Here is a 254,339-nt window from a genome sequence, read left to right as displayed (position 1 = left end):
TCAGTGTGTGATCAACTAGACTGCAGACTTTGAAACAGTGACCAGGGAATGGAATCAGTGTCTGTGGATTGAAGCCTGAGAAGAGGACCAAAGGCATTTTTTTCCTGATTTCCCGGTGTTTAATTGAAAAACATCATCTAGGTTATGAGCAGACTTTAGAAAAACAGTTTGAAAATATTAAGACAGCAAAACATGTTTAATTGTATACGAGTGATGGGCATTAACTGAATACCCTTAATTTGCTTGTGCTCATAACTATTTTCTTATTAACTGAAACTGTGGGACAAAGTATATGAAATACTGAACTCCATCAGCTGTAAAGGAAGGGAATAGAAACTCATTGAGGAAAATACTGGCTACTGTGCAGCCATTAATTGCCAGTTGGCCCAGTAATAGGATGGAGGTAGGGCTTCCATATTTCAAGAACTTGGAAAGCTGTCGGCCAATCAGAAACTGGCAGCTCTGGCATTTCCACCAATAGTATTGCAACAGTGAGTCAAATTACAACAGGAAGATAGAGGGCTTGGTGACGTGTTGCAATGAAAACAATCTGGCCCTTAACATTGGCAAAACTAAAGAACTAATCATTGATTTCAGAAAGAAAGTAGGAGAACATGTCCCCATCTATATTAATGGAACTGAGGTTGAAAGGGTGAAGAGCATCAAGTTCCTCGGAGTGACAATAACTGACAACCTGCCCTTGGCTTCTCATGTAGATGTGACGGTCAAGAAGGCACAACAATGCCTCTTCATCATGTGGCTCAGGAAATTTGTCATGTCCATAAGGTCCCTCACCAACTTCCACAGATGCACCATTGAAAACATACTATCTGGGTGCTTAACGGCCTGGTCTGGCAACTGCTCTGCCCAGAACCATAAGAAACTACAGAGCGTGGTGTGCATAGCCTGGACCATCACAAAGCCAATCTTTCACGGTGGCTCAGTGGTTAGCACTGCAGCTTCACAGCACCAGGGACCCAGGTTCGATTCCAGCCTCAGGTAACTATCTGTGTGGAGTTTGCACATTCCCCCCGTGTCTGCATGGGTTTCCTCCGGGTGCTCCAATTTCCTCCCACAGTCCAAAGATGTGCAGGCTAGGGGGATCAGCCATGCTAAATTGCCCGTAGTGTTCAGGAGCGTATGGGTTATAGGGGGATGGGTCTGGGTGGGATGCTCTAAGGGGCAGTGTGGACTTGTTGGGCCAAAGGGCCTGTTTCCACACTGTAGGGAATCTAATCAAAACCAAGCACCAGGAGCACCAAGCTTAGGGCCTTGGGTAATGGTGCTCCATGCCTTGATGGGAGAGAAATCTGGAGGAGTTACACCTTGGGTGGTTGTCCCCCAATGTGCCTAGGCTGCCTACTAGGGTGGTTACCAAATACCAGCTACCAACCCATTCTGCTGGACTGAGGACTTAGTGTGGGCCTCTCCCACTGCTAGTTAATTCTTAGAGCTAGTGTGAAGAGAGCCTTAAGTGAAGAAGGGTCCAGACCTGAAATGTCAGCTTTCCTGCTCCTTCGATGCTACTTGGCCTGCTGTGTTCATCCAGCTCTACACCTTGTTATCTTAGGACAGAAACCAATACTTGTCTTGGGAACTGCTCTTTATCAAGGCGATCTTCAAGTTGCAACTGTTGTGCCTAAGAAGAAATTTTGCTTAGAACAGTGAATACATGATATACTGAAATTTGCTCAATAAGATATGTATAGGTGGTTATGGATAAATTTGCAAAATATGGTAAGACACGAGAGAAGACAGCCTACACTAATTTTTGTAAAGTTTTTGACCAAAGCTTCATGTGGCCCGTGTAAATAGCTGGAAGTTATCAAAATGCATGGTTAAGTTATATATTTTTTCTTGGTCGGCATGACTCAGCTCTAAGATCCACAAAGGGTTAAGTATAAGTTTCACAGAACTATTTTTCTGTAACTAAGGTGTGAGACACATGTTACATGTCGTTTTCAATGTTTGTAATACATTTCAGGAGTTCAAAATAACTTCAGCAGCAAGCCAAGACTCAGTCAGCACGGTGGCTCAGTGGTTAGCTCTGCTGCCTCACCGCGCCAGGATCCTGGTTCAATTCCACCCTTGGGCGACTGTGTGGGTTCCTCTGGTGCTCCAGTTTTCTCCCACAGTCCAAAGATGTGCCGGCTAGGTGGATTGGCCAGGCTACATTGCCTGTAGTGTCCAGGGATATTAGGGTTAGACGTGGGAAATGCAGGGGTAGGGGAAGGAGTCAACATAGGATGCTCTTTGGAGGCATGGTGTGGACTTCTTGTACCAAATGGCCTGTTTCCACACTGTTGGGGTTCTGTGATTCAACTAGTTTATAATCAATATTAAGGAAAGACCTGGGGAATGAAAATTAAATATTTTTACAAATGTGATAATGACGGATTTTCACCATAACAAACAGCCACTTAATAAATTTCTATTATTGATAGTTTATTAAGGGAGGTGTAGGAAAAGTAGTTTACCCTTCTCATTTGTGTTATTGTTTAATTTCTAACATTAACTTGAAAATTAACATTCATAAAGACATGAAAATATACATTGAATAATAAATGGACCAATGAAATGAAATGAAATAATATGAAATATAAGTCACCTCTCATCCTTCATCGCATCAATGAAAAAAGCCTTGGCTCTCTCAACCTTACCTCATAAAACCTCCCCTCCAGTCTGGCAGCATCCTGGTAAATCTCGTCTGCGCCCTCTCTAAAGCTTCCACATACTTCCTATAATGAGGCGACCTGCTAATGAAAGCCAACACATCACACACCTTCTTTACAACATTATCAACTTGTGTAGCAACTTTGAGGATGTGGACACCAAGATCCCTCTGTTCCTCCACACTACCAAGAATCCTGCCATTAACCCTGTATTCTGCATTCAAATACAACCTTCCAAAATGAATGACTTCACACTTTCCTGGGTTGAATTCCATCTAGCACTTCTTTGCCCAGCTCTGCTTCCTGTTGATATCCTGTTGCAACCTACAACAGCCCTCCATGCTATCGACAATTCCATCAACCTTCGTGTCATTGGCAAACTTACTAACCTACCCTTCCACTTCCTCAGCCAAGTCATTTATAAACATCACAAAGAGCAGAGGTCCCAGAACAGATCCCTACAGAACACCCCGGCCACTGAGCTCCAAGTTGAATACTTTCCATCTACTACCACCCTCTGTCTTCTATTAGACAGCCAGTTTTGTATCCAGACTGCCAAATTTCCCTGAATCCCATGCTTCCTTACTTCCTGAATGAGCCTTACCCTGAAGATCCTTCTCAAATGCCTTGTTAAAATCCAGATACACCACATCCACTGCTCTGCCTTCAATGTGTTTTGTCCCATCGGCAAAGAAGTCAGTAAGGCATGACCTGCCCCTCACAAAGCCATGCTGACTATTTCTAATCAAACTGTGCTTTTCCAAATAATCATGAATACTGTCTCAGAATTGTCTGCAAGAATTTGCCCAATACAGAAGTAAGACTGACTAGTCTATAATTCCCAGGATTATACCTATTCCCTTTTTTGAACAAGGGAATGACATTTGCCACCCTCCAATCATCTGGTACTACTCATGTGGACAGTGAGGATGCAAAGATCATTGCCAAAGGAGCAGCAATCTCTTCCCTCACTTCCCGAAGGAACCTTGGATATATTCCGTCTGGCCCAGGAAACTTATCTATCCTCATGTTTTTCAATCGTGTTCTGCATGTTTTGTAATAACCTCCTATTTTAACTAGATCAGCCAAATAAATACTCCTGGCTACAAGAGTAGGGCAGACACTGGGAATTTAATGGTGAGTAACTCACCTTCAGCCTCCACAGATCCAGGTAACTATCTGTAAATTAGCAGTATGTTGGATTACTCTCTAATTGCCTGGATGCATGCAGCTTCATCAACAAACAAGAAAATTATCACTATCCAGGTCAAAACAATTCCTCTTGTTTGGTAGCCTATCAGCCAACTTAACTCTAAGTGCTCTTCTAATCAACACATCATCTTTACTTGGAACAAAATTGCCCTTGTTACATTTATGGCATGTGAGCATCACTGGCCATTATTTAATTGCTCTTGTCCTAGTTGTTCTTGAGAAGGTGGTGTTAGCTGCCTTCTTGAACCATTGAAGTTTGTCAAGATATGCGCATAATACTAGGGGAAATAGATCACATTTGTTGGAGAAGACACATGTTTTTCACCTTGCACTCATCAGAACTGACACAAAAATGCCAAATTTCAAAGGAGCAACAGTTTGTGCTGTGTGAGTAAATGGCAAAGATTGGAAACCATATCTGACTGGTTGAGGCATTACTATGGAGAATGCACCCTTGTGCAGCTGTTCCATACCAGTTTCATTTAATTATATAAAAGACACAGCGCCTGAATATGTTCCCTTTCCCTGCAGTGAACGGGCCCCTCTGTATGAATATAAGTAGCTTATAGCAAGAGTAAGTAAGCCATATTGTGAGCTTGACTGACAATCTTAAATTGTTTCTTAGTGCAATTCTTAGCACATTTGAAATTGCATAGTAAGTGCTGTCCAACTATAGAATCACATGGAACATTTGACATTACATGTTCTGAATTTTGTAAGCATAGATTGAGTAGATGTGATGAATTCTCTGCTTTTGAGAACAGCTAAAAGATTAATACTAGCTGATCAGTACCCTTTCTCATGCAAAATATGTTGTGTTTCCTTTGAAATTTAGAATTCTTGCATCTGTCCAAAGAATAATAGTCAAAAAGCTTCAATAGTATGCCTTTTTTTAAGGAATATGCAAGTTCTGTACTACTATACCATGAAACTAACAATGAAACTATACATCTAAAACTAAAAGATATTTCTGAATTTTTAAAAGGTTGTTATTTTTAATTGTCATTAGATTATTAAGTACTGAAAAATGCATTGGAGACAGTTCAGAGATGGTTTACTAAACTAATATCTGGCTCGTGGACTTGTCTAATACAGATTTGTACGACAGCTAGGCTCACATCTAGAGAAATTAGAAGAGTAAGAGATGATTTGATCGAAAAATATGAAGTCCCTTGGTCTTGAGAGTGTAGATGTGAAGAAGTTATTCTCTCTCATGACCAAACAGAGACAAACCACAATTGTTTCTCTCAGAGGGTCATGAGTCTTTAGAACACACTTCCTGAAAAGGTGACAAAAGCAGAGTGTGAGATAACAAAGTGTAGAGCTGGATGAACACAGCAGGCCAAGCATCATCAGAGGAGTAGGAAGGCTGTCGTTTCGGACCTAGAACACCCAGCTCTACATTTGTTATCTCAGATTCTCCAGCATCTGTAGTTCCTACTATCTCTGGATCAAAAGCAGAGTAGGCCATTTGACCCATTGAGTCCAATCTGGCATTCAATTCGATTCACTTGTGAGACTAGAACATTGCTGGCTGGCTAGCATATATTGCCTGTCCCTAGTTGCCCTTGGGAATTTGGTAGTGAGCTTCCATGGTAGCGTCATTTAAGATGTATCTAGACAGATACATGAATGGGCAGGGAGCAGAGGGATACAGATCCTCAAAAAATAGGCAACAGGGTTAGACAGAGAATCTGGATCGGTGCAGGCTTGGAGGGCTGAAGGGCCTGTTCCTGTGCTGTAATTTTCTTTGTTCTTTGAGCTTCCTTCTTGAACCACTGCAGTCTATATGCTATAGGTAGACCTTCAATGCAATTAGCTAGGGAATTCCAGGATTTTGGCCCAGCTACAGTGAAGGAACAGCTGTACATTTTCAAGTTTGGATGATGAGTGGCGTGGTGGCGGACTTACAGATGGTGCTGTTCCGATGTATCTGCTGTCCTTGTCCTAGATGGAACTGGTTGTTGCTTTGGAAGGCTCTGTCTAGGATGTTTGGTGAATTTCTGCAGTGTATCTTGTAGATAGTACACATTGCCGCTACTGAGAGTTGGTGGTGGAAGGAGTGGATATTGTATATGTGATGCCAGTTGAGCGGCTGCTTTGTGGATGGTGTTAAGCTTCTTGAGTGTTGTAGGAGCTGCACACTCATCCAGGGAAGTGGGGAGTACTCCATCATACTCCTGACTTGTGCCTTGTGGACAGGGTTTGGGGAATCAGGAGGTGAATTACTCACTGCAGTATTCCTAGCCTGCAGAAGAGCAGAACCTGCTCTTGTAACCACTGCGTTTATGTGGAGAATCTAGTTCAGTTTCTGGTCAATGGTAAGCCCCAGGATGTTGCCAGTGGGTGTGGTGAGGTAGGGTGTGTGATTTGGGGGGGAAGGTTCAGCAATGGTCATGCCATTGAATATCAAAGAGTTGTGGTTAGATTGTTTCTTATTAGAGATGGTCATTGCCAGGCATTTGTTTGGCGTGAATGTTACTTGACACTTTCCATCCCAAGATGGATGTTGTCTATTTCCTGTTGTATTTGAACATGAACCACTTCAGTATCAGATCAGATACTGTTTAAAAATCTGACAATCTGAGTCTTGAATATTCTTAACAATCTAGTCTCAACAGCTGTCTGGGGTAGAGGATTCCACAGATTCACAACCATCTGAGAGAAGAAATACCTCCTCATCTGTCTTAAATGGTGACATCCTTACTCTGAGATTACGCATTCTGGTCCTAGACTCTCCCAGAAAGGGAAGCAACCTTTCTACATTTATCCTACCAAGTCCCCGAAGATCTTACATAATTCAAAAACATGTCCGCTGATTCTTCAAAACTTCAATGAGCATAAGCAACCTATTCCACATCTCTCCTTACCCAGGATGAATCTAATGAGCCTTCTCTGCAATGCCTCCGTTGTCAGCATGTCTTTTCTTAGATAAGGAGACCAACACTGTTCACAGAGCTCCAGCTGTGATCTAACAAATACCTCGTATTGTTTTAGCCAGGCCTCCCTATTATTATAATACTCTATTCTCTTTTAAATAAAAACTGACAGTCTATTTGCCTTCTTTATTATTTGGATGCAAACTTTTGAGATTCATGCATAAGAATGCAAAATCCATCTGTGCTACGGCTTTCTGCCATATGTCTCAATTTAAATTATTATCAGCTCTTCTGTTTTTCCTGTCAAATGCATAACCTCACATTTCTCCACAGAATTACTACCCTCAGAAAATAAATTTCTTTTTATCAAAAAGGTGACACCACTCCTCCCCTCTCCTCCCCACCAAAGGTCACAGAATATTCAGCACAGGAACAGACTCTTCAGTCCAACCAGTCCACACTGACCATAATACCAGACTAAACTAGTCCCACCTACCTGAGCTTGGCCCATAACCCTCCAAACATTTCTTATGCATACACTTATCAAATGTCTTTTAAACATTGTAACTGTACCTGCATCCACCACTTCCTTTGGATGTTTATTTTCACACACGGACCACTTAGTGTAAAAAAGTTGCCTCCATGAATTTTTTAAAATCTTTCTCCTCTCACCTTAAAAGTATGCCCCCTAGTCTTGAAATCCCTGACCCTCGGGGGAAAAAAACCCTTGTCATTAACCCTTTCTATTGTTATATTTTATGAAACTCAATAAGGTGACCTCTCAACCTCCTGTGGTCCAGTCAAAGAAATCCCAGACTATACTGCTTCCCCTTATAATTCAAACCCTCCATTCCAGTCAACATCCTAGTTAATCTCTTCTGAATCCTGTCTAGCTTAATAATACCCTTCATCTCAGCAAACTTTAAGAGATATGGGGAACTTCATGGCATCAGCTAGAAATTAGTTAGCTTCATTGGAAACTGCACGGGCTATACATTTTCAGAGCTGTTTGGATCCTTTCACTTTCTATACTTTAAATGCTAATGCAATTGTTTGGGACTATTAGCATTCTTTATGCAGAGGGTGAAAGGCATCTGATTGGAGCTTTTGGGAACCTATCCCAAGGGATATACTAGAGCTAATGGGAACTGCAGATGCTGAAGAATCCAAGATAACAAAGTGTGGAGCTGGATGAACATAGCAGGCCAAGCAGCATTTCATGAGCACAAAAGCTGACGTTTCGGGCCTAGACCCTTCATCAGAGAGGGGGATGGGGAGAGGGAACTGGAATAAATAGGGAGAGAGGGGGAGGCGGACCGAAGATGGAGAGAAAACAAGATAGGTAGAGAGGAGAGTATAGGTGAGGAGGTAGGGAGGGGATAGGTCAGTCCAGGGAGAATGGACAGGTCAAGGAGGCAGGATGAGGTGGTAGGTAGGAAATGGAGGTGTGGCTTGAGGTGGGAGGAAGGGATGGGTGAGAGGAAATACAGGTTAGGGAAGCAGAGACAGGCTGGGCTGGTTTTGGGATGCAGTGAGGGGAAGGGACGAGCTGGTCTGGTTTTGTGATGCAGTGGGGGGAGGAGGGGAAAAACTGGTCTGGTTTTGGGATGCAGTGGGGGAAGGGGAGATTTTGAAGCTTGTGAAGCCCACATTGATGCCATTGGGCTGCAGGGTTACCAAGCGGAATATCAGTTGCTGTTCCTGCAACCTTCGTGTGGCATCATTGTGGCACTGCAGGAGGCCCATGATGGACATGTCGTCTGAGGAATGGGAGGGGGAGTTGAAATGGTTCGCGACTGGGAGGTGCAGTTGTTTATTGCGAACCGAGCAGAGGTGTTCTGCAAAGCGGTCCCCAAGCCTCCGCTTGGTTTCCCCAATGTAGAGGAAGCCACGCCGGGTGCAATGGATACAATATACCACATTGGCAGATGTGCAGATGAACATCTGTTTGATATGGAAGGTCATCTTGGGGCCTGGGATGGGGGTGAGGGAGGAGGTGTGGGGGCAAGTGTAGCAATTCCTGCAGTTGCAGGGGAAGGTGCCGGGTGTGGTGGGGTTGGAGGGGAGTGCTCGTCCCCTCCCCCCACTGCATCCCAAATCCAGCCCAGCCTGTCTCTGCTTCCCTAACCTGTATTTCCTCTCACCCATCCCTTCCTCCCACCTCAAGCTGCACCTCCATTTCCTACCTACCACCTCATCCCGCCTCCTTGACCTGTCCATCTTCCCTGGACTGACCTATCCCTTCCCTACCTCCTCACCTATACTCTCCTCTCTACCTATCTTGTTTTCTCTCCATCTTCGGTCCGCCTCCCCCTCTCTCCCTATTTATTCCAGTTCCCTCTCCCCATCCCCCTCTCTGATGAAGGGTCTAGGCCCGAAATGTCAGCTTTTGTGCTCCTGAGATGCTGTTTGGCCTGCTGTGTTCATCCAGCTCCACACTTTGTTACCTAGGGATATACTATTTCAGCCACCTTTGGTTTCTATGATGTGAAATGTTTGGACCCACTAGAATTCAGTATCTATTTAGTAGTTGGATTCTGCCTGTTGGAGTCAATGGAAGGGACATAGCTGAGTCTGTTGGGTTAGTATATGATGACTGAATAGGATGTGCTTGAGTCAAGTTGTATCCTACATTGCCACAGTCTATCTACTCTCCTATTTTTAAATTAATATGCTCAGTAATGAGTTTTGGATAGTGTTCAACAGTCCATAACACTAAATGGTTAATCACTGTTTGAATAATGTCAGTTATGGACACCCAGCTTGACCAGACTTAGATGAAAAAAGCAAATTGGAAGATAGGTTGGAGGAGTGGAGAAGTTAAATAATGAAAAGGATGATGATGCAAGGCAAAATGGAATGTGTAAAACGTGTGATAAATATAAGATGGTCATTAATAAATCCAGGAAGAAACTTAGCAGAAAACTTTACCAAACAGAGGCCAGACTGTTGGACTTGCTAGCATGTGAAATAGTTTAGTAAATGTACAGGATAGGGTATCGGTATTGACAGTCGCAGGTGACATGAGGCTCGTATGGTGCACGAATGCGGGTATCGACCAATTAGGTTGAAGAAAGAGCTGTATTTTCCCCTCACTGATGTGGTGTGTACACTGTTGAGCAACTTGGGAAAATACAAAGAAGCATTGTGATATGAAGAAACATGTTTGTGATTTTCCTCTTAAGCCTTAAATGGCGCCTTCAAGATCTCACCATTAAGGTGACATCTGTCTTTATTCCTGTGTATTTGTATCTCAGGAATACCCTAAATTACCTTACTTATATGTCACTTGCAATTCTCTTCTCCTTCCTCGAGAAACCAGAAGGCACAAATTCCTGACATGTAAATCAGAGTTGGCTGAAGCTCACCAATTGCTTATCCAGGATATTATCCAACTGCTTCTTCACAACACTATCTCTCCATGGACTCCATCTTCCCTGACCAATCATCCACACAAGTCAGCATTAACAAACCACCAGCCTCATTACAACTCCACTCCTGCTGTTGGACCAAATCAGACACCACTTCAGCCCTTCAGCACGTAATTTGTAGCCCAGGGTTACTCCCATGCTTCTGCCAGGATGTTCTGTGTGCAGACACACATTTATCTCATGAATCTAGGCAGAATGGATGTTATGGCTCCTAGGTTGCCTGCTGGTGCTCACTCACTACGTGCTTACTTGAAGGCTGCTAGTCTGTCTACTTCTTAATACAAAATCACTGATTACAAACAAACAAAATAGAAATTGATAGAGAAACTCAGCAGGTCTGGCAGCTTCTGCACAAAAAGGGAGTTAGTATTTTCAGTCCAGTCACCCTTTGTCAAACTGAAAGTGGTCAGGGTAATGGTAGTGTGAAGCTGGATGAACACAGCAGGCCAAACAGCATCTCAGGAGCACAAAAGCTGACGTTTCGGGCATAGACCCTTCATCAGAGAGGGGGATGGGGAGATGGTTCTGAAATAAATAGGGAGAGAGGGGGAGGCAGACCGAAGATGGATAGAGGAGAAGATACAGTATATCACATTGGCAGATGTGAAGGTGAACATCTGCTTGATATGGAAAGTCAACTTGGGTCCTGGCATGGGGGTGAGGGAGGAGGTGTGGGGGCAGGTGTATCACTTCCTGCGGTGCTTGATATGGAAAATCATCTGCCAATGTGGTATACCCAATCCACTGTACCCATTGTGGCTTCCTCTACATTGGGGAAACCAAGCAGAGGCTTGGGGACAGCTTCATAGAACACCTATGCTTGGTTCGCAGCAAACAACTGCACCTCCCAATTGTGAACCATTTTAACTCCCCCTCCCATTCTTCAGATGACATGTCCATCCTGGGCCTCCTGCAGTGCCATAATAATGCCACCCATAGGTTGCAGGAACAGCAACTCATATCCTGCTTGGGAACCCTGCAGCCCAATGGTATCTATGTGGACTTCACAAGCTTCAAAATCTCCCCTCCCCCCACTCCTCAAAACCAGCCCAGCTCATCCCCTCCCCCCACTGCATCCCAAAAACAGCCCAGCTCGTCCCCTCCCCCCACTCCATCCCAAAACCAGCCCAGCTCGTCCCCACCTTCCTAACCTGTTCTTCCTCTCACTTATCCCCTCCTCCCACCTCAAGCCGCACCTCCATTTCCTACCTACTAATCTCATCCTGCCTCCTTGACCTGTCCGCCCTCCCCGGACTGACCTATCCCCTCCCCACATCCCCACCGATACTCTCCTCTCCACCTACCTTCTCCTCTGTCCATCATCGGTCCGCCTCCCCCTCTCTCCCTATTTATTTCAGAACCCCCTTCCCTCCCCCATTTCTGATGAAGGGGCTAGGCCTGAAATGTCAGTTTTTGTGCTCCTGAGATGCTGCTTGGCCTGCTGTGTTCATCCAGCTTCACACTTTGTTATCTTGGATTCTCCATTATCTGCAGTTCCCATTATCTCTGAGGGTAATGGTAGTATTTATGCTGATGATGAGATGGGGGTGTAAAAGGAGCAGGCAGGTATGTGGAGACAGAGCCTGGGGTAAAGAGAGAGAGCGGAAGAAAGAGCTGGACAGACAAAGGGATTCAAGATAATGGGAACTACAGATGCTGCAGAATCTGAGATAACAAAGTGTGGAGCTGGATGAACACAGCAGGCCAAACAGCATCTTAGGAGCACAAAAGTTGACATTTCGGGCCTTAACCATCTTCAGAAATGGGGGAGGGGAAGGGGTTCTGAAAAAAATAGGGAGAGACGGGGAGGTGGATAGAAGATGGATAGAGGAGAAGATAGGTGGAGAGGAGACAGACAGGTCAAAGAGGCGGGGATGGAGCCAGTAAAGGTAAGTGTAGGTGGGGAGGTAGGGAGAAGATAGGTCAGTTCAGGGAGGACAGACAGTTCAAGGGGGCGGGATGAGCCTATTAGGTAGGGGTGGGTCTTGAGGTGGGAGGAGGGGGTCGGTGCAAGGAAGGACAGGTTAGGGAGGTGGGGACGAGCTGGGCTGGTTTTGGGCTGTGGTAGGGGGTGGGGAGATTTTGAAGCTTGTGAAGTTCACCTTGATAGGATCGGGCTGCAGGGTTCCCAAGCGGAACCTTGTTATCTCAGATTCTCCAGCATCTGCAGTTCCTACTATCTCTTTGAATATAGTCTCAGAGATGGTAGGAACTGCAGATGATGGGGAATCCAAGATAACAAAAGTGTAGAGCTGGATGAACACAGCAGGCCAAGGAGCATCTTAGGAGCTGTCAGTTTGCAGTAAGGTCTTGGTTGTGGCAAGTACTTCAGACTCTGCAAATTCACAGAAAGAATGCCTGAGAGCCTGATTCAGTAAATTAATGAGGTTAAGAATGAGAGGATAGTATGAGAAAAGCCATGGTGCCATGATCTCATCTGACAAAAAGGGAACATTTCTTCCCATATTTCTTGTACAGATTATAACGATGTCAGCCCAGTTGGACTTCATAGAATGTAAGTTCTCTGTTTGGGGCTGTTAATCTGATCCAATCAGGGAGCCCTCCCTGGCAGAACCTCTGACACTCTTAGTATTGAAATGTTATCGTATTAACTATTTGACAAAAGCTGAAGGGGGGACTAAAATAAAGCCGGCAACCTATTTAACCCATGGAGTTGGATTGACGTGACCTTAACCTAATCAGATTCTTGGAACTACGCAAACGCCACCATCTTGGGATATTTCATCCAATCAGCAGTGATGATCTACATTGGGGAAACCAAGCCGAGGCCTGGGGCGCGCTTCGTAGAATACCTATGCTGTTTTGCAGTAAACAACTGCACCTCCCGGTCGCGAACCTTTTCAACTCCCCCTCCCATTCCTTACACAACATGTCCATCTTGGGCCTCCTGCAGTGCCACAACGATGCCACCCGAAGGTTGCAGGAACAGTAACTCATATTCCGCTTGGGAACCCTGCAGCCCAATGGTATCAATGTGGATTTCACCAGCTTCAAAATCTCCCCTCCCTCAACTGCATCCCAAAACCAGCCCAGCTCGTCCCCGCCTGCCTAACCTGTTCTTCCTCTCACCTATCCCCTCCTCCCACCTCAAGCCGCACCTCCATTTCCTACCTACTAACCTCATCCCACCTCCTTGACCTGTCCGTCCTCCCCGGACTGACCTATCCCCTCCCTACCTCCCCACCTATACTCTCCACCCATCTTCTCCTCTGTCCATCTTCGGTCCGCCTCCCTGTCTCTTCCTATTTATTTCAGAATCCTCTTCCCATGATGAAGGTTCTCGGCCTGAAACAAGACAACAAAATGTGAGGCTGGATGAACACAGCAGGCCAAGCAGCATCTCAGGAGCACAAAAGCTGACGTTTCGGGATTCTCCAGCATCTGCATTTCCCATTATCTCGGCCTGAAATGTCAGGTTTTCTGTTCCGAAGATGCTGCTTGGCCTGCTGTGTTCATCCAGCTCCACACCGTGTTAACTCAGATTCTGCAGCATCTGCAGTTCCTCCTACCTCTGTAACAGCAGGTCTTGGCAGCCTCTGTTTAGAGAAAACAGAGTTAATGTTTCAAGTTCAGTGACTCAGTGTCAGATCTCATTAACTATAGGACTTAGGGGAAAGTTTAAAAAATAGGTAGACAGTATTCACATTCTGAAATGGTTAAACTGAATGTTGAGTCTTGAAAGTTCAAAGGGTTAAATGCCTCTTAGTCCCTCGCCACAATTTGAAACAGTCTTAAAGCCATCCCCCAAACTGTCAATCACTGGAGCCCTGCCCATCCCGATCATCACTGCTGATTGGATGAAATATCCCGAGGTTGCGCCTTTTCCAGAATCTGATTGGTGTATGGTCATGGCAATCATCCTCGGGATAAATTGGATGCCCGCCTCATTTTGTTCCTCCCTTCACCTTTTTATGAAATATTTAATACGATAACGTTTTAATACTAATGAGAGGAGAAAGCGAAAGTACTGCGAACAAAATAATGTCTTTGGAACTCTCCTATCAAACTCTAAAAACGGCGCACCAAGCTCGAGAAGCAGTAAGTTATGACAATGACGTGATTCTGAATGAAATGAGAATAAATCAACCTTCTCAAATATTCAAGTTTAGTTTTATCCCAGATTTTATGAGCCAATTTGTTATCTAGTACGCTATTTAAATTCGTTGTGAGAATACTCGAAGTATGGCTATTTTTTGCGATTGTGTTTTGACCATTAGTGATGTTTTTAGTTCACTTCCACTAATGTTGGATTAAATTAATGTTCAATAGCAACGTGCTGCTTTCTAAAATGCAAATGAAATAGTAAATAATAACTTGAAACTGTTAAGTTCGAATCTTATGAATTCGAATTATTTGTCTGAGATGCTAAAGTTGTTACTGAATTAAAAGCAGCGACAGAAGTCGGACAAAAGATGAAAAAGTTTATTATTATTGAATTAAAATTTGACTCTTTCTTTTATGTCACACGGTGGAAGAATGAAATTTCCTTTTTATTTCATTATTTTTGTTGAAGTTTATTCTGAGCGTCAGGCCCGTAGAATCGGCCGTTTCCATGGAGACTGACGCAGGAGCGCCCCCAGCTGCATCGGAGGATCTCTTCACTCTCCCCTCCACACGGCATGGAAAACTGGATGCCCAAGCAGGGTGACATAATTTTAGAACCTGAGCACTTTCTCCCATGTCCTTACCCCAAACCACACACCCCAGGCCTTGTCACTTACATGGACTGCTGCCACAGCCACATTATCAGAAAGTAATAATCTCAATTAGCAGGTATTGACTGCACTTGGTTGACCATTACCCACTTGTTTGTCCAACTGATGTTCTCTCTCACTGGTCCTCACATCCACCTATCATTTATTTGCCCCCTCTCCTACCAGAATGCATCTTCATCTTGTATAGCAACTTTTTCCAAGCTACCAACAGTCCTGAAGAAGGGTCATGGACTTGAAATGCTAACTCTGTTTCTCCACAGATGCTACCAGACCTGACTTTTCTCAGCTTTTTCTCTCTTCGTTCAGGATGGTTAAGTTGATGGGCAAGTCAAATGTCTTGTGTATCATTATCCTTTTGGCACATGCATGCTGCACAATTGCAGTGGTATTAGTTTGCCAGTGCTTGCTCTCAAATTCCTCACTCTCTTTGTGCTGTGCTTTCCAGTTCAGCACCAGATCAACAGCAAGGACAGAGAAGGCAAACTTGTTAGTCCTAGATAACACTGTAGAGCTGGATGAACACAGCAGGCCAAGCAGCATCCCAGGAGGACAAAAGCTGACGTTTCGGGCCTAGACCCTTCATCAGAGAGGGGGATGGGGAGAGGGTTCTGGAATAAATAGGGAGAGAGGGGGAGGCAGACCGAAGATGGAGAGAAAAGAAGATAGGTAGGGAGGGGATAGGTCAGTCCAGGGAAGATGGATAGGTCAAGGCGGTGGGATGACGAGCAAACCATCCCAGTTCGTCCCTTCCCCCCCCACTGCATCCCAAAACCAGCCCAGCCGGTCTCTGCCTCCCTAACCTGTTCTTCCTCTCAACCATCCCTTTCTCCCGCCTCAAGCCGCACCTCCATTTCCTACCTACTAACCTCATCCCACTGCCTTGACCTGTCCGTCTTCCTTGGACTGACCTATCCCCTCCCTACCTATACTTTTCTCTCCATCTTCGGTCTGCCTCCCCCTCTCTCCCTATTTATTCCAGAACCCTCTCCCCATCCCCCTCTCTGATGAAGGGTCTAGGCCCAAAACGTCAGCTTTTGTGCTCCTGGGATGCTGCTTGGCCTGCTGTGTTCATCCAGCTCCACGTTTTGTTATCTTGGATTCTCCAGCATCTGCAGTTCCCATTATCTCTGATACAAACTTGTTAGTCCTACCTTCTCCTGCTAATTGTCGTTTTAGAAAACAAAATTGTCTTTCATCTCTAGGCAATACTTACTTTAGGCTCCTACCACGTTGATTCCCAGTTGGCCTCTAATTTAAACCCAGTCTCTGCTCACTCATTCTGGTTGTAACACTCCCCTTTATGCCATTGCAGGAAAGCAAAGGATTGAGTATAATGTAAGTGGATCAGAGAGGTGTTAGTGGTGATGCAGAGACAGGGGAGGTGGTGAGGTGTTTTCAATGAATAGAAAGTGCAGAAGACCAGCATTAGTTTGGGAGGATGAGATGGGTGAGAGACATGAGCAGATATGATTAGACTATAAGAAAAACAGGAGTATCTTGTTTAGACCTTTTGAGCCTGCTCCAGCATTAACAGGATAATGGCTGATCTGGTATTTATCACATTCACTTTCTTATCCTTTCCCAATAACCCTTGATTTCTGCTTCTGATCAAGAATCTATCTTTCTATCTATCTCTCTATCTCAGTCATTAAGTATACACAAGGACTCTACCCACGCAGCTCTCTGTGGTAAAGAATTCAAAGAAACCTACAGCACAGGAACAGGCCCTTCGGCCCTCCAAGCCTGCGCTAATCACAATCCTCTGTCTAACCTGTCATCTATTTTCTAACGGTCTGTGTCCATTTGCTCCCTGCCCATCCATGTACCTGTCCAAATATATCTTAAAAGACGCTAACGTGTCTGCGTCTACCACCACCGCTGGCAACACGTTCCAGGCACCCACCACCCTCTGTGTAAAGAACTTTCCACACATATCTCCCTTAAACTTTCCTCCTCTCACTTTGAAATTCCAAAGACACTCCTCTCTTAGAGGAAATTCTCCCTCATCAGTCCTAAATTGGTGGCCTTTTATTCAAGGCTATGTCTTCTGGCCTTAAACTCCCCCATGAGGGGAAACATCTGCTCAGTATTTACTGTCAAGCCCCTTAAGAATCCTAAAATGAAACGTTAACTTTTTTCTGCAAGACCTGCTGAGTTTCTCCAGCAATTTCTGCATTTGTTTGCTGAAGAATTTTATGTGGTGGTGGGGTGGGGGGTGGGGAGTATGGTGTATGGTGTGGACGAGGGAGTTGCAGAATGTGAGGTCCCTACAAAAAATAGATAGGTGTGGGTAAGGAAATATCTCTTTGGTGTTGGGGTCAGATTGAAGGTGGCAGAAGTGGCAGAGGATGATGAGCTGAATGTGGAAATAGGTGAGGTGGTAAACACCTTTCCCTGCAATCGCAGGAGATGTTACATTTGCTCCTACACCTCTCCTCTCGCTTCCATCCAAGGTCCAGCACAAACTCTCCATATCCAACAAGGGTCCACCTGTACATCCTCCAACCTGGTCTACTATATCCATTGCTCCGATGTGGCCTCATCTACATCAGTTAGACCAAACGTAGACTGGGTTTTCTGTAAGGTCAGCCTTCCTGCTCCTCTGATGCTGCTTGACCTGCTGTGTTCATCCAGCTCTACACCTTGTTATCGTCGACTGGGTGACAGATTTGTGGAGCATCTGCAGTTCTTGCTATCTCCAAGGAACACATTGTGAATTATTTTCGTAATGATGCCTTGCTCAAATAGTGAGGGACAATTTCAGACAAAAATGATACTGTGCATGCTCAGAGCAAATTTGCCCACAGGCAGTGTTTTGATTGGCTTTTTAACCAGCACTACTTATTTGCTTATGAGGTCTTCACATAGTACCACCAATTGATTTGGTTCCTGGGCAGGTTGATACAGACTTGCATGTTTCAATACAGCAGAAAGCATCCTTGTAATCTCTCCTGCCTGTGTGAAGAAGTAAAAGAAAATCCCTAGTAGTTAGCTATTCTCCCTCTCTTTTCTGTGCAAACGACTGTCTCTGTCTCTGCAAATCCCCTATTGAAAGGAAAAGGTTGGGGGGAAGAACACCGTCACAGCAACTGAAAGGACGCAATCTCAATCAACAGACAAAAAACTGAGAATTGATGTATCCACAGCTTTGCATCATTTAGCAAAAAAACTCAGAAGGAATTGAAAGAACCTGAAATTATCAACATCTGTGATCCAGACTGGTGCCAGAACTCTGCTTCTCTGATTTATTTCCCCACACCCCCACGCCTCTTCCCCACCTCTGGTATTTGTCTTTGGTCATGTCTTTATATGTCTGTATGTTTACAAGAATTTTATGGAAGAGGTAGAATTTAAGTTAGTTATGGATTAGGAATTCAACTTACCTGCTTTTTGCCATTGACTTAAAAACCATTTGATTACAATAAAGATTTTGCTAATGGGGGCATGTTGGGGCAGGAGTGGGGTGGGGGAAGGTGTGCATATTCTTTTTAAGGTGAACTGGAAACTGGGTGGAATGGCCAATCACATTTGTAACGACATAGACTATTGAGAAATACAGTGAGAATAGAAAAAGGAGATTGTGGATAACCAGAAAATAAAACCAATTTTGAGAGCGGTGGAGCTTCTAGTGAAAAGGAAGAAGGTAGCTTACATAAGGTGGAGGAAGCTAGGGTCAAGTTCAGCTAGAGAGGATTACATGCAGGCAAGGAAGGAGCTCAAAAATGGTCTGAGGAGAGCCAGGAGGGGGCACGAGAAAGGCTTGGCAGAAGGAATCCGGGAGAACACAAAGGCATTTTACACTTACGTGAGGAATAAGAGAATGGTCAAAGAAAGAGTAGGGCCGATCAGGGATAGCATAGGGAACTTGTGTGTGGAGCCTGAGGAGGTAGGGGAAGCCCTAAATGAGTTTTTTGCTTCTGTCTTTACGAAAGAAACGAACTGTGTAGTGAATGAAACCTTTGAAGAGCAGGTGTGCATGCTGGAATGGATAGAGATAGAGGAAGCTGATGTACTGAAAATTTTGTCAAACATTAAGATTGACAAGTCGCCAGGCCCGGATCAGATTTGTCCTCGGCTGCTTTGGGAAGCGAGAAATGCAATTGCTTCGCCACTTGCGAAGATCTTTGCATCCTCGCTCTCCACTGGAGTCGTACCTGAGGACTGGAGAGAGGCAAATGTAATTCCTCTCTTCAAGAAAGGAAATAGGGAAATCCCCGGCAATTATAGACCGGTAAGTCTCACGTCTGTCGTCTGCAAGGTGTTAGAAAGGATTCTGAGGGATAAGATTTATGACCATCTGGAAGAGCATGGCTTGATCAAATACAGTCAACACGGCTTTGTGAGGGGTAGGTCATGCCTTACAAACCTTATCGAGTTTTTTGAGGATGTGACTAGTAAGGTTGATGAGGGTCGAGCTGTGGATGTGGTGTATATGGACTTCAGTAAGGCATTTGATAAGGTTCCCCATGGAAGGCTCATTCAGAAGGTCAGGAGGAATGGGATACAGGGGAACTTAGCTGCTTGGATACAGAATTGGCTGGCCAACAGAAGACAGCGAGTGGTAGTAGAAGGAAAATATTCTGCCTGGAAGTCAGTGGTGAGTGGGGTTCCACAGGGCTCTGTCCTTGGGCCTCTACTGTTTGTAATTTTTATTAATGACTTGGACGAGGGAATTGAAGGATGGGTCAGCAAGTTTGCAGATGACACAAAGGTCGGAGGTGTCGTTGACAGTGTAGAGGGCTGTTGTAGGCTGCAGCGGGACATTGACAGGATGCAGAGATGGGCTGAGAGGTGGCAGATGGAGTTCAACCTGGATAAATGCGAGGTGATGCATTTTGGAAGGTCGAATTTGAAAGCTGAGTACAGGATTAAGGATAGGATTCTTGGCAGCGTGGAGGAACAGAGGGATCTTGGTGTGCAGATACATAGATCCCTTAAAATGGCCACCCAAGTGGACAGGGTTGTTAAGAAAGCATATGGTGTTTTGGCTTTCATTAACAGGGGGATTGAGTTTAAGAGTCGTGAGATCTTGTTGCAGCTCTATAAAACTTTGGTTAGACCGCACTTGGAATACTGCGTCCAGTTCTGGGCGCCCTATTATAGGAAAGATGTGGATGCTTTGGAGAGGGTTCAGAGGAGGTTTACCAGGATGCTGCCTGGACTGGAGGGCTTATCTTATGAAGAGAGGTTGACTGAGCTCGGTCTCTTTTCATTGGAGAAAAGGAGGAGGAGAGGGGACCTAATTGAGGTATACAAGATAATGAGAGGCATAGATAGAGTCGATAGCCAGAGACTATTTCCCAGGGCAGAAATGGCTAGCACGAGGGGTCATAGTTTTAAGCTGGTTGGTGGAAAGTATAGAGGGGATGTCAGAGGCAGGTTCTTTACGCAGAGAGTTGTGAGAGCATGGAATGCGTTGCCAGCAGCAGTTGTGGAAGCAAGGTCATTGGGGTCATTTAAGAGACTGCTGGACATGCATATGGTCACAGAAATTTGAGGGTGCATCCATGAGGATCAATGGTCGGCACAACATTGTGGGCTGAAGGGCCTGTTCTGTGCTGTACTGTTCTATGTTCTATGTTCTATATAAGCGTTCAGTTACTGAATGAGAATCTTGATAGAGAGCACCAAGGGGCCTATTTACATGTATTAATATTTCATTGTTACTTACTCTTGACTCATTTGTATGTAGGCTTCTATTTTCCCAAGAAGCAGATAGAAACTAGACAGCACTAATTCCTGAGGAGCCTCTTTTCTGAGCATCCACCTTGGTCAGTATTCCCTAAAATTTCCAGGTGCACTCCCCATGCCTGTGGGCGGTGACCACCTGCTCTCTGAATCCATGGAGGCTGGCATTGATTGGCCAAGCAGCAGCTTCACTACACATCTGACTCAATTTTAAAAGACAGTTCACCATAATATCTGGAATTAAGAATCTATTGCTGCGTAGCCAGTGACACCCTCATCCCATTAATGAATTTTTAAAAAGTCACCCTTCCCCTTCTTATTTCTTATCTCAACCAACAAAGCGTCACCGGATGATCCCTCAGTTATTTCTTCTCTGACAGCTGCTCTGATACTCCCCTTAATCAAAATTGGAAATCTTCTTCCCTTTTTAAATTCCTGGAAGTGCAGGGTCAGATTAGAACAAGTCAACATGGATTTAGTAAGGAGAGGTCATGCCTGACAAACCTGTTAGAATTCTTTGGAGAGGTAACAAGTATGTTAGACCAGGGAACCCAGTAGATGTTATCTATCTAGACTTCCAAAAGGCCTTTGATACGGTGTCTCACGGGAGGCTGCTGAGCAAGGTGAGGGCCCATGGTGTTCGAGGTGAGCTACTGGCTTCGATTGAGGATTGGCTGTCTGACAGAAGGCAGAGAGTTGGGATGAAGGCTCTTTTTCGGAATGGCAACCAGTGACGAGTGGTGTCCCGCAGTGTTGGGGCCGCAGCTATTCACCTTTTATATATAAATGATCTGGATGAAGGGACTGGGGGCATTCTGGTGAAGTTTGCTGATGATACAAAGATAGGTGGACAGGCAGGTAGTGCTGAGGAGGTGGGGAAGCTGCAGAAAGATTTAGACAATTTAGTAGAGTGGTCCAGGAAATGGCTGATGAAATTCAATGTGAGTAAATGTGAGGTTTTGCACTTTGGAAAAAAGAATACAGGCATGGACCATTTTCTAAATGGTGAGAAAATTCGTAAAGCAGAAGTACAAAGGGACCTGGGAGTGTTGGTCCAGGATTCTCCAAAGGTTAACCTGCAGGTAAAGTCCGTGATTAACAAAGTGAATGTAATGTTGTCGTTTATCTCAAGAGAGTTGGAATATAAAAGCAGCGACGTGCTTCTGAGGCTTTATAAGGCTCTAGTTAGGCCCCATTTAGAATACTGTGTCCAAATTTGGGCCCCACACCTCAGGAAGGACATACTAGCCCTGGAGCGTGTCCAGTGGAGATTCACACGGATGATCCCTGGAATGGTAGGTTTAGCATATGATGAATGGCTAAGGATCTTGGGATTGTATTCATTCGAGTTCAGAAGGTTGAGGGGAGATCTAATAGAAACTTACAAGATAATGTATGGCTTAGAAGGGGTGGATGCTAGGAAGTTTTTTTTCCATTAGGCGGGGAGACTAGGACCCATGGGCACAGCCGTAAAATTAGAGGGGGTAAATTTAAAACTGAAATGAGACGACGTTTCTTCAGCCCGAGAGTGGTGGGCTTGTGGAATTCATTGCCGTGGAGTGCAGTGGAGGCCGGGACGTTAGATGCCTTAAAGGCAGAGATCGACAAATTCTTGATCTCAGATGGAATCAAGGGCTACGGGGAGAGTGCAGGGAAGTGGAGTTGAAATGCCCATCAGCCATGATTTAAATGGCAGAGTGGACATGATGGGCCGAATGGCCTTACTTCCACTCCTGTGTCTTATGGTCACTTCAATTCTGCATGTTGCTATGAATATTATCAACAAGCTCAATGCTGCTGCCTGGCCATTTTGCGAGCAAGGATATGCACACATCATGTGCATTGGAACACGGTGCATCTCAGAACTCTTAAGTTCATTTGCTTACTCACTTTGTACCTACTTGGATGTCACAGTATCTCTGTGTATCTCTGCCTTTTTACACACAGCTGCCTGATTCAGAAGTTGGCTCACACAAATTCCGTCTTGAGTTGCCTTTTAGTGCAGCTATGAGTGTGGACGTCCTGTAATGTTTATTAGTGATGATCAGTCAAGGAGGGTTGGACATGTTACTGTAAAGCTCAATGCTACATCAATGTCACATTTACAGTATGTGCCAACAGCTTATACAACAAAAATACTGAGTAGGCTTCAACCAAATGAATCGGTTTCAAAGAGTAAGAGGAAGAGTCCTCCGTTTAATCAAAGGGTCTGACATCGGTTAGGAGTACAATTATTTGGTGGGTGGGGGAGGAGGAGGAGAGATGATGGAACCACAATCTGCTCATTGAAAATTGAGATTTATCTAGCCTCACTGCTGTGGTGATGAAGATGGGGAAATTCAGAAGATGGGGAAATTCATTATAAGAATTGGAGGTTGCATGCTAGGAACAGAGAAATCAATAATTGTGAAGAACATCAACCCAAATTGAGGCTGGCAGATAACAGAATGATAGACCATGGAAGGGCAATGGAAGAGATCATCAATAAGCTTTGAATGGGGAGGGAGAACAGTGTTTCATGATGTTTATAGAACATAACAGCGCAGTACAGGCTCTTCGGCCCTCGATGTTTCGCAGGTCAGCGCAACAATCTGAAGCCCATCTCACCTACACTATTCCATTATCATCCATATGTTGATCCAATAGCCAATTAAATGCCCTTAAAATTGGTGAGTCTACGACTGTTGCAGGCAGGGCATTCCACGCCCTCACTACTCTGAGTAAAGAACCTACCTCTGACATCTTTCCTATATCTATCACCCATCAATTTAAACCTATGTCTCCTTGTGCTAGCCATCATCATCCAAGGAAAAAGGCTCTCACTGTCCACCCTATCAAATCCTCTGACCTTCTTGTATGTCTCTGTCAAGTCACCTAACATTCTTCTCTCTAATGAAAACAGCCTCTAACTGAGCTGTAGATCTGGGCTCGGGATGAAGAAGGGAAACATAAAGTTAGGTGGGAACACGGAGAGGCTTAAATCTGATGGAATTGAGTGCACGGCATAAAAAGAACATGAAGGTTTGGGTATCACCAAGTAATAGAACAGGTGCAAGCAGGATGGGCCAAATGGCCTCGTTCTGCACCATTGTGATTCTGTGAACTCACTCAATGTGAGTTGTCTTCCATCCTCATCTGAATCGCAATGGAAATGTAAGATGGCTATCGCTTCGAGCCTGAGGCAATAAGTTGGCCCTCTGTCCACAACCTGTCAAAACTCCTTTGTTGGTTGGGGGGGTGGGGTGTGGGGGAAGGTGGTGGTGGGAACCAAAGTTGCTGGAAAAGCTCAGCAGGTCTGGCAGCTTCTGCGAAAGGAAAAACCGAGTTAACGTTTTAGGTCCAGTGACCCTTCCTCAGAACTATTGGACACCTCTGAAGCAATTCTGAAACAAATTGCAACTGTGAAGGTCTACTCCTGGTTTTTAGCATTTGCACTGCTGGGCCTTCGATATGGCACTGGCAGTGAGAAATCCTGAAGGTCCAAGTGGCAGTGAGTGCATCCACTGCTGATGAGCGCAAGATAGTGTGATATGGGGATGTGGTGCAAACTTATTGAGTGAGCACTGTAAAATTATTTGGGAAAATTTGGTAGAGTTTCCATGCAAGTCCCTGAAATTGACACCTGGCAGAATTTTTGCAAATTCTGTCTCTCTTTCTGGTGAGGTCATCTCTGGAATTCAGCTGACAGGTTTTTATTCCAAAAATGTTTTGTAACCAGTGCTAATTCAGTGGATATATGATATTCTTGCTAATGCATGAACAATACTATAAATCTTTGTTTATTATTTATAGGATGAAATTCGATCAGAAGCTCGGCGCAAGAATCTTTTGATTCTAATTTTGCACCATTTAACTGAAGAAGGGTGAGTGAATTAGGCGTAAGGTAAATGTTTGACACCTGCTGACTATGGACTTTCTTTTCAGTAAACTAATTTTGTCTGCTTCCGTTAACCGCACCCCCCCCCCCTAATTCTGACATCAGTTGAAAATAATTTTTGCCAAGTTTATTCTTTTTTGTTCCTGTGTCTTATCTTGCAATCCTCCATTCCAAGAGTGTCTGTAGCAAGTTTAGGGGTTCTTTATCTTTAGTCCTCACCACACAAATTTGTTGCTATTTACTAACTCCATCTGTATTTCCAGACACTGCTTGATTGAACTAGGCTATTCACAACATTGGCATCCTGTTTGATCTTGTACTGAGCATCCAACCCATATGCACTCTGTCTCTGAGACCACCAACTTCCGTGTGTGTAGCAGAGGCCTTCTCTGTCCCTCTATCAGCTTATCTGATTCCATGCTATTGTTATTTGTAGATTCGATAATTTAAAATGGTGTCTTGACTGACATCCCAATCCAAAACAGTCCTACTGTTATTTGAAGTGTTATTAGATGTGTTTATCCATCCTATGGTTGTTGATCCATATTAGCACCTGATCCATCAAGTTTATCATAGAATCCCTACAGAGTGTAGCAGGCCGTTTGGTCCAACAAGTCCACACTGACCCTTCGAAGATTGTCCCACCCAGACTCACCCCTACCCCGAACCCTATAACCCTGCGTATCCCATGGCTAATCACCTACCCTGCAAATCCCTGGACACTATGGGCAATTTAGCATGGCCAATCCACCCAACATGCGCAGCTTTGGACTGTGGAGGAAAACAAAGCAATCAGAGGAAGCCCACGCAGACATGGAGAGAACATGCAAACTCCAGACAGACAGTTGCCTGAGGGTGGAATTGAACCCAGGTATCTCGCGCAACGAGGCAGCAGTGCTAACCACAGAGCCACCATACTGCTCATGAGGGGCATGCTTAGGGTGAATAGCCAAGGTCTTTTCCCCAGAGCAGGGGAGTCCAAAACTAGAGGGCATAGGTTAAAGGTGAGTGGAGAAAGATTTTCAAGGGACCTAAGAGGCAACACTTTCACACAGGGTGGTGCGTGTATGAAATGACCTTCTAGAGGAAGTGGTGGAGGCTGGTACAATTACAACATTTAAAAGGTGTCGGGATGAGTGTGTGAATAAGAAAGGTTTAGAGGGGTATGGGCCAAATGCTGGCAAATGGGACTAGATTAATATCTGGTTGGCATGGATGAGTTGGAACAAAGGGCCTGTTTCCATGCTGTATAGCTGTGACTGCATAAAAGTTTGCCAGACAACCCCCAAGAAGATCCTGGGGTAACACTGTTCTGAAGAAAAGTCACTGGACTTGAAATGTTAACTCTGCTTTCTCTCCACAGATGCTGCCAGACCTTCTGAGTTTCTGCAGCAATTTCTGTTTTTGTTTCAAATCTTCAGCATCTGCAGTTCTTTGTTTTACTTTAGTGTTTTACACTTTGTTCCTCCAAAGATAACAATTAATTAAGCAATTTCATTGTCTATTAGCACTTTGCACCTCATTGTATCCATATACTAGAGAAAGAAGTCTGCTTTATAGAAACATTTTATAGAATCTCAAAGTTTAAAGAACAGAAATATGCCACTACACCCAGACTTGATGGGTGGTTATAAAATGAACTCACAACCTAATCTCACTTTCTGGTTAGTTGGTCCTTACTCCTGCAGTCTACAGCACTTGAGGTGCAGGCCCAAACACGTTTTAAATTACATGGGGGTATCTGCTTCTATTACCATTTTAGGCAATGATTTCTGAGTGAAAGGATTTTTTTTGTCAACTTCCCTTTGCTATATCAAATCAGTTTAAGTCTATGACCCCATTGATAGATTTCTGCCCTCAGACCGATAGACCTTTCCCATCCACTCTATCCAGTCCCCTCAATTTTATACCTCTCTACCAAATCTCCCCTCAGCCTCCTTTTATACCAAGAAAAACAAATGCAGCCGATCTAATCTTTCCTCTGAGCTGCACTCTTCAGTCCTAGCAATATCCTTGTAAATCTGCTCTGCACTTAACTGGTGCAATTTTGCAATGATGTGACCAGAACTACACATGATACTCAAATTTCAATACCTCTCTTTTCCAAAAGTTATGGGGGGTGTGTTTTGCAGTTTCTGTTAGGATTTGGAATAATCTTGAGTAACTTTTTAAAGTGTTTTATCTTTCCTTTTCTAAATGCCCTTTTTGGGTACCACAGTTCTCGTGTCTTTTTGAGTGTATTGCTTGTTTGAATTATGCAATCAACTGAGATTTACTTTACATTTCTGTCCTGTGTATTTGAATAGTTATATAGATACAGCAAATACTCTGGAACAAGAAACTAGTCTAGGATTACGACGTTTTGAAGTTTGTGATAATATTGACCTGGAGACTATCCTAATGGAGTATGAAAGCTACTATTATGTCAAATTTCAACGATACCCAAAATTAACTAAAAAATCAGTGACTAATGGTAAGTAAACATGGTCCCATACTGTTGAAATGAAAACTGCATACAGAGCGTTAATTCTCTCCACACAGCAAAGTCAAAATTCTGAAAAGCAGTTTAGTATGCATGTAAAATTGCCATATTTTATGTGAACTAGGAGCAGAAATAAATCATTCTCAAATCTACCCTACCATTCAATAAGATTATGACTAATCTGTTTGTGTTTTGAATTCCATATTCCCATCAACCCCAATAACACTTGATTTCCCCGTCTACTCCAGAATCTATCTTCCTTTTGTCTTGAAAAACAAATTAAACTCACTCACTCACACACACAGACACTCATATCTTGAACCCTTTGTCAAAAGGGTGATCCCCAACTTTAAAACAGTGCTTCCTGGCTGTGGAGTGAAGAACAAAGATCCTTTCTATGCTGACATATTTTTAAACTTTTGTAACACCATTCAAGATCTTGTGCAATCCCTTCAATCAAGTCACCCCAGAAATTTCTAAACTTGAATGGAAATATGACCAATCGATCCTCATCAACGCCTCAGGGAAAACTACCAAAGCACTTACGTTCTTTCTTAAGTCAGGAAATCAAAACAGCACATAGTATTCAAGATATGGTCTCACTTCTGTCTGTTTTGCCCATATTCCTGTACACCTTTCCTATTTATGTGCCCGTCTAAATGTCTTTTAAATGTTGTAACTGTATCTACATCTACCACTTCCACTTCCTCTGGCAGTTCATTCCACACACTGACCGTCCTCTGTGAAAATGTTGCCCCTCACTTTCCTTTAAATCTTTCTCCTCTCAGCTTAAAAATATGCACCCCAGTTTTAAACTCCACCCTAGGGAAAAGACCTTTTTCTATTCACCATATCTATTCCCCATAGATTTTATAAACCCTAAAAGCTCACCCCTCAACCTCTTATGATCCAGTTTTCAAAAAAAAATCCCACCCTATCCAGCCTCTCCTGATAATTCAAACCCTCTGATCTCAGCAACGTCCTGGTAAATCTTTTCTGAACCTTCTCCATTTTAATCATCTCCTTCTTATGGCAGTGCAACCAGAACTGTACACAATACTTTAAAAGTGACCTCACCGACATCTTGTACAACTTTAACACAATGTCCCAATTCCTACACTCAATCGCCTGAGCAATCAGTGCAGCTGCACTAAAATTTTACTGGATTCTTCTCTCCCTTCTTCCTCCAGAATTTGAGCTATTGGAGTATCTTTGTATCTTGTATAGCAAAGACAGAAACAAAATATTTAAATTTCATCCACTATTTCCTTGTTATCTACTATTAATTCCCCTCTATGTATGTTGTGTCTGCATCTCTGTTCCTGTATAGCATATGTGTTAAGAATTATTTTATAAGAAATTAAAAGTACCTTTTTAAGCTATCAGAAAACTACAGATAGATAAGTGATTGGCTTTTAAAATTCAGTGTTGTTTCTTTATTGACAATAGAACTAGCAGTTGCATAAAATATGGATTTCTTTTTAGACTCACTGTCTCTATTTTTTCATGTCCCCCACCCCGTACTTTCTTTTCACTGACTTTTGACCATGGTTCATTTATCTTGCTCTTTCTTCAGCTTAATGTACTTTCTGACATTTATAACCCTAAGTAAAAGCTGTAGCAGGTGTGTATGAGAACACTGCGTTTTTTGTCAAACAGTCCCGTACTGTTTTTAAAATTAAAGTTCAATATAAATGTTAGCTCCAGTTCTGAAAAAGAAACGATTTTTCAGAAGTATGAGTAGAAAGTGCATAATACCGAAGAAAACTGTTCCATTAGTTATGAGTGCTGTCACATCTGAGGAATTTAGCTTCTTTATACATCCTTGCATTGTAGAGTTTAAATTCAACTGTGTCACATTTATTGTGAAATATCAATGCCGAATCAGAGGTCTGAAATTTATTAATTAATGAAGATAGTCAATATGTTTACATATATACTATGTTGCTTGTATACTTGAGTCTTATTTATACTCCTTTTGGACGTTAGAAATTTGACCTTTTATATTCAAGGTAGTCATGAGATTTTCTGGAAACTCAGTAGGAAAATTGCAAAATTATTGATGTCTTAGCATAGTGGAGATATTGAAACTTTGGATAGTGTTTTAAAAGAGGTCACCAGTTTCAGTCTAAAACACCACAGGTGCATGCTTGATCATACTTAGGAAAAGTGAGGCTTTGCATACTTTGAGAAGAATTCTTAAAATAAGGAAGGCACAACACTGACATTGTGAGAACCAATTAGTTCAATTGGGTTTTCACTTTAAGCACCTCTGCTATTTGTGGAAAAAATCCTGGAAATTTCCCTTCATCCTTTTTTAGGTGAAAGCTTATAACAATGATTCTGTTCACAAGGTAGGTAAAGGCAAAACTTGCTCCCATGCTAAATTTCCATCTTGGTTCTGATATGGTGTTCCAATGATGCTCAATGAAAACTGGAAGAGTGGTGTAGCATTTTTTTTGCTTGGGTACTTTACAGCCTCTTACGACTCAGTACTGAGTTCTGCAACTTCAGAGCATGTCCTCTGTCCTCTTCACTTTGTGTTTCACCCTGGCCATGCCTTGTTTGTGTTTTGATATATTTTCTGTCTGAGTGAATCCTATCACACTTATTCTTTACATCTAGCTTACATCTCTATTGCTCCTTTACCACCATTGGAACTCACTTTGTCTTTTGCTCAGGGCACCCTCACCCACATGTTCCTCCTCACGTTGTCACCAACATGGAAAAAAATACCACTTTCCAGTTCCAAAGACTTCCTATTGGAATGGAAACATTGGTTACCTTTCTGTCTTCACAGATGGTGTCAGACTTGTTGAGTTCCTCCAGCACTTCCTGGTTTTATATAATGACACGATTAGTTTGGGTGTTTAAACCATTGTTTCCCCAGATGTGGGCACTACAACATTTTGAATGATGAATGCTGATTTGTGGGGTATCCTTCAAGAAAATGTTGGATTTTTTTTAGGTGAGACGGAGATTAGTTTGTGCAGAAAGTGGATATTCTGTAACCCAACCTGGGTTGATTTTGATCTAAATTGCTTTTAATTGCCTAAAGGGGTTGTGGGAAACTTCAAGTTTTTCTCCACAATTGCTCTAGCTTTAGAAGAGTTCTCATCTTTTATTCATTTGAACATTCTAGTGTGCTTAAATTAAAAGATTGGAGGTTGTTTTAACTTGTTTTCTTTATTTATTTTACTTCTGTAGAAAATGCAAAATTTCAATCACTGAGTGGAGGAAAACTAAAGAGGTAAAGAAAAATAATCCAAATGTAACATCAAAAAGGGATTTTATATCCAACACCATGAAAAATCAATTTTCTTAACGTATTAATATTTTGACCCTCTAATTTTAAACATCAACTTAATTTCCTAGGATGGAATAAGATATAGAGAAACATTTTATACACTGTCCCTCTGCTGAACATGCCACTCAATGGGTGATGGTCACTCTGGAGTGAAGTTAGCAATGAGTTATTAAATTGTGAACACAGTTTTAGTAGCCAGCTGTGAACCACTGATCCCAGCAATCTGTTTGTGGCAAGATATTTATCTCTCAACAATCAGTTAATCATGCCTGGATTTAATGGTGTCACTTTTTTATAAGCAGCATGTGTTCCCATGTATCTGCTGCCCTTGTCTTTAATGGAAAATCACGTCTGGAGTTAATGATGTCACTTTTTTATAAGCAGCAAAACAGGAAGTAAAAAGCAAAAACAAAAATAATCATTTTAAAACAAATAAATTCCACCAAATGTAATAAGAATTGGGACATGCGCATAAGGTGAAAGTAGAAGTTGAGATATCCAGCAAAATACTTTCAAGAAAGTATTTGCTTATCTTTTTAAACAAGACATTTTAGAACACAACAATAAATACATTAACAATGTTCCACATTTACTTTTCACAGGTCCATAGGTTGACCAATAGTTATTACTCCGATGATGGTCTGATTTTGGAAGGCAGAGAAATGGTTTTTTGCTGGGCTTGGTCAGGAATCTTGTGATAAGTGTTAATTTGCAGTTTCTCATGCTGATTCATCTTAACTAGGGCAGAAGCAGCGTTTTAACGTTCTCACCATAGATTCCCTGCCAGGCTGAAGCATATTGGCAATCAATAGAGGATAGGGGAATACATTGTATTTTGTGCTCCTCTGGCACCGTTAGGAAAATTACATAGAACGTAGAACATTACAGCACAGTACAGGCCCTTCAGCCCTTGATGTTGTGCTGACCTGTCATACCAATCTGAAGCCCATCTAACCTACACTATTCCATGTACGCCCATGTGCTTGTCCAATGATGACTTAAACGTACCTAAAGTTGGTGAATCTACTACCGTTGCAGGCAAAGCGTTCCATTCCCGTACTACTCTCAAGTAGCTACTACAGCTTCTTTTGATTGGATTCCGCCACATGAAATCCTTCTGAAACGCTCCTCTGCTATTTAGCTATGGCTGTGAAATTTAGAAAGCCAGTGGTTATGGCAGCATAACTGTCATGAAAATGTGTATACACTTTAAGTTTACATAAATATAGATTCAGAAATTATACTGAAAAAGCTTATTCAAGTGTGTAACCAAAATATGACAACAGGAAGAAACTTGTGCAGAAAGGAAGTACATACAGCTGTAAAATTTTTAATATATGCATTTAAATCCGAGTATGGCCTTGAAATAGTCTGTAATGCATGCTTATACTAAATGAAGTTTCTGCTGCATTCTTCAATTTAGGACACTAAGCTGTACTTCTAAAGCACTTCCTAAAATCTCCACAGTACAGCGCCCATGTTCCAAAACTGGAATGAAAAAGACCGAGCAGAAGAATCAAAGTCAGGTCAGTTATGGCAACCGTTATATAAACTGAAATGAGATCTGTAACATTTCTAACTCAGATTTATGTCTTTTAAATGGAGGTCTGTACAGTACCAGAAAATGAACGTGCTTAGGAAATGAGTGCTACACTGTATATACTTGAGTGTTAAGCATCTTTCTCTTTAGGAATTGGGCTTGGATTTGTTGTACAAACCAGTTACTTCCTGAAAGGGTGAACTAACATTATAAGATGAATATGGTATATCAAGATGTAAAGTACTGTTTCTGAGAAGAGCTATGCAGAGTTATGTAGTATTTCCTACAAGGTCTCCATGTGTTCCTGGAGTACTAACAGCATGTAGCTAATTTGCACTTGCTCTTAAGCTGCACATGATTATTTGCTGGCTTACTTGTTTGTGTGTTCTAAAGTTCATTTGTGGGATGTGGCCATCGCTGGAGGCCAGCATTTATTGCTAATCACTAGTTGCCCTTGAGAATGTGGTGGCGAGCTGCCTTTGTGAACCATTTCAGTCCACCTGCTGTGGTTTGACCCACAATGCTATTAGGAAAAGAATTCCAGGATTTTAACCCAGTGACAGTGATGGAATGGTAAATATTTCCAATTTAGGAAGATGAGTGGCTTGAAGGTGGTGGTGTTCCCATGTATCTGCTGCCCTTGTCCTTCTAGATGAAAGTAGTCATGGGCTTGGAATGTGCTGTCTCAAGGGTCTTGGGTGAATTTCTGCAGTGCATCTTTTAGATGGAATACACTGCTGCTACTGAGCTTTGGTAGTGGACTGAGTGGATGCTAGTGCCAATCAAGCAGGTGTCAAACTTCTTGAGTGTTGCCAGAGCTGTACCTATTCAGGCAAGTGAGGAGTATTTCATCACACTTCTGAATTATGGCTTGTAGATGATAGACAGGCTTTGGGGAGTCAGGAGGTGAGTTACTCACTGTAGCATTCCTAGCCTCTGACCTGCTGCTGTAACCACTGTGTTTATGTGGTGAGTCCAGCTGTGTTTCTGATCAATAGTAACCCCTCTCCCCAAAATAGTGGGGGATTCAGTGATGGTAACACCCTTGAATGTCAAGGGACGGTGATTTGATTGTGTCTTATTGGTGATGGTTCTAGCCTGGCATTTGTATTTCACTTATTTGCCACTTGTCAGCCTAAGCCTCGATATTGTCCGGATCATGTTGCATTTGAACACTGACCCTCCTGAAGAACATCCCACCCAAGGACACTATGGTAATTTAGCATGGCCAGACCATCTAACATGACATCTTTTGACTGTGGGATGAAACCAGAGCACACGGAGAAAATCCATGCAGAACCCTGGAGCTGTGATACGGCAGTTCTAACCTCTGAACCACCATGCCGCCAAGCAATCCAAGTATCTCCAATGTTTCATAATATCACGTGGAGTGAATTGAATTGGCTGAAGACTGGTATCTGAATTGCTGGGGACCCTTGGAGGAGGCCAAGATGAATGATCCACTTGGCACTTCTGGCTGAAGATTGCTTCAGCCTTATCCTTTTGCACTGATGTGCTGGGTTCTTCCAGCATTGAAGCTGGGGATATTTGTGGAGCCTCCTTCAATAAGTTGTTTAATTATCCACCAACATTCATGACTGGGTGTGGCAGGTCTGCAGAGTTTAGATCTAGCCTATTCATTGTGGGATCTCTTAGCTATGTCTATCTTGCTGTGTATGCAAGTGATGCAAGTAGTCCCATTTGGTAGCAGCTTCAGGTTGACACTTCAAGCACAAAAGACAATTATATAAGTGATGGATATATGCAGGTAAAGGCATGGCTGGAAAATGGAAAGGCTTCAAAAATGAGATCATGAAAATCCAGAGACAATATATTCCTGTTAGGGTGAAGGGTAAGGCTGGTAGGTTTAGGGAATGCTGGATGACTAGAGAAGTCAAGGTTTTGATTAAGAAAAAGAAGGAAGCGTGTGTCAGGTATGGACAGCTGGGATCAAGTGAATCTGAGTATAAGGGCAGTGTATGAGTATACTTAAGAGGGAAATTGGGAGGGCAGAAAAGGGACATGAAATAACAAATTGAATTAAGGAGAATCCAGAGCAATTCCACAAATATGTTAAGAACAAAATGAGTATCTGAAGACAGAATAGGGCCCCTTAAAGATCAGCAAGGCTGCCTAGGTGTGGAACTGCAGGAGATGTGTGGGATATTTTACATCAGAGACAAAAATAGAAATTTCTGGAAAATCTTGCAGGTTTGGAAGCATCTGTGGAGAGAAATCATTTGATATTTTGGGTCAAGTAACCCTTCCTCAGAGCAGGGTATTTTGCATCAGTTTTTACTGTGAAGAAAGATAAGGAAAGCTCGAGAACTTGGAGAAATAAATAGTGATAACTTGAAAAGTGCCCATATTACAGAGGAGGACATGCTGGATGTCTTAAAATGCATAAAGGTGGATAAATTCCTGGGACCTAATCAGGTGTACCCTGGAACTTTGTGGGAAGCTGAGGAAGTGATTGCTGGGCCCCTTGCTGAGATATTTGTGTCATTGATAGCCACAGGTGAGGAGCCGGAAGACTGGAACTTGATTAACATAGTGCTATTTTTTTAAAGAAAGGTGGAAAGGAAAAGCCAGGAAACTATAGACCAGTGAGCCTGACATGGGTGGTGGGCAAGTTGCTGAAGGGAATTCTGAAAGACAAGGTTTACACGTACTTGGAAAGGCAAGGCTTTCGTGCGTGGAAAATCGTGTCTCATTAACTTGATTGAGTCTTTTTGAAGTAACAAAGAAGATTGAAGGCAGACCAGGGGGATCCCTGCTGTCCATACTTGACACATGCTTCCTTTATTTTTCTTGACCAGAACTTTAATTTCTGTAGTCATCCAGCATTCCCTAAACCTACCAGCCTTACCTGTCAACCTGACAGGATTTCAGTAAGGTATTTGACAAGGTCCATATGGTAGACTGGGGGTTAGGAAGGTTAGATCATATGAAATAAATAGAGAACTAACCATTTGGATATAGAACTGGCTGAAAGGTAGAAGACAGAGGGCGGTGATGCTGGTGGTGGGTTGCTTTTCAGACTGGAGGCCTGTGACCAGCTGTGTGTGGCAAGGATCAGTGCTGTGTCCTCTGCTTTTTTTTGTCATTTTATATAAATAATTTGGATGTGAATACAGGAAGTATGATGAGTACGTTTGAAGATGGTACCAAAATTAATGCTGTAGTGGACAGCACAGAGGATTATCTTGGACTACAATGAGAGCTTTATCAGATGTGTCAATGGGCTGAAGACTGGCAAATGGAGTTTAATTTAGATAAATGTGAGATGTTATATTTTGGTAAGGCCAATTGGGGTATGTGAAACTTGACAGGGTTCAGAAAAGATTTACAGGGATGCTACTAGGGTTGGAGGGTTTGAGCTATAGGGAGAGAGAGAGAGTAGGCTGTGGCTGTTTTCCTTGGAGTGTCAGAGGCTGAGTGTTGATTTTATAGATGTTTATAAAATGATGAAGGGTATGGATAGGGTGAGTAGTCAAGGCCTTTATCCCCAGGGTAGGAGAATCCAAAACTAGAGGACATAGGTTTAAGGTGAGAGGGGAAAGATTTAAAAGGGCCCAAAGGGGCAATTTTTGTACACCGAGAATGGTACATGTATGGAGTGAGCTGCCGGAGGAAGTGGTGGAGGCTGGTACAATTACAACATTTCAAAGGTATCTGGATGGGTATGTGAATGGGAAGGATTTAGAGGGATATGGGTCAAATGTTGGCAAAAGGGTCTAGGTTAATTTAGGATATCTGGTCAGCACGGATCAAGTTGGACTGAAGGATCTGTTTCCATGCTATATATCTTTGACTCTACAATGTGATTTAGCTTGTAAATACTAGGTAACAGAGTGAAGCACACTATTGATGAGCAATCTTTTGCTGAAGACATCGTATTGAGAAAATAAAAACTGGAAGAGCTGCGGACGCTGTAAATCAGGAACAAAAACAAAGTTGCTGGAAAAGCTCAGCATGTCTGGCAGCATCTGTGAAGGGAAAAAGAGTTAACGTTAACTGTTCTGAGGAAAGGCCACCAGACCCAAACTGTTAACTCCCTTCACAGATGCTGCCACATCATTTTGACATCCTTCCCTACTTCCCATTTGAGCTACTGATACCAATAAGGATTCAGTTGTTGACAGTGAATCTACCCACACAATATTGTTTGCCAGCTACTAAAATTTTAAGACCATTCATTTCTAATGATGTGAGAATTCAAAACACCATTTAGAGAACAAAGAGGAATTATGAAATTAAATTGTCAGTAAACTTTAAACATGGTAACATACTCTACCGCACATAGATGAAATGAATGGAAGTCGAAATGGAAAGTTCTCAAATCTACTCTGCCATTCACTAAAATTATGACTAATCTGTTTGTATTTTGAATTCCATATTTAATAGATATATATATCAAGGAAGTGGATTGGTTCTACCTCCTCCATCCCTGCCCCTTTTAACTTGTCTGTCTCCTCTCACCTATGTTCTCCTCTATCCATTTTTGATCTGCCTCCCCCCTCTCTCTCCCTATTTATTTCCAAACCCTCTTCTTTCTCCCCCTTTTTCTGATGAAGGGTCTAGGCCTGAAACATCAGCTTTTGTGCTCCCAAGATGCTGCTTGGCCTGGTGTGTTCATCCAGCTCCCCACTTTGTTATCTCGGATTCTCCAGCATCTGTAGTTCCCATTATCTGATACAATTTCAAGCTGTCTGCCTGGATGTAGTTGTGTAGTAAAGCTACTGGGTGTCAGGGTAGGAATGTGCTTATATTTGGTTCAATGTTGCAAGACATTGACTGGATTGTAATGGTTCTTTGTAGTAAACCAGTTGAAAATTAAACAAATTAAAACACTTCCTCAATGCAATATAGTTTATACAGTTATCTTTCTCCTCTAGCCAAATCTCCAAATGTTAATGTGCTTTGAACCATGATGTGACTGCTGGACTGTAGGACTTTGGGACATTGGAGTTCACAATTTTATTGATGAACAAACTAAGATTCCTAATTCTCCTGGGGGTTAGATCACATGATATTCTACAGCATGACATTTGCTGCGGTCTAAGTCAGAGTTCATAATACACATTGGTGAAGACAATATATGTAGAATGAGGGATGAAGCCTTGCATCAGGAACTCATTGAGCCAAACTGTAGATTAAAAAGAAGGACTTCCAAGATTATAATCTCTGGATTACCCCTGGTGACTCATGGTAGCAAGTATGGAAATAGAAGACAAGGGCAAATGAATATGTGGCTCAGGAATTAGAGCACGAGGAATAGTTTTAGATGTCTGGATCACTTTCACCATTTCTGGGGAAGATAGGCCCTGTACAGAGAGATGGTCTACACCTTAACCAGAATGGGACTAATATCCCTCTGGATAGGTTTACTTGTGCGTTTGGGAGGAGTTTAAATTTGTTTGGCAGGGGCCAGGGATACAGACCAATAGGCCAAATGGGACAAAGCATACTTTTTGCAAAGGAACTAAGTCTGGGAGAGTTCAGCCATATTGAATTTCAAGGGAGTTGGGGAGGCTGGATGGCCTCTATTTTAATGCTAGGAATTTTATTGGTTAGACAGATGTGTTAAGGGCATGTGGCATTGTGGTGTTGTTGCTGTCACAGAAATATGGTTGAAGGATAAGCAGGACTGACAACTTAGCATTCCAGGGTAGAGGATCCTCATTTAGGACAGGGGAAGCAGTATCGCTTTATTAATTAGGAGTCAGTTACTGCTGTGAAGAGGAAGATTATTTTGGAGGGGTCATTAAATGAAGTTTGTGGGTAGAGTTTAGGAATAAAAAGAGGGCAGTCATACTGCTGGGAGTGTATTATAAATCCCCCAGTCAGTGGGCAATAGAGGAGCAAATATGTAATTCGTGAACTAAGGTGTGTGACAGGTTTAAAAATAGACATATCAGCAGGTCTAAATGATTTGTATCCCAGACTGCTGTGGGAGACAGGAAAGGAAATTATAGAGACTATGACCCAAAATTTTAATTCCTCTCTGGCCCCAGGAGAGGACAGCTAATATGCTTCCACTTTTCAAGAGGTTGGTAGAAAGAAAACGGGGAATTACTGGTCATTAAGTCTCTCTCTCACAAGTGGTAGGAAAACTATTACTGGAGAAAATTCTGAAGGAGAGACTGAATCTGCAATTGGTGAGGCAAGCTTTGATCAGTCAGCACTACTTTGTCAGAGGGAGGTCATGCTTAACAAGTTTTTGATTTTTCTTTTGAGGAGAAGACCCGGTGTGTACATGAAGGTAGTTATTTTTTTCTAATCACTTGTGGGATGTGGGTGTTGCTGGCTGGCCATCATTTCTTTAGTTGCCCTTGAAGGTGGTGGTGGTGAGCTGCCTTGAACCGCTGCAGTCTATCTGCTGTAGGTTGACCTACAATGCCATTAGGGAGGGAATTGCAGGATTTTGACTCAGCAACAGTGAAGGAACGGCATGACGCTTTCAAGTCAGGATGGTGAGTAGCTTGGAGGGGAACTTGAAGATGGTGTTCCAATATATCTGCCGCCCTTGTCCGTCTAGATGGAAGTGGCTCTGTGTTTGGAAGGTGCTGTCTGACGATCTTTGGTGAATTTCTGAAGTGCATCTTGTCAGCAGTACACACTGCTGCTACTGAGTGTCGGTGGTGGAAGGAATAGATGCTTGTGGATGTAGTGCCAATCAAGCAGGCTGCTTTGTCCTGGATGGTGTCAAGCTTCTTGTAGTGTTGGGGCTTCACTCATCCAGGCAAGTGGGAAGTATTCCATCACACTCCTGACTGGTGCCTTTGTAGATGGTGGACAAACTTCAAGGAGTTGGGAGGTGAGTTACTCGCTGCGACATTCCTAGCTTCTGGACTGCTCTTCTAGCCACTGTGTTAATGTGGTGAATCCAGTCGGGTTTTTGGTAAATGATAAGCCCTAGGATGTTGATTAGTGGGGTATTCAGTGATGGTAACACCATGGAATGTCAAGGGACATTGGTTAGATTGTCTCTTATTGGTGATGGTCATAGCCTGACATTTGCGTCCCACAAATGTCACTTGTCAGCCTGAAACTGGACATTGTCCAGATTTTGTTGCATTTAAACATGGACTGTTTCAGGATCTGAAGAGCCACGAATGGTGCTGAACATTGTGCAATCATTTGGCAAACATCCCCACTCCTCCCCTTATGGGAAGGGGAAGGTCATTGATGAATCAGCTGAAGATGGTTGGGCTTAGGACACTGGGCCTAAGGAACTCCTGCAGAAATGTCCTGGAGCTGAGATGATTGACCTTCAACAACCATGACCATCTTCCCTTGTGTCAAGTATGACTCCAACCACTGGAGAGTTTGCCCCCGATACCAATTGATTCCAGTTTTGCCAGGGCTCCTTGATGCCACACGTGATTGAATATAGCATTGATATCAAGGGCTGTCAATCTCCCTTGACCTCTGGAGTTCAGCTCCTTTGTCCATGTTTGAACCAAGGCTGTAATGAAGTCAGGGGCTGAGTGGCCCTAGTGGAACCCAAACTGGGCATCCCTGAGCAGGTGCTGCTTGATAGCGCTGTTGAAGACACCTTCCATTACTGGTGATCAAGAGTAGACTGATGAGATGGTAATTGGCCGGGTTGGATTTGCCTTGCTTTTCGTGTACAGGACATACTTGGGCAATTTTTCCCATTTGCTGCGTAGATATCAGTGTTGTAACTATACTGGAAGAGCTTAGCTAGGGGAGTGCAATTTCTGGAGCACACATCTTCTGTGCTATTGTCACAATGTTGTCAGGGCCGATAGCTTTTGCGATATTCCATGTCTCCAACCGTTTCTTGATATCACATAGATTGAATCAAAATGTTTGAAGACTGGTATCCATAATCCTGGGGCAATTGGAGGAGGCAGAGTTGAATCATCCACTCAGTGCGTTTGACTGAATATTGCTGGGAATGTTCCAGCCATATCTTTTGCACTGATGTGCTGGAATCCTTCATCTTTTGAGAATGGGAATGTTTGTGGAGGCTCCTCCTCCAGTGAGTTGTTTCATAATCCACCACCATTCATTACAGGATATGAACATAGAACAGTACAGCACAGATGTTGTGCAGCCCACGATGTTGTGCCAACCATTGATCCTCATGTATGCACCCTCAAATTTCTGTGACCATATGCATGTCCAGCAGTCTCTTAAATGACCCCAATGACCTTGCTTCCACAACTGCTGCTGGCAACGCATTCCATGCTCTCAACTCTCTGTGTAAAGAACCCGCCTCTGACATCCCCTCTATACTTTCCTCCAACCAGCTTAAAACTATGACCCCTCGCTAGCCTTTTCTGCCCTGGGAAATAGTCTCTGGCTATCAACTCTACCTATGCCTCTCATTATCTTGTATACCTCAATTAGGTCCCCTCTCCTCCTCCTTTTCTCCAATGAAAAGAGTCCGAGCTCAGTCAACCTCTCTTCATAAGATAAGCCCTCCAGTCCAGGCAGCATCCTGGTAAACCTCCTCTGCACCCTCTCCAAAGCATCCACATCTTTCCTATAATAGGGCGACCAGAACTGGATGCAGTATTCCAAGTGCGGTCTAACCAAAGTTTTATAGAGCTGTAACAAGATCTCACGACTCTTAAACTCAATCCCCCTGTTAATGAAAGCCAAAACACCATATGTTTTCTTAACAACCCTGTCCACTTGGGTGGCCATTTTAAGGAATCTATGTATCTGCACACCAAGATCCCTCTGTTCCTCCATACTGCCAAGAATCCTATCCTTAATCCTGTACTCAGCTTTCAGATTCGACCTTCCAAAATGCATCCTCGCATTTATCCATGTTGAACTCCATCTGCCACCTCTCAGCCTATCTCTGCATCCTGCCAATGTCCCGCTGCAGCCTACAACAGCCCTCTATACTGTCAACGACACCTCCGACCTTTGTGTCGTCTGCAAACTTGCTGACCCATCCTTCAATCCCCTCATCCAAGTCATTAATAAAAATTACAAACAGTAAAGGCCCAAGGACAGAGCCCTGTGGAACCCCACTCACCACTGACTTCCAGGCAGAATATTTTCCTTCTACTACCACTCGCTGTCTTCTGTTGGCCAGCCAATTCTGTATCCAGACAGCTAAGTTCCCCTGTATCCCATTCCTCCTGACCTTCTGAATGAGCCTACCATGGGGAACCTTATCAAATGCCTTACTGAAGTCCATATACACCACATCCGTAGCTCGACCCTCATCAACTTTTCTAGTCACATCCTCAAAGAACTCGATAAGGTTTGTGAGGCATGACCTGTCCGTCACAAAGCCGTGTTGACTGCATTTAATCAAGCCATGCTCTTCCAGATGGTCATAAATCCTATCCCTCAGAATCCTTTCTAACACCTTGCAGACGACAGACGTGAGACTTACTGGTCTATAATTGCCGGGGATTTCCCTATTTCCTTTCTTGAAGAGAGGAATTGCATTTGCCTCTCTCCAGTCCTCGGGTACGACTCCAGTGGAGAGCGAGGATGCAAAGATCTTCGCGAGTGGCGAAGCAATTGCATTTCTCATTTCCCAAAGCAGCCGAGGACAAATCTGGTCCGGGCCTGGCGACTTGTCAATCTTAATGTTTGACAAAATTTTCAGCACATCAGCTTCCTCTATCTCTATCCATTCCAGCATGCACACCTGCTCTTCAAAGCTTTCATTCACTGCAAAGTTCGTTTCTTTCATAAAGACAGAAGCAAAAAACTCATTTAGGGCTTCCCCTACCTCCTCAGACTCCACACACAAGTTCCCTATGCTATCCCTGATCGGCCCTACTCTTTCTTTGACCATTCTCTTATTCCACACATAAGTGTAAAATGCCTTTGTGTTCTCCCTAATCTGTTCTGCCAAGCCTTTCTCGTGCCCCCTCCTGGCTCTCCTCAGACCATTTTTGAGCTCCTTCCTTGCCTGCCTGTAATCCTGTAGAACTGAGCTTGACCCTAGCTTCCTCCACCTTATGTAAGCTACCTTCTTCCTTTTTGACGAGAAGCTCCACCACTCTCGTCATCCAAGGTTCCTTTATCTTACCCCTTCTTGCCTGTCTCAAGAGGGACATATTTATTCATCACTCGCAACAACTGTTCCTTTAAACAGTCTCCACATGTCTATAGTGCCTTTACCATGGAACAATTGCTCCCAGTCCATGCTTCCTAACTCATGTCTAATCATGGCAAGTGGGGATGCAATGACCTAGTGGTATTATCGCTGAACTGTTAATCCAGAGACTCATAACATTCTGGGGATCTGGGTTCATATCTCACCACAGCAGATGGTGGAATTTGAATTCAATAAATATCTGGAATGAAGAGTCTAATGATGACCATGAATCCATTATCGATTGTCGGAAAAACCCATCTGGTTCACTAATGTCCTTTTAGGGAAGGAAACTGCCATTCTTACCTGGTCTGACCTACATGTGACTTCAGGCCCACAGCAATGTTGTTGACTCTGAGCTGCCCTCTGGGCAATTAGGGATGGGCAACTGCCTAGCCAGTGATACCCTCATCTGATAAACAAATAAATAAAAGGACTGCAGAGCTTACGGCTGATCCATTCGTTTTGGATCACTTAGTTCTGTCTATCACTTGCTGCAATGATGTTTGGTCTGCAAGTAGCCCCTGCTTTGGCACTTCACCAGATTGATACCTCATTGTCAGCTATACCTGGTGCTGCTCCTGGCATGTCCTCCTGCACTTTCCATTGAACAGTTAATGTAGTTTATATAGATTTCAGCAAAGCCTTTCAAAGTGTCTTCACGTGGAAGACTAACTAAAGCAGGTAAAAGCACATGGGATCCAGTGTGGTTTAGGAAGTTGGATCCAAAACTGGCTTAGGATAGGAGACACAGAAGACTGTTGTGACTGAAGGCTCACATCTAGTGAGGTCTATAGGAATCAGTGCTGGGTTCATTAATACTCTTAGAAGGGAATATGGGGGAGACGATACGTAATTTTGCGAATGACACAAAGATTGGCCAGGTGGTTTGTGGTGAAGGTGGTCTTGGTTACAGGAGGATCTGGAAATATTGGTCACCACTGATCAGTTGTAGTTGAAATTTAACTCAAAGTGTGAGATGATGCACTTTGGAAGAAGTAACAAGACAAGTTACGAATGGCAGGACGTTAAGAAGCTCCGAGGAATCTCCCAACATGCCCCCACGACCTCACAGTAGCTTCTCTTGCAATTGCAAAAGGGGTAAAACTGACCATTTACGTCCTCACTCCTCAAATGCAAAGACCGGAAACACACTTTCCAGCTCAAGCAGCACTTTACCTGCACTGCACTCAGTCTAGTCTACCGCATTTGCTGCTAACAATATATTTCCTCTACATTGGAGAAATGAAGGATAGACTGGGTAGCCGCTTCTCAGAACACCAACATTCCACCACAAAAAAAAGACAGTTTCCAGTTACTTACCACCTGAACACACCACCATGGTTCTCTGGCCAACATCTCTGTTTCAGGCTTGTTGCAGTGCTCCAGTGCTCCAGCGAAGCTCCATGCAAGCTGGAAGAACAGTACCTCATTTTCGACTTGGGAACCCTGTTGCCTTCTGGATTTAATATGGAATTCCATCATTTTAGGGCTTGACCACTTTTTCCCATGCTTTCTCCCACCCCAGCACACCATACCTTGTCATCATATGGGCTGCTACGACAGACTATTCACTGTCAGCCGTTAATAGTCCTCATTTGGAACTATTCATTCCTCCAGATTGACCTTTCAACTACTCCTTTGTCTGTCAATCTGTTTTTCTGTCTTTGGGCTCTATTACGACCTACTATTTAGTCTTTCTCCCCTCCTTTCCACACCCCATCTTCTATATAAAATCCATCACTTTCCTAGCTACCATCAGCTCTGATTTCTCTCCATCGGAGACTTTCCAGCAATTTCTGTTTTTGTTTCCAGTTTCCAGCATCTGAAGTTATTTCGGCTTTTTTTTCTGGAGGTTTAGAGGGACTTTTAGAAAATAATTTTTCACCCAGAGGTGATGGGAATCTGGAATGCATTGCCTGAGAGGGTAGTTGACGCAGAAAACGTCAATCTTTAAAAAGAGCCTGGATAAGTTACTTGAAATGTCATAACATTCAAGATTATGGTCCAAGTGCTGGAATGAAGGACTCGAGCAGATTTAGAGTCGTTTTTGTTGGTACCGACTTGATAAGCTAAATGACCTCTTCTGGACCCTGACTCTGTGACCACTTTTTGTTTTGGAAATTTATTCAGGAGAATGGGCAATCTACATCTCCTGAGACGTCAGAGTTTGGTTTGAATGTGTCGACCATTAAAGTTGGAGATGGACTTCATGCCGGACGGGTAGGAGCTAAAATACTCGTTCTTAGTCCTGTGAGCGATCAGAGAGATGTTGATTTTGAAACTTGAGCAAGTTTTCTCAATATTATATTACTCTTATTTTATCCATAGGGTCAGATCATCGATTTGCGAGGCATGATTCAAAATGCTGTCAAAGATTCATCTACTGAAATAGCAGTAAATAGCCTACATTACAACCAAGATCCTTCGGTGAGTTAGGTTATTAAGATTTGAAGTGCTCAGAGCCCAGATTTGATTCTCTTTTGAATATTATGCCACCTGGAATCCAAAAATACAATTCAGTATTGCACAGGAACAGGCCCTTCAGCTCACCAAGGCTGTGCCAATTCCTAGTCCTTATTTAGACCCACGGCTTATTGCCTGTTTGTGGTTTCTGTCCCTCTGTTCGCCTCCTGTTCATGTGTCTTTCAAGAGGAACCTTAAATGTTGCTAACATGCCTACTTCCACCACTTCCACTGGCAGTGTGTTCCAGGCACCCACTACCCTCTGTGTGAAAAATTTTCCCTGCACTTCTCCCTTTAATTTACCACTTCTCACCTTGAATCTGTGCCCCCTTGTAGTTGACCTTTCCATCCTGGGAGAAAGCTGTCTACAAAATTATGATGCATAGTTAGGGCTGATAGTCAGAGGCTATCCATCTTTCCAGTGAAAGCAATCAGAGTTTATTCAATCTCTCTTCATTACTAAAACCCTCCAAACTAGGCAACATCCTAGTAAAGTGTCTCTGCACCCTCTCCCAAAGCATCTGTGTCCTTCTAGTAGTATGGCAACCACACTGCATGCAATATTCCAAATGTGGCCTAACTAAAAGTTTTGTACAGCTGTAACATAACTTGCCAACTTTTATATTCAGTGCCCCAACCAATGAAGGCAAACATGCTATATGCAGTCTTGACCACCTTATCCAACTGTGTTGTCACTTTCAGGGGTCTGTGGGCCTATATGCCCGGATCCCTCAGTATGTCAATGCTACTAAGGGTTCTGCCATTTATTATATAACTTGCACTTGAATGTGATCTTCCAAAATACATCACCTCATATTTGTCTGGATTAAACTCCATCTGCTATTTCTCAGCCCATATCTGCAATCTATCTATATGCCGCTGTGTCTTTTGACAATTTTTCTCATCAACTGCAATTCTGCCAATTTTGGTGTCAACCGCCAACTTACTAATCAGACTTTCTACGTTGTGTTCATTTTATGTATATATTACAAACAACAAAAGTCCCAGCACTAATCCCTGGGGAACACCACTAGTTAACTGATTGCCACTCCGAAAAACATTCCTCTATGCTATTCTCTGTCTTCTGTGACCAAGCCAGTTCTGTATCTATCTAGCCAGCTCACCCAAGATCCCATGAGACTCTACCTTCTGTACCAACCTGCCAGGGGGTACCTTCTCAAATGTCCTGCTAATATCCATTTGGACAATTTTTTTTGCCCTTCTCTCATCAATCTTTCTTGTCAGTTAATCAAAAATATTCAATTGAATTGGTGAGACATGACCTTCACTGTGCAGAGGCCCATGCTGCCGATCAAGAACCCATCTATCTCTATCTCTATTTTAAATACACTCAATGTCTTGGCCTGTACAGACTTCTGTGACAATGAGTTCTACGGCCTAATCACTCTCTTGGCTGAAGAGATTCCTCCTTACCTCTGTTCTAATGGATTGCCCCTTCACTCTGAGCTTGCCCTCGGATCCTTGGCTCTGCTCCTGGTGGATACATCTTCTCTACATCCTCTCCATCTAGCAGTATCCTGTACATTTTAGTGAGATTCCCCCTCATTCTTACAAACTCCATAGAGTACAGACCCAAAGTCCTCATGCTCCTCACTTTACAAACCCCAGCTTCTTACAAACTCACTTTACATCCCCAGCATCATTCTCGTAAACCTCCTCTGGACTCCATCCAACAACAGCATATCCTACCTTCGACGTGGGGCCCGAAACTACTCTCAATATTGATTTAAAATTTTTTCAAAGAGGTGACTAGGTGTGTAGATGAAGGCAGTGCCTTCAATGTAGTCTTTTTGGATTTCACCAAGGCTTTCGATAAGGTCCTGCATGGGAGACTGATTAGCAAATGTGAGAGCCCAAGGGATCCGAGGAAAGTAAATTGGATCCACAACTGGCTAAGTGCCAGGAAGAAGAGCATGATGGCTGACAGGCATTTTTCTTACTGGATTTTTGTGCCCAGTCAGGTCCCACAGGAATCAGTATAGGCGCCCTTGCTGTTTGTGTTTATTTAAATGACTTGGACTTAAATGTAGGAGGGGTGATCAGTAAGTTTGTAGGTGATCCAGAAATTGGAAGGATGGTAAATAGTGAGGAGAAAAGACTTAGTTTACATGAGTGTATAGATAGGCTGGTCAGATGGGCTGATCAATGGCACATGGAATTTAGTCTGGATAAATGTGAGGTAACACACTTGGGAAGAACAAGTAAGACAAGGAATACATGATGCGTAGAAGGACCATGGGTTGCACCAATGACCCAGCCGGGTGGATAGAATGGTTATAAAGGCATATGGTAGGCTAGCCTTTATTATCTGAGGCATAGAGTTTAAGAATAGGGTGGTTTGCTGAAATGACAAAGGATGTTGGTTAAGCCAGGCTGGAGTATTGTGTTCCTGAATCCACATTTTGGGAGGAATGTGATAGTAGTGGAAAGGATGCAGCAGAGATTTACCAGGATATTGCCTGAGTTGGAGAGTTTGTTATGAAGAGAAATTGGACACTGTGAGATTGTTTTTCCTTATAGCAGAGATGATTGAGACATACAAAATTATGAGGGGCATAGATAGGAAGAGAATTTTCTTGGTTGAGGGACCATGATGGGGGCCATAGATTTAAGGTAGGGGGCATAAGGTTTAGAGGAAATTTGAGGAAAAACAATTTTAAACTTTTTCACCCATAGGATGGTGGGAATCTGGAACCCACTGCCTGTAAGACTGGTTGAGACAGAAACCCTCCTAACATATTAAAAATGTGTTTGGATGTGCACCTATGATGCCCAAGCAATCAAAACTATAGGCCAAATGCTGGAATGTAGAATACTTATGTGAATAGTAGGAACTGCTGATGCAGGAGAATCTGAGATAACACGGTGTGAGGCTGGATGAACACAACAGGCCAAGCAGCATCAGAGGACCAGGAAAGCTTGACGTTTCATGTCAGGACTCTTCTTCAGACCCTTCTTCTGAAGAAGCATCCTGACCTGAAACGTCAAACTTGCCTGCCCCTCTGATGCTGCTTGGCCTGCAGTGTTCATCAAGCTTCACACCGTGTTATCTCATAATATTTATATGGTTGATTTTTTTTTATGGCATGGATGAGATGGGCCAAAGGGCCTTTTTTTCCACTGTAGATCTGTGACTCTAAAATAACCCAAACCATGAGCAATATGTTTACAGTCTTGGCATTTACCTATTGTTGCTTCCTAATGTAATTAATGTAGCAATTTGTGTCAAATTTTTAAAATGTTGATCAAACATCAAACTTTTCTTGCCACAGTTTTTGTGTGATGAAGTTTGTGCACAGTGAAGTTTGACGTTTTTAAAAAAAAATCAAATAATGAGTTGGAACAATCAGTATAATCTTGATATATGACTTCTATGTTTCTTTGCCAAAGAACAATACAGCACTGGAACAAGCCCTTCAGCCCACCAAGCCTGTACTGACACATGATCCCTTTTTAAACTCAAACTTTTTGCCTTTACAAGGCCCATATCCCTGGTTTTCCTGCCCATTTACATATCTGTCACAATGCCTCTTGAACATTACTTCTATATATGCTTCTGCCACCTCCTCTGGCAGCACATTCCAGGCACTTATCACCCTCTGCGGGGTGAGAAAAAAACACACAACTTTGCTGCCTATTGCTAAGAAGTCCATACTTTTCCAAATATGAGCAAATCCCGAAGAACCTTCTTCATCTATTTTGAGCTTCCTCCTTTTTACTCTAAATGGGTAGCACAGTGGCCTCATGGTGTCAGGGACCCAGGTTTGATTCCTGCCTTGGGCGACTGGCTGTGTGGAGTTTACATGTTCGCCCTGTGGCTGCGTGGATTTCCTTCCCAGTTTTCTCTCACGGTCCAAAGATGTGCAGGTTATGGGAATAGGGTGCGATGCTCTTCGGATGGTGAGCCATATTCGATGGGCCGAATTCCTACTATCTGAACTGTGGGGATTTTATGATTGTATGGCCCAAGTACTTCACTCGATTCTGACTCTCCGTTCTATCTACACCTGTCATAATTCTGTAACTTCTTTCACGAGCTGTCCCTCAGCCTCCGATGTTCAAGTGAAAACAAATCAAGTTTATCAAATCTTTCTTCGTAGCTAATAATCTCTGAATCAGGCAACATTCTTTTCTGTATCCTCTCCAAAGACTCCATATCCTTAGTAGCATGGTGACCAGAACTGTTGGCAATATTCCAAACTTGGCTGAACTAAAGTTCTGTACAGCTGCAACATGACTTACCAAATTCTATGGTCCTTGCACTGACAGATGAAGGCAAGCATGCCATATGCCTTCCTGACCACCTTATCCACTTGTTTCGCCACTGTCAGTGAACTGTGGATCTGTATGCCTAGATCCCTCTATGTTAGTGCTTCTAAAGCTTCTGCCATTTAATTGTATACTTTCATCCTGCTTCAGATCTTTCAAAGCGCATCACCTCACATTTATTTGAATTAAACCTCATCTGCCATTTCTGTGCCCAAGTATCCAGCCTATTTTATGCCCTGTTGTATCCTCTGGCAATCCTTCTTGCTATCTGCAGTTCCCTTAATCTTTGTCATCTGCAAACTTACTAATCATGTCTCGTCCAAATAATCTATGTACATTGCAAACAACAGGGGTCCCAGCAGTGATCCCTATGGAGCACCGCTGGTCACAGATTTCCAGTCAGAAAAACACCCCTTCCACTGCTACTCTGTCTTCTATGACCAAAGCAGTTCTGTATTCATTTTACTAGCTCATCACAGATTCCATGTGACTTTATCTTCTATATTAGCCTGACATGAGGGACACTGTGTAAAAAGCCCCTGTAGACAACACTCACCGCCGTTGGGGTCAAAGAAAATTTGGCAAATTAGATCTACAATTGGCCAGGAAGAAAAAGGTGATGGCTGAGGAGTGTTTTCTGGACACTAATGTCTGGTCAATGTGTTCTCACAGGAGTCAGTATTGGGGACCTTGCTATTTCGTGGTGTGTATATATAAATGATTCCTACTTAAATGTAGGAGGTGTGATCAGTAAATTTGTACCTGATTTAAAAAAAATATATAGTGGGCCCTGCCCTCATCAATCATCTTTGTAATGACCTCAAAAATTAAGCTTATGAGACATGACCTTCCAGCACACAACTTTGCTGCCTATTGCTAAGAAGTCCATACTTTTCCAAATATGAGCAAATCCCGAAGAACCTTCTCCAGTAACCCCCCAACACTGACATAGGGTTCTCTGGCCTGTAATTTCCCAGGTTATCCTTGTTACCCTTAAACAAAAGAACAATATTGATTCTTCTTCAGTTCTCTCTCTAGGACATCTCCTGTGAGTCAAGAGGATACCAAGATAACAGAGTGAAGCTGGATGAACACAGCAGGCCGGGCAGCATCTCGGGAGCACAAAAGCTGATGTTTCGGGCCTAGACCCTTCTTCAGAGAGGGGGATGGGGAGAGGGTTCTGGAATAAATAGGGAGAGAGGGGGAGGCAGACCGAAGATGGAGAGAAGAGGGGATAGGTCAGTCCAGAGAAGACAGACAGGTCAAGGAGACGGGATGAGGTTAGTAGGTAGGAAATGGAGGTACAGCTTGAGGTGGGAGGAAGGGATGGTTGAGAGGAAGAACAGGTTAGGGAGACGGAGACAGGCTGGGCTCGTTTTGGGATGCAGTGGGGGGAGGGGAGATTTTGAAGCTTGTGAAGTCCACATTGATACCATTGGGCTGCAGGGTTCCCAAGCGGAATATGATTTGCTGTTCCTGCTGTTCGGGTGGCATCATTGTGGCACTGCAGGAGGCCCATGATGGACATGTCGTCTGAGGAATGGGAGGGGGAGTTAAAATGGTTCGCCACTGGGAGGTGCAGTTGTTTATTGCGAACCGAGCGGAGGTGTTCTGCAAAGCGGTCCCCAAGCCTCCGCTTGATTTCCCCAATGTAGAGGAAGCCACACCGGGTGCAATGGATACAATATACCACACTGGCCAATGTGCAGGTGAACATCTGCTTAATGTGGAAAGTCATCTTGGGGCCTGGGATGGGGGTGAGGGAGGAGGTGTGGGGGCAAGTGTAGCACTTCCTGCTGTTGCAGGGGAAGGTGCCAGGTGTGGTGGGGTTGGAGGGGAGTGTGGAACGGACAAGGGAGTCACGGAGAGAGTGGTCTCTCCGGAAGGCAGACAAGGTTGGGGATGGAAAAATGTCACTGGTGGTGGGGTTGGATTGTAGATGGCAGAAGTGTCGGAGGGTGATGCATTGTATCTGGAGGTTGGTGGGGTGGTGTGTGAGAATGAGGCGATCCTCTTTACGCAGTTGTGGCGGGGGTGGGGTGTGAGGGATGTGTTACGGGAAATGCGGGAGACGCGGTCAAGGGCGTTCTCGACCACTGCGGGGGGGAAAGTTGCGGTCCTTGAAGAGCTTGGACGTTGGGATGTGCGGGAGTGGAATGCCTCATCCTGGGAGCGGAGGCGGAGGAATTGGGAATAGGGGATGGAATTTTTGCAGGAGGGTGGGTGGGAGGAGGTGTATTCTCGGTAGCTGTGGGAGTCTGTGGGCATGAAATGGACATCAATTTCTAGCTGGTTACCTGAGATGCAGTCTGAGCAGTCCAGGAAGGTGAGGGATGTGTTGGAGATGGCCCAGGTGAACTTGAGGTTGGGGTGGAAGGTGTTGGTGAAGTGGATGAACTGTTTGAGCTCCTCTGGGGAGCAAGAGGCGGCGCTGATGTAGTCATCAATGTAACGGAGGAAAAGGTCGGGTTTGGGACCTGTGTAGGTGCGGAAGAGGGACTGTTCCACGTAACCTACAAAGAGGCAGGCATAGCTTGGGCCCATGTGGGTACCCATGGCCACCCCCTTAGTCTGTAGGAAGTGGGAGGAATCGAAAGAGAAGTTGTTGAGGGTGAGGACGAGTTCGGCTAGGCGGATGAGGGTGTCGGTGGAGGGGGACTGGTCGGGCCTGTGGGACAAGAAGAAGCAGAGGGCCCTGAGGCCATCTGCATGAGGAATACAGGTGTACAGGGACTGGACATCCGTGGTGAAACTGAGGTGGTGGGGGCCAGGGAATTGGAAGTTCTGGAGGAGGTGGAGGGTGTGGGTGATGTCACGGACGTAGGTGGGGAGTTCCTGGACCAAAGGGGAGAAAATGGAATCCAAATAGGTGGAGATGAGTTTGGTGGGGCAGGAACAGTCTTAGACAATGGGTCGACCAGGGCAGGTAGGTTTGTGGATTTTTGGGAAGGAGATAGAAATGGGCCGTGCGGGGTTGGTCCGCCGCATCTGCTCCCAGGATGAGGCATTCCACTCCCGCACATCCCACATGTCCACGTTCTTCAAGGACCGCAACTTCCACCCGGCAGTGGTTGAGAACGCCCTTGACCACGTCTCCCGCATTTCCCGCAACACATCCCTTACACCCCGCCCCTACCACAACCACTCCAAGAAGATCGCCCTTGTTCTCACATACCACCCCACCAACCTCCGGATACAACGCATCATCCTCCGACACTTCCGCCATCTACAATCCAACCCCACCACCAAAGACATTTTTTCCATCCCCACCCTTGCCTGCCTTCCGCAGAGACCACACTCTCCATGACTCCCTTGTCTGTTCCACACTCCCCTCCAACCCCACCACACCCGCCACCTTCCCCTGCAATGGCAGGAATTGCTACACTTGCCCCCACACCTCCTCCCTCTCCCCCATCTCGTGCCCCAAGATGACTTTCCACACTAAACAGGTGTTCACCTGCACATCTGCCAATGTGGTATGCTGTATTCATTGCACCCGGTGTGGCTACCTCTACATTGGGGAAACCAAGCGGAGGCTTGGGGACCGCTTTGCAGAACACCTCCGCTTGGTTCACAAGCAACAACTGCACCTCCCAGTCATGAACCATTTTAACTCCCCCCTCCCATTCTTTAGATGACATGTCCATCATGGGCCTTCTGCAGTGCCACAATGATGCCACCCGAAGGTTGCAGGAACAGCAACTCATATTCCGCTTGGGAACCCTGCAGCCCAATGGTATCAATGTGGACTTCACAAGGTTCAAAATCTCCCTTTCTCCCCACTGCATCCCAAAACCAGCCCAGCCTGTCTCCGCCTCCCTAACCTGTTCTTCTTCTCACCCATCCCTTCCTCCCACCTCAAGCTGCACCTCCATTTCCTACCTACTAACCTCATCCCGCCTCCTTGACCTGTCCGTCTTCCCTGGACCGACCTATCCCCTCCCTACCTCTCCACCTATACTCTCCTCTCCACCTATCTTCTTTTCTCTCCATCTTCGGTCCGCCTCCCCTTTGGCCTGCTGTGTTTGTCCAACTTCACACTGTTATCTTGGATTCTCCAGCATCTGCAGTTCCCATTATCACTGATACAAGAGGATACCGAGAGTTTGACCCCAGCAATTTCCTCTGTCATCTCCCTCCGTATTCTGGGATAGATCCTATCAAGTCATTGGGACTTGTCTTCCTTCAACCTTTTTGAAACACCCAATAATGTTTCAATAATACATGCCCCAGAATGTTAATATGCCCAGAATGTCAACGTAACCCTTTCTGGACTCAACATCTGCCATGATCATCATCTTTGTGAATACAGATACAAAGTGTTCATTAATGATCACACCCAAATCCTTTGGCTCCATGCATAAATTCCCTCCTATTGTTCGTGAGTGGGCATGCTCTTCCCCTAGTTATCCTCTTGCTCCTTATGTACCTATAATAAGCTGTGTGATTTTTCTTAATACTGTTTGCAAGAAAATTTCATTGTGCCTTTTGGTCTTCCTTGTCATCCAAGGTTCATGACTCTTGCTATCTTATCCTTCATTTTCACAGAAACTTGCTGGGTCTGAACTCTAATAATTGGCATTTAAAAGATTCCCATGTGACAGATATGGATTTATCCACAAACAGCCATCCCTAATCTACATTCCCTAAGTCCAACCTAATATTGATGTAGTTAGCCTTCCCTCAAATTTAATACTTTCATCCAAGGACTAATCATCTCTTTTATCCATCAGTAACTTAAAATGTGGAATTATGGCCACTGTTCCCAAAATGCTTCCCCGTTGAAACTTTAATCACTAGCTAAGCTGATTCCCCAATACCAGGTCTAGTATGGCCTCTTAACTAGTTAGACTAATATTTATATATTGCTTCAAGAAACCCTTTGGACACATCTAACAAACACCCTCCCAGCACAGATGGTGGCACAGTGGTATATAGTTGTGAGGAACTTGCCTTGCGAGTTCTCACCATTGATTGTAGACCCCACGACGTCTTGTGGCTTCAGGTTAAACATGAGTGAGGAAACCTCCTTATTATCACATTCCTCCTCCTTCCACTGATGAACAGGTACACCTCCATGTCGAACAACACTTACCAAGCACCAAGAATGGCAGCAGAACAAAACGTAATCTCTGGGGCGTGGAGAGCAGAATTTCAATGTCCACCATGGAAAGTAGATCCGCAGCAGCACTACTGATCGAACTGTTTGGGTCCGAAAGAACATAGCTGTTGGACTGGGTCTGCAGCAGTTGGTGTAGGAATCACCAAGAGGGAAAAATATACTTGACGTCATCCTTACCAATCTGCTGGCTGTAGATGCATCTGTCCATGACAGTATCAGTAAGAGTGACCATTGCACAGTCCTTGTGGAGACAAAGCCCTATCTTCACATTTGAGAATACCCTCCATTGTGTGACTGGCACTATCACTGTGTTAATTGGGACAGACTTTGAACAGGTATAGATACTCAAGACTGGACATCCATGAGGTGCTGTGGGCCATCAACAGCCGGAGAATTATACTCCAGCACAATCTGCAACCTCTTGGCCTGGCATATCCCCCACTCAACCATTGCCATCAAGCCAGGGGATCAACCCTTGTTCAATGGAGTGTGCAGAAAGGGTATGCCAGGAGCAGCACCAGGTATACCTAAAAATGAGGTGTCAACCTGATGAAATGCCAAAGCAGGACTACTTGCTTGCCTAACATGTGCAGCAAGGGATAGAGCTAAGTGATCCCACAGCCAATGGATCAACTGTAAGCTTGCCAGTCCTGTCACATCCTGTCATGAATGGTGGTGGACTTTGAAACAACTCACTGGAGGAGGAGCCTCCACAAATATTTTCATCCTCAAAGATGGAGGATTTCAGCACATCAGTGCAAAAGATATGGCTGAAGCATTCCCAGTAATATTCAGGCAGGCGTACCGAGTAGATGATCCAACTGTGCCTCCTCCAATGGCCCCAGAATATAGGTATCAGTCTTCAACCATTTTGATTCACTCCACGTGATATCAAGAAATTTTGTTCCTCAAATTTGCGTTCCAAGTTGCTGTGACACTGGAGGAGGCCGAGGATGGACATGGTGGAGGGGGAGTGGGGCTGGGAGTTGAAATGGGCAGTGACTGGAAGATTAGGCTGGCTGTTACAACAAAGATGCTCAGCGAAACGGCCACCTAACCTATATTTGGTCTCTAGCGTGGGGATGAACACATCAGGAGCGCCAGATGCAATAGACTAGGTTGGAGGAGATGCAGGTGAAACTCTGTATAAACTGGAGGGACTGTTTAGGACTCTGGATGGGCTTAAGGGAGGTGGCGTGTGGGCAGGTGTTGCATCTTTTTCATTGACGCCTGCCCACACACCACCTCCCTCACCTTAATCCAGGGCTTCCTCCAGTGTCACAGCAACTTGGAACGCAAATTTGAAGAACAATGCCTTATCTGCTGCCTGGAGCACTCAATATTGAGTTTTCCACCTTTTCAAATAAACTTCCCATCCATCCCCTGGCTCCCTTTCCAGCCCCACCTTCTGACCCCCCAACCCCTCTCCAGCCACCAACTGGATTCCTCCCTCCATCAACCAATCAGTGTCCACCTATCACTACCATGATAAATGATTCTGCTCTTGGTGACATGTCGATTGAGAGTTACCTGAACACTTTTGTATGATTAGGAGCAGGGGTATCTGTGCCTGGATTCTTCTATATTTTAAACGCCAATTCAGAGATTTTGGTATGTGTCAATGAAAGGATAGAAATCTAGCAATGTGATCCAGACATGTAGCCTGATGGATGTTGCATTCCATCAAGAAATATGTTGATGGGTATACAAGGTATATTCAAAGTCATCTACCATATACTTGTGTACTAATGCGCTTGGATTTTTTTTTGTTTTGGTAGGAACGGCTGATAAAACCTCTGGGTGCCTTCATAGGAATGAATGGTGAACTGAGAGACCTTGCTGTTGTTGTTAGTAAGGTAAGCTGTAGAAAAATTAATTTCAAAATCTGAATCACACAATTGAACAGCCTCTCAATAGCTTCAGCAAACGGTTGTAAAGGATTAACAGAGAATAGCCTTTGAACTAGCAGCTTTGATTTTGCATTATAGGCAGATATTTGTAGTCCATTTTAGTACAAGTAATTATGAGCACAATGCACAAATGTAAAATGGAACATAGTAGAAATATTTTTAAAAATCTGCAAACATCATTAAATTTGAAACAGAACAAGTAAAAATGGACAAGTTAATCTGGTGAAGGATCTTTCACAAAATGATGACCATACTTTTGTTCAGATAATGGGTGACCCTGTTTGGCATTGTTAGCATAATTTTTTTTCTTTAGCGGCTGTTCAAAAGTCTGTGCACCTGAAATCTTGAGAGAAATGTAAAGTAATATATCCAAATTCTAGACATTTTAAAAGTTGAACTGATTTTATCTGCTTAAGGATATTTATCTACATAATCCAAATGTGAGATGGGATGACATAATCGGGCTGGAACCAGCCAAACGACTAGTCAAGGAAGCTGTTGTCTATCCAATTAAGGCAAGTTATTTTTAATTTAACATTGTTTGGTGTTTGCCTAATTATACATATGATGCTTAGTCTTGAACATCTTTACCTTTAGTATCCTCAGCTGTTTACTGGGATTTTGTCCCCGTGGAAAGGACTGTTACTTTATGGACCACCAGGTAAGGATGCATTTTTGGAATAAAAGCAGGAACATTTGGAAATACTCAACAGGTCAGGCTAATTATTTCTCTCTGCACCAATGTTAAAGTTTTTTTTGTTAATTCATTTGTGGGATATCGGTGTCACTGGTTAGGCCAGCATTTAGGGCCCATCCCTAATGCCCAGAGGGTGGTTAAGAGTCAACCATGTTGCTATGGGTCTAGAGTCATATGTAGGCCAGACCAGGTGAGGATGGTAGCTTCCTTCCCTAAACTAGGTGGGTTTTTTCCCCAACAATCGATTCATGGTCATTATTAGACTCTTAATTCCAGATATTTATTGAATTTAAATTCCACCATCTGCCATTGCGGGATTCAGTCCTGGGTCTCCGGAACATTATCTGGGTATCTAGATTAACAGTCCAGCGATAATATCACTAGGCCACTGCCTCTCCTAGCCTGCTGGCCTCTCATCAGAACTCAAAAGGAATTTTATGGCGTGTTTTTGAGAATTAACATAAACAGGAATTGTTTTAATAATAAAATAAATAATGATTTTGCTTCTGGATCAGGAAATTGTATGCTATGATGTACTTTCAGAGGAGAGATTGACATTGTCAAATAATGGCAGCAAAAACATCTTGTATTTATATGGTGCCTTTACCACTTTTCAAAAGCAAACACTGAATAGGAATCCTGGCTTTTTTTTTAATTCTTTCAGGGTATGAGTTAACTATAGTATTCCTTTAAGTAGCTGAGACCAGGTCATAGCCAGGACCTTCATGGTCTTTAGTGATATTGGGAGGTGAAGGTTGCTCACCAAAGTAAACTAATATGATAGAAATGACAGGTTTAAGTACAAAGAATAAGAATGTAGGCAAAATTTTGGGAGCTGCAATTATCAATAGAACGTGAGCCCAGTATGAGTGATTATGTACAGTGGCTTTTGGCCTTTGAAAGTGTTCAAATAAGTTTGTAGAAAAACCAAAGTCCTGTTTGTCATTTCTTCCAGTGGAAAGTTGTTGCTCAATTGCATATTCAGGGCAACATTACAATTTTTCTCACTTGGAGTGGGGATTTAGGGTGGGGCTGGGGTAAATCAGTTGGTCAATGTGTCGTGTGTGTGTGTGTGTGGCACACGAGCCCTTGTCTGAAGGAATTAATTGGCCAGAAGATTGAAATTCATATGAAAATAGGGGTTGCCTTTCCTGCAATTTCCTCCTCTCCCAGTTTGCTTTTGTGCATAGAACTTTGGAGATGGTTGAGCTGAATCTCAATCTTTCAACCATGCACCCCTCACCAACCCCAATACCATCAAAATTCTCACACTCGCGCTCCCCCACTCTCCTGTCAATTGTCCGCCAGATAGTCACACCACCCCTGACCAACAGACATCCTACTATTAATAAGTGAGCTGATCAGAAACAAATGCTTGAGAGAACCAGCCTCCAGTTAGGGAACATTTCCTTTCAAAATCTCATAGTTGGGTTTGACTGCATTCAGAACAACAGCTTTGTAGACCGCTTAGAACTTCTCCTTGTAGTTGGCAAAAGATAACACTGTGTGGAGGTGGAGGAACGCAGCAGGCCACACAACATCAGAAGAGCAGGAAGGTTGAAGTTTTGGGTTAGAACCCTTCTTTCTGTACCATTATCTCTGACTACAGCATCTGCAGTCCTTACTATCTCACATTGTAGTTGGTAGGCTGCTGTTAGACAAGCCTGTTCTAGATGCTAAAAATCATGGAAAGGATTTAATATCAGAACTTAAACTATTGAAGACTGTCATCAAGTCTTATTCCTTTCAGACTTACTTCCAATATATCTTAAAAGAAGTACATGCTATAATGATCATTTCATCTCTTAAGGAAGGATATACAACAAAGTTTTATAAATACTGTTAATTATGCATGTTTTTCAAAAATAAAACTACCTACACTCCAGTGTAGTTAGAGTGCCAATGGGACCCATAGTTTATATTATAGGTAAACATGAGGCTCAATCATCACTTGATTGTTAAATTAAGTGACTGTCCTGTTGTGACTGGAGCATGACAGCAATGTTGCAGCTACATTGCGTTCACATGGAATACATGCTGAAGAGGAGGGCAATGTTGTTTCATAAAAATTAATTCCAGGGACTCCTAATCCCTGCTGCTCATGATGCTGACTTTCATTCTGTCTATGTAAGCTGAATTCAATTTCTGACCTGAATCTATCCCACCAATTAGTCCCCAAACTATTCTTAGTTAGCAGAAATACACGTAGGAAAAGGATTTGCAGTAGATCATTTGGTCCTTCAAGCCTATTTAGTTATTCGGTAAGATCATAACCAATTTGATTTTTCTTCCCCATACTATTCCCATGACCTGTAATTCCTTCATTAATCCAGGCTCTTCCCTCTGTCCTGATAAATAAAATGATTGAATATCCATATTTTTTTTCTCTGATAGCAAATTCCCAAAATTCACAGCTCTTTGAGAAATTTTTCCTCATCTCATTTATAAATGGCTGACTCCTTTATGAGACTGCAACCCATCCCAGCCAGGAAGAACACTTCTGCGATTATAAGCTCTTCAAGAATATTCTGTATTTCATTACATGACCTCTCTTTTTTTTCTTCCAAACTCTAGGCCTAGTCCTCTCAATTTTTGTTGAAGAACTATCACCTTGTATTGGGTGCCATTGGTGATGGAGAGCACTGAATAAGGGAGCCAAGCAATTCTGAGTCCTCCGCCAGCATTGGCAACAGTGAGGGAGGGCAGCTAGAGCAGTTTAACAGGTTCTCACTGGAAATGAAAGTATCTTTGAAGAGACGCAGTTAGGAAGGGAAGAGTAGACAGACCAAAGAATTTTTCAACTCAATATAACTCACCTGGTAATTCCTTGTACATTGTGTAAATAGTTCCTCATTTATCCTTTGTTTCCACTCCTCTTGCTTGTAATGACCCAATAGCAATGGAATTAGGAAATTGTGCTTTGTTCTTTTGGGCTGTCCACATGTGCAAATCTCATGTTACATTCAGTCATAAATAGCTGACTCTTTACTTCTGATACTGCAACCCTATGATCCAGATCCCTAGCCATAAGAATGCTTTTCAGCAATGAACCTCTTAAGAATATTCTATATTTAATTTGATCATCACTCGTTCTTTAAAACTCTAGACCTAGTCTACTCAATTTCTCCTCAAAGGACAATCATACTATTATAGGAACAAATCCAGTGAGCCTTCTAGGAAAATCTACAAGCCATATCATCGTTGTCATTTTCTCCTGCAGAGAAAAGCATGGACTTGAGGAGCCAATTGACAGCCTCTTTACTATAACTGTTCTACGAATCTAAGTTCTTCCTTGGGTACGGAAACAGCCCTCCACTAATGGTCTCTCAATTCCCCGTTTGTAACTATGGTCAGATATTTTTACTCCTGTATTCCAGTATCTTTGTTCTTTTAGGAAAAGAGAAAGGTTGCACACCGATTACCTTTCTAGTTGCTTTCTGCAAACGTGCATTAACTTTTTGCAATTCATATACAAAATACCAAAATCTCTTTGAATACAAATATTTTCCAATCTTATATATATTGGAAAAAATATTCTGCTTCTTCCTTTTCCTGCTGAAGTATATAATTTCAAACATTGCTTGCCATATTTTTACCCACTGTCTACACCCTTCTGTGGCCTCTTTGTCCTTTTCATCATTTACTTGGCCAACTAATTTCAGTGCACTTGGATATGTCAGACTCCGTCTCCTCATTAAGTCATTAATAAAAATTTTTAACAGCTGAGTCTTAAGTCCTTGCAGTACCTTGCTCGCTTAAATATGTCCTCTTCCCATATACTGATTTCTCTGTCCACTAATTCTCAATTCAATTTAATATGTTACCCCAATCACGAGGACCCCAATTCGAAATGCTAAGTTAACAATGGAGTGGTATCATTGTGCAGCAGTGCTGCCTGAGTGGATTTGATGTGTGACTCCAGATTGACCCCGACAAACTTATTAATAACTTATTAAATAATTTTCAGTATATTTTTAAGCAATACACTGAAATTGAGACACTAAGCCTCCTGCGTTTTCTCCAGCTAAGACTAGGCAAATCAATACAGATGTAGTGGATCAAACACAGGATCACCTTGGTCAGTTGATCACATCTATGTTAATGTTTGGGAATATGTCACTGACATTTTCCCAGTTTTCTCTTTCCCCCATTGCTCTTTGCCTAACTGTTACTGTTACTAGTGTATGGATCCACAAGGTGAGAAATCATCCCAGTGAGAGTCTAGGGAGTACAGTAAGTGTTGACAGGCTGTTTGATCAAGGTGAGCATGATAGTTATGCTAACTCGGCTGCCAGTCATTGATTTGCACCTTCAACCCTTTCAACCAGGCTCCCTGTTCTTAGCACACTGGGCTAGTAAGTGAAAAAGTTAACTATGTGCCCCAGCTGTTGCCTGGATGCATTTAATAAGGTCAGTGTCAAAGAAGAATGAAACCTGAAATTTTTGTTTTGCAATTCAGCGCTATCTTTGCCAGTGTTTTTGACCCAATAGGCCTTTGAGGGAGCTATATTCATGATTTTTAGTGAGAATTTTGCTTTGAATCAAAGTTATTAACCACAGCTTGATGTTTTATGATGTATGAACAGCACACAGTGAGTTGTACATAGTTATCCACTAATTATTCTGAAGTACCATCATTGCTATATACTCCTTGTAAATTTTGCATAATAACTGATTGCATTTTTGTTTAATTTTGAGTGTTTAATGCGTTATTAATGACTATATTTTGTTAAGGTACTGGAAAAACATTGCTCGCAAAGGCTGTCGCCACTGAATGCAACACGACTTTCTTCAACATTTCGGCCTCGACCATTGTCAGCAAATGGAGAGGAGATTCTGAAAAACTTGTTAGGGTAGGGAACTTCTGGTCAGTTCTGCTGTCAAATGTTTTTGTTCCATAGGTGTCTCCCTTTGAAGATTTTCACTATTAAATACGGTAAATTCCATTTGTAATGTGATGCTGAGGCAAAACGGCTGGCCCCCTTATCCTACAGTCATAGAGTAATACAGCATGGAAACGGGCCTTTTTGTTCCAAACTGGTCCATGCTGACCATGGCACCCACCCAGCTAGTTCCAATTGCCTGTGTTTGGCCCATATCCCTCTCCCCATACATATATCCATCCAAATGTTTAAATATTGCTATTGTACCTGCCTCAACCACTTTTTCTGGCAGCCCATTCCGTATATGCACCACTCTCTGCCTGAAGAAGTTGCCCCTCAGGTCCTTCTTAAATCTACCCCCGCTCACCTTAAACCTATGCCCTCTAGTTTTCAATTCCCCATCCCTGGGAAAAAGATTAGATGCATTCATCCTATCTATGCCCCTCATGGTTTTATACACCTTAGGTTGTCCCTCAATTTCCTACGGTACAAGGAATAAAGTCCTATTCTGGCCACCCCCTCCCTACAATTCAGGCATACTAGTCCTGGAAACATCCTCAAATCTTTGCACACTCTCTTTTGAGTTTAATTTTGTCTTTCTTTAAAACAGGGTGACCAAAACTGTACACAATACTCCAAGTGCGGCTTCACCAATGACTTATACAACTGTAACATAACGTTCCAACTCCTGCACTCAAGGCTTGACTGATAAAGGCCAGCATGCTAAATGCCTTCATCACCACCCTGTCTACCTATGACGCTGCTTTCGATGAACTATGTACTTTGTACTCCTAGATCTCTCCTACACTCCTCCAGACCTTACCACTTACTGTAGAAGTCCTACCTTGGTTTGACCTAGCAAAGAGCAACACCTCACACTTATCTGCATTGAATTGCATTTGCCAATTGTCCGCCTACTTCCCCATCTGATTGAGATCCCTTTGTAATTTTTTATAGCCTTCTTCATTATCAACTATACCTCCTAATTTTGTATCATCTGCAAACTTACTATTGATGCCTTGTACACTTACATCCAGATCATTGATGTAAATAAAAAAATAACAAAGGTCCCAGAACTGACCCCTGTGGCACTTCACTAGTCACAGGCCTCCAGTCCAGGAAACAAACTTCAACCATTACCCTCTGCTTCCTATCATCGAGCCAATTTTGAATCCAGTTAGCTAGCTCTCCCTGGAGCCCACGCGACCTAACTTTCACGACTAGTCTGCCGTGCAGGATTTTGTCAAGGACCTTACTAAGGTCCATGTAGACAACATCCACTGCCCTAACTTCATCCATCCTCTTGGTTACCTCTTTGAAAAGCTCCAAAAGTTTTGTTAGACATGACTTCCTGCGATAAACCTCTTTCCCAGGGACCAAACTAGTGATCCTTCTCCAACCACTTCCAAGGCAAGTATATCCTTCCTTTTAAATATGGAGACCAAAATTACACACCGCACTCTAGATGTGATCTCAACAAAGCACTATGCAGTTCCTATATTCTTGTACTCCAGTCCCCTTGCAATAAGAGCTAATATGCTAATATGCCAGTTGTCTCTTTTAACTGCTTGTCATATGTTTCATCTTTGAGTACAGCCAAGACTTTCTGTCTTATTTCAGTATTTAAAAGTTTCACACCTTTTAACAAACTCTGTTTTATTGAGAACTTGCAAAGTAAATCCTTCCCAGCTGTATACCACTGTCATCAGTTCTGGTAGGTCTGCACTACCAGTGCCACAACACTACCGATGTGGTATCTGGGATTTTACAAATGCTAATTTCGTGAGTATGTCTGTGTCAGGCTGCTTGACAAGTCTGTAGGATAATTTTTCAGATTTTGCGATAAACCACATGTTAGTAAGTAGGCTTTTACAATGTCAACAAACTGGGTTTGCTATTGATGTTTCTGATGCTGCATCTGGTTTGACTCCTTTTATAGTCAGAGTTATACAGCAGGAAAACAGACCCTTCCATCCAACCAGTCCGTGCTGACCAGATATCCTAAATAACTCTAGTCCCATTCTTAGGCTTTGTATCATTTTTGATACAACTGTGTGTTTTCTAGGCCTTTTCAGATTGCATTTACTAATCAACTACATTGCTGTAATTCTGGAATCACATGTAGGCCAGATCAGGAAAGAATAGCATGCTTTCATTTGATAAGTTGGGTTTTACAACAATCAACAGGGATCACTATTATACTAGCTTTTCATTCCAGATTTATTAAGTGAGTTAAAATTTCACTGTCTGCTGTATTGTTACTTGAAGCCATGTCCTCAGAGCAAATGCTTGAGCCTCTGAGCTAATGGGAACTGCAGATGCTGGAGAATCCAAGATAACAAAGTGTGAAGCTGGATGAACACAGCAGGCCAAGCAGCATCTTAGGAGCACAAAAGCTGACGTTTCGGGCTAGACCCTTCATCAGAAAGCCTCTGATTTATTTGTCCAGGAGCAGTGGACAGTACTGTCCACTGTCTGACCTGTACATGAACAGTTGCTAATCTCTTGATAAACCAGTATGTTACTGATGTTAAGGAACCATACTATGTTACAACAAAGATTAGGAATCAGGAAATTCAACTTGCTTCCAAAGTCGTAGGAATCTTAGTTCTGTAGAAAGGTTTGTGCTGACCTGAAGTCCAGTTCAAATTTTGTTCATTTAAAAACTGCAATGAGCCTTTTCAGAGAGGATGGGAAATCAGCTGGTTCTAACACCAAGGCAGTCAGGTCTGAGGGAGGAGGTGATTGTATTTTTGAGGGTGGTTGTAATCTTGGTTGTTTTTGAGTGACATAGTCCCTCATGCCCAAAACATGAACGCAAGACTTGAACAATATCAATCACGTAGGTATGAATAAAGAGCTGTCTGGGTAAATTCGCTTAGTGTTACAGTGGTAAATAAACTCTGGGAAACATTTACAGATTTTGGCTCATGGTTCAGGACTAATTTTTCTTAAAAGATAAGTTGGTTGATTTGGACCTTCTTCAAACAAATCAGTTTTCAAGCTTCCAAGTTTTTTTCTGATATATCTTGAGGCACAGCTGTTTCTTCATGGTGGTGTAGAGCAATATATTGCTTCTGATTGGTGACAGCCATAGCCTGGTATTTGTTTGGTGCAATGTTACTTGCCCTTTGTTGGCCCAAGCCTGGATATTGTCTAGATCTTGTTGCATTTGAACGTAGACTGCTTCAGTATGTGAGGGGTCTTGAATGTTGCTGAACATTGTGCAATCATCGGCAAACATCCCCACTTCTGATCTTATGATGGAGGGAAGGTCATTGGAGCAACTGAAGAACTTCTGCAGAGATGTCCTGGAGCAGAGATGACTGACCACAAACACAATGACTTTCTTCCTGTGTGCCAGGTATAACTCTGACCAGTAGACAGTTTTCCCCCAATACCCTTTTGATTCCAGTTTTGCTGGGGCTCCTTGATACCACAGTCGGTCACCTGCAGCCTTGATTTAAAGGGTTATCTCTCCTGTTTCGCCTCTGGATTTCAACTCCTTTGTTCACATTTGAATCAAGACTGTCAGGAGGTCAGGAACTGAGTGGCCCTGGCAAATCCCAAACTGGGTGTCACTCAGCACATTAATGTAGAGCAGCTGCTGCTTGATAGCACTGTTGAAGTTGCCTTCCATCACTTTACTGATGATCTAGAGTAGACTGGGGTGGTAATTGACTAGGTTGGATTAATCCTGCTTTTTATGCTTTATCTATCACCATTTTGAGAGATATTAATATTGTGTTTTTCTCCCCACTCCTGGTTTGCGTGATATTATCCCTATTTTAATATATAAATTTTATTTCTAAAGCACATTACCTGTTGGATTTTCCAGGTATTGTTTGAACTTGCTCGATTTCATGCTCCTTCTACCATCTTCCTGGATGAATTGGAGTCAGTGATGAGCCAACGTGGCAGTGCCCCAGGGTCAGTAACATCAATTGCAGTTTTTATTTGAAAAATTATTTTTGTTATCTTTTCACCTTGAGCTCAAAGTTTATCATCCTGATGTGCACTTGTGGAAGTTGAGATGAGTGACAGAAGTAGGCATTGTAAACAGCACACGAGAGAATAGGGAGATAATGGGAACTGCAGATGCTGGAGAATCTAAGATAACAAAGTGTGGAGCTGGATGAACACAGCAGGCCAAGGAGCATCTCAGGAGCACAAAAGCTGATGTTTCGGGCCTAGACCCTTCATCAGAGGGTCTAGGCCCGAAATGTCAGCTTTTGTGCTCCTGAGATGCTGCTTGGCCTGCTGTGTTCATCCAGCTCCACACTTTGTTATCTAGGAGAGAATAGGATAACCATTTCATAAACAGTATGTGAGAGACACTGAAAGTGGGCACTTCAGCGTAAACTACGTGTCTCACTCTCGGGAGGGAGGGAGAAAGCTGGGATAGCAGGTTCTGAAACTGTATGAAAGAGAAAATGGGGGACTTCCCCTCCAGAATTGAGGCAAGGAAGAGTGGTGCATCTGTAGCAACAAAGAAACATAGCAATTGTGAGTTGTTGAGTAGCTGCTGATAATGACTGTGTTACAATTCCAATAATTTTAAACAACAGAAATTTCTGAACTCCGGCAGGGAAAATCAGAATTTATTAACAAAGTGAAAAGTGTTGATTTTGTCAGTAAAAGTAACAAATTTCTATTCCGCTCTAAAGTAAGTAGTATAAGTTCAGAGAAGTAAAGATAACTGAAATTGAAGTAAAATATATACTTAATGTACAACAGGACAACTCAACCAAGCAAAATCTCTGTAGAGTGTATGTAGGCAGTTGTGAACACTTCCCATGACCTAAATGATTCCATGTTCAGGAACTCTAGGAACAACTGGAGTTAATAAGTATAGAATTACATGGATAGCACATTCAGAGAGGTGGTCATACCGCAAGTTAGTGACAGATAGGGAATGGATGATTGCCAGGCAGGTAATGCAGGAGTCCCCAGATGTCCCACTCAGCAACTGATTTTAAAATCTGATTGTTGTTGAGGATGATGGATCCTTGAAGAAGAATAGTGAGAGCTAAGCCTGTGGCACCACAGGTGGTCCAGTTGTTTAAGAGATGAAGAAGAACAGTAGAAAAGTAGTACTGGTGGGAAATTTTGCAGGGGTACATATAGGCATTTCTGAGGCAATTGATGTGATTCCAGAACTGATGTTAGGGTCAAGGATGTCACAGAATGGCTGCAGGATGTTCTTCTCAGGAAAGGCCTGCAGTGGTACTAATGACCAAGGCAGGAAGAGAATGTGGTCCTAAAATCAGAGTTTAGGAAGCTAGGTAGAAAATTAACAAACAGGACTTCTAAATTAGTAATGTGTAGATTATCCCCACTGCCGTGAGCAAGTAAGCACAGAAATGTGACAATAAGGCTGGTGTAAGTGTGAATTGAAATATCATACAGGAATACATGCTACATGATTTCAGATTTACTTTTCCATTCAAACTATTCAGAGATGTTACTACATACCAGGAGCATGTAGGATTTGAACCAAGGCCTAGAAGCAAGGGAGTTGGAAGCAGCTCAGAAGTTTGCTAAAGTATTACCTGGAATGAGCGTACTTCCTTATGAGAAAAAATTAGATGGGCTTGGCTTGTAGAGGTAACTTAATTGAAATATACAAGATCATGAGGGGACTTGTTGGTGGATATTGAAAGGATTTTTTTTGTGGGAGAATCCAGAGCTTGGCATCATAGTTTAAAAACAGAGGTGCCCATTTAAAACAGATGAGAGAGCTTTTTTTTCTGAAGGTTGTTTTTGGAATACTTTTTTCAAGAGGCATTGGATGCAGAATCTTTAAATGTTTTTAAGGCAGAGGTAGATAGTTACTTGATTACCGGGGAATGAAAGATGATTGTTGATTTGCGTGACTGTAGAGTTGAGGTTAAAATCAGATTAGCCATGAACTTACTGAATGGCAGATAGGCTTGAATGCTCTGTGTGGGCAACACTTGTTCCTTATTTGTATATTGAGCAAATATTTAGGATGCAATATGAGGATGCAAGTAGGACTAAAATAAAAGACAACAAGTTTAAGTGGGTTGATCAGAATAAGGGAGACAATTGCGAAATTTGAAATAAGATAACGAAATGTGAGGCTGGATGAACACAGCAGGCCCAGCAGCATCTCAGGAGCACAAAAGCTGATGTTTCGGGCCTAGACCCTTCATCAGAGAGGGGGATGGGGTGAGGGTTCTGGAATAAATAGGGAGAGAGGGGGAGGCGGACCGAAGATGGAGAGAAAAGAAGATAGGTAGGGAGGGGATAGGTCAGTCCAGGGAAGACGGACAGGTCAAGGAGGTGGGATGAAGTTAGTAGGTAGGAGATGGAGGTGCGGCTTGGGGTGGGATGAAGAACAAGTTAGGGAGGCAGAGACAGGTTGGACTGGTTTTGGGATGCAGTGGGTGGGGTGGAAGAGCTGGGTTGGTTGTGTGGTGCAGTGGGGGGAGGGGACGAACCTGGGCTGGTTTTGGGATGCAGTGGGGGAAGGGGAGATTTTGAAGCTGGTGAAGTCCACATTGATACCATTGGGCTGCAGGGTTCCTGAGCGGAATAGGAGTTGCTGTTCCTGCAACCTTTGGGTGGCATCATTGTGGCACTGCAGGAGGCCCATGATGGACATGTCATCTAAAGAATGGGAGGGGGAGGGGGAGTGGAAATGGTTTGCGACTGGGAGGTGCAGTTGTTTATTGCGAACCGAGCGGAGGTGTTCTGCAAAGCGGTCCCCAAGCCTCCGCTTGGTTTCCCCAATGTAGAGGTAGCCACACCGGGTACAGTGGATGCAGTATACCACATTGGCAGATGTGCAGGTGAACCTCTGCTTAATGTGGAAAGTCATCCTGGGGCCTGGGATAGGGGTGAGGGAAGAGGTGTGGGGGCAAGTGTAGCATTTCCTGCGGTTGCAGGGGAAGGTGCCGGGTGTGGTGGGGTTGGAGGGCAGTGTGGAGCGAACAAGGGAGTCACGGAGAGAGCGGTCTCTCCGGAAAGCAGACAGGGGTGGGGATAGAAAAATGTCTTGGATGGTGGGGTCGGATTGTAGATGGCGGAAGTGTCAGAGGATGATGCATTGTATCCGGAGGTTGGTGGGGTGGTGTCTGAGAACGAGGGGGATCCTCTTTGGGCGGCTGTGGCGGGGGCGGGGTGTGAGGGATGTGTTGCGGGAAATGCGGGAGACGCGGTCAAGGGCGTTCTCGACCACTGTGGGGGGAAAGTTGCGGTCCTTGAAGAACTTGGACATCTGGGATGTGCGGGAGTGGAATGCCTCATCGTGGGAGCAAATGCAGCGGAGGCGGAGGAATTGGGAATAGGGGATGGAATTTTTGCAGGAGGGTGGGTGGGAGGAGGTGTATTCTAGGTAGCTGTGGGAGTCAGTGGGCTTGAAATGGACATCAGTTACAAGCTGGTTGCCTGAGATGGAGACTGAGAGATCCAGGAAGGTGAGGGATGTGCTGGAGATGGCCCAAGTGAACTGAAGGTTGGGGTGGAAGGTGTTGGTGAAGTGGATGAACTGTTCGAGCTCCTCTGGGGAGCAAGAGGCAGCGCCGATACAGTCATCAGTGTAACGGAGGAAAGAGGTGGGGTTTGGGGCCTGTGTCAGTGCGGAAGAGGGACTGTTCCACGTAACCTACAAAGAGGCAGGCATAGCTGGGGCCCATGTGGGTGCTCATGGCCACCCCCTTAGTCTGTAGGAAGTGGGAGGAATCGAAAGAGAAGTTGTTGAGGGTGAGGACGAGTTCGGCTAGGCGGATGAGGGTGTCGGTGGAGGGGGACTGGTCGGGCCTGCGGGACAGGAAGAAGCAGAGGGCCTTGAGGCCATCTGCATGCGGAATGCAGGTGTATAGGGACTGGACGTCCATGGTGAAAAATGAGGTGTTGGGGGCCAGGGAATAGGAAGTCCTGGAGGAGGTGGAGGGCGTGGGTGGTGTCACAGACGTAGGTAGGGAGTTCGTGGACCAAAGGGGAGAAAATGGAGTCCAGATATGTGGAGATGAGTTCGGTGGGGCAGGAGCAGGCTGAGACGATGGGTCGACCACCGACTCCCACAGCTACCTAGAATACACCTCCTCCCACCCACCCTCCTGCAAAAATTCCGTCCCCTATTCCCAATTCCTCCGCCTCCGCCGCATCTGCTCCCACGTTGAGGCATTCCACTCCCGCACATCCCAGATGTCCAAGCTCTTCAAGGACCGCAACTTTCCCCCCACAGTGGTCGAGAACGCCCTTGACCGCGTCTCCCGCATTTCCCGCAACACATCCCTCACACCCCGCCCCCGCCACAACCGCCCAAAGAGGAACCCCCTCGTTCTCAAACACCACCCCACCAACCTCCCGGATACAACGCATCATCCTCCGACACTTCCGCCATCTACAATCCGACCCCACCACCCAAGACATTTTTCCAGCCTCACCCCTGTCTGCTTTCCGGAGAGACCACTCTCTCCGTGACTCCCTTGTTCGCTCCACACTGCCCTCCAACCCCACCACACCCGGCACCTTCCCCTGCAACCGCAGGAAATGCTACACTTGCCCCCACACCTCCTCCCTCACCCCTATCCCAGGCCCCAGGATGACTTTCCACATTAAGCAGAGGTTCACCTGCACATCTGCCAATGTGGTATACTGCATCCACTGTACCCGGTGTGGCTACCTCTACATTGGGGAAACCAAGCGGAGGCTTGGGGACCGCTTTGCAGAACACCTCCGCTCAGTTCGCAATAAACAACTGCACCTCCTAGTCGCAAACCATTTCCACTCCCCCTCCCCCTCCCATTCTTTAGATGACATGTCCATCATGGGCCTCCTGCAGTGCCACAATGATGCCACCCAAAGGTTGCAGGAACAGCAACTCCTATTCCGCTCAGGAACCCTGCAGCCCAATGGTATCAATGTGGACTTCACCAGCTTCAAAATCTCCCCTTCCCCCACTGCATCCCAAAACCAGCCCAGTTCGTCCCCTCTCCCCACTGCACCACACAACCAACCCAGCTCTTCCACCCCACCCACTGCATCCCAAAACCAGTCCAACCTGTCTCTGCCTCCCTAACCTGTTCTTCCTCTCACCCATCCCTTCCTCCCACCCCAAGCCACACCTCCATCTCCTACCTACTAACCTCATCCCACCTCCTTGACCTGTCCGTCTTCCCTGGACTGACCTATCCTTTCCCCACCTCCCCACCTATACTCTCCTCTCCATCTATCTTCTTTTCTCTCCATCTTCGGTCCGCCTCCCCCTCTCTCTCTATTTATTCCAGAACCCTTACCCCATCCCCCTCTCTGATGAAGGGTCTAGGCCTGAACGGTCAGCTTTTCTGCTCCTGAGATGCTGCTGGGCCTGCTGTGTTCATCCAGCCTCCACATTTCGTTATCTTGGATTCTCCAGCATCTGCAGTTCCCATTATCACTGCGAAATTTGAATCAGGGTTACACTGTTAGGCTGCACATATGTGAATATGGATAACATAGCCAATAAGATTGGTGAGTCACAGGTGTAGGTTGCCATCTGGAATCATGATGCTGTGGTGATAGTGGAGATCCGACTTAAGGAAAGGCAGATCTGGGTGTGAAATATTCCTGATTTGTGTGTCCAGGAAATATAGGAAACATGAAAAATGGAAGAGGGGTGGTGTTTTTGGTTAAGGAGAAGTTGGGGGGGGGGGTGGGAGGAAGGGGAAGAGAATGTTTCAAAGCATTCAAGAAGAATTAATTTGGCTACAGCTGCAGAATAAGAAAGGTCCAATTACACTGCTTGGCGAAATCTACACACCACCAATTAGTAGGAAGGGGTTGCAGAATAACAAATATGCAAGGAAATTAGACAAGTGTAAACATCGTAGAGTAGATATAATGCAGGATTTTAATTAACTGTTTGTGGACTGCCATAGTTGTGGTGTCAGGAGCACCAACGTACAGGCATTTCTAGAATGAATTCAGTAGAATTTTCTGCAGTAGTGTGTTCAGTCCAAAAGAAAGGAGGCAGTACGAAACCTGCTTCTTGGGAAAGATGTGAACCAAATAGATCAATGTCCGTAGGGGGGATCACTTCAGAACCAATGATCGTTGCACTGTAATGTTTAGGATAATGGTGTGAAAAGACATTGATCAATCCAGAATATGAATAACGAGTGGAGATCCCGTTTTGTGGAACAAGAACAGAACTGGGCCAGATATTTCATGGATCTTTGGTTGCAGTTTCAGCCATCGCTAAACAATGAGCTACCTTCAAGGATAAAGTGGTTCTGAACAAGGAACAAGTGTTGGCTACTCAGTCCTTTTTTTTTTTTGCTTGCTCCACCATTCAATAATATCATGGCTGATCTGATTTTTAACCCCAGCTCTACAATCCTGGATATCCTTGATTTTAATCATTAATCCTCTTGGTAATCAAGACTCCATCTACCTCGTGGTTCAGGCACCAGGTAGATTTCCTCAAAATGGAAAGGTAGGACAAACCATCTTGTGCTCTCAGAATGACAAATGAGCTAGTAATTAAGGTAGACTGTACACTTATGACAGTGTCAGGTAGTACATACAGTTGACAACCAAACTGAATACGACAAATTCTAAGGGATGTGAAAAGAGCAAAGAGAGATTATAAGAAAAGATTGACAGCTGACAATCCTGAAATTTTCAATAAGTATGTAAATAGTAAAAAGGATGGTAAAGGAAAGAATAGGGTTGATTTAAGGGACAAAAAATTTACTCACCGAGGGAAGAGGCATGCCTGAGGCATTAAATAAATACTTTCCATCTGTCTCTATTGATGAGGCTAATGCTGCTTTCATCATAGCGATAGAGCCAGAAACTCAGTCAACTGAAAGACTTAAAAGTTATAGAGAAATTGTGTTTGATAAGCTGTTGATATTTAAAGTTGCGAAGGCAATGGGATGAGATCAGATGCATCTAAGGATATTGAAGGAAGTGAGAATGAAAATTGCAGTGGCATTGGCTATAATCTTTCAGTCTTCCCTGGATTCTGGAGTAATGACAGAGGATTGGAGAATTGCAAGCATTGTGCCCTTGTTCAGCAAAGATTGTAGAGGTAGTAATTGTGGATCAGGGACTTGAAACTTCACCACCACTGAAGTTAATCAACTGTTTCATCAATGATCTTTCCTCCACAATGAAATCAAAAGTGGGGATGCTTGCTGATGATTCCACAATGTTCGGCACTGTTTGTGGTGGCTCACACACTGAATCACTCCACGTCCAAATGCAGCAGACCTAGACAATATCCAGGCTTGGGCTGAAAATGGCTAGTAAATTACCATCTTCAATATGAGAGAATCCAACCACTACCCTTTGACATTTAGTGGTGTTACTATCACTGAATCCACCACTTTCCATATCCTGAGAGCTACCATTGGCCAGAAACTCACTGGACTGACCATATAAATGCGGTGGCTACAAGAGCAGGTCAGAGACGAGGAATACTCCAACAAGTAACTCCCCTGAATCCCCAAAATCCACCAACTACAAAGCAAAACTGATGAGTGTGAAGGAATGCTTCCTACTTGCCTGGATGAGTGCCGGTCCAACAACAGTCAAGAATCTTGACGTTATCTAGGACAAAGCTTACTTTATTGGCACAACATCCACAAACATCCACTCCCTGCATGCTGACGCTTGGAACAAGCAATATGTACCATCTACAAGATGTATTGCAGAAATTCACCAAATCTCCTTAGACTGCACCTACCAAATCCATGACTATTTCCATGTAGAAGGTCAAAGTCATCAAATAGATGGGCATATCACCACTTATAAGTTCCTGTCCAGGCCACTCACCATTCTGACTTGCACATCTAGCACTGTTTCTTCACTGCCACTGGATCAAAGTCCTGGAAGTCTGCGATTCAAGAAGACAGCTCACTACCACCTCAGGGGCAACTAGGAATGGACAATAACTTCTGCAGCCCGTGTCACCCACATCCTTTGTGTCAATTTTTTTAAAAAAAACTGGACTCCTAATTACTGTCTGACATTTTCGTGACTCAGAAATCCTGATTTCTAGGTTGGTTTCTTTTTACTGGGTTCTGGGTTTTAATGTGCCCACAATTTAATTACTGCCTTGTATGAGACCATATTCTTCATGCCTCTATTACAATTGTTCCAGACATGGTTCTAATGGCTCATTATTCTTTCTCTGCTGGAAATGTTCCACTTCCTTCTAAACTAGCTTCAATGTGTTCCAACTTACCTCCAAATTGTTTGTTGGATTCTGCTACCTAGCTGCTGAATGATCTAGCTTTTTCTTTTGGCAAAGATCATGCTCGTCCTGTTTAGAACTCCATTTCTGGACAAAGTTAAATTGTTTCTTGAGCTCCAAATGAGCCCTACAAATTTCCTACAGAACAACACTCTCATCTTCATTGTACTAATTTTTACTCACCACTATCCGAAGAAATTTTACTCCTGTGCTTTGTGCTGAACTTACGGGTCTACATTGTTTAATGCTTTAACTGAAGTAAACGTGCAGCCACTGGATTAGAACATAGAACATAGAACAGTACAGCACAGAACAGGCCCTTCAGCCCACAATGTTGTGCCGACCATTGATCCTCATGTATGCACCCTCAAATTTCTGTGACCATATGCATGTCCAGCAGTCTCTTAAATGATCCCAATGACCTTGCTTCCACAACTGCTGCTGGCAACGCATTCCATGCTCTCACAACTCTCTGTGTAAAGAACTCGCCTCTGACATCCCCTCTATACTTTCCTCCAACCAGCTTAAAACTATGACCCCTCGTGCTAGCCATTTCTGCCCTGGGAAATAGTCTCTGGCTATCAACTCTATCTATGCCTCTCATTACCTTGTATACCTCAATTAGGTCCCCTCTCCTCCTCCTTTTCTCCAATGAATAGAGACCGAGCTCAGTCAACCTCTCCTCATAAGATAAGCCCTCCAGTCCAGGCAGCATCCTGGTAAACCTCCTCTGAACCCTCTCCAAAGCATCCACATCTTTCCTGTAATACGGCGACCAGAACTGGACGCAGTATTCCAAGTGCAGTCTAACCAAAGTTTTATAGAGCTGCAACAAGATCTCACGACTCTTAAACTCAATCCCCCTGTTAATGAAAGCCAAAACGCCATATGCTTTCTTAACAACCCTGTCCACTTGGGTGGCCATTTTAAGGGATCTATGTATCTGCACACCAAGATCCCTCTGTTCCTCCACACTGCCAAGAATCCTATCCTTAATCCTGTACTCGGCTTTCAAATTCGACCTTCCAAAATGCATCACCTCGCATTTATCCAGGTTGAACTCCATCTGCCACCTCTCAGCCCATCTCTGCATCCTGTCAATGTCCCGCTGCAGCCTACAACAGCCCTCTATACTGTCAACGACACCTCCGACCTTTGTGTCGTCTGCAAACTTGCTGACCCATCCTTCAATCCCCTCATCCAAGTCATTAATAAAAATTACAAACAGTAGAGGCCCAAGGACAGAGCCCTGTGGAACACCACTCACCACTGACTCTTGAATCAGTGCTTCTTTTTCTGGTCAATGCTCCATGATTCCTAGTCACTCTGTTTCCACTGCATAACTTTTGATGATATATCCACAGAGCCTGCCTCTTCAAATAATAATCTGTTGCTGACTCTACAACTTTCATATAACTGGAAACACTTTACTCCATGCTCTAAACTGACTTCCAAGCTTTCTGCAAGTCAACTTCATCACTAAACTGGACATCTAAGTTTTAGGTTTGAATTCTATCATATCAGCTCGACTGTGTTGCCTCATTATAACCAAGCAATGTCTCTATTACTTGTTGCCATGCTTGTGTAACCCCTTTATTCTTTTAGTGTATTTTGATTGTTCTGGGCCACACCCCATTACATAAGGCATCATAAGAACTAGGAGCAGGAGCAGGAAATTTCAGTCCTTGAGTCAGCTCTACCATTTGATATGATGATTAATTTCCACTCTGCCTCAATGGTTCTTTTCTGCATGCCCTCCATAACCTTCAACCCTTAATAATTTTAAAAAATGTCTCTCTTCCCAAATTTACTCAATGTCCTGGCATTCGTTACATTCTGGGGAGTGAGTTCCACAGGTTCACGACCCTTTTGAGAAAAGCAATTTTTCCTCATCTCTGTTTTAAAGTTACTACCACTTATCCAAAAACTATGACATCTTGTTCATACTTCTGTAGGTCTTTGTTTTCTCTGGCTTCTTCTTTCTTGTCATTCTGGCACACAGCCTTGTCATCTTCACATTTCTTTCCTTTGGATTCTTCACATTGCCCTTAATTCTTAAACAAATTTTTCACAACTCCTTGGTCTTCCCTCTGTCCTATAGCTACCCTCTCTGAGTTCACTTTGGATAAGACCACAACTACCCTCTGTTTCTCTTGCCATTCTCTAAAAGCCTGATTTGGGGTGGATGTTGGAGCCTCCTTTTGTCTACAACCCTAAATTCCCCATCATCTTTTTGCTAACTCCCTTACTTTGTATAGCCACAGGAGGCAAAGCTCTAGTCCCAAGCGAATTACCCACCATTGTTTTCACAAAGATTGCTGACGATCTGTTATCTCTAAAATATGTTCACTTGCAAACAAGGCTCTTGCCGTGTTGAACTTTATTGTGGGTGCTTTCAATTGTTTGGCTTATTTTGGTAAAGTAGGTTTTTTTTAACGAAATAATCTGCGGGAGACTTGGCCGACCTAACGATCGTTTATTGAGCCAACATCAGGAGAAGACTTTCCCAGAAAGGATTCTAAGGCAGGTCTCTGCCAACCAGTGACACATATCTGATATTTATACATTGTAAGTTTTATATAGATAATACATCATTTTATTCTAAAAATGGTCTAGTTCAGATAAATGGTATCAGAGATAATGGGAACTGCAGATGCTGGGGAATCCACGATAACAAGTTTCCTGATGAAGGCTGTAGGCCTGAAACATCAGCTTTCCTGCTCCTAAGATGCTGCTTGGCCTGCTGTGGTCATCCAGCTCTACATCTTGTTAGTTCAGATAAAGAACTTGTTTCCCACAAATGAAAAATAGCACGGGTGCCAAAAGTCTCTGGTCTTAATCTACTTCCTTTTGTCTTCTGTGCTACTGTCTTAACGTTGAGGTACCCATGGCAGACAGCCAGACATATCAGCAACATTTCAAACTTGCTTGTGTTTTTAATTCTTCTTAATCTGACAACTTTGCTTGCATAAAAGTAAAATGAATTACCATCATTACTAAATACCCTACTTATTTCTAGTGCATTTGTTTAACCCATCTTAAATCCAAGACTTTCTTCTTACAATTTCTGAGAATGTGTCTCATTGGAAAAGTCAGCACTGCCACCCCTAATTGTATTGACATAGTAGATTTATTGAAACAAAAACAAAGTTGCTCGAAAAGCTCAGCAAGTCTGGCAGCATCTGTGGAGGAGAAAACAGTTAACATTTCAGGTCCAGTGACCCTTCCTCAGAACTGGGCCCTTCCTCAGATTTATTGGAACTTGCTTTGTGTCGCAATGCCTTGCCCTTTATTGCAACCTCCTGTTTGGCTATATCATCCTTAGTTAATGGTACAGTCAGTAGTTTAGTTGTCACAATTTGAGGTTTTTGTTGTCAGTAAAATAAGTTGTCTCATTTGTTTGAAAGATTTTGTTCATAAGTTCTGAGTCCAGTATGATTTTTTTTTTTAAGAAATTCCTGGTTTGGAGAAGAGTCAGACTGAACTTGATATGTTAATTCTATTTCTCTCTTCACATAGGCTGTCAGACCTGCTGAGTTTCACCAGCGTTTTGTCTTTCAGATCTGCAGCATTTTTCTTTTATTTTTGAAATTTTTTTTGAGGAAGCAGTTTGTTTTTTGTTACAGGGGAGAGCATGAAGGAAGCCGGCGGATGAAGACTGAGCTTCTAGTCCAGATGGATGGTTTGGCACGTTCTGATGACCTTGTCTTTGTTTTGGCAGCTTCCAATTTACCTTGGTAAGAATTTTTTTTTACACTTTCAATGATTTCTGCTTTACGTACCTACGTTGTCCGCTCTAGCTTGTTCCTATTGTGCATTTTTAAAAAATACTCGAATCAGTATTATTAGCAGTAATCTAGTTTCCTGTTTCCACGTTTATGCAAAAGGGGTCCAGCTTCCCACCTTTGCAGTCCCATTTAATTCCAGTACTGCTCGAACAGAATGCATCACAGAAGGGAAAAAGTTAGCAATTTACTGCACAGGAGAAAGATGTGCTGCATTTTGTCTCCAAAATGTGAAGTGTTTCACGTTGCAAGTAAATATTAAACTTAATCAACCAGTAGCTTAAACTAGAAAGAGACTTGAAAATCTCAAGAGACTAAAATCTATAACTGAAGAATGAATAGTGGGAGGGAAGACACAGTGAGAGTACAAGAGTTGCGTGGGATTGAAAATCCCACAGCTGATTGGACTGGAACCAGAATACAGAGTTGATTGGAGGTAGTTTCTATTTAGTAAATCCAAATACAATACACACAATCAAGGTGTGATGTTACAGAACAGTGATGATTTGATGAGTTTTACGGCTATCTATTTTTCCCCTCTAAGTTAGGGAGTGGATTAAACTACGACATTGAATTAGTCATTTGATAAATCAGAGCATGGAAGGGTATCAGAGTTCTACTGAAGGCATTCTGTGCCATATGGAGATGCCAGTATGTTTTGGCATATCCTGAACACCCGGTTTATAAGAGCTGTTTTTACCTGGAGCAACTCAATCTCTGTTTTAGAGCTTAAGTAGCAGAATACAATGCATCCAAGCTGTGCTGTTTTGTTAAGGTATTAAAATGACATAATGACCCCACAATTTAACGGCTAACGATTGAAAACTTGACCGCCATACAAGGACGTGGGTAGTAGAAGAGTTCCTGAAATGCATCTTGCTTTTGAATTGGTATTCTTGAATACTGGCAAGAGTTAACAAGGTGTGGAGCTGGATGAACACAGCAGGCCAAGCAGCACCTTTTCTGCTCCTACGATACTGCTTGGCCTGCTGTGTTCATCCAGCTCCCCACCTTGTTATCTCGGATTCTCCAGCATCTGCAGTTCCTATTATCCCGTCTTCTGGCAAGAGTGATGGTTTCTGTGGGAAGTACAGCTGGAACCAAGGGCAGCAACATCATTGGTACTTCAGCTTACAGGATGGGGGAAAATTAAGGTGAGGAAAGCAGTGATGCTAGGGAATTCCATTATAAGGGATGAAAAGAGGCATTTCTGCTGCCATAGACGTCATTTCTCAATAGTATGCTGCCTTCTTGATGCCAGAAAATCATTGCACAGCTAAACAGCTGTCAAATAGGGAGAGTAAACAGCCAGAGATTTTGGTACATATTGGCACTGACACTGGAATGGATGGTGACACCAGAGTCAGATCATTGAAGCAGACCCTTCAGTCCATCTCCTCCATCCCTACCAGACATCCCAATCTGACATAGCCCCACTTCCCAACATTTGGCCCATATCCAGCTCAACCTTTCCTATTCAAATTCCCATTCACATACCTTTTTGAATGTTGTAATTGTACCCACCTCCACTACTTCTCTGGCAGCTTGTTCCGTACATGCAACAGCCTCTGTGCGGTTAAAATTAGCTGGAGGGTCCTTTTTTTAAAATCTTTTCCCTCTCCTCTTAAACCTATCCTCTAGTTTTGTAAACCGCCACCCTAGGATAAAGACTTTGGCTATTCACCCTATCCATGCCCTGATCAGGTCCTGGTTTCCCTACCTCCTAAAGGCTTGAATGTATTTATCTCGGTTTTGTTGAGCTATGCTTTAGAGTCACATTATGAAGCTTGGCTCTGATCCAGATGCCACTAGTGTGGCTGTGATCAGCAGGGGTAGTTGACACCTGTGAAGGGAATTGATGAAGGGTTTAGGCCCGAAACATCAGCTTTTGTGCTCCTAAGATGCTGCTTGGCCTGCTGTGCTCATCCTTCTCCACACCTTGTTATCAAGGGAATTGTGAGCTTTATTTTACTGACAGTTTTTATGAGCATTAATAGAATTAAAGTTGGCTTGAAGAAGTTGGTTTTAAATGGCTGATGGTTCAATTTGACATATACATGGGCATTTCAAAGACTTCTAAATGTTACTGTAGGCCTCATGAGTTTTGGATATATAGCCATTTGCACTGCTGTCAAAGGTTTCAATTTCTGTACTTTTTTACTTTTGTCTTCAGAAGTATCTGCCATTTGGAACAAATGGTCTGACAAAATGTTTAAGTCTGATCATTAGGCCAATTGAGTGCAGACTAGTTGAAGCTCCAAAACATCTTTACGTTAATAGGGCCAACAAAACTTTTTTGCAGGGAATTGGACCATGCTATGTTACGCCGACTAGAGAAACGGATTTTAGTAGATCTTCCTTCCAAAGAAGCACGGCAAGCAATGATTCTTCACTGGCTGCCTCCTGTGAGTAACAGTGGTGGTGTGGAACTTCGGACTGAACTGGACTATAGTTTATTAGGAGAGGTGGGTATTGCATCAACACACTAGTTTAGTAAAATCATTGAGTTACTAATGCAAGATGAGGCGTTGATATTGTTTGAACATAATGTCCTAGTTACTGATGTATAGTGTAGCTGAAATTTCTTCCCCTTGTTCAATTATGGGATGAGGATGTTACTGGCTAGGCAGCAGTTATTGCCCATCCTTAATTGCCCAGAAAGCAATAAAGAGTCAATCACATTGCTGAGAGTCTGGTCATAGACAGGCCAGATCAGGTAACGATGGCAGTTTCCTTCCCTAAAGGGCACTTTGAACCAGATGGGTCTTTTCAATAATAGGTTCATGGTCATCATTAGATTCTTAATTCCAGATATTTATTGAATTCAGATTCCACCATCTGCCCTGGTGGGATTTGAACCTGGGTCCACTGAACATTATCTGGGTCTCTGGATTAACACAGCGACAATACCACTAGGCCACTGCCTCCCTGTCATTGACATTTTAAAGGTCTGAAAGTTTAACATTTTCACAGGGTTATAGTAAAAGCAGCTTTTAAAAGAAAATTATGAATGACTTCCTAGAAATCTTTTTCTCACACTCCACTATTCCTTCAGCGTTCATTAGTTTTCTACAGTGTGTACACTGGGTGAATGGCATCTACCATGGATTGGAATAGAGGGAATGAGGGGCTGTTAAGCATGGTTGGAGAGCAATGGTCAGCGTGGGGAGGCATGAGTAAATAAATCTCAACTTACATTTCAAAAGATTCTGTTATCCAGACTACATTTCACAACCCACCTGAGGGGCTATGTTACCTTGGAGAGTTGGCGTGACTCCATTGAAATTGTTGGGATTTAGGAGATTCAGGCTGAAGTCTTGTGATCCAAACCAACACACACCCTTTATCCCAAGCTGATGATAATTGACAACCGGAGGGACCTAGGAATTTTTTTAAAGGCTCATGGAGTCTCCAAACTTGTTGAAAATCCAATCCGGTATAGTTTTTGGTTATGATATTTTTAGTAAATTATGTTTTTATTAAATATTCTGTTCAATAAATCTCAAAGTGAAGTAGCAGCTAGGAGATTCACCATGTCCAATAACTCTTTCTCACTTAGCAGGTGTGTTGGTGAGAAAATAGGAGATTTCTTTTATGGGTGAAAGAGAGAAACTGCAAAGGAAAAAGACTAGTTTCACTCCAACAGACACAATAATACTCAGCTAACTGAATGAACTTAAAATTGCTAAGGTACAAATAAATGTAGAATCTGTATCTCAAGGTTGCATTTGTTATGGGTGGAATTTGTTAGGAGTTACTATATAGAGAAAAAGCAATGGATGCTATTCTACGACACGATTGTTGTATATAAATCTAATATTCAGATCAGTAAATAGGAATGCATTAGTTGTGACCTCAATAATCTTAAAAGTATGTTGACCTTTTGTATGTCGATTATTTTTGGGGGGGGGGGGGGGGGGGTGGAAATGTTGTTTTCTTATTTATGTCTGGTCTGTACCAATTCAAAACCTGTAGTATTCAGGAAATTAATGCTTTCCTTGTCTGTTGTAACATTTTAAATTTAACAAAGGAATATAATTACCTATGAATTCTTCCTATACTGCCATGGTGCACTCACCAACTTGCTTGAGTTTTTGAGGAGGTGACAAGAATGATTGAGAACTGTTCTGAGGAAGGGTCACCAGACCCGAAGCATTAACTGTTTTTCCCTCATAAATACTGCCAGACCTGCTGAGCTTTTCCAGCAACTTTGTTTTTGTTCCTGATTTACAGCATCTGCAGTTCTTTCAGTTTTTTTTTGTGAAACTCAGCACTTGCATTCTTAGAGCAGCCATGATCCCCTTCAGACTCCTGCCTGCAGTGATACTATTGACTTCTGGTGGTGATGGGAATGATGGATTTCCAGCAGCACTTTCTCCCAAGTGAGGGAGGGGGTGAAGGTCCTGCAGTATGAAGCAGCTGCAGGGCAGGGTTGCAAAGAGCAAATCAGCTTCTGAGAATTTCTTTCCATATGGCCAAGCCATCTGCAGTTCCAACCCCAAAATTCTCCGTATCATCTTTTCTTCACGGTTAGTTGATTTTTCTTTTTGCCACTTTTGATTTCCCAATATTCTTGTCATGGTTTAATTTTCACAGCAACTTTTGCCTTTTAGTGACTCATCCAGTGGATTTGGGTCAAGACGCTCTACGTTCTGGCTAGGCAAGCCAAAACATTTTCTTTGGATGACATTTCGTGTGGAACCAGTTCAAGAGACACCAGTTTGGATTTATCAAAAATGCAAACACATTCCTTATGTCATTAATTCTATACTTGCTATCACAGGAGACCAAAGGTTATTCTGGCTCTGACATCAAGTTGGTCTGCAAAGAGGCAGCTATGCGACCTGTGAGAAAGATCTTTGATGCATTAGAAAATCACCAACCAGGTAGGCTGAAGAAAAAATGTTAGCCGCACAAAAATAGTGATTGAAATTGTAACTGATACCTTGTGTGAAACCAATTAGTGGTTTCTGGTTTTTTTCCCTTTTTTCAATATCGAAACTAGGAACATCAGAAGGACATGGGGCCCTTTTGATTCAGATCTGGTGTTCAGCATGAGCATGGTGATCCCCTATCTCCAGTCTTATTCCCACTTTTTCCTTTTATCCCTTGATGCATTCAAAGTTTCTCTTTCTTTAATATATTCTGTGCCTAGGCCCACAGTCTTCTGCGGTAGAGTATTTTACAGGTCCATTGTCCTTTTTGAGTGAAGAAATGTTTCCTCATTTTGGCTCTACCTTAATCTGCTCCATATTCTGAGACTGTCTTCTGGTTCTAGAGTTCTAAACCAAGGAACACATCCTCCTTTTGCACCTGCTCAGTCCAAGTTAGAATGTTAGAATTCTGTATTTAAAATTTTATGTTTCAATCCTCTAGCATATACAGGCCTGGTCAAATCAATATCTTGTCTTGGTACACACCTGCATCTTTGGTAATCAATCTACAAGACCCTGCTACACTCCCCTGTGACAAGTATATGCTTCCTTTCGTAGGAAGGCTAATGCTGCGTGCAATACTCTAGGTGTAGATTACACAGGCCCTGTATAACTGTAGTAAGACATTCCTACTTCTGATCTCAAATCTTCTTGCAATGAAGACCAATATACACTTACTTTCCTAAATGCTTGCTGCATCTGCTCGCCTACTTTCATTAACTGGTGTAAAAAGACACCCAAATCCCTGTGTATATCCATATTGCCCAATATATCATTATTTAAATTATACTCCCACTTCATTTTGTAAACTGATGAGTTGACATTTGGCAATATAATATTGCATCTATCGTATGTTTGCTCACTCACTCCACTTAGGTAAGTCACCTTGTAGGATCCTTACAACCCACATTGCTGCCCAGTGTTTTGTCAGCAAATTTGAAAATGTTGCATTTAGTTCTCTGATCTAGGTCATTTATCATCTACCATGAATAGTTGGGTCCAAACATTAAACCTTGCAGTACCTCACTAGATGCTACTTATCACTTAGAAAAACATTTATTCCTACACTCTTTCTGTCTGACAATCAAGGTTTGATCCATCCCAAATACTACCCCACATACCATGTGCTTTAACTTTATCCACTAACACTTATGAGGGACCTTATCAAAGGCCTTCTTGAAATCCAAAAGTACTATGTCTACTGATTCTCCTCATTCACCCTACTAATTACAATCTGAAAAAATATTTTTGGTGATTTGTTAAACATAGTTGGCCTTTCATAAACCCATGCTAGCTTTGTCCAATCCTGTTAATGCTTTCCAAATAAGATAGTAGGAACTGCAGATTCTGAAGCATCTGAAATAACAAGATAAAATAATTAAAATAATCAGAGGGTTAGATAGAGTGGATAGGGAGAGCCTTTTTCCTAGGATGGTGACGGCGAGCACGAGGGGGCACAGCTTTAAATTGAGGGGTGAAAGATATAGGACAGATGTCAGAGGTAGTTTCTTTACTCAGTAGTAAGGGTATGGAACGCTTTGCCTGCAACGGTAGTAAATTCGCCAACTTTAAGTACATTTAAGTCGTCATTGGACAAGCATATGGACATACATGGAATAGTGTAGATTAGATGGGCTTCAGATTGGTATGACAGGTCGGCACAACATCGAGGGCCGAAGGGCCTGTACTGTGTTGTAATGTTCTATGTAGAGCTGGATGAACACAGCAGGCCAAGCAGCATCAGAGGAGCAGGAAGGCTGATGTTTTGGGCCTAGACCCTTTTTTTTTGAAGAAGGGTCTAGCCTGAAACATCAGCATTCCTGCTCCTCTGATGCTGCTTGGCCTGCTGCGTTCATCCAGCTCTACACCCTTGTTATCTCGAACCTTTCCAAATGTTAGGCTAACTGGAAGGTAATTGTTTTTTCCCCTCACTGTTTATGTACTGGGGTTACACTAAGATATTGCCTACCATCTAGTGGTATTATCACTAGATTACCTGGGTCTCTGTCTTAGTAATGTTCTGCCGAGCTGGGTAAACCCCATTGTGGAACTGAAAGTCAATAATAATCCTGGAAATAAGAGTCAAATGATGACCGTGAAACCACTGCCAATTGTCAGAGAAAAACCCACATGGTTTACTAATATCCTTTAGGAGGCAAATCTGCCATCTTTATCTGGTCTGGCCTACATGTGACTCAGCAACATTGATGACTCCTAACTGCCCTCTAGACATTTAGGGATGGGTAATAAATGCTGGCCCAGCAATTGACACCCAGAATCTTAGAAGGTGAGCACCAGTTTATCAAATATTCCACAGCTGCTTACTTTAGGAATGTAGATTATCGAGCCTTAGTTGACTCGTTAGCCTTTAACACTTAATTCTCCCAGACCATTTTCTTGCTAATACTGATTTTTCTTCAGTTTCACCTTTTCACAAAAGCCTTGGTTCCTCACATTTCTTTGGTTCTGTCTTCACCAAAGATGGTACAAAGTAGTTGTTCAATTCTTCTGCCATTTTCCTTTCCACCATAACTTCCATCGCTTCTGATTTTAAGGGACTTCCCCCCCCCCCCCTCCCCTCACTAGACCTCTTTCTGTCTTTTCTCTCCCCCCCCCCCCCCCCCCCCCCCACTAGACAAATATTTAGTCATATGATTGTGGCTTTTTCTAGCATTCAGTGAAATAAAGATATGATAAAGGGTTGTTGTTTGTTATTTAAACAGTCATAATACTGTTATGGTGTGACATTCTGAATGTAGAACTCCAGACTGTTCCATCTGGGGTGGCATTTTATTCCTGCAGTGGAAGTTTCAAAGGTAGTCTCAGCTATGTTAGGCGATTTGAGCAGGAAGGTACAGAAAGAGATCCCATCACCTTTGCACTTTCCTCCAATTAGGTCCAGGCCATGAGGTCTCTTAATGATTTTCCCACCTCAAGAACAATTGACCCTTTTAAATAGCTCTTTTATAAAAGAAAAGTCGTCTTCTTGCTGTTCCTGGTATCTCAACAGCATCACATGAGGACCGGAACTTGCAGGTCTATGACCAGGAATATCCAGTCTGGTAGGACAGTCTGTCCTTGCTGAACACTTTTTGTTTATGACAAGGGCTATAGCTAGTGAGAATGGAGACCCTCACAGGAAAACACCGCTCCCACCCCTCAACAGGACCTCTGACTGGCCCTGGCAAACCCTCCCCACTTACATTATTAGAGTGACGCCATCATCAGTTCTCTTACAATGCTATACAGTAGTAGCTGCCAGCTTTTCAGGGTGGGACAGTGCCCTCTCTGCCAGGTTTCTGAGAGGCCTGATAGTGGGAAAGTCGGTGCCCAGATGGGACTTAATTCCTTTGTGTAAACAGTAAACAGTCAAAATCACCCCTCCCTCTACCACATCCCAAAACCAGCCCAACTTGTCCCCACTTCCCTCACTTGTTCTTCCTCTCACCTATCCCCTCCTCCCACCTCAAGCCGCACCTACACTTCCTATCTACTAACCTCATCCCACCCCCTTGACCTGGCCAACCTATCTCCTCCCTATCTACCCACCTACTCGCCTTTACTGGCTCCATCCCTGTCTCTTTAACTTGTCTGTCTCCTCACCGCCTATCATCTCCTCTCTCCATCCCTGATCCACCTCCCCCTCTCTCCCTATTTATTTCAGAACCCCTTCCCCTCCCCCACTTCTGAAGGGTCTAGGCCCAACACGTCGACTTTCCTGCTCCTATGATGCTGCTTGGCCTGCTGTGTTCATCCAGCTCCACACCTTGTTATCTTGGATTCTCCAGCATCTGCAGTTCCTACTATTGATACCAAGAGAATTGATTGTTGGCCTCACTTCGATCAGCCAGTGAACTGTAGACCACATTTTCAGCCACTGTTTTACCTTTGGGCAAGTTTGATTGAATGAGTTAGGGGTCTGATGGTAGCAATTAGTGTTGTGTCTTGGCCAAGCAAGTTCAGATCTAATCAAAACTGAAAGTAGTGCAGATGCTGCAAATCATGAACAAAAAACAAAGTTTCTGGAAAAGCTTAAGCAGGCCTGGCAACATCGGTGAAGGCAAAAACAGGTAATGGTCTTGGGTCTGGTGACCCTTCCTCAGACTGCGGTGACCAGATTCCTCACCTGCCAGACCTGCTGAGATTTACAGCAACTTTGTTTTTGTTCAGATCTAATCACCTATTTGAACTGAATGTGATATGACTGGAAGAGCATGGCTATGATTTTTCACTTGCTCGGGTACTATATTTCTGATAAAGTATGTGCAATTTTCACTTCTTTTACGTTCAGGAAAAAACAGTCTACCCACTCTTCAACTGGAAACAGTCTCCACAAATGATGTCCTTGATGTGATAATTCATACCAAACCATCTGCCAAGAATCTTTGTCAGAAATACACTGCCTGGCAGCATGAATACGAGTCTGTATGAATCAAAAGATGCAAAAAAAACAGAACTACAATTTAAAAAAAAAAAAATTCTTCCAGATTCAACACTGGGCTATGGTGACCTCCCATGACATTTAAGTAAAACTGTTAGTTTAAGAATATGCTAGCATCTGCAAGGTTTTATGGTGTTGAAAATTCAACAGGAGAATCGTTTCTAGACTTTTGACTACAGGTTTTTTTTTTAAATATATAATGGACACATACAGAACTATAGCTCATACAAAAGTCACTAGCAACAACACTCACATACAGTTCAGTGTTTAAATCAAATGTTAGAACTGTCATTGATGGTAAGCATTTTGTAACATACACAGATAGCAGGGAAAGAAACATTTTGGGGGCGGGGGGGAGAAAAGTCACTTTTTAAATCTCTTTTTATGATGTGTAGATATTTATTTAAATAATTTCAGGTATTGAATGAGTGTTGCAATTTATTGGCCTCTTCTTTCATGGCTGTTTGACACCATGTCACGATTAAATCTTGTTAGAAGGTTAATGCTATTCGAAAGCCATTATTTGCCTTATTGACAGTGATTGGACCAAAATTTGCTCAGCATTTTCTCTTAGGTCACTATCTTTAATTCAAATAAATTATTCCTGTACTTGTGTGAATTGTCTGTTGATTGGGAAAATAAATAAAATTTGCTGCCTGAAACAATCAAGTGTCTTAATTTTTTTATAGTATTAAAATAATTGCAGTTTCAAGTGCTTTTTTTTAAAGGATTTAGTGCTGTTGAATTCTTGTCCCCAAATGCTATCACACTGAAGGATCCTGTGAGGAAGATAATATCTGATTATTTCCCAAATAATCTGCACTTAAGTCTTCTTTTGGTCATTGTAACTCTAAATGAACCTGAAGTTCATCTAACTATGTACTATTCTATGTTGTCCTTTTTAAATATCTACAGTATCACTCAAAAAACATTCAGTTCCCCCCTGCAACACTGCTAACAAAGTAGGACAGTTTTACAAGGACATCTCAACCAGAATGGATAGAGGGGAACCAGTAAATATGTGGCATTTGGGCTTCCAGAATGCATTCAACAATGTACCTCACAAATGTTAAGTCATAAGATTAAAGTCCACTGTGTTGGATGTAGTGTATTGGTGTGGCTAGAGAAATGGTTCAGGGGCAGGAAAGTGAGAGAGGAGAGGGGTTTTTTTCTAGGTTGGTGACTAGTGGGCTTCCATTGGGATCAATCAGTGCTGGACCACAACTGTTTAATGACTTGGAGGCAGGAAGCGAATGTGCTGTGGGAGGGTTGTGGACTTTGTCAATCCAACTCAGCCCACTCATTAAACATTATCTCCAACCATTTTTAACCAGTGTTTTAAATATAGAAGTTTTCTTCAGTAACACTCAGAAGTGGTTACCATAATTTGGACTTGACTATTTAGCATTAGCACCAGTACCTACTTGAGCAAACAATATTGATTGGGCACAAAAACAAATTGCTGGAAAAGCTCAGCCAGTCGGGCAGCATCTGTGAGGCAAAATCAGAGTTAACCTTTCAGATCAAGTGACCTTTCCTTAGAACTGAAAAATATTAACTGATTTCTCTTCACAGATGCTGCCAGACTTGCTGAGCTTTTACAGCAATTTGTTTTTGTTTTGGATTTACAGCATCTGCAATTCTTAGTTTTTAATTTGATTTTGATGTGATTTATTGTCACATAAATACAATGAAAAGCTTTGTTCTGTGAGCATTACAGACAGGTGATAGCAAACAAGGATAGTGGCTGGGTTAGGAGTCAAATTATTTTAGCGCATGGATTGTTTCCTGTAATTAGTTCATGTCTGCCTTCACTAATTTCTATCCCATGGAGTTTGTTTAGTACTTATTAAACTTGCATCTATTAACATTCTGCTCACTTAAAAAAATACAGTACCACAACATTAAAAATGAGGCAAACTGAATAAAGTACCAACATGCCTTGGAAAAAAGCATTCATAAATTTTTGCCATTTTAAAATCTGAAGTTATTTGCATACATCTAAAATGTTTCACAAAACTGAACAATAAGATAGTTAGTTACTCTAATGTTAAGAAAGACTATAATTTAAAACAAAATTCAGGTTAACAAATGGTATATGTAAATTCATCACATTAGCCACTAGTTAAATGGGAGTTTAGAGTCTTTTTTTGGCAGAATTAAAGCACAATGGGCAACTGCCACTTACCATAAAGATCCTAGCTTTGTTCTGCCTAGTTTGTGACCCAGACACTTGTATAATCTTGTGAGGCTGGATGAACACAGCAGGCCAAGCAGCATCTCAGGAGCACAAAGGAGTGGCTGCTAGGAACCCTTTTTGCCTGGGGTTGATCTCGACTGTTTCACTTAGGCGTTTTGCCATTATTTTCGTGAATAGTCGGAGCAGCATTGGACCGATGGTTATTGGTCGCCAGTTGTCAATGTTTTTCAGGCGTTCCTTATCCTCGCACTTAGGAATCAGGACCGTTCGACTCTTTTTTAGTGAATCGGGGATTGTACTTGACTTTAGCCACAGGGAGAAGAGGCGGGGTAGACGAAGAGCTTTTGTGCTCCTGAGATGCTGCTTGGCCTGCTGTGTTCATCCAGCCTCACATTTTATTATCTTGGAATCTCCAGCATCTGCAGTTCCCATTATCTCTGACTTGTATAATCTTGGCAGGTACTCTGGCCTCTGAGAAATCTCTTTGGAATTGAGGAATGGGTGTGATAAGGATCAAGATTTGCTGAAGTGAGACTCCCTACCAGTCATGAGACATGGAATTTTCTCATGCTTAATAGCCCCAAATTCAAAGTTTACAACTGATCTCCATTCAAATCAAATGCCTCCAGGTGTTCTGAATTTAAACATTTAATGCCGCTTCCTGTCAGGCCCTTATGGCACAGTAGAAATGCCCCTAACTATGCTAGAGGCTTGGGTCAAGTCACACCTGGTGCAGAGATGTGTCATAACATCTGAATAGATTGGAAATGTGTCGTCCTTTTATTCAGGGTTCCTAGAATGCAACTTTGGAAAATGAATGAAGGCACACTAAACTTAATACATGGACAATTTGATTACAAACAAAAGACTGGTATATTGTACACTGCTTTAAGTGTTCAACCCTCCAACCAAAATAGGATTGGAATCAAAGCAATTGTGCTAACTAATCAGTGCCCGTTCCAAGAACCTTTTAAATTTTGGCAAGATCATTAGCAGAGAATCAAAACAGCTGCAATTCTGGTGTGACTGTCAGAATTTGCCAAAACAGAATTTCTAGACCAGTTTCCATTTTCCAAATGGATGACACAACCAGATCTGGAATTTACAGATGTGTTAGTCTGAACTCAGCAAGTAGTTTATTATGGATGGTGGCTCATCAAGTCAAAATGGGCTTGTAATTGAATGGGGTGTGTAAGGGTGCCCTGCTGACACTCATTTCTAATCTAAGTAAATGGTTGGACTCATTGCAATATTTGGTTTGCATGTGTCTCAAAATTTGGAGCAGTGAGAAAGTAAGTAAGATATTACAGAAAATTCAGAATATCTATCAGCTTCATTTAGCAAATGGTACGATACAAATAAATGCAAGCTTCTGTACTTGCATAGTGAAAGTAAAATTAGTAGACACAAGCGTTTCTTTTGTACATTCGGTTTCAAGCTTGCAAAGTTGCTGGAAAAGCTCAGCAGGTCTGGCAGCATCTGTGGAGGAGAAAACAGAGTTAACGTTTCAGGTCTGGTGACCTTTCCTCAGAACATTTAAATGCCACTTCCTCTCAAGCCCTTGTGGCACAGTGGAAATGTTCATAACTCAAGCCAGAGGCATTTCAGTTCTGAGGAAGGGTCACTGGACCCGAAACGTTAATTCTGTTTTCTCCTCCACAGATGTTGCCGGGCCTGCTGAGCTTTTCCAGCAACTTTGTTTTTGTTCCTGATTTATAGCATCCGCAGTTCTTTTGGTTTTTATTGAAACAATGTGTCAAGGGAAAGCTGAAAAGAACTTGGTATGTTCGATGACTTGATATAACTTTGTTCAAAAAATGTGAACCTGTAAATAAGTGAATAAAATACCAGGTAACATCAGCGTGTCATTTGGAGTCTATTTACAAAGGTATTATTTGAATGTATGTCAAAGATCTTTGAAAGACTTTAGTTGCTATGACATACAGGTATGTGCTTAACGGCCCAGAGGAATGTGAAGAGATTAGTCTGTACTATTAATAGATAAATTATGGCTCTGCAACCTCAGATGTCATACAGGGGACCATATATTTCAGATTAAGTAGACATTACAAAGACAAGTGAGCGCTGGGTTAGAGATGTAGTTATAAGCTTTGGAAACAGTCAAGAATACCAGATGCATTTAGTTAAAGACATTTGTTCCAATGAGAAGAATAGCCTTGTGGTTCTTCGCTAAATAACAGCCTTCTTCTAAAACCATTTTGACATTTTTCCAGGACCATAGGTATTGAAATACCACTACACATTAGTTTGATCCCTCACAAACGCAACTGTACAAAATGCTGTGTACTTTGATTCATGTTTGACAGAATTTCAAACCATGAAATTTTGGAATTCTGTCTTTTGACAATGACCTGAAGTTGTTTGGTGATCTTTCGTAGTACATGCCCAAGATGTATCCATATTATGAGTTTTTACAGAAGATTCTTTAGAATATGGTCAACAGCCTGTGGAAAAGCATCGCATATCAAATACGGAGGAGGGTTTGTTTTTCCTCCATCTCCGGCTTGGTATTTTCCTGAGGAAATAAGCAACAGTGAGATGTGTATCGGGGATACATCAAAGAGTGATTTTCCTTTTTTGCAAATAGCTTTTATGAACTAGCAACAGAGAATTCACTTGTTGATTACAAATTTTTTGAAGTAGTTCAATATCATAGAATCAGAGCTTTTATAGCATGGGAAAAGGACATTGGCCCATCGTGTCCATGTTGGTGGTCATACCTTTCTGTCCTAATCCCATTTTCCAGCACTTGACCTATCGTGTTAAATGCTAAGGCGTTTCAAGTGCTCATTTTAAAATTTAACGTTTTGAAGGTTCCCACCTTCTTTTCCCACCGTCTTTTCAGACAGTGACATTCAGAAAGCCACAATCCTCTGGGTTAAAAATGTTTTCCTCAAATTACCTCTAAACATCCTGATCCTTACTCTTCTGCTAAGTAGAGGAACCAATAAATAAGGGGCCACAGATTTAAGGAATCTCCCCATCTACATCCCTCAGAATTTTGTACCTCAATCATCTGAGCTTTCTCTGCTCTAGGGAAAACAATCCCAGTCTCTCTTCATAGGTGAATCATTCAGCCCAGGCAACATCCTGATCCTCTGCACTCTCTATGGTGTTATCAGATCTTTTCTATGATGTGGCAACCAGAACTACACACCGTATTACAGCCACAGGCTAACAAACATTATATATATATATATCTCCCTCGTAACCTCTTTGTTCTTGTAGTCAATGCCTTGACTAATAAAAGCAAGAATGCCATAAGCCTTCTTAACCTCATTATCCACCTGTCCCGCTGATTTCAAACATTTAAATCATCCTAAAATCTAAGGCCTTCCTTCTCATAAATTTTCATATACTCTGAAAACTGACTGATCATGTTGCTATGGCCAAGTCTGGATCATTAATGTATACAACAAACAACAAGGAACCCAGCACCCCTGTAGTATGCCACTGGACACTGGCTTTTGGCATAAAAACAAATAATCTTCAACCATTACCCTCTGCTTCATGCCACTAAACCAACTTTGGACCCAATTTGCCAAATTTCCCTGGATCTGTGGGCTGTTATCTTCTCAACCTGTCTGCCATGCAAGATCTGGTCAAAAGCCTTACTGAAGTCCATGTAGAGTTCATCAACTGTAATATTCTCATCTACACACCTAGTGAGATCCTTGAAGAACTCAATCAAATTTGTTAGATGTGATCTCCTCCTAACAAAGCCATCTTGACTATTCTAGACCCATCTTTATTAACCTTGCCTCTCCAAGTGTACATTAATTCTGTTCCTGCAAATTTTTTTCCAGTTTCCCCATCACTGGACTGTTGCTTCCTGGTTTATCCCTACCATCCTTCTTAAATAATGGTAGGCAATAACGTCATTGTGAAGATGTAACTTGTTTTATGAGCAATTTCATAATAAAATTAAAAAGACAACACAGGCAACATATAAGGTAATAAAATGTGAGGCTGGATGAACACAGCAGGCCAAGCAGCATCTCAGGAGCACACCTGAGATGCTGCTTGGCCTGCTGTGTTCATCCAGCCTCACATTTTATTATCTTGGAATTCTCCAGCATCTGCAGTTCCCATTATCTCTGACACCATTTTAACCTCACAGGCAACATATAAACCTAGATAAACATAGAGAGGATTCAGAATCCAGAGGGCAAGATGTTACTCATTTTCACAGAATTGGTTTGAATGGGCAGAAAGAGCAAAATAAAACATTCACTGGGAGTTTTGCAAGTAACATACTTACCAGTTTTTACCAAAATCCCCAACATCCCAGCATTTTGTGCTCCACCAACATCATCCCTAGCATCCTATTGACAAAGAATTATTCCAAATTAACACTACATCTTTTCTATACAAGATTGAAAAGTGAATAGAATCAAACAACAGAAATTAGCAACAAAGCAAAATAGATTAAGATTAGAATAAGCTGTAAACAAAGCTGTTTATCTAGCAACAATAAAGACTTACAGATGCTGGAAGCCAGTCTATAAATGAGAGGTTGAAAAAGCACAACAGGTCAGACAGCATCTGAGGAGCAGGTAAGTCAACATTTCAGACTGAAACCCTTTGTCAAGACTGAGGAGGGGGAGGGGATCCCAGAAATAAATACAGGGAAGGACTGAGGCTGGGGGGGGGGGGAATGGGTAGGAGAGATGGTGATAGGTGGATGTAGGTAGGGGGTTATTGTGATTGGTCTGTACATAGGTGAGTAGGAAGAAGGACAGGTCAGGAGGGGGAGGGGTGGACATGGGAGAAGGCTGGGTGTGGAGGGATTTTGAAGCTGGTGGTCAATGTTAAGGTCACTGGGTTGTAAGCTCCCAAGGTGAAATTTCAGGTGTTATTCCTCCAGTTTACATTTGGCCTCACTCTGACAGTGGGGGAGGCCATGGATGGACATGTCGTCAGGGTGGTGGGAGGGGAAATTAAAATGGATGGCAACTGGAAGGTTGGGTTGGTTGTTGGATGCTGTATATCTCCCAGGAAATGTAAAAGATTTCTTCAACAGCAGATAAATAAGAGGACGTTTAAAAGAAGGGTAGGATTAATTAGAGATGGAAAACAAAATCTTCTGAAGGACAAAGGATGCTAAATGAAAACTTGGCCTATTTCCACAGAAGCATATTGCATTATGGTAATGAAAAAAATGGAGAAAGTAGCTGCCAAATGCAGAAATCATGGAACTCAAAATGAAAGATGCACCAGGCCCTGATCATTTACATTCTAGAATGCTGAATGAAGTGTGAAATGAATAGCAGAAACTTAAACTATAATCTTTCAACCATTACTAAATATGGAAATTGTGTCATAGGATGGGAGTCCAACCAATGTTTAAGAAAAGAGAAACAAATTATGCATAGACCAGTCAGCTCAACGTCAGTAACAGGTAATCTTCCTAAGGTCGTAAGAGAGAAAATTAATCTCCATGTCTAAGTGAATATTCAATAAGAGCAAGAGTTATTGTTGTGTCAAAGACAAGAATTCAAGATGATTTTTGTGAGCAAACTATGATACATTGACATAAAACATATGTTCATGGCATTTTATTTAAGTTGCCGGATAGTAAGCTTGTTTATAATATGAAGCACATGCCAAAATGGAATATGAAAGATGTTTAAAAAGTACCCCAAGTCCAGACAAATGTAGTTAGTAGTTAATAATTGTGTTTTGTTTAAAGCAGATTAATTATCACGTATTATCACGTATATTTTTCACATTGGTGCTTAAAACCAATTTTGAATATTTCAGGTCAAATACAGTAAAAGGTGAAGGTGGAGAATGGTGGAAGACAAGAGAACTGATAGGGAGTAGGGGATACTGGAATGAGGAGAGGCTTGAGGAAGAGCAGTAAAGTAGGAAAGTGGAAGGTCAGGCAATGCAAATTAAAATGGAGAGGGAGGGCAAGTGATAGTGGAGTGGGGGGACAACAGAGTGGAAGATGGAGGGAAAATAGAAGGAAGTAGAGGTGTGTGAGGAGGCTGAAAAAGAAGGGAAAGAGAATGGAGGGAGAGCAAAAGGAGGAGAAATACTGAGAGAAGAAAATTTACATCACTGCATTAAGTTTTTCATGAATTCCAGGACTCAAACTATATCTTAAAAAGAAAAAATACACTCCTTTCAGTCTGCGATTTTAAATTTATATTTTCAGGTTACCACCTCACCAGGCTTTAATTTCAAATTACTTGATCAAAACTTTCGGAATTCTCGATGGCTATATAGGCTATCTTAACCTTCAATAATAAGCACATATCATACCTTCAGCCTCTTAGTAATACAATCTCAATTGATATTTTCTGCAACTTATCAGTGGTTTTAACCTCCTATTCATCATCAAAATTGGACACACTCCTCCACCAATGACCCAATCAATAGCTTATTCAACTGTTTGACTTACATCTTGTATGCCTCATAGTTCAAAAACTCAGATCTTGTTTCCTTGTCAAGATCGACATAAATTGAGAATCATATGGGCAGACATTTTAAATCTTTTAAATTGCTGACTATCCAATACTGCTGTCCACACCAACCCGCCAAAAAGCATTTCACACAGACCTAACCATGATCCCATCCCTGTAACCTGCATTTCCCGGCTAATCCACCTAGACTGCACGTCTTTGGATTTGGGAGGAAACCCACGCAGACATGCGGAGAATATGCAAACTCCATACAACTAGTTGCCTGAGAGTGGAATCAAATCTGGGTCCCTGGCACTGTGAGGTAGCAGTGCTAACCACTGAGCCATTGTGCCGCTCCAATCTATTTATTTCAGTGACTCTTCAAAATATCTGAATGGTGTATTTGAAGATGATTTTGCACTAGTGAGCAGACAATCTGAAACAAATGTTAGGGTGAAGCTAGAAATTCCACAAAAGCAAAAACGATCACAAGACGATAAGACATAGGAGCAGAAGAATGCTGTTCAGTTCTTTGAATCAATTGTCATCCAATGAGATCGCTGCTGATCTGATAATCCTCAACTCCACTTTCCTGCCTTCCCCCCATAACCCTGATTCTCTTACGAATGAATAAATATATCCAAGGCTGAGATAGATTTTATGATCCAGCCTTCTGCAGTAAAGAATTACACAGAAGAAACTACTCCACATCTGTTTCAAATGTGTGACACCTTATTCTGAGATTATGCCTGCTGGTCCTGGATTCTCCCACTGGGGGAAACCAACAATTCCAAATCTATCCTGTCAAGTCCCCAGCAAATCTTACATGTTTCAATAAGGTCACTTCCTATTCTTATACATTTCAAGAAGTACAGGCCCAACCTACTCAAAAACAGAAATTCTCTTCTGAAGAAGGGTCAGTGGACCTGAAACTCTGATTTCTCTCCACAGATGCTGCCAGACCTGCTGAGCTTTTCCAGCAATTTCTGTTTTTGTTTCTGATTTGCAACATCTGCAGTTCTTTGAGTTTTTTGTTTAATGGCCAAATTACTCAACATCTCCTCATTAGGTAGTCCCTCCACTCCTGTTATCAGCCTTGTGAACTGTCACTGGACTGCCTCCAATGTCGGTACATCTTTTCTTAGACAAGCGGCCCAAAATTGTTCACACTGTTCCAGCAGTGGTCTGACTAGCAAAATGTATAATTTTAGTAAAACTTCCTTACATTTACATTTCATTCCCTTTGAAATAAATATCCAGCATTCCATTTGCTTTCCCTACATCCCTTTAAACTTGGATGCTGGCTTTTTTGAAATTCAAGGACAAGGACTCCTAAACCCCTCTTCTGGGAATTTTGGGGGGGGGGGGCATGGATTGATGGCAAGCACCACTGCTTCACAGCAGCAGAGACCAGGATTTGACTCCACATTCTCCCAGCGTCTGTATGGGTTTCCTCCAGGTGCTTCAGTTTCCTCGCACAGTCCATGGAATTGCAGGTTAGGTGGATTGGCCATACTAAATTGCCCATAGTGTCCAGGGATGTGCAGGCTAGGGAGATTAGCTGTTGGGAGTCCAGTATGATAGGGTAGGTGGTATGTACTTTAAAGTGTCGGTGTAGACTCAGCGGGCCAAATGGGCTGTTTCCATACTGTAGTGATTCTAGGATTCCTTCGCATGCAGTCTTTCTCCAATTTAAATATTTCACAGCACCTCTATTCAAAATTTGATGCAAAACCAATAAGAAGTGTGTTTGAAGGGTTATTACAGTATTGAGTACTAGTGTGGAAGTGACTTTACTGTTACTTGTAAGTGATAGTTATTGTAAACTGTTTTTTCTACCATTTGTTTGACTTTTATCAAAAAGCAAATTCCACACAATAATTTATATAAAGCCTTAGCAACAGACAGAGCTCTGCAGCAGGTGAGGGAACATCTCTTATATGTGATAAAGTAGAACTTGTGTCAAGGATTCTCTGTTGGGCCACAGGGCTCACTGCATTTATTATGGACAGGAAAAGAAGCATTCCCAATTTAACAGAATAGCAGTTGAACCTGAGGAAAGCAGTGAGTGTAAAATCCTTAAAAATTCACCAATTCATTCTAAAAAGACAGATCTCAGCAATCCCAACAACACTGTAAAAAGGTATCCATAAAACAAACTCTAACAGCTATAGTCACAAGTAATCGAAACGAAAAAAAAAACCCAATGAATCAGACCAAGTACTGTGACACTTCCCTTACAAACCTCCACCCCAAGTATGACTCAACTTTGGAGATTTGAGCAGGTGTAATAATGAGTAATATTCTTCCTGAATCTAGGGTCAAAAGAGATTTCTAGGAAATATTACCCTCTTTCGGACAAGGGCATGGTTGTCCAAATTCAGTGTTAAAGATGTTCCATTTCTTTCCCAATAAGAAGTGAGAACAAAAGAATTGCCAAAAGATGTGAAACAAGCAGAAGTTCTACTGTGTTATAGGAGTGACCAACTGACCAACTCTTAAAAGGCTACAGAACATAGAACATAGAAAAGTACAGCACCATACAGGCCCTTCGGCCCACGATGTTGTGCCATGGAATATTCCTAATCCAAAAATAAAATAACCTAACCTACATTCCCCTCAATTCACTGCTGTCCATGTGAATGTCCCAGCAGTCGCTTAAATGTCAATAATGACTCTGCTTCCACAACTACCACTGGTAAACTATTCCATGCGCTCACAGCTCTCTGGGTGAAGAACCTCCCTCTGACGTCTCTATACCTTCCTCCTAACACCTTAAAACTAAGACTCCTCGTGGCAGTCAATCCTGCCCTGGGGAAAAGTCTCTGGCTATCGACTCTATCCATGCCTCTCATTACCTTGTACACCTCGATCAGGTCACCTCTCTTCCTCCTTCTCTCAGAGAGAAAAGTCCGAGCTCAGTCAACCTCTCCTCGTAAGACAAGCCCTTCGGTCCAGGCAGCATCCTGGTAAACCTCCTTTGCACCCTCTCCAAAGCCTCCACATCTTTTCCATAACAGGGCGACCAGAACTGGACACATTATTCCACGTGTGGTCTCACCAGGGTTTTGTAGAGCTGCAGCACAACCTCGCGGCTCTTAAACTCGATCCCCCTGTTAATGAAAGCCAAAACACCATATGCTTTCTTAACAACCTTATCCACCTGGGTGGCAACTTTGAGGGAGCTATGCACTTGAGCACCAAGATCCCGCTGTTCCTCCACACTGCAGAGAATCCTGTCTTTAATCCTATATTCAGCATTTAAGTTTGACCTTCCAAAATGCATCACTTCGCATTTATCCAGGTTGAACTCCATCTGCCATTTCTCAGCCCAGCTCTGCATTCTGTCAATGTCTCGCTGAAGCCTGCAATAGACCTCGATACTATCAATGGCACCTCCAACCTTTGTGTCATCAGCAAACATACTAACCCACCCCTCAACCTCCTCTGCCAAGTCATTTATAAAAACTACAAAGAGCAGAGGCCCAAGAACAGGGCCCTGCGGGACACCGCTCAGCACTGACCTCCAGGCAGAATACTTACCATCTACAACCACTCTCTGCCTCCTGTCAGCCAACCAATTCTGAATCCAGACAGCCAAATCACCCTGCATCCCATACCTCCTGACTTTATGAATGAGCCTACCGTGCGCAACCTTATCAAATGCCTTGCTAAAGTCCATGTACACCACATCCACTGCTCGACCCTCGTCATGACTCATGACTTCCTCAGAGAACTCAATAAGATTTGTGAGGCATGACCTGCCCCTCACAAAGCCATGCTGACTCCCTTTAATAACGTTATGCTTTTCCAAATAGTCATAAATCCTATCCCTCAGAATTCTTTCCAAAACCTTGCTGACCACAGACGTAAGACTGACGGGTCTGTAATTTCCAGGGATTTCCCTATTCCCTTTCTTGAAAAGAGAAACAACATTTGCCTCCCTCCAATTTTCCGGTACGACTCCCGTGGAGAGTGAGGAAGCAAAGATCTTCGCCAGCGGCTTAGCAACCTCCTTTCTCGCTTCCCGGAGCAACCTAGGATAAATCTGGTCTGGCCCTGGGGACTTATCAATCTTAATGTTTGCCAAAATTTCCAGCACATCAACTTCCTCAATCTTGATCTGTTCAAGCCTCACTTTTACTTAAAGTTCTCATTCACAACAAGGTCACTTTCCTTAGTGAAAACTGAAGCAAAAAACTCATTTAGGGCTTCCCCTATCTGCTCAGACTCCATGCACAAGTTCCCTACGCTATCCCTGATAAGGCCCTACCTTCTCCCTGATCATTCTCTTATTCCTCACGTATGAGTAAAATGCCTTCGGGTTCTCCCTAATCCTTCCTGCCAAGCCTTTTTCGTGCCACCTCCTGGCCCTCCTCAGTCCACTTTTGAACTCCTTCCGAGCAAGCCTGTAATCCTCTAAAGCTGTGCTAGACCCTTGCTTCCTCCACCTTACGTACGCTGCCTTTTTCTTTTTGATAAGAAGCACCTCTGTACCCGTCATCCAAGGCTCCTTAATCTTACCCCTTCTTACCTATCTCAGAGGAACAAATTTATACATCACTCGCAACAACTGCTCCTTAAACAGCCTCAACATGTCTGCTGATAGAGATAATGGGAACTGCAGATGCTGGAGAATTCCAAGATAATAAAATGTGAGGCTGGATGAACACAGCAGGCCAAGCAGCATCTCAGGAGCACAAAAGCTGACGTTTCGGGCCTAGACCCTTATCCCGAAACGTCAGCTTTTGTGCTCCTGAGATGCTGCTTGGGCTGCTGTGTTCATCCAGCCTCACATTTTATTATCCACATGTCTGCTATGCCCTTTCTGTGGAACAATTGCTCCCAATCTGTACTTCCCAACTCCTGTCAGATAGCATCATAGTTTCCTTTTCCCCAGTTAAATATCTTCCCCTGGTAACTGCTCCTTTCCCTTTCCATGGCTATGGTAAATGTGAGGCTGTTGTGGTCACTGTTGCCAAAGTGTTCTCCCACCACGAGATCTGACACCTGTCCTGGCTCATTGCCGAGCACCAAATCCAAAATGGCCTCCCCCCTCGTCGGCCTGTCCACATACTGAGTAAGGAAACCCTCCTGAACACACCTGACAAAAACGGCTCCATCCAAACCATCTGCACTAAGGAGGTTCCAATCAATATTGGGAAAGTTGAAGTCACCCATAACAACAACCCTGATACGTTTGCACTTTTCAACAATCTGCCGGCCTATGAGTTCTTCATTGTATAATGGTATAAATTTATTCTGAAACTGAAAGTACCAAAGGATTCAAACCTCCAGTGGAAACAAACCAATAAGAGGGCAATATTAACAGTGCATTAGATATGCCATTGGTCCCTACTGTTCCCTTTTAAGACTAAAGGAGTCCAAATAGGAGAGATAAAGCCAAACATTAAATAAAAGAATAGGAAAGGAAGGGGTGAAAGACTGGCAAGTTCAGTTGACAAGTTCAGTACATACATCACCAATCATAACTGCCTCTTCTGGCTGGCATCCAATGCTTCGGAGAGCCTCAAGGAAGAATGGTTTCTCTGGCTTTCCTACTACTGTGGCCTTGACATCTGTTGCATATTCCAGCCCAGTAATAAAAGGTCCTGGCCCAAGTGATAAGCCATCCAGTTTTTTGAAGCACCTTGCCTTATGTATAGCAATTAGTGGGGCACCATCTAAAATTAACCTAGGTGAAAGACCAGATGGGAGAAGACAGACAGAGATGAAGTTTATATGATGAATAATTAAGTACAGACAAAAAAAAACACCACAGAATGTTTCTGTTTTCCCCTTGTGCTTTTCTGTAAATATAGTTCTATGGCTTTAGTACTTTGCCAAGGTTGTTTTCCTTGTGTGAACCCACAGAATATTTCAACATGCTATTAAAAATGCTGAGTGGAAGAAGGCCAAGTCTGGCCCTCTCCTCATTAAGATACTCCGCATAATACGTTAAGATGTATCTGCAAAATAATTATTGCTCTTTACAATCAAGAATCAATACTTTCCCATTCCCTTTTCAACAACACAAGTATAGGGAAGCAACCAATTCATTTAAACACATTTATGATCGTACTCTTAATACAGTATATTAAAACATACCAAAGTGATTCACAGAAAGGTGAGAAACGTAGAGAAGTGCAGTGGCTTCAAGAAGTAATTCCAGAATTTCGGCCCAATTGTTAGGTTACCAATGTAAGACAGAATTAAAATAACACTTAAAATGTATTTTTTCAAAAACTCAAAATGTTCTATAATCTCCTGCCTACAAAGCCAACTCCATTAAACAAACTGCATTCAGCCTAGTCTTTAAAAACACTAAGTTACTGGTCAGCAGCAACACTGGTATGTTACTTTGTTGACGTATGCACATAAAACAGTCATCTTTCTGTTAGATCTGTTATGAAAGTACCAATATTCATCTTTCACCCAAAAATAATTATCACTATCACGTTATTTGTGGAAACAATTGGCTGCTGTGTTTTCTGCATATTGGCAGTGACTGTACTTGTGATTTAAGTGCTTCATTGCTGTAATACACTTTGGGACTTCCATTGTCCAAAAAAGTGGTATATAGATGCAAGTCTTCCTTTCTGTTCCAATTTTTTTTTATCCTTTTCCAGACTGACTGTCCCAGCACTGAAATAAGTTCACATCCGAGGTGTTTCATCACTGGCTTCTTTCAAATTCAGATTGTAAGAGCAAAACAGTTTACTATTTCTCATGGAACAGAAATCAAGAGTTGACATTTCAGGACCAATGACCCTTACTCAGAACTGGGAGAGTGTTGAAGGTGGACAAAGGGGTCTATGGGACAGGGAGAAAACTCCTGTCCAAAGAAATGGGCACAGAGGCAAACAAAGAAGAGTTCAATGTTATGGTGTGCCCGAAATTCATTAAGGTGGAGATGCAGAGGGATAAAACCGAGGCTTGAGTGCAGAACATTCAGCATTTCACAGCAGAATGTCAGGAGAGACAGTATATACACAACAGGAAGTAGGGTTGTGGGGACGGGATGAAGTCAGAGGGGAGGGGAGCGAAGGTTCTGGAGGGGCGTGGGTATCTCTGAGTTATTGCAACTTGTGCGCCTTCATGTCTGGAAGGAAAAGAAAAGTTTCTTACTAGCACAATGAAGGAGCCAGAGGATGAAGTGGAACTAGGAAGTGGTGCAGATCTGAGCCAGCATGATGCAATGCTGTTGGAGAGTGAGCTTGAGAATGTGCAGACAGCGAAGGGTAACACTGAAAATAGATCTCAGGATGCAATGAAAACAGGTGTCTGTGGAACACTGATCATCACAAGATGCCTTTTGTTCCTGGGTGGATGCAAAGCACAAAGGATGAAACTTAAATTGGAATCCACATGGGGTGAGTCTGAGCCTGAGGCAGTCACTGAGCAATGCGATGTGGCTGTGGAACCGAGTTTTAGCAAATATGTTGTCAAACACCAGAAGTGACAGTGAAATAAATGACTGTGGACAGGTAAAAGGATTGAATAGAACTCCTATCAGAGAGAGGAGCAGAACTTCTTCAATGTGGACATGCCTTGATGTCCCAGTGAGTTAAATACTAAATAAAAACTGAAAGAGATGTGGATGCTGAAAATCAGAAACAAAAACTGATTTGTGGAAAAGTTCAGCAGGTCTGGCAGCATCTGTGAAGAGAAATCAGAGTTAATATTTTGGGTCCGGTGACCCTTTCTTAGAAAGGCAGATCTTTTGGTTACTATTTTTCATCCTGATTTCATAATTTCGGTATAACAAAGTGCGGAGTTGGATGAACACAGCAGGCCAAGCAGCATCTTAGGAGCACAAAAGCTGACGATTCAGGCCTCGACCCTTCATCAGTAAAGCTTTTCTGATGAAGGGTCTAGGCTCAAAATGTCAGCTTTTGTGCCCCTAAGATGCTGCTTGGCCTGCTGTGTTCATCCAACTCCGCACCTTGTTATCTCGGATTCTCCAGCATCCGCAGTTCCCATTATCTCGCAATTTCAGCACTTTCCTTTCTTATTTGGAAGATTTTTTTGGCGTGCTTGGTTAAAGGGCATAAACCCAATTACCTCATGCCTATCTTTGATGTTTAAATATCATTTCTTTACAAGCAGACGAAAAAATAGTGTCAACAGTCTTGTCTGTTACGATTTTTTAGACAAGATATTATATCTGATAAGTTCTGTCTGATTAGCTCTTCCACGTAGTCAAAGGAGTAATGTAGTCAAGACTGTACTAAACCTTAATTCCCCCGACACAGAATCTTGATCTTCAAACTGGATCCCAAACACAAAAGGTGTAAAATTGCTGAACAGTTGTCAGAAGATTAGACACCTTCATCCTTTGGAGTTGATATCTATCAATTATTGGAGCTCTGAGGTTGTCCAAACCTTCTGCACTTTTTCCATTTTAGGACTCTTGACGTAATCCCTACAATGTGGGAGCAGGCCATTCAACTCCTCAAATCTACAATGAACCAAAACAGCATCCCACCCAAACCTACTCCCAATCCTCCCCTACCCTATCCCCGTAACCCTGCATTTCCCACGGCAATCCACCTAACCCGCACCATCTTTGGACAGTGGGAGGACACACTGACTATGATAATAACCTCCAGACAGGAAGAAGAGATGTATTTTGCAATTTTTAAGCTACAGGGATGCTACGGTAGCCAGGCCAGGTTGTCTAAAGATAATAGATAAAGAACAAAGAAGCAAAATTGCTTGGAAAACAAAAAGTCATTCAGAATAAAAGAATCAAGAATGATATTCACACATCAAACGGGAAAGATGAAAACCCTGCCAAATAAGGAGACATACTCTGTGGAGACAAGGCAAAGCAAGAGAGAAAATGGCAGATTATATATTAGGATTGGTGGTTGGATATTAGCAAAACTGTGCATTGGATAACTGTCAGAAAACAAAGATTTGGAACAATTCTGTCATTTTTAGATGGCAAGGTGCAACTAACAGAGTGACTCAAGGATCAGTGGTCAAGTCACAGCCATTCATAATCTAATAACAATGACTTGGATAAAGGACTGAATGCAAACATATCGGTTTTCATATTTCTGATGATACAAATCTAGGAAGGGCAGTTAGCAATGAGAAAAAAACAAAGAGGCTGCACAAGGATGTAGGCTAGTTAAGTGATTAGATTGGATGATGAATTACAGTTACTCACCTTAGTAGGAAGTGTAGAAGAACAATAAGTAAACAATGATCACTTATTCTTAGAGGTTTTGAGGGGTAGCTGCTGAACAGTTGTTTACCCTGACACCCATTTAATGTTTTTAAAAATAGACTAGGCAATTTTTCTCCTGCCATTATGAGCTTTACTTAATTTTTAAAAATTATTCAAAGATTGCTTGCCATGAAGATATGCTTATACCTGAACACCAAGATAACTCCAGGTCAATTCCAAAAAGTTCCACCCTTTCCCTTTGGAGGCACTGACTTTCTGGGCTATGGTTCCATAGGCTCCAAGAGTCCCTCAGGATCCTCACAGATTTCTCACTTGCAAGCTGAGACAGTGAGAGTCACCAGGCTACTTTCATCCAACATAACAATATTATTTCACTTTCACATATTTTCTAACAAACTTTTCAGTGACGTTATTACACACTTCCAGAGCAGTTGGGACGTGGACCCAGGCCTCTTGGTTCAGAGATACAGGCCACCTCCATTACTTTACTTTTACTCTTACCTGAATGCCTTGTTCAAGGTATTGTAATTAAAGTGCTGAGGAGCTAATCCAACAACCACAGCATTAGGATCACTTGTGTCTATTCCTGAAAAATAAATACTCTGATTAACTTTTTGAACCCTATAGAAAGTGCACTAGGAAAACACAATTTTTGATTACTTTTTGTTAATTAAAAATAAGTTCTAAAATGTTATTTAATTTTATTTCAACAGATTCTATTTCCTCCAAATTTCTGGTTGCTTCACCTATTCACGTGCAGTTATATCAGCTTTCATCATTCTGTCAGCTTCATATCTTGCTCACTCTTGGGTCAGATACAAACCACCTCATTTCCTTACAGTGTTCCAAAGTGCCTCACGACCAAAGAATTTTTAAACACACAGCTGATATTATTATGGCAGACAAATGTGGCTGTCAATTTGTGCAGAGTTTCACAATCAACAGGATAAATGACCAATTCATCTGGATGTGAGTTTGCTCGCTGAGCTGGAGGGGTAGTTTTCAGACGTTTCGTCACTTTTTTTTATTGAAAAAATATACTTTATTCATTAAATGTTTTTTTTTTGTACATTCTTACACCTACCCAGTCAGGCAAGCCGCTCCGGGTTACCCAGGGGGTTCGTGCACCAATTAAAGGCAAAAACAAAACAAAGAAGAAAAAAAAACAAAGCAAAGAAAATACCCCGGCAGTCGTCTCCCCGCACAGTCCCTGTTGACCCCCTGACCAGTTAGGGATGTCGCCAGCTGGGCCCAGTTACCAGATAGGGCGCTTTTTCCTATTCTGGACGAGGGGTTTCATACGGTGGTCTTTCCCCATCACGCCTTGGCGGCGGCTGCCCCAAGCTTTAGTGCATCCCTCAGCACGTAGTCCTGGACCTTGGAGTGCACCAGTCTGCAACACTCGGTCGGGGTCAGTTCTTTCAGCTGGCAGACCAGCAAGTTGCGGGCAGACCAAAGAGCATCTTTCACCGCATTGATGGTCCTCCAGGCGCAGTTGATGTTGGTCTCGGTGAGCGTCCCGGGAAACAGCCCGTAGAGCACAGAGTCCCGTGTCACGGAGCTGCTCGGGACGAACCTCGACAAATACCACTGCATCCCCCTCCAGACCTCCTGCGCGTAGGCACACTCCAGGAGGTGATCGACAGTCTCGTCCCCCCCGCAGCTGCCTCGAGGGCAGCGTGCGGTGGCACAGAGATTCCAGGCATGCATAAAGGATCTCACTGGCAGAGCCCCTCTCACCGCCAGCCAAGCAATGTCCTTGTGCTTGTTTGAAAGTTCTGGCGATGAGGCATTCTGCCAAACGACTTTGGCAGTCTGCGTGGGGAACCACACGATGGGATCTACCCTCTCCTTTTCCCGAAGGGTCTCGAGGATACTACGTGCTGACCACTGCCTGACGGCCTTGTGGTCAAAGGTGTTCCCCTTCAAAAATTTCTCCACGAAGGACAGGTGGTACGGGACGGTCCAACTACTCTGAGCGTTCCGCGGCAACGAGGCCAGGTCCATCCTTCGCAACACCGGGGACAGGTAGAACCTCAGTAAGTGGTGACACTTGGTGTTTGCGTACTGAGGATCTACGCACAGCTTGATGCAGCCGCACACAAAGGTAGCCATCAGGGCGAGGGTGGCGTTCAGTACGTCCTTTCCCCCATTTTCCAGGTCTTTGTATATGGTGTCCCTGCGGACCCGGTCCATCCTCGACCCCCAAATGAAGTGGAAGATGGCCCGGGTGACCGCAGTGGCGCAGGTCCAGGGAATAGGCCAGGCCTGCGCCAAATACAACAGTACCAAAAGCCCCTCGCACCTGACAACCAGGTTCTTACTCGCGATGGAGGGGGACCGGAGCCTCCAGCTGCCCAGCTTCTGCTTCAGTTTGGTGATATGCTCCTCCCAACTCTTAGTGCACGCCCCAGCTCCACCGAACCAAACACCCAGCACCTTCAGGTAGTCTGTCCTGACGGTGAAGGGGATGAAGGAGCGGTCGTCCCAGTTCCCGAAGAACATGACCTCGCTCTTACCCCTATTGACTTTGGCACCCGAGGCCAGTTCAAACTGGCCGCAGATGTCCAACATCCTACTCACCAACCGACGAACGGTGCAGACGACGGTGACATCGTCCATGTACAGGGAGGTCTTGACCTGAAGGCCTCCGCTGCCTGGGATAGTCACGCTCTTCAGGCTCACGTCCTTCCTGATGGAGGCGGCGAAGGGCTCCACACAGCACACGAACAAAGCAGGAGAGAGGGGGCAGCCCTGCCTGACTCCAGATCTGACAGGAAAACTGTCCGATTCCCACCCGTTGATCGAGACTGCGCTAACGATGTTTGTGTAGAGCAGCCAGATCCAATTGCGGATACTCTCCCCGAACCCCAATTTGGAGAGTACGTCCCTCATGTAAGCATGAGAGACCCTGTCGAAGGCCTTCTCCTGGTCCAGGCTGACGAGGCAGGTGTCCACCTGCCTGTCCTGTACGTAGGCGATCGTATCCCTGATGAGCGCGAGGCTCTCAGCGATCTTCCTGCCCGGCACAGCACAGGTTTGGTCAGGGTGAATCACTGACTCCAGGACAGACCTGACCCGGTTGGCCGTGACCTTGGCCAGGATTTTGTAGTCCACGTTCAAAAGTGAAATGGGACGCCAATTCTTAATTTCTTCCCTCTCCCCCTTCCTCTCGTAAATGAGGGTGATGATGCCCTTCCTCATGGACTTGCAATTTTCCCCTACCCGAAGCGCATTATCATACACCTCCAGCAGGTCCTGGCCGACCAGGTCCCACAGAGCGGAATACAGCTCGACCAGTAAGTCTTATTCCTCTCCAAGGACATGAGGGCTCTGGTCAGCTCGTCCAGGGATATCGGCCGGTCCAGCCACTCCCTCCTGCCATCATCTAAGACCTCCGTGGTAGACGACAGGAACGACTCGGAGGCTGTGCTGTCTGTGGGCTTCGCGACGTACAGTCCGGCATAGAAGGATCTGCTGATCCTCAAAATGTCGGGCCGAGACGGTGTCACCGAGCCGTCGTCCTCCTTCAGCCGGCTAAGCACAGAGCTCTCTTTGTGCACCTTCTGAAAGAAGAAACACGAGCACGTCTCGCCCTGCTCCACAGAGTGGACCCTGGACCGGAAGATTATCCTGGAGGCCTCCGCGGTGAAGAGAGAGGCTTGCTGGTCCCTCACCTCGCGGAGGTCCTCCGTGACATCGACCCCCATCAACTGCAGAAGAAGCAGGTTCTGCACCCTTTTCTGGAGTCGCAACAGCTTTCCCCACCTCTCTCTCGCCTTCCGAACACCCTTACGGACAAAGAACCTCTTGATGTTTTCCTTCACCGTCTCCCACCAGTCGCCTGGAGACTCAAAGAGGGGTTTCACAGTTCTCCAGCCAGCGTACTCCCTCTTAAGCTCCTCAATGTTCTCTGGGGTCAACAGAGTCGTGTTGAGCTTCCACGTCCCCATGCCAGCCTGCTGGTCGTCCTGTAAGTGACAGTTGGCCAGCAGGAGGCAGTGGTCAGAGAAGAACACCGGCTCGACACCGGTGGACCTGACCGAGAACGCCTGTGACACAAACAGGAAGTCTATCCTTGAGGGGATAGTCCCGTCTGGCCGCGACCAGGTGTATCTCCGCTGTGCTCCGTCTGCAGGGGTGCTGAAGACATCGAGCAGCTTGGCGTCCTTCACCGTGCCCATCAGGAATCTGGACGTGATGTCCAGTTGACTCCCCCCACCCGCTGTCCCCACGCCGGATCTTCCATCTGCATCGATGATGCAGTTGAAGTCTCTGCCTAGGATGACCAGCCTGGATGTAGCCAGCAGGGGTGGAAGCCGCTGCAGGACAGCCAACCGCTCACTTGGTACCGCTGGGGTGTACACGTTGATCAACCTCAGGGGAGCGTTCCTGTAGGTGACATCAGCCACTAGGAGGTGCCCCCCATCACCTCCTGAACTTGAGAGATGGTGAAGTTGCGCCCCCGCAGCAGAATAGCCAGGCCCGAGGAGCGACAGTCGTTACCCCCCGACCAGATCGAAGGCCCACAAGGTCCAGGCGCCCGACCATTTCCCATACCTGCTGAGGTGTGGTATCCCACACTCCTGCAGAAACAGGAGGTCTGGTAGGCCAACGTGGGCACACATCTGGCGGTTGACTTGACGCTGCGCACATTAATGCTCGCAACTCGTACCCCCATTTTGGGCAGTGAACGCAGTGTCCTCCCCAAGTCCGAGGTCCAGCCCCTCCATCTGTCCCTTCATGCCCATTGCCCGGGCTAACTGCTGGATGCTCCCCAGGCTCAGGAAACCGTCCATGCTGCCTTCCGGGTGGCATTCCCCCCGTCGGGGGTACGGAGGCAGGAGAGTCCAGCTCTGGGTCAAGCTGGGGACATGTTGTTTCCTGCTTCCCGCCTGAAGGTTCCAGGGTGGGGGTGTGTGTGTGTGTGTGTGTGTGTGTGTGTGTGTGTGTGTGTGTGTGTGTGTGTGTGTGTGTGTGTGTGTGTGTGTGTGCCTCCAGGGCCCCAGCGGCGCGTGGCTGGGTGTCGGAGGGAGGCTCAGGATGCCTCCTGTCACCTGGAAGCGGGGTGCTGCTTTCCTTCTCCCTTAAGATCTTTAGCTTCTGCGTTGGGCGGGCCTCCTCTGAATCTCCCTCGTCAGAGGAGCTCTTATAGCACCCCTGTAGCTGCCTCTTCCTGCCTGATGGTTGCGGTGCCGGGGCGCGCCTTCCTTCTCGCTTTCCAGACCATTGTCCACTCCCCTGGGTCACCTGTCGCCTCCTCCATCGACTCCAGGTTGTCGGTGTGGGGGGGGGTAGCGGAGCCTGCAGGGGCGCTTTGCTGGCCTCGGGTCCGTCGTGCGGGGCTGGGCCCTCCTGCACGACCTGGCCTTCCTGCACATTAGGGGGGTCATTGCAGGAGCCTGGTGCCTTTCTCTGCTCCGGGGCAGCTTGCCCCACATTGCCCCTGCCGGCGACCTGGGTGTAGGTGGTTCCCCCGCTGTGGGCATGCCCTATAGAGGTGGCCCGCTTCGCTGCAAAGGTTGCAGTTTTTTTCTTTTGGGCAATCCTTTGCAAGGTGTCCCTCCTCCCTGCAGTTCCTGCAGATGCTGACTTTGTAGTCAGCTACCACGTGTCCTGACCTACCACAGGCGTGGCAGACTTTGGGTTGCCCTGCGTAGGTCAGGTAGCCCTTGCTCCCACCGATCGCGAAGCTGGACGGTGGGTGTACGATGTTCCCATCCGAGCCCGTCCTCAGCGTCACCCTGACCTGCCTCTTACTGGTCCAGATCCCGAAGAGGTCCATGATGTCAGTTAGGTCCCCTTCCACCTTCACGTACCTTCCGAGGAAGGTCAGGACATCAACTGCTGGCACATGCGGATTGCACATGTGTACAATTACCATACGGCTCCTCTGCACCGGCATCACAAACAGCGGGACCGCAATCAGTACAGAGAGGGGGCCCTCGCCTCCTTTCTCCTTGAAAACCTCCAGGAAGCGCTCGCTACAAAACGACATGACCCACTATCACTAGTATCCTTACATACAGATAAGGAAGGGCATCACTTTGATTGGGACAACACATCCATCCTAGGACAAACCAAACAGAGACACGCACGAGAATTCCTAGAAGCATGGCATTCCAACCGGAACTCCATCAACAAACACATTGATTTGGAGCCAATCTACCATCCCCTGAGAAAAAGAACAGGAAATGACATCACCAACGCAGGAAATGACATCACCAACCCAAGGAAACCTAATCAATAAATAGAAAGCGGGACATAACACCAGCGCTTCGTCGGAGGCTCACTGATGATGTTACCTAGAATGGTGACAAAACGTCTGAAAACTAACCTTCCAGCTCAGTGAGCAAACTCACATCCAGAAACTCAACCTGAGCTACAAAACTTCTCAAAACTCGCGACCAATTCATATGTTTCTAGTGGTTTATTTTCTAAAAGAAATGCCTTTCAGGGGCACCTTGCTGTTCTTCAAATTGTGCCACAGGTTTTTTTCCTACCCAATTCAGCAAGCAAAAGGGATCTCAACTTAGTCTAACCTGAAAGAGAGCAGCCTGGCTTTGAAAGTTCAATTTTTGTTTTTGAGTAAAATTGAAACCCACAAACATTTGATTTGGAGTCAGGGCTAGCATTCATACCAACTTCATAATAGCAGAGTTTAAATTAAGTTCCAGTTCCAGAATTAAACGGACAAAAATTGATAAAGATGAAGTGTTGGATAGATTTTTGGTACTTAATGTTGACGAGGCAATGGGACTAGATGAGATACATCCAAGGATGTCGAGGGAAGAGAGTTTGGAAATTGCTGAGGCATGGGGCTTAATCTTTCTGTCTTTACTAGATGCAAGGAAGGTGCCAGAAGCCTTGAGAACTGCAAACATGACAGCCTTGTTTAGAAAATAGTTGCAAGGATAACCTCAGACAGTCAGGTTAACTTCAATTGTTGGAAAGCTTCGAGAAACAATCATTTGGGATATAATTAGTAGTCATGTGGAAAAAGGTGAGTTGGTCAGGAAAAGTCAGCACAAATTTCTAAAGGTGAAATTGTGTTTACTTGACTTGCTGGAGATTTTGAAGAGGTGACAGTAAGGTCGTTGAGGGTAATATTATTGATATGGCATGTATGGACTTTCAGAAAGCATTTGATACAGTTTTACACAAGAAATTGGAACAATAGGGACAGTAGCAACATTGTTACAAATTTGCTTCTGATAAGAAAGGGAATTCAGGTTGATGGATATTTTTCTGGTGTCAGGATGGACACCTGGATGGTGTCAAGTTTTCAAAATCATGAGCAGATGCAACGAGGGGAAAAACTGTTCCCATTTCTAAAAGGATCAAAAACATGAGCGCACAACTTTAAAGCAATTTGCAAAAGAAGTAAACAGAACGTGCAAAGAAACATTTTCACACAACAAGTAGAGCCACAGAGGTGTACGACATGGAAACAGGCCATTCATCCCAACTTGTCCCTGCTGCCCAGTTTTCACAATTTACTCTGGTTCCATTTGCCTGCGTCATGGTGCTGGATGGTGGCTCAGCAGTTAGCACTGCTGCCTCACAGTGCCAGGGACCCGGGTTCACTTCCAGCCTTGGGCGACTGTGTAGAGTTTGCACATTCTCCCAGTGTCTGTGTGGGTTTCCTCCCACAGTCCAAAGATGTGCAGGCGTGGTGGATTGGACATGCTGAATTGCCCATAGTGTTCAAGGATGTGTAGATTAGGTGGGTTATAGGAGGATGGGGTCTGGGCGGGATGCTGTGAGAGTCGGTGTGGACTTGTTGGGCCTGTTTCCACACTGTAGGGATCCTATGACAAAGGTTTGTAGTAGAGTGCCTCACGGGTCAGTAATGGAATACTTGCTTTTCCTGACATTTTTTAATAACCTAAATCATGGTGTGCAGGGGACAGCTTCAAACTTTATGGATGTTACAAAACATGGAAGTATTGAAAACAGAGAGGAGGGAAGTGCAAATCTCAAAAGGTCATTGACAAGTTAAGGAAGTTGGCAGACTGGTGGCAGATTAAGTTCAATACAGCTAAGCATAAGGTGATACATTTTGGTAGGAAGAACATCAACAGACAATATAACCATTCCAAAGGGTACAAGAGCAGTGAGACCGTGTATTTGTGTGTAGCTGATTGAAGGGTTAGGACAGGCAGAGAGGGAGCCTGTAATAAAACATACACTATCCTGGGTTTTATTATTAGGTTATACAGTTAAAGTGCAAGGTCGTGATGCTGAACTTGTCTAAGATGCTTGTTAAACCTCACCTACAGTACTGTGTACAGTTCTAGGTGCTATGTTGTAGGACAGATGTGAATGCATTGGACAGAATGCAGAAACGTTTGCAGCAATGAGAAACTTTAGATACAGGAGGATAGACTGGATAGGGTGGTTTTGTTCTTTTTGGAGAGAAGGTGACTAAAAGGAAATTTGATAGAAGTTTTCAAAATCATGAGCAGGATGCAACGAGGGGAAAAACTGTTCCCATTTCTAAAAGGATCAAAAACATGAGTGCTCAACTTTAAAGCGATTTGCAAAAGAAGTAAACGGAACGTGCAAAGAAATGTTTTCACACAATAAGTAGAGTCACAGAAGTCTACAACATGGAAACAGGCCCTTCATTCCAACTTGCCCCTGCTGTCCAGTTTTCACAATTTACACTGGTCCCATTTGCCTGCGTTTGTGGAGGCAGGTTTAACTGATGCACTTAAAAGGGCATGGAATAATTATTTAAAATAGAAACCATATGCAAAGGCAGCAGAATGGCACCAAGTCATGAGGTTCACTTGGACAGCCAGTACATACAGGATGGGCTGAATGGCGTCCTTCTGCAGTGCAATATTTTTGTGATTCTTTGACATGTCTTATCCCTTTGCACCATCCCATTCAAAGCCCTTCAGAATCAGCATACCTTCAAAGTCTTCAAGTGCACTATCATCCACCAAAAGTAACGGCCTGACCTGCTCTTGCTCAACAAGATTTCTGGCTGCTGTCAGGGACGTGAAGATCTCGTCCTCATGAATGTCAAAGTTGAGCTTCTGCAGTCGTTCAAACAGTGTTCGTTTACACTCCTTGGTGGTGTTAGTCACAAACTTCACAGCTACAGGAGCACTGCGCAACCTATGCAAATTATTAATACAGACGTCAACGCTAACTTCTTTCTCAGCTCATTGTATAAAACCATGATGTGGAGGTGCCGGTGTTGGACTGGGGTGGGCAAGGTCAAAAATTACACAACACCACATTATAGTCCAACAGATGTCTTCAAACAAACCTGTTGGAAATATAACCGGGATTGTAAGTTTTTGACATTGTATAAAACAGCTTCTCTCTTAATAAAACATAGCTGCACACACATGGAAGTTATCTTTGAACTGTAATTAGAAACCAAAATCAAAGTTAAACCCAAAAATAAAGAAACGCCCAACAGTTAGCTCTGACAATTTTTTCAGAAATCCACATAATCTTAAGATTTCAGTGAACATTTTTTTTTAAACAAAGAAATTGTTAACTACAACTGTAGGGATCCTATGACAAAGGTTTATGCAAGCTTTATAAATTAAACAGGGGTGCTTAGCGGCAAACAAGAAGGTGCATACAGATTCTGTTCTGCAAATATGCTATTATTAATAAGGTTTCAGCACATAGGTCAGAGTCCAGGCCCTAATCAGACAAGGGCACAGGATGAACTCAGAGTGGGGGAACTTCAAAGTTCATCACCAAGAGGAGCCTGGTGACACCATCACAACTTGGCTAGCAGAGCACAGAAGTGCAAAAGATAAAGCAGGTACATTTGCAGCCATCCTCAGCTAGAAGTGCTGTGTGGATGATCCATTTTATTCTCAAATCCCAAACTGGATTCAAAATAATTTGTCTTTTTCAAGGGTTCCCCTTGAGATTTTGTTGAAAATTAATTTTTTGACTTTTGGGAACTACTTTTTCATTCTCACTAACTCATTTATTAACTGATGCTATCATAGATCTTCTGTAGTTCTGTTGAATCATGAAGTATTTGGACCAGCACAGAAGCAGAATTAAAATCATTCATAAATGCCCTCACTAATTGCCAATTCTCCATTAATCTTAAAATGCACAACAAGAAAAACATTAACACCATTTAATTTAAATTTGTTCATGATAACAGCACAAGTTAATACTTCTTTTTAAAAATTAACCAACAACCCCTTTTACACATGAAAAACCATCAGCCTAAACATTACTTTCATGGGCTGGTGAGGTTGGAGTTAATGAGTCTCATTGTGCACACACATAAAGCTGCAATATTTTAATCAGGCAGTTGTTCAGCACCATTTGTGACCCCTCAGATATTGAAGCAGTCCCTACTCATATGTAGCAAGAGTTGGACAACACCCAGGCTTAAGATAAAAGATGGCAAATTACATTTGCACTATGAGAGTGCTAGGCAATGAAATTTCATTTTCTGATGAAGGGTCTAGGCCCGAAACATCAGCTTTCCTGCTCCTCTGATGCTGCTTGGCCTGCTGCATTCATTCAGCTCTATACCTTGTTATCTCAGATTCTCCAGCATCTGCAGTTCTTATTATCTCTTCTCAAGGGCAATTTGGAATGGCAATAAATAATGTCTAGCCAGTGACACCTACATCTCATGATTGTATAAAGAGGTGCAAAGGGGCCAATGCCCATTTTAGCACTATCTATGATCCTTCCCTTCATCTGAACCTAAGGCCTACCTTACCAAATTGGGTAATTCTCAAACCAGCTGGCCCTGAGCATGCTGTGTGCAGAATATAGGTCCACACACAGCCATAGTTCTCAAAAGGTCCTAACACCAAAATAAAAAGTCTTAAAAAAATACCAGAATGTGGATCTGGAAGGAAAGGTGTGCAATCTTAGGTAATGGAAAAAAAAGTGAGGATGGACTTACTTCTGCAGTGCTTCCTGTGCACCAGATATGGCTGTATCTTCAATATGTAATGTTCCACTCAGATCTATCAGAACAGCCTTTAACGCTCGTCGTGTTGCCATTCTCTATTGACAAAGTGTAATCTGACAACATAAAATCGAGAAAAGAAAAACAATGCATTCAGATTGGCAGAACCAATTTTTATTTGCTCTTAGTATATGGGTAATGTTGAAAAGGCTGCATTTATTACTTGTCCATGTACTGAAAAATGCACTTCTCGCCCATTCTCTTGAATCACTGTATGGCATTGCACCCATAATTTTGTTAGAAAGGGAATGCTAAAGTTCTGATCCAGGTATGAAGCCATATGCTGATGTTTCTGCTCATCCAGAAGAAAATCAGCACATTACAGATACACTGTTAGTCATATATAAGCAGGTCAGTTAGTTAACTTGGCTGAACAGCTGGTTTGCAAAGCAATGTGATGTGAACAGGGTGGGTTCAATTGCAACAACAGCTGAGGTTACCATGAAGGACTCTCCTTCTCAATCTCTCCCCTCACCTGAGGGCGTGGTGACCCTCAGGTTAAAACCACCACTGGTCATCTCTCAAATGAGGGAGCAGCTCTATTGCCCTCTGGGACTATGGCAATGTCATCTTTATACGGGGTCCCTGACTTTTAAACACTCATGAAAGCTATCCCATTCAGAGGTGCAATTTTTGAAGACCTAACATTTGTACAGTTCCTGAACTTACGAATAGCTGCTTCACGTTGTCCTCCATTGTGTTGTGACTTGCATACAAATCAATTTGCGAATGGACTCAAGAACAAAACCCATTTGCGGTCCAAAATTGCCTGTACTTCAGTTATATTTGGTATATCTCATATTACTGGATGAGTTCAAAAGCTGTACAATGATCTCTTTCTATTTTTCTGTTGTGTTAATCGAATATCTCATTACGATGATTTTTCTTTCATTTAGTAAGTCATTTTCATCCTTACTGTGTCTTATCTGTAAATCATTGCTAGCCAAAGGTTTAGATGGGATGAGAGGATGGGGACAATCCAGAAAGTATGAGCAATATTTGTCTTTGTGCCTCAACGATTCACCCCAAGTCCAAATGAAAGACTACTCCATAATTTAGTGAGATATCCCATAGAATAATAAGATTTAGGAGCAGAGATAGGTCATCTGACCCCTTAAGCCTCCTCCACCACTGAATGAGATCATGGCTGATCTGATTGTGACCTTAACTCTGCTTTCCTACCTACCCCATAACTCTCAACTCCCTTGTAAATCAAAAATTTGATTAAATATGTTAAGAGAATCGAAAGACTAAAGACCTCCTGAGAGAAAAAAAATCTCCTAATCTCTTATCTTAAAGGAAGTCCCTCTGTTTTTAAACCAAGCCTGCTTGTTCTAGACGAGGGGAAATATCATCTCAGCATCTACCCTGTCAGGACCCTGCAGAATCTTATATGTTTCAATTAACATTCTCCAATTTATCACACTGTGGGCATTGTGGCTGGGCCGTAAACAAATCCTGGAACTAGATGTTAAAGTGCAGTGATTAGGATTGAGGATGTTTCAAAGTAATACAATGGAAGAAGTGCATACTGAAGCAAGACTGCCACTGGAATTTACAATATTAAAAACAGCATTGATGTCAATTGTCATAAAATCTCATCTGCCACTAACTCTTTTAGTGAAGGAAATCTGCCATCCTTGCCTAGCATCCACACCTGTTCTGGTCTACATAGGACTGCAAACGCCAAGCAATGTTGACAACTCTTAAATGTTCTCTGAAATGGCCTTGTCAGTTGTGCTAAAGCCACTACAAAATTTAAACCAAGGAATGAAACAGGACAGATCATGTGGCATCAGTGTAGATGCCTGAAATCCCAGCCACATTATATCTGTAAAGTCCTGAAAACTATCAGAATGTTGTGCTAAAATCAGGAGAGCTAATCCATAACAAGTCAAGCAACGTGACAAACATGGAACCATGCCTTAGTACGTCCCAGACAGTGCCATCTCTATCCTAGATTATGTCCTGTCCTGTCCCATCAGCAGGACAGATCCATCAAAAGCAGAACAAATGGTAGTAATGGGGGAGGGGTGCGGAGTTGCTGTGAAAGTCCTCAACATTGACATTTCGTGGCATCCTACAGTCATCGAGCCATAGAGTTGTACAGCACAAAAACAGACCCTTCGGTCCAACTCATCTGCTCTGACTAGATACTCTAAATTTATATAGTTCCATTGCCAGCATTTGGCCCATATCGCTTTAAACCCTTCTTATTTATGCACCTAACAAATTCTTTTTAAATGTTGTAATTATACCAAGCGTCCACCACCTCCTCTGGCAACTCGTTGTATGCATGCTCTGCATGAAAAAGTTGTCCCTCAGGTCCCTTTAAATCTTTCCCTTCTCAACCTAAATCTGTGCCCTCCAGTTTTGGACTCCCCTACCCTGTGAAAAATACCTTGTCTATTCACTCTCTTCATACCTTTCCTGGTTTAATAAACGTCTATAAATGTCACCCCTCAGACAAGTTAAATACAAACAATGAGATCTCCTGCTGATCACCATATACAGCCCCCTGGCTGATGAATCAACACTCCTCCATGTTGAACGCTATTTAACAGAATCTGGATTAGGATCTCAATGTCCATCACAAAGAGTAGCTCAACAAAGGCACTCCTCAGCAAGCTGGGCAAGAACTATTCATCGGTTGGACTGGGTCCAGACTGAGTAACAGGGAGTAGAGACCTCATTCTCAGCAATCTACTCATCACAGATGCATCTTTACATTACGGTGTCATTGTGTGCTGGTCCTTCCCAATCTTGTGGAGACCAAATCCTGTCTTAACATTGAGGATACCTCAAATACATTGTGTCGCATTACCACCATGCTGAAGAGGACAGACTTTGAACATATCTAGCAATTCCAAACTGGGAAACTATGAGGTGTTGTATGTCATCAGTAGTAGCAGAACTATGCTGAACCACTATTCATAATCACATTGCCCAGCATAGCCCTCATGCTACCATTAAGTCAGGGCAGCAACTCTGGTTCTAGAAGAAATGCAGGACAGCGTGACAGCAAAAACACGAGATGTGTCAAGCCAGAGAAGCTACAACACTAAACTACTTATATGACAATAAGAATATGCTGCGAATAATAGCATTAGAGTCATATAGCACAGAAACAGACCCTTCGACCCAACTTGTCCATGTCGACCAATTTTCCCAAACTAAACTAGTCCCATTCGCCTGTGTTTGTCCCATATCCTTCTAAACCTTTCCTATTCATGGACCTAACCAAATGACTTTTAAATGTTGTAACTGTACCCGCATCTACTACTTCATCTGGCAGTTCATTCCACATATGAACCAACCACAATGTGAAAATGATACCTCTCAGGTCCTTTTTTGATCTTCCTCTTCTCACTTTACAAATATGCCCCCTAGTGTTGAACTACGTCATGCTAGGCAAAAGACCTTTGCTATTCACCTTATCGGTGTCCCTCGTGATTTTATAAACCTCTATAAGGTCACCCCTCAACCTCTACACTCCAGTGAAAATAGTCACAACCTTCCCTCATATCTCAAACCCTCCAGTTCCAGCAACATACTGGTAAATCTTTTCTGAGCCGTCTCCAATTTAATAATATCCTTCCTATAGCAGGGCGTCCAGAACCATACATAGTACTCAAAACGTGGCCTCACCCAATGTCCTGTGAGCTTAACATGATGTCCCAATGCCTACACTCAAAAGGTGTGAGCAATGAAGGCAAGCGTGCTAAATGGCTAAACCATCCTGTCTTCTTATGTCGCAAATTTCAAAGAATTCCTAGGTCTCTCTGTTCTACAACACTACCCAGGTCCCTACCATTAAATGCATAAGTCCTGCCCTTGTTGTTTTATCAAATTGCAATACCTCACATTTATCCAAATTAAACGTCACCTGCCATTCCTCAACCCATTGACCAAACTGATCAAAATCTCTTTGTAACTTTCAATAACCTTTTACACTATCCGCTATAGAGCCAGTTTTGTTGCCATCTGCAAACTTAATAACCATGCCTCCTAAATTCTCATCCAAATCATTTATATAAATTACAAACAAAAGTGGACTCAGCACCGATCCTGGTGGAACACTGCTGATCACAGGCCTCTCGTCCGAAAACAACCCTCCACCACCACCATCTGCCTCCTACAAATGGGCCAATGTTGTATCTAATTGGCAAGCTCTCCCTGAATCCCATGTAATCCAACTTTATTAATTATCCTACTATATAGAACCTTGTAAAAAGCTTTATTTAAGTCCATGTAGACAAAGTCTACCATCCTACTGTCAACCACCTTTTTGATTGCATCTTCAAAAAACTCAATCATATTTGAGAGACATGATTTCCCATGCATAAAGCCAAAATCCTCTCCAACAACTTACCCACCACTGATGTCAGACTCATAGGTCTATATTTCCCAGACTTCTCTTTATGGCCTTTTGTAAACTTTAGCTCATCAGCAACCCTCCAGGTCTCCAGCACCTCACCAATGGCTGTAAATGTTACAAATATCACTGCTAGGGGCCCTGCAATTTCTTCCCTAACTTTCCACATCATCCTGGGAAACACTTGATCAGAAAGCTGCATAAACTTCCAGTGATAATAAAATGTGATGCTGGATGAACACAGCAGGCCCAGCAGCATCTCAGGAGCACAAAAGCTGACGTTTCGGGCCTAGACCCTTCATCAGAGAGGGGGATGGGGTGAAGGTTCTGGAATAAATAGGGAGAGAGGGGGAGGTGGAACGAAGATGGAGAGAAGATAGGTGGAGAGGAGAGTATAGGTGAGGAGGTGGGGAGGGGATAGGTCAGTCCAGGGAAGACGGGCAGGTCAAGGAGGTGGGATGAGGTTAGTAGGTAGGAGACGGAGGTGCGGCTTGGGGTGGGAGGAAGGGATGGGTGAGAGGAAAAACAGGTTAGGGAGGCAGAGACAGGTTGGACTGGTTTTGGGATGCAGTGGGTGGAGGGGAAGAGCTGGGCTGGTTGTGTGGTGCAGTGGGGGGAGGGGACGAACTGGGCTGGTTTTGGGATGCGGTGGGGCAAGGGGAGATTTTGAAGCTGGTGAAGTCCACATTGATACCATTGGGCTGCAGGGTTCCCAAGCGGAATAGGAGTTGCTGTTCCTGCAATCTTCGGGTGGCATCATCGTGGCACTGCAGGAGGAGCATGATGGACAAGTCATCTAAAGAATGGGAGGGGGAGTGGAAATGGTTTGCGACTGGGAGGTGCAGTTGTTTATTGCGAACCGAGCGGAGGTGTTCTGCAAAGCAGTCCCCAAACCTCCGCTTGGTTTCCCCAATGTAGAGGAAGCCACACCGGGTACAATGGATGCAGTATACCACATTGGCAGATGTGCAGGAGAACCTCTGCTTAATATGGAAAGTCGTCTTGGGGCCTGGGATAGGGGTGAGGGAGGTGGTGTGGGGGCAAGTGTAGCATTTCCTGCTGTTGCAGGGGAAGGTGCCGGGTGTGGTGGGGTTGGAGGGCAGTGTGGAGCGAACAAGGGAGTCACGGAGAGAGCGGTCTCTCCGGAAAGCAGACAAGGGTGGGGATGGAAAAATGTCTTGGGTGGTGGGGTTGGATTATAGATGGCGGAAGTGAATCTGGAGTTACATTTAGGCCAGACTAGGTAAGGATGGCGGTTTCCGTTCCTAAAGGGCATTGATGAACACCTGTAAAAATGTCCTGGTACTGAGATGACCAACCTCCAATGATCATAACCATCTATGCTGGGAACGATTCCAACCAGCAAAGAATGTTCTCTTTAATTACCATGGACTCTAGTTTCGCTACCCCCCTGATGGTACACATGTCAAATGCAGTCTTGATGTCAAGGGAGTCACACTCACTTCACCTCTGGAATTCAGTTCTTTGGTCCATGTTTTGAATGAAGACCTTAATGAGCTCAGGAGCTGAATGGCCCTGCTTGAATCAACACTGAGCACCAGTGAGCAGGTTATTATAACTGGTTTGCACTGTTGATTACCACTTCCATCACTTTACTGATGATCAAAGGACAAAAGAGCTGAATGTTAGAGATGAGGTGAGAGTGCCCTTGATGTTAAGACAACATTTTGGAAAGGGCAAGAAAGAGGCTTTAAGTAATGTCGTTCAGAGAATATCATTATCATGAGAGTTACACTTTGTGAAAGCACAAGTTCAAAAGTGACGTTTTGGACAGAAGGGCTCCTGATTGGCAAGGAGTGTACAGATGACTTCTTTTGCTCTTACCTTGAATTTCCATTAACCTTTTCATACCCATAATGTTTTAGAGTAGTGGGATTTAGAATACTAGAATCCTTACAGTGCAGAGAGGCATTTGGCTCATTGAGCCAGCAGCGACTCTAAAAACAGCAGCCCATTCTGTTCCCCACCTACCCCCCAAACATCCCATCTGTGACTCTGCATTTACCACAGCTAGTACAGAAGGGTGTGGCTATTCCGTTCTCTAACAAGTATACCATTTCGGGTACTGTTGGGAGGAATGGGGTTTCAGGAAGTGGCGACAGTAACTAGGTCATTTGTACAGCAGGGAGGGTCAAAGCGTGGAAGAGCAGTGGTAATAAGGGAGTCTTTAGTGAGGGGCACAGATAAATGTTCCTATGGCTGCAAAAGAGACTCAGGGATGGTGTGCTGCCTCCCTGGAGCCAGGGTGTGAGTGGCATGGGATATTCTCAAAAGGAGGGCGTCATTGTACATATTGGTACTGATGACAAATGCAGTAAGAGAGATAAGGTCTTGCAAAGGGAGTTCACAAAGTTAGGTAGTAAGTTGAAAAGCAGAACCTCTAGGGTTGTAATTTCAGGATTCCTCCGTGCCATATTCCAGCAATGCTAAGAATAGGAAGATTGTACAGTTAAATATGTGGCTAAAGAGCTGGTATAAGAAGGAGGGCTTCAGATATGTGGATCACTGGGATGTTTTCCAGTGCAGGTGGGACTTATAAAAGAAGGATGGGTGGCCCCTGAGCAGGAGTGGCACCAATATCCTAGCAGGGAGATTTGCTACTGTCATTCAGGAGGTTTAAACAAGTGTGATGGAGAGGTGGCAGCTTAACATTCTAGGATTTAGACGTCTCAGGCAAGATACAGAAGGATGTAAAAGTGGGACGGGGGGTGGAGAGATTTGTGTTATTGATTAGGGAGAATATCACAACCGTACTAAGGAAGGACACCTTGGAGGGCTCATCCTGTGAGACCATATGGATGGAGCTCAGGAATAGAAAGGGTATGATCACTTTGATGGGGTTGTCCTACAGGTCTCCCAACAACCAGTGGAAGGTAGAGGAAGAGATTATTGAGAAATGCAAAAACAACAGTGTTGGTGTGATGGGTGATTTTGACTACCCTTTTCTTGACTGAGACTCCGACTGCGAGGAAGGCGGGACTTGTTCAGTATGCCTAGGACAGTTTTTTTGAAACAAAATATAAATAGTGCAACTAGGGAAGGGAACCTACTAGACCTATTATTGGGGAACAAACCCAGCCAGGTGATTGAACCTTCAGTAAGGGAGCATTTCAGGAACAGTGACCATAATTCCCGTAAGTTTTAAGTTACTTATGGATAAGGATAAGAGTAGTCCTTGAGTGAAGGTATAAACTGGGGGAAGACTAACAACCACAATATTAGGCAGGAAATGCGGAATATAGATAAGGATCAGCTGTTTGATGGCAATTCCACATCTGCCACATAGAAATTGTTGAAAGGTCAGTCGATTAGAGTTCAGGGCCAGCATGTTCCTGTAAAATGAAGGATAAGGATAATATGATTTGGGAACCTTGGATAAGAAATTTAGAGCTCAGTCAAAAAGAAAAACAAGGCATACATAAGATTTAGGAAACAGAATACAGACATAGCCTCCAAGAATACAAAGATAGCAGAGAAGAACTCAAACAAGGAATTAAGAGGGCTAAAGGGGCCCTGAAATGTCTTTGGCAAACCCTTATACATAAATAAGGGAACAAGAGGGTAGCCAGGGAAAGGGTAGGTCCATTCAAAGAGGAAATGTATGCATGGAGCCAGAGGAACGGGGTGGTCAATATTGCAAATTTTGCAACAGTATTCACAAAGAAGGACATGGTAGATAGGGATTCTCAAGAGGGGTATGTTGATAAACCACAGCATATTAATGTTAAAAAAGCTAGTGGTGTTGGATGTTTTGAAAAGCATTAAGGTAGACAAGTTCCTGGAACCTGATGGGATCTATCCCAGAATACTAAGGGAGCTGAGGGAGGAAATTGCTGGGGTCTTGCACAAAATCTTTGTATCCTCTTTAGTCACAGGAAAAATTCCGAAGATGGAGAATAGCTGATGTTATTCCTTTGTTTAAAAAGGGCAAAAGAGATAATCTGGGAAATTACAGGCCAGTTAGCCATATGTCAGTGGAAGGGAAATTATTGGAAAAGATTCTTAGGGACACAACTTACTCACTTTTGGAAAAACATGGCCCTATTAGTGACAGGCAGCATGGCTTTGTGTGGAGGTGGTCATGTCTCACAAAGCTGACGTTAGGGCAATGGATGTTGTCTACAAGGCCTTTGAAAAGGTCCCTCATGGTAGAATTATATGGGTGAAGTCACATGGGATCTGCAGTTAAGGTGGATACAGAACAGGCTTGGTCATGGAAGACAAAGATGAAAGGGTATTCTTTTTATAGGAGATCTGTGACAAGTGATGCTCCACAGGCATTTGTGCTGGGACCCCGGTTTCTTATAATCTACACAAATAACTTGGAGGAGATGTAGGCGGTTTGAATAGTTCAAAGTTGCGAACAACATGAAGATTGGGGGATCTGTGGTTAGGGAGGAGGATTGCCAGAGAATAAAGCAGGAGACAGATAGGCAGGGGATTTGTGTGGAGAAATGGCAGATGGAATTCAATGCAGACAAATGTAAGGTGATCTATTTTGGAAGATCTATTACAATAAATGGTAGAAGGCTGAGAAGCATTAACACACAGACGGACCTAGACAAACAGGTCGAAGTTCTCAGGAAGAAGCAACACCAGTGGATAAGGTGATAAAGAAGGTGTAGAGCATGCTTACTTTCATCAATCAGCATTTAAAATATAACAATTGGCAAGTCATGTTGCAGCTATCTAGAACTTTGGTTAGGCCACATTTAGAATACTGCGTACAGTCCCAGTCACCATACGACCAGGGATTTGGAGGTTTGAGAGGGTACAGAAATGGTTTATCAAGATGTTGTGGGGTATTAGCTACGAGATTAGCAATGGAGAGATTAGACAAAATTTGAATCAGAGATAATAAGAACTACAGATGCTGGAGAATCCAAGATAACGAGGTGTAGAGCTGGACGAACACCGTGGGCAAAGCAGCATCAGAGGAGCAGGAAAGCTGATGTTTCAGGCCTAGACCCTCTGATGAAGGGTCTAGCCCAAAACATCAGCCTTCCTGTTCCTATGATGCTGCTTGGCCTGCTGTGTTCATCCAGCTTCACACCGTGTTGTCTTAGACAAACTTGGTTTGTTTTCACTTGAACACCAGAGGCTGAGGGGTGACCTGACAGAAGTTTACAAATTTATGAGGCATGGAAAGATGTATGTTTGGAGTCCTTTTCCCAGGGTGAAGGGACATAGGTTGGAAGGAGATATGAGAGGCATTTTTTAAAAAAATACACAGAGGGTGAGAAGTGCCCGGAATGCATTGCCAGAGGAAGCGGTAGCAGCAGATACAACAGCAAAGTTTAAGAGGCATCTTGACAGATACATGAATAGGCAGACAGCTGAGGGATATGGACAATGAAGAGGCAAAAGATTTCATTTTATTCATGAGGATGAGGGCATCGCTGGCTAGGCAGCATTTATTGCCCATCCCTAATTGCCCAGAAGGCAGTTAAGAGTCAACCACATTGCTGTGGGTCTGGAGTCACATGTAAGCCAGACCAGGTAAGGATGGCAATTTCCTTTCCTAAAGGACATCAGTGAACCAAATGGGTTTTTCCAACAATCAGCAATGGATTTATGGTCATTATTAGATTCTTAATTCCAGATATTTATTGAATTCAAATTCCAACATCTGCCACGGCAGGATTCAAATCCAGGTCCCTAGAACACCATCTAGTCCCTGGATTAACAGTCCAGCAAAATTACCACGAGGCCACTGCCTCCCCTTTTGTAGTTTAGAATGGCATCATGTGTCAGCACAGGGTTTGGTGGGCTGAAGGGCCTATTCCTATGCTGTACTATTCTTTGTTCTAAGTTCGGAAGTAGACAATCAAGCGTGCTACAATAAGATTACAGATGATTTATTTGTTTCAAATTCTGTATTGGGACCTACTCCTGATATCTTATTATTTCCTTGCCCAGAAGGAATCTACCCATTTCCATCTTCAAAATATTCAATGACCGCACCCCTTCCACCTTCAGAGGCAGAATTCCAAAAATCGCACAACCGATTCTCCTCAGCTCTTTCCAAAAGGACCCCTAATTTTAAAACTAGTTCGAGACTCACCCACTGAAGTTAACATTCTTTTCACGTCCATCTTGTGTTCAACTTAGTTCTGAAGGGTCACCGGACCCACAACGTTAACTCTGATTTCTCTCAATAGATGCTTCCAGAACTGCAGAAATTTTCCAGCAATGTCTGTTTTTGTGATTCAAATCCCTCTGCTCAGAATTCTGCCATCATTCTCATGTAAACAACAGTCTGCTTTTATTAGTCCTACCAAAATGAATAACTTCATATTTTGCTATATTATACTCCAGATTTTTGCCCACTCAATCAGTCTGTGCACCTGCAATTTCCTCGTGTTTTTTCACAATTATCTTTGTTACCATTTAGCTACCATGCCTTCACACCCCAATCATATAGACAAATGCTCAACAGGATAATGCAGTGTAAAAATCATATTTTTGATAACCCAATTTAGGAGCTAAAGGGCACATATTCTTGGTTGTGAAGTGCAAGTTCAGAGTCAATATTAGCAAATATTTCAATAGAAGCAGCAAATCAACATCTGGGACAGGCCAAGTGCAGGGAAACACAGTTAGCATGGATGGACATTTCAGTCAGCATGGACTTGTTTGGGTTGAAGGGCCTGCCTTAGTGCTGTAGAATCTATGACTCTATGATTGGTATCTGCTGATTCAGACAGTCAAAAGACAGATTGCTAACATATCAGAGTTATACAACACAGAAGCAGATCCTTCAGTCCAAATGGTCTGTGCCCAACCAGATATCCCAATCTGACCTAGTCCATGTGCCAGCATTTGGTTCATATCTCCATCCGGATGCCTTTGAAATGTTGTAATTGTACCCACCTCCACCAACTCATCTGACAATTCATTCCATACACATACACCACCCTCTGTGTGAAAACATTACATCCCTTCGATCCTTTTTAAATCTTTCCCCTCTCACCTTAAGCCTGGGCCCTCTGGTTTTGGATTCCCTCACCTGAAGAAAAAGACCCATCCCCATTCCTCATGATTTTATAAACCTCTATAACGTCACCTCTCAGTCTCTGCTGCTCTATGAAAACAAAAACTCCCAGCCTATTCAGCCTCTCCCGCTAACTCACACCACCTCCCGTCCTGGCAACATCCTCCTAAATCTTTTCCGCATCCTCTCAATTTTAACAACAGCCTTCCTATGGAAGGGCGACCAGAATTGTACACAGTATTCTAAAAGCGGCCTCAATGTCTGTCCTGTACAGCCACAACATAGAGTCCCAACTCCTCTACTCAATGAAGGCAAGCATGCTCTTGAATTAAAAAAAACGCCTAGCTAATGTGCAAGTTGACGTTTTTCATTTGTTTTCATGAATGGATACATCTCATGTTCAACTGAGGTCAATATACGTTTAAAATACTCTCCCTCTCCGCATGCCACCAAAAACTGGCTTACACTGGATCCAAGATAATAAAGAGTGAAGCTGAATGAACACAGCAGGCCAAGCAACATCTCAGAGGGCACAAAAGCTGACGTTTCGGGCCTAGGCCCTTCATCAGAGAGGGGGATAGGGTGAGGGTTCTGGAATAAATAGGGAGAGAGGGGGAGGCGGACCAAAGACGGAGAAAAGAAGATAGGTGGAGAGGAGAGTATAGGTGGGGAGGTAGGGAGGGGATAGGTCAGTCCAGGGAAGATGGACAGGTCAAGGAGGTGGGATGAGGTTAGTAGGTAGGAGATGGAGGTGCGGCTTGGGGTGGGAGGAAGGGATGGGTGAGAGGAAGAACAGGTTACGGAGGCAGAGATAGGCTGGGCTGGTTTTGGGATGCAGTGGAGGTAGGGGAAGAGCTGGGCTGGTTGTGTGGTGCTGTGGGGGGAGGGGACGAACTGGGCTGGTTTTGGGATGCGGTGGGGGAAGGGGAGATTTTGAAGCTGGTGAAGTCCACATTGATACCATTGGGCTGCAGGGTTCCCAAGCGGAATATGAGTTGCTGTTCCTGCAACCTTCGGGTGGCATCATTGTAGCACTGCAGGAGGCCCATGATGGACATGTCATCTAAAGAATGGGAAGGGGAGTTGAAATGGTTCGCGACTGGGAGGTGCAGTTGTTTATTGCGAACTGAGCGGAGGTGTTCTGCAAAGCGGTCCCCAAACCTCCGCTTGGTTTCCCCAATGTAGAGGAAGCCACACCAGGTACAATGAATACAGTATACCACATTGACAGATCTGCTTAATATGGAAAGTCATCTTGGGGCCTGGGATAGGGGTGAAGGAGGAGGTGTGGGGGCAAGTGTAGCACTTCCTGCGGTTGCAGGGGAAGGTGCCGGGTGTGGTGGGGTTGGAGGGCAGTGCGGAATGAACAAGGGAGTTACGGAGAAAGTGGTCTCTCCGGAAAGCAGACAAGGGTGGGGATGAAAAAATGTCTTGGGTGGTGGGGTCGGATTGTAGCTAACGGAAGAGTCGGAGGATGATGCGTTGTATCCAGAGCTTGGTGGGGTGGTGTGTGAGAACAAGGGGGATCCTCTTGGGGCGGTTGTGGTGGGGGCGGGGTGTGAGGGATGTGTTGCGGGAAATGTGGGAGACGCGGTCAAGGGCATTCTCGTCTACTGTGGGGGGAAAGTTGCGGTCCCTGAAGAGCTTGGACATCTGGGATGTGCGGGAGTGGAATGCCTCATCGTGGGAGCTGATGCAGCGGAGGCAGAGGAATTGGGAATAGGGGATGGAATTTTTGCAGGAGGGTGGGTGGGAGGAGGTGTATTCTAGGTAGGTGTGGGAGTCGGTCATGGGCCTCCTACAGTGCCACAATGATGCCACCCGAAGGTTGCAGGAACAGCAACTCATATTCTGCTTGGGAACCCTGCAGCCCGATGGTATCAATGTGGACTTCACCAGCTTCAAAATCTCGCCTTCCCCCACCACATCCCAAAACCAGCCAAGTTTGTCTCCTCCCCCCACTGCACCACACAACCAGCCCAGCTCTTCCCCTCCACCCACTGCATCCCAAAACCAGCCCAGCCTGTCTCTGCCTCCCTAACCTGTTCTTCCCCTCACCCATCCCTTCCTCCCACCCCAAGCCGCACCTCCATCTCCTACCTACTAACCTCATCCCACCTCCTTGACCTGTCCGTCTTCCCTGGACTGACCTATCCCCTCCCTACCTCCCCACCTATACTCTCCTCTCCATCTTCAGTCCGCCTCCCCCCTCTCCCTATTTATTCCAGAACCCTCACTCCATTCCCCTCTCTGATGAAGGGTCTAGGCCCAAAACATCAGCTTTTGTGCTCCTGAGATGCTGCTTGACCTGCTGTGTTCATCCAGCTCCACACTTTGTTATCTTGGATTCTCCAGCATCTGCAGTTCCCATTATCACTTACAGTGGATCCAAGTTGTATCTCAGTACACGACGTTAGAGCTATTTTAAACACTTTAATATAGTAAATAATTTGCATCGAATTCCTCTTCGCATTTTTAAAGAAAAAATATTCTATTAGAGGTCACCTGAATCTCCTCTGCTGCAATGAAGAACTTGTGCTTGTTTTTTCTTCATAAAAACAAAATACATGGGCTTTTTAAAAATATATATATATATACTTGTAATCAAATAACCAGAGTTTCAGCAGTTAAAATAACATTGAATACAATCCTCCTCCTGGTGTCACCCTGACATCGGAGACTACCATTCACCAAACCTAAAAAGCACTTGTACTTCCGGTTTGTCACGCGCTCTCGTTCCCAGGGCAACCAACCGACTCCAGGTCCGGACGGTCCGGCCCGCCATCGACCCCGACCCCGCCCCCTTCCCGGTTATGTGGTCTCGGCGCTTTCGGCCTGTATCTATCTTTTTTATCACTTCATTTATTTTCCATTTAAAGTTTAAATTACGTTGGTCACTGGCGTTTATTAAATAGTTTACAGGAATTTTTTTTCTCTCTGACTATCACAGGACTGCCAACGAAACGAACCGAATAGTAGGCTAAATAACCTACTCTAGCACCTCCTATGTATTGACCTTTGGGCGGAGTCAGAAGAATCGTGAAGAGTCAACGAAGTCAAGATGAACCTTTGTTGGGAACGAGTGACCTCCGACCTCGGTTGGGAGGACTCATAATGGTTACTGCCCTGTCACGCCTAGGTCCGAAACGTCAGCTTTTGTGCTCCTAAAGATGCTGCTTGGCCTGCTGTGTTCATCCAGCTTCACACTTTATTATCAGAGATAATGGGAACTGCAGATGCTGGAGAATTCCAAGATAATAAAATGTGAGGCTGGATGAACACAGCAGGCCAAGCAGCATCTCAGGAGCACAAAAGCTGACGTTACGGGCCTAGACCCTTCATCAGAGAGGGGGATGGGGAGAGGGAACTGGAATAAATAGGGAGAGAGGGGGAGGCGGACCGAAGATGGAGAGAAAAGAAGATAGGTGGAGAGGAGAGTATAGGTGGGGAGTTAGGGAGGGGATAGGTCAGTCGAGGGAAGATGGACAGGTCAAGGAGGTGGGATGAGGTTAGTAGGTAGATTGGGGTGCGGCTTGGGGTGAGAGGAAGAACCGGTTAGGGAGGCAGAGACAGGTTGGACTGGTTTTGGGATGCAGTGGGTGGGGGGAATGAGCTGGGCTGGTTGTGTGGTGCAGTGGGGGGAGGGGACGAACTGGGCTGGTTTAGGGATGCAGTAGGGGAAGGGGAGATTTTGAAACTGGTGAAGTCCACATTGATACCATATGGCTGCAGGGTTCCCAGGCGGAATATGAGTTGCTGTTCCTGCAACCTTCGGGTGGCATCATTGTGGCAGTGCAGGAGGCCCATGATGGACATGTCATCTAGAGAATGGGAGGGGGAGTGGAAATGGTTTGCGACTGGGAGGTGCAGTTGTTTGTTGCGAACTGAGCAGAGGTGTTCTGCAAAGCGGTCCCCAAGCCTCCGCTTGGTTTCCCCAATGTAGAGGAAGCCGCACCGGATACATTGGATGCAGTATACCACATTGGCAGATGTGCAGGTGAACCTCTGCTTAATGTGGAATGTCATCTTGGGGCCTGGGATAGGGGTGAGGGAGGAGGTGTGGGGGCAAGTGTAGCATTTCCTGCGGTTGCAGGGGAAGGTGCCGGGTGTGGTGGGGTTGGAGGGCAGTGTGGAGCGAACAAGGGAGTCACGGAGAGAGTGGTCTCTCCGGAAAGCAGACAGGGGTGAGGATGGAAAAATGTCTTGGGTGGTGGGGTCGGATTGTAAATGGCGGAAGTGTCGGAGGATGATACGTTGTATCCGGAGGTTGGTAGGGTGGTGTGTGAGAACGAGGGGGATCCTCTTAGGGCGGTTGTGGTGGAGGCGGGGTGTGAGGGATGTGTTGCGGGAAATACGGGAGACGCGGTCAAGGGCGTTCTCGATCACTGTGGGGGGAAAGTTGCGGTCCTTAAAGAACTTGGACATCTGGGATGTGCGGGAGTGGAATTTCTTATCGTGGGAGCAGATGCGGCGGAGGCGGAGGAATTGGGAATAGGGGATGGAATTTTTGCAGGAGGGTGGGTGGGAGGAGGTGTATTCTAGGTAGCTGTGGGAGTCGGTGGGCTTGAAATGGACATCAGTTACAAGCTGGTTGCCTGAGATGGAGACTGAGAGGTCCAGGAATGTGAGGGATGTGCTGGAGATGGCCCAGGTGAACTGAAGGTTGGGGTGGAAGGTGTTGGTGAAGTGGATGAACTGTTCGAGCTCCTCTGGGGAGCAAGAGGCGGCGCCGATACAATCATCAATGTACCGGAGGAAGAGGTGGGGTTTGGGGCCTGTGTAGGTGCGGAAGAGGGACTGTTCCACGTAACCTACAAAGAGGCAGGCATAGCTGGTGCCCATGCGGGTGCCCATGGCCACCCCCTTAGTCTGTAGGAAGTGGGAGGAGTCAAAAGAGAAGTTGTTGAGTGTGAGGACGAGTTCAGCTAGGCGGATGAGGGTGTCGGTGGAGGGGGACTGGTCGGGCCTGCGGGACAGGAAGAAGCGGAGGGCCTTGAGGCCATCTCTATGCGGAATGCAGGTGTACAGGGACTGGACGTCCATGGTGAATATGAGGTGTTGGGGGCCAGGGAATTGGAAGTCCTGGAGGAGGTGGAGGGCGTGGCTGGTGTCACGGACGTAGGTGGGGAGTTCCTGGACCAAAGGGGAGAAAATGGAGTCCAGATAGGTAGAGATGAGTTCGGTGGGGCAGGAGCAGGCTGAGACGATGGGTCGACCAGGGCAGGCAGGTTTGTGGATTTTGGGAAGGAGATAGAAACGGGCCGTGCGGGGTTGGGGAACAATGAGGTTGGAGGCTGTGGGTGGGAGGTCCCCTGTGATGATGAGGTCGTGAATGGTATTGGAGATGATGGTTTGGTGCTCGGGTGTGGGGTCATGATCGAGGGGGCGGTAGGAGGTGGTGTCGGAGAGTTGGCGTCTGGCCTCGGCGATGTAGAGGTCAGTGCGCCATATTACCACTGCACCACCCTTGTCTGCGGGTTTGATGGTGAGGTTGGGGTTGGAGCGGAGGGCTGCCCGTTCTGCGGGGGAGAGGTTGGAGTGGGTGAGAGGGGTGGAGAGGTTGAGGCGGTTGATGTCTTGACGGCAGTTGGAGATGAAGAGGTCGAGGGAGGGTAGGAGGCCTGGGGGTGGTGTCCAGGAGGAGGACTTGTGTTGGAAGCGGGTGAAGGGGTCAGTGGAAGGAGGGTTAGGTTCCCGGTTGAAGAAGTAGGCATGGAGGCGAAGACGGCGGAAAAACTGCTCTATGTCCAACCGTGACTGGTATTCGTTGATGTGTGGTTGTAGGGGGACAAAGGTGAGCCCCTTACTAAGGACTGACCGTTCGTCCTCAGTCAGTGGGAGGTCTGGGGGGATGGTGAAGATGCGGCAGGGTTCAGTGTGACTGTCTTCTCTGGGGTTGCTGGCTGTGGAGGTTGTGGGCGGAGTGATGATGTCGTCGGCCGTGGGCGGGGTTCCGTCGGCCATGGGCGGGGTTCCGTCGGCCGTGGGCGGGGTTCCGTCGGCCGTGGGCGGGGTTCCGTCGGCGTCGGCCGTGGGCGGGGTTCCGTCGGCGTCGGCCGTGGGCGGGGTTCCGTCGGCGGTGGGAGGATCGGGGTGGGCGGCAGCAGCTGAGGTGAGGGTGGTGTGTGGGCTGTAGTACCTGGACGTGGAGGTGGTGACTGCAGCAGCGGTTCCGGAAGTTCTGTGGCCGGCGGAGGCCGATGTGACGTCATCGGTGGGGTCTCTGGCCGTGTCCTCATGGTCAATGGCGGCGGGTGCATGGTGGGGGAGGGGCAGGGACAGAGTCGGGATTTGGGAGGCGCAGGAATCCTCTTGTGGGTGGCAGGGGCCCGTGAGTTGGTTGTACTTACGATTTTTGGTGTCCAGTAAGGCTGAGTGGAACTGGGTGTTCAGCCTGTGGATCCTGCGGAGGATGAAAAACAGCAGGGGTCCTTTGCAGGTCTGGGAGAGGGAGGCTCTGAGCTGGGGCAGGCTGGATTGCAGTGCCTGGAGGTGCCCGGATTCTCCAGCAGTCCCCATTATCTCCTAAATGTCAGCTTTCCTGCTCTTATGATGCTGCTTGGCTTGTTGTGTTCATATAACTCTACACCTTGTTATATCCTTAAAAACAAAATGTGGATTTCACAAGCTTCAAAAATCTCCCCTCCCCCCACTGCATCCCAAAACCAGTCCAACCTGTCTCTGCCTCCCTAACCTGTTCTTCCTCTCGCCCATCCCTTCCTCCCACCTCAAGCCGCACCTCCATTTCCTACCTCCTAACCTCATCCCGCCCCCTTGACCTGTCCGTCCTCCATGGACTGACCTATCCCCTCCATACTTCCCCACCTATACTCGCCTCTACAGGCTCCATCCCCGCCCCTGTAACTTGTCTGTCTCCTCTCTATCTTCGATCTGCCTCCCCCTCTCTACCTATTTATTTCAGAACCCTCTCCCCATCCCCCTTTTCTGATGAAGGGTCTAGGCCCGAAACGTCAGCTTTTGTGCTCCTGAGATGCTGCTTGTCCTGCTGTGTTCATCCAGCTCCACACTTTGCTATCTCGGATTCTCCAGCATCTGCAGTTCCCATTATCTCTTCCCAAGCGGAATATGAGTTGCTGTTCCTGCAACCTTCAGGTGGCATTGCTGTCACTTGTGCAGCAACATATTCCGCTTTGACACTCTACACGTGGTCCCCAACTCCAAATCATCTATACACATTGTAAATAATTGCAGTCCCAACACCGATCCCTCAGGCACACCACTTGTCACTGATTGCTAGACAGAATAGCACTCATTTATCCCTGCTCTTTGCTTCCTGTTAGTCAACCAATCATCTATCCATGCTAGTACTTTACCATTAACGCCATGCATCCTTCTCTTATGTAGCAGCCTCTTGTGCAGCACCTTATCGAAGGCCTTTTGGAAATCTAGGTACACCACATCCACTGGGTCCCCATTGTCCACCTTGCTCGTAATGTTTTCACGGAATTCCAAAAGATTTCTCAAGCGTTACCTGCCCTTTATGAACCCATGCTGCGTCTGCCCAACAGGACAATTTCTGTCGAGGTGCCTTGCTATTTCTTCCTTGATAATAGGCTCAAGCATCTTCCCCACTAGAGAGGTTAAGCTAACCAGTCTGTTTCCCCATCTTTTGTCTACCTTCCTTTTTAAACAGTGGCGTCACATTTGCTGTTTTCCAATCTGCTGGGACTGCCTCAGAGTCCAGCAAATTTTGGAAAATTTCCCCTTCTCACCCTCTAAAGGGCCAACGTTTACTTTAGCGACTCTTTTTCGTTTTATATATTTATAGAAACTTTTGCTATCTGTCTTTATATTATGTGCTAGTTTTTTTTATCATGTTCTATCTTACTTGTGTTTATAGTTCTTTTCATGGCTTTTTGTTGATCTTTAAAGTTTTCCCAATCTTCTAGTTTCATGCTATTTTTGGCCGCTTTGTATGCCTTCTCTTTCAATTTGATAGCCTCCCTTATTTCCTTAGACACCCATGGCAAGTTATTCCTTTTCTCACAGTCCTTCCTTTTCACTGGAATATACTTTTGCTGAGCACTTTGAAAAATTGCTTTGAAAGTCCTCCACTGCTCATCAACTGTTTCACCATAAAATCTTTGTTTTCAGTCTACTTTAGCTAAGTCCTCCCTCATTCTATCGTTGTTCAAGCACAGGATCCTGGTATTGGATCTTATCTTCACACTCTCCAACTGTATTCTAAATTCAACCATCTTAGGAGCACCTAAGATGCTGCTTGGCCACACTTTGTTATCTCTGATTTTCCAGCATCTGCAGTTCCCATTATCCCAGATTTAGGAAAGCTTGCTCCCTCGTCGGTTCCATTACATACTGTTCAAGAAAACTATCACGGATACACTCAATGAACTCCTTCTCAAGGCTGCCCCGACCAATCTACATGTGGATTAAAATCCCCCATGATAATTGCCATACCATTTTTACAGGCATTAGTTATTTCTTTGATTATTGCCCACCCCACCTGATTGAGAGGTGTGATATAACATGCCTGAACAGGTTGATTAGGAAAATATCGACTTACATAGAAAATAATTCTTCTAATGATTTTAAGTTGGTGCTTTCTGGTCACCATGAAAGTCCCCTTTTTGCCGTAAATATTATTGTCCTCTGATGTAAGATGACTTTTTAGTTTGAAGTAATTGATAGGGTTGCAGAATTTGTCTTTTGTGGATAAAAATCCTACCTTTCACTTAGAGACTATCTGAAAATTAATACATTTTGTAAAGCAGTTCTTGTTGCTCATCGATAAAATTTCTTTCACTGGTATCTTTAATACCAACTTGAGAGTTCTAGTTACAAATTTCAATACTATTTCTCACTCCGAATTACTTTGAAAAATGAAAATTCATTTATTGAACTTTGAGGGTGCCTGATAACTTGTATTATCATCTTTAATGAACGCTTTGGGACAAGTTATGGCATACCACCAGGGTGGGTGGGGTTGAATCTAGTCAATCTAGCCCAGAGGTAGGGACACTACCATTGTACCATAAGTCTCCTCTAATTTAAATTCCACTGGCAGTCATGGTGTGATTTGAAACCTTGACCACAAAGATTAGGCTGGGCCTCTGGATTGGCAGTGCAGTGATATCCTTACAACACCATAATCTCCCCCAGGTTTTGTAATCAGCCTGTTCAGACATGTATAACACACTTGCTTTCGCACACGATCTGTAGCTATTCACAATAAAACTATAATTAAAGGGACAGCACAGTGGCTCGGTGGGTAGCATTGCTACCATCTAGCGCCGGAGACCAGTGTTCAATTCCAGCCTCAGGTGACTGACAGCATAGAGTTTACACATTCTCACTGTCTGCCTTTGCTTCCTCTGGGTGCTCCACTTTCCTCCTGCTGTCCGAAGATATGCGGGTTAGGTGGATTGCTGTGCTAAATTGCCCATAGTGTCCAAACATGGGCAGGCTAGTTGGGTTAGCCATGGGAAATGCAGGGTTACAGGGTCAGGGTGGAATGCTCTTTGGAAGGGCAGTGTGGACTTGAAATTGAGGCATTACTTAACCAGGAGCCTAGGTAGGTCAGTGAGCACAAAATTGATTGACAACAGGGCTGTGTACAAATTAAAACAAGGGAATTTATCCAGAATTTTGGATAACCTCAAGTTTGAAGAGAGTTACTGGTCAAGAGTAACTTGAATGATCAAGTTGATTTGGTGGCAGACATTAAAGAAGGTTATCCAAGATTATAAAGGGATCTTGATCAATTGGGCCAAAGAGCTGTTAATTTAGATAAATGTGCAGTGTTGCATTTTGGTATGATGAAGGGCACAGTAAATAGTAGGACTGTGGGTAATGTTGTAGAGCAGAAAGACCTAAAGGTTTAAGTGCGTAGTTCATTGGAAGTTGCATCAGAGGTAGTCAAAGTGGTAATGGCAATGTTTTGAATGCTTCCTCTCATTGCTCAGACTATCGAGTATTCGAGTTGGGAGGTCAGATTGCAGTTTTACTGGATGCTGATGACGCCACTTTTGGAGTAGAATAAGAATTAGAATTTGGTTTATTATCACAAACACTCAAGTACACAGATACATGAGTACAGTGGGTGAAAAGTGTACAAAGTTGCATTTTCCAGTGCCAACCTAGGTACAAAATCATAGGTATAAATTAGAAAAATGAAAAATCAAAGTTAAGAGATCAGCATTACAGTCCTGTAAAGCAGGTACAAAGATACCTTAGGTGCAAAATCTTAGATATAAATTACAAAAATAAAAAAAAGAATGTAGATCAGCATTACAGTCCTTCTAAAGCAGGGAGTCCATGCTGAACTTCACCTTGAGGCCAAGAGCCTGGACTGGGCTTCCTTGAGAAGGTTGGCAGTCCATGCTGTACTGTGTAGCTGTGGTCAAGAAGGATATTATTAAATCGGAGAGGGTACAGAAAAGATTTACAAGGACTTTACCAGGGTTGAAGGGTTTGAATTATAAGGAGAGGCTGGATAGGTTGGGACATTTTCCCACTGGAGCATAGGAAGTTGAGGGTTGACCTTTTTGAGGTTTATAAATCATGAGGGGCATAGATAAGATGAATAGCAAAGCTTTGTTTCCCTAGGGTTGGGAGTTCAAAACTAGACGGCACTATTTTAAGGTGAGAGGAGAAAGACTTAAGAGATTTGAGGAGGAGCTTTTTCACACAGAAGGTGGTTTGTGTGTGGAAGAGGAAGTGGTCGATGCAGGTACGGTTCCAACATTGAAGAGACATAGAACATAGAACATTACAGCACAGTACAGGCCCTTCAGCCCTCGATGTTGTGCCGACCTGTCATACCGATCTCAAGCCCATCTAACCTACACTATTCCATGTACGTCCATATGCTTATCCAATGACAACTTAAATGTACCTAAAGTTGGCAAATCTACTACCGTTGCAGGCAAAGCGTTCCATTCCCTTACTACTCTGAGTAAAGAAACTACCCCTGACACCTGTCCTATATCTTTCACCCCTCAATTTAAAGCTATGCCCCCTCGTGCTCGCCATCACCATCCTAGGAAAAAGGCTCTCCCTATCAACCCTAACTAACCCTCTGATTATTTTATATGTTTCAATTAAGTCACCTCTCAACCTGCTTCTCTCTAATGAGAACAGCCTCAAGTCCCTCAGCCTTTCCTCGTAAGACCTTCCCTCCATACCAGGCAACATCCTAGTAAATCTCCTCTGCACCCTTTCCAAACCTTCCACATCCTTCTTATAATGCGGTGACCAGAACTGTACACAATACTCCAAGTGCGGCCGCACCAGAGTTTTGTACAGCTTTACCATAACCTCTTGGTTCCAGAACTCACTCCCTCTATTAATAAAAGCTAAAACACTGTATGCCTTCTTAACAGCCCTGTCAACCTGGGTGGCAACTTTCAAGGATCTGTGTACATGGACACCGAGATCTCTCTGCTCATCTACACTACCAAGAATCTTACCATTAGCCCTGTACTTTGCCTTCTGGTTACTCCTACCAAAGTGCATCACCTCACACTCGTCTGCATTAAACTCCATTTGCCAACTCTCAGCCCAGCTCTGCAGCTTATCTATGTTGTCTATGACATTTGGATAGGTACATGAATTTGAACGGTTTAGAAGGATATAAGTGCAGGCAAATGGGGCTAATTTAGTTTGGCAAACTTGGTTGGCACAGACTAATTGGATGGAAGGGTCTGTTTCTGTGCTGTATGACTTGATGAGTGGTGAATAAAGTATAGATGAGAGTTTTGGCAGTAGATCAGCTGAGGTGGTAGTAGTAGACCTACGCAGCGTTAAAGAACTGAGAGAAGGTGCTGCAATTGGTCATGCATATGTGTGGCCAAAAATTCATTTCAGGATCAATATGACACTAATGTTGTGAAGTGTACAGTTCAACCTCCAGTAACTGCCAGAGGAATGGAGCCAGTGGCTAGGGAACAGAGATTGCAGAAGGGTCAAAAACAATAGTTTTATATTCACAATATTTAACTGGAGGAAATTCATACTTATCCAGCACAGTATATTGGTCGAGATGTGATAATTTAACACAAATGGAATGATTTGTGATTCATCACAAGTCACAGAAGACATAAGGATTTAGATCGCGCTATCATCCACATATCCAATTTCAGGACACATTCCTTGTAGTCCAAATGCAAGACACATATGTTATAAACGACAAAGCCTTTTTTTGGTTGGTCATAAATTATTTGATTTTGTTGCATTTCCTGGAAAATACAAAACTAATCAAGTCTAAGGGTCGCAATCTGTGAAATTCAACAGTGAAGCACCAAAAAGTCATGTTCAGTAATGTCTGGAGCAAAAATCAAATCTTCTTCAAAGTGTTCCATCCTATGTATCATCCCTCAAATCCAAATCTGGCCTGAATGTTGCTCCCAGTGCAATAAACTGACTTGTGCTCCTCTTCGACGTTACTCACATCACCACATAACACAACGTTCAGAACTGTAAATTTCCAGTTTAATTGGAACAGTACATTGAAAAATTGAAATTATTTTTTGCATTGATCCCATTTTCTTTTATTTTTTATCTACAAAAGTCTGAATTATGCAATGTTTGTCTTTACTACAGTTCAAAGGAACTTCACAGGAGATCATGAAGTTAAACAATAAAACGTGCTGCAAATTTCCAGGGGACAGCACTGACGTCCTTTTGCATTTCTTCATCCAAAAAGTAACAAGAGTATAATGGTTATGGAGTTCAGTACTATTAACGGTACTAGAAAGAAAACAAATAGCACTAGTTAGTTTATTATTGATCAATGTTGAATAACCTCAATACATACTGATAACTCAGATGACAATTACATTGCGTACAATGAAAACGGGTCAGGTAAATTCTGTAATTGGCTTCTACTGAATTAGTGGTACATAGCTGGTCAATAGCAATCAGGCGTGGTGCCATAACTGGCCTTAGAATTCAGACTGTCAAAAGAAGCAAAGAAAACAGCCAATATTTCAGCCAGATTCTTGCCAAAAAGGACATTGAAAAGAATAGGTTGAATGGTGATGGGCCACAGCCTAATAGACTTTCCTCACATGGTGAAACATTATCATTCGTTTAGCAACCTAGGGGTTGTGCCTGTCTTGGATTCAAATCCTTCAGGAGACAGGGGTAGAAGAAGCTGGGGTAAAGTGACAACTTCAAGGTGTATCATAGCCTTGGTTCAAAAATGATCACTGTTCACTTCCCAAATATTCAAATGGAACTGGGAGGAGTATGCAACAGGTCAGCATTACCTGGAAGCAAACAGGGTGGTTGGAGTTGCGCTAGGAAATACAGAAATTCCATAAACAGCCCCTTCAACCTGTCTATACCTGTCAGAGCTAAAATGTGACATCACAGGAAAGGTAGGTGATTGGTAGGTATTCTCCTGCGACTTTTTTGAAGCAGTTTACAACACGAAACATTATTTTAGTTGAAGAATACAATTAGGATATTCACTTTTAAAATACTTAACATTCAAATTAATTGAGTAAGGAAGAATAGCTGGGCAGGCGATGTGCTGCAGCTGCAGTTTGTGGGAGTTGGTGGACACCAGTGTAATTCACAATGAATATATTTGTGACAAGTGGTGGATGCTAGAGGAACTTCAGCTCAGAGTTACTTCAGCTCAGAGTTACCTGGCCACAGTATTTCAGGAGATGGTCACAACCCTTAGGTTCATTACATCAAGTTTAGTCTGTGGTCAGGAACAGGGGTTTGTGACTTCGACTGAGGCAGGTATTGGTATTTAGAACCTAGTTTTGGAGGAGAGGCAACCAGTACTCTTGTCCAATAGAAAAGAAGTTCTTGCTCCAGTTGTGAATGAGGACATTGTCTGTGGGGAGGATGAGCAAACTAATCAAAGCATGATGGTACCCAGCTGCCATTCAAACAGGGGGAGGAAACAGATAATAACAACGGATAGAATAGTTAGGGGAATAAATACTATTCTCTGCAATAAAGACAGAGTCCTAAAGGTTACGTTGCCTATCAGGTACCAAGGTTCAGGACACTCTTCTGGGCTGCAGAGGAACTCAGAATGGGAGGGATAGGATCCAGTTGTCACGGTACACATTGGTAGGACTAGGAAGGAGATTCTGACAAGGGATTATGACAGCAAGGGTCTAAATTGAAAAGTGTGACTGCAAAGGTAACGTATCAGAATTATTACTGCTATATGCAATTTGGTATAGGGTAATTAAGATTAGAGAAGTAAATGCATGGCTCCAAGACTGGACTGGGAGAAAAGGGTTCCAATTCATGGGGCAATGGCACCAGTACTGGGGAAAAAGACAGCTGTTCTGTTGGGGCAGGCTTTATCTGAACCATGTTGGGACCTGTGTACTGGTGACTCGTATTACTAGAGTTGTAAGTAGGGATTAAAGCGAATTAATGAGGGGGGTGGGGGTTAAAATTGATGGGAAGTTAAAATATTCAAAAAGACACGAACAGAGAGAAAGGGTGTTGAAGAAACGACCATTAGCAAATTGTGACAAGGGGCAGAAAATATAAGCAGGGTGCAGTAGAAATTAGAACCAGAAAAATTACTAGTGGTATAAAGTCAAAATTCAAGGCTGTTTATCTGAATTCATGCAGAATTTGTAACAGGATAGATGATTTGATAGCACAAGTAGGAATAAATAAAACACATTATAGCCAGGCTGGGTGCAGGGTGACCAGGGCTAGAAATTCAATATTCAAGGGTATTCGGCATTCTACAGAAAAGGCAAAAAGGAAAAGGTGGTGCTATGTCATTCTTAATAAAGGAAGAAGGCAGTGCAATGATAAGTAGCAATGTAAAAGTGACAGGTTGTGACGTGAAATCAGTTTGCATAGAAATAAGGAAATAGCAAAGGGAAGAAGTCACAGGTGGGAATTGCCTATAGCCTTCTGAAGAGTTAGCGCACTGTAGGGCAAAGTGTGAATTGGAAATTAATGAATGCACACAGGAGGGCATTAGAATGATCACGGATGATTTTAATTTGCATGTTGACTCGACAAATCAGATGGGCAAGGGTAACATCAAAGACAAATTTGTAGTGTGTGTCAGGGATTGTTTCTTAAAGCAGCAAATTGCAGGATATACCTAGGAACAAGATATTTTAGTTCTAGTAGTATGCAATGAGGTAAAATTAATAAAAGATCTTATTAATTCTACCTCATTAGGGCAACAAATAAGATGAAGAAAGCATTGCCTAAAGTGGCTAGGGAAATAGACTAAGGGGAAGATCTTGCTCCAGTTGTGAATGAGGACATTGTCTGTGGGGTGGATGAGCAAACTAATCAAAGCATGATGGTACCCAATGACAGATGTTTAAGCAGATATTTCAGCATGCATATTAAAAAAAAATAACTCAGGTCAAAATGGAGGACTCAATGAGAAGGATGGTTAATAAAGGTGATTAAAGAAAATATCTATTAAAAACTAAGGCATACAAAGCAGCAAAAACTTGCCGCAGACCAGAGGAGTAGGAATATTTTAGGATGCAGCAATGGACGATTAAAAAGCTAATAAAAAGGGGAGAAAATTAATTATGAAAGTAAATTAGTATGAAATAGAAAAACAAACAGCAAGAGCTTCAATGGGTTTATAAAAAGACAGTAGCCACAGTGGCTGTGCGACCCTTGGAAAATGTGACTGGGGAATTATAATGAGGAACAAGGAAAGGCAGATAATAACAACATCATTTTGCATCAGTTTTTATGGTGTTGGACACTGTAAACATCCCAAAAATATCGGACAAGGTGCCAATGGAAGTAAACTCTTGCTAACACTCTCAATCATAAAAGACCAAATACTTGACAAACTAATAAAACTGAAAGCAGACAATTCATGATGACCTGCATTCAAGAGTTTTAAAAGATGTGGTTGCAGTTACACTGGAGACATTACTCAAAATATTCCAGAACTCAAATCTGGGAGGATTGGAAAACCGCTAATATGATTCCTCTGTTCAAGAAAGGTAGGTGACAGAAAGCAGGATGCTACAGGCTAGTTAGCTCAACTGCTGTCATTGAGAAAATTCTGGTGTCCACTATTAAGGAAGAAATTGCAGGAAAAATTAGAAAAGCTTAAATGTAATCCAACAGTCGATAATGTTTTCTGGAAGGGAAATCTTGTTCGACAAATTTGCTAGAATTCTTTGAGGATATAACAATGTGTTGACAAAGGGGAATGAATCGATAGATATATTGTATATGAATTTCCAAAAGACGTTCAGTAAGGTACAGCATAAAACTTTATTATACAAGACAGGAGTTACATTACTGTGGTAATGTATTAACATTTGGTTAAAAGACAGTCAGGTTTAATGGGTCATGTTCAAGTTGTAAAGGACTAAATAGTGGTGTACCACGAGTATTTGGCCTCAATCATTTACCATCTATATAAATGGCTGGGGTTGGGAGTAGTGTGTAATGCACTCAAATTTACAGATGATACAAAAGTAGGTGGGAGCATTTTGCCACAGACATAAGGAGTCTGTATGGGGATATAGATAGGTTGCGTGAGTGGGTAAAACCTTGACAGATGTAGTTTAATATTGGAAAGTGTGAGGTCATGCTCTTTGGTAAGAACAGCAAAAGGTAGCCTGTTATTTAAATAGAGAGAGAGAAACACCAAAAACAGTTGGCAGTGAGGGATCAGAGTGTTCTGTGCACGAAACACAAAACATTAAAATATAGGTGCAGCAAGTAATTAAGAAAATAAATAGAATTTAGCCTTTATTGCTCTGTGGTTGAAGTTTAAAAACAAGGAAGACTTGATCCAGCTATACAAGGTGTTGGTGAGGGCATACTTGGGGCACATGTACAGATTTGGTCCCTGCTTTTAAGAATAGATATATAGGTATTGGAGGCTATTCAAAACAGGCTTATTAGGGTGATTCTTGGAATGAAGGGTTGACAGACTGAGAACAGATAACTAGGTTAGACTTTTATTCATTAGAATGAATTAGAATCAAAAGAATGAGGGTGTGATTTATTGAAACATACAAGCTTTTAAGGGACCTTGACAGATAGAGAAAATGTTTCCAGTAGTAGGGGAATCTCCATAGTTACAGCATAAGGGGCACTCATTTAAAAAGCTGAGAAGCAATGGAATTTCTTCCCCAAAGTGTAGCGAATGTCTTGAATTTTTATATCCCAGAGAAGTATGGAGGCCAGATCACAAAATATTTAAAGAGTGGGTACAGATTTTGAAATAATCAGTAGTTGAGGACGATGAAGAGGGGGCATGAAATAAAGAGATGAAGCCTGGGCCAGATCAATGATCTTATGGCATGGCAGGATAGGGCAGGTTTGAGGGGCCAAATGTCCTATTCTTGCTCCGATTACTTAAATGTTTTTATGAAAAATGAGAAAGATTGGGTATAATTACAATATTTAAAAGAAATTTGGATAGATACATGAACAGGAAAGGTCTGGAGGGATGTGAACGAGGAGCAGGCAGGTGTGGCTTGCTTAGTTTGGGATTACGTACAGCATGGACTGGTTGGACCGAAGGGTTGGTTTCCATGCTGCATGATTGTACGAGTCTATGATATGCACAAGAGAATAAGCAGGATTCTACATTCCCCCGCAACTAGTAAAAGATTGTAATCACCAAGCCTCATTTGGCTGAGGACAATTAAAAAAAGAATGTACGAAACAAGAGGCAGAGAGAATTCAAAGTCTTTGCAGATTAAGTATGATTGAGATCTGATAACAGATCTGCAGAACTTACATCTCATCACCATTCGTACAGATCGGATTAGATTTACGAGCTGTGATTTAATCCCTGGCTCTTCTCCAAATCCACCAATGCTCTGGTCTGTTCCCCAGCCAACTACAAAGACAATATCAAATGAAATTCACTTATAAACGAAACATAAAAATCCCATGCATGCGTTTAGCAGTTTATTAACAATGGCAGAGCTTTAAAATAACTATTAGTCTATGGTCATTTAAAACCGTTGTGTTCTCATTGAAGTCTTTCTATCATTATAGAAATACAGAAAAAGTACAAGACAACATGGCAATCCACCATGTTCCACCAGCCTGCCCCCTCATTTACTAAGCTACCTGCTGTAGCACTTAGGTGGATAACACTTGAGAAAATTAAGTTACATAAGGGTAGTAGTATGCTATTTAGCCCTCTTTTTATTCATTTGTAGAATGTGGCATTACCAGCAAGACCAGAATTTATTGCCCACCCAAACTGCTCAGAGAGCAGCTAAGAGTCAATCAACCACGCTGTACTGGATCTGAAGTTAGATAGAACGGCAGATTTCCTTGCCCAAAAGACGTTGTCATAAAAATCCATCTGATTAACCATGGAAAGCTAATAGTTAATATTATATTAGTTTTTATTCCAGGGAATTCAAATTTCACTATTTGCTATGGTGGGATTTAAACCCATGTCCCCAGGAGATTAGCCTGGGTTTCTGTGTTATTAGTCCAGTGATATTACTACTACACCACCAACCCACCTTGAGCCCATTCCACCATTTAGTGAAACGACAGCAAATTGTGTCTAACCTTGCCTTTGATTAGATTAGATTAGATTCCCTAGTGTGGAAACAGGCCCTTCGGCCCAACTAGTCCACACCACCCGTTGCAGTATCCCACCCAGACCCATCCCCCTATAACCCACACAACCCTGAGCACTGTGGGCAATTTAGCATTGCCGATCCACCTAGCTTGCACATCTTTGGACTGTGGGAGGAAACCGGAGCACCCGGAGGAAACCCATGCAGACGCAGGGAGAATGTGCAAACTCCACACAGACAGTTGCCCGAGGCTGGAATCGAACCCGGGTCCCTGGCGCTGTGACGCTGCAGTGCTAACCACTGAACCACTGTGCCGCCCCTTTGGCCAACATCCCTTAATGCATCTGGATATTAAGAATTCACCATTTATTTAAATATTACTACTGACCTCATAATTTAATGAAGGCAGTTTAAAACATGTATCGCCCTTTGTATGTTAAAAAGTGTTTCATAATTCCATACTATTTTAGACTATGCACAGTAGTCTCAGATAAGCTAATCAACTGGAACAGTTCATCTTTTATAATCCTGTTTACCCTAATATCTTGAAAACTTACATCAAATCATCCTGTAACTTTATGAATATCAAGAAATGTTGCTTTGGCTTGTGTTATGATTCTTTTGAACTTAACTCCTGGAATCCTACATTAATTCCAGTAAACCAATGCCGCCACCCTATCCAAGGCCAACAAGACTAATTCTTAAAGTGTGGTGCCCACAGTTGCTCTGTGTTCCAGGTGTTTTTCACCCAGTACTTTTGTAATAGCTGTAGCATAATGTTTAATGCCTATATTCTAGACAGAGCAGCATTCCACGCACCTTGTTGTTTTGTTACTTTTTTACCTGACATTTAAACAATCTATGTGCATGAACCCTGTTGTTTATCTCGAATATCCCCAAACACCTTCTCTCGAAATCTATGGTTTCCAGCACTTCACCATTGTTTATACCCTTTCTAGGAAGGAAAAAGTGGAAAACCTCATTTTTGGACTGTTGAAATTCTTTCAGCATTTCTCATACAACAAAGTTAACATCTGTTGTGACTTGTGTTTACCAAGCTTGCATTATGGCATATTTGGATTTGCAAATGTTCCATCACTTAAATTGTTCATAAATATGGAGAATAGTCAAGGCCCAACACACATCCTTGCACAATTCTAGTTACATCCTGCTACTTACATCACTTGCTTATTATCTCAACTTTCTTTCGCCTTTCTTTGTCCCATTCACACACTCATGCAATAGGAACCTATTAACTATAAAAATGTAATTATGAAGTGGAAACCAGAAAAGTAAAAATAAGTTAAAATGGAGCCCAGGTGATCTAATTCCTTGCCAAAACACACAAACCTATGATTCATCAAGGTAAGTTTATTGTCCGAGCCCATTATTAAATTGCAAGGCCATAACACAGAATTAGACCATTGTCCACCTGTCCTGCCATTCGATCATGGCTGATGTTTCTCAACCCCATTCTCCTGTCTTCTACCTGTAATCCTTCATTCTCTTACCTTGTCTTAAATATAATCAACAACTTGACCTCCACAGTCTTCTACAGCAATGATTTCCACAGATTTACCATGTTCTGTTTTTGAAGAAATTTCTCATCCCAGTTCATAAGGGTCATCCCTTCACTCTGAGGCTGTGCTCTCAGGTCCTAGTCTCTTCTACCAGCGAAAACATCTTGCCCACATCAATTCTATCCAAGCCTTTCAATAATCTGTAAGTTTCAATGAGATGCGTCCTCATCTTTCCAAACTCCATCAAATACAACATTCCTCATGGCGAGTTCTTTGATCCCTGGGATCATTCTTGAAAACCTCCTTTGGACCTCTCTCACACCAGTACATCCTTCCGCATGATAGAGAGACCAAAACTGCTCACGATATTCCAAATGTGGCCTGACCGGATCCTAAGTGAAAGACTATTTTCACAATACTGATGCAGCCACAGTAACTCCAGATGTGACAAACAATGGGTGAGAAAAGCATATTTTACCAAAATCATATGTGGATAAGTGCTCTCTGAATACATTGCCTGCCAATGGTCAAACCCTTAGAAACTAATTAAGAGGGTAATTGGAAGATGTAAGAGATGCTCTGGTCATATAACAAAAGTTTTGCTAAGGGTCTTGAAAAACATGCTCTGGTTAAACAGACAGAAACATAAATGCCAACAAGGAGCAAAGACCCTGCCTAAGAACATTTGCTCTTAAGCCATGAGATGCAGGCTGGCCCTGAAATTTCTACCTGAGAAACTGTACCAGGGTTTCACTATTGTACCTCGATTGGAGTACAATAAATGAAATCTGCAACAGCGAATCCATCCTTATAAACCACCAGAGTCTTTCTTCAGACATTACAAGCCTGCATCACTTCACGTCTTCACCCTGGGAAAATACAAAGAGTTCTTGAATCATAAAGCATAAACACATGCTGCTTTTGTAATTAGGGATAGCAAAGTGTGGAGCTGAAGGAACACAGCTGGCAAGGCAGCATCAGAGGAACAGGAAAGCTGATGTTTCAGAGAATTTTCTGAAGAAATGTCCTGCTCCTCTGATGCTGCTTGGCCTGCTGTGTTCATCCAGCTCTACACCTCGTTATCTCAGATTCTCCAGCATCTGCAGTTCCTACTATCTATGACCTGAAACATCAGCTTTCCTGTTCCTTTGATGCTGTCTGGCCTGCTGTGTCCCCTCCAGCTCTACACTTTGTTATCTCTGACTCCAGCATCTGCAGTTCTTGCTATCTCTACTTTTATAATTACAATTTTCTCCTGAATGAAAGCAGGGCTAGGTGGAGAATAGAATATCCTTTATGGTCACGTGTACTCCAGTAGAGACTTGCAGCAGTTCAGTGACGTTTTAGAATGTCAACTCTCTCAGCGCCATATTAGGTACAAGTACCTAGGTACAAATCTTAGGTACAAAAGAGGAACAAGAAATGTAATTGCATTACTTTACCGTGTTCAAAGAATAAGTTACAAATAAGACATGGTCGAAGGATTGACATTCAGATTAAAAATGTTCCAAATAAACATTACATTGCAGCAGTTCAGAGTAGGGACTTTGCAATGTAGTCTGACCACTAGTGCCAGAGCCCAGTCCAACAACCATCACTGCTCAGCTCCAAGCCTTGAGTCTACTCTATACTGGCTCTCAGCTGCTCCAAGGCATGTTCCAGCACCACTTCCCCTAGGCCGGCCCCAGCTCCGGGACCACTTACACACTTTACATGCTGCTCCAGGATTCACCTCCCAGGCTTTCCAGTTCCGTCACTCCCCTAACACAGAAGCGATGAGTGGAGGGGGTGATTTCAGAAAAAAGAAAAAGCAAAGAAAGAAAAAAAAAAACAGGTGGAGCAGAGTTCTGGCTGGAGCATCTTACTCTGCTGCCATCTGGCCAGAACATTCAGGTGTTGAATAATAAACATTTGCCTTTCTTTTAAAACTTACAAAAGCCTGTCACTTGCCTGTTCCTGACAATTAAAAGTACTCAGAAATAATAAAACTTTTCATGTAACAGAACACGTTCTCTTCAATCAGTGCAAAGATACATAAAGAAGGGGTGCCTTGCCTATCATCTCTTCCTTATTCATAAACACAATTTTCTATCCCAGTCAATAATCTAACTTCAATTCCACGAGGTTTAACTTTAGCAAACCTTAACTTAGGAATGGATCTGCCAAAGGTCTTCTGAGAGTTGTGACGTGCTTTATACATATTTCATTTAATTTATTTGAATTTTATAGATTTTCAGTTTCAGATGGATTTTAATGATTAATTTGTAAGTATTTCTGCAGACATGGTAATTTATTTTAAAGCACAGTATCAGAGAAAGACTTCCCGGAGAGTAAAGGGTTTTTGTTTTCATTAGAATAATTAAAAATGAACGAAGTAAACAGTTGCACATTAGGCTCTAGTTTGGAAGGTCATGGAAAGATTTTTTTTTCCCCTCTTTTTATTATGGGAAACACCCATAGCTTGCAAAGAAAGCTTTACTTTAAGCTTTAGCTTGGGCAATTCTAGTGGGTCTTGGCCCACAGTGCATGTATAAAGTGGTTGCTCCCTAAGAAATTGAGTTAATTTGAAGTGTTAAGAAATAGATTACCTCAATGAAAGAAATTTAGTAAAAGTTCTGGACCAGAATTGTTTGATTAAAACCTTGAAGGGTCTTTTTGAATCTGAGAAAGTTTAAACTCAGTGATATGAAGGCTCCAACAAGAGGCTATCAGACTTCCAACTGTGGGATTTATAGCCTTGTATGGGTGATAGAGAAAGAAATTGCTCCCGGTATTGCAGGCATAGCTAGAGTTTTTTTAAAAAAAACTGTTCTTTCAGTCTTTTTTTTAAATATAAGATTTTTCTTCATTTTGTTTCATTACCATGCAAAAACAAAGAAAATTGTAATTTGGCTGGTTGATTCTGCTGTGTAACAACATTTCTAAATCAGTCAGATGGATAGGTGACTGTCAGGAAAGGTAAGAAGGTAGTTCAAAAGTCACTGGTGGCTATTCAGCTTTTGGAATTATAGAAGGAGATAGTGTCTCCAAGGAAAATGGAAGGGCCAGTCAGTTACTGGGCAGTTGGAATGATTCTTATGTGAGGTAGCTTTAGATGAAATTTAAAGGAATTGTTTTTAAAAGGGACTCTCCTGTCAGGGGCATAAACAGATGATTCTGTGGCAGGGAGTGTAAATTTAGGAATGTTTGTTGCTTTCCTGGTGCTAGGATTAAGGATGTCTTGAAACATTTCAAGCATATTGTTAAAGGTGAGATTGAGAAGCCAGAAATTACTGTATACATAGGCAGGAATGACATTTTTGGGGAAAAGATTAAAGCAGTAGAGTGAATGTAACAGGTTAAGTAGAAGATCAAAAAAAGGGTCAATGTTCCCAGTTTTAGATGCTGGGGTGGGGGAGTAGGGGTGGGGAATGGTGGGGGCGTTTTTCATTAAGGAATGCATTACTGCTGTAACTAGGGAAGATATTTCTGAAAAATCATCCAGTGAAAATATATGGGTAGAAATTACAAATAAGGAAGAGACTGTTGTTGAGACTGTACTATAGCGCTCCCCCACCCCCCAACAACAGTAACAGGGAAATTGAGAAACAAATATGTAAGCATAAGCAAGTTGTAATAATGGCAAATTTTAATTTTCCAAACATTGACTGGGCTACCATAGTATTAAAGGTTTGGATGGTGAAGAATTTGTCAAATGTGTTCAAGAAAATTTTCTTTATCAATATGTGGATGCTCCTACCAGAGACGGAAGAAAACTAGACCTTCTTTGGGGCAATAAGGCACAGCAGGCGATTGAAGTAAAAGTTGGGGAATACTTTGGTCTAACGATCATAATTCTACTGGTTTCAAAATGATTGTGCAAAAGGATAAGTCTTCCATAACAGTTAAAATTTTCAACTGGAGTAAGGCAAATTTTATTGCTATGAGACAAGAACTTTCAAAACTTATTGGAGTAGACTGTTCGCAGGTTGAACCCCAGGTGATGGGAGAGATACTAAATGAATATTTTGCGTGTTTTTACAGCGGACAAAGAAATGGAGTCTAGAGAACACAGAGAAATAAATCTTGATGTTTTAGAAACAGCTCACATTACAGAAAGGGAGGTTCAGGAGGTCTTAGAGAACATAAAGGTGGATAAATCTCCAGGACCCGATATAATGTATCCCAGAATGTTATGGGAAGAAAGGGACGAAATTTGCATAATCTGTAACTATGGGTGAGGTGCCTGATGACTGGAGGATGGCTAATGTTATACTTTTTTTTAAAAGAAAGGTTTGCAAGGAGAAAACCAGGGAACTACAGACCTGTGAGTCTAACGTTGGTTGTGGATAAATTGTTGGAGGTGATTTATAAAAGACAGTATTTATGATGTTTAGAGAGGCAAAAATTGATTAGAGGGAGTCAGCATGGTTTTGTGGGAGGAAAATCATGTCTCACAAACTTGATTGAGTTTTTTGGGGAAGTTACCAAAAGATTGACAATAGCAGACCAGTGGAAATTGTTTATTTGGATTTTAGCAAAGCCTTTGACAAGGTTCCGCATGGTAGATTACTTAGTGGAGTTAGAACACATGGGATTCAGGGTGAGCTTGCCAATTGGATACATAATAGGCTTAATGGCAGGAGAAAGTGAAATGGAACAGACTTGCTTTTCAGACTGGAGGCCTGTGACTAGCGGTGTTCAGGTTGGATTGGTTCGGTGTCCTCTTTTGTTTGCCATTTATATAAGCTATTTGGATGAGAATATAGAAGGATTGGTTAGTAAGTTTGCAAACAATACCAAAATTGGTTGTGTTGTAGACAGTGAATAAGGTTTTCTGAGATTAGAGGGATTTTCAACAAATGGGTCAATGGGCTGAAAAAATGGCAGATGTAGTTCAATCTGAATAAATAAGAGGTATCGCATTTTCATACAACAAAGAGGGGTAGGGCTTACACAATTAATGGTAGGGCCTTGGGTAGTGTTGTAGAACAGAGGGACCTAGGGTTGCAGGTACATAGTTCTTTGAAGTCTGTGTCACCAACAGACAGGGTGGTTAAAAAATGTTTGGCACACTTGACTTCATTGCTCAGTCCTTCAAATACAAGAGTTGGGGTGTTATGTTGAGATCGTACAGGACATTGGTAAGGTCTCTTCTGGAATACTGTGTGCAGTTCTGGTTGCCCAGTTACAGGAAGGAAATTACCAAGCTGGAGGGGGTTCAGAAGAGATTTAAAGGTTTGAGTTATAAAGAAAGGCTGGATAGGCTGGGACTTTTTCCACTGGATTGTACAAGATTGAGAGGCAACCTGATAGAAGTTTACAAAATAATGAGGTATACGTAGAGTTAAAGGCAGTTGTCTTCCCCCCATCCCCCACCCGGGGGGGGGGGGGGGGTTTCAAGACTATGGGCCACATTTTTAAGTTGAGAGGAGAGAGATTTTAAAGCAACATAAGCAGAAAATTTTTTTTACACAAAAATTGATTTGCATGTGGAATGAACTTCGACAAGTGGTGGATATGGGCACAATTACAATGCTTAAAAGACATTTGGATAAGTGCATGAGCAGGTAAGGTTTGGAGGGATACGGGCCCGGAGCAGGCACGAGGGACTAGTTTATTTTGGAATTAGGTTCTCGATAGGAGTGAGAGAGACAGGGTAGTTGTCATGGGAGACTTCAACTTTCCAAATATTGACTGGGAACACTATAGTTCGAGTACGATAGATGGGTCAGTTTTTGTCAAGTGTGTGCAGGAGGGCTTCCTGACACAGTATGTAGATAGGCCAACAAGGGGCGAAGCCACATTAGATTTGGTACTGGGTAATGAGCCTGGCCAGGTGTTAGATTTGGAAGTAGGGGAGCACTTTGGTGATTGCGATCACAATTCTGTTATGATTACTTTAGTGATGGAAAGGGATAGGTGTATACCACTGGACAAGAGTTTAGCTGGGGGAAAGGCAATTACGATGAGATTAGGCAAGATTTAGGGAGCATAGAATGGGGAAAGAAACTGCAGGGGATGGGCACATTAGAAATGTGGAGCCTATTCAAGGAAAAGCTCCTGTGTCCTAGATAAGTACGTACCTGTCAAGCAGGAAGGAAGCTGTACAGCGTGGGAGCTGTGGTTTACGAAGGAAGTGGAATCTCTGGTCAAGAGGAAGAAGGCGGCCTATGTTAGGATGAGATGTGAAGGCTCAGGTAGGCCGTTTGAGGGCTACGAGGTAGCCAGGAAAGACCTAAAGAGAGAGCTCAGAAGAGCCAGGAGGAGACATGAGAAGTTGTTGGTGGATAGGATCAGGGTAAACTCTAAGGCTTTCTATAGGTATTTAAGGAATAAAAGAATGACGAAAGTAAGATTAGGCCCAATCAAGGATAGTAGTGGGAGGTTGTGTGTGGAGTCAGAGGAGATAGGGGAAGCACGAAATGAATATTTTTCAACAGTGTTCACTCTAGAAAACGACAATGTTGTTGAGGAGAATACTGAGATACAGGCTACTAGATGAGGTGGGATTGAGGTTCACAAGGAAGAGGTATTAGAAATCCTTCAGAGGGTGAAGATAGATAAGTCCCCTGGGCTGGATGGGATTTATCCTCGGATCCTCTGGGAAGCCAGGGAGGAGACTGCCGAGCCTTTGGCATTGATCTTTAACTCGTCATTGTCTACAGGAATAGTGCCAGATGACTGGAGGATAGCAAATGTGGTTTCCCTGTTCAAGAAGGGGAGTAGAGACAACCTTGGTAATCACAGACCAGTGAGCCTTACCTCAGTTGTTGGTAAAGTGTTGGAAAAGGTTAGAAGAGATAGGATTTATAATCATCTAGAAAAGAATAATTTGATTAGGGATAGTCAGCACGGTTTTGTGAAGGGTAGGTCATGCCTCACAAACCTTGAGTTCTTTGAGAAGGTGACCAAACCGGTAGATGAGAGTAAACCGGTTGATTTGGTGTATATGGATTTCAGCAAGGTGTTCGATAAGGTTCCCCACAGTAGACTATTGTACAAAATGCTGAGGAATGGGATTGTGAGAGATATAGCAGTTTGGATCGGAAATTGGCTTGCTGAAAGAAGACAGAGGGTGGTAGTTGGTGGGAAATGTTCACCCTGGAGACCAGTTACTAGTGGTGTACCGAAGGGTCGGTGTTGGGTCCACTACTGTTTGTCATTTTGACAAATGACCTGGATGAGGGCGTAGAAGGATGGATTAGTAAATTTGCACACAACACTAAGATCGGTGGAGTTGTGGATAGTGACGAAGGATGCCGTAGGTTGCAGAGAGACAGAGACAAGCTGCAGAGCTGGGCTGAGAGGTGGCAAATGGAGTTTAATGCGGACAAATGAGACGTGATACACTTTGGTAGGAGTAACTAGAAGGCAAAGTACAGGGCTAATGGTAAGATTCTTAGTAGTGTAGATGAGCAGAGAGATCTCAGTGTCCATGTACACAGATCCTTGAAAGTTACCACCCAGGTTGACAGGGCTGTTAAGAAGGCATACAGTGTTTTAGCTTTTATTAATAGAGGGATCGAGTTCCAGAACGAAGAGGTTATGCTGCACAGCTGTACAAAACTCTGGTGCGGCCACAATTGGAGTATTGCGTACAGTTCTGGTCACCGCATTATAAGAAGGATGTGGAAGCTTTGGAAAGGGTGCAGAGGAGATTTACTAGGATGTTGCCCGGTACGGAGGGAAGGTCTTACGAGGAAAGGCTGAGGGACTTGAGGCTGTTTTCGTTAGAGAAAAGAAGGTTCAGAGGTGACTTAATTGAAACATATAAAATAATCAGCCGGTTAGATAAGGTGGATAGGGAGAGCCTTTTTTCTAGGATGGTGACGGCGAGCACGAGGGGACATAGCTTTAAATTGAGGGGTGAAAGATATAGGACAGATGTCAGAGGTAGTTTCTTTACTCAAAGTAGTAAGGGAATGGAACGCTTTGCCTGCAACGGTAGTAGATTCACCAATTTTAAGTACATTTAAGTAAGCATTGGACAAGCATATGGACGTATGGAACCATGTAGGTTAGATGGGCTTCAGATTGGTATGACAGGTCGGCATAACATCGAGGGCCAAAGGGCCTGTACTGTGCTGTAATGTTCTATGTTCTGCATGGACTGGTTGGACCGAAGGGTCTGTTTCCGTGTTGTATGACTGAGTACTGTCATGGAGTGTTTGAGATTAATATGATTATATTCTTATTGCATGTTACAAAATCTTTGAATTTGTCTTATATGTGTAAATATATTTACAACTTACTCTCTATTTAACGCTTTTTTTTGTATAATGAACTTCCATTTTCTTCTTTAACACTAAGCAACAGCTTTGCATGTTTGTTTCAGTGAAAGACCACCTTGTTAAAACCAAAAAACAAAACTGTATCCATCAAGCCAGAATTCAATCTGGAATCTGACTTGTCGGTCAGAAAATCAGCTGCAATCATAATATTCTAATTAAAGCAAAATACTCTGGATGCTGAAACTAAAAACAGAAAATGCTGGAGAAATTCAGCAGTGTGGCAACATCTGTACAGAAAGAAACAGAGTTAAGATAAACAGCAGTTTTGGACTTAAAACGTTAACTGTTTCTCTCTCCACAGATATTTCCCAGCTCACGTTTTAGTCACCTTCCCAAAAAAAAATGCCGTTTTGTCAAGACATGACCTACACTTTACAAATACATTTTTCTTCTCTCTAATCAACTGAAAAATTTTTGAGATGTTCAAAAACTGAGCTTAGAGATTCCCTCCACTTACTTTTCTTAAATAGCAGATTGAAAAATTCATCTAAAGAACAGTTGCCAAACCATTTTGCAAGATTTAGACATCTATAATGTCCTCATCTAAAACACTAAATAGAAACCAATGATTTCCAAATATGTGTCACTTTTTACTGATATTAGCGTCATCATAATTCTCAGTTTCCTTCTATTAATTCTGATGATTCACAGACTCAAAATATTTATTCAATGGTGAGACAAATACAAGCAAGGAAATGGCAGACATTGGCAATTTTCAGAGAGTCCACATATCTCTTCACCACCTTTTCTTTAAGTAATTCTCAAAACTGCAAGCATTTATTTTGATTCCATTTTGTAGCTCAACATCTGTCGTGTCATCTCTTGCCTTTGTTTGGTCTCTTTCTCCCTGCCAGGATTCGTACTTTTGCTGTTCCTGATCTCTCCGTGGATACCCAGGGCTGTAGTTTTGCAAAGTGACCTCTTGATCCACAAGGTAATAAATTGATTTTACATCACATTAAATTATTTTCTGAACACATTCCACTGATCTGCTGTCATTCTGTCTATTAACAGAGCTACCCAGTTTGTTGTGGCAATCTTTCGCTCATTACATTTTAGTCAATCTTACCTATGTCTAGATTCTTAGTAGCTATTTCACATTTCCCTTGTTCAAACATTACATTGTACTCAATCCCAATGTGTTTGTTATTTAATAAATACTTACACACCGTTAAGCCATTGACTGAGTCTGGATCATTAACTAATCTAATATGATTAGTCCCTTGTTGGTTCTCGGACATATTCACAGGTTCACAAATTGTTATAGTGAAGAAACAGGCTATTCATCCTGCTGTGTCCACTCCGATCTCCATAACAGCAATTTATATGGTGCTACTCCTCTTCCTCACAGCCCGCACATTCTACCTTTCCAGACAATAATCAATTACCTCTTCGATGCCTCAGCTGAAACTGTAAAGAGATAGGAATAGGCTGTTCAACTTCTCAAACCTGCTGCACCACTGAATAGGATCACGGCTGATCCAACATTATCCACTTTCTTGCCTTTTCCCCGCAACTCTTAATTGCTTTCTGATCAACAAACTCTATATCAACCTGAGCCCGCCTTGACCACAGACTCAGGCAGAGTATTTCGGATTGTGAAAGTTTCTCATTTCTTCATTGTTTCTTTTGTCAATTGCCTTAAACTGATTCTCAATCATTCCACCAATGGAAACTTTTACTCCCCTGACCCCTCATGATATTGAATGGCTACTGTTTCAGAAAACTGTGCACAATAATTTTGCTACTACTCTGAAATGTGCTAGTCTGCTTACCTCAATCTCTACAAAAATTAAATCCCAAATTAAAGCCATTCTGCTTTACTATTTCCTGGTCTACTTATAATTGCCAAGTTCATTGTTCAGGGGGTATATTAAACTCTCACATAATAGTCTTAAATCATTTTCCGTTATTAGTTCTATTTGTAAAGTTGCCACAACCTGTTTATATCCTCATGAAATGATTTCATCCTTAATCAACAAGCCTGTTCTACCATTTTTCCTATCTTCCCTGATACCTTGTAGTCTGGTGAATTTAGTTCCCAATGCTTCAGAATTGGCTGCCAATTATTCCCTCCAAGGTGGTCAGACCACACATGAAGGAGGAATATACGTGCATTTGAAACAGCTCAAAGGAGGCTGGGTTGATTCCTGGGTTGAAAGAGGGCTATCTCATAAGGAAAGGCCAAGAAAGTTAGGGCTATATTCCACTGTATTCAGCTCAGCTATAAGCTTCTTGAATGGCAGAGCAAGTTCAAGAGGCCAAATACTCTAGTCCAATATTCTGCTTCAATTTCTTTTGTTCAGTACAAAGAACAAAGAAAATTACAGCACAGGAACAGGCCCTTCGGCCCTCCAAGCCTGTGCCAATTCAGATCCTCTATCTAAACCTGTCACCTATTTTCCAAGGATCTGTATCCCGCAGCTCCCTGCCCATTCATGCATCTGTCTAGATACATATTAAATGATGCTAACGTGCCCACGTCTACCACGTCTGCTAGCAACGCGTACCAGGCACCCACCAACCCGTGCGTAAAGACCTTCCCACACATATCTCCCTTAAACTATCCCCCTCTCACCCTGAAGTCATGACCCCTAGTAACTGAATCCCCCACTCTGGGAAAAAGCTTCTTGCTATCCACCCTGTCTATACCTCTCATGATTTTGTAGATCTCAAATCAGGACCAACCTCGATCTCTGTCTTTCTAATGTAAATAATCCTATTCTACTCAACTTCTCTTCATAGTTAGCACTTTCCATACCAGGCAACATCCTGTGAACCTCCTCTGCACCCTCTCTAAAGCAACCACCATAACGTGGCAACCAGAACTGAATGCAATATTCCAAATGTGGTCGAACCAAAGTCCTATACAAGTGTAACATGACCTACCAACTCTTGTACTCAATACCCCATCTGATGAATGAAAGCATGCCGTATACCTTCTTGACCACTCTATCGACCTGCATTGTCACCTTCACGGTACAATGGACCTGAACACCCAGATCTCTGACCAAGTGGTGGTACTTTCTTGTTGGTACTGAAAAATCCTGATTATCAAAGCTGGGGCAACTGCTTGACAGTATTTGCATAGCTAGTGTAAGCCTTCACACTGAGTTAAACTTCTACTTTCAGCATTACAATATTTCCAATCCTGGGCTTTTCTAATCAACTGTAGAGTCATACAGCACAGAGACAGACCCTTTGGTTTAACTTGTCCATGTTGACCAAGTTCCCCAAATTAATTTAGGCCTATTTGCCTGCATTTGACTCATATCCCTCTAAACCTTTCCTGTTCTTGTACCCATCCAAATAGCTTTTAAATATTCTAACTGTATTTGTTAGCGAGTTTTGAGAAGATTTGTAGCTCAGGTTGAGGTTCTGGATGTGAGTTTGCTCGCTGAGCTGCAAGGTTAGTCTCTAACACATATGGACCACCCTGTATGGAAAAAGTTGCCCCTCAGGTCCCTTTTAAAATCTTTCTCCTCTCACCTTAAAAATATGCCCCCTAGTTTTGAACTCCCTCATCCTAGGAAAAAGACTTCTGCTATTCACCTTATCTGTGCCCCTCATGATTTTATACACCTCTATCAACCTTCTATGCTCCAGTGAAAAAAGTCCTAGCCTATCCTTACAACTCAAACTCTCCAGTCTTGGCAACATCTTGGTAAATCTGGTCAAACGTGGAGAGGACTTCGTGCACGAGGAATCAATCCAAATGTTACCCAACCAGAAAGCATTGACGAATCGGGAAATTCATTGCCTACTGAAGGTCAGGTGTTCAAGTCAGACAACCCAGACCTTTACAGGAAGTCCAGATGTCACCTCTGCAATACCACCACAGATGCCAAAAGGCAGCACTGGACTATGTTAGAGACCCAACCTAATCACACAGATGTCACCAGTCTGTGGTAAGGCCTACATAACATAATGGACTACAAAATGAAGCACAACAGAATAGCACACAAACACACATCCCTCCCTGATGTGCTCATTGCTTTTTACATTTGGTTCAAAAAGGTCAGTGAAATCACCCCAACAATCGTGGATGCACCTGTTCCCTCAGTCAACACTGAAGACATCAGGTTGGCCTTCCTGAGAGTGCATCCACTGAAAGAGACTGGCCCAGATGGAGTCCGTGGCGGTGCATTCAGAATCTGTGCGGACCAGCTAGCAGGAGTATTTGCTGACATCTTTAACTTCCCCTTGCTACAATCTGAAGTCCCCATCTGCTTCAAGAACACCATCATTCTAGTATCAAAGAAAACACATGCAACGTGCCTCAAAGACTACTACCCAGTGGCTCTGATCTCCATAATTATGAAGTGCTTCGAGAGGTTAGTCATGTCATACATCAAAAACAGCCTCCCTTGATCCCTGGTATAACAAGGTGTAGAGGTGGATGAACACAGCAGGTCAAGCAGCATCAGAGGAGCTGGAAGGCTGACGTGCTGGCGCAACAGGTCCACAGCAGACCCTATTTCCATAGCCCTACGCTCATCCCTGGAACATCTGGATAATATGTCAAGCTTCGATTTATTGATTACAGCTCCACCTCAATACTATAATCCCAACCAAACTAATCTCCAAACTCCAAAACATGTGTCTCTGCTCCGCCCACTGTAACGGAATCCTCGACTTCCTGACCCATAAACCGTCAATGAAGATAGGCGACAGCACCTTCTCATGACAATCCTCAATACTGGTGCTCTGCAAGGATGTGTACTTACCCATACACACATGACCTTGGCCAAATTCTGTCTGAACCCAATCTACAAGTTGACTGATAACAGCACTGTTGTAGGACAGATATCAAACAATGATGAAACAGAATACAAAAAGTGCTTGGTGATGTGGTGCAAAGATAACAATCTTTCCCTCAATGTCAGCAAAACTAAACAGCTGATCATTGACTTCAGGAAGCAATAAGGACAGCACACCCTTATCTACATGGTGCTAGGGTGGAGAGATTTCACAGTGTCAAGTTCCTAGGAGTAATGATCACCAACAATCTGTCCTGACCTACCCATGTAGATGTAACAGTCAAGAAGGCACAACAACAGCTCTTCTTCCCCTGGAGGTTTAGGAAATTTGGCATGTCTGTAAATATCCTCACCAACTTTTATAGATACATTATAGAGAGCATTCTATTTGGATGCATTATAGCTTGATGCAGCAACTGCTGCCCAGGCTGATAAGAAACTACAGGAAGTTGTGAACACAGCCCAGATAATCACACAAGCCTGCCTTCAATCCATTGACTCCACGTATACTTTTTGTTGTCACGGAAAGGCAACCAACATCAAAGACCACTCCCACACCAGTTATAATCTCTTGCAGTCTCTTACCTCAGGCAGAAGATACAAAAGCTTAAACACATGCCCCAACAGGTCCAAGAACAGCTTTTTTCCCCCGCTGTCATTAGACTGCTGAATGGGCCTCTCATATTCCAAATTTAATGGTGATCTTGTTTTTTGTGCACCTACTCTACAGCCATAATTTTGGTATTCCTCAAACTGTTCTATCACCCTTTGAGATAATAGGAAATGCAGATGCTGCAGAATCCAAGATAACAAGGTGTAGAGCTGGATAAACACAGCAGGCCAAGCAGCATCACAGGAGCAGGAAGGCTGACATTTCGGGCCTAGACCCTTCATCGGAAATGGGGGAGGGGAAGGGCATTCTGAAATAAATAGGGAGAGAGGGGGAGGTGGATAGAAGGTGGTTAGAGAAGAAGAGGTGGAGAGGAGACAGACAAGTCAAAGAGGCAGGCATGGAGCCAATAAAGTGTAGGTGGGGAGGTAGGGAGGACGGATAGATCAAGGGGGTGGGATGAGGTTAGTAGGTAGGAAATGGGGGTGCAGTCTGAGGTGGGAGGAGCAGATAGGTGAGCGGAAGAACAGGTTAGGGAGGCAGGGATGAGCTGGGCTGGTTTTGGGATGCAGTAAGGAGGGGAGATTTTGAAACTCGTGAAATTCACATCGATACCATTGGGGTGCAGGGTTCCCGAACGGAATATGAGTCACCTCAAGCCGCACCCCCATTTCTTACCTACTAGCCTCATCCCACCCCCTTGACCAGTCTGTGCTCCCTGGACTGACCTATCTCCTTTCTAGCTCCCCACCTACGCTCACCTTTACTGGCTCCATCCCCACCTCTTTGACTTGTCTGTCTCCTCTCCACCTACCTTCTCTTCTATCCGCCTCCCCCTCTCTCCCTATTTATTTCAGAACGCTCTTCCCCTCCCCCGTTTCTGAAGGATCTAGGCCCAAAACCTCAGCCTTCCTGCTCCTTGATGCTGCTTGGCCTGCTGTGTTCATCCAGCTCTACACCTTGCTATCACCCTTTTATCTTTATATGGTATGATTTGTCTGTAATGCACACAAAACAAAACCTTTCACTATACTTAGGTACATGTGACAATAATAAATCAAATCAGAAACCTTTTCTGGACCCTCTCCAATTTAATAATATCCTTTCCATAGAAGGGTGATGAGAACTGTACACAGTACTCCAAAAATGGCCTCACCAACAGCCTACTCAATGGTCTGAGTAATGAAAGCAAGAAAGCATTTAGCACTCTTAACCACCCTGTCCAACTGTGATGCAGCTTTCAAGAACTCGGTAGCTGAACCTCAAGGTCTCTGTTTTCAACAACACTATGTAGGACCCTACCATTAACTATAGAAGCCCTGTCCTTCTTTGTTTTACAAAACTGCAATACGTTGCATTTATCCAAATTAACCTCTAACTGTCAATCCACAGCCTGCTGGCCCAGTTGATCAAGATCCCTTTGTAATTTTAAATGAATTGCCTCACTGTCAATGATACCACCAATTTTGGTGTCATCCACAAATTAACAATCATGCCTCCTAAATTCACATCCAAATCATTTACACAAATTACAAACAAAATCAGACCCAGCACCAATCCCAGCGGAACACTGCTGGTCACAGGCCTCCAGTCTGAAAACAAACTTCCACCTTCACCAACAAAAGTAGAAATAACTGGAGAATCTCAGCACGTCTGGCAGTATCTGTGGACAGAAATCAGAGTTAACATTAGAGTCCAGTGACCCTTCCTTAGAACTGAGCATCCCTGTTTTAAGTCTCTTCAACGGGGCAATGCCTTCAGCTGCCAAGGTCCTAATCTTCGGAATTCCGTCCTTACTTTTAAATCTTACTCCCTGAAAATCCCCCTCTTCGATCAAACATTCGGTCGTCTGAGCTAACATGCCTGACTTTCTGATTTTAAAATGTCCCGCTTGCAAGCGCGGGGTGGGGGTGGGTGGGGTACGGTTGTATTACATGAGAGGTAGGCGCTATCCTCTAAGTTGTTGTTGTTCCTTGACTGAGATTCCCGGCTTGTGGCGTCCCTTTAATAAAAGTCGCCTTCAAGAGTATTTTTTAAAATGTAATTTTCCGGGTTCACACTCACTCTTGTTGAGGAAACGTTCTTCATGAAGCACGGCGACAGCATTAACACAGAGCAGCGCGGCCTGGAGCAGCGAGTAGAGAGTGAACGCCATAGTGACGGGGAAGGGGAAAAGGGAGCAACTAGGACCAAACACGCATGCGCTGGTGTCAGCTACCGCTGCCACCTCACCTCCTCCCTCCTCCCTCCGCCCCTCGCTCAACCGACGACTACAGCAACGCACCGCAGACAAACCTCAAGAGAGGCAGACAAACGCCAAAACTCGAAACAGACCCAGGGTACACCTTGAAGTGAAATATCGGACCGTGTGGATACTGGAGAGCTCAAGCCAGTAAAAAAAAACAGAAATTGTTGGAGAAACCAGCAAAGTCTGGCAGAATTCATGGAGGGAAACAGAATTAACATTTCAATTCCAATGACCCTGCATCAAATTTCACTGTAAACTGGAGATGACAATGTCAAATTAGCATTTCGGCTCTCAAGATGGGGCTCACTGTTAATTTATGGATTTGGTACATTAAAAGCCCAAACAGCACATTCAACAAGGTGTAAACTTTTTCAAGGGATTTTACAGTAAAACTTAACAGCAGAAAAGTGGAAGCTTTTGTTAATTCATTGCTGGATGAGGAATTTCATTTTGATGGCACCTCAGTGGTGCACTGTCTGGAAGGGCATAGAATCATCTCTAGTTTCCACATTATTTTCCACATTTGCAATCTCAAAGTTGCTACAGTATGATTGCCACCGCCACAGCAAGATCCACACTCGTGGCCTGGATTTTCCACTGGCCAGACAGTTGTTATGCCGGAAACAAAAACAGAACTTGCTGGAAAATCTCAGCAGGGCTGGCAACATCTGTGGGGAGAAAGCAGAGTTAACATTTCGGGTCCAGTCATCTTTCTTCAGAACAATGCTCAGTTTTCTGAAGAAGGATCATTGGACTCAAAACATTTTGTTTCTGATTTTCAGTATCCACAGTTTGTTGGATTTTTGTTTAGTTTTTGTTCAAAAATAGATAGGAGTTGCACATGATGACTTATCGGAGTGTCCATTATAGCAGTCTCTGAAGGAATTGCCCAGAAAATTGACTTTCTTCTGGCCAATTTGTCTGTGCCAGGAATACTCTGAAGATCTCAATTTGAATCATAGACTTTGGAGGGATAAAATAAGGTGAAGTAAAATAGTTACTCGGGAAAAGTTAGAACATTTAACAGACACTATTCATAGTTTATAGACTCCCACCTCACCCTAGACCACTAACACGTCTCTCGACCCTGACCTATAACCCCTCCTCATCCAGAGGCTTGACGATCCCTTCATTCCCACTGGACCCTGACCTGGTAAGCCCTGGGAACTGAACCCCCTTCTCTCCCCCACTGTTAGAAAGTGGGATTAGAATGGATTAGTCAGTTTGATGACTGGTGCAGATACAATGGGCTGAAGGGTCTCTTTCCCTTCAGTAAAACTCTGAGTCTATGACTGTAGATCTATGCACAGAACAAACTAGTGTCTTATATGAATTCATCGTAATCTTTGCTCTTGTACTCTACCCCCCATTAATAAAGATTAGGATATTATAAACTTTATTAAGTGCTCTCTCAATATATCTTGCCACCTTAAATGGCTTACACGTTGGTCCATCTGCTCCTACACCCCTTTAGAGTTGTATCCTTTATTTCATATAGTCTACCAAAATGTGTTGCCTCACAATTCTCCACATTGAACTTTTTCTGCCATCGATCCACTCGCTCCACCAGTTCATCTATGCTCTTTTGAAATTCTACACTATCCTCTGCAGAACTTACTTTGCTTCCCCAAAGTTTGTATCAGTTACAAATTTTGAAATTACGGCCTGCATACCAAAGTCTACATTATTATTACATCAAGAAAAACCTTCCTGAAGCTTGAGAAATGTGGATTAATTATTACTGTCAGTTTCCTATCACTCAGCCAATTTTGTATCCACGTTGCTACAGTCCCTTTTATTCCATGAGCTTGAAATTTACTCACAAGTCTGTTGTGCAGAAATTTATAAAATGCCTTAAGAAACAGAAACTGTTTTGAATTCAGCACTTTCTGAAGAACGGTTGCTGAACGCTAAATGTTAACCCTGCTTTCTCTCCAAAGATACTGCCAGACCTGCTGAGTTTCAACATAACTTTTTGTTTTCATTTCTGATTTCAAGCATTTGCATTTCTTTGGCTTCTTTAAGATAAAATGTCTTTTAGAAGATCGTGGCGCCAATCACATCAACAGCATTGTCTGGATCAACTGCCCTTTTCTTTATTAATTCGGGGTTTGTGGGCTTTGCTGTCTGGGCCAGCATTTGCTACCAATCCCTAATTGCCCTGGGGAAGGTGATATTGAATTGCCTTCTTTAACAGCTGCAGTCAATATGGCACAATTCACAGCATTCACTGTGCTGTTAAAGACAGAGTTCCAGGAATTTAACCCAGCGACAGTGAAGGAACTGTGATATATTTTCAAATTTGGATGATAAATAGCCGTTTTCAGATGGTGGGGTTCCTGTGTATCTGTTGCCTTTGTCCTTCCAGACGTTAGTGATCATGGGTGTGGAAGGTGTTGCCTAAGGAGCCTTGGTGAATATCTGCTGTGAATCTTTTAAATACTGCTGCTTCTAAGCATCGGTGGTGGATGGAGTGAGTGTTTGTGGATATGGCGTCAATCGATCTGCCTCGATGTCACAAGCAATCACTGTCATGTCACCTTTGGAAATCAGCTCACTTCATCAAAAATTCCAAAATGTCAGTTAAACATTATTTTCCTTTAAGAAATTAAAGCTATCTCTCCCTAGCTGAACAGATCATTCCACATAGTTACTAATTTTGTTCCTAATTATTATTTCTGTGTTTTCCCAACACCAAAGGTAAAATGGGGTTTTTTTTGCAGTTGATGGCTTACCTTTACACCATTTTTGAACACGGACATAATATTTGCAATTTTCCAATCCTCAGGCAGCACCAGCCTAAGGAAAGCTTACAAAGTATTGCCAGTGATAATGGGAACTGCAGATGCTGGAGAATCCAAGATAATAAGATGTGAGGCTGGATGAACACAGCAGGCCCAGCAGCATCTCAGGAGCACAAAAGCTTGTGCTCCTGAGATGCTGCTGGGCCTGCTGTGTTCATCCAGCCTCACATTTTATTAACAAAGTATTGCCAGTGCCTCCACAATTTTCATACCTTTCCCTCAGAATCCCTGAATGCACATAATCTAATCCTCGTGCCCTTCCAATATTAAATTCACAAACCTATCCAATATTTCTTTCTCACAAATTTTATTCTTTCTATATATCCTGTACTTAATTTCTTCTTCTTTCACCTTTCACATTTTCCTCATTGGTTAAGACAGATGCAAATTATTCATTGAATGTCATGCCCTTTTTTTCCATATGTAAATCTCTTTTTCATCCTTAATCAGTCCTACTCCTCCTTTTACCACAATTTAGCATTGGTGTGCCTGTAGAAGGCTCAAGGATTCTCTTCCATCTTAGTTACCACTCTCTTTCCACGTTCCCTCTTTACAATGATGGGGCTTTAAATTATTTCTGTGCTCTTGACCCTTTTATTTGGCTCTCTTTTTTAAACTTTGCAGAATAAGGCAGTTTGATTGGTTGGTTCTGCTATTAATCTGGTAACAAAGAATCTGTTCCCTTTCCAACAGGGCTGCAGAAGGATAGGGTTTATGAAGATGGATCTGCTGGGTGACCCATGTGTGAATGAGGAGCAATATTGTTGGAAGTTCTGATAACACCTCCTCAATCATTACAAATCTGAGTTGGTAAATCTAGTTGTGCCTGAAATGTTAATTTTGCCTTTGAGTCTAAAGATAACACCTGACTTGCTGCATGATTTCAATAACTGGTTCTGATTTGTTCTTATTTAGGTTGACAACACATAGAACATAGAACATAGAACACTACAGCACAGTACAGGCCCTTCGGCCCTCGATGTTGTGCCGACTTGTCATACTAATCTCAAGCCCATCTAACCTACACTATTCCATGTACGTCCATATGCTTGTCCAATGACGACTTAAATGCGCCTAAAGTTGGCGAATCTACTACCGTTGCAGGCAAAGCATTCCATTCCCTTACTACTCTCTGAGTAGAGAAACCACCTCTGACATCTGTCCTATATCTTTCACCCCTCAGTTTAAAGCTATGCCCCCTCGTGCTCGCTGTCACCATCCTAGGAAAAAGGCTCTCCCTATCCACCCTATCTAACCCTCTGATTATTTTATATGTTTCAATTAAGTCACCTCTCAACCTTCTTCTCTCTAATGAAAACAGCCTCAAGTCCCTCAGCCTTTCATCGTAAGACCTTCCCTCCATACCAGGCAACATCCTAGTAAATCTCCTCTGCACCCTTTCCAAACCTTCCACATCCTTCTTATGATGCGGTGACCAGAACTGTACGCAATACTCCAAGTGCGGCCGCACTAGAGTTTTGTACAGCTTCACCATAACCTCTTGTTCTGGAACTCGATCCCTCTATTAATAAAAGCTAAAACACTGTATGCCTTCTTAACAGCACTGTCAACCTGGGTGGCAACTTTCAAGGATCTGTGTACATGGACACTGAGATCTCTCTGCTCATCTACACTACTGAGAATCTTACCATTAGCCCTGTACTTTGCCTTCTGGTTACTCCTACCAAAGTGTATCGCCTCACACTTAGAACACAGAACATAGAACAGTACAGCACAGAACAGGCCCTTCAGCCCACGATGTTGTGCCGACCATTGATCCTCATGTATGCACCCTCAAATTTCTGTGACCATATGCATGTCCAGCAGTCTCTTAAATGACCCCAATGACCTTGCTTCCACAACTGCTGCTGGCAATGCATTCCATGCTCTCACAACTCTCTGTGTAAAGAACCCGCCTCTGACATCCCCACTATACTTTCCTCCAACCAGCTTAAAACTATGACCCCTCGTGTTAGCCATTTTTGCCCTGGGAAATAGTCTCTGGCTATCAACTCTATCTATGCCTCTCATTATCTTGTATATCTCAATTAGGTCCCCTCTCCTCCTCCTTTTCTCCAATGAAAAAAGTCCGAGTTCAGTCAACCTCTCTTCATAAGATAAGACATCCAGTCCAGGCAGCATCCTGGTAAACCTCCTCTGAACCGTCTCCAAAGCATCCACCTCTTTCCTATAATACGGCGACTAGAACTGGACGCAGTATTCCAAGTGCAGTCTAACCAAAGTTTTATAGAGCTGCAACAAGATATCACGACTCTTAAACTCAATCCCCCGGTTAATGAAAGCCAAAACTTGTCTGCATTAAACTCCATTTGCCAACTCTCAGCCCAGCTCTGCAGCTTATCTATGTCTCTCTGCAACCTACAGCATCCTTCGTCACTATCCACAACTCCACCAACCTTAGTGTTGTCTGCAAATTTACTAACCCATCCTTCTATGCCCTCATGCAGGTCATTTATAAAAATGACAAACAGCAGTGGACCCAACACCGACCCTTGTGGTACACCACTAGTAACTGGTCTCCAGGATGAACATTTCCCATCAACTACCACCCTCTATCTTGTTTCAGCAAGCCAATTTCTGATCCAAACTGCTATATCTCCCACAATTCCATTCCTCTTCATTTTGTACAATAGCCTATTGTGGGGAACCTTATCAAACGCCTTGCTGAAATCCATAAACACCACATCAACCAGTTTACTCTCATCTACCTGTTTGGTCACCTTCTCAAAGAACTCAATAACGTTTGTGAGGGACAACCTTACCTTCACAAAACCGTGCTGACTATCCCTAATCAAATTATTCTTTTCTAGATGATTATAAATCCTATCTCTTCTAACCTTTTCCAACACTTTACCAACAACTGAAGTAACGCTCACTGGTCTATAATTACCAAGGTTGTCTCTACTCTCCTTCTTGAACAGGGGAACCACATTTGCTATCCTCCAGTCATCTGGCACTATTTCTGTAGACAATGACGAGTTAAAGGTCAATGCCAAAGGCTCGGCAATCTCCTCCCTGGCTTCCCAGAGGATCCGAGGATAAATCCCATCCAGCCCAGGGGACTTATCTATCTTCACCCTCTGAAGGATTTCTAATACCTCTTCCTTGTGAACCTCAATCCCACTTCGTCTAGTAGCCTGTATCTCAGTATTCTCCTCAACAACATTGTCGTTTTCTAGAGTGAACACTGTTGAAAAATATTCATTTAGCGCTTCCCCTATCTCATCTGACTCCACACACAACTTCCACTACTATCCTTGATTGGGCCTAATCTTACTTTTGTCATTCTTTTATTCCTTAAATACCTATAGAAAGCCTTAGGGTTTACCCTGATCCTATCCACCAACAACTTCTCACATCTCCTCCCGGCTCTTCTGAGCTCTCTCTTTAGGTCTTTCCTGGCTACCTCATAGCCCTCAAGTGCCCGAACTGAGCCTTCACATCTCATTCTAACATAAGTCGCCTTCTTCCTCTTGACCAGAGATTCCACTTCCTTCGTAAACCACAGCTCCCGCACTCCACAGCTTCCTCTCTACCTGACAGGTACATACTTATCTAGGACACACAGGAGCTTTTCCTTGAGTAAGCTCCACATTTCTAATGTGCCCATCCCCTGCAGTTTCCCTCCCCATCCTATGCTCCCTAAATCTTGCCTAATCTCATCGTAATTGCCTTTCCCCCAGCTATAAATCTTGCCCAGTGGTATACACCTATCCCATTCCATCATTAAAGTAAACATAACAGAATTGTGATCGCTATCACCAAAGTGCTCACCTATTTCCAAATCTAACACCTGGCCGGGCTCATTACCCAGTACCAAATCTAATGTGGCTTCACCCCTAATTGGCCTATCTACATACTGTGTCAGGAAGCCCTCCTGCACACACTTGACAAAAACTGACCCATCTATAGTACTCGAACTATAGTGTTCCCAGTCAATATTTGGAAAGTTGAAGTCACCCATGACAACTACCCTGTCTCTCTCACTCCTATCGAGAATCATCTTCGCTATCCTTTCCTCTACATCTCTGGAACTATTCGGAGGCCTATAGAAAACTCCCAACAGGGTGACCTCTCCTTTCCTGTTTCTAACCTCAGCCCATACTACCTCAGTTGACGAGTCCCCAAACATCCTTTCTGCAACTGTAATGCTATCCTTGAACAACAATGCCACACCTCCGCCCCTTTTACCATCTTCTCTGTTCTTACTGAAACATCTAAATCCTGGAACCTGCAACAACCATTCCTGTCCCTGCTCTATCCATGTCTCCGAAATGGCCACAACATCGAAGTCCCAGGTACTAACCCATGCTGCAAGTTCACCCACCTTATTCCAGACACTCCTGGCACTGAAGTAGACACACTTCAATCCAACTTCTTGCTTGCCGGTGCCATCTTCCTTCCCTGAAACTTTATTTTACGTACTACTCTTAACAAAATAATTGAATACAATAGAGAGTTCTTTACTGATTTCAGTTCATCTACCCAGGAAGTCTCTAAGGTCTGTTAACAGCATGGTAGTATCATAATTGCTTCCAGGGGAGACTTATAAGTGCTCTTGACAGAGCAAATGTGGAGTAACATAGCCAGTTACTAACAGCTGAAGTAGACTGTTAGCTTTTATTGATCGACATTTAGTGAGGCTGTAATAAGTTATTCTTTCTTTGATCCATTTTTTAAAATGTCTGTATGATTATTTAGACAAGATTAAGAGATCTAAAGTGAAATAAAACTTTTGTTATTGATATTGTAAAGGCTTTTTCCAGTCAACACTTCTGTGAGGTGGCAATTGCAACAGTTTTTGTCAGTAGGAGTTTTCTCATGAGCAGTTCATGAATTGCCACTTTTGCTGTATGGGGCTCATTGGTTCTGTGCATTCTGGTGGGTGGCCTTCGGTTGCATGGTGAGTGGCAGGAACTGAAGGTTGAGGGCTAGAAGGTCTTTAATGCAACTAGGAAAATGTCCAAGGGGAATGGGGAAAATATTTGTACCAAATCTCCTTGGCACCTGCCATCTCAGTGGCCATATCTGAACTGCCTTTAAGGTCAGTGGCCCCCACTTCACCTCCTTGAAGAGAAACTGGTACATACTGAAGTCGCTCATATGAGACAGATCCACCTTGTCATAAAATTGAGATTCCCACCCAGTTAGTGAAAATCTAGCTCACAGAATCTATATAATTAAAAAACAAACAAATAACACACAGCATGCGCTTTATATAATTTTGAATTTACAAAAGAACTCTTTAAAAATACAGTAAAATTCCACAAATTGTGGACCATAAGTTAGACAAAGTAAAACAAGCTGCAAATATAGAATTGCCACCTTCTGCAAAATTCAAATTTGGGCAGTGGGTGGGACTTGGGTAAGGAGCAAGAATTAAGGTAATTAACAGCAATAAACATAAGAGTCAGCAGTTAGTGAATAAATGCTTCTTTAAAAAAAATTAAAAATATAACAACAGAAAAGCATTCTTATTCTCAGATTGCACCTATTATACTGGACCATGACTATACTGACATGGAAGTTCATTGCACAGTGAAACCAGTTCACTTTATAAATAAATAAGCAACTACTGAGGCTTAACAAACAACTGATACTGCTGAAGGATAGGACTTCCAACTTGCAAAGTGTTAGTATCTGGTGTTATTGTGCAGAAGATTGCATCATCAAAGGGAGTTGTTTCCGCTTCTATCAGAGATCCTGCACAATAACAACCTAGGCTTTAGGGAAAAAAAATTCAATAATTTACTTACTTCCCCCCATTGTGTCACCTTGATTGGTTGAGACAAATTCTCTCAAAATGGAACTAACCATGACCATCATATAACCTTCTGTGGCTTGTAACAGTGGGAAACATCAAAATACATGAACAAAATGGAAATTAGCTTCTAAAGTTCCTACATTGCAGCAATGACGACACGTCAAAAGTGCTGTAAAATGCTTTGTGGTGTCTGAAAGGTACAATATGAAGGGAAGTGCTTTATTTTCAATGCATGTTTGGCACTTGGTGTTGCAGAGGATAGGATGCCTGGAAGAGGGAAACACTATGTGGGGAGTCTTACAGGAGTCTGAATGGCATGGAGTGTGTGGCCAGATCTGTGGCAAATATTCACTAAATTGGTCCCTGTGATGAGGGGATTTGTTCAGTAATGAGAAGCTGTGTAAATTGGGTACATATCTATGAATGTGTGGCATAAAAGACTCTGAAACAGCTTGATAGATGCTGAAAGATTGTTTCTGCTGGTCAAGAAACCTAAAACACAGGGCCTCAGGAAAAGGGTGCATTGTTTAGGATTTAGTCAAGAAGAAATTACTTCACTCAAATGCATCTATGGAATTATCTGTGGATAATTGGCATCCAAATGGCTGCGGATGCTCCATCATTGAATAACAAAAGCTGGGATAAACAAATCATTAGTCTCAATTTATCAAGTGCTACAAGGATTAGGCAAGAAGGTGGAGTTGAACATGGATTATATTAAATGGCAGAGCAGACCCGCCAGTTGCTATAGTCTATGCCTGCTCCTATATCTTGACTTCCTTGAAATGATATTTTCATGGCCTCAGAAGTATGGTAGCCAACACATGCCACTGAATATTTGATTGTATGTGCCTGTCCTTCTCTTCAGACCCTCAGTTCTCCTCTTAACTAGCTCTTACACTGCTCTATACTTCTTCAGCACAACATTAACAGCTTTTGCACTAACTGCTCTTTGCATGGGGAAAGGAATGTGTTGAAAAGCCTGAGCCCAGATGAGCTGAGCTTAAGCTTACAATGTATGTAAGTAATATCATTGTGTTTGATGAACAGTAATGTGGATGTCATTGATGATACATTCAGTTGGGTAACTCAGTGGAACATTTCTCCGCTCATGCTTCTGTTGATAATTTTTATCCTTTGGTTCATAAGTACTGGAGCTGTGTGATTGGCTGGACAGATGTGGTGATGTATTTTCATTTTGACTATTTCTCCCATGGTTGTTGGTTACCATCACGCCTACTCCTGTACTGCCTTCTTCTAACGATTTGCTCTCCTCCCAGTACCTGAAATAAAGTAGAATCTTGTCAATGCTCAGAAAGTAAAAAAGTCCAGAAACAAAGGAGCAGTGGAGGACGTTAACATTCAGCTATAAGAGAAGCGGTAATGATGGGATTTCACCACCAGAATGTGTTATCACATCATGTCAGTGCCTTCCTGAAATAACTCCACAGAGGCCAGTATCCCATTACCAAATCACCTTTTGTTAACACATGAACAGTCTGTGACTTTAGTACTGCCTCTTGAAAGTCAGCTATCAAGTGTTGGCATCTTTGACACTCCTCTGTTTATTATCAACTACAGCATCCTGATTGCACCAGATTAACAGCCCCAATCATATAACTTATATTCTATGACACCTTGCTGGCTGACATTTTTGCAATCACTACATTCTCCTCCAACATAGGCTAGCCCTTTTTCTCGGAGACCCTCCTAGAGCACTTTGGCATCAGGTTCTCTGACTCAGTGTCCAAAGTGGGCAGGGTGTAACTCATGGAAGCTCACCTCTTGCTCCAGGAATGCCGCGGTAGAATTTCACTTTCTTCTTCTGGCGGTAAAGGTGTTGAGGGTCTACAACCTTATGTCCATCTCAGGTTCGGAGGACACATCAATACTTGACGGAGAGAGTGAAGTGACAGATCCCAGAACCCTACTCTTCTGCTCCAAGAGGCGGGGCACATTTTGCTCCTGCACCGTTTTTGCATTCACAGCTTTCGCATGGTCCATGTGCTTGTTCAGGACTATGGCACTTGCTCGACTTTATACAATCCTGATCCTGGCATCATGTCAACTGCGCCTCTTACTCATTACAGCAAACTTTATCCCCTGTATCAATCTGTCTCTTTTGCTCGGTGGAATCTTGTATCCTGCATTGGCATTCCTGATGCCATTTCGCCCTACCGCTCAGGTCCAGGAAGTTCAGATTTAACCTGGTGCGGAGTCTTCTCCCCATTAGCAAATCTGCCATGCTACCCCTATAGCTGCATGTGGGGTGGTCTGATAATCAAATAAGAAACATGGCAGCTTGGTACCTAGCGAGGGTGTAGGCTGTTTCTTCTAGCCATGCTACAAAGTTTAGGCTGTTCTTTCTGCCAGGCCATTGAATGATGGATAATATGGAGCTGTCCTTATATGTCAAATCCCATTTGACTTTAGGAAATGCCCGAATTCCCTGCCAGTAAACAATGGCCCGTTATCCGTGATCAGCCCTTCCGCAACTCAGTGTATTGAAAAAGATGAGCGCAATCTTTCTGTCATCATTCCGTGTTTGAGGAATGGATCCTATGTACATCCAATCACTTTGAGTGGGTGTCCATAGTCATTAACAATATTGAATGCATGAAAGGACCTGCATAAAAGGATGTGCAACTGAGTCCAGGGTTTATCCAGCCATCCCCACAAATATGGGGGAGCTGCTGGTGGGAATTTTTATCTTTGTTAGCACTCTGGGCACTGCCCCACCAACACAGCTATATGTGCATCCAGACCTGGTCAACAGACATAACTTCTAGCCAACATCTTCATTTTGGAGACCCCTGGATGGGCCTGGTGGACATCAGCCAGTATCTGGACAATCTTGTGCTTGGAACAATCACCCTTGCACCCCCTCCCCCATAATAATATGCCATCCTTTACTGTGATCTGGTCTCTCTAGGTCCCAAAAGGTTTCAGCTTTGGTTTTGAGGGCTTTTTAGTTTCTCCCATCACCACCAATTGTTTCAGAACAGACTGGATCTTTCTGCGTCCAAAGTCTGATATGGTCAACTGTGACTGGGAGCATGTCCAGAAACTTTGTTCAGTTTGGCAGTTAGATACTCCATTGTTCTGCTATTCTCACTCTTCCAATGCACTATCAGTGCCCTTTCTCTCCTAGCACCCCACCCCCACACTATTGCATAAATGCTGCCCCCTCCATACTTCACATCAGCTCTGTTGAAGAGTCATCTAGACTTGAAACATTAGCTTGCTCTCTCTCCATGGATGCTGCCTGACCCACTGTGATTTTCTGCATTTTTGTTTTCAGTACAGATTCCAGCATCTGCAGTAATTTGCTCCAGAAAATTTAATATCATTACAGTACCTTCCATTGGGGATACCACCAGGGTGTATCTGCCAGTGGGAGGCATCTACATTTGTTACTTGGCCTCCTGAACTGTGTTCTAGCTTGTAATTATAACCATTTACTATTAGAGCCCACTGCTGAATTTGGCTCGAAGCTGTGGGTGGTGCTGCCTTATCCGATTTCAGTGGACCAAATAGGGGTTTGTGGTTCATGATTAACACAAATTTTCACCCGTAGAGACATTGGTGGAACCTCCTGACTCTAAATCTGACCATCAATCTTTCCCTCTCTATCTGGGTGTATTTACACTCTGCATTAGCCAAAGTTCCGAATGCATATGCTCTTGGATGTTCCTCTCCATTGGTCCACCTTTCAGTTAATAATACCTTGATGCTGGAATGGGGAGGCATCGCATATCAATACCACATCTGGCTTAGGATCATAGTGTACCAACGCCATAGAGGGTGATGTGATAATGGGAACTGCAGATGCTGGAGAATCCAAGATAATAAAGTGTGAAGCTGGATGAACACAGCAGGGCAAGCAGCATCTCAGGAGCACATTGTGTTCCTGAGATGCTGCTTGGCCTGCTGTGTTCATCCAGCTTCACACTTTATTGCCCTAGAGGATGATAGCTGTTTTTTTTTGACTTCCCTGAAACTTAGGGCCTGTTTATGCAACCATTTCCAAAGCTGACCTTTTTTTTAGGAGGTGGTGCAAAATTGCCACGATGGAGGCCTGGTTATGTATGAACTTTCTATATTAACTTATCAGCTGAAGAAATGACCAATAAGACAGATGTGGGAGCTGGAGAACTTTTGATCATCCTCACTTTGTCTTACAAGGGGTGTAACCTGGACTTATCAACACTATGGCCCACTTGGGGCACCTGGAACATACATCTTTCTGTTCTTAGGCATACGCCCACCTTGGAAAAATGCATTAGGACTATATATAAGTTCTCGAAGTGTTCCTAATTAGTTGTCCCATGTTATTATAACATCATCTAGGTAAATAGTAACCTGAGGTAGACCTTGCAAAATGTTCTCCATTGTCTGCTGAAGTAGTAACAAACTGATGATATCCCAAATTGCAGTCTCATATGTTGATACAAGCCCTTATGGTATTAATTGTAGCATAATTTTGGGAATCTTCGACTAAATGCAATTGCAATATGCATGTCTCATGTTCCACTTCATGAAAAACATGATTCCCTGCTAGCTTTGTGTATAAGTCCTCTACCCGAGAGATTAGTGTTTATCCAGCTGAAAAATATGGTTTACTATTTGTTTAAAATTCCCCACAAAGACAAACCAACCTTTGGGCTTCACAACTGGTACAACTAATGCTGCTAATTCCACAAATCGGGCCAGTTTGATGATTCTTTCACTTTCCAGCTTTCTGATTTATTCTTTTCTTTTGGCATCTCTCTTCTAATGGAAGCGTCACCGGACCTGAAACGTTAACTATGTTTTCTCCTCCACGGATGCTGCCAGACCTGCTGAGACTTTCCAGCAACTTTGTTTTTGTTCTCTTCTAATGACAGTGGGCAGGCCTTGTGGAATTGCTTCCTGGTCAACATGCAAGGTAGCCTTGGCTCCTTTGATAGTCCTAGACCTTCCTGGAAAACTTTGGGATATTTACTTCGGACTTCACTCAGGCAGTCATTTCCTAATTGAAAAACGTGAGCCAATCTAAGCGAATCTCTCACGACGAATTTTGCTCCATCAAGCTTGGTCCTGAGTCTTTCATGACAATCAATGGTAACTGAACCACCTGCTTTTCATGAGAGACCAGAACGGAAGTTGAATCCTTAATCTGTAAAGGTTCCCTGGTATAGGTTCTTGGTCTAGCCCAGATCTTGTGCAAACCTGGGCAGAGCAGCTGCCATACTGAGCCATTATGTACCCGGATAGGATGTTTTCTATGGTGCATCTGAAAAAGTTGGTGAGGGTCCTTATGGACATGCCAAATTTCCTAAACTGCCTGAGGAAGAAGAGACATTCTTGACTGGCACATCCATGTGGGTGGTACAGGACAAATTGTCGTTTATCATCACTTGTAGGAACTTGACACTCTCAAATTTCTCTACCTCAGCTCTCTTGATGTAGAAGGGGGCGTGTCCTCCTCCTTTCTTCCTGAAGTCAACGATCAGTGCTTTCGTTTTGCCAACATTGAGAGAGAAGTTGTTATCATTGCACCACGACACCAAGCTCTCTATCACTTTCCTGTATTCTGACTCATTGCTGTTTGATGTCCTTCCTACCATGGAGGCGTCATCAGCAAATTTGTAGATGGTGTTTGTTCAGAATTTGGCGACATAGTTGTGGGTGTACAGGGAATACAATAGGGGGTTCAGAACACATCCTTAATCGGTGGGGTGGGGCAGTGTTGATAGTTATTACGGAGGAGGTGCTGTTGCCTTTTCTCACTGATTGTGGACTCTGGGTGACCAAGCTGAGGATCCAGTTGCAGAGGCCAGAGCTGAGACCTAGGTCTTGGAGTTTTGAGATTAGTCTGGAGGGGCTTATGGCATTGAAGGCCGAGTTGTGTCTGTAAGTAGGAGCCTGATGTAGGTGTCCTCGTTATCCAGACATTCCAGGGATGAGTGTAAAGCAAGGGAAATGGCATCCACTGTCGACCTGTTATGCCAGTAGGCAAATTGCAGGGGATTGAGGCAAGCTGAGAGCCCAGAGTTGATGTGGGCAATGACCAGCTTCTTGAAACACTTTATGATTATGGAGGTCACAACCACTGGGCAGTAGTCATTAAGTCGTGTTGGTACATTGGAATATCCTGCAACTCATGCTCCACTCACCACAGTTTCCAATGATAAAGACAGTTGTAGTTCCTGTTTGAAGTCTAGTTCGGCTTCAGCTACTAGGTTTTGCTTGGTTACATGATTAATTTCACACACCATCTCAATAAGGGCTAAACCAAAGTTACAAGCTTTTGCTAGTTGTCATAATTTAGTCAAAAATCTGATACAGATTCCCCTGATTCTTGAATTATTGAATAAAAGCTATAGCTTTTCAGAATTAGAGGAGGAATTGGGCTGAAATATTCCTTAACTATGACCATCAGTTCATGAAAGGTTTTAGTATCTGGTGCCTCAGGGAAAGTTAGGCTCCTAATAGCAGGAAAAGCTGTAACTCCACAGGCTGTCAGGAGAATTACTTGTTGCTTTTCATCTACTTGTCGACTACAAAACAGCCATTGGAAATGCCTTTAAATAATATTTAATCATACTTACTTTCTGAGAATTATCACCAGTACAGCAAAACCAGTTATCAGAAGGATCATCCCACTCATTACCAGCATGACAATCTCATAAACAGTAGCACCTGCATTCAAGAAACGGAATTAAGTAGTAACAAATTCAGTGAACAAACTACGAATATTTAGAAAAGTGCAGGAATCACAAAATCATTCTTCATAATATTTTGAACAAACTGGAACTGAAGAAGGCTTATTCACTATGAAATGTTGCAATGAGTCACATCAATTAGAAAGTCCTCATTTTGTTTTGTGATTTATACCCAGCTGAGGGAATGCAACAGCCTAGTGGTATTGTCATTGCACTGCAGTAAGAGTCTCAGGTAAAGTTCTGAGGACCTGAGTTCAAATTCTGCCATTGCAGATGGGGACTTTGAATTCAGTCAAAAAAAAATTGGCATATGGAATTAATCTGGAATGACCATGAATCAGTTGTCAGGAAAAACCCAATTAATTCATAAACATCCTTTAGGGAGGTAAACTGCCATCCTTACCTGGTCTAATCTACATGTGACTCCAGACCCCACAGCAATAGGTTCACTATGATTTGGCCACTGAATCAGAACAAGATTAGGTTCATCTATGAAGTCTACCACAACTATATGTTTATAAAGATGAGAAAGGCTCTAAATGCTAAGTATCAGACAGCCTCAGGTCATTTACAGCACAGATAATGTGCAAAATTAAGGCCTTATTACAATGTCCAATAATCAGAATGAAAGTTCTGTTCTTACTATTTTTAGTCAAAATATACATGTACATATGTGGGATGTGGATGCCACTGGCAGTTTTGTTACAATTCCCAATTTCCCTTGAACGGAATGTCTTGCTAGGCCATTTCAGAGGACAGTTAAAATCAATTGCATTTCTGTGGGGTCACATATAAGACAGACCAGATGTGGATGGATAGCAGATTTCCTCTTCCAAAGGGCATTAGTGAAGCAAATGGATTTAATACAATTGATAGTGGTTATAAGTCATTGTTAAGCAAGTTTTTATAAACTCAGATTTAGTTGAGTTCAAATTACATTATTTTCCAAAACGAAATTCAAACATCTGTTTCCAGAACATCTCGGGTCATTGATTGCTATTCCAGTGACATGACCACTAAGCTAACATGCCTCCTATTTGATTTTTGTTCATTCATTCATTCATTTATTCAATAATCCAGTGACTCACTGACTGGATCAGCAGTTATTGCCATTCCAAACTACACTTGAGAAGGTAGTGGTGGTTTGCCTTTTTAAAATGCTGCAGAACATTTACGGTAGGGTTTTAGGCTGTGTATATGAAAAGGTTTAATGATTAGCTTGTCAGTATTTCTGGAGCTCAGGTCTTTTAAAAAATATATGAGAGAGAATTCCTGGAGAGTAAATAGGAACTTGTTTGGATCCAGAGAGTTTTACAAGTAGACAGGGTAAACATTGACAAACATTAACCTGCTTTCAGTTAAAATTATTATGGGTTGGTTTCTTTACAGGGGGAAACAGTGTAAACTTTGTGGTTTCAGTTTGCACATGTCCTGGTTGAAGCTGTATGTATGAGACTGTTGTCATCGAACAAGGAATTCGTTCAAAAACATTTGAAATAGGTTTACTTAAATGTAAATGTTTCGCTTGAAGTATTTGGTTAGAATCCTGAAGGTGTTATTCAGATCTAAGAACATCTAATCTTGATTTTAAGAATACTCAAGGATGAGGCTATCTGACTCTCAAGACCAGGAGTTAAGTCTAACATATAAATGTTTTAGAGAAAGGAATTCTCTTTGGTGTGTGATCACTGTAAAGGGCTGCTGTTGGATTTGATTTATGGTATAGTATTTTTACAGTGAGTTTTGAAATCTTTCCAGTTGTGTTTTTGCAGATTTTGGTTTATTCTGTTTTAACTTTTGTTTAATAAATTTCTGCTTTATTGTTAAAATTAGATCTGTAGCATTGTGTGCTTGAGCTTCAGTTAAAGACCACCTTGTTCAAAAAAGTGATCTAATGAGCCAAATGACAGTCTGGAGCCTGCCTTGTTTAGTACTAATATCAGCTGAGAACATAATAATAGAGAATAGCTTGGAGAGGAACTTGCAAATGATGGTGGTGTTCCCATGCATCTGTCTCCTCGTCCTCAATATGGTCAAATATGATCTGCACTCCTACTAAAACAATCAAAGGAGTGCCCTGACTCATAGACAGATGCCTTCTTTATGGAAATACCTCAGGCAATCAGAGCTATCCTTTTTCACTTGTGGTATAAGTTGCTGTGTTTGTTTAAAATTTGACATTCTTGCATTTACCCTAATGAATGCAAGATCAGAAATTTCAGTAGCATGTTTTTCTTTTCAGAAATGTTTAAGTTTATACTATAAAGGGACTATATTAATGAATATAAAAGGGGATTTTATACAACTAGGTGCCACAAATTCTGCATGTGGTGACGTCACTTCATGGCAGGTGTGTGAAAGATAGGCTTTCAATCACTTTAAATATTAATATAGGGACATGCAGTTATAAGGCCATACAAAAACAAAGGTCATTTCTTTTAGGTGCATGGAATGAACTTGTTATCTGTCCATATCGCTTATCTATACAGTTTCATTTACAGCACAGATAACTTCTTAAATCAAAATGGTACACTTTAATGACCAGTTAACCATTACTCATGTTGATTTATGTCATCATCTACCATACTAATAAGCACTGAACAGGACAGGGAGCTGGCTGCACTAAGCCCAACCCCATTTATATCATTTAGATAAAAGATTTGAGACTTGGATTGGGATATTTCCTTGCCATAATGCAATTGTAATCCTGTTTGAATCACATTTAGTTCCCAATCTTTGTTCCTGACCTTGACTGATATTCAGTGATAGAAGACTTTGTATATTTTAGATGGGTTACCTGACTTCTTACATTGGTCCTGCCTAGCAGCTGAAGTAGATAAAAATTTGAACACGTTCCGAAAGAATTAGCCTGGACTTCTGAATTACTATTCCAGTGACATTATCATGACACCAGCATCTACCACATGTTTGATTTGACATTTTTGTTGCTCAGCCAGACCAGTGTAAGCTCACCCAGAACAAATTGCTACTTGGTTGAAAATACCAGAACATGAAAGAGCAATGATTTTTATACAAGATCCTACGTTAAACAAAGTTACCAACTGGCTTTATTAGGGTCTGTTTGCTAAGTCTGTGACAGTGGAGAATTGGTGACAGAGCCAAGGGTGGGAACGTGGGAGTGCTTAGTCAAGAATCCGTGCACAGGTGACTAATGCATGTAGGTAATGCGACCTCTACTGGGACAGAGGATACGCTCAATTCCCTCCAAATGGGGAAAAGGGAGATGAGAAAAGGAGCTCTAAAAATAGGAAGTTCCACTTCAGCCTGGATGCAGATCCTGTGGCGTAACAATCTTTATAGTTGAAGTTACCACCATATTAGTCTACTCTTGATCATCAGCATAGTGAAACAAGGTTTGTTCACAGTCCAGTCAAACGGCTTCTGCTGAGCAATAACCTGCGACTGAAGCTCACTTTGTTTTCTGCAGGGTGACTCGGCTCCTGACCTCATTATAGCGTTGGTCTGAATATGGTCAAGGCACCTGACTTCCAGAGGTGAGGAGTGAGAGACATCCCACAACGCTAAGGCCATATTTGACCATGTGCGGCATCAAGGAGCCCAAGAACAACTGTAGTGAGTAGAAATCTGGGGGAAATTCTCCCCAGTTGGGGTCATATGTGGCACTAAGAAATGAGCTTGTTGATCAATCATCTCAACTCCAGTAAATCATTACAGGAGTTTCTCAGGGTACTCTGGGAAATACTGAAGATCAAAGGGAAATTTGTGCATAAATCTTGAAGGTAGCAAGGCAGGTAGATAAGATGGTCAAGAAGGTATGTGAGATACTTGCCTTTATGAGATGAGGCATAGAATACAAGAGCAGGAAGGTCATGTTGGAACTGTTGGAGAGGTCAATCATTGCTCGCATGAACTCCAGTCTCCAAGCCTGCTTTAAACCCTTGCAATTCACCTACCAGTACAGAAGGCCCACAGCAGTCACCATTTCCCTAGCCCTACTCTTATCCCTGAAACAGCTAAATAATAAGGATACCTACGTTAGGCTTCTCCTTATTCACGACAACTCTGCTTTCCATACTGTAAACCTAACCAGACTAACCTCCAAGACCTACTTCATTCCAAGACCTAGTCTCTGCTCTGCTCTCTGCAACTGGGACTGCGATGGTCTTGTGGTATTATTGCTGGACTGTCAATCTAGCGACCATGACAACATTCTGGGGACCCAGGTTTGAATCCTGCCATGGCAGTTGGTGTAACTTGAATTCAATAAATATCTGGAATTTAGAGTCTTATGATGACCATGAATCCATTGTCGATTATTAGGGGGAAAAACCTATCTGGTTCACTGTTGTCCTTTAGGGAAGGAAACCGCCATCCTTACCTGTCTGCTACATGTGACTCCAGACGCATAGCAATGCTGACTCTGAACTGCCCTCTGGGCAATGAGGAATGGGCAATAAATGCTGCCTAGTCAGTGATGCCCTCATCCCATGAATGAATAAAAACAACTTCCTGACCCACACAGAGAATAAGGTGTAGAGCTGGATGAACACAGCAGGCCAAGCAGCATCAGAGGAGCAGGAAGGCTGATGTTTTGGGTCTAGACCCAAATGTCAACTTTCCTGCACCTCTGATGCTGCTTGGCCTGCTGTGTTCATCCAGCTCTACACCTTGTTATCTCAGATTCTCCAGCAGTTCTTACTATTCCTGACCCACAGACTTCTTTCAGTGAAGATAGGCAACAGCACCTTCTCCACAACAATCCTCAACACTGGTGCCCTTCAAGGATGCGCACTCAGCCCCTTACTGTACTCCCTGTACGGACAGGACTGTGTCCATCAAATTTTGTCCTAACTCCCTCTACAAGCTTGTAAGGGGGATATCAAACAATTCTATGATAGAATACAGGAAAGAGATAGAGTGCTTGGTGACATGGTGCAAAGATAACAATCTTTTCCTCAACGTCAGCAAAACAAAAGTACTGATCATTGACTTCAGGAAGCAAGGAGGAGGGCACACCCTTATCTACATTAATGGTGCTGGGGTGGAGAGGGTTGATGGCGTCAGGTTCCGAGGAGTGTCAATCACCAACAACCTGTCCAGGTCCACCCATGTAGGTGCAAAGGTCAAAGAGGCACAACAATACCTTAGATTTCTGATAAAGAAAAAGAAATTCACAATGTCCACAAGGACTATTACCAACTTTTATAGATACACCATAGAAAGATTCTATCTGGGTGCATCATGGCTTCGTACAGCAACTGCTTTGCCCGGGACCGTAAGAAACTACACAAAGTTGTGTACACAGCCCAGACCATCACAAAAGCCAGCCTCCCGTCCATTAACTCTATCCACACTTCTCATTGCCGTGAAAGGGCAGACAACATCATCAAAGACTCCTCCCACCCCAATTACAATCTCTTCCAACCTCTTCCATCAGGTAGAAGATACAAAAGTTTAAAGACACCTAGCAACAGGTTCAAGAACGGTTTCTTCCCCACTGTTATTAGACTTCTGAATGGACCTCTCAAATTTCAAATCTAACATTGATCTTGCTTTTTGTGCACTTTCTTTACTGCCGTAAATTTGTATTCCTTGCTTCGTACTATCAACCTATGATTTTTGTATGTTATGATCTGCCTGTACTGCAAACAAAATAAAACTTTTCTCTGTGCTCAAGTACATGTGACAACAATAAATCAAATCAAGCTGTATAAAATGCTAGTTAGACCACAACTGAAGTATTGTAAGCAGTATAGGAAGGATGTGATTGCATTAAAGACGATGCAGAGGAGATTTGTCAGGATGTTGCCTGGGCTGGAGGGTATATGAGCCATGAGGAGAAGTTGGATACGCTGGTGCTGTTTTCCTTGAAGCACCAAAGGTTTAGAGAGGATCTGGCTGAAGCATATTTGATTAGGATAGCCATCGATAGCATGGGTAAGAATGCATTTCTTACTCTAGGGCTATTCAGAAATCATAGATTTTCACTCAGAGGTGGTGGGAATCTGGAACTTACTTCCTAAAATGGTGGTCGAGTCAGATTGTCTTGTAACATTTAATCAGCTGTGTTAGCTGTAGCCTCCGGGATTATGAGACAAATGCTGGAAAATGGGATTAGTGTAGTCAGGCCATTGTTGACCAGCATGGATAAGATGGGCTGAATGGTCTCCTTTTGTGCTGGAACTGTCTATGAATCTATGAGTCTACTTCCAGGATTATGAAGATATTTAGGTAAAAGATCAAAATGATATTGGTATTGCTCAATCCATGAAGGGATCTGATGCCTCCTGATCACAGATTTAGAACATAGAACATAGAACAGCACAGCATAGCACAGGCACCTCAGCCCACAATGCTGTGCTGACCTATCATCCTATTAAGATCAATCTACCCTACATTTTACTATCCTCCATGTGCTTATCCAAGAGTCGCTTAAAAGTCTCTAATGTATCTGACTCCACTACCACTGCCAGCAGTGCATTCCACACGCTCACCACTCTTTGTGTAAAGAACCTACCTCTGACATCTCCCCTATACCTTCCTCCAATCACCTCAAATTTATGCCCCCTCATAATAGTCATTTCTGCCATTGGAAAAATCTCTGACTATCCACTCTCTCTATGCCTCTCAGCATCTGTGAACTTCTATCAAGTCACCTCTCATCCTTCTTTGCTCCAAAGAAGAAAGGCATAGCTCCCTCAACCTTTCCTCATGAGACCTGCCCTTCAGTCCAGGCAACATCTTGGTATATCTCCTCTGCACCCTCTCTAAAGCTTCCACATCTTTCCTATAATGAGGCGACCAGAACTGAACACAATATTCCAAGTGTGGTCTAACCAGAGTTTTATAGACCTGCAGCATAACCTCACAGCTCTTAAACTCAATCCCCCTGCTAAGGAAAGCCAACACACAATCTGCCTTCCTTATAACCCTTTCAACTTGGGTAGCAACTTTGAGGGATCTATGAACATGGACTCCAAGGTCCCGCTGTTCCTCCACACTGCTGAGAATCCTGCCATTAACCCTGTATTCTGCATTCAAATTCGACCTTCCAAAATGAACCACTTCACACTTTTCTGGGTTGAATTGCATATGCCACTTATTTGCCCAGCTCTGCATCCTGTCAGTGTCCTGTTACAACCTACAACAGCCCTCCAAGCTGTCCACAACTCCACCAGCCTTTGTGTTATTTGCAAAATTACTAACCCACCCTCCCACTTCCTCATCCAAGTCATTTACAAAGATCACAAAGAGCAGAAGTCCCAGAACAGATCCCTGCACAGCACCACTGGTCACCTAGCTCCAGGCTGAATACTTTCCATCCCTACCACCCTTTGTCTTCTACTGTATCCAGGCAGCCAAATTTCCCTGAATCCTAAGCCTCCTTACATTCTGAATAAGCCTACCATGTGGACCCTCATCGAATGTCTTGCTAAAATCCATATACACCACTTCCACTGCTCTACCTTCATTGATGTGTTTTGTCACAACCTCAAGGAATTCAGTAAGGCTTGTGAGTCATGGCCTGTCCCTCACAAAGCCATGCTGACTATTTCTAATCAAAGGTTGCTTTTCCAAATAATCATAAATACTATCTCTCAGAATCCTCTCCAATAATTTGCCCACCACAGAAGTAAGACTGACCGGTCTGTAATTTCCAGGATTATCCTTGTTCCCTTTCTTGAACAAGGAAATGTGTCACCCTCCAATCTTCTGACAATACTCCAGTGGACAGTGAGGACGCAAAGATCATTGCCAAAGGGGCAGCAATCTCTTCCCTCGCTTCCCATTGCAACTTTGGGTATATCTCATCTGGCCCAGGGGATTTATCTGTCCTCATGTTCTTCAAAATTTCTAGCACATCCTCCTTCCTAGCATCAACCAGTTTGAGCATATCTGCCTGTTTCATGCTGTCCTCACAAATGTCAAGGTCCCTGTCACTGGTGAATACTGAACCAAAGTATTCATTGAGTATAAGAGATAACAAGTTGTAGAGCTGGATGAACACAGCAGCCAAGCACCATCAGAGGAGCAGGAAGGCTGACATTCTGGGTCTAGACTCTTCTTCAGAAATGTTCATTGAGGACCTCCCCTACCACCCCTGACTCCACACGTTCCCTCCACTGTACCTGATTGGCCCTACCCTCACTCTGGCCATCCTCTTGTTCCCACATAAGTATAGAACACCTTGGGGTTTCCCTTGATCCTACCCGACAAGGTTTTCACATACCCCCTTCTAGCTCTCCTAAGTCCATTCTTCAGTTCCTTCCTGGCTACCTTGTAGACCTCCAGAACAATTGGTGATGAACATCCAACTAGTTTCAGACCGCAAAGCTCAATAAGTCCGAGAGGAAGAAGATCAAAGTCTCAATCATAAAGCAGCCTGACCAATAAGAAAAATTTCAAATGCAGTTCCAGGAAAATGTATCAAAGCTTGCAATTGCTTCATGATGATATAATTGAGACTGTTTCGAGAGGGAGATCTGAAACAGCTGCCTTCGAAATTCAGATGGTATCAGGTAAGGCTGTGTGATAGGCCCCAGACAATTGATGAGCTACCTTATAGTAGCTATTCATCTCAAAGATCAACCGCCCTCTGGTGTGAGTCTTAAATTTTGCCTAGATGAAAATCTCTATAACTTCAGTCACCTTGCAGAATTAAACTGTCATCCTTGAATAAAGGGACACTAACAATGATGCCAGGTCTCTCATAAGTAGTTTTTCTTCATCTGTGATGCTAGACAGTAACAGTCAATAGATGTGGAGCTGGAAAAGCATAGCACTTCAGACAGCATCTGAGGAGCAGGCAAGTCAATGTTTTGCGCTGAAACCCTTTGCCAGGATTGGAGACGGGGAGTGGAGCCTAGAAATAAATAGAGGGAGGGGGAATGGGGCTGGCGGAAGGGTAGGTGGGATTGTGATAAGTAGAGTAGCAAGATTGCTTAAGAATGTGCTTTGCATTTACTTTGCTTCTTCTTGGACACAAGACAGTAATTTTATTTAACCATGAATAATATCACAGTTAAATCCAATGTAACATTACTTCCTATTCTCCTGCGTGCACTTTCAAATTACAATTATTGTATAGTGATCAAGAGCAGGAATTCTCTAACACCCAAAGTGTCCCCGTTGAGTAGGAAACACGGACAGAAGGGTTAATAAATTGTGAGGATGAGGTGGATGTGAGTCCTTGAATATACTGCTTGCAGTACTGGGAACTGTAGCCCATGAGCCTTGGTGAGATTTGTATGCAGTGGCAGAATTAGAGTGAGAGCTCGCTTCATGACCACGAGGACATAGAGATAAGGTGGTGGTGGCACTTCCCATTGCAGAGTGCGAAACAGTGCAGAACCTTCTTTCTGAACTGTAGGACCTCCATTTCAACAAGAGGACACTGCACTGACCCATGCTGGTATCTGTCCTTGGCCTGTTAATATGACTCCTTTGGCGTCAATAGGGAAATGGATAGGCCTCCACCACCTTGTGCACTATCATTTCCTAATCTCCGTTTTGGAAGCAAGGAGCTAGTGTTCTCTTCGTCGCAATTTTGTCTAGTCCAGCACCTCAGTTTGAGGGGCAGTTCCTGCTTTGTAGCATCAACAGGGATGTGCAGCTGGGCTACAGGAGTATAAAGCAGGATGTCTCACCAGTGGCAAATACTTCCCCTTGAATTGTGCTCAACAGCTAAGTTTAATAAGGCATATGTTATAGACTAGACCAAATCCCCTCAGAATATTCACAAGATAATGTAGATAATGTATTTTTAAGGTAAAAATAAGGTGTTGCATTGCAGATGCTATACAATTGGTCAAAGTACTGGATTTAAAGCAAAACACAATTTCTTTATCCATTAAAGTTAAAATACAATAAAAGAAAGAAGGAATTGGAGTAACCTAATTTATTTGGGAAATTTACAAAATAGTAGCTCCAGAAACTTTTACTAATTAACTGTTCTAATATAGCAACGTCGCATAAACATACTCTTGGCAAAAAGGCAAATTCAGAAAACAGATTGTCTCATATGCAACTCCCGTAGCAGGCACAGAACCCTCAGCTTTTGGCTATAACTGAGACAGGGACATAAAATAGCTTTTAGTTCTTCAAGATTCCAATAGCAACTGTTGCATCTAAACCTAAAATCCTCTTCTGTGGGTGGGAGATTGACCACACCCATTCTATTGTTCCAGCTTTAAAAAAAAACGCCCAAGGCTTCACAAGTGGATTATCTTCTCATAGACAGCTTGGTACCTGCCCCAATCTCTCTAAAAGAAACCAGGACAAAACACAATCATTAAAGTCACGGTATTGTCACAGAAGTTTGTATGGGAAATGTCGCACTGGGCTATGGCAAACCACAGACCATGAAACTCAGTCACCAAAGCTCATGAACTGAAAGTGGGGATATTCAGCCCATAATGTACAATATTGAATCTATATTAGCTACAGCTATTTGCTGTAACACAATCATATATAAGCTGTCTTACTAATAATGAATTTTTATTGAATACTCTTACTATGTATTGCTGAAATTTAGCACCATATATGACAAACATGATGCATGTAAAAAATATTTTGTTATACACAACCCCACTTCATTGTCACATAGCAATGTACTGCTACAGCAAAACCTTGTTGTAAAGATCTGTCCAGAGGAATCTCAAACTTCACCTATCGGCCACATAATATAGTCATAATGTTGAATATTAAAATTAAATACTCACCCATCTTAGTGCTCTGGCGAAATAACATCTGCTGTTGATGTATCGATGTCTGCTGCTCTGAGACAAAAATAAAATAATTTCATTAGGTGTAGCGATCTTACAGATTATAAAACACACAATGCCATACCAAGGGGCTGTTCTACAAATATAAGCTTGTCAGTACTATGTGCTTAGAACAGTGTGAATCTGGCAGCCAAAATTCATATCACTAACTTCGTCACATTTTTTTATTCATGTGTTGGACTTGGGTGTTGCTGGCTGGCCAGCATTTCTTGCCCATCCCTAGCTTCCCTTGAGACGGTGGTGGTGAACTGTCTTCTTGAACCTCTGCAGTCCTCTTGCTGTGGGTTCCCCCATAATACTATTAGGGAAGGAATTCCAGGATTTTGACCCAGCGACAATGAAGGAACGATGATATATTTTCAAGTCAGGATGGTGGGTGATTTGGAGGGGATCTTGGAGGTGGTGGTGTTCCCATATGTTTGATACCCTTGTCCTTCTAGATGGAAGTGGTTGTGGGTTTGGAAGGTGCTGTCTGAGGATCTTTGGTGAATTTCTGCAGTGCATCTTGTAATAGTATACACTGCTGGTACTGATCATCGGTGGTGGATCTGCTGGGTCACTGTTGACCTGCTGACCCACTGCTGGGTCTGTCTTGCTGGTGGGATAGGACATATCCAGGGATGGTGATGGTGGTGTCTGGGACATTGTCTGTAAGGTATGATTCTGTGAGTATGACTATGCCAGGCTGTTGCTTAATTCTTCTGTGGGACAGCCACCCCATTAACCCCCAGATGTTAGTGAGGAGGACTTTGCAGGGTCAACAGGGCTGTTTCTACCGTTGTCTTTTCTGGTGCCTAGGTCGATGCCAGGTGATCCGCCCAGTTTCATTTCTTTGAGACTTTTGTAGCAATTGGTACAACTGAGTGGCTTGCTAGCCCACTTTAGAGAGCATTTAAGAGTCAACCACATAGCTATGAGTCTGGAGTCGCATGTAGGCCAGACCAGGTGAGAGTGGCCAATTTCCTTCCCTGAAGGGGATTGGTGAACCAGACGGGTTTTTCCAGCAATCGGCAATGATTTCATCGTGATCAGTAGATTCTTAATTCCAGACATAAAATAGTTATTGAATTCAATTTCTGCCATGTTGGGATTTGACCCCCAGTCCTGGGAACATAGGCTGGGTTTCTGGATTAATAGTCTGGCAATAACACCCCTCAGCCATTGCCCACTCTTACCCTTTGAACAGACAAAGCTGCTGTATGAGTTTAATGTTCCCCAATCTATGAAAACTGGTCAAATAATAATACGAACAAAGAACCAAGCAGATTGTCCACACTGCACTGAAATTAGATCAAGATAAACATTTATCACAATTGCTAAGAATATTTACATTTACTTTCCACCAGATGAAGTTACGCTTCAGACAAAACTGTCTGGGAATATAGTCATTGAGTCATAGTTCTGTACAGTATAGAAACAGGCATTTCGGTCCAACTTGTCTATGCTGACCAGATATCCTAAATAAATCTAGTCCCATTTGCCAGCATTTGGCCCATATCCCTCTAAACCCTTCATATTCATATAACCATCCAGTTGCCTTTTAAATGTTATAATTATATCTGCCTCCACCACTTCCTCTGGCAGCTCATTTCATACTCTGTGTGAAAAGCTCCCCCTTAGGACCCTTTTAAATTTCAGAATTTATCTTGTCAAACGTTTAATTAAAATGCAAAATTTGAAAAGAGTTCTTTAAAATCGTTTCATACCTTGTAGCCGTTATATGAGGCTCTGGATGTGACAATGTGCCTTGAATGAAGAACATCTAAAGAAAAAGTCAGCAAAGGTGTTCCTGATAATCTTGCTCTCTTACTGAGCTGGTTAATTGCTGGGAGGTGCTACCTTGTCATAAATTTCAGGAAGCTATAAAGTGGTGACTGTTTGTTTGTTTTTATTTAAACAGTTTATTGTCTTAAAGCATAGAAAACTTTCAGTAAGACTAACACACTGTGCTGTAAAATCCATGTCTGCCCATACTGAATGGAAGTGTTGGTGAGAGGGAGTGATTTGTTGTCCAAGTTCCATTCTCATGTTTTGTTTGACAACAATCTTGTACCTTGGGACACTTAACAATTTTAAAATGTTATTATAAATGAAGGTTTTATGGCTTATGCATACAATCATGTTTTTTTAAATGCATTCACAGGATGAGAGTGCCACTGACCAGGCAGCATTTATTGCCTGTTCCTAATTAACCAAAGGGCAGCTAAGAGCCAATCACATTGCTGTGAGTCTGGAGTCCGGGTAAAGATGGCAGATTTCCTTCCCTAAAGGGCATTAGTGAACGAGATGAGATTTTCCTGACAATTGATTCATGGTCATCATTAGATTCTTAATTCTGGATATTTTACTGAATTCAAATTCCACCATCTGCTATGGGAGGATTTGAACTCAAGTCCCCAGAATGTTATCTGGGTTAGCAGTCCAGTAAGAATACCATTAGGCCACTGCTTCCCCATGTATTAATGGAAGGGAAAAAGTTTTCAAGGAAGAAGTTTTGATATTTTGCTTCATTATCTTTGTGAGTGAAAGTAAAATGCTGACTGTACCTTTATGTATTTGTACCGTTGTTTGATCGCTGAGACATTGAATGGGATATACGGAGAGTCTGGACTGAATTTTGCTGGTGGGGAATGAAAATACCAATGCTGGCTGCCATGCTGGTCTAACATTGCCCTTCCCAGCTCCAGAGCATGGTCCTGTGATGCTACCCAGTCAATTAATCACAGAAATGAAGCTTGCTGAAGAGTTAATTGAATGCTTGTGGAGGGACATGTTCAGATTTGGACATGGGACAGGGCAACTAGGGGTGGGCAATAAATGCTGGCTTAGCCTGTGATGCTGACATCACATCAGTGAGTAATTAAAAAAGAGCCATTATACAGAACATGAGACTGTTGCTCTTATTTCTAGTCCACAGACAGTCGCACTATCCCAACATCTTCCCTTAGGATAACACGGTGTGAAGCTGGATGAACACAGCAGGCCAAGCAGCATCAGAGGAGCAGGAAAGTTTGACATTTCAGGTCTGAAGAAGGGTCTCGACCTGAAATGTCAAACTTTCCTGCTCCTCTGATGCTGCTTGGCCTGCTGTGTTCATCCACCTTCACACCGTGTTATCTCGGATTCTCCAGCATCGGCAGTTCCTACTATCTCTGTAACAACCTTCCCTTAGGATGTCTGATTTCCTGCATCAGTCATCACTCTTGTGAATAAATGTTTATTGATAGCTGCACAGCTTCAATATCATAGTGAACAGGGTCCATTCAAAGTGTCTATTTTTCACACAATGGAAAGAGCCCATAATGTCAGGAAATAGGTTACATTTCCCTACCCCACTTCAAAAAAAAATCATTCATTCTTCTTCTATGAAGAGGATACCCGGGAATCTCTAGAAGGGGGAAGGTTGAAACTTCCAACATTGCACTGGATGAATACTGCATTGTCCTTCCATGTTCTGATTTTTAACTGTGGACGGTAGGATTTCCTAAGCCTCAAGAAAACATGGCAACTAAGTCTGGGTGAGGCTATTGGATCCAAAAGCTATGTGTCTTACCACCTAGCTGCTGGATTCAGCACACTTACCACAGCAACCCCCAGCACTCCCAGCACCATTGGACACTTTCTCCCCACCCTCTACTCTAGTGCTCAACATCTGAGCTGCCTCTGCTTGCTTCACCTGATCAAACATCCTTTTTTCCCATCTCCCAGAATATATTTTAGGGAGGAACAAGCTGCTGGAGGACTGGAGACTGGTTTGTTGTCACAGAAGGCAACTTTCTGATCAGGAAAGGAAACAAAAATGGAAAAGAGGCAGCAGGAGGACTTGGCATCATAGAAGGTGAGGTGACCATAGCTCTTAGAAAGGGTTTAAAAAGGAGAAGGCCAAAGAGGGTGGTGAAAACCTGGCCAATAGCCAGTTCAAAGTGATTAGGAGATGGAGTCAGATGGAAAGGGAAAGGTTTTGATGATTAGCTGACATAAGACAGCTGTGTGAACCTCATGGCCCTTGATACCCAACAGATATGTTTATACCAGTGGAAAGACGGAACAAGGCATTTGTTTGGGGTACAGTGAGTGAGTGAAACATTGTGTTTCTAGTCTTGGGAGAGGGGTGATGCAATTACAGCTGTTAGGTTTCCACGAACTGTAAGCTTGTGGAATGATCTGTTTCATTGAATCTTCTGTTTAAATGGCTTTCCACACTTTTCAAATTCTTTGCTATCTCTGTTGTTTCTGAAGCAATTACATGAGTGTTTTTCTGATTAAAAATGTGAAGCTGGAAAAGAAATATTTACGTACCGACCAGTTAATTTTATGAGTGCAAAGATCAAATCTCTGTACAATGAAGCTTCTGTAAGGACAATTTAAAAGTGCGTCAACTACTGAGAGCTCATTGTGTTGCTGCTGGTTGTTTTAGCTTAATAATTGTCTTCGGGGAATACCTAGAATTTCCTTTGTCGGTCTGACACAGTTTAAGCTGATCACTGCACTACTGAGGTTGTTCAGTGAAGTATTAGTGAAAATACTGAGGTCAGCTACTACTTGTGAATAATTAGAGGAGAAGCAGACAGTTCAAGCCATCAAAGTCACAATTTGAATGGATGGGTCATTGGAAACAACTCGTTGGAACAAGGAAATAGTTTTCAACAGAGCTAGTGGCAAATGTTTACAGACAAGACAGGATTGACATTAAAGTATTGCAGGCTATAATCTATTTGAAAATGATAGGGAAAGGAGAAGAATGGTAGAATAGATACATTTTATGTATATATATGTATATATATATTATACATAAATACATAATGGCTGCTGCAATGAAACAACTGATGATGAACAAAGGATTAGAAACAGAATTGACATGGATTACAATAAGGTAACAGTTGCATTATTGGGGATCAACTGCAACCAATGGGAATTAAGTCAGAATAGATGAGAGGAGTAATTCTGGGAGAATGATTACGTAATAATAATCTCAACATCATAAATTTTAAGTAATTAGAAAGTATATAAAAAGAACAAAGTATTCAACTGGAAAAAAGCCAGTGATGAGAGAATAATAATGGAATTAAGGAAGATAAAATAGAGAAAATACAAAGCACAACTGTGGGTAATAGTTAATGCAGAATCGATAGACTCATAGAAAAATGTCTTTTCTGTATAAAAATCCACCTTGTTCCTTACCTAAGGAATCATAGACTAGAATCACAGAATCACTACAGCACAGAAGGAGCTATACAACCTCTCATATCTCTGCTGGTCGACTGGAAGAACAACTCATAATTGCATTTCTACACCTTTTCCACAATTTTTTTTGCTTCAGATAATTAACTAATTCTTGTTTGAAAACCATCATTGAATCTTCCTCTAATATAGAGTCAACAGAGCAGCTGAGATCCTAACCATGAGCAGCACAAAAAGGAAAAGGCTTCGTTCATTATTGCATTTTTTGTCACCTCAACAAATTGATATTGTCTAGTTCTTGATGCTTACACCATCAGGAACAGTTTTTTTCCCCCCTTCCACTTTGTTCAGACCCCTTATGAGTTTAAAACCTCTGTGAAATATCTTTTTTCTTCTCTAATCTATCCATGTGTCTGCAGCGACAGAACTGTACGCAATAATTGTTGCCCCTCTAATAGCACTTTGCACCTACATCTCACAGCCCACCACCACCATGCATTACAATGGAATGATGTTGCTTGGGAAGGCAGTTTACCAGCACCTTCTGCAGGGCAATTAGGGATGGGCAATAAACACAGGCCTATCCAGTGACACTCAGATCCTATGAACAAATATAGAGGAAAAACGCACATAAGGCAGACAATTTGCTTTAATGGCTTTTCCTCTGCGGTTCTGCTCCAGTTGGCATCCAGAAGATTGTTCCTGGAGGGTTGGTGACCTGAGTTGTCTTACATGGAAAGGTTGAATAGATTGGGCCTGTGCTCATTGGAATGGAAAAGAATAAGAGGCGATCTTATTGAAAAGTATAAGATCTTGATGAGGCTTGGCAGGGGATAGTGAAAGGATTGTTCCCGCCATGGGGGAGACTAGAACCAAGTGTCACGGTTTCATTCCCAATCATGGACTGGAAGTGTGGAAACAGCCCATTTGGCCCATCGAGTCCACATTGACCGTCCAAAGAGCATCCCACCCAAACTCACCTCCCTATCCTATTCCTGGAACCCTTTCCCATGGTTAACCCACGTGGCCAGCACATCCTTTGACACTATGGGCAATTTAGCATGGACAACTCACTTAACCTGCACATCTTTGGACTCTGGTAGGAAAGCAGAGTGCCCAGAGGAAACCAGGAGTGGAATCGAATCCAGCTCCCTGGCATTGTGAGGCAGCAGTGCGAACAACTCAGCCACTGTGCCATCCCAAAATAAGGAATTTCTTCTCTGAGGCTCCTTTATATTTGAAATTCTCTTTCCCAGACAGCATTCAATATTTGGTCACTATGTACATATAGATTCATAACTGAGTCAGATTTTTGGTCGACAAGAGAATTCAAGGTAATGGAGATGCAAAGTAGAAAGGGGAGTTGAACCACAATCATCCATGATTTTATGAAATCGTAGCGTAGACTTAATGGGCCAAATGGCTGACTATTTCTGATGGGAATGTGTGTGGGCACCTGTAAATTGATCAGCCAATTCATGCACAGCAAGCTCTTACAAACAGAAAAAGACTGGTGGGCTAAAGGGCCAGTTTCTATGTTGTATGAGAAATTCTAGCAGGTCTGGCAGCATCTGTGAAGAGAAAAGACAGTTAGTGTTTTGAGTCCAGTTCCGCAGAAGGGTCACTAGACTCAAAACATCAACTCCATTGTCTCTTCACAGATGCTGCCAAAACTGTTAATCTTCTCCAGCATTTTCTGTTTTTGTTTGTAGTTTAAAACAAAAATGCCTTCCTGCTCCATCTTGAAATCCTTCACATTCTTCTCAAAGTATGGTGCCCACAATTACTCCACAGCAATGCAGTTGAAGCCAAATTAGTATTTCATACAGGTTCATTGCAACTTCCTTGCTTTTGTATGCTGTGCCTTTTGAGAAAGTCCAGGATTCTTTTATGCTCAGTTAATTAATCTATCAAGCATACTCGACACTTCCAAAATTTCTGTGCTTTTGAGGCCGCAATAACCTGGGCATGGAGAGGAAATTAGGTAGACTGTATCCACAATGCCCTGTTCTATCAGAGGTGGATGTAAGCAGCAGCCTGGAGAGATGTGATGTAGAGTTTGCTTATCAGCTTTCAGAGGTGTCCCTGATTCATAGGCACTCAATTCTTGATTGAGGAATCCAGTACTGGGGAGGGTGGGTCACACAGAGAGCTAACTCCACCAAAGCCAAGACTCCCCCCAGCTTCACTTCCTGACACTAACCATTTTGAGTGTCACAAAATTCCTGTGGCCTTTCTCAACACTGGGCTCCTGCCACTTCTCCAACTGGCAGACGAGACCTCTGACAGCAATATTAAATTCCATTGTTAGATTTAAATTAATTTCTGCCTGTAAACCTTGTATGGAGGAGATTTGCCTTCTTCCAGCTAGATCTCAGAGCACATCCCAAATGCCTTATACAGGGCCTCGTTATAGGGCAAACGCCAGTAAAGGTGCTGTGACTGCTCCTACTTCTGATGCTGATGTTGTGACTTGTGGCTACTCCTCTTGCCCCTGAGTACAGATGAAAGTTGCTCCCATCCTGTTCTGAAGGCTGGCAACAGGGAAAGGCACAGCCATCAGTATGTGAAATACTAGACATGTGAAATGGTTTCAATGAGGCTGTCAGCTGCCTGTCAAGCAGGGATAGCACTTTTTGATCAAAGAGCAGCTTTGAACAACTGCGTCTCCAAGGATGAAGGGTCTAGGCCCGAAACGTCTGCTTTTGTGCTCCTGAGATGCTGCTTGGCCTGCTGTGTTCATCCAGCTTCACACTTTGTTATCTTAGCGTCTCCAAGGCGATGGCTTTAGCTCTTCATTGTAATTGATCAAAGCCTTCCCAGTTTGTCGGTTTCACTGAAGCAGCACTTCCCACTGTGCACTTATGTATGTTATTCATAGTCAGGAAATAGGCTGGAAAACTCCAGAATTCAGGGATAAAAGACAAAAAATAACAAAGAGCAAAGAAAATTACAGCACAGGAACACGCTCCTCAGCCCTCCAAGCCTGCACCGATCGAGGTCTTCTGTCTAAACCTGTCATCTATTTTCTAAGGGTCTGTACCCCGCCCATCCATGCACCTGTCCAGATACATCTTAAAAGACACTATCGTGTCTGCGTCTACCACCTCCGCTGGCAACGCGTTCCAGGCACCCACCACCCTCTGCATAAAGAACTTTCCATGCATATTTCCCATAAACCTTCCTCCTCTCACTTTGAACCCATGACCCCTCGTAATTAAGTCCTCCACTCTGGGAAAAAGCTTTTTGCTATCCACCCTGTCTATACCCCTCATGATTTTGTAGACCTCAGTCAGGTCCCCCTCAATCTCCGTCTTTCTAATGAAAATAATCCTAATCTCCTCAACCTTTCTTCATAGCTAGCACCCTCCATACCAGGCAACATCCTGGAGAACCTCCTCTGTACCCTCTCCAAAGCATCCACATCCCTTTGGTAATGTGGTGACCAGAACTGTACGCAGTACTCTAAAAGTGGCTGACCCAAAGTCTAATACAACTGTAGCATGACCTGCCAACTCTTGTACTCAATACCACGTCCGATGAAGGAAAGCATGCTGTATGCCTTCTTGACCACCCTATTGACCTGCATTGTCACCTTCAGGAAACAATGGACCTGAACACCCAGATCTCTCTGTAGAGCAAATTTCCCCAGGACTTTTCCATTTACTGTATAGTTTGCTCTTGAATTAGATCTTCCAAAATGCATCACCTCGCATTTGCCTGGATTGAACTCCATCTGCCATTTATCTGCTCAACTCTCAATTCTATCCATATTCTGCTGTAATCTCTGACAGTCGCCTTCACTATTTGCTGCCCCACCAATATTCATGTCATCTGCAAACTTGCTGATCAGGCCACCTACACCTTCCTCCAAATCATTTACATATATCACAAACAACAGTGGTCCCAGCACAGATCCCTGTGGAACACCACTGGTCACAGCTCTCCAATTTGAGAAATCCTCTTCCACTACTACTCTCTATCTCTTGTTGCCTAGCCAGTTTTTTATCCATCTAGCTGGCACATCCTGGACCCCATGCAACTTCACTTTCTCCATCAGCTTGCCATGGGGAACCTTATAAAACGCCTTACTGAAGTCCATGTATATGACATCTACAGCCTTTCCCTCATCAATCAACTTTGTCACATCGTCAAAGAATTCTATTAAGTTGGTAAGACATGACCTTCCCTGCACAAAACCATGTTGTCCATCACTGATAAGCCCATTTTCTTCCAAATGGGAATAGATCCTATCCCTCAGTATCTTCTCCAGTAGCTTCCCCACCACTGATGTCAGGCTCACCGGTCGATAATTACCTGGATTATCCTTGCTGCCCTTCTTAAACAAGGGGACAACATTAGCAATTCTCCAGTCCTCCGGGACCTCACTCGTGTCTAAGGATGCTGCAAAGATATTTGTTAAGGCCCCGGCTATTTCCTCTTTCACTTCCCTCAATAACCTGGGATAGATCCCATCCGGACCTGGGGACTTGTCCACCTTAATGCCTTTTAGGATACCTAATACTTCCTCCCTCCTTATGCCGACTTGACCTAGAGTAAGCAAACATCTATCCCTAACCTCAACATCTGTCATGTCCCTCTCCTTGGTGAATACTGATGCAAAGTACTTGTTAAAAATGTCACCCATTTTCTCTGGCTTGACGCATAACTTTCCTTCTTTGTCCTTAAGTGGGTCAATCCTTTCTCTAGTTACCCTCTTGCTCTTTATATATGAATAAAAGGCTTTGAGATTTTCCTTAACCATGTTTGCCAGTAATATCTCATGTCCTCTCTTAGCCCTCTTAATACCTCGTTTCAGATTCGCTCTACATTCCCGATATTCTTGCAAAGCTTCATCTGTCTTCAGTCGCCTTGACCTCATGTATGCTTCCTTTTTTCTCTTGGCTAGTCTCACAATTTCACCTGTCATCCATGGTTCCCTAATCTTGCCTTTTCTATTCCTCATTTTCACAGGAACATGTCTCTCCTGCACGCTAATCAACCTCTCCTTAAAAGCCTCCCACATATCAAATGTGGATTTACCTTCAAACAGTTTCTCCCAATCTACATTCCTCAGATCCTGCTGAATTTTGGTATCATTGGCCTTCCTCTAGTTTAGAACTTGTCCTTTAGGACTACTCTCATCTTTGCCCATGAGTATTGTAAAACTTACAAAATTGTGGTCACTATTTCCAAAGTAGTCCCCTACTGTAATATCACCCACCTGGCCAGGTTCATTCCCCAGCACCAGGTCCAGTCTGGCCCTTTCCCGAGTTGGGCTACATACATACTGCTTTAGAAAACACTCCTGAACACACCTTACAAATTCTTCTCCGTCTTGACCCCTAACACTGAGTGAATCCCAGTCAATGTTGGGAAAATTAAAATCTCCCATCACCACCACCCTGTTTCTCCTACACCTTTCCATTATCTGTTTACATATTTGTACCTCTATCTCACACTCGCTGTTGGGAGGCCTGTAGTACAGCCCCAACATTGTCACTGCAGCCTTCCTATTTCTGAGTTCTGCCCATATTGCCTCACTGGTCAAGTCCTCCATGGGGCCCTCCTTCAGCACATCTGTGATATCCTCTTTGGTCAGTAATGCAACTCCTCTGCCCCTTTACCTCCCTCTCTATCCTTCCTGAAGCATCAATATCCTGGGACATCTAGTTGCCAATCATGCCCTTCCCTCAACCAAGTCTCAGTAGTAGCAATAACATCATACTCTCAGGTAATAATCCAAACCCCAAGTTCATCTGCCTTATCTAACACACTTCTCGCATTAAAACAAATGGATCTCAGACTACCTGTCCCTTTGTGTTCATCATCTGCTCCATGCCTACTCTTCCCTTTAGTCACACTGACTCCATTATCCAGTTCATCACAGGCTTTAGTTACTATCTCCTTTCTGTCCAGTAACCTGTCCAATATTTGGTTCCCATCCCCCTGCCACGTTAGTTTAAACCCTCAGCCAACAGCGTTAGCAAAAGCTCCCCCAAGGACATCGGTTCCAGTCCGGCCCAGGTGTAGACCGTCCAATTTGTAATAGTCCCACCTTCCCCAGAACCTGTCCCAATGTCCCAAAAATCTGAATCCCTCCCTCCTGTACGATCTCTCAAGCCACACATTCATCCTGGCTATTCCTTCATTTCTGCTCTGACTAGCACGTGGCACTGGTAGCAATCTTGAGATTACTACCTTTGAGGTCCTACTTTTTAACTTGGCTCCTAACTCCCTAAGTTCTGCTTGTAGGACCTCATCCCGTTTTCTACCTATATCATTGGTGCCTATATGCACCACGACAACTGGCTGTTCACCCTCCCCCTTCAGAATGTTCTGCAGCCGATCGGAGACATCCCTGACCCGTGCACCTGGGAGGCAACATACCATTCGGGAGTCTAGTTTTCGACCACAGAACCGCCTACGTACTCCTCTTACAATTGAATCCCCAATGACGATCGCCCTTCCACTCTTTTTCCCGCCCTCTGTACAGCAGAGCCAGCCACGGTGCCGTGAACCTGGCTACTGCTGCCTTCCCCTGGTGAGCCATCTCCCCCAACAGTATCCAAAACGGAATACCTGTTTTGGAGGGAGATGACCGCAAGGGACACCTGCACTGCCTTCCTGCTCTTCCTCTGCCTTTTGATCACCCATTCCCTTTCTCCCTCAGCAATCCTAATCTGCGATGTGACCAATTCGCTAAACGTGCTATCCATGACCGCCCTCAGCATCGCGTATGCTCCAAAGTTAGTCCATCCACAGCTCCAGATCCGTCAGGCAGTCTAACAAGGGCTGCAGCTGGACACATTTCCTGTGCATGTCGGAGTCAGGGACATCAGCCATGTCCCTGAGCTCCCACACAGAGTAAGAGGAGCATAACACGGGTCTGGGATCTTCTGTCATTTTTACTTTTAAACTTAACTTAGATGAATGAAAAAGGAACTAAAAAGTTTTTAACCAATCGCACGATATAAATAAAAAAATGAAATAGAAAAAGCCTTACATTATGATTGGCTGTCACAAGCTGTTCGATAAATATTTATGAGCACATTGGAATCATATGAAATAAAATATCGTTAAACAACCTTTTAATTTCTTACTTGAAAGATCCAAGGAGTTCTGCTCCTGCCTTAAATGTTGCCAGGGAAAGCCAGAAGAGGGCAGTGTCACACCAAGGTTTTGACGTGACATTACTCGCTGAGACGCCTCCAGTTGGTGCACCCTCAATCCATCTACCACGTCCTATACAGTACAAGAGCAAGCACATTACAAAGAATGCAGTCATAAATGAAGCATTGTGCAAATAGTAGGCTTCACACTTTGGGATGGATGTGAAGACCTGAGAGAGGATGCAGAAAAAGTTTACTAGAATATGTCTGGGGATATTGGTCTTCAGGTAGGTAGATGAATTGGAGAAGCTGCGGTTGTTCTCCTTAGAGTAGAGAGGGTTGAGAAGAGATCTGATAGATGCGTTCACAATTACAAGGTTTCTAGATAGTGTAGATAGTGAGAAACTGTTCTCTTTACTGGAATGGTCGAGGGCCAGATGACATGGATTTAGGGTGGCAAAACTACTAAGGATGACAAAAAAAACTCTTTTAAAGCAGCAAGTGATGATGATTTGGAAATGCATTTCCTGAAAGGATGGTGGAGTAAGTTCAGATGAGGCTTTCAAAATTTACTTGGTTAAGTACATGGAGGTAAAATGATTGTGGGCTACAGAGAAATTGATTGAATGGAATTGAATTGAATGATTTATTGTCATTTGTATCTAGCAATTAAATACAGTGAAAAGTGAAATATGTCGCCAAGCTCTGACACCATTTTGAGTTTCAGAGGACATTAAGATATAACTAGAATATAATTAAAATCAGTGTTCTCCCTCCCTATTTGGGGTCCTCTTGACATAGGGATGAAGTCTCCACAATGGGATCTGAATGCACCAACAACCCTGCACCGCAGTACATTCCCGCTCTGGGACTGCCACGTTGCTACTGATGCATCCACGGCTCCCATCTATCCGCCAGGAATACTGATCCCAGTCTATCACATCACTGCAGCTGAAGCCCAACATCCCAACTTCAACACCAACCACAGATACCACCTTCTCCACAGGACCACACAGGCCGGCCTGCGATCACTGCCATCTTGAAAGCCAGTGATGCCACCACCACCTCAAGTCCTGCCAAGTGGGTCTGCCAACGTCAAAGTTGCAATGCTCCAGTGCCATCACTCGCCACTGGGCCTAGACTTGCTGCCATCGCGAGCTCACTGACGGCTCGCTCTCCCCGAGGAGCTGACTCTTCCCACCACTGCTGCACATGCTGGGAGGCTGGGTCCATTCTCTTGCTGCCGAAGACACCGAAAAGACTTATAAAGAGAAAAAGAAAGAAAAGAGAACAGCAAAAGATCAAAAGTAAAAGCAAAACAAAAGTAAACAAAGCTAGCAGACAGCAGTGGAACAGGAGCTTCGACTCAGTGCTGCTACTCCACTGCCATCTTGAAAATTAGGAATTGGACAGTGGCTCTAGCATGGACTTGTTGGATCAAATAACCTCTTTTTGTACTGTAAATATTCTCTAATTCTGTAGTAGAAACATGGAAATAAAGAAGACACAGCAGGATTAGGCCATTCCTCCTCTCCAGCCTGCTCTATCCACCATTCAATATGATTATGGTGGACCATTCAGCTCAATATCCTAGTCCTGCCCTCCTCTCAAATCCCTTGGTTCCTTCAGCCACAAGAACTGTATCTAACTCCTTGGAAACACACAATGTTTTGGCCTCAACCACTTCCTGCAGGACTGAATTGCACACACTCACCACTCTCTGGGTGAAGAAATTCCATCTCATCTCAGTCCTAATGCTTTATCCAATACCATTTCTCTTCTAATATAGATTTACTTCAGTTCCTCCCTCTCACTAAACGCTGTGTGCTCCATCTAGTATGGTAAGTTATTCATGCCCTCTTTTGTGAAGACAGAAGCAAAACATGAATTTAGTTCACTGGCCATTCGTTTGTTCTCCATTATAAATGTCTCTGACTGTTTGGGATTTGCATTAGTTTTCACCAATCGTTTTCTCTTACCAAACCTAAAGAAACGTTTACAGTTGGTTCTTATGTACCCCGCAATCTTACTCTCATACTCTACTTTTCCCTTCTTAATCAATCTTTTAGACCTCCTTTGTTGGCTTCTAAACTGTTATCAATCCTGAAGTCTGCCGCCTTTTTCTTTTCAATATGGATATTGCCTATTTTTTTGCATCTAATATGATCTCTAACTTCTCTTGTAAGCCACGGTTTGGTCACTGATTTATTAGCACGCTTGCATCTGACAGGAATAAACAATATTTGTGGTTTGCCCATTTGCTCTTTGAATGTTTGCCATTGCCTATCCACTGTCGTTCCTCTTAGTAATATTTCTCAATCCATCATAGCCATCTCAAGCCTACAGTGCCCAAACGATCAATTCAGATTTTATCAAGTTGACAATTCAGGATTAATAATTATGGGTATTTGTGCCTGTACTGTTTTCTTACTAGATTTATACCTCCAGAGGTTCATAGAATCCCTACAGTGAAGAATCAGGCTGTTCGGCCTATCAAGTCCACACCAACCCACTGAAGAGCATCCCATCCAGACCCCCACATCCCCATGGCCCTGCATTTCACATAGCTAATCCACCTAGCCTGCACATCCCTGGAAATTATGGATAATTTAGCACGGTCAATGCTCCTAACCTGCACACCTTTGGACTGTGGGAGGATACCAGAGCAAACCCATGCAGACACGACGAGAATGTGCAGACTCCACATAGACGGTCGCCCAAAGTTGGAACCAAATCATCATAGTTTCCCTGATTAGAGTCAGGAGCCTAGTGTCAGAATTAACTACATTGGTTTCCATCTTGATGAAGATTTCTACCATATTATGGTTGTTTATCCTCAAGCGGTCTCTCACAACTATATTACCAATTATTCCTTTCTCATTGTGCAATACACAGTCTAAGGCAGCCTGTTGTCTAGTCAGTTCCTCAACGTATTGATCCTCGACAGTATTGTGACTAATTTGATTTGATATGCTGATTAAAATTACCAATAATTACAGATGTTCCTTTACTACATGCATTCCCCACATCGCTATTACAGATTGGTGATCTATATACCACTCCCACTAATGTTTTATGCCTCTTGGAATTTCTCAATTCTGTAAGAATTGAAATAGGTATAATGGAAATAAATTCAAACAAAATGATATGATATGGCAGGATTATGAAAACATATTTTTCCTCAGGTTTCACTAACAAACTAGCCAACAGTAAATGACAATGAAATAAGTCATTAACAAGAATATAATGACTATAGTCATAGAAGGAGATGCCAGACAAAATGGCCAAGTTTAAGGAAGACAGGTTCAGATGGATTGCAGATGAACAGCTGCCTCTCAGTGCAAGGGACTTGGAATTGATTCCAACCTTGGGTGACCGTTTGTGTGGAGTTTGCATTTTCTCCTCATGTCTGCGGTTTTTCTGCCACAGTACAAAGATGTGCAGGTTCAGTGGGTTGGCCATGCTAAATTGCCCATTGTGTCCAAGGATGTGCAGGCTGAATGGATTAACCATGGGAAATGCAGGGTTACGGGGATGGGATGGACCTAGAATTGGATACTCTTCAGCAGGTTAACATAGACTTAACATAGAACATTACAGCATAGTGCAGGCACTTCGGCCCTCGATGTTGTGCCGACCTGTCATACCGATCTGAAGCCCATCTAACCTACACTATTCCATGTATGTCCATATGCTTATCCAATGACGACTTAAACGTACTTAAAGTTGGCGAATCTACAACTGTTGCAGGCAAAGCGTTCCATTCCCTTACTACTCTGAGTAAAGAAACTACCTCTGACACCTGTCCTATATCTTTCACCCCTCAATTTAAAGCTATGCCCCCTCGTGCTCGCCATCACCATCCTAGGAAAAAGGCTCTCCCTATCAACCCTAACTAACCCTCTGATTATTTTATATGTTTCAATTGTCACCTCTCAACCTGCTTCTCTCTAATGAGAACAGCCTCAAGTCCCTCAGCCTTTCCTCGTAAGACCTTCCCTCCATACCAGGCAACATCCTAGTAAATCTCCTCTGCACCCTTTCCAAAGCTTCCACATCCTTCTTATAATGTGGTGACCAGAACTGTACGCAATACTCCAAGTGTGGCCGCAACAGAGTTTTGTACAGCTGCAGCATAACCTCTTGGTTCCGGAATTCGATCCCTCTATTAATAAAAGCTAAAACACTGTATGCCTTCTTAACAGCCCTGTCAACCTGGGTGGCAACTTTCAAGGATCTGTGTACATGGACACCGAGATCTCTCTGCTCATCTACACTACTAAGAATCTTACCATTAGCCCTGTACTTTGCCTTCCAGTTACTCCTACCAAAGTGCATCACCTCACACTTGTCTGCATTAAACTCCATTTGCACCTCTCAGCCCAGCTCTGCAGCTTATCTACGTCTCTCTGCAACCTACAGCATCCTTCATCACTATCCACAACTCCACCGACCTTAGTGTCGTCTGCAAATTTACTAACCCATCCTTCTACGCCCTCATCCAGGTCATTTATAAAAATGACAAACAGCAGTGGACCCAATACCGACCATTGCGGTACACCACTAGTAACTGGTCTCCAGGATGAACATTTCCCATCAACTACCACCCTCTGTCTTCTTTGAGCAAGCCAATTTCTGATCCAAACTGCTATATCTCCCACAATTCCATTCCTCTGCATTTTGTACAATAGCCTACCGTGGGGAACCTTATCGAACGCCTTGCTGCAAGGTGTAACTCAATGGGACGAATTGTCTGCTTTCACTCTGTAGGGATTCTATGAAGCTGTGGAGGTACAAATCTAGTGAGAAAAAATTATGGCACAGCTGATCTGGAAGTGCTGGTAATATTTTTAATCAACATGTTCAGATATGCTATGACGCTCTCTGAAGCAGATGGGACTGGAACCTGTACTTTCTGGGTCTGAGGGGTCAAACAAACAACCACTGCACCACAAGAGCTTCTTAGACGTGCTCAAATGTTGACTGTGAATGCAAAGCATAGAATCTTATTTAATTCAGCAGCATGCAGTAGCTGTGGGAGAAATTTCCTGGTGCAAACGTCAGGTGAGGATTTACTTATCCATATTCAACCAACTGATAGATAATGAATAGCCACATGGGTGCAGTACTGGATCCGTAGGGACCAGTGGACCAAGAGCAGCCATGTACTTTCATTGAGAAGGTGATTAAAATAGACAAATAATATATTTACAGAAGATAAATTCAGTGTGCTTGATATTCAGCATCAGTGAAGAAGTGTGATTAACAAGATCTGAATTGGGAAGCCAGTATTTTCTGAGCTGCAAGTGTAGGAGTGGGATATTTCCTTGAGTACGTCTTTGTATATTTTTGTTTCCACTCAAGCAAAGATATACTTTTATATCTTAGTCCGATATCCCAAGACAATCCATTTACCTTCATTGCAGTAATTGATATATGACAGGTTTTATTTACACACGTAATTAATTAGGGATTTGCACAAAGTGGATTTAAATACATTTTAATAATAACAGTAATATTAAATACACCCAATATTTAAAGCCAAAATATTTCAAGTGATAGAGGATACTCTTATTTAACCATTAATAAATTAAGCAGGCAAAAGTTAGAGAAGAATTAGAGTAGTGGTGTAATTTCCTGTCCACGGTCTGCTGTCTTCCCTCCTCTTGAGCTTAATGCAATTCCAGTCCACTAATCAAGGACTGAGTTTGTAGTATTTCTTCCAGAGAATCATTCAATGAGACAACTGATGGTCTTCTTGAAGTCCACACACATGTGCATGCGCGTACACACACATTCACGTACATTGTTGTTCATTAATCCATAGTGTTACATTAAGATTTACTAATCTCCTTAAAGTGGATACACTAATCCCCCTTGAAGTGGGCTCACCAATCTTCTTAGGAATGGTTTCAGTAATCATCCAAAAAATGTTCTCAAGTCTTCTTAAGGTAAGATCACTAGTACCTTTAAAACGGACACACCAATCTTCTTAAGAGTGGGCTCACCAGCCTTCCTTATGCCTCAAAAATATCTAAATGGAAGCACCACATACTTAAGAAGCCAGTTAATAGTGATTCTTTATACCACTAACAAAGTTTGAAGTCATGTTAATGTCTCTTAGGAAATCATTGATTTATGTATTAACTTTTGTTGAGTTTGAATTTCCAGGGTTTTGCATTGTGCTTGGTCCTTCAGTCCTTCACTTGATCTTTCTTCTGATGCTCGAGGTTTGCATGTGGAGCTTTGCTCTGTGCTTGTATCTTACAAATGACGTGCACTTCATCATATGCTTCTGTGTAATGAAGAAAACCCAGTCAATATAAACCCATGGCTCAAAGAGGGCACTTGTTATTTTTGAGGAGGAGGCAATGGCCTAGTGATATTACCACTGGACTGTTAACTCAGGGACACAGGTTACGACCTGGGGACGTGGGTTTGAATCCTGCTATGACAGATGGTGGAATCTGAATTCAATTAATATCTGGAATTAACAGTCTAATGATGACCACTAATCTATTATCTATCGTCAGAAGCACCCATTTGGTTCACTAATGTCCTTTAGGGAAGGAAACTGCAACCCTTACCTGGTCTGATCTACTTGTGGCTCCAGGCCCACAGCGATGTGGTTGACTCTTAGGGATGGGCAATAAATGCTGGCCTAGCCAGCGATGCCTGCATTCCGCGAAATGAGTTTTTAAAAAATTCTACATGTAAACAGTTCACAATGTTCAGAGGGCAAGGCACTTACACAGGGCCTTGATTAATTAAAACATTTACACTGAGCTGAAGAAGGAGACCCTAAGGTAGGTTACTTAAATATCTGTCAAAGGCACAGCTTTTAAAGGATTGTTTAGAGAGAGGTGGAACGGGCCTGCTATTTAGGGATAACTTTGAGCAGTTTACAGCACTGATAATTGAAGGTCTGTCCAATATTTGTAGGTCAAAAGAAGACAGGGTGAATGGGAGTTCTTGCATGGTTATAGGATTGGATAAGCTACAGAGGTAGACGCAAGAAGAAATTTGCACACAAACATACGCATGTTAAAACTGATGTTTAAGTGAGCCAGGAAAATGAGTGATTACTGGGGGAAATGCACGAATGGAACTTAGTGCAAGTCAGGACAAGGGTAGCAGGTTTTAGATTAGATTTGATTTATTATTGTCACATGTACCTGGGTACAGTAAAGAGTTTTGTTGCTTGCAGTACAGGCAGATCATACCATACAAAGATCACAGTTTTGGATGATATTAAGTTTATGGAGAGGCAGTTGTGAATAAGAGGCTATGTTAAGCACATTTAAACAGAACCTGTTATAAAGAAGGCTGGTGAGCCTGCTGAACTTGGGTTTTGTCGGAATTGGTACGTCCATGCAACCATCACAATGAAGTACGCAGATATGCTTACCTCACATCCTGAGACCAACCATCTGTCTGTGATCACAACCTCTCTCCAGTTCTTCTCCCACCCCAACCCATTTCCAGGACCTATGACAGGGATCCCACTGAAGAGACACTGACCCAAATTTGATTAGATCACATGGGCAAACACAGGCAGCTACTCGCTGCAATTGCTAAAATAAAATGCAGGGTGCATTTCTTGGGACAACATTAAACCTTCTTTTCTTAGCATGCTTTGGTAGCACTCCATCAGTTACACATCTATAAACAGGCCGTGACAGATTTGTACTCACAGGTATAGGGTGGAGCACAGTGCTGAGCATTTTCAACATCAAGATGAATATCTTCTCGATCTATCCCTTCTCTCTCTCCCAGTGCTCCCTCCAAATGTTCATTGTGAAATGTTCCTTTCAAACCTAATTAATTTCCCTCTTGTGATGCGTTCACAAGATGAAATTAGCTACTTGTACTAACCCAAAGCTTCAGTCCTGTTCATGAACTGTTTAGCTTTTGTTCATCTGTGTGCTGAGTCTCTCTTTCCTCATCAGGCTTGCTGCATATGGAATCTGAAAGAATGGGAGAGAGAGAGAGAAAGAGAGAGAGGGAGAGAGATGATGAATTAGAGCACAATATAATGAGGGGGTCACCGACAAGATAGGGTGTGACTATTTATGTTGTCTAAATGGACTTTGAAAAGATGTTTCATCACAGGAGATTGTGTGAAATACTAAGACTGGAGGGAATTGGAGGTAAACTTGTATTGAATTGATAAGTGATTGGGAAATAGGGAGGAGGAGTACTTTGACAAAGTAACAACTGATGTTTTGACTGATTAAGAAAAATGGTGCAGATGAGTTAACATGGGAAAGCATGAGGCCATCCGTTATAGGTCCAAGAAAGAAAAATTGCAATATTTTCATAGCGGTGAGAGACTTGAGGGGGTGCAAGTTAATGCAAGCAGCAGCAGAATACAGGCTGTAATGATTCTTCCCCCAGAGATAATGGGAACTGCAGATGCTGGAGAATCCAAGATAACAAAGTGTGAAGCTGGATGAACGTAGCATGGCCCGCTGTGTTCATCCAGCTTCACACTTTGTTATCTACGACATTGCCCCCGATTCCTCCACATTTCTGAAGAAGGGTCACTGGATCTGAAATGTTAACCTTGCCTTCTCTTCATAGACGTTTTCAGACCTGCTGGGTTTTCCCGGCATTTTCTGATTTTGCCCGCCACATTTAAACTTCTTGGATAATATTCAGCAGTGAATAACAAGTATCAAGTGCCATTTCATGCTGATTGCACAAGGCACCCATTCAATTGGAGGAGCAAAGGAATTCAGGTGCCCGTGTACACAGACCCACAAATTATTGTACAGGTACGAATAGCATTCAAAAAGGCTAATGGAAGGTTGGGCATTATCCCAGTGGGGTTGAGGGGTGGGGGTGAAGTTCACCTTCACTTGGTCAGACATCAGTAGTGCGCTGGGCTGTGGATGCCACAGCACAACAGCATATATGAAGGAGATATAGCAGCTTCACCAGAATAATACTAGGACTTAAAGGCTTAAATTATGAAGATGGTTTGCATAAACTTGGGTTGTTATAGACTGTTTAGAAGGTTGAGGTGTTTAAAATGATAAAAGGATTTAAGATGGTCAATTAAAAAATAGCTTTTGTCTGTGGTGTGGGAACAAGAACAAAAGGAGACAAAATTAGAGCTATGTCCTTTGGGAATGAAATCACAAATGCTTATTCACTCAAAGACTACGGGATATGTGAGATTCTGTCCCCCAGAAGACTGCGGATGTGGGTCAGTTGAATTTATCAAGACTGCAGTTGACAGAATATCAGTAGGTGAGCGATACCAATCAAAGACAGGTAAATGGAGGTAAGTGACACATCAGATATGATCTTACTGAATGGTGGAGCAGGTTGAAGAGACTGAATAATGTGCTCTTGTCCCTCTGGATATTCCCACTTAAATGGGTCATATGCAGTTCCAATGTCTGAGACAACGCAAGTTCGTAGAATCCCTGCAATGTGGAAGCTGGCCATTCAGCCCATCGAGTCTACGCTGACCCTCCGCAGAGCATCCCATCCCCTACCTTATCCCTATGACCCTGCACATCCAATGGCTATTCACCTAGTCTGCATATCCCTAGGCCCTGTGGGCAATTTAGCATGGCCAATCCACCTAACCTGCACATCTTTGGATAGTGGGAGAAAACTGGAGCACCCAGAGGAAACCCACACAGACACGGGGAGAATGTGCAAACTCCAGTCGCCTGAGGTCAGATTCGAACCAAGGTCCCCGGCGCTGTGAGGCAGCCGTGCTGATGACTGACCCACCACCCTGCTCACTAAAATTATTTAGGTTTCTTTCAAAATGTACCTGTTGGACTGAACCTCTGCAATAATAGATCATATTTTATAAAGCAGAGCTGTGTTATTAAACACGTTGTACAGTGTTTCACAGGGTTGTGGTTCTGCTGTCAGTCAAAGGAACTAGTTTTAGTTACCTAAATACTGACAGCAGGTCATAGGAGCACATGTTGACAACCTAACTTACATAATGTAGAAACACTTTAAAATGACATGTAGCACACAAAGAGGGATAAGTTCACAAAAATTGAAACTTTTCCAGAACCTCAAGTGGAAATTCTCTTCTTCCCCAGCTCCTTTTGTAAGTTTTTTAAAAACAAAGCATAATGTCACCTAATTGTCCCCTCCTGCCTGACTTCATTTTGTCTTACTGTTTATCCCTATTCAACATTAACTGTGAACTCACTCTGGGCCCTGTCTTTTCAACTTCATTTCTAATTATAAATACCACTTGCAAGGCACATTTTCAGATTTCAGCTGTTAGCACTTAATTAAATATTAATCCTTTGTTATGTTCAGCATATTAGATGGAGATTGTCCCAAAACTTGTTTCATCTGGGGGACAAGAGGTGAAAATTGATTTGGGATGGTCTGTGATCAATCTGTTCAGCAACAGATCCTATAGACTTAATCGTCATTGTCTGTTCCCTCTTGAAATGAGTTAGTGATGAGGTCAGGATTATTTAGCAAATGCATGGGCACTAAGAAAAGGAAATTTTTAAAAGTTCAAATGAACCCTTCTGGAAGAGCAGGAGAGCTCCCAAAATATGACAGATATCACAACTGTTCCCACACATTGGCCTCACTTAGTTTGCTTCAATGCCACTATGCACCCCTCCACACCCCATCCCACCACTTGTTTGAGGGCTTCTCGCTGTATTGCAGCTGTGTGTGTGTGTGTGTGTGTGTGTGTGTGTGTGTGTGTGCCCATGCCTGAGTATGTGTCTGTGTGTGTTCATGTATCTGAGTGTGTGTGTCTGCGTGTCTCTATATATGTGTGTGTGTGTTCATGTATCTGAGTGTGTGTGTCTGCGTGTCTCTATATATGTGTGTGTGTCCATGTGTTTGTGCGTGTGTGTGTCTGCGTGTCTCTATATATATGTGTGTGTGTGTGTGTGTGTGTGTGTGTGTGTGTGTGTGTGTGTGTGTGTGTGTGTGTGTGTGTCTGTGTGGGGTCATAAAGTAGACATCCATTGCTCACCAGTCTAATTTAAGTACGAGTGGAGGACAAACTTCAATCAATTCATTTTCAGGACACAGTTAGTGTGAGAGGTTGGCACTACATAATCTGTATTTGTCCATCTTTTCCTGATGTCACAGGGGTGACCGGTTTCATTCATCTTTTGCAATCAAAGGCATTTTCCTTCCTGTTCTGGTTCCCAGACAGGAACCCAGAAATTATGTTAATCTGCAGGCCAAAAATTTCAGTTTAGCATTCCCAATGGGGAAACAAGGAAAAAAATTATGATTCCACCTGTGTACTGGCTGAAGAATCTTTAGTAAGGTGAGAGAAACTGACAGTGTAATAAAAGTCATTCCCTGAGATAAGACAATAATTTGTTACATTCTGAGTACTCCATCCAGTGATTCACACATAATCCCTGGCAGCATGAGCCAGCAAGTTCATTAATGACCGTGACCAGTAACACCAAGTGAAAACCTGTGCTTTCTAAATGTCCATAAAGACACACCTTCAACCATTTGACAACTTGCAAGAGTGGGAATGATGGCTGATTTTACCTTTTTTAATCAGAGAATACAACAGATATCCTAGAAAAGAGCTGCCAAATCAACAGAGAAATACACCTGAACTGGAAAGCTTTTAGTTCTGCAAGGTTTAATAGAATACAGAAGTGGTATATTCATGAAATTAGCTTTGGAAAAGTCTCCAACACTGCAGAATGCAACAAAGGATTATCATTTACTGAAGGGCTAACAAAAAGTGCTGAATGAATTTACAAAAGCAAAATTGAAAACCCAAGAATATGCCATTGCATTGTCATAGCCCCAATCCATACAGAGTTTCTTTTGTGGGAGCTCATTATAAAGTTATGGCAGAAAGAATAGAAGGAATCTTTGATAATAAAATGTGAGGCTGGATGAACACAGCAGGCCAAGCAGCATCTTAGGAGCACAAAAGCTGACGTTTCGGGCCTAGACCCTTCATCAGAGAGGGGGATGGGGGGAGGGAACTGGAATAAATAGGGAGAGAGGGGGAGGCGGACCGAAGATGGAGAGTAAAGAAGATAGGTGGAGAGAGCGTAGGTGGGGAGGTAGGGAGGGGATAGGTCAGTCCAGGGAAGACGGACAGGTCAAGGAGGTGGGATGAGGTTAGTAGGTAGCGGGGGGTGCGGCTTGGGGTGGGAGGAAGGGATGGGTGAGAGGAAGAACCGGTTAGGGAGGCAGAGACAGGTTGGACTGGTTTTGGGATGCAGTGGGTGGGGGGGAAGAGCTGGGCTGGTTGTGTGGTGCAGTGGGGGGAGGGGACGAACTGGGCTGGTTGAGGGATGCAGTAGGGGAAGGGGAGATCTTTTTCTAAGTTCAAGTGTGAGTTCAAGCATGTGCACTAGACTGACATTTTATTGTACAGAAGGAAGTGTTGTATTGTTTGAGGTTTCATGACTGAGATGAAACTGGGTCAGCTGTTTATTCTAGATGCTTCAACAGGCATTAACAGTCACAAAGCAGTATTCAAGGAAGAGCAGGGTATTCCACATAAACTGACAGATTACTGCCAGAAAAAGAAGATTAATTGATTAATCAGTGTGGAACTGGAGGAATTCTGAAGCAGGGTCCTGACCTGAAACATAATTTTCCTGCTCCTCTGATGCTGCCTGAGCCGCTGTGTTCCTCCAGCTCTACACTGTGTTATCTCTGACTCCAGCATCTGCAGTTCTTGCTATCTCTAACTGATTAATCACCTCTTTGTTGTCTGTTGGATATCACCACGTGCAAAACAGTTACCTCATTTACACCTATATAATTACATTGAAAGCACATTGAAATCAATTCATTGAGCGTGAAAGTTTGCAGGATTTCTGAAAATGCTACATTAAATGGCATGACCTTGATAAAGATAACAAGGTGTCAGAAATCTGATGAAGGGTCTAGGCCCGAAATGTCAGCTTTCCTGCTCCTAAGATGCTGCTTGGCCTGCTGTGTTCATCCAGCTCTACACTTTGTTATCTCGGATTCTCCAGCATCTGCAGTTCCTACTATCTATGATCTTGATAGAGGTTTAACTCTGGAACTATCGTTGTATAAAAACCATATTTAAAGACACACCTAGAACTAGTGGAACCACTGTGGGACATTTGGTGGAAGTGTGTAGAAAGAGAATGAATTGAAATTCTCACCGGGAATATGGCTTTTACCTGTTTCCTCACACCTCTTAGAGCACAAAAAGCCCCACTGTAGACTTTGTCACAATCACAAAACCACAAATTTCTTACAGCACAGAAAAGAGGCCCATTGGACCACCATATCTGTATAGTCTATGATTGTGTGCTCCGTGCCATATTAATACTGTCTAGGACACAATATGCTTTATTAACTGCCTGCTCAACCTACCTTGTCACATTTAATGATTTATGCATTCTCACACACCTTCGTAGGGGAGGCAATGGCCTAGCGGCATTCTGGCTCGATTATTAATTCAGAAACTCAGCTCATGTTCTGGGGTCCAAGGTTCAAATTCCTCCATGGCAGATAATGGATGATGAATTCATTAAAAATCTGGGATTAAGGATCTAATCATGATGGTGAAACCGTTGTCAATTGTTGGAAAAACCCAGCTGGTTCACTAATATCCTTCAGGGAAGGAAACTGCCGTCCTTACCTGGTCTGGCCTACATGTGGCTCCAGACCCATAGCAATGTGGTTGAGTCTTAACTGCCCTTTTGGCAATTAGGGATGGGCAATAAATATTGGCCTAGCCAGCGACACCTTCATCCCGTGCATGAATAAAACAAAACACTTCTGCCTCTGCACCTCTTTCAGAGTTGTACCTTTCATTTGATATTGTCTATCCAGGTTCTCCAAACCAAAATGTATCACACTTCTCCACATTAAACTTCATCTGGCATCTGTTCTCCTAACTCTTCCTCACATTGCTTTCAAGTTGTGCATCAACTGCAACATTTGAAATTTAGTTCTGCAGAAGGGTCACCGGACCCAAAACGTTAACTAAGCTTTTGTCCTTCTCAGATGTTGCCAGACCTGCTGAGCTTTTCTAGCAAATTTGTTTTTGTTTGACATTTGAAATTGTGCCCTGTACACCAACATCTAGATCAATGACAGGAATCAGGAAAAGCATTGACCCCAACACTGCAATAGGGTTATTTCATTCAGAAATTTCAGCTGAAGGGTCTAGACCGGAAACATCAGCCTTCTTGCTCCTCTGATGCTGCTTGGCCTATTGTGTTCATCCAGGTCTACACCTCGTTATCCATTATTCTCTGCTCCCTGTACTTTGTCTACATTGCTGCTGTCCCTGTTATTCCATGAGCTCTAACTTTGCTCAAAGGCCTAGTTTGTGATACCATATCAAATTCTTTAGGGAAGTCCAAGTACACCATAAGAAAAAGGATCAGGAATAAGCTGATCAACTTTCAAAGCCTGCTCCATCAATCAACAAGATTATGGTTGATCTAACATTCCTCATGTCCACTTCCTGTGTTTTTCCCATAACCCTTAATTCCCCTATTGATCAAAATCTATCTGTGCCTTAAACTACAAGGTCTCTATCACCACAGCTCTCTTAGCAAGAAGTTCCAAAGAATCACAACCCTTTGAGAGAAGAAACTCCTCCTCATCTCAGTCTTAAATTGATGCCCTTTTATTCTGCGGCTATACCCTCTGATACTAGTCTCTCTCGTGAGGGGTAACAGCATTTATCTTGTCAAGCCCGTTAAGAATCCTGTATGTTTCAATGAGATTGTCCTTCATTCTTCCAAACTCCAGTGAAGAGACTCCCCACCCGTTTATCTTTTCTCATAAGACAATCCCTCCGTACCAGGGATCATGCTAGTGAAACTTCTCTGAACTGCTTTCAATGAAATTGTGTCATTCCTTAAATTAGGGGGTGAAACTTCTCACAGTACTCAAGATGTGTTCCTAACAGTTCCTTGTACAGTTGCGGTAAGACTTTCTTACTCTTGTGCTCCACCCCGTTTGAAATAGGGCCAACATTTCATGAGCATTCCTGATGACCTGCTGTGCCCATGTGCTATCTTTCTGTGCTTAGTGCAGCAAGACCCCTAATTCCTTCTGTGCTGCAGCTTTCTGCAATAATTTTCCATATAAATAATATTCTGTTCCCTTCCAAACTGAACATCAGCAGCATTTCCCTCATCAACCCTCTCTGTTACCTTTTTCAAAAACTTAAGCAAATTAGTTAAACACGACTTTCCCTTAACAAATTCATACTGAATCTCAAGTTTCACAAAGGTTCTGCAATCATAGGTACAGCAGTAGGCCATTCAGCCCTCAAGCCATTCAATGAGGTCATGGCCGATCTGTGGCCCAACTCCATACACATGCCTTTAATCCATATCCCTTAATACCTTTGCTTAACAAAAATTGATCTATCTCAGATCTAAAACTAACAGCTGATCCTGCATTCACTGCCATTTGTGGATGCGAGTTCCAAACATTTGCCACTCTTTATGTTCAGAAATGTTTCCTGACATCTCCCATGACTATCTGGCCCTAATTCTCAGACTATGTCCCTATTTCTAGAATCCCCAAACAGTGGAAATAGTTTATCTTTACCTACCCTGTCTTATCTTGTTAAAGACTTTGATCAGGTCACCCCTTAACCTTCTAAACTCTAGGGAAAACAGGCCTACTTTGTTCAACTTCACCCTATAACCTAACCCCTGAACTCCAGGTTTAATTCTTGTAAATGCTTAGCAGGTCTGGCAGCATCTGTGAAGGGAAAAAAACAGAGTTAATGTTTCAGGTCCGGTGACCCTTCCTCAGAAATTCCTCAGAGTTCTGAGGAAGGGTCACTTTTTCCTTCACAGATGCTGCCAGACCTGCTGAGCTTTTCCAGCAACTTTGTTTTTGCTCCTGATTTACAGTATCTGCGGTTCTTTTGGTTTTTATCATTCTTGTAAACCTATGTTGTACTTCCTTATAAAAATGTCCATTTATCCACAGCAGTTTAAGCGAGTGGCCGTTTAGGAAATTATTTTCCTTCCCCACAATGTACATTTTGGATGACACCAAAGTAAACAGTGGTTTCTAGGGGAGCTTACCTGTTCTCAACATTTTAAGAGCCATATTTCAATTCAAATACTTATATGACAGCTCATCACAACTTCTCAAAAGCCATTATTGGTGGGTAGCGAATGGCAACACCTACCACCTGACAAAAGTAAATAAAAAACTTATGATTTGTACATTTTTAAGCACGAAGAAGGACAAGAAGGGGACTTTCAAGTTATGAAGTATTTGATTCCTATATTTTCTTCCCTTTAACTGAATTGTAGTACTACCAGTAGAGGGAGTCATTTACTTCCCTTCCTGGGAGTTGTTAAACTACAAACGTAATTTACATTCCCATAATAGTCTCCACACACTTGTATCTCAGGGTACCCTTACAGGGCACTAGCTAAAAAAAGTGACTACAGATAGGAGTGAGAAAGAGAAATGTGAAGAAATGAGGTGCTGCCTTTCCAGGTAGTTCACAAATAATGAAGTACTTTTGCAGCCCATTTCAGCACTGCAAAATCCCACAAACAACAATGTGATAATCATCAAATAATCTGTGTCTAGTGACTTTAATTCAAATATTGGTCCAATTTCCAGGAATAACTCATCTGCTCTTCTTTGAAATAATGCCATTGAATCTTTCACCGCTACCTTAGCTCGGGTAGATTGACCATGCTAACTTGCATATAGTGTCCAGGGATGTGTAAGCTAGGTGGATTAACCATGGGAAATGCAGGGTTACAGAGATAGGGTGGAGTGTTGTTTTGGAGGGTTGGTGTAAATTCAATGGGCTGAATGGCCTGCTTCCAGGAATTCTATGATTTTACCTAAGAGGACAGTTGATGCTAGATTGGTTGTTAATTTCACATCTGGATTGATAAATTGTCATCAAGTAAAGGGAGATGGGCCAAAGGCAGGGATATGGAGTTAGCCCACAGAACATGAATGATCTAACTGAATGGCAGAACAGGTTTGAAGGTTTGAATGGCCTCCTCCTGCCTTATGTTCTTATTTCCTATTTCAGACAGAAAGTTGGTTTGTCGTCTCTGAAAGAAGAGATCTCTGAAAGTGCACTGTGCCCTCGGCAAGGACTGGGTTATCTGTACAGACCTTTGTGCTCAAATGTTTGGCGTAGGACTCAAGCCTAAAATTTCTGATTCAGAGACAAGAGTGTTTCTTCTCACTGCGTCACACTGACATTACTGGAAGACAGTGATTTGGGAGCAAACTGATCCACAGCTTTTTGTAAGGAGGGAGAAATATGGCAAAAATATTGAGGCGGCATTCTAGGGGCTGTGAGAAGGAATAGCGAACAGTGAGAGAAAGAAGTGAGTGAGCCATGAAAGTATGCTCGTGACATTGAAACAGAAAGAGGTGTGATGCCATGGAGGGGATAAGAGATTAGCGCAAGAGTCATAAAGGCAGTTCTCTGGAACATGGGGAGCCAATGGAAGTTGGCACGCCTAAAATGATGGGGTGGCGGGGATGCAGACCTTATAGTGCACTGTAGGATGACAACACAAACTATAACATTCTGGGTGAATTACAGTTTATGGAGCACAGAAGCATAGAAGCTGGCAAAATATTATTAGCCTTCAGGTGGATCAGCATGCCAGGGTCTACACATTAGAAATTAGCCTGAAGGCACAGATATAAGAGATTGATGAGTTGGTCCCAGAGGCATAAAAGTACCCGAAGGGGCCAGAAAGGATGGCTTTGAGTTTAGCTGCAGAAATATTTGGCTTATCGGATCTTGATGTCGGGTATGCAGGACTAATTTCAAATCTGATGAATTTGAGACATATCAATAATGAGAATAGGACTTGAAGCTCTAATGTCTATAACCAAATTTTGCAAACTCAAGATCCAACCACATTTAAATATCTCCTGTGATCACTTTACCTGGAGTTTTTAGAACTCTTTGAATAAACATATTCTTCTTAATATCTTGAAGTGAGAGACTGTAGATTCTGGAATGTAGATTCCTGATCAAACTCAAGGAGGGAAACAGACAGCAATGAAAATTAACAAGGTAAAAGGGATGAACAGAAATCCCACTGAAGTGAAGAGTAGAACTTCCTTAATGTTCTGGTAATGGAGCACAGAACTGAACCTGTTTCACTTTCCACAGTGGTTGCCCAACCTGCTGAGTACTTCCATCAACTTTTGTTCTAATTTTCAAATACACCACTTTACTTTGTAGCAATACTTAGGATTTGCTCAAATCTGTACCTTTTGATAAAAGAGTGAGTATTATTTTAGTAGCAGTATTCCCATCTCCGGTTTAGAAGAGTTAAATTTGGGCTGCAGTCCAGACCGCTTCAGCAAACTGAGTGCCAGTGCTGAACATGGGGAGCCAATGGTCTTGATAACCAATGAGGGTATTCCTGTCTGATGGGTGTGGGTGGCACTGGCTCCATCATAAAAAATGGTGGAAGCTCCTGAACCACATTTGAGGAAAAGTATTCGGACATGAAAACTGTGAGGAAGGCAATGGAAAATGATCTCAGGCACTTGTCCCCACCAAGTAAATCCCAAGTCTGAAGCACAGGCTATTTGAATGTGTATTAATAATCACAGTAGATAGAGAATACATTGTAAAAATTAATGTGGGGGATAAATCTGTGATTAGATACAGAGATATAGAATGCAACTGGAAATGGTGGTAGATTATTTAAAGCCTAGAAAATTTGTAAGAAATCTGGGATGAGAGGAATAAAGGCTGGTATCAGTATCAAAAAAATGAAATTGTTTTAAAACAGTCAACAGAAAAGCGGGCTTATGGCAATGTCTGCTGAGAATCTTTAGCCCACCAGATTGAGTAGTAGCATCCCAGAAACTAAAGCTCTCGTTGATGCTGATGATACCTCATGAACTAGTTGCAGGTTGTTGGGGGCATCTATAGAGATTGGGGGACTAAGGTACATTATGGTGCAGGGTTTCACTTTTGGGAACTCTTATGCTATACCAATTCCGGGAGTGCTTGATGCTGATAGCCAGTGACAGAATAGAAATGAAAGGAAAATGTTATCAATACTGCCACACAAATGTTTCACCTTGAACTGAGAAAGTTACCATAAGATAAATTTTCTCAGGGTGTGCTCAGAGCCTCACTCATTGGCAGAACACATGAGAGATTGTAGTAATATTTTCCACAATCTTCTAATACATTGCTTATATCAGTGAGACTGCGCACTAAAGTGTGTCTTTGTAAAACTTACTTTATATTCAGACAGATGAGATTAATGTGACTGATGAGGACAAAAGTTGGAACACCGATGTGGCTAGTCTCATAAGTGCAGTCAAAACCAACAGTGGAAATAAAGAAAAGAGTGACAGACTTGGATTTGTATTGCACCTTTTGCAGCATCTAGATATCCCAAAGCACTTTCCAGTCAATGAAATATTTTTTAAATATGGTCACCTGTAATGCAGCAATAGCATTGTCATTCATTAAATTGATATGTCAATGTGACACATTTAGAAAATAATGGAGCTCTTACTCTGACTGGCCTGACAAGCAACCATGTTTGCAATTTCTTAAAAGAAGAATTACCGATCCTGATTCGGCAACTGATACACTACATAGACAGATAGGTAGAGGTGCCAACAGCAATTTTGAACTAAGGGAATTAAAAGAACAGAGGAGCTAAACAGGGCAAATAATAAACAAAGTATTAGCGAGTCCACAAGGTTGGCAGAGAAATCCTAATTAACATTTTCAGTGTTGACACAAAGGGCTTAAGGGGAATTAATAGTAATTTGAAATCAATTTTTACTTTTCAAAAAAAAGTAGATCAGCAATGTTGTAAATCCAACAGAAGAACAAATGAACAAGATCTCCAGCGTCTGAACGTTTCATTATGACAAGGAAAGGAGATTTAGGTTGTGTTCTAATATCCAAGCAGAAGGATATTATGTACAGCATCACATCATATCCAATTTGTTTCACATATGATAATGAATTCAAGAGTAAGTTAGTTATATGGATACCATAAGAATGTGCTAAATGAGGGACAAACCCATTTAGTTTGGAGTGCATAACACACAAAATAGAACACGGCCTGGAGTATGTTACCAAAAGGATAAGACATGTTTTGAAGACATTAGTCCAGTAACTAGAATATGTTATGGATGGGAGAACACATACTGGAGTGTGATAAATACAGGTTAACTACAGTCTGATAGTATTATATATAGGTTCATACAGAGACAAATGTATGTTGGAGAAAGGAGAATGTGTGGCTTGTAATCTGTTAAAAAAAAGGCTAATGTATAATCTATAATGGGTTATAAAGTCTATGTCACAGTACCTGTATTTATTTTGATTATGCCATGAGTTATAAGCACTGCCTTTATTGTGGATATTACATTCGACAACATTTAGCAATGAATATTAGTGGACCGTTCCACTGGATGGATGGGGAGGAGTAGAAGCCAAATCTGATTGCTGTCTCTTCTTCACAAATGCACATTCTACAGTATAGGCTACTGGACAATGGTGAGAAGGTACATCCCTGGCTGATGTTTCCCTCCCACATTCCTAAAACTAGACAGCCTGATATGAGCTAAATTAGTACATACAAGGGATTAACAGCACTACTAGGCTATTAAGGTAGCCAACAAAGTAATCAGGCAGAATCAACATGTATTTGTCAAAGAAAAATCATGTTTACCTAACTTATTGAAGTTTTTTTTCAAAAAGTAACTTGTGCTGTCAATAAATTTGAATTAGTGGATATACTTACTTGGATTTCCAGAAGATATTTGATAAGGTGCCACATCAAAGGCTATTGCAGAAAATAAAAGCTCATGGCATGAGAGTAACATAATGGCATGTATTGAAGATTAGCTGGCTAACAGGAAACTGAAACTTGGAATACATGGGTCTTTTTCAGCCTGGCAGGATTGTATGAATGGCATGCTGCAGGTGTCGGTCCTGGGACCTCAACACCTTACATTTTATATAAATTATTTGGATGAAAGAACCAAAGATATGGTGGGTAAATTTGCTGATGACACAAAGGTAGCTGGGAGAGTGAGTGGTGATGGTGGTTTAAGGAGGCCTCAAAGCAATTATAGATGGGGTAAATGAATCGGCAAAGATCTGGCAAATAAAATACAATGTGGTAAAGTGTGAAATTGTCCAATTTGGCAGAAAGAACAAAATAGAAGCACAAAGCAAATTACTGTGCATGTTGAAAGTCCGGAAAAAAAAACACATAAATTGCTGGAGAAGCTCAGCAGGTTGCTCAGCATCTGTGGAGAGAGATACAGAGCCAGAAAGAAGCATGTAGTGCTTCTCTAAATAGTAAGAGTTTGCAGAGCTCTGAGACACAGAGAAATCTGGATGCCCTAGTATATTAACCTTCTGCAATTCATATGCAGGAGTATCAAGAATCATAGATCCCTACAGTGTGGAAACTGGCCCTTCGGCCGAACAGGTCCACACCAACACACAGAGCATCCCACCCAGACCGAACCCTTAATCTCCACATCCCTGAACACTATGGGCAATTTAGCATGGCCAATCCACCTAGCCTGCACATCTTTGGATTGCGGGAGGAAACCGGAGCACCCGGAGGAAACACACGCAGACACGGGTAGAATGTGAAAACTCCACACAGTCACCCAAGGGTGGCATCAAACCTGGGTCCCTGGTGCTATGAGGCAGCAGTGCTAACCACTGTGCCACCATGCCACCAAAATCAAGAAAGTCAATAGAATGTTATGTTTTAATCTAAGGGGATTTGAATGCAAGAGTAGGGAAATTATGCTTTCCTTATATATACTGGTGAGACTGCAACTGAAGTACTGTGTGTAGTATTGGTCACCATACTTAGGAAAGCACGTCAACCTGTTGAAAGCAGTTCACAGAAAGCTTACTAGGTTAATACCTGGAATGAGCAGATTGCCTTATGAAGAAAAGCTAGACACATTAGGCCAGTATTCTTTCGAGTGTGGAAAAGTCAGAGGTGACTTAACTGAAACATGTGAGATCCTGAGGGAACTTGACTGGGTGGATACTAAAAGTATGTTTCTTCTTGTGGGAGAATCTTGAATTAGGGGTCATAGTTTAAAGAAAGGGGTCACTATTTAATACAGAGATAAGGAAACTTTTTTTCTCTCAGAGGGTTGTAAATCTTTGGAACTGCCTTCCTCAAAAGCATGTGGATACAGAATTTTACAATATTGTTAAGGCAGAGATAGATTCTTGATCACCATGGGATTGAAAGATTATCGGGGATATGAAAGAATGTAGAGTTGAGTGTAAAATTAGATCAGCCGTGGTCATATTGAATGGTGGGGCAGCCTCCAAGAACCTGTGGCCTATTCATGTTCCCTGTTGGTATGTGTGTATACGCACTATGATATCATATCCCTGTCCTCTGCTTCAATCTGCCAACAGTACATTAGGAAGCACACTCTCCAAATCCCACTTTAAATGTATCTTTCCTGAGAAAACAGCCTTATTTTGGCCAGTAGAAGATTTTCCCGAAAATGAGTTTGTTGTGTGTGTTTGCTATTTTAGATGTTGCCAAAGAGAGTTAACTGCAAATTGGTAGGTAAATGGCTAGGTATCCAAGAGCCTTGAGTTGGCGAATGAATTCCTGACACCGATACACCAGCTTAATCAGCAGGAGAAGCATGTAAGAAATTCTGTCTTACCATCTGTAATTGCTGCACCATCTCCTCTCTGTACGCCAGCTCCCGCTTCATCTGGTCCTGGAAGTTATCTGATCAATAAATGGATGGATAAACGGAAAACGTGGGTCAGATAAACTCGGACTTACACATGGCTATTACCAATACTTTAAATTATCCGCGCAGCTAACAAAACGAAACTCCATTCTAATCATCAAAAATTATTTCCCTTGAATTCAACAGTTTGACATGTTGCTGTACTGTATGTTTTTACACCTCACAAAGTTCGAGAATCACATTTTCACAGATTTTCAACAGTAACTAGCGGTGATCGCTGTAGTTATTTTCACAATTAGAAATCGCGGTACAAACCGACCAGCAGTGCCTCTCTCAGGCAGTTTCGAATAAGAAAGAGGGAACTAAAACGATGCTTCCTGAAACTGATTAATGATTATCCTAAAGGGAGTTGCAGTTTTTTTTAATAAAAGGGAGATTGCGGATATACTGCTGTAAACTGAACACGGATGTAGTTTTTTTTTGCTGTGACCAGGCACCGCCACAACCGAACTGAATAAAATACTAAAAAAGAGAAAAATAATATCTTACTGACAACAGTGAAAGAAGCGTTACCCTTTAACGCCTGAAATTCCTGTTCTAACCTCCGCCTCAGGTCAATCTGTTCCAATAACACTTTCTGAAGTTCTTCTGGAAATGAAACGCAACATTCGATTTAAAGAAGGCAAAGCTATCTGGCGTTGCTACCTATTTATAAAACGACCCCTTCTCCAGCGAAATCACACACTTACCCCGTCAAATCCTTATCATTTTAATCGGACAGATGGCATCCTGTAAATGTCCATAAATAGGGAGATGGGTTTCAATTTTTCCTGTTTACATCTGCGTTACTCCGTTTCAATCCCAAATCTCTGTTACTTCTCTCTAACATCCTGTCTCAGACATTTCCGTGTGTTCACGAGTCTCTGTTTAACTTTCTTCTTCATTCCTTGTTTACCAAATCATTTGTCGTAATTATGAATCTAGTGACTAAATCTTATTTTGTATTCGTTTATCTGTAATGATGGTGAAGGACCTACTGAATTGTAGAATTGGGTTCCTTCCGTTAATTTATCGATTCATTTGCTCATTTCCCCAGCCGAAAAAGAGCCAAAACGTTTTTTGAAAAAAACAATGAAATAACAAACATACAATAAAAACAAAATTTATTCGGACTGTTGAAGTGATGTGATGACATAAATTACTGTGATTTGGGAACATTCAGTGCACTTTACAGACGTAACATTCTAGTCACATGCAACACGTAGAGGTTTTTAACACTGATGTCCGGTAATGAAGAAGATGAAAAACAAATTAAAATCGGGTTGCAGGAGCTTTTCAATTTATATTCCCCAATAATGCATTTAATGTCAAATATGGAGGGAAAAATATGCAACATGTCCGCTTAATATGCAGCAAATCCTTATTCACGCTGTTTCGGCACCAAGATGAAAACGCCAGCGCAGTTTCGCCGGCTGTGTTATCCTTTGGTGGATAAAGACACAGGATTGAAACAAAGGCTTACTTGGGCAGATCGATGAACATCTAGATGATTACTGTATGGAGATTTCATTCTAAACGGACTAGTGATGATATGTAAATGATATGCCGGGCTATGGTAGATGTAAATAGGACACTAATACAGACATGTAAATCAACTTGTTAGATATATGGATTTTAACACTGGCATAAATTTAAAGGATAATCAATAGTAATGTTTATTCTGGTTGAAAACGTTCCAATGAAGCGTCTTGGGACAGTTTATTCAAGGCGCTATGTAAATACAAGTTGCTGTTGTTTACAGATTTATGTACATTTATGTATCCACGAGATACATAGACACGCCACGTGTATATACCGAACACGTTTACCTTTCTCCATATTTTCCACATCAGTCTTGATAGAGCGTGGTGATGTTGATTCTTGTGTCTGCTCACCTATCCAATTAAAAAGGTAAAACTCTTTTACGATCTTTACTGGACATTCACTTTCCACATCAGTATCGCACATGGGTTTCACTGATTGTAAGTGATTTTTTTTAAACGGTGATTTATTTGAAATGGCGAACCCACACGCCACAAAATTCCGTGCACTAATGCTGTCCCCATTACAATATTAATTGTCTCTGTCCACGTTCTTTAACAGGGATAATGTTTGCAACTGTAAAATAAAATAGACAATCTAAAGCATTACTAATTTCTCCAGGGAAACTGGTATTTAAACAAAATGGAATGTGGTGTGTATATTGTAAGGGGCTCCTCCCCCTAATAAAAGAAAAAAAAAGCGTGTATTTTTGTTCATTCTGAACCCTCGATGTTCGCTCTCATCTGACAGGCAAATTTGCAGACATAGCCCCAGGATAACAACCTCGTTTGACAGTCAATTAACCGCGAATCGACAAAGCCAAACGAGTTTGCATTACATAAATGGCAAATTAGATTATTTTATTCTCTCTCCCTCCCTCTAGAACAGATACCTACCCCGCTCATTGCAATTGAGACGCGGCATCAGAACTTCTAATCACGTCCTTTGCTGTCTTAGGTAAAGCCCTTGGCGACATTTAGCAATAAGAAAAGGTGGATTCATTTAATTTGTTTAAGATAATAAAGGGAATTTTCTAATGTATTGTATGCGAGGCTTATTATGAGCCAAATGATATCAGCGCTGATGGCTGTCATAAAACACCTTTATTATCTCTGTTGACAAATATTAAAAGCAACAAGCCTCATACATCCAGTTTTTGAAAGGGAACAATGTTGCATTGTATTACTTAGTGTAAAATATTGTTCCTTTTATTCTATTCTTTCCAGCCAGTCTCAATATAGTGTTTATATTTGCAGCTTTCTAATTTCACCCGATAATCTGGTTTTATTTTGTCCCGCAAACTCAAATTAATTTACTCAATGTTGTTAGTTTATGTGTAACCCCACCGGATCATTTGTGGGTTTTTGGGGGTTTTTTTCCCCCTTTGAATTTAGCCCTTGTAGAATTTTTTTCGCGAATATTCTCTTTCTTTGTTACCGTATATATTCGATATAAGTTTTAAATTATTATACGTCTTTCTGGTCATAATCACTTACTCACCCCCAGGTTCCCGCCAGAACCCCAACCCCGAGCTATCAGATTCCTCCGTGAAACAATCCTGCTGTTTAGTTTCAACTGCAACATAAAATATACATTAGTGTGGCAAAATCACACATAAAAAACAGGTGGAAATGTGGTGAGGGATAAACAAGGTCACAGACTGAAATAGGGTCAACAGATAAGCAGGAGGTCAGATGGGTGAAAAGTGGATAAACAATTTGTCCAGGGTCTACAGATAAACGGAAGGTCAAAGAAACACAAACAGGGTAGACAATTTATCCAGGGTCTACAGATAAACAGAAACATGGAGAAAAAGAATTATGGACGCAGGTACGGAATTACAAGTAAACACATGTCATAAATATACACATGGTCTCAGAGAGGAACCCAGGTCACTGGTAAACAGAGAGGCAAATAAATGAAGGACAAAAAAAGTTAACAATGAGCCCACGGCCACAAATATAAAGTGTGTTTAAAAATACAAACAACTTGCGTTTGTTTAAACTCTTGTTCCGGGTTGCACCTTGAAATTGATTGGAATAATTCGTAATTCCCACAAAACATTTTTTACAAGAAGTGTCATTTTGTACTTACTTGAAAAACTATCTTCATCTTTTTTAGAGTACAGTGAATGCTTTTTGGTTCCATTTTTAAGACCCTGTTGGAAGATTACAAAAGGATACGAAATATTAGGAATCATCCAAGAATGAGGGAGAGGCAGTTCGCCAACTGGAGCGTTGCTGTCAATTTGTTGAGAAATCTTGTTTGTAAACTTCGCCCCATGCTGTGTAATGGAAACGGAGACGACACCAATGTTCAATAATTAAAAGTCCCAGGGAAAAAAAACATGTAGATGAAAAGCAAATCAAATCACATATTACGGAGAATCAAATTATGAAATAGAATTTCGAGGCTATATTATTGCACTATTGATTTCTTTAGGGACACGATCGTCTTTAGCCGCGCCTCTTGTGCATGTTCTAGCCCAAAGCCAGCCATAATTAACTAAATAGCCGAAAGGTGATATTTACGTCTTTGTAATTGGGCTGCTCCAATGATACGGGATCGCAGGGAGTGGGTCCCTTATCACTGATTGGATCTTCCTTGCTCTCTCTCTTGTCGACACTTGGCTCCATTTTGGAGCTACAGAAATGTCCCGGGTCTTCAGTCCCTCCAAATCCGCTGTCCTGTGGCAGTTTGCTGCTGCTGTTGTTGTGGGTGAACTGCTCCAGAGGGATCCCCTCTTCCTGAGCATCTGCTGAGAGTTTGTTGGTCTCGACATCCACCTCTTGCTCTTCCTCGCTCGCCACGCTGTCGCTGTGGTAACTACAGCTGGTACCCGGGGAGGGATGCCTCTCTGAGCCAAAGTCCTCAGCGTTGCCATGAAGTTTGGCGATGCTCTCGATGTCTTTCACCACGGGCTTGAAGGCCGAGAGGTAGCTCTGCTTCCTGGCTGTGAAAGCAGACACGTCCAGGGGCTTGAGCCTGCCTTCAGCGGCTAGCCTGTGCTCCTGGCCTCCCGGGCCGGCGAGGCTGTCTCTGTCAAACAAGCTGTCTCTGGGAGCGGCCACGGTCAGGCTACCAGCTTCACTTTGGTCAGACACATCCAGGAAAGTCTGCCTTAAATTCGGGGACTCCCCCACCGATGTGATGGTACTGGGTTGGGGCTGTAGGTAGGTTGGCACCGGGATGCCACTGGCCGCCCTGGGGGGCCAGAACATACACAAGGGCGGGTAAAAAGTGTCCTTTCGGGCGGGCCACAGGAGGCCCGATAGTCCGGGCTGCTTCGGCTCGCCAGCCAGAGAGTCAGCGTCGTCCTTCTTCTGGCACAGCCCGAAAGCAGGGAAGGTGTAAGGGTTGGGAAACAGGGAGGCCGCCGGGAATTTCTGCAACATCCCAAATCCTTTGCTGGGGACCGGGATGACCGGGTAACTGCGGAGGTTCTTCCGAGAGGGGGCGCTGCCCCCGTCTTCCTCGTCCTCAGCAAACCTGGCCCTCTTCTGGGAGAGCTCCGGGCCTATCATGTGGCTGATCACACTGTTCACCGCCTTCACGGAACTGAGCGGGCCGCAATGTCCAGGCAAGGCTCGTTTCCGACTGCCCCCGTTAAACATGGCCTTCACATCTTCCCAGGCATAGGTCAGGTCTTGGGGAGGATTCTTATCGGTCAGCCTGAGGTGTCGCCTCCAGGAATTGAAGTTGGCGGCATCCGGTTGGGTGTACTTGGCTTCGGGCGTGCGGTGGGAGTGGAAGATGAACTTATTGGGAGAGAAGTACATACTGCAGTACGTGCATTTGATGCACTTCGCCCTTGAGCTGTTGTAACGGCCCGGGATGAAGCTGCCCCGGCTCCCCCAGGCACACTCATGGCTAACGTCGAAAGCAAAGTTATCGGGCAGCTTCGGAGGCTTGTTCTCGCCCAGAAACGACTTGCAAAGTCTCTCGGCTTCTCTCTTGGTGATCATGCCGCATCTCCGCGACGAGATTGGCATGGCCCCAGCCCTGCGCAGGATCTCCAGCTGCACCGGGGTACATTGCACACAGGTGATCCCCAAAGCCACCCTTCTGTTGTGGATTTCATTGTAACTGTAGTTTTTGAGCAGAGTGTTGGAGATCTGAGCCAGGCACAGCCTCTCCTGGTTGTCGATGATGAGGGACACGATTGGCACCCCGTACAGAATGACCTGGCCCACTTGGTTTGGCTTCATGGGGAGATGGGGAGATCTCTGCTGGTTCAGGGAATCCTGTTCGAAGGAACCTGTCGGTGCCACGTCACTGGGTGCTGGGAGTGCAGTCGAGACGCTTTCCATAGTGCTTGATATTTGTTTAGAAGCGGTTCTCCTTGTATCTGCGCCATGGGAAAAAAAAGAATAATATTAAAACAGAGAAGGGAGCGTTACAGTCTCACAATGTGATCAATATTAACATACACCTTAATAGGCCATCGATCAAAGCGTCTCGGTTGCTAAAGGCCTTTTAATCCCAGATACAAACATCAGAAGATTGATTCAATCCGGGCACGGTGCTAATGAAATTGTGAAATGTTCTTATGTACAGTAATAGATTAATCAATGTATTGTAACGACTTGTCACAAACTGAGAACGAGACAGACACGTTCCTCCGAGTCTCTGAATCACCCCAAGTGGGGAAAAAGCAGCTCCCCCCCCAAACAAAAAAGTGATGTTAGCAGGAAACGCCGCCTTATTCATTGTAGCCTCCCTTCGCCCGGGTCACTTCTTTTTTTGTCTTAGGCATGAATGAATGAATTAATTCATTAACAGAAGCAGCAACTTGTTCCTATTTAGCCCTGCTCACTTCCTATTGATGACAGGTGATTTTTTAAAAAAAATCATCCAAAACAAGAAAATACCCCTCCACAGGAAGGTCTGCGGAAAGAGTCGCGGGCAGGAAGCGAAACGGTGGACTCCATTCAGCTGATGACGATGGAGGGGACCGGGCACAACTGAGACTCTCTGAAAAGGTACCGGCGTCAGGAAGGTACTGAGCAAAGGGATGTAAAGACAGAAACATAGAGAGAATCTTGAACGGGATACACCTTAGAAAAATAGGAAGTAAAATAGAAAGAAAAACAATGCTAAGTAAATACGGTGATTATCATATTGAGGAGCAGGCCGATACATTTATGAACTCGGACCAGAAGGAAACTAGTGAGAGCACATTTTATTCATCCAATCGATCGACTCCTCATTCTATTGACATCCATCGCTTCAATTAAGTATTTTTAAGGCAACAAATTACCTGGTGCACAAAGCCCCGGACAAACCGTCACTGCAGCATGCTGGCCTCGACGGCAGCTCGTCCCACACCTTGCTGTCAGCCCACTCGCGTGCTCGCAACCCCTGGTGTGTCTGACCGCTGTTTGCCCGGCACATCCCAGAAGCTGCGGCAGTCACAGGCTGCTCTGGACTGTGATGGAGCTGAGAGTTTAAGAGCTGCAGGGAGCCCCCGGGCTGAGTGTTCCAGCTCTGAACTCTCAGCCCTGCCATCCAACAGCAATTATCACAGCTGCTAACGTCACTCCCTGACTGACACTGGATAAATGGACTTCTCCGGCATCTAATAAATTCAGTGACTCCCAAACGTCGGGCTTCAGGCTAGCGAGCCTACCTTTAGAGCTTTACATACTGTAGAGAAATATTCAATTGAATTCAGTTTAACAGTCCCTCACTCTAAATGGTACTTAGCTTCATTCTAGATTAATCAAAATGAAACTAACACATATTAGCGCGAAATAATTACCGATATATGTCGACAAATGAAGCAATCCATCCACATCATTGGAAACTTACCTTTTAATAGGATCAATCAGTGTGTGAAAGATTTTTTTCAGTTGTAGTCTAATGTCTTTTTATCTTTCTTCACGGAAGAAGGCATTTTCTTCAATTCTAACGGAAGTAATCCGAATTATTTAAATGCATGACACGAAAATTAGTTGAAAAGTTAAAAAAAATGCTCCGCCTTGGTTCTATCATTAGCAACTTGCTCGGTGCTTCCTCTGTTGGTCGGGTTTCCATTCTGTGTGTAGAGAGAGATGACAACTTAGAAAACACCATCAATGTATTTAATGCAAACAGGCTAGGAACTCCTGGGCTACGAAACCTTCCAATCCTTAAATTACTGTAAATTATTTAGTTGTTCTTTAATACACACACGTCATACCGTATGTGTTTCAGTAAAAGTCACCAAATAAAATAGTGTATATTTTTGTACTACACTCCTATACTGTATAACACACGCACAGGTACAGCCACATGCTGAGGTGCCATACAATGCCGTATGACAAGGGTTATCGCTGCAGCTTTTGGAAACATTGGAACTTTACTTCTGAACGCGGTTTTGTATTTGTGAAGTTAACTCTGCAAAAATAGAGAAATGTTCCAGAACATACTCTTTTCCAGTGAACGGAAAATACGCAGTCTGCGCTTAAGAGGAATATTTCAGACAGATCTTTCATCAGAAGGATGTATATTTATTGCAAATAATGTTGAAAAAGCCGCGAGCACTATTAAAATGCAGGTAGAGTAGATTTGATGTGACTGAGACAGCGAGGAAGCAAACGGTAGGGATGGAGAAGAGGTGAATTCGAAGTGAAAACCTGGTGAATTCGGGAAGAAACAGGTAACTAACTGTACATTATAGAGGGCCTTCTGGGGGTACTACAATGATAAATCGGACATTTCTTGATCCAACTCGAAAAAAATCGGCTTTAAAACACCAATTTGGACAAACCACAATCGATAACAAACTGTAAAACCGTGTGGCTAGTTGCGACACGATCTTGTGTGATTTCATGCCTTGGGAAGCTGCTTGTCTGCCAAATGGGAGGATCAGGGGCCACTGGTTATGCAGCGTTTTAATTGTCTCTCACCAAATCATTTGTATGCTATTCAGTGGGCAGCGCTTGTCTAACACCTGTGAAAGCATAAAGTTCACCGAAGACTCCATGAGCCAGCGTTCTCCTGTCCGTTTACAGGCAGCTTTTGTCTGATGGACCAGTGCCGCTTCTTACTGTCCAACGGATTCAACCACGTCTCCAGGCGTAAATCTTGCAAACCGTTAACCGTCTATTACTGTTTGCCGAAGACAGACTCACTCGATTCCATCTGTAATTTGGATTTACAATTCTTGTTGAAACTCTATGCAAACAGTAAACCCGAAAATTTACAGAGTGTGGGGAAATATCTGAAAATCTAACTTATTATAGCAGAGTTAACATTCTAACAGTAGTTAAACCAAGTTAACTTTAATCTTTCAATAGTTTATAGATGTTCAAACTCTTATTGTCGGCATGGACTAGTACTGTGGGATTCGAATCAGATTCTGCGAGAAAGGTGATTCTCACATTTATCCGGATCGCCTGTCCGGTTAGGAAATGCGACGAGAACGGGTTAGAGCGCATCATGATGCGCCTTTTGTAAACTGGGGCAGCTTTAAAGAGAGAGGGAGAGAGAGGAAAAATATCAAGCGGGGAAAGGGCATGGCAGAAAGAAACAGATGAAAAAGCAAATAGGACACAAAGACAAAACCAGTAAAAGGAACGTTTCAAAGGATTTAAAGTTAGAATTCAGAACTCGGTAAAAAGCCTTTGAGTTTTTGCTAGATTTAGAACTTTTAACTGGTATCATCATTACCATTCGACCAAAGTCACTGCCAGATATTTAATAACAGTGATAAAATTTAACCATATAAACCGACATTTTCCTAGCTACTATCAGTTCAGAGGAAGGGTCACTGGGCCCGAAACGTTCATTTTGATCTCTCTTCACAGATGCTGCCAGACCTGCTGAACTTTTCCAGCAGATTTTGTTTTTGTACAGAATTTAATCTGAGCGTTAACAATAATTACACTGTTCTCGACAATCTTGACCAGTAAGAGGAACAGTGATGATTATTATTAAACAATAATGCTTATACTATTAGCATCAATACTATTAACAGTACAAGTAGTTCTTTGTATTCACCAAACTACTACATTAAATAAACTTTTCTTCTTCAATCTATCACTATACCTGTTTATCTCTTTAAAAATGGAACAACCTCTAATAGTTCATTAGTAGAATATTTAACATTGCGAATTGGTATTGGGTTTTAAGTAATTGACTCAAACTCATTTCATACCCACGTCTCTCCCTTTCTCTGACGCACCGCTCTCATCGGAGATTTTGCTGGATTTAACCCCCGAAGCCTCTCCTGCAAATCCGTGTTTGTCTATTCGCCTTTGCGCTGCTGCCAAGTAAAATCGAAGCTAAAGTATTTTCCATCGAAATGATTTGGATCCAATCTGAGAGGTTGCTAAACTAAGAGCGGGATAATTGAGAATGGTGCCGCCGTTATTGTTGGTTTTGTAAAATTATTCAAGCCGCTCCGTTTCCAGATCGGGACTGAACGGTTACTTTGAAGATTGGCAAATGTGCCAATGTGCAAAATGTGCTTCCCGTGTTCCCCGACCCCACTTCCCCCTTCACTTTACTCCATACACAGAGGCGAAGCTCATTATTGTAATAAACTCGCTAGGATTTTTTTTAAACGTTAAAAGTGTAGAATAATCACTCGTGTTTCGGGCATAGTTAGTATGAAACAACTGGGAAACTTAAAAAGAGGACCATCAATAATTCAAAATAAATTAGATTATAGGATTCTAAATTTACAGCACAGAGGGCCATGCGGCCCCTCGGACAAATGAAAACTGGTCCCACTTTTCTCCATTGTCCAGTTTCTTCTCTTGCTCCAAGTAACCATCTAGGTTTCCCTAAAAATGTCACAATTAACCTCTGTAGGAAAGCATCCTGGAGGTAAGGAAGCCGTTTCCCATAAACCATCGACCTGAAACGTTAACGCTGTTTCCCCCCTCCACAGATGCTGCCTGACGCAGGGACTATTTCCAGGGTCCTGCTGATTTACTGCTGGTTTCCAGCATCCACAGGATTGTACACAAGACACTAAACATTTAGCATTTTCCGCTCCGTCCTCCAGCTTTCTCCTGCTAACTCAGGTTTCTCATTCCTGAAATTACACTGGTGAGAAAAAGAGGCAAAACAGAGAAGACCTTCTAACCGGAAGAGAAACTTGTAGTAAGTGAGGCAGCGTTTGTGCGGGAAGGTATCCTGGCGTCAAAACTGTTGGAGGGTTGTGGCTAAAATGTCAACATTTCTTTGAAAAGAAATGCTACTTGACGCTCACTCTCCCTTTGCATGAATGCAGTTTTAAACTGGCAGGATCCCAGTGAAAGAAACAATGGCTTCCCCAAGTATACCTATTATTGAGATTTTCATTATCAGTCCCTCTCATTCTCGTACGATGCCATCTTTAGGATCCATTATAAAAAAAGTAACGTTGTCAACTCAACTAACTCTCGTGAAAGAGGCAATGTGCCTCCTGGTAGCGGTAACACAAACGGTCTCATCGTCAAATATTTATCTCCCAGAATTGCTTTCACTGGACTCTAAACAGTCAAAAATCAGCGATGGATTTTAATATGCGCGTCTTTGTGCTGATTTTATGAATGAGTTTAAATGATGTGGTCTGATCCAGAGTTACAGAGCTTCGTAGCATGTGAGAGATCAATATGTACATTTTAGCTTGGACTTTACCATGGTGGTGTATTTCTGATGCTTATAATCAATATCCCTTTTCAGTAATCTACTTCACTATGTAAATGCTGTCCTCGAAAAAAATACCTTCAGCTTGGAAAGTGAAATGAGGGACATTACCATATCCAACTAAACTTCCAGCTGAAATGTGAGACCACCAGTTCAGCAGTGATCTCATTCAACAAAGCTTTCCGTTAACCGTCTCCACTCATCTTCGAATCATATTCCTGGCCTTTTTGTATATACAAGAGTCAACGTGACACGGCACCAATTAATTTAACTTTGATTTTGTTTCACAAATTCACCGTTCTCCAGCGAAAACACTGCAATGTAGCATTCTCAAGTTAAATTGTGAAATCACAAACATTGGGAAAAGTCAATTTGTCCATGGAAACTCTCAATGAATCCTGATCGCCGCTGCAATCTTGACTTTTGATTTATATTGAAATAATCGAATACAGAAGTGGGCCATTTGAGCCACTGTGTTTGTACTGGTTTTTTTGGTAGAGCTATTAATTAATCCCACTACTCCGTTTGCCTGCCATTGTCCTGTAAATGTTTCACCTTTGCCTATATATCCAATTCTCACCTGAATTACACCATTCGCGTTCGGGCATTACGTTTCAAATTGCAACGGGCTGCCGTCTAAAAAATGTTTCCTTGTATCACCTCATGTTGTTTTGCCAATCGCGTTTGGTTTGTCTCTTGGATACTGACCCTTCTTTTGCTTAAAGGTTTCTCCTCACGCACTCCATCAAAACTAATCATGACTTCGAACGCCTCCTTCAAATCTCCTCTCCACCTTCTGTCTCCCAGAAGAATAACGCGGTTATTAAGAAAAGTTATATTTCACTCGAAATGTTATGTCTGTTTTTCTCTCTCCTCAGAATCTCCTACATTTGCTCAGTGTTTCCAGCAGGTTTGGTTTAATTCCAGAATTCCAGCATCCGCAGTATTTTATTTTGATTCTATCCAGCCTCTCCACTCCATACACATAACGAGTTTCTTCTTCGTCTCGAAGGCCCTGGACTCTTTCCCTAAAATGTGATCCCGGAATTTAATGCACGTTTCCCGAAAGGTTTAACATAACTGGCTTTCTGTACCCTATGCCTCTGCTCGTAAAACAGAGATCCCACACTTTTTTAGAACAAAATTCTCAATTTGGCCAGCCACTTTCAAAGATTTACATTTTTTCTGACATCACTCTTCTTACCAAACTGTATCATTTCACACGTCAGTGTTGAATTTCAGCTCCCGTTTTACAGTCTGTTCATGCCCTCCTGCAGTCTTTTTCCGTCCTCTTCATTGATAACTGCAGTTCAGAGTTTTATGCCATCTTTACAAACTTTGAAATTATGCCTTTTGTACCCGAGCCGAGGTTATTGAATATTCACCATAACTGCCGTGATCCTGAGACCAACCCCTGCTTGACAGCATTGTATACTTGATTCAAGTCTGTAAAACAACTTTACCATCGCCGCCCTTATCTTTTTATGCCCCAGCCAATTTTGTATCCACATTGAAGCTGCCCTTTTAATCCCACGGGCTTTATTTTGTTTACAATCATGTCTTCAAAAAACGTTATTCTTCAGTAACAACTTCTGTTTATTTTTGTTTATGTAAATAACAAAATAAACATTCAAATTCTCTGCAACTTTAAACAACAGGTGGTTACAATTGGCTTCTATTAACTCCGTTATCCGCAGTCAAAACCCACCCATTTGGAAGGCTATTCAAGAATAGCTTGAAGTTTCTGAGAAATCCTATCAGTCAAGTTAAGATCATATTGAGGCCTTGACAAAAGTCGGTTTAGGAAATATATCAGCCGATCTTGCAAATGCTAGATTTGAGAGCGGGATGGAGTTCTGTACTGCTTGTTGTAATGCATGGGAGCAGTTATACTCCAGCCCTTGCTGCGAGGTTATCATTAACTAGGAATGATGTAAAAAGATCCCGAACATCAAACTGGAGAGATGTGACGTTTCAGTGATAGCACGAAGAAGGTGAAACTCAGTGTAAAACCACAACTTGACTTTCTCTTTGGTGAAACTGCCCTCCATTTAATAACAATAATGCAGTGAAGGGGTCTTTTGTCTGATTTTGTTATTGATTTCAATAAATGAACCAACAGTTTAAGCAGTGAGCAGCATATTTAATCATAGAACATGCACAGTTCTCTTGACCGCCACCGCAATTTATAGATGCTCATTTATTTGTCCACTTTTGCGACTGTTTTTGTGTGTGCATTGATTTGTTTTATTGACTGTCCTCGGGGTGTGACAACGCGACATTTATTGACCATCTCTAGTTGTAAAGCCTGGATTGCTACCTACCTGTTGCAACGTAATGTGAGCCAGCACCACCCAGACACTGTTTGAGGTACAGATGGACCTTACGCTCAGTGCGGAACACCAGCAGAGGTCTGCTTTTGCGCGTCTCTAATTATGCGAGTACGCGCATACAAACTGTGAGTGATTACGAATTTGGATAAAACCGGTGTGCAGTCAGTTACTACCTCTCCGTCTACACACTTTGTCCCGTCTATCTGCCAAACCAGCACACTTTAATACTATAGCCCGGCCATGTCTAACTCCTTCAGTTCAGAGGAATGCTCGCGGGACTCGAAATGTTAACTCTGTTTTTCCTCCACAGATGCTACCAGCAACTTGGTTTTTGTTCCTCACTCCTTCTATCCCTGCCTTCACTGATTCACATTCCCAGTGAATTGAATACAAATTTCGAATCTCTATTTCCGGATCCCTCAATGGCCTTTTTCCTGCAGCTTGCCTCAAGTAGGATCACAACTTCCATTGCTCTCACAGACAGCTTTCCCTGGAAACTTCATCATTCTCACCAGTTGTCTCATCAGAACTGCTCTCTTCCACCATGTCCTCCATCAGTCCCTACCGTAATCCTCTTCTCAATTCTTGCTCAGAGCCCAATGAACCATAGAACATTACAGCACAGTACAGGCCCTTCGGCCCTCAATGTTGTGCCGACCTGCCATACCGATCTCAAGCCCATCTAACCTACACTATTCCATGTACGTCCATATGCTTGCCAATGACGACTTAAATGTACCTAAAGTTGGCGAATCTTTTGTGATTCACTTTGGTCTGTTTTGTAAAGGCGCTGCAGGAGTTTAACTTGTGTTTGCGTAGTGTGTAAAATGCCTGTACTTGGTCTGTGAGACTGTGTATTCTTGAAAGGTGGAGGTGACAGTCTCAGAATGTGACAGACCTCTGTTACATTACATACTAGGAATACAACACCTGCCCACCCTCCCAAAATCTGAACAAGCCTCTCTGTTAGCCGCAAATTAATGTCTTGGCCATTTGTCCACTGACGTCTTCGCTGGAAGTAAATTATATTTTAGTTAGGAGATAGAAATATAAAGCCTGCGCTCCGCGTCATTCATAATAAAATCACGCTCAGTGAGTCCTGTTTAATTGGAGGGGGACCTGCTCTTTGGGAACAGCGTCGGGGTATGGTTTCAGAAGGTTCAACATTGGATCGTGGAGCCGCGGATCAACATGGAATAGGCCGTCTACGCACTGTGACCAGATTAAAATACCGTCTGTGTCATGCACATGTGTACACAACAATCATTAGGAATAGAAACGTTTTAAAGACAAACTAATTAGAAGGGATCTTTTATTAAAGTTATACATTTTCTATCTTCACGGTGCCTCAATTGATGCTCCAATTCCCAAAAGGCTGGTTACAGAATGGTGCAGAGAAGTTTGAAACACACTCATATACCCACAGTCACACGCACACAGAGACTTGGGCACTGACACACACACAAAGGCACGCACACAGCCACAGAGACACACACAGACACATACATAAACACACACAGGGACACGTACAATCGGGATAAATCATTAAAATCACAAGTTGGGCGGCATCATCGGAAATTCCAGCAGTACTATGGGAGAACTTCACTCTCCTCCCGTTCAAACGAAAATAAGAATAAGTGCTAGAACATAAAGTTGTGACTTTGTCCTTCTTTAAGTTGCAGAAAGAAAGGCATGTGTTGTGGACAGTTCGCTACCAGGGAGGCGAGAGGCCTGCCCGTTCAGCAGTAGCTTCCCTCGCACTCGGGCCCCGTCGCTCTGGAAGCGATTCTCCCTCCTGTGAGAGCACTGACAGAGTCAGCGGCTCACCACCTCGGCGGCTGTCCTTATTCCCAGGCGATAAGGCAGTCCTTGTGCAGGCTGAGGGCACTTATATCTGAGAGGGGGCATGCTTAAATTCTCTTCTCATCTTTACCTAGCCAATCAAAGAATCATCATCTCTTTTTGTAAAGCCAATCGACAGAAGCAGTCAGAGGGAGAATCGGGAATGAATTTATGTAAGTGTGTGTGTTTTATTATTGTGCGTGTGTGTGTGTGTAGGAGAGAAAGAGAGAGAAAGAGAGAGAGAGAGAGAGAGAGACTGGGCCGTCAGACAATTCCTTCAGTTAAAATTCCCATTGTAGCCCGAGATCAATCCCGAGAAGGCAAAAGTGGAGGGATTCAGAGATAATGGGAACTGCAGATGCTGGAGAATTCCAAGATAATCAAATGTGAGGCTGGATGAACACAGCAGGCCAAGCAGCATCTCAGGAGCACAAAAGCTGACGTTTCGGGCCTAGACCCTTCATCAGAGAGGGGGATGGGGAGAGGGAACTGGAATAAATAGGGAGAGAGGGGGAGGCGGACCGAAGATGGAGAGTAAAGAAGATAGGTGGAGAGAGTATAGGTGGGGAGGTAGGGAGGGGATAGGTCAGTCCAGGGAAGACAGACAGGTCAAGGAGGTGGGATGAGGTTAGTAGGTAGCTGGGGGTGACAAGAGAGTTGCAATGGGAGAGAGATTCCCTGAGGTTGGTCCGGAGGGAGGAGGGTAACTTCTTCACAGTGGAGGGATTCGAATGGGTGTTCAGAAATCCATGTTCACCTTCTTCAACGATCGATTCCGGTCAATTGTCTGTCACTTGGACAGGGAGGTTGCTCGGTGCAATGCGAACAGTGAGTACTGGAAAAGGTGTGTGTATACACTGAGCTCCCAGTCATGGGGCCACGCACAGCAGCGGCAGCACACAGAGAATGACAGATAACCAACTGGACCCAACACAGTGGGAGAGGGAGAGATGGAGGGAGGGGTTGAGAGAGAGGGGGAGAGAGAGAGAGACAGGCAACTGGATCCCCAACCCTCCCTCCATGTTTCCTTTGTACCAATTACCCTCCATTTAGGTTAGATTAGATTTCCTACAGTGTGGAAAGAGGCCCTTCGGCCAAACACGTCCACACCGCCCCTTGAAGCATCCCACCCAGACCCATCCCCCTATAACCCACACACCCCTGAGCACTACAGACAATATCTCTTTCTATACTCCTCCATGCCTCCCATCTCTGTCTTTCCTTCCCTTCCCCCTCATCTCCCCTTTGTCGCTCCTCTCATCACATTCCCCTCCAACTCTCCCCTCTCTCCCAATTCCTCCCTCCATCTTTCCTTTCTTCCCATCCCCCAGCATCCTCCTCGCTGTCATCTCTAGCTTCCATTGAACCACTTTTCCATCAACCCACCTTCTCTCCTCTACCATCATCCATTGAGTGTTGACAGTGAACAAAGAAATGATCACCTTCCAATGGACGAGAAAGAGATAAGAGCAGGGTTAAATTGCATGTAAACGCATGGAGTAGAAGAACAACATTATGGAACCAGAAGCAGAAATTGTCTGGGGGGCAATTCATAGTGGCATTCACAGAAACATAGCTTAAGCCAGAACAGGGCTGGATACTCAACATCCCAGGTTATAAAGTTTCTAGCAGAAATTGGATGGGTTAAGAAGGAGGAGATGTAGCAATCTTGGTCAAAGATAGTATCATGGTCCCTGAACGAGATGTAGTTCCTGAATTAGAATTTACATGGTTGGAGGTAAGAAACAGGAAGGGTGTGGTGACCTTGTCGGGTAAATATTGTAGACTTCCACACATTAGGGACGAAGTAACAAAAGAACATTTGTAGGCAGATTGTGGAAACCTGCAGGACAAGTAGGGTTGTGATAGTTGGTAATTTCAATTACCTTAGTATAGACTGGGAAAAAGGTAGAGTGTGGGGCATGGAAGGGGAGAAATTCTTGCAATGTGTGCAGGAGAACTTTCTGGAACAGTACATTTCCACTGCTACCAGGGAGGAAGCTGTGCTGGAGTAGTGTTGTAGAACAGAGAAACCTAGTGGTTCAAGAACATAATTCTTTAAAAACTAAAAGAACTGCAGATGCTGTAAGGGAATAAAAAGAGAAGTTGCTGGAAAAGCTCAGTAGATCATAGGATCATATATCATAGAATCCCTACAGTGTGGAAACAGGCCCTTCAGCCCAACAAACCCACACCGACTCTCAGAGAACCCACCCAGACCCACCCTCCTATTACCCACCTAATCTACACATCGCTGAACACTATGGGCAATTTAGCACGGCCAATCCACCTAGCCTGCACATTTTTGGACAGCAGGAGGAAACTGGAGCACCCGGAGGAAACTTACGCAGATGCTACACAGACAGTCGCCCGAGGCCGTAATCATCCCGTGTCCCTGGGGCTGTGAGACAGCAGTGCTGCCCCCATTAGATCCAACAGTGTCTGTGAAGCAAAATCACAGTTAACTGGGTTCTGAGGAAGGGTCACCGGAACCAAGACGTTAACTCTGATTTTTCTTCACAGATGCTGCCAGACCTGCTGAGCACTACCAGCAACTTCTATTTTTGGACATTGTTCTTTAAAATTTGCATCATAGGTAGACAGGATGGTTCATAACACATTGAGCACGCTTGCCTTCATTGCTCACAGCTTTGAGTGTAGAATTTGGGATGTCACATTGGGCTGTAGAGGATGTTGGTGAGGCCTCTTCTGGAGTAGTGTGTACAGTTCTGGTCACCTTGCTATTGGAAGGATATTGTTAAATGGGACAGGGTTCAGAAAAGATTTACCAGGATGTTGCTGAGAATGGAGGGTTTGAGTTTTTAAAATAGGTTTCATAGACTGGGATTTTAAGACTAGGGGCATACTTTTAAGGTGAGAAGAGAAATGTTTAAAAAGGACATGATGGGAAACTTTGAGTGGTTTGTATGTGGAATGAACTGCCGGAGGAAGCAGTGGATGCAATTTATAACATTTAAAGGACATTTAGTTAAGTACCCTATATGAACAGGAATGACTTGGGGGGGTATGGGCCAAATACAGGCAAGTGAAACTAGTTTAGTTTGGGAACATGGTCAGTGTGGACTAGTCAGATGGAAGGGTCTGTTTCCATACTGTATGATTGCATAACTATAACTATGATCCTAGGAAATGAAGTAGGCCAAGTGGAGAACAGAGTTGGGGGGATCATTTGGGAAATAGTGATCATAATACAATAAGGTTCAAAATTAAGTTGGAAAAGGATAACAAACAGTTAAAGTATAAGATTCCACACTAGAAAAGGGTAGGTTTTAGGCCTCTAAAAGTTGAGCTGTGCAGGTTGATTGGAAATGCATTTTGGTGGATAAAACAGTAGATGAAAAATGGGAGAATTTCAAAAAAGAGAGAAGATTTGGATGCAAGTTGGTATAATTGCATGAGAAATAAATATATGATATCCAAGATAGGGTATCCTGGATAACCAAGGATATTGGTAATTGAGAAAATAAGGAAGAAAAATGAAACACATGATGCATATCGGAATAACAGTTGAAACAGAGATCAGGAAGAATATCTCAAAAGCAGGAGCGAGGCTGAGGCTGAAATAAAGAAGAATGAAAGGAAGCGTAAGGAATGGAAAACAAAGTGTGGAGCTGGATGAACACAGCAGGCCAAGCAGCATCTCAGGAGCACAAAAGCTTATGTTTCGGGCCTAGACCCTTCATCAGAGGAATGGTTGCCTGGCTGTGCTAAAACAGATAGTAAAAATGTGCTTCAAACATATCAATAGTCAAATATTAGTGAAGGATAGAGTAGGCCTTAAAAGGAACAAGCAGGGTAAACTGTTCACTGAAGGGAAAGATATGGCAGAGGTACTAAATGAATATTGTGCTTCTTCTTGACCGAACTAGATGGTGACAATGGCCCAGTAGAAAATACTGGTCTTCAGCAATTGAGCAGCACAGTGATAAAGGGGCACTCCAGGTAGAAATTCACTGGCCTGGATTGCTGAGAGAGGTAAGGGATCAAATTGTGAAGCCATTGAGAGAAATTTTCCAACACAGGATTACTCCCAGGGGGTTGCAGGATCGCAAATATGACTGTTGTTTAAGAAAGGGGCAAAGGATAGGGAAAGTACAGACCTGTCAGCTTGACATCAGTAGTGGGAAACTGACGGAGCCTATAATATGGGTTAAGGTAAGTAGACACTTTGAGAAAAATATTTATACTAGTCAGTCAACACGGCTTTGTTAAGAGCAAGTCATGTCTGATAAATTTAACTGAGACAAAGTGACTCAGGCGGTGGATGAGTATGGTTCTGTGCATGTTCTATATGTGGGCTTACAGAAAGCCACATTGGCAGGTTAGAACATAGAACATAGAACAGTACAGCACAGAACAGGCCCTTCAGCCCACAATGTTGTGCCGACCATTGATCCTCATGTATGCACCCTCAAATTTCTGTGACCATATACATGTCCAGCAGTCTCTTAAATGACCCCAATGACCTTGCTTCCACAACTGCTGCTGGCAACGCATTCCATGCTCTCTCAACTCTCTGTGTAAAGAACCCACCTCTGACATCCCCTCTATACTTTCCACCAACCAGCTTAAAACTATGACCCCTCGTGCTAGCCATTTCTGCCCTGGGAAATAGTCTCTGGCTATCAACTCTACCTATGCCTCTCATTATCTTGTATACCTCAATTAGGTCCCCTCTCCTCCTCCTTTTCTCCAATGAAGAGTCCGAGCTCAGTCAACCTCTCTTCATAAGATAAGCCCTCCAGTCTAGGCTGCATCCTGGTAAACCTCCTCTGAACCCTCTCCAAAGCATCCACATCTTTCCTATAATAGGGCGCCCAGAACTGGACGCAGTATTCCAAGTGCGGTCTAACCAAAGTTTTATAGAGCTGCAACAAGAGCTCACGACTCTTAAACTCAATCCCCCTGTTAATGAAAGCCAAAACACCATATGCTTTCTTAACAACCCTGTCCACTTGGATAGCCATTTTAAGGGATCTATGTATCTGCACATCAAGATCCCTCTGTTCCTCCACGCTGCCAAGAATCCTATCCTTACTCCTGTACTCAGCTTTCAAATTCGACCTTCCAAAATGCATCACCTCGCATTTATCCAGGTTGAACTCCATCTGCCACCTCTCAGCCCATCTCTGCATCCTGTCAATGTCCCGCTGCAGCCTACAACAGCCCTCTACACTGTCAACGACACCTCCGACCTTTGTGTCGTCTGCAAACTTGCTGACCCATCCTTCAATCCCCTCATCCAAGTCATTAATAAAAATTACAAACAGTAGAGGCCCAAGGACAGAGCCCTGTGGAACCCCACTCACCACTGACTTCCAGGCAGAATATTTTCCTTCTACTACCACTCGCTGTCTTCTGTTGGCCAGCCAATTCGGTATCCAAGCAGCTAAGTTCCCCTGTATCCCATTCCTCCTGACCTTCTGAATGAGCCTACCATGGGGAACCTTATCAAATGCCTTACTGAAGTCCATATACACCACATCCACAGCTCGACCCTCATCAACTTTTCTAGTCACATCCTCAAAAAACTCAATAAGGTTTGTAAGGCATGACCTACCCCTCACAAAGCCGTGTTGACTGTATTTGATCAAGCCATGCTCTTCCAGATGGTCATAAATCTTATCCCTCAGAATCCTTTCTAACACCTTGCAGACGACAGACGTGAGACATACTGGTCTATAATTGCCGGGGATTTCCCTATTTCCTTTCTTGAAGAGAGGAATTACATTTGCCTCTCTCCAGTCCTCAGGTACGACTCCAGTGGAGAGCGAGGATGCAAAGATCTTCGCAAGTGGCGAAGCAATTGCATTTCTCGCTTCCCAAAGCAGCCGAGGACAAATCTGGTCCGGGCCTGGCGACTTGTCAATCTTAATGTTTGACAAAATTTTCAGCACATCAGCCTCCTCTATCTCTATCCATTCCAGCATGCACACCTGCTCTTCAAAGGTTTCATTCACTACAAAGTTCGTTTCTTTCGTAAAGACAGAAGCAAAAACCTCATTTAGGGCTTCCCCTACCTCCTCAGGCTCCACACACAAGTTCCCTATGCTATCCCTGATCGGCCCTACTCTTTCTTTGATCATTCTCTTATTCCTCACGTAAGTGTAAAATGCCTTTGTGTTTTCCCGGATTCCTTCTGCCAAGCCTTTCTCGTGCCCCCTCCTGGCTCTCCTCAGACCATTTTTGAGCTCCTTCCTTGCCTGCATGTAATCCTCTCTAGCTGAACTTGACCCTAGCTTCCTCCACCTTATGTAAGCTACCTTCTTCCTTTTCACAAGAAGCTCCACCGCTCTCGTCATCCAAGGTTCCTTTATCTTACCCCTTCTTGCCTGTCTCAGAGGGACATATTTACTCATCACTCCCAACAACTGTTCCTTAAACAGTCTCCACATGTCTATAGTTCCCTTACCATGGAACAACTGCTCCCAGTCCATGCTTCCTAACTCATGCCTAATCGCATCATAGTTTCCTCTTCCCCAATTAAATATCCTCCCATTTTGCCTAATCCTCTCCTTCTCCATAGCTATGTAGAATGAGAGAGTGTTATGGTCACTATCACCAAAATGCTCTCCCACCACAAGATCTGATACCTGCCCCGGCTCGTTTCCGAGCACCAAGTCTAGAATGGCCTCTCCCCTCGTCGGCCTGTCAACGTACTGCGTTAGGAAACCCTCCTGAACACACCTTACAAAAACAGCTCCATTCAAATCTTCTGCTCGAAGGAGGTTCCAATCAATATTGGGAAAGTTAAAGTCACCCATTACAACAACCCTACTGCGTGCACACTTTTCCAAAATCTGTCGACCTATGCTTTCTTCAATCTCCCTGCTGCTATTGGGGGGCCTGTAGTAAACCCCTAACGAGGTGACTACTCCCTTGCTGTTCCTAATTTCCACCCATACTGACTCAGTAGGCAGATCTTCCTCGACAATGGAAGCTTCTGTAGCAGTGATACCCTCTCTGATTAGTAGTGCTACACCCCCTCCTCTTTTTCCCCCCTCCCCATTCTTTTTCTGAAATGTTTGGCATTGATACATACTTGACAACATGAATTAGAAGTTGACTAAAAGACAGGAAACAGAGGGTAGATGGGCAGTTCTCAGATTGGAGAGGAGTTGAAAGTGGTGTTCTGCAGGGATTGGTATGCTTTTTTCTGATATATATATAGAAGATTTGGAAGTGGGTATTGAGGACAAAATATCTAAATGTTCACATGAGACTAAGCTAGGGAGAACAGTGAGTTGTAAGGATGATGCTCAGTTATTTTAGAGGGACATTGACAAGTGGTCAAATGGACAGACACCTGACAGTTGAACATCAATGCAGAAATATGTGACGCAATGCATTTTGGTAGAAGAAACATGGGCAGAGAATACAGGCTCAATGGTACAACTTTGAGGGGAGTACGGGAGCAATGGGACCTCAGGGTTCAGGTGCAAAATTCTCTAAAGGTGACCAGGCTTGTTGAAGTGATGCCATACCTCTACAAAATCATTTGTCAGACCACATTTGGAGTATTGTGTTCAATTCTCAGCACCTTATTTAAAGAAGGATGTTAAAACCCTGGAGACAGTGCAAAGGGGATTTATTAGAATGATACCAGAAGCGAAGGATTTTAGATATAAGGAAAGATCGCATCAGTCACTGAAGGTAAGCATGCAGGTGCAGCAGGTGGTAAAGAAGGCAAATGATATGTTGTCCTTAATTGTGAGAGGTTTTGAGTAAGGAGCAGGACTGTGTTATTGCAGGTATACGGGGCCTTGGTGTGACCACACCAAGAATATTGTGTACAGTTTTGGTCTCCTTTTCTGACGAAGGTTGCTCTTGCTCTTGAGGGAGTGCAGCGAAAGTTTACCAGGCTGACTCCAAGGATACTGGGACTGACGTATGAGGAGGGATTGATGAGGTTAGGATTGTTTTTTGCTGGAGTTCAGATGAATAAGGGAGTATTGCATTGAGACTTCTAAAATGCTAACAGGACCGGACAGTGTAGATGTAGACAGGATGTTCCCGATGGTGGGTGTGTCCAGAACCATGGGGTCACAGTCTGAGGATTCGGGTAGATGATTTAGGGCGGAGTTGAGGAGATATTTCTTCACCCAGAGTGGTGAGCCTGTGGAATTCATTACCGCAGGAAGTAGCTCTTGCCAAAACATTGAATGCACTCAACAGATGGCTAGATATAGCACTTGGGGTGAATGGGATCAAAGGTTATGGGGAGAAAGCAAGATTGGGCTATTGAATTAGACGGTCAACCATGATCGTAATGAAAGATGGAGCTGGCTTGAAGGGCCAAATGGCCTCCTCCCGCTTCTTAGTTCCAGGTATGTTTTTATGTAAACTGGTCTGATTATCCTTGCAGCAGAGATCATGAGGTGACCTCATAGAGGTATTACCAATTGTGAACAATTTTGACTGTGTAAAGAAGGATACTCTGTTTCCACAGATTGATATTTCAGTAACTAGGGATCACAATTTCAAGCTTGTTAGCAAGAGAGCTGGAAGTGAGATAAGGAGAAATGTCTTTACTTAAAGAGCTGTTAGAATTTGAAATGCAATATCTGGGAGAATGGTGGAGACAGATTCCACAGGAGGTTTCAAAAGAAATCTGGATTTGACAGTGATAAATTTAGAAGGCTATGGAGATTGGGCTGGAGAGTGGGTCCAGTTGGTAGCTCTTCCTGGAACCGGTAGAGACATGATGGGTCAAATAGAATTTTACAGTACAGGCAGAGGCTATGATTCATTTCTCCTCTCTATATTCTCCCATCTGTTCCCACTACCCATCTCCCCTTTCGTCACACATCTTTCTTCACCCCTCTTCACTCCATCCTTCTTCCTAACTTTCCCCTTTCCTCATTCTTTCCTCCACTTCTCCCTCTCCCCTTCCATCTGTCCATCCCCTCCATCCACTTTTCCTCTCTCCCCATCTCTCCAGCCAATGCTGCACTCTCCATCTCTCCCTTGCCCACACCATCTTTCCCCTCCCCTACAACCCCTTTGACACACCTCTCTTCATTCCTTATTCCATTTCTCAATCACCTCTATCCCTCCTTCCAATTTTCCTCTTACTCCATCCAACATTCCCTCACTCTTCTATCTGCCATCCCTCCTCTCTTCTCACCACTCTCTCCATATCTCATTCCATCCCTCCCTCCAACTTTTGTCACTACCCTGCTCCCCATCCCTCCTCTCTCTATAACGACCTAGCGGTATCATTGTTAGACAGTTAATTCAGACAGCCAGGTAATGGTTTGGGCACCTGGGCTCGAATCCTGCCATGGCAGATGGTGGAAGGTGAATTCAGTAAACATCTCCAATTGAGGGTCTAATAATGCCCATGAAACCATTGCTGATTGTTAGAAATTAGGTATGGGCAATAACTACCGACCTAGCATGCCCACATCCTGTGAATGAATTAACAAGTAAAACCATGCCATCTCTCCCTCCATTGCTCCTCTCTTTCCAGCCCCTCCATCTCTCCTCTCTTCATCCCTCCTTCCATTTCTCCTTTCTCATTACTCCTCAATCTATCTTTCCTCCCATACCCTCCCGGGTGTCTCCCCATTCCTCCCTTCAACTCACCACTCTTCCCTTCTCCAACTCCTTACCGTCACCCCCCTCCCCATTTCACCTCTCACCCTAACTCTTCCTTTAAACTCTGTTCCTCTCTTTAAATTCTCCCTCCCAATCTCCTTGCTTCTCTCCACCGTCTTCCATCTCTTCCCATTCCCTTCCCTCTGTCCTCCTTCCATCTCTCCTCTTTTGCCATTATTCCCCTTATCCCTTCTCTCCACCCTCTAATTTCTGTCCCTCCCCCTCTCCGACCATCATTCCTCTCTCCCCATCCCTCCCTCCAATACTTCTTTCTCCCATTTCTCCTTCACTATGTTTGGTCTCTCTCCATTTCTCTTCATCTCTCCTCTCTCCATCCCTTCCTTCCATCACTCTTCTCTGCTCATATACAATCTTCAGAAATTAGCCAAAATAAGCTGACTCCAAAAAGGTACAAAATTTTGTTGGATGTAATTCTAATGTGAAAATGTTTTACAGCTTGGTATATTCCCTAATACTTCCCTAACACTTGCTTTGAATGGAAAAAAACATTTTCATAGGCAAGCCATCAACCCTATGAGCTGAAAATTGACTTGATGCTTATAATTCCTGAGTTAACCTGCTATGGGCGAATCATGAATTCTCTAGTGAGAAACAATCTGAAAATACAACAATGACGAGAAACTATGAGTAATACTTAATAGTGAACTAATGTCAGCTGCTGACTCTAAATCTCGAGGGGGAATGGACCCCGATATTCAAACAGGTTTCTGCATATTTGTCATATAAATCCATTCTCTAAATAGTTCCTGGAACCTGATCTCCAAGGGATTCAGGAAGTAATCTCTAAGAAGGTCCAGTCTCCACATTCCTGGCAGATCCTACAAAGTACTCTAAAGTTGGCCTTATTCCGTAATGTCAGTGCAGACTCCAACCTTGACATCTTGGGTAGGTTCTGTTTCTCCCTAAACATATGGACAGGAATAGGCCATTCAGCCCATGAGCCTCCTCATCATTCAGTTAGATCACGGCTGATCATTTGCTGCAATGCTGCTTTCCCGTGCTATTATCACATTGCTTGATCTCATTAATCTTCAGAAATCTATCAATCTCTATTTTGAACCTGCTCAATGATGGTCCTTTCAAAGCCCTTTGGGGCACAGAATTCCAATGATTTACTACCTATGAGTAACAAAATTCATCCTCATCTCGGTCTTAAATGGCCTGCTTGTATTCTGTGATTATGTCCCCTTATTTAGACCCAATAGTGAGGGGAAGCATCCTTTATACACCTCCTCTATCACTCTCTGCAAGAATGTGTACATTTCTATGAGCTCACCTCTAATTCTTCAAAATTCTAGAAAATACAATTCTGAGGAAGGATCACTAGATCTGAAATGTTAACTGTGCTTTCTCTCCACAGATTCTACTGGACTTGCTGAGATTCTCCAACAATTTTTGTTTCTGTTCTAGAAAATACAGATCCAGTTTCTTCAGTCTCTCCTCACAAAAAGATTCTGCCTTTCCAAGGATTAGTCTGGAGACCTCATTGTACTTCCACTATGGCAAATATATCCTTCCTTAAATAAGAGCAGTTATTCTTTCCTTTCAGATGTAGAATACTTAAACACATGAATTGATATAATGCTATCTATGAGACTTTTCTGTATGTAAAATATCTAAATAACAACTGTGACTACACTTCAGAAGTAATGTATTGGACATAAAGCATTTCTTCATGTCTTCATGATGTGAAAGGGACTACACGTACATTTTCAATGTTCACTCTTGTTAAAATTGCAGATAAATGTTGAATTTGGATGAGCACTTTGAACATTTGTGCTTTAATGTGTCACACATGGCATTTCTTTTCCTTTATTCAATTATGAGTGGAGCATTGCAGAATTTTAAAAAATCTTTTCAGTTATTCCTAAACAGGAAATGACAATAGAATATTACTTAAATCCTTCAACCCACTCATCCATATTGGCAAAGGTTCTAACACCTTCATCTGGAACAACAAATCCTCATTGCAGGAATTCACAATGTTGCTTGGGAAAAGTAATGCCTTAGAGTAGGCTTTGGGATTTATGCAAAAATATTAGACATTAAATTCTCATAAGGTAACAAGAAATCTATGCTGCAGGGAGAGGGAGGATCTTGTCCAAAGGATAAACAAAACACAGGGCATTATGGTCACCACCTCTCAGGTAATAACTGCTTTCCCCTGTGTAGGTATTTTTTCCAGGCTTGGAGTTAGCTGTTCTCACAGATTTGCAGTCACAATTCCATGCATGCTGAGTCCACTGATTGACCTGGATTCCTAATAAGCAGCACAGAAAATTCTGGTTTATTGAGGTTCTGTAATGCACTCTGTGTTTTATGCTCAACTGCCGTGCTCCCCAATACCCACCTTCCGTCTTCCACTCAGAAACACTTGACTATTCTTTGATCTGTCTCCTGGGGATGAGCCGTCTGACAAATTCTCAGACATGGGACATGGCAGGTCCCCGGGATAAAGGAATTAGTTTATGAAGTACCAGAGGCAAGTCCTTTCTGTAAGGATTTCAATGGTGAATTTAAATTAGGCACTGGTGACAACTTTAAAAGGCTGGCAAATTTCTGGATTGCAATGCAGAAATCCATGGGCATTTTTCTTTTCAAAGTTTGTTTCTGATGCTCAATTAGACGTAACATGCAGCCAATAACCCCCTGGAAAATGTAAGCCTAAGGATTTGGGAGATATATGAAACTCTCTTAAAATATTGTGTAAAACAAACGGTGCAATTGGAGGGGTCCACGTGATGGGAAAGTTCAAAATCTTGACAGTGGAGGACAATGTTTTATGACTGACTATTTGAGGGAAATAAGTTGATTATCCTTGGGAATCAGGGTGAATTTCTGTAGAGCCATCCCTCAGGGATTTGTGTGAGTCTACAATGGAAGTTTTTTCACATGGTTTGTGGGAAGAATGGACTCCATGCCAAATTATTTTATCCTTTTACTAGATGCAGATATCGCTGGTAAAATCCAAACTTGTCAATGTTCCTAAATGCCCTTGAACTTAGTGGGCGTTGCTGGGCCATTTTAGAAGACAGGGGAATATTAATGAACTAAGTGGGTTTTTAACAACAGTCAGCAACGGTTACATTTATTCTGAAGAAGGGACAGTGGACCCAAACTGTTAACTCTGCTTTCTCTTGACAGATGCTACTGAGTTTTCCCATCAATTTCTGATTTCCAGCATCTACAGTTCTTTGGTTTTTTCATAGTTACATGGTTAACATTCGGCCAGCTTTTTAATTTCAGATTTTCACTGAATTTAAACTTCACCTTTTAACATGATGAGATTTGAACCTCATTCTCAGAGTATATATCTCAGGTTCTGGGTTGCTACTCCAATTACATTATCACTGTCTTCCCTAAGTTTCAGGAGTATGAATTCTATATAAAACTGTTTTGATTTTGCAAAAATAGAAGTTAGTCATATTGAAACTAAACAGGCAAGTTTCTTTTTAACCTGGCATAATATTATATGGATATCATTATTACAGAAAAATGTTAAGCTGATAACAATTACAAAATGCAAACTGTCACAGTATTTATAGCCCAGAAGTAGACCATTCAGCCCAAGCATAGTCCTACACACATCAGAGCCTCCTTCCACTCTAATTATTGAGGATTTTTAATTGGCCTTCTATTTACAGACAGCCCTTGGCAAATTCAGTTTAAAGTTCGAGTGGGATAACACATCCATAATCGCACGAGCCAATAAGAGACACACCAGGGAATTCCTGTAGGCCTGATGTTTGATCCGGACCTCGATCAACGAACACATTGAATTAGACCCTGTGTACAAATCACCGAGAAACAGAACCGGAAATGGTACCAAACACGCCAGCAAACCGAGGCATATAAATCACAAGCAGGACAGAACAGCGACGCTTCACCAGAGGCGCACTGACGATGTTACCCAACAGGGTGACGAAACGTCTGTGACCAAACCCACCGGCTTGGTGAGCACGTCTACAATCTCAAATTCAGTTCGCTAACTGGCTCTGCACTTCATTCAGCTGTGTGGGTGTTGTGTTTCAGCTTGTGCCTCATGTTCTTATAGCAATCAATCAAGAAAGAAGGAAAAGGAATTGGTCAAGTGAGGACATTCATAGACCCCATAGCAAAAGGGAAGGGATACTCAGTTACTGTCAAATATAAAGATTAAAGTCCAGAGATTATCCCAATTGTGGATGCAACTACATGTTTCCACCTTGCAATGTACAATACTAGAGTATTCCCAGAGAGTGGATTGATTACCATAAAAACATCCCAAAACAGATAATAAAATGTGAGGCTGGATGAACACAGCATCTCAGGAGCACAAAAGCTGACGTTTCGGGCCTAGACCCTTCATCAGAGAGGGGGATGGGGAGAGGGAACTGGAATAAATAGGGAGAGGGGGGGAGGCGGACCGAAGATGGAGAGTAAAGAAGATAGGTGGAGAGAGTGTAGGTGGGGAGGTAGGGAGGGGATAGGTCAGTCCAGGGAAGACGGACAGGTCAAGGAGGTGGGATGAGGTTAGTAGGTAGCTGGGGGTGCGGCTTGGTGTGGGAGGAAGGGATGGGTGAGAGGAAGAACAGGTTAGGGAGGCAGAGACAGGTTGGACTGGTTTTGGGATGCAGTGGGTGGGGGGGAAGAGCTGGGCTGGTTGTGTGGTGCAGTGGGGGGAGGGGACGAACTGGGCTGGTTTAGGGATGCAGTAGGGGAAGGGGAGATTTTGAAACTGGTGAAGTCCACATTGATACCATATGGCTGCAGGGTTCCCAGGCGGAATATGAGTTGCTGTTCCTGCAACCTTCGGGTGGCATCATTGTGGTACTGCAGGAGGCCCATGATGGACATGTCATCTAGAGAATGGGAGGGGGAGTGGAAATGGTTTGCGACTGGGAGGTGCAGTTGTTTGTTGCGGACTGAGCGGAGGTGTTCTGCAAAGCGGTCCCTAAGCCTCCGCTTGGTTTCCCCAATGTAGAGGAAGCCGCACCGGGTACAGTGGATGCAGTATACCACATTGGCAGATGTGCAGGTGAACCTCTGCTTAATGTGGAATGTCATCTTGGGGCCTGGGATGGGGGTGAGGGAGGAGGTGTGGGGACAAGTGTAGCATTTCCTGCGGTTGCAGGGGAAGGTGCCGGGTGTGGTGGGGTTGGAGGGCAGTGTGGAGCGAACAAGGGAGGGACGGAGAGAGTGGTCTCTCCGGAAAGCTGACAGGGGAGGGGATGGAAAAATGTCTTGGGTGGTGGGGTCGGATTGTAAATGGCGGAAGTGTCGGAGGATAATGCGTTGTATCCGGAGGTTGGTAGGGTGGTGTGTGAGAACGAGGGGGATCCTCTTGGGGCGGTTGTGGCGGGGGCGGGGTGTGAGGGATGTGTTGCGGGAAATACGGGAGACGCGGTCAAGGGCGTTCTCGATCACTGTGGGGGGAAAGTTGTGGTCCTTGAAGAGCTTGGACATCTGGGATGTGCGGGAGTG

The 254,339-nt window shown here is 43.1% G+C and overlaps 4 protein-coding genes across 12 annotated transcripts; 1 reads left to right on the top strand and 3 right to left on the bottom strand.

Annotated features, from left to right (window-relative positions):
• Nucleotides 1-14,114: 14,114 nt before the first annotated feature.
• Nucleotides 14,115-87,315, top strand: katnal2 (katanin p60 subunit A-like 2). 2 transcript variants are annotated; one of them, XM_048545101.2, is made up of 16 exons: nt 14,115-14,253; nt 24,411-24,481; nt 26,802-26,968; nt 30,185-30,227; nt 31,708-31,810; nt 44,060-44,149; nt 44,258-44,356; nt 55,583-55,660; nt 56,131-56,229; nt 56,312-56,375; nt 61,146-61,264; nt 65,133-65,224; nt 77,132-77,242; nt 79,593-79,755; nt 82,074-82,176; nt 86,516-87,315. In XM_048545101.2, exons 1-16 carry the CDS (start codon nt 14,161-14,163, stop codon nt 86,653-86,655), a joined length of 1,635 nt encoding a protein of 544 aa, XP_048401058.1. In that variant the 5' UTR covers nt 14,115-14,160; the 3' UTR covers nt 86,656-87,315. The 2 variants fall into 2 exon arrangements, with proteins under 2 accessions (XP_048401058.1, XP_048401067.1); XM_048545110.2 differs by lacking the exons at nt 44,060-44,149; nt 44,258-44,356.
• Nucleotides 87,316-90,892: 3,577 nt separating this feature from the next.
• hdhd2 (haloacid dehalogenase-like hydrolase domain containing 2) lies at nt 90,893-129,905 on the bottom strand. 4 transcript variants are annotated; one of them, XM_059649831.1, is made up of 7 exons: nt 129,883-129,905; nt 115,411-115,532; nt 113,416-113,624; nt 104,997-105,081; nt 100,775-100,991; nt 93,148-93,211; nt 90,893-91,401 (listed from the first exon to the last, which is right to left on the bottom strand). In XM_059649831.1, exons 2-7 carry the CDS (start codon nt 115,509-115,511, stop codon nt 91,298-91,300), a joined length of 780 nt encoding a protein of 259 aa, XP_059505814.1. In that variant the 5' UTR covers nt 115,512-115,532; nt 129,883-129,905; the 3' UTR covers nt 90,893-91,297. The 4 variants fall into 4 exon arrangements, with proteins under 4 accessions (XP_059505814.1, XP_059505813.1, XP_059505812.1 ...); XM_059649830.1 differs by having other exon boundaries at nt 129,860-129,889; XM_059649829.1 differs by lacking the exon at nt 129,883-129,905 and adding an exon at nt 129,372-129,622.
• A 9,410-nt stretch (nt 129,906-139,315) lies between these two features.
• Nucleotides 139,316-162,753, bottom strand: ier3ip1 (immediate early response 3 interacting protein 1). Its single transcript, XM_048536925.2, has 3 exons — nt 162,618-162,753; nt 144,586-144,687; nt 139,316-139,595 (listed from the first exon to the last, which is right to left on the bottom strand). The coding sequence occupies exons 1-3, from the start codon at nt 162,706-162,708 to the stop codon at nt 139,540-139,542; spliced, it is 249 nt and encodes an 82-aa protein (XP_048392882.1). The 5' UTR covers nt 162,709-162,753; the 3' UTR covers nt 139,316-139,539.
• A 43,937-nt stretch (nt 162,754-206,690) lies between these two features.
• skor2 (SKI family transcriptional corepressor 2) lies at nt 206,691-230,784 on the bottom strand. 5 transcript variants are annotated; one of them, XM_048539079.2, is made up of 9 exons: nt 230,699-230,784; nt 227,970-229,786; nt 227,533-227,596; nt 226,939-227,013; nt 225,726-225,791; nt 224,407-224,505; nt 223,825-223,892; nt 209,032-209,123; nt 206,691-207,451 (listed from the first exon to the last, which is right to left on the bottom strand). In XM_048539079.2, the coding sequence occupies exons 2-8, from the start codon at nt 229,746-229,748 to the stop codon at nt 209,061-209,063; spliced, it is 2,214 nt and encodes a 737-aa protein (XP_048395036.1). In that variant the 5' UTR covers nt 229,749-229,786; nt 230,699-230,784; the 3' UTR covers nt 206,691-207,451; nt 209,032-209,060. The 5 variants fall into 5 exon arrangements, 4 of the variants coding, with proteins under 4 accessions (XP_048395036.1, XP_048395047.1, XP_048395017.1 ...); XM_048539090.2 differs by having other exon boundaries at nt 224,431-224,505; XM_048539060.1 differs by lacking the exon at nt 209,032-209,123.
• Between the last annotated feature and the right edge of the window lie 23,555 nt (nt 230,785-254,339).

This window comes from Stegostoma tigrinum, chromosome 1, assembly GCF_030684315.1.
Source record: "Stegostoma tigrinum isolate sSteTig4 chromosome 1, sSteTig4.hap1, whole genome shotgun sequence".
NCBI classification, from domain to species: Eukaryota; Metazoa; Chordata; class Chondrichthyes; order Orectolobiformes; family Stegostomatidae; genus Stegostoma; species Stegostoma tigrinum.
Note: the sequence above shows the minus strand (reverse complement) of the source record. Positions and strands in the feature narration are given on the sequence as shown.

Bases quoted from the DNA above. Each gene is read 5' to 3' on its own strand.
- ier3ip1 (XM_048536925.2), bottom strand. From the start codon at position 162,708: ATGGCGTTCACTCTCTACTCGCTGCTCCAGGCCGCGCTGCTCTGTGTT. The intron at 144,688-162,617 runs GTGAGTGTGAAC...TTGTCTTTGTAG, and splicing joins AGAACGTTTCCTCAACAAGA to TTGGCTGGGGAACAGACCAG. The intron at 139,596-144,585 runs GTAAGTTCTGCA...TTTTCTTTCTAG, and splicing joins TGTACGAATGGTGATGAGAT to TACCGTTAATAGTACTGAAC.
- hdhd2 (XM_059649831.1), bottom strand. From the start codon at position 115,511: ATGGCAACACGACGAGCGTTAAAGGCTGTTCTGATAGATCTGAGTGGA. The intron at 113,625-115,410 runs GTAAGTCCATCC...TAATTTGCATAG, and splicing joins GCACAGGAAGCACTGCAGAA to GTTGCGCAGTGCTCCTGTAG. The intron at 93,212-100,774 runs GTATGTACTGAA...CTTTGTCAATAG, and splicing joins AGGCAGTTATGATTGGTGAT to GATGCTAGGGATGATGTTGG.
- katnal2 (XM_048545101.2), top strand. From the start codon at position 14,161: ATGAGAGGAGAAAGCGAAAGTACTGCGAACAAAATAATGTCTTTGGAA. The intron at 24,482-26,801 runs GTGAGTGAATTA...GTATTTGAATAG, and splicing joins CACCATTTAACTGAAGAAGG to TTATATAGATACAGCAAATA. The intron at 44,357-55,582 runs GTGAGTTAGGTT...TTGTTTTGGTAG, and splicing joins ATTACAACCAAGATCCTTCG to GAACGGCTGATAAAACCTCT.
- skor2 (XM_048539060.1), bottom strand. From the start codon at position 229,748: ATGGAAAGCGTCTCGACTGCACTCCCAGCACCCAGTGACGTGGCACCG. The intron at 224,506-225,725 runs GTAAACGTGTTC...TTTCATTTCCAG, and splicing joins TGTGGAAAATATGGAGAAAG to AAGAACTTCAGAAAGTGTTA. The intron at 223,893-224,406 runs GTAAGATATTAT...TTTATTGATCAG, and splicing joins CGCTTCTTTCACTGTTGTCA to ATAACTTCCAGGACCAGATG.